We start from the raw sequence: 250022 nt of genomic DNA, 5'->3' as shown, positions 1-250022 counted from the left end.
CCTGCCCTGCTGCTCCTGCTGGGAGGAGGCCGTGGGGCACCCAGGGTTAAAATCAAGTGACCAGGATGGGATTTGTGGCTATGTTCCTGACTCTCTTACAGCCCTCTGGTTCAGCTGAATCAGCTGGGTGAGACCTGAGTGCACAAGCTTTTTCCTTCCCAATTTCTGCAAGGACAGTGACTGCCTAAGCAGAGGAGCAGCTTTTGACTCCCAGGTTTTTTCAGAGGAGGTGGGGTTGGCTGTAGTCTGCAGGTGGGTGACAATACCACCAGCCTCAGAAGAAATAGCCTCAAACAGCCTTGGCAAATTTAGTTCCATCCGCAGGATCAGTCTTTGCATTCTTTCACATTTCTTTGCAACTCCACGCTGAGGACTCTGTGTAGAAACACTGCTCTGTTTCAAGCCAAGGCATTCTGTAGGCTCAACTTCCTATTGTAATCAAGCCAGCATTTCTTGGAAGGAAAAACATCACCTTTAAAGGTACCATATGTCTGCTAGAGTAAACGTTTTGTGAATAATATCCGGCAAAACTAGGTTCGTATAAATATTTTGTCAGCAGTTCTGCATCTGACAACATTTGTACTGCGGAAGTTATCCTAAGCATCAGATTTTTTACTGGCAAGAATGCATTCTGTGGATGTAGCCACACTTTTGTTCAATAAATCTTCGTGAATCAACTGTGAATCATTAATATGTGCCTGTAACTGAGCACTGAGTGGCAGTGATAATGATTTTTCAGCCTATAATGGCTTGGTTGTTGTTTTGTTTTGTTTTGGCTGTCCATTGCGACTGTAATGTAGTTGAGCACCTTTATTAGTTAGACTTGCCTTTGCATCCTGACTCATTAGCTGGAATTTGAAGCAAGAAAACAAGGACAGAGGTATTGTCCTGTCTGTAATGTTGAGGTAAAAGCAAACAAACAAACAAACCCCCCTCCTTTATGCCAGAATTTATGAAATATTCCTAACCTGTGAATTAATCCAAGAGTTTATTTCAGTGTCTAAAACTATACTCCTAAAAAACAGTAAACAAAACTCATGCAGATTTAGTGCAAGGTCTTTCTGCACTTCATTCTTCTTATCATAAGATCACCTTTACTGCTTAACTATATCCTCCAACTTTTCTTAAAGGCTTCATCTTTTTCTATCAACCTTTATCCCTAACGTAGATCTTCTTTCAGGTGTGTTACTGATGTAGATGACCTGCACTGGGAAAAAAGAGCTTTCTACCTAACAAAAATAATTCTGTCATTTGCAGAATTTACAGAAGGTGTGATCACCTAAGTGATGTGACATTCATTAGACCATGTGTACAACATTATTTATTTTAGAAAAGCCAAGCTGAGCTTCTTAATGGCCTCTGTCTTGCTATCAGTGCAGGCTGTAAGATGATTTTTGGAGGCTCAGATGGGAGAAAAAGTTCTTGAGGAAAAGATTGTGGTTTAGTGCTGTAATTCAGAGTTACAGGAAGGAGATGGGAAGGGCAAGGCACAGCAGGATTCCGTGGAACTGGAAAAGTGGGAGTTAAAGAAAGACAGCTGCACTGTCCAGCCTGGAAAGCATGAGCTGACACACAGCAATCCACCTGCTGATAATGCTCTGGCTTCTTTACATGAATAACCAAGCTTTAATAAAGAAATTATAATCAGGATTTGGGAAAGGTTTTTCTGCTTTTGCCATTTATTGCAGTGAAATCTGCCTAATCTGTTGACAGAGCTCCAAAGCACACAGGTCAGTGCTGTGGTGTGTTAGCAGTGAAACATTTGCCAAAACTTACTGAAATTCTCTGTGTACTTCAAGCACTGGCAATCTGAGCAGAAAGTGGTGCCACCTATCATCAAAAAGGAGGAAATTAAACAGCAAGATTAGTGCAGATTGTTTTGTATTAAAAAGCCATTTGCAAGATGTTGGGGCTACTCAGGATGATTCTGGATGAGGTGCTGACCAAAGGGAGAGTTTTGAGATTATAATCTGCATCAAGGGTGCAAGTAAAGTAGATTAGCTGAGGTCCAACTCACCAGAAGTAAGTAGTTAAATATTTTTGTGAATCTGAACCTAAATAACTTTTGCTCCACTTTTTCTCTTTTTAGGTGGTGTAAGTAATTTTGAGTCACTCTTGAGAGCAGAGTGTAAGTCCATTAAAGTGACACAGGTATTTTGAAAATGTTTTTCCTTGTTCTTTGGAGAGGTACATTTGGAATGATAACTCTGTTGGAGTTTTTGCTTAAAATACTCAGAATACATCCTAGCATGTCCAAGCCATGTTTTAACTTCACAGTCTCAAGGTATCATAATACTGAGGCCCAGGATACTGCATTGTACCTTCTTTTTCTGAAAAGAAATGAAGTTCAAAGTTTCAGTAGGCTCCTGAGGGGCAGTAAGGGGTTTGTGTTGTGTTCAGCCTTATTGGAAAAAGAGTCACTACACTTTTCATCTCTTAGAGGCCTGCTTAATGTTTTGATTCTGGAGCCAAATCACTTTTCTTAAGTCTGAATCAGAGATCCTTTTTGCTGCCCATCAGGCCAGGGTGACACAAGGCTTTTCTCTTTCTGTGACTCTGTGTAACTATTAAACCTATTGAAGAACTTACAATTCTAGGGTTTTTGAAGTAAATTTTTAAGTTCTTTGCCTGAGCACAAGTCTAAACAGTGGACCTTCAGGTTGTTTTTATTTCTTTTCCTTTAAATTGCATCGATAAATGCGTGGGTGATAAATTTAGTCTGAGGCAAATGCACACAGCATCATCACGTCTCACAGAATTGTTCTGTCCTACACCAGCTGAAGATTCAGTTCAAGTTCAAAAATGCTGGTTTCTTAGAAGAATGAGGCTCCTAATCAGTTACTTTGTGTCAGGCCTGAGGACTTCATGAAAACCTGTTGGTTTAATGTGCCATATATACATATCATCTATATATTAATAAGAGTCATTCTGAAAACTACTCCTCTTCTTGTTAATGTGCTGATGAAATCTAAATCAAGATAAGGTTCTTACTTATTTGATGTGTAAATATCAGTGTGATATATATCACAGAGCTTTTATGTCACACAGAGGGCAAACAGTAGAAGAGCATCAATGCCATCATAGTAGTGGAAAAGGAGATGACAATTACAAACTATTTACATGTGTTTTTACAGTCTGCACCTCCAGCATCCATCCCTCCCTCCCTTCATTCCCCAAGGCCTCTTGCTGCCAGAACTAAGAAGTTCTGTTCTAGGATGTTTTGTTGTACCTTATCACATAAAACAAATGTTTTTCCGAAAGCTTTCTTACATGAAGGCAATGGAGTAAATCTAATCTCTAACGTTCAGCTCAGGCTTACATAAGGGCAAAGAGGACTCATTTTGGCTTGGATGGCATTTATGGCCTGCAAGGAGCTCATGGATAGGAAAATTCAGCATGTTGCTCTCTGTTGGGTGTACAATTTGAAACAATTTTATCAGAAATGCTAGATAGAAATCTTAATAAGCTGGAGTTAAACAACTGTGTGGTTTTATCTTGGAGGCAAAAAAAAAAAAAAAAGGGAACAGTACATTTAAAATTCGCCATATGCACAGTAACTTGCAGTTAGCAATTAAATTCTCACAACATCCTTCCACAGTGCCAGGCAGAGCATATTGGCTTAGGTTGGCCTGGTTGTCGAGCGTGAACTGAAATTATTTCTAACAGCAATCAAATACATTTTGAAACATGCTCATAAAAATGCTTGCTCAGAGGCTCAAAGCAATAATGATTCATGTATTAGCAAATAAACCTATCCTGTGCAAGCTAGCCCCTGAAATGTGATAAGGGGTCACTCCAAGGAAAGAAAAAAGTGTTTATTAAGATGTTGAGAGGTAATGTTTAGGGATGGGAGTTTGGGGTGACATCTATTCAACGTCTATGGAATAACTATGGATTGAGGTGTTGGACTGGCCTCTAGAAGCCAGTCTTTGTGAAGGGTGACTTTATCAAATCTATATCCTCAGAGGGATTTAGGAAATGTACTTGCCAGATGTGAAAGGCCTGTGTGTGAGACCTGGAAGAACTCAGATTAATAACACAGCTACCTTCCACTACCACTTCTGGACATATCCAAAAACACTCTGAAGAGACCATGAAATTTTAAAAAATAGTAATAATCTCCCCTGGAGTCTAATGGCGTGAGCAGTGGCCAGACAGCCCCTTTCTTCCTTGTTTTGAGCATGAAATGGGGGTCACATTCTTCCTCCCCTTGAACGCTCATCACCTGGCACTCAGGAGGGCCTCCGGGGCTGGAATTCTGACTTGGTGAGCCACAGAAATTTGGGGACCCAGGCAGCCCCTGGGCTGGGCTCTGCCATCATTTATTCCCGTGCTCTCAGGCAGGGTGCCATCAGTAAGAAAATGGGAACAAGAAGGGAGAAGCAGCGTGGAGAAAGAATCAGTAAGGACTCAAGTATTTCCTGGCAGTGGAAAAGCCTTAAGTAAATATCTGCACAAAACCTCCACTCCCTGCATCTGAGGTGATGGTCCACTTTATCCCACCGCTTTTAATTTGTTGCCCGAGGCCGCTCAACTAGCTGGCATTTAGTGAGTCAGGGATGTAGGGGACAGCAGTGAGCCCAGAGAGCCGTGACCTTTCCAGTGCCACACAGAAAACCTGCCAATCCCTCGAGGAGTGAACAAACCCGGGCACCGCGGGCACAGCCAGCACTGCCACCAGCTGCAAAGGTGACACCTCATTAACCCTGGGTACAGCTGCCATCCCTGGGCTGGGGGGACAGGAGGGCATGGCCAGAACCCCACTGGGGTGACCAGGCCTCGGTGACCTCAGTGCCCTCAGTGCCCTCAGTGACCAGGCCTCCCGCAAGAGGCTGCTGAGGCCTTCTCCTGATGGAAGGGCCATGTCCTGCCTGGGAGCAGCCCTCAGCTGGGACACAGCCACTGTCACCGTGTCCCTGTGAGTGAGGGGACCTTGGTGTGGTGCCACTGCCCTCCCTGACCGCTGTGACCAGCGGGGATGGAGGCCTGAAACAGATCCCACCAGGAGAGCAGGAGCTCCCAGCCCCTCAGACTTCAGGGGAATGGGATATAGGAGCTCCCAGCCAGTCAGATCTCAGGGGAATGGGATATAGGATCTCCCAGCCCCTCAGATCTCAGGGGAATGGGATAAAGGTCTTTTGCAGAGGGGCTGAAGGAACAGTCCCACATACACCTCTAAAAGGGGCAGCATTAATGAGCGTTGGCTGCAGCCAACACCCAGTGGTGTCCATGAGGAGGTTCAGGGATTAAATCTCTGCCTCGGTTCCCCTGCAGTCAAAGCCATGTTCCTACAGGTTCTTTGGATGCCAGGCAACCTTTCATGACAGAAATCTTCATAAACTAAAATAAAATTATTCCTAAAATTCTTCCCTCTCCCCAAACATTCTTGATGGTCTTAAACTTCAAGACAGCAGCCTGGTACTGGCAGAGGCTGGAATTTTCTCACGTGAGGTGTTGCTGGGAGATCCGAGGCAGAGATTTAATCAGGACCAGGGGCAGCTATCAGAGCAGACTGTCATGCCTAGGAAACCTCAAATTATGTGCTAATTATCCACCTACACTGCCAGGGAATAAATAAATTATGATTTCAGCTCACTGTGCTAAAGATAATTCCATTTGTAACAAGATTGCAGGCTGGGTTTTTTCCATGGTGTGTTGGAGGTGCAATAAGGAGCAAAAAGGGTTTGCTCAGGAGTGACTGGGTGGGCTTTGAGTCCTGCAGGCTCTGGAGCAGCAGAATCAAAGCTCAGGGTGCTCACTATGGAGGAGGTCACTGCTGGTCATTGCCTGCCTCCTGAAAGAGCTGTGTAATGATGTGTGGCCAGGTATCTGCTCTTTTCCACTCCTCTTTCTTGCTGTGTAGTGGTGCATTTAATCACAGGAAAGGAAAGCAGGTTCAGGGAAACAGGCTTTGTCCTCACCCTGACCTTGCAAACAAAAGAAAATGCTGACAAGAAAATCCTTTCTGAGTCAAGGTGTTAGAAGTATTGTTCAGTCCTGAAAATTTCAGGAGCTCTGATCAAACTAGATTATGCTCATGTATGTGAGTGAAAGAATAGCACTGGCTTTTCTTTTAAGCTTTTGAAATAAAAGTTTGCTTGTTTGCTTCTTTAAAAACTAGAAAAATTAACAGTTTTTCCATTCTAGGAGTTCTGTGCTTGCTCAAGTACACAGCTTCTGGCAATAAGGGAAAATATGAGAAGAACTGTGAAATTAATTAAATTGACACTTCAGGAAAATACCTTTATTGTTGCAATCCTCAAAACAGCAGTGTAAAGCAAACTTATGACATTTTGCCAAATTATACTTTCCGTGAGTTAAGAAAAGCTAGAGATTTTTCTAAACTCTGAAATCTGGGGGTTTGGTCTGATACACACTCTGAGGGAGAGAGCAACTGTTTGTTGAACTGCAGGCAGCTTGGATGTATCTCTCCTCTTCCGTAGCTGTCAAATAATGAAATGCTCCTGGATGGCATTTTTATTAATGAACTATCATTAAGATTTCATTTCACAGTATGCCATAACTTCTTTGTTTTTTCAAAGTACAGTGTGTGCTATGAAACCCACACAAATCAATTCCAGTTCTTTAAGGATCCCCGTCATTAAATAAATATGAAGGATGATGACCTCTTATTGTCCCTGTTTAGGTGTTTTCATCTCCTTTCCTAGATCTTCCTTCCCCCTGTTTTAAATTTAGAATAATTAGCTGAAGCTGGTGAATTTTGTTAGCACCAGGAATAACTCTACCTGGATTTCAGGAGGAAGGGAAGTAGGAAAAGAATGAGAACTAGGAGGTAAGGAGATTAATATAGATTAAAAAAACTGACTATTTCCAACTTGCAAGTCATGGTTTAGGTGGGTTTTTTTTGTTTGTTTGTTTGGGTTGTTTTTCTCTTTTTTAACCCAAGCTATTGAGCATTGATATATTTTTCTACATAAGCCTTTTTACTGGTGAAATTCAGAAGCCTGTACATGGTTTGCTTCAGGGTAAATGATATCTGCTGGACAAAACAGAAAGCAGTGCAAGAGTTCAGACTCTAAAGCAGGGCAGTAGAAGCAGATGAGTCTTAACAATGGCTTTGACTGCAGGGGTGAGTTTTTTCCATGCTTCACATATTCAGAGACCTGGATTTGTTCTATAAAGTGATGAGAGAAATGGCCCACGAGGGAAACCATTATCGATTGCTTCCACTGCCCTTCAGTGATAAATATTGCATGACTATCTGCTCATCCTTTGCATTAAGGAACAATCCAATATCCATTTGTGCTTTCTACACTGTGCTAGTATGACAAGCTCTTTCCTAGTCTTCATAAAAAGCAAAACCCAAAGAGGTTTCTTCTGAATGCTGGATGACAAATGGGAGAGTAATGCCTTCCACAGGAAACCTCGTGTTGCTGTTGTATACACTGTCACAATTCTTTTTTTTCCCAGATTGATCGTGGAGAATATTTCAAAGCCATTAATATGGGGGATAACCTTATACCTTGAATGTGTTCTTACCATTAGGATTCCCAGGTCAGCTTCTGAATGACACTTGAATGAGTTTATTTTTTTTGCTTGCAAAATCCTCACCTGCAGGCATGCTCTCCTAGAACTTTTCAGAAATATATCGACAGAACAAAAGCAAAACTCATGCTTCCAAACCCCCGTACTCAGCTTCAATCAGTGGTTTTTCCTTTAGAAAAAAGTAAAAGGTCTTGATGATCTCAATGAGCAAAATCAATACAGTAAGTCAAGGGGTTTTTTTCTTCCAGTTGTTTAATCTTAAACCAAATATTACTTTCTTCTGCTCTGTAATTTCACAAATTGTTACGAACAATCCAGATTTTATTTTTAAACAATAGGCCATAAAATTTCTCAATTATTTCCACACCTTGAAGCCTTAACAGCTGAAAAGATCTAGGGCCCTGCCCTGACAGGTTTTTGTTGAAAACCCCATCTCTTGATTCTACTGCGTACTTTGTTGTGTTTGAACTGTGCTTGTAAATTTTCACTCATAGGCTCCTTTGGGCAAGGGACCTGCTTGACCTCTGGGTGGCCCAGCTCTGATACCCAGCTGTGACCCCCATATATTTTCCCTTTATTCTTCCATCTCCTGAGTTGCTCTGCACGTTATTATGCCATTCTGGATGGGTTCTTAATACCATCCATATTGATTTCTAGGAGATAAATGTCAGGCATGGTCTGTATGTCACTGTGATCTAGCACTGGTCAGCCCAGGTGAACAGCAGCCTCTCACAGCAGAGGGGAGGAGGAGTGTGACAGCACCACACCATTTCTCTGACCTGCTCTTTCCCTAGGACAGACTACAGTTATCAAACCCCATTTGAATAACTTAAAGAGAGTTTAAATAGGTGTTGGTTGATGGAAAGCTGCTGAGGAGCTGTGGATAGGTGGTACTATAGTTTGCTGTGGTCTGTTGGCACTGCTCCAGCTGATTGGAGATTATTTATTCCTTGCAAATCAGCCCAAAATGTAGTTGATGCATCAATCTTTCTTTATGCAGCTCATCACAGCAGAATGTTAGCAATACAGAAATATTGAGAGTGTCTTTCCCCACTGGTGCAGCTTGGCTGCTTTGGAGGTGCTGATTTACTGCAGCAGTGACTGCAGTCCTTTTCTTGTGGAGCAGCAGTTGGTAGAAGCCAAAGCTGATCTGTGCTACAGAAACTGCATGCTGGGTTCTAGAAATTTCAGTCCACTCATCACTTTATGCTGTTAGATAGGCTCAAGTTACCAGGTCCTGTAGTAAACTACTCCTTAACCTTGTCCTACTATTTTTCCTGGTGTACGTCAGCAGCCAAGTGGGGAAAATGCATGTAATTTGTGAAGCAATATCAAGACATGGGAATAAAAATGTAGAAGCTAAAAGAAGCCCTAGTGAAATGCTGTGTTTTGCACCTGTGGAGGCTGGGGGGAAACTCCTGCCATTTATTCATTATAAATATGTTCTTTCATTTGGTCATTACAATTAAAATATCCAGGGATAACTGCAAGGGAGTATATTTCAGCTGTGTTAAAACCCAATATGTTGTTTGATAAGGGCAAGGTATCAGAATTATCAGATGAATTTTTAACAGCAAAATATCATTTTGGGACACATTACTTGAAAGAGAGGACTGCAATATTAAACTTGGGTTAGTTGTATCTTTTTATCTTGTCAAGAATAAGGAAGAAAATACTGTTTCCCTATTATGCCATACAGAAAATACATAATTTAGAAGGTTAAAAATATATTTGATTTCATTTAACATAAATATTTCTTTTCTACTGATGCCATTTTGCAGAACAGAGACTTCCTGAGTGAACGTCTGTTTTGGTTTTTGCAGCTCAGATTTATCCTTGGTTTTGTTTTGGAATTATTTTTTAAAAAACATAGCACAGATGCTATTGAAGATCTCATTGCTCACCTTGGTTATGCTGGGTATTTTTCCTTTCCTTTCAGGGTCTGAGGTTCCTCATGTAACTGTGTTTTAATTATTATCTTTAGTTTTATTAAATTATGAAGGTGCAAAAGAAAGACTTTAAGTATTTTGATTTGGTTTGGTGTTTCTTTTTTTGGGTGCTTCAAACATTTAATATAATTTTCATTGAAGTCCTTGTAGAATCCAGTAAATAATGGAATAAATCTGCCTCATAAAATGCCTGAGAGGTCCTAGTCTTGTGAAAAACACAGTTCATTGCAAATTTTTCTTGAGGAGAAAAAGAAGATTATTTAATGTAAATTAATACTGTCATAAAGACCCAAGCCAAAATTCAGCACAACCCCTTAATGTACAAGACATCTGTGAGGCAGAGGACCTGATTATTAAGTAAAAATTTGTTTATAGCTTCAAAGTCTTCAACACTTTCCTGACATTCTATTTGTGCATGAATACACATTAGTTTGACATGAGATTCTTCAGTTTGTGGGGTTTAATGACTTTGACTTCAGTTTAAAAACAATAGAAAAAATGCAGATATTATTATCACCTGAAAAGTTCTGTTTACTCAAAATTAAATGTTCTGGAGTAAAGAGGAGTTAGGTGGCATGAATGAAGACCTAATTTAAGGCAGCAAATATATACCAGCTGGATACTGGGGAACAGGTAGTGAGGAGGAAGAGAAAAGGGAAAATTGAGTTATGCTTCATTTATACTTATCAAGTTTGTTGAAGAACAGAGCTGAGATCATGGAAGAGGAACAGTAGGATTTTTCCACTCTAAAAAATTGTATTAATAATTAAATGATAAAATATTTAAGCAAAAAGGAAATGCTTATGCTCAGACAGTGCATCACTTTGTCAGTGGTTTCCAAGATTGTTATTCTAGGATTCATTTTTTTAACCTAAGCTTTACTCCTGAGAGAAGAGGAGACAAAGAATAGGAAGAGCCAGAAGTAGAGAAAAACTTGGAGAAGCAAGTGAGGATTCCATGCTCATGAGGGCAAAAGATTGGACCTTGCCTTCTCCTTTGGCAAAAACTGATTGTGCTCCAGGCTGCCTATTCAGTGTTTGGTTTGCTTTTGCACTTCACTCCTTAAAGAATTTGTAGTCCCTGGATGGTTTGTATAAATTGTTTAAAGTAAGTTTTAAGAAAAGACTAAGACCAGAACATTCATATGAATATTTCTCTGAGTAATCAAACTTTGTACAGGGGTGAGCTGTTCCCAGTTCTCCAAACCCACCCAGAATTCTTGCCATATGCCCAACAAACAGCGTTTGAGCTCTGTTCTTTCCCACTGCCACAGCAGCAACTCACAGGACTATAGGCACACACATTTCCACATGCAAAATAAATCCCTGGTTGTTGCATTTGCAGTTCTAAACAGCAAAAAGCATTTATAGTTAATAATCATATTTTATTGTGGGACCTGCAGTTACAAAGACAGGCTGTTTCTTCAATGCTGCCATTTCTGAGCCATCTAATGGGAATGTGTTGCCATGGCAACCAATGCCATAAGGTGGTTTTTTTTGTTTTTAAGTAATTAAACTTTCCAAGTCAATTTGCCCTTACTTGTTAGCAAATAGAATGTTGCTTATTGTTTTCTGCTGGAGCACTGAGGTAACTCGGAGGGCCAGCAAGGTTGGAGCTACCTGAGGAGATATCAACTATGCAAGCCCTTTGTTAATAGATTATTGTTTTGCTGATATTTGGCAGGTGTGGGAGGGCTCGGTGAAAACTTGTGAATCATTCCATTCCAGCTGGATTGGGTAGGGTGTTGCTAAATGGAGACAGGGGGTTAAATACAAAGCCTTTGCTTTGTGACCAGGTGAATGCACTCCTGACCAGGATGCTCAGATGCCATTGAGACAAATGTGTGTGAGCATGATATGAAGAACAATATCTTTGCCAGGCTGATAGTGAAATGAGACAGACATCCCTGATTCAAGCTCTGCTTGCTGCTGTCAGATTTATTTACCAGCCCTCATATGCTGTACAACATGGAGTTTATTTGCAAGGCACATAATGCCCTGAGAACATAATGGAGGGAGGGGAGCAAGCCTGCTCAATTCCTGCAAAACAGGGATCTGTAAAGTGCCCAGTTCCCTTTTCTGTAGCTTGATGTGCAAACATTGTTGGCTGCCAAGGGCATTCTCTGCTCAGAGCCAGCTTTGGGAATACCCAGAACATATGGGCCAGCCACAGAGCAGGATGGAAGAGTGAGGCCCATTTCATGCCTCCTTTGATTCTGCTTGAATTTCCTGAAGTCACTGTGTGCTTTTCCCAATGCCTGTCAAACCTCATCTTAAAAACTACAGCTGGCAGCTATCAGATCCTACAAAGTTTATTTTAGCTGCACTCTGCTTATGCCCTTTAGCTCAAAAGAGAATGAGTCTCCAGCAGAAAACGGAGGGAAGAGCCTCTAAAATGTTTTAATTTTTAACTGTGGAAAGGCTCTGCTTAAGCCTCAGAGACAGAAGCAACAACCCAACAAGCTGCAGAAATTTTAAAGCATTTGGGTTTTATTGGTCCTGCTGTTTGCTGTTCCATTGCATTTATATGAAATAAGGTATAAAGAGATCTTTGTAGAATATTTCTTATCTAAATTTCTGTAGGACAACAGAAGATACAAGCAAATAATGGGAGTTTCATGTTTGGTGGCTGAAACTGGAAACGAATTTTCTTTCAGCTTTGCCTGAAGGCTACATTTTAGCTTTTCATACCCATCTAATACTTGAGACAAGTAGCCTTGGTTTAGAAATAATTTTGTCATTGCTGTGATTTCTTAATATAATGCTGAATTATTAAAAACTACAAAGCCTGCTTATTTTCCCTTTAAGTGCAATTTTTCCCTGCTACCTAATGAACACCTCTAAACTGTCTAAGTATGTCTGAAGGCTTATTTGTATGTCCCCAACCCATGCCAGTTGTTTCCTTCTCCCCTCTTCATGTGTGCTGATACATGCAAGGCCCTTTGCAGTATTTATTGTCTTTGGACCAGCCTCTGCCCCGAGGGGCTCTCTGGGTGTCTCACTTGAAACCACTACAAATCTGTGACAGCATAATTAGGTCAATCTTGCTTACACAGGTGCCTTTTAATTTACTCTGGTGAATATAGAGCATTTTCATGATGGCATTCCCTGTAACAAATCAGAGCTCACAGATTGTCTTCAAAGCACTCATTTGCTGGCTCTCAGAGCAGGTGAATGATGGAGCAGGAGAGCAGCTTTGACACCACTTTTATTTTCTTCCTTCCCTCCAAAGCCTGGTTAGCTGATATGAAAGCAAGAGGGCATTTGTCATGTAGGCTTTTGTTTCCCAAAGTGCAGAGGCTCATGTGTACAGCTCAAAATCTTTAGGGATGGGGAAAAGCTGTGCAACAGGTTCCTCATGTCTGTGCATGGGAGGAGGAGTCTGGCACCATCAAAACTTCCTTGTATATCCCTCAGCTATTAAAATGTGGAAAGAAATAAGAAGAAAGCAATAATGATAGGACTCACAGATACAAGGTGCAAATAAGAAAGAGTGAAATATAGTGTAATTTGACAGCCATGAGGAAAATACTGAGAAATCTATCACATCTGTGCTCCTGGTGTTAAGAAGGCAGAGAGAGCTGTTAGGAAGGCACAGAGCGTGAACTCACAGTACTTTTATGCAAAGGCTACAGTAATGAATTCCAATCTTGCCTGGGAGCAATTCTTAAGATAAGTACAAAGGTGAGTTTGGAGTATTGATTTTTTTTTAAAAGACAATAAATTGGAGTGAGTTGTAAAAAATTAGTGCTGCCTGGAACAGTTCACATTAAATCAGTGCACAAGTAAAGAGGTGCAGGCTCAAAGGGGAGTATATCAGGATTGAATTTTGGGTCTTGGAATCATTGCACAGTAGGGTCGTTCCTTCTTCCATTCTGTTCCCTTTCCTCTGCCTCCTTTGTTGCAGTAACCCCTGTGGATAGATCTCCAATTAATAAAACTTACCTTTATGTAGGCATTATCATAATACAAAGGCTCAGGGGGAGCACAATCCCTTCATGCCTGAGCAAATTTAAAACTCATGATTCTCTTGGGATGCTTGCTGGGAAATAGAGAAAAGGAATAAAGGGCATTCTAACATTTCTGCTGAATGATTGCTACTCTTTGCAAAGTGCTATGAAGCTCGTTAGATTCTGAACATTTATGGGAACCTTATTGCTATTAGATCCTTTGAAATGACTATAATTAAAAAATTCTGGTCCTTTTTACGTGGAAGATCTGCACTGTGTGTTAAATCATTTTCTTGGAAGAGCCTGAGAGAAATTAGAAATGTGATTGGTACAATAAGAGCAAACGACCAGAAATATTTAAATTGCCAACGTCTTTTAATGGAAAATACTGTGAATGCCAGGTTTGAATGCACATATACATTGGCCCATGTTTTATCCTTGGGACACAACTGTATGCTAATGATTACTGTTATTAAAAATTCTGGGGTTTTATTGTTTGGTCTGTTGTGTGACTCGAGGAGTCAGGCCCATCATACTTTGTGCTGTACGGAGAATTTATAGAAAGGCAGTTGCCCCAAAAAACTGTTAAAATCTATCAGGGATGTAATGACAGAGTCAGTTAAAGAGATGGGGTGAGGGAGAAGTCAGCCCAGTAATGCAATTATGGCAGAGTTATAATTAGTGATCAAAACACTCCAGCTTCCCAGCCATTGCCAAGTGTTTTTCAGCATGCCAAAAAGAACAACTGTAATCCAAGACTTGAACAATAACGTTGTGGTGTTGGAGGATTTGTACGAGTGTTCACACCACACATGCACATTCAATGCAAATTGCTGCCCATTAAGCAGATTTAATAGTACTTTGCAGAATTGTAGCTTTCATTAACAATCACCTTGGAGTGCCAAAGGGACAAATGAGAGGATAAGTACATTAAATAAACAGGGTTTTACAATTTGGCCTATCTGGAGAATGTAGTAACTTCCAACTTCTATTTCTCCAAGAGTGAGCACAGCCAGGGAATGTTCAGGACCTAGGAGGAGCCTAAAGGGGCATGAGGAAGAGGAACCTGGAGCTATATATCACTAAATACCTAATTGACTAAGCCAGGCTCCCAACAGATAGCAAAAACTTTCACTTTGATCTAAAACCTTGCACAAGAGTAAGGCATTCGCTCTCCATCTGTAATCCAATGTTGAGGGAGAAGCCAGCTGCAGATTTATGGTCCAATTTTTATTTTGTTCTGTGTTTCATCCAGTTTTCTATGAATTTATTTATAAAAGTCCCAAGTGAGAGTGCGGGGATATTTCTTCTTGGTTTTATAACCTGAGTTCATGACAGATTTTTACCCCAATGATTTTGAAAAAAGAACTTATACAAGGTCTTGCTTCCCAATCCCAAACCATTCCTAGAAAGGCAAGGTCATTCCTTAGTGAATTCCTGTACATATTTACTTTTAGCAATACTAGATAAATTCCCATAGGGACAAGTCTGATTAAACTGCCAGTCTTGCTAAGTCATGTAGTTAGTAGCTGGTAGATAAATAAAATGAACTCAGACTTATTTGTTATTTGTTCTCAGTCTTTAATCACCCAATAGTAACTCCATAATTGAATTAAAGTACTTAACCATTCTAATGCAAATTGTCGGGCTTACAGTTCTTCAATGAGTAAATTATTGCAAATCAGGTACCCATGATATCAACATTATTCACTTACAGTTCATTTATCTTCATAATAATTGAGCTAATTTTTATTTATTCCAGAAGTGGATGTCTTTTTATTTGTGAAAATTGAAAATTCAAAACTTGGATGGCTTCATAAAACAAAACTCTCACTTTGTTTTCTCTTCTTTATTTAATATTATTTAATATTTTATCAGACAAGAAAGAGAATCTGGGAGGGATATGAATCACAGCAGCAGGCCAGCTTGCACTGCAGTTTTGATAAAGTGCAAGCAAATGAACTGTAGACAACAAGAACATTGCTAACTATCTGAGAAGGAATATATGAATCTTTATCAAACACACAAACTGTTAAGAATTCCTTTTTATGGTTAAAAATAATAGAAGGATTTGTCCATAAAGATGAACTGTCCTCACTAAAAAGGCATTTTCACTTCAAAAGCTACATACGATTTAGCAAAATATTTTAGCAAAATTGTGTGCTAATACATTTGTTTCATTTGTAAAATACTAGCCAGGAAGAATTTACGAGAAAACTGTACACAGATAATTCTGTAACCATGGCAGACAAGTCAACAACTGCAGATAGTAAACTCAGTGTCATGAATTGAAATGGTCAGCAAGGCAGAAAGCAATTTCAAACAGACAGGCAGCTTCTTCTCCAGTTAGAGCAGGGTAATTGGACAAGCTACTGGGGATTTTGATCTGAAAAGGTGAAAATGCAGCTTCTCCTAACTGATGTCTGATTAACCTCAATTAGCATTTGGTAAACAGGTGCCTTTAGCAATATAAAAAGGTGGTGGTTGAACAGTGGTTGTGATGCTCTGTGTTTTCAGGTCTGTTAAGAGCTTAGAGAAGCCTTCTGAAATTATAGACAAAGGGAATTCATTTTTGTTCTGTTCTTGTTGTGTGTAAGAGTGCTCTTGACTTTGTCTCGCAGAAGTAAAATAATGTAATATGAAGTGCTTCCAGGAATTACAAAAATTGAGAACTGCTGACTGGTTTTGAGGCAAATCTTGTCAGCAAGAGTTCTAATAGAGGGAAAGTTTTACTGATAAGTTTGTGAGGGCAGTAACCATTTTACTTTCTCTTACAATAGTTTTGCCTGGTCTTTTATCTTGTTTATTTTGCTTTGTATTTGTTTGCTTTAACAATTCATGTTTTTGGGATCTAACTCTGCACCAAATATTAACCTGATTTGTCATCTGTCTATAGATACTTGAGGGAGGGAAAAAAGCTTATTCATTCTCCAAGGATCACTCAGTCTTATGATAAAACAAATCTAATTTGATAGAAAGCTAAGGATTATTCTATGTGATGATAGCAAAGTACATATGCCCTTACTGTTTTGTTTGAATCAAAGTAATAGGTAACTTCTGATGTGGATTCAAAGCCTCAAGTCCAAGTTAAGATACCAGGATGGGAGATAGGTGGTATTTATGTGCTGCTGCAAGCTTTAAAACTTGTGCCTGGTGCTGGGGTACTCTTTGATGAGCGAGTGCTGCATGTGATCCTTGTCATGTGGAGGCTTTCAGAAAAAGCAGTCAGGAGCTTTGTAGCTCTCAGGATCTGTTGTCTGTGCAGTCTCTTTGCACTGCCTCAGAGGTTTCAGACGAGTTCGCCTGCAGGTCGGTGTAATTCAGAGTCAGATGGGAATTTCTGAAAGAATTAAACAGAAATTGCTTTCACAGTTTATGAAGTAATAACCAGTTGAATTTCATTGTTAGAAGGAGACAACAGCTTAACATTCTCCTTCCTCTATACTCTTACAGTGGAATGCTGTCACTTTCTGCTCAATGGGTTGGACAAAACAATTTGAGGCTCCAGAGCATGAACTTGTCACTCTGTCTGCTGGAGGTGGACCATGGTGGGTGATCACTTGGTGCTTTTTTTGGTCTCTTACTGGGATGACTTGGAATCTTCTTAGCTTGTTCCTGCTCTTTTTTGGGTGTCTGAGTTCATAACAGACCCTTCCCTAACAAAAATCATTCTCACATGATTGCTTAATTATCCTTTTCTGCACTAAGCCTACAATGACTAATCCAATAGAAACCTGGAATGGGAATGTGAAGACTGTTGCAGTTATTAGCTGTGTTTGTAATTCCCTTACTTTTTACCTCTCAGAATTAAAATATGTTAGTTTCTGGTATTATTTTTTTTGACAGTGACAAATAAATGCCAGGCGCAGTGGGAGCTCAGAGCACAAAGTGGTTTACATGAAAGAGTTCTACCCAAGGTTAGAAATTAAGGTTACCATGAAAGGCAGCTAATTGGATTGCAAGGTTTGCTTCCTGTTTAAGAAACATCAGATGTGCAAATTCCCCCATTGTTACACTTGCCACGTACTGACAATTAAAGCTTTTACCTGCAAACACCAGACAATTGTATGGATGTAAAAGGGGGAGAGGGGAAATAATTCTTTTTGCAGTATACTGGGGAGAAAATGATGGCTGGTACCTGATTAGGGTAACAAATGTACAGGAGCTGTAAAACTCAGCTTTTAGTTTGTCTGGCTGTTCTAACTGAATGGTTTAATTTGAAAACGTTGTTACAAATCTGGCTGGACTCTAACTCCCACTAACCTCTGGCTCCTTGAGTCTCTGCTAATGAGGTGCTATTTATCAAACTCTATCATGAGCTATACTTTCCATAAAATGGTTCTGCTGGCAATGTGATTACTTGATTCTAAGACTGTTACCTTTGTAATCTCTGATCATTAGAATTATCCTCTTTCACTTTGCAGTTAAAATATAATTTCTGTCTTGACAATGGATTTGTGTTGGCTCAACCTCGAATGCCCTAACCAACAATTTGTGGAGTCTATGCTCTTTTTAATCCTACATGAGACTAAAACATCTCAAGTATATTGCATTCTTATTATCTGTCTAAGCTGTGAATTTTCTGAAGATGCTTGTGCTGTGCCCTTACTGGAAAGTACCACAGCTTGTAGAGTGGAATGATGGGAAGTGGGTGTTAAGCATCTCCCAGAAACATGGGATATTGACAGTTAAATATCTTCTGTTATTTTAGCAGACCTGTAACAGTGAAGATTAGTGTGGTGTTTATTATTCCCATGCTGGTTTAATTTCAGGGACAGGATGGGCTTGAAACTCTCACACTGAGGAATGCATGCTTGTTGCAAGTTTTGGTATCCCTTTGCTAATTATCTTCACCCTTTACTTTCCTCAGTACTAATAGGTGGGATGCTAATGGTCATATCACTGTTTGTGACTGTAGCTTAGAGTAATTGAGAATAATGATAACATAATAATGATAATGGTCTCATACTGCAGCTCTGTCTCCAGGCAGTGGAAGCAGGATGAAATTCCTTGTCAGTTAATGAAAAGAAAAAACATTGCTTGAGACCTGCAAAGGGAAAGATAAAGTGTCTAGGAAAATGGTTGTTAAAACCTCCTGAAAAATCTGATGCAATCTGTTTTTAAGATCTGCCAAATATGTTTTGGGGAACAGTAAAGATGGTTGCATTTAACCAAGCATTAGCATGATCTGTGAAAACAGATGCTCTCCCTCAAGGACAATGATGAAGCATTAATTACAGGTAGAGATGATTTGAAACAAAGACTGGAAACCTGCTGCTACCAGAGCCTTGTTTTGGTAGAGCTGATTTATTGTAGCTAAGTGTGGAATGTAAGTCTTAATGAAGATGAACCTTGAAACCAGGCAGGCAAATGTATTCTTCTACAGTCCAACATGATACATTGAATTTACATCATGTTGGAAATTAGGCTTGGTATGAATTGCAGTTGTAACGAGCAGTTTGCCCTGTGATTTCAGTGAAAGCACCTGATGGTGATAACTGCCTTACAAATGCCAAGGACTCTTACTCTTCTTTAGAGCAAATGACTTCCTGGACCACATCAGTCACAGCGTGCTGGAGGTGCAGCAGACCTAAATGAAAATGAATAAATTCAAGTGGGTAATTAAATGTTGCTGCCTGTGATAACCATAAAGCAGAAGATTTGCCTTAACTAAGACAGAATAGGTCAATTTATGGTGGGGTTTATTGAGTCAAAAAAGGCAGCTGATAGAGGCAGGGAACATCACACCTGTAAATGTGTCCGTGGGCGTATATAAATGAGCACTGGAAGGTGCCACTTAAAGCAGAGTAACTACAACTTTCTGGCAACAAAGGCAAGATAGGGAAATGTAGAAAAAAAGAATTTGAAAGGTTTTCATTACTTTAATTACTATGCAGTCCCACAATATTTCAGTTGCTCTGATTTAATTGTGAAATAAAATCATATGGAGTGATTCTTTCATTGAATTTTTTTTTTTTAGTAGCTGTGAAGACAAAAGTATTTTCAAGAATTTCTTGGTTATAAAGCCATCTTTTCCTGGAAAACTGAGGTCCTGTAGGGACTTGTGTGTGAAGTTTACATCAGTAACCTGTTTATTGTACCATAAACACGAGTGGTTGGGTGTGCTACACGTGTAGCTAACAGCAACGTGGGAAAGGCTTAAACAGAGGCATTGATCCTGCATCCGGAACTATAGGCAAAGTTGATTGCAAGGGGACAGGGGTTGTGTATTGATCAGATTGTAGTGAAGATTTGTTGTGAAGAAACTGGCAAAGTAGCAATCTGTTCTTAAATAAAATAAGCAATTTAGGTGTGAAGGAAAGAGAATTAAATGTTGCTTAAAAGTTCTTGCATTTTCCTATGTTCTGGGATTCAAGACAGTTTAGTTTATCATAGTTCTCCCTCTGGCACTGGAAGATGTTTATGCAGCAGCTTTCTGGCTCATACTTGTAATATCTGTAAAGGTACTTAAAATTCTTCCAACACAAGTGCTCTGACTCCTCAAGGCCTGTGTGGTCCAGGTTACACTGTGAGAAGCACATGAATTGCATCACCTGGCAGGACTAAAACTGAGCAGTATGGCTGTGGAGACCCTTCTAGGTCTCTGGGAACAGCAATGACCTCAATACAGAGGAAGTTCATGTTTGTCTTTTAATGGCAGACAGCTGGCTGAATATCAGGCTGATCTGTTTTCTCAGAGAGAATTCCTTGGACTTGTAGCTAAACAAAATTTTCTCCTGAAAAGACAAAGCTGCTATTCTCCAAAGTAAATCAGCAGCTCTTTTGGAAGGCATGGGCTGATCCTCCCTTGCCAATAGTACAAATCTATTGATTGATTTCCAAGCAGTTGAAAATGGATTAATGTTGTTTCAACTCCCAGTGGGTATTTCACAGGAATTTGAGATGAGTTCAGTGTTATAGTAGCTGCCTGATCCCTGCTTCTAGTCCATGTGTGCTCTTTGTCAGAGCTTAGTCCTTGAGTGGTTTTAGAAGGAAGGGCACCAGTGGAACCATTGCTACCTCTTTTAATATTTCTGGGTTAGATTGTGCTGAACTAGCTCACTGCTTAAAAACTCAGGAGTAATTTTAAATATAATTTTTAATTTACAGCAATACAGTTTAGACATGCACAGAAACAGGCCTCTGGGCTGCATTTGTGCATGTGAATTTTATACTACTTCTTCCAGCTGCTCCTGTGCAATTGTGTGATGACTGCACCAAGTCACAGATCTAATTGAGACACGCTGGAATCCCTTTTTGCCAGGAACTGTTACACAATGGCAAGATCCCAAGGGGGGATTTTAGAATTCACTACAACAGGTTAAGACAAGAAGACTGAGGTAGGCAGGAAAAGAATAATTGAAGTTGACAGTTGTCAGATAGGATAGTTTGCATGCCTGCACATCTGCATTGATGTACTGTGGTGTATTCCCCAAATAAAAGCTGACATTGCAACAATGGATTGGTCATTCCTAGAGAAAACAGTAGTTCTTGCTCGATTAGCTGCCAAGCAAATGCTGCTCTTTTTCAAAAGTTTTTTGATGAGTATTTACACTTTGCAAAATAGGATTATGGAATCAGGCTTGGCTATCATCTTTAGCTTCTCCTATGGAGAAAGCTGGAGATAATCTACCTCTAAAATATCCTCAGCCCTGGGGGAACAGCATTCATTTCATCCTTTCGTTGATTTTCTTTGCTGGTTCCTGGATAAATAAAAACATTAAAGTTGTAAACATGTTACTGCTGATGAAACTGATTTTTAGTTTGTTTTGGGTTTTTTAGTCGGCATTTCTGTGAATATTGTAACAGTCTCAGCTGACTTTCAGCCAACTGCAAAGATTACTTTAGTTGTTCCAACAAGTTATTCCTGATTTTAGGGCTGCCAGTAATGTTTTGTGAGATGTGCAATTTGGATGGAAGCAAGACAGAAAGGCTTCAGATGAGAGCAGCCAAAAGTTGACACATAATGTTTTTATAAATAAACAAGAATAGTTCTTCCTGGAATGTCTTGTTTCAGGGAGCTGCACTCCCTGTGGAATGCAGGGCTGTCCAGCCGCTGCTCAAAGATGGATTTACTCCCATCTCTGCCATTTCCATCGCAAATGGAGGCAGATGGTGCAATGGCATTTCTGGACCATATGTTCTTGGTTTGCTCAGTTGGTTCCTCCTTTGTCTGTTTCTGTAAGTCTGCCCTGGTTTCTCCACCTGCTCATTTGTGAAAGATGAATGGGCTCTTTGCTGAGCCTTGTCTGCTGTATTTCACTTTATTTCCCCTGACCACACTTTTAAATGTCACTTTCTCAGAATTACCAAGCAGTGACTTTTTGAGCATTTGATTCAAAAAGACCTAACCAAAGCAGCATAAGGCATTGAGGGTGCAGATGTCCAAGCAGTTGCAGTGTAGGCCTTTCAGATTGCTGATTAGTACATCTTTTCCCTTATGCTGGTTTAATTTCAGTGACTTTGCTGTAAGTGTTCCCAGTTTGGCATTTCTTAATGCTTCAAGTCTAACTGCTGATAGATTGAAAAGGATTGATTATAATTATTTTGGGTGGCACTTTGCTTAGCTACTGTAAGTTGAGCCTGCCCAACTTAGGCATCATTACGAAAAAACATATGTTCCATAAATATTTTTCTTAAGGTTTTATTCCCCAGCTGGAAGACAGAATTACTATTTTAAGATAACTGACAGGCATAGTGCTAAATCAACATTACATTGTCAGGATAGAGAGAGAAATTTAGTCAAAAGAGGCTGTTACTACCAAAACACTCCCGTGCTGTAACAAGTAATGTGCATTCCTAATAGTATTGAGTGAGCTCTTAAGCAAGTAATTTCTTCTAAAATTCCAATTAGGGTACATAGCTGCAACTGAAGATGTCCTGTTTTATTCTGTAGCTGACAAGCAATAGAGATGTGAATTGTCAGTATAATGGAAGCAAGCTGCTAGGGTGGAGCAGCAGGTTTCTGGGGGCTTGTGAGATCCCCTAATGCCCTTTCCTTTCTTCTCTGTCAAGTGAAACCAGCAAACTGCAACCCTGCCACAGGGCAAGTCCTTCCTCATCATCCCGTTGATTTAAGCAGAAAAGTACCTGTGAGACTTGGCTGAGGAAGCTGTGTAAAAGCTGAATGTGTTTGCTGTGTCCAGTGGCTTCTCTCCAGCACTGGTAGCACCAGCTGCTCTGGTAGCTGCAGCCCTTGCTGCAGTGCAGCACCTGCAGAAAATTAACTCTGAGCTCTCTTTGTTAGGGCTTGGCTGCTGCTCTGTGACAGGTTAAACACCTTTACCAGCTTTCAGACACTCTAATCACAGCCAGCTTTGGACTTGGTCATTCTTCTCATTGCATATCCTTGTTATTGAGCATGTCCTGCTGCTGCTGGCATTTGATCAGGTGCTTGTGTCTGTCTTAAAAAAAAATGTCCCTCATGACTTTGTTCTGTGTCCTCACACAGCCATAAAAAGGGTGTGTTAGCAAACCTTCCCAAATGCAGTCAGAGCTGGCTGCTCCAAACATGCTCCTGCCTCTGCCAAGCTGCAGGGAACCAGAGAGATGAACCAATGAAGAGAAATTGAGTAGAGAAGTATCTGTCTGGCCACGAATCTCCTTTTCCCTTCACTTTACTTAGGTGTGTGACAGATGTTTACCCAGGAAGATTTATGAGGAGGCTTATTTAGAAAGATTTGATCTGGCATTTGAACCATGTTCATAATTGGGAACATTTTGGAGGATAAGTTGATGAATAGGCCCATTTGTTTAGCCAGGTAGACTGAAAAGTAGTTTCAAGGTGCAGAAGAGTCATCTAGAAGGAGCTACAAATATAAGAAATAGCTATTTGAGCTGGAGAATGGTGTTGACAAAAACACATTATTTCCTCTATAGTTCTGTGATCTTTAATATGATTTTATTTAAATGTATTCTACTGAATAAAAATGATATCTTTTCAAAGTTACAAGTCAAAACTTGATGTCTGTGCAATTTCCCACCCCAATGAAGTTTGGAAAGCACTGTTGTATAAATTTCAACTATTTTGGAATATTTCAGTTTTGTATTTTCATATTGTCAAAATTACTGCGCAATCACATTTTTTAAAAACTCCCATTGTAAGTGAAAATGAACTTCTTACTAATTAGAAAACTCTAGCTGGAGATTTTTATGGCAAAGCAAACCTTCTCTCTGAAAAAAAAAAGTCAGTTTTACATATTTTCCATTTGGAGGTGTGGAGATGGAAAATGTCAAGAAACAACCAGGCAGTTTTCCCTGCCATCCATTGAATGAAAAGCAATGGAGAAAATTAATGTGGTTTTATCAGCCCTGATGTGCAGTGTGCAAGGTTGGAGCAAATGTTTTTCAAATGAAAACTCTTCACTGAGATTTGTTTTCTCCAATCTTCATCCATCACCCCAAAAGATGAGGAACAAATAAAGGCTGAGATATGAATATCAAAATAATGTCAACAGGATGTACTTGCACAGCAGGCCAAGGGAGGCTTTAATACTTCCCATGTAGATGATGATATATGTTGATTAATCCATATCACTTCACTCACAGATGTGCAGAAATTCCATCAGATGCTTTATTGCCTACAGAGGGAGTTGCAGTTAGAGTTCACCTGTCGTCTGTGTGAAATTTATGTAAAGAGGGAAAACAACAACACTTCCCCGAAGAGCTGCAAAAGTTGAGGTTGGTTCCACATTCCCTTTCATTACAGAGAGAAGTCAGGGCCCTAACAATCCTTAGCATCCTTTAAGCACAGTGACATTATCTCCTTCTTTCTTAAGGAACTTCATTTTCCAAAATACAGGATACCAAATGGGCTGTGGGAATAAGAGTCACACTTGCTGGAAAAGAGATTTCCTGCAGACCAGAAGCTGTGCTAAGGGGCAAATGTGGCTGCTGAGGGGAGGAGAGTGAACACAAGGCAGGGAAATTTGCCAGTGGATGGAGCACAGAAGTGTGCAAAAAGCATGAGGCAGTTGTGCAGTTAGCTCCAGGTGTTCTGCATCAGCTGCTGCACTGATGGATAAAACTATACAAGTTGTGCACAACCACAAAAGCAGAGGAAAGTGCTCAGGTTAAGAACAGACTTTAAAGCCATCTGGGTTCATTTAGTGAAGAGCTAATTGGGTTAGTTTTGAAGTGGGTGGGGCTATTCCAGGATGGCATTCATTTTAAGACCTTCTCATCCTACAGAAAAGAATTCTCACTGCTATGACAAAAAATGCAAGGATTCAACTCCTGTTTTCTACTTCTCTTGTAGAAAACAGTCCACTTCTCTTTAATTTAGCTAGACAAAAAAAGGCCAAAACAACATAGGGCATTTAGCTCCTGGGGCAGCTATTGTTTTGCATTGTGCCTTCAGGTATCTGTACATACAGATCTTGCCAGTGGGAACTCAGACTCCTCTTAGACCTTTCAAGAAACCGTGGGGCTAAAAATTGCTGTTTTATTCCTTCCCAGTCAGTCGTCAATACTCATTAAATTAATATTGCTTGTATGTTTATTACTTTCTCCTCTTCCCTCACTTCTGTAAAAAAAGGGACTTTTATGAGAGTCAGGAAGGTGAATGTCTGAACTGGCAGTTTCCTTTAATAAGCTCTTTTAAGAAGATTTTCTTCTTGTAGTAATGAGAACTCAATAAAGATACTTTATGTAGGATGAGCAATTCTGGCTGATGGTTTCCACTAGGACAAAATGACCAGCTTGTTAGTTGATGATCCCACTCCAGGAGGAAATAACCATAGATTATCATACTAAAATGAGAGAGAAACGAGGTTTGGTTCCCTGACACCTGTGAATGGATAATCCAGAGACATTGTTATTTCAGAAGTAATGCAAACATGAGTCTTTCCTTTTTCTCAACTGAATTTTATAGCTGTGCTTTTATAGCTGAGCTGGGGGTTACTTTATGATTTTTGGGGGGTTTTGCTTGGTTAGTGTTGGTTTTGGTTTGGGAGGAGGTGGGGAGGTGTTTGTTTCTTTTTATAGTTTTGGGGGGCTGTTGGGGGTTTTTTGTGAAATTTTTATGTTTGATTGGTTTTTGTGTTTGGGGTTTTTTTCCCCCTTACCAGGAATCCACTTACGCCTTGCAAGTAGAGAAAACTAACTTTTCTTGCTCATAAATAATTTTCTTGTCATGGAGTGTCTAATGACCTCAAGTGGTCAAGGGCTTCATTTATATTCTGTAAGACTGTCTACCCTAAAGCTTAATTCAGAATTAAAATAATTATCATAAGTGAAAAACTATACAGCAAAGGCAAAACTTCAGGTGAGAAGGAAAAAAGGGCGGTATGAAAAAACTGTGTGTAAATAAATGGCTTGTCATAGATATAAATAACAAGAAATTATTCTTCTCTTGCCAGAAGGGCAAGGAATTACTGAAGCTGCAGATATTCACGTTCCTTGTTCCCACACAAGGATTTATGTGAATGTGGGTGTACATATATATGTGTGCAACTAAATTTATAAGCTGCCTTCCTATGGAGATTGGAGGATTAAATGAGACTTGCTCCAGCTGAAGCAGTGTTTGGTTGTGAATTGGTCATGCCTCCAGCCTGATTTGCTTGGGGTTTTGTGCTTGTTTTCCTTTTTCCTCCATCCCCATGGCTTCACTCCTGCTGTGGTGCCCTTTTCCTGCAGCCACCATGTGTATTCCTGGCAGGGAAAGTTATATGGAATCATATGGTTAGAAGTTTCTCTTTCCATCTCTCTGCCCTATAATGCAGCAGCACTTGTGCTGAGGATGTAGGAAAGTCATTCATGACACGTTCCTCTGTCCCTGTGGTGATGGAGGAAGAGAGCCAATATTTCGGTCTCTTTTTTTGGGATAAATCCTGAGCTGCACCACTAATTATTTTAATCTGTATTTCCTGAACTGATGTCTCCTCTTCCTTTAGGACTGTAGCACCTCATCCACACACAGTTATCTCCCCAAGTCCATCCTCTTCCCATCATTTTCTGCTGGAGCTGTGATCCCTGCAGGGAAACAGGTCCCAGAACCACACCAGGCTGGGTGGAGCCACGGCCCTAGAAACAGTCCAAGGCATGCACAGAAGTGCATTGCTGTCATCTAGTGATGAACAATGACAGCCTTGCAAATTAATTGTGTGGATCACAGGCCCAGCTCGTGCAGCTGTTACCAGGTTTACCGGCCAAGTCTGTTAGAAAAGAGCATTAGTGAGCTCTCTAACAGATGCCTGGGGCTGGACTGCAGCCAGTTCTGCAAGAAAGAAGCCCACCAAGCTTTCCTCTCCTGTGAGGCCTCCATTTGGAAAGAAGCCTACAAGAGTGCCTGGGGGAAAGGAAGGAAGAGACCTCATTACCTTGACTCACAGCTTTGGTTTAGCACAGGCCAGCCCTGCACTGCTCACTGGGGTTGTGGAGGCTGCAAAAGGCACTGGGGGCCCTTTGCTGTGTATGGGAAGGCAGCAACTGTGCTAAAATCCCTGCCTGTCACACAGGGAATGCAGGGTGGGGACTGTTCCTGTGCCTGTTTGAGCAGCAGCCAGCACATGCCAGGAGCAATGGCACAGTGTGGCACCAGGAATCTTGGGGAATTATTTGTGGATGTGGCAATGGCCAGGTTGTGCCTCCATCTAGTTACTACATTCTGCAAGTAACCTGCTGGACTCATCCTGACCTGTAATGTGACACTCCAGAAGAAAGCTCCGTTCCATGGTAGAGGAATGTGCTGCCTCTTCCTTGCCTTAAAGCTTTTGTCCTGATGTCTAGTCACAAAAAAAAAAAAAAAAAAGTTTAAGACCAGGATGGGGAGATTTAGTGGCCCTTTGAAGCTTTGGGGTCATCTGCCCTCATTGCAGGACTGTCTGATGCCCACTCCCTCTTCAACTTTGATGGATTGTTTCAGCCTTAATGAGCATCCAGTGGCCAATGAATTTCTCAGCCCAATTACTTGCTGTCAGATGAAGTGCCTGCATCTCGGTTGGTTTTTTCCTACTCTGCCATCTTGTAGCTCTGATTAGAGTTGGCTACCACCACTAGCTATAGGATTGGCATATGGCAGCCCAAGCCTCAAATACAGAGGAGGATTTCTTTTGTTCTATCCTGCATATCCAATTTTTGGACATGCAGTTATGATGCTATGCATGAGCTCTCAGGCAAAATCCAACCTGTCTCAGATCCTAATTGCATGAAGACACATGGCACCTCCAGATTTATGGCAGTAAAACCACTGTACTCTGGACATCAACAGTGTAATGCAAGTCACATCCAGGAGCACCAGAAGAGCTTTTTCTTGATTAGCATTCTGATGTCTGCTGGCATTCTGTTTGACAGGGAGATTATCCTTTCGTGATTGTAGACTTATCACAGCTCTTCTTTGTCTATTAGCACTATTTCCCAAGGTGATGGGAAGAGAATTTTACCATCTTCATCTTTTGTCCTGGAATTATTGATTATCACTTTCACAGGGACTCTGAGATTTGCTTTGTGAGGAAGGTCATTCTCCCAAAGGAAAGTGAAGAAACACCTGGTGTGATTCTAATGTTGGGCACTTCAGGTTGATCACTATCTGCCTCTTACTTTTTTGGTTTTACTGCTTGATATATCAGAGGAGAGGCTGGCATTTTTCCTGGTCCCTCCCATTCTCTGTGTTCATATATTATCTTTGTTTTCACTGAAACATGAGTGTGTTTCTCCTCAATTAGTAGACACAGAGATCACACTCTGCATTATTAGATCTCTCCACTTAGTCCAGGAACAAAAATCTTAGAAATGAACCCTTATAACCAATGTGGAATGTTACTAGGATCTGTACCACAGTATTTTCTGTGGTTTTACCTATGGCTCACATGATTGGTTGGGAGTCTAGATTGCAATAAATTGTGTCTTAAGAATAAATACTTTTTCTTTTTACTTTTTGCAAGTTATTTATATCAAGTTTAACAGTCTAGATAGTGGTTGTATGAAATAGCTTCCAGTGCATTCTGCTGTGCTGTCCATTGCTCATTCTAAAGACCTTGTACTTTCCAGGTTTCTTATTGTCATCTCTTTTTTTCCCTGACTGTCACAGCTGACAGTATCTCCTGACTGAGTAACTTCAACTGCACTCCAGCTTCTGGGGCTTGAGATCTACAGCCTGGGAGTGGAGGCTAAAGAGAGAATTGATTACAGTACAGCTGTATAAAGATAAATTTTAGAAAAGATACAAACATGAATCTGTCAGAGAGAAAGTAATAATCTTCTTCCATCTTCTTGTGTGTAATCTTATGTTCTTTATTGAAATGAACAAAATATGCTTTGCTTCAAGGTCTTCTGTTTGATAACTTATCCTCTGTGATCTCTTGCCTAAACTTTCTCCTCATTCCCTGTTTTCTTAGTTGTACATCAAGTTCTCCTGTTTATTTAACATGAAGACCTCAGTGTGTCCCCCTTGATCATTCTTAAACTTTCCTCTGCTGCATTTAAATGGAGACAGGTACCCATCTGCTGCAGATCTCTTCCTGAGATAAAATGATTTGGGGCAGCGTAAAAGGAAGGGATACAATGCCTTGTCCAATCTACTTCCCCTTTTTAGCTTTAATTATTGAGCTTGAGCAAGAAAAGGTTGACATTACTTAAAATAACTGTTGTAATGTTGTCCTTGTGGTGATTATGAAAAGTTTGTACATAATTTTTTGAAAGCATGCTGTGCATCAGGGCTCTCTATGCAAGCAAAAGTTTTCTGTGTTAGAGGAATACCATGGGGTTTTTTGGCAAGACACAAATGTTTTCTTGAGTTTTCTCATTTGAAAAATACTGTCCGGAAGTATTTAAAAATAGTGCACTGCTCATTTTCTGATAGGAAAACTAATTTTTATTTGTGGTCAATTTGATATTATATAGATTCATAATAGAAGTCCATAGAAAGAGGACAGTATGTTTATTTCAGGATTTCCCTCAGTGAGAGACAATACATAAATAACAGACAAAGCTGATGGTTTGTGTTTACAGACTCTCAGCTCTGTGGGAAGGAGAACAGAACTTCCATATGTTGTTGATTTAGACACAATATCTAGTAGTCACTAGCTGTTTATCTGGAGCTAGTGCTCTCCACTTGAACTTTGAGTTAGAGCTGTTTGTGAATGAATCATGAGAGATTTGAATGTCATGTGATTATTTCTACAGTTTATAAAAACTTCCCTAAATTGGAGTATTTTTCAGATGACCAAATGAAACAAAGTCTTTGCAATTGTTCATCCCCTCTATGGCTTTAAAAGAGGAGCAATGTAAATTGAACTGTTTTCATTTAAAAAGTAAATATTACTTTCTCACTTTAATGTATGTAAATGGACTTGAAAAATACTGTAAGAGTTCAAATTAAATGTGATCTTATAAAAAGATGAAAAGGAAACTTCAAAATTGACATTCAAGGCTGACATCTCTACCTGCCTTCAAGGAGAAGAGATGGGGACAAAAGCAAAAGCTACCATAAATCTTGAGAAAATTGGACAGCCCAAGTGAATAATAGGATCAGAGGACAGAAAATGTTATACTTTGAGGTCTAGAAGGGGACAAAACTTTTCAACTGGCACTTGAAAAGAAAGGTTAAAAAAAAAGGAAACATGCAGTAGAATGTAAGAGTCTTGCCCTGAAATGTGATACTAAATGAAGAAATGTGGAAAATGCAGGGAGAGTGGCACAGGATGAAACCAAGTGGGGGAGAGTCTCCAAAGCTTTTGGAAATAAAGCAATTTGAATTCTTGGTTCTTGGCAGAGTAGGGAGCAATGTGTGTTGATAGCTGTGCTGGGTAGGGGTGAGAAGGCAACACTGGAGCCTCTGAGGACATTTTCCCTGGAGCTGTCACTGCAGAGGAAGTTACCTCAGATTTACTCTTTGCCGTAAACTGCACTTCTCCCTCCTCAGCCCTTAGTGCTCAGGGAGCTGCACGTTTACAGAAGGAGTTTAACCTCTCCAAGGTGAAAGGCTGGAAGCAGCGTGGGAGGTGTGATCTAACAGGGAAGATTGATCCAGCAATGAGGATCTGCTGCCCCAGCACACGGGAGAAGGCGTGTAAAGAGCCTGAAACCTTTCATTATTGTTTTCAGAAGTTTCCTGTATCGATCTCTGCTGGTTAGCAGCAGGTACCTCTGCAGTGCATCAGCTCTGTGGGAAGCCCTGATCAATAGCTCAGTGCGATGGCCTGACAGTTATTTACTCATCAGCTCATTAGGGTGGGAAGAGTAGATTACACTTCTCATAATTTCACTATTGACTGGCACAGTGCACTATGGTTTTGTTGTTGTTGTTTTCCAAAGTGCCCTGTAATGAAGATGCCTGAAGGAGAGGAGTAAAACCACAGCCTTATAAAATGAGAGATGCTTGTAAAAGCAGGGAAGCCAAAAAAACTTCAGCCATGATAAAGAACAAATAGGAGAACGGAGGAGCGTGGGCAGCTCAGCCCTGGGTAAAATGAAGTTCTTTATTTGCATTATACTGTATAAGCCAGAATCCCTTGCTGTGCTGAGTGTTCATCCAGTGCTATTGACTGAGGGGGGAAGAAGTGAATTTAGTTTGAGGTCAGTGGTGGTGTGGCATTGACTAGCAGACTTGCACTGACACTTGCCTGGAAGGACTCCAGCAGGGAAAAGGTATTTTAGGAAGCCTTACTCAGCAAATGTGTTGCTTGCAGTCCCTGATGAGTTTTACAAATTGCTGGTGCCTATGAAAAAGGGAACCAAGACCTCTTTTACTGCCCAGAACTGTCCCACTACTATGATCTCCCAAGAGTGGATACCAAAACTTTTGAAATTTTTCCTGGCTTTTGGATGGATTTCATTCGACTTCAAGTGAACTTGAAAAGGCCAAAGAGCTGAAGAAGAAATCCAAATACATTTAGAATGGGGCATTTATACTTTTATTTTAAAAGATGAGTAAAATTAGCAGTTTGAACAAGTTGCTAAGTAACAGGTGACTTCTGCCTCTTTCTTCAAGCCTTTGAGACACTGTGGCCTGTCTGGACAGTTTTGATTTAGATTTAAGTGAACAGAATTCATTTGGCTACTAAAGAGCGAAAACTGAATAGAATTCTGTGCCTGTGTTGTACTAGTCATTGGACAAAATAAGTAAAACCGAAAATGTGACATTTCCGAGGTTTCCAACTAATGAATTTGCTTTAAACATTAAACTTTTGTTCTAATCCACATTCATGATCAGTAGAGTTGGAGCCCCTACCCAAAAATTCATGCTCACTTCCCTGACACCCTTGTGATGCAAAATATATAAATAAAAATAAGGGCTGCATCCAGTTAGAAACCATGGGATGGATGCACCCATTTATGTACTCCATGGGACAGAAGCCTCATTCTTCTGCAGAGCCACCTCAAGCAGACCTATAAACCAGAGCCTCTGTTTTCTTGATTGCTTGCCAAGTTGCTTCTTTCTCAATTGCCTGTAAGGAGTGTTTTTATAATTTTGTACCTTTATGACATGAGGCATTAATATTTGAGACCGACTCTCCTTGATTTGATATATCTTGCATTTTTTAATTTGCTTTCTATATAATTCTTCTTGGGATGAGCAAGTACATTATCTTTTGGGGAGTGACTAGAATTCTCAATCCAGACAGTGCTAAATCTTTTATGAAGCAAAGCACTCCAAGAAGCTAAAAAACTAATTTATGGGAGCCATTCAGAAAAGGAAAAGTGTCAAGAGAAGTGTTCAGCCCTTGCATTGATTTTTCTGTAGCTGCTTGCATTCTGAACTGGTGCTTATATTCATTGGCTGAAAAACTGTCTGCTTTGCAGCTCCTGCCAAGGGTGTATTTTGTATTTTTGATTGTAGTCTTATAAGGTCTTTTTCTCTTCTGTTTTTCATTGCCAAGAAAAAAACAATTTCCCCATTGTAAGAAGAAAATGGCACTAGGGGCTTTTTGTAAAGGCATTAACTACCAGTTTTACTCACCAGATTTTGTGAAATATTGAGGTTGGCTGATTATTGCTTGCCCAAAAAGCAATCTTCCAAAATTAGACACTAGGCTATGTAAATGGGCAGGTTTATTGTGAAAACATTTGGGACTGACCCAGCAAAAAAGGAGCTGTCAGTGGCAACTTTTCCCTTCATTTCAATAAGCCCTAATCAAGCTCCTGTAATAACACAGTACTTCCAAAACATGCTGCTTCAGGAGCAGTTGTAGGTCATTTGTGGAGAGCTGGATAACAAAGACCAACAAAAAGAGTTAATCTGTGACACATCTATACAGGCACATCAATAAAAGACTGTTGTTTCCTTTCAGAGCCTTTGCAGGCAGGAATTCTTGTCCTTTGATGCACTGTGGTCTTCTGACACTTTAAAAATAAAATATCCAAAGCCCTGTATCATCCCCAAAAAACATGATGGCTTGGTGGACAGTTTTATATTTTAGTAAAATGAGTTCTGTGTCAGTGCTGAGAGCAGTAACAGCTATCCCAGGGTTACAGCAATCCCACAAGCAGCTGTGGAAATACTGGGCTCAGCAAGGTCGGTGTCGATCCATTAGCAGTGCCTGATGAAACATCCTCTGCCAGGCTTGCCCTGCTCCCTGCAGTGGTTAAAGCACAGCTGACTCTGCCTCAGCAGAACCCTGCACAGCTTAACCCATTTCAATTAACCGTGAGCTAAAGGACTGACAGTTTTATTTTATACAGAGAGAGGCAAGGAGACCCTTTAAAATGCAGGCAATGTCAGGTTAAGCCCTTAAAGTCATGTTTTAGCACTGAAAAAGGAGCCAAGTTCACTGGCTAGGACTGAAATCAAGTGGAGGGAGGTTTGGTTTTGCTGCTGAGGTGTGTGGCTGGGGTTTCTGATTGCTGGGTTTTCTGGTTTTATCAGTCTCCAGGGACGATCAGAGCATTTGCATGGGGTGAGATGCATGGAGAGAGCTCCTACCACAGCATTCTGCTGATGGATGCCAAAGAGAGGCTGTGTCCATCACTTCTCCTTGTTCCCCTCTAACACTTGGACATGCAAAACATCACTCTTCTTCACAGAGCCCTTGAGGAGTGTCCTGATTGACACCACAGAATAAATGCCAGATTCTAGGACATGTTAGCAGAGAAGCTGAGGGGGCATGATCAGTGGTTAATAAATCATAAACCTGTTTTATGAGTCCTATCCTAGTTACTGTTTGATCCCAAGATCAGCTGGCTAGAACTCATTTAAGGCAAATCGAGCTTGAAAAATAAACACAAATGTGAAGCAGAGTTATGTCATTTATAGAATACGTGAAGAGAATGATTGAGAGCATGAGGTGCCAAAAGTAGCATCTGTGGGGCTCACTTTTTCCTTGATATTTGAGAAATAATCACTTCCTATTTTCATTTTCTATTTTCTTTTCTGCTCTCTCCTTCTCTCCTCCAACAATTAAATGGACATGCATGCCTGGAGCTCAACACTGCTCTGCTTAAGAATGGTGACATCCACTAGTGAGAAAAGAAGGTCATAAATAAAGGATTTTCAGCACAAGAGTCCTTTCTGTGCTGGCCACAATAATGATCTCTGTACCAGTTTCCCAGTGATCATCTTTGCTCATTTTTCTTATTTAGTTCAGCATGACCTTTAGTTTAAATGAATGTTGTGTGGTATTTTCTAGAGGAAGTGTCCTGTGAGCTCCAGTGCCACAGCAAATATGGTGCTTGCTCTGGGAAAGCTTCATGATTTAAGATCATCTTTGGGAGCATCAGATACTTTAATTTTTCATGGGTTCTTTGTCTCCTCTCTGGATATAAGTGTGAGACAATGACTGTAGATGCTCAGGGGTAAAATAATAGAAAATGCCTGGAAAATGCAGTTGCAAATAGAAAGCAGCAGTGAGCAGGAAACAGAGCATAACCCAAGAAGGGCAAACCTCGTGCCAGCAACCAGCTGCTCTTGCTGGGTGCATTCACCTGAGCACACAGGAGCTGCAAAATCTGCTTGGAGGTGGAGGGAACTAAATTTAGAAGCTGATCTAAATGTTGCTACACTGCATGTCTCTAGCAGGAATAGCTGGTGCAGTGCTAGCCCTGGGAGCCTTCAGACAGACATTGAGCTCCACTGGTGGCAATTCCTTGTCTCCTTCAGTGCTTGAATTTTTCCCAATTTGCTGATGAAGTCAGGAGTTGTTCATTTTCATGCCCTTTGTAAGTGGCTGATAAGCACATTCATTAGAGGTCTGCAGCTCTGTTGCACTTATCATGGTGTGCAGTCTCTAAAGAAATAATTTTTTATTAGCCTTTTAAAGGAGGAGAGGCAGACAAAGTAGACAGCACGTTGATCAAATGGGCATCATTTGTTCCAAAGCTTTTTCCCTGAAGCAAATGTTATCTCTTTATTACCATCTTTCAGCTTGGAAAAAAAGAGCTAAACTTTCCCAGTTGGCTCTTGATTTGTAACTTCTCTTCTGGACTCTCAGCAATTTAGATAGAAATTCTAGTGGCATACTGAGAATGGGATGGAGGCTTTGTGAATGTGTGGTATTTAACCATTTTCATATGAGCTCTCTACTCTCTCAGGGAAAAATGGTTTGTTTTAAATTAGGGTTATTCTGGGTCTTCTTCATAAGTTCAGTCTAAAATTAAGTTGTCTGTTGACTAAAATTGATTTGTCCTCACAGAACCTGGAATCAGTTTGTGTAAACAGATTTGAAAAAGCCAGCACAAATGTGGAGGTCGAGGTGCCCTTTTAAAGGTTTTGTTTTGAGAGCTGGTGAAACCAAATGAAGAGAAAGAAGTTGTTTGCTCAAGGGAGGACAAGGAAAGAGAAGAGTGTTGTAAGCAAAGCAAACTTTCAAATAGCTGCACAATCATTTAAATAGCAAACTTTTAAAAAGCTGCTGAACAATCATGTTTAAAAAAGACTCATCCCTTGGAGAGCAGGGTACTTAGGGTTAGGATGGGGCAATTCCTCTAATTCCAAACCTGTGATATTCCAATACCTGTGATGAGAGTGGGGCAGAGAGGTAGATCAAATGCTGGCATTCACAGCTTTCTTTAGCTCCTGTGTTTCTGAAATGGATGTGGGTCAGCACCCACCACTCACTATTACTGCTGACACTTTCCAAGGGCAAAAGCTCACTTCCTTCTTATTGCCCTCCTGGGGACAATTTGGGATTTAATCTTGCTGGTGCTGGCAATGCTGCTGGGTAACTGCAGGATGAGGCTGAGCAGGATTTATTAATGGACAATTACTAGGATGTAAAAAAGTAGGGCAATCTGTTCTGGTTTAGTAAAATTAAGTGCTAGGCTTGGGAATTGCAAGTCTTGAAGAGATTTTGGGGATTTTTTTTAAATTTTTACGCAGCTGGGAAGTAGTGGTGTAAGTAAAGCTCACAGTTAGCTCACTGGGGAAGGCAGGAGCTACCTGTGCTCCTGAGTTCCAGATTCCAAAGCTGTATCTCTGGGAAGAAAAGAATGGGACTGGAAGAGGGACATAAAGGGTTGGCCCAGACTGGGACAGTTTATAAATAGGAAAAGATGTCTCAAGGCCCTGTGCAATATAATATTTAAGAGGAAAGCTTATTAAACTTGCCTGCTAGGTCAGTGACAAGACACACTGGGGATTCATTTTACTGTCATTATTAAAATTGGTGAGAAAAGAGAACCAAATCTTCACTGACAGAGTATCCTAAACCACTTCAGCCTTACTGAGTAAACTTAATCTCTGAGTTGAGAAACATTCCCAGCCTTTTGTGCTTCCCACACATCCCAGAACTTGCCCATAAAGAAACACTTTGTATTCAAACAGAGTCCAAAAGTGGGGGAGGTTTTTCCCTCGCAGCATCAGAGAACCAAGAGGTTTTTTTCTTTTTTAACCTGGCAAGACCTTTGACCTAAAGTACTTGGGAGACCAAATTAGAGAATGGAAGCAATGTGCATTCAGAAGCATATCCTGGTGATGCTGAAAGTTGTGTTGAAGAAATTCAGTGCTCCCTGCTGCTTGCCATGGGTGTTCAAACAAAGGAACTCATCAATTTTAGAAGGTACTTGAGAAGTTACTGCCTTGACAGAGTTCACATAGCAAAGAAGCCAGAGGCATCTGCTTGCCTGTGTTACAAATAATATAAATATTTAAACTCGTGAGGCAACTGTGGTTTTATCTGTAAACCTCAAACAAGAAAACCATGCTCAGTGGTCTTCCAGATAAGTCTCTTCTTACACAGAAAGTGGTGCCAGTTGGATTAGCTATCCCTGCAATCTCCTGTAGAGCTTGGAGAGATGCAACCTGTGCAAATGCACAACCCTTTTATCTGTGCCATTGATGACACAACTTGCCTTATGTTTTCACATTGAAATGCCAAATCCTTCTTCAGTTCCATAGAAAACTGGGTTTGGTGCAATACAGATTATCAGGCTTCTGGGCAAAAAAGTCATTAACTGTGTTAGAAAATACTTTAATCTACACTAGAGCATTGTATAATTGTCTGCTGTGGAGTTTCTCTGGCTTTCTTTGAAGCATCTGTGGTTGTTGATTGAAACCCCACACAGGATTAGCTTGCTTGCTTGTGTAATGAGAGGTAGCAATTACTTTTTTTCTCCAGTCCAGAACAGTGGGTGCCTTTGTGATTAAATGGTTTATACACTTTAATTGCACATAATAAAATCCAAAATTCAGGCTGCTTTTCAAAACCTCGGGTCTCCATTCTACTTTATAGAGGACCTACCTGAAGAACTTGGATCATGTAACTGCCATAAAAGTGCATTCAGACCCAATATTCAAATTTTTCTCACTTAGCTCCTACTTCTGCCCATTGTTTTATACCTTGGCCAACTTCTTGTCCAATGTGAACCAGTCCTGTGTCTGTTTCTGTGCAATGTGAGGTTTGTTTGCTTTGTTTCTTTACATCTTTTCACCTCTACAGAAACTCTGAGTCAGCTATCATCACAAAAAATCTGGCTATTTGCTGGACTTCCCTGCCTTTCTTCTCTTGCCCCATGACTTTTATTTTACCTGATTCTTTGTGTTCTTGAACATTTGGCTTCACTAACTGTCACGGCAAATGACCACAAAGGGACAAATATCTTGCTGGCTTTTTGTCTGTGTTGTAGCAAAGGCAGGTTGGTCAGGGCATTGAGGGGCCTGGATGACACAGGCCCAGATTTTTAAAGATATTTATCTAGGAACTGTATTCCTATCACAGTGTACAACTTCATCATTGTTTGTAAGGTTCCTTGAGAGGCTTCTCATGTTTAATATGGAATGTGATTCGCACTCAAAAATAAACTGTGACATGTTAAAATGTGTATTACTCACATTTTATAACAGCACAAGCTGATTAAAAAACCAAACAAACTTGCTAAACAGATTTTCCATATCAAGCATTACTTTTTGCATCTGAACCAATTGAAAATCAATCACTGTAGCTGCCAGAGAATATGTGAAGTACAGCTATGTGATGGCAGAGGGAGAGTGAAAGAAAATATGGCTTTAAACCATGCAAAGACTTTGCTAGAGCAGCCTGGTGTGTTGTGGGAGGTGTATCCAAAAATCCTGGCTCAACCCAAAACTCCATCTGGGAGGTGAAGTTTTTGCAAGAAAAGTTATGGAAATAGCCCTCAGTATGGGAGGTCAGAACCAGCCCACCTTCCAAGTGCTTTGTTCTGGATTATCTCATGGACTGGAACAGCACTGATGCTTTTAAACATGCTCAATTCTCTGTTATAATTAATTATGTCTGATGACTTCCTTGCCCTTGGATAGGACAGCACATGGTTGGGTTAGGTAAGGATCTGGCTCATACCAAGGTCATCCTTCCTTCTTAATGCTCAGCTGTCTCCAGACCACTTTTACAGTTCTGAAATTGTTCCAATTACCAACTTCTGTCAGGCTTGTGCCTCATTAGGCTTCACGACCCACTGCCTGGGAGCAGTGCCCTGCATGGCATCCCTTGGAAAGCAAAACTTTACTCAAGTTTTATGTGGTTTTATACCACTGCCGTTTCATTTTCTAAATCAAAGCACAAACTCGAGGCGTTTTACAAATTGCAGAGTTGAGCATGTCAGACAAGTCCTTGTTTCACAGGAGATAACCAGTAATCAACCCACTGTACATAGTGTAGAGCAAGCAGAACTAGCAGGGGGCTTGCAGGTCAAACTTCCAGCTCCATATGTTACCTTTTATTGTACACAATTACAATCCTGGCAGTTATTTGAAATAGAGAGCTTCTCTAAATGCAGCATGCTATGTGCTTTCCCTTATTCTTTGATATTGAACTGAAATTTCATGAACCATTAGTTCTTAGAAGACTTTTAATATCTTGAAAGCAAAAATCGGAAAAGCTTTATGTGTTATATCTCTCAAACTAGGGGATGTTTGTGTACAGAAAGCAACTCTTGCATAAGTATTTTATAACATTGAACTGTTTCAACCTGATAGACTGAAAAGTTTATTAAAGTTAAATACCCCATGCACTACACAGCTTTTATCTATTGATGAACGTGATGCACACTAAGGATCTCTGCATGAGTTTATTTGCGACAGGAAAAGTTCGTGACATGTTTCTTCAGAGGGGAATGAGAGGGGTTTTCAGGCTTCATATGTGATATTTAGTTAGTTATTTAGTTAGCTCTGGAGCCAGAGTTTTAGGAGAAAGTACTCACCAAAGTAATAATAGATGAACACTTACAGGCTCACTGACAGTAAATGCATAAAAAGCCAGTGCTTGAAGGACAGACCTAATCTAAAGCAATCAGTATTAAGCATGCCTTGGCAAAAGGCCAGGTTTTCTAGCTCACTGAGTTCACTTATGTCATTGAAAACTTAAATTGTCCATAAATGATAGCACTAGAACTGTCTCTGCCACTGGGCACTTAGCAGGCACCTTTCAGAATTACCTCCTTTCTCTCTCATGCCAGGCCAGGACTGTGTGGAGAGCAATTCTGACTCTTCATTACCTTCCTTTCCTTCCACATGCAGATGGTGATTGCTGCATTCATGCCAAGTTCAGGAGGCAGCAGATTCCTGCAGAGCACCACCTCCCTTCTGTGCCCAAACAAAATATGAACTGAAGCAGCTCATCCTGCCCTGCTCTGCTTGGCAGCTTGCTCGAGGTGCACTGCCTCTCAGGGTGGCACTTTGAAGCAAAGGATGGGGACAGGATAGGAGCAGAAATCAGGGGTTTGGTGGGTTTGGGATATTTTTAATATCACAGTCATTATGTGCTTCATGTATTTTGATGTCTGGCTGTTGTTTTGATGCTAAGGTTTTATTGTGGATGATTTGAGTAGTCCAAATTCTCACAACTGGAAAATACCACCATGTAGTACATCAGAAGCAAGAAACCATTACACCAGTCATTACCTGGGTGTAATGTAGGGCTGCTTGAATATTATCTTTCTACTGTTCCCTGACTAAGTAGATGCCTTTTTAATCAGACTCGTGTGCACAATCAAAATGTTCTTGACACACTCTATCGCTGGTTTATGGATGTGATAGCTGGGACTCTGCAAAGTCTCTGAACACATGGAGGGATTTCAGCTCTATGGTATATCATCTTCTGCTTCCACCTGTTCAGGAAATGGCATTCCATTTTATTTTAATTAAAACCTAGCAGATGTTTCATTAGGGTTGATCCAAACTACAAGAATGGCAGCTTCTCAGCAAAACAAAACCAAAGTAAACTGCAACATCTTGTGCTCCTACCACCTGGTCCAGAAGGTAGTGCTTTTGTCCACAGCACAGATTAGACGTCTAGAAATTGGTAGATTGCAGAGATTTTATTCATGGCAGCTGGTTAATGCCTGATGACTAACTACCCATAACCATTCACAGAGCAGCAGAACGTTCACCTCTGTGCTGAAGAGCCCCAGCAAAGCTTGTAGACATACTGTTAGCTTTGCTAAACCGCTCTTCATCACAAAACCCAATTCTTCCCTACATTATTATTAAGCTCGATCTGAGAAATAAATAATTTAGGAGGCAGATCTGGGCTTGAGAGGCCTGAGGTTGGAAGCACAGCTTTGTGCAGAGGCACAGCACCGTGTATTGAAGCATGTCAGGCCATCTGCTCCACGCTGCTGCCTCTGCTGCTCAACCAGCAGCACCTGAGGCAGAGCAGCAGCAAAATGGTCCTGCTTTATCCCAAACCTGCCTGGCTCTGAAGCAAAAGGGCTCCCTGCAAACAGCCACTTTCTTTCAGTAGCAGCTCACCGAGCAAGAGGAAAGATAAATAAGGTCAGAACTCTATGTTTCATTTCTGTGTTCACACACTCTATTGCTTAAGTGAAGCAAAATTACAAAGCACAGATTTTACAGACAGAAAAAGCCTTTTCCACCTGCTGTAGCTACCAACAGCATCTTTAAAACAATGGCCGTGCATTGTTTTTCTAAAATCCCCTACCAAATGCATGAAAAAGCTGTTTAGTGCCTGCCTTTATTTGATATTTGTAGGTTGACTGCATTTTTTTAAAGCATCCAGCAAAACCGGGAGAAGTTTCAAGCATGATTTGAAAGACAAGCTGTTTTTCAGCTGCCCTGCAAATTCTTTAACCATGTGTGCACTGGTGAAACATGACATCTGCCCAGATTAAGGGTGTTTGGATATGAGACTGCCTGCTGTGATAGCTGAGGAAGAATCAGACCTGGAGGTTTCTTCTCTGAGGTGTGAAGCAAATCGGTGAATTATTTGGTATTCAAATGTAACAAAAAGAACTCCTCACAAAAGTTGTTCAGATTCCCCCTGGATGTCTATGTGCTGGAATAGAACTTTGAAATAGCAACTGAAATTGAATTATAAGTTTGATACCACCTCTGCCCCTGGGGTTTCTATAATTCATGAACTCATGAAAATTCAGTTCAGCTGCAGCATCTGGTTCTCATTAAAGTTCGTCTCTTAACCTGGTTTTTAGTATGGTTACTCAAAAGTCAAATGTCCTTCTTGAAGGTCAAGTACAAAGCAAATCCTTCACTGACTTCTGTCCCAGAAGACTGATTTTGTTATAGAAGGTCTGCTCAAGGGTATTTGCTGTATCTTTCTTTTTTTGTTTCCAAAATAAGCAATAGCAAGCCTAGAGCACCATGCCAGTGCATCTCTGAACAGACTTACACGACCACATACTGTGGTTAACCATCTAATAAAGAATTCTGAAGTTTTAATCCTTTTTAGAAGGAGTGAACACTCTTAATTGAGACTGGTGAAAATATGTCATTTTCATCAATTCTGGATAATTGTTTTGACACCAAATTTACTTTTCCCTCTTAAAAAATTCACTGTATCAAGGGCAAGTCCTCATAACTCATTACAAATCTGAAGTCTCTTTTATATTTCCATGAAGACCAAGTGGACCAAAAATCAAAAAATGCCAATAAGGAATATTATCCATTTCCCACTCATAAATAGTGCTCTCTCCACTCACAGGGCAGGGATAGTGGTTTCTGCCAATGCTGGATGTTGCTCTCACTGTTCTGTTTTATTCCTGCTCTGTGCTGCTTCTCTTTGATAACCCATGGCAATGATTCCCACCTGGGGGAAGTTGATTTCTATCTGATTTGACCAGAAACATTAGAAAACTTCAGAATTCAGGACAAGTGCACTGTTTCTGGGAGCTCAGAATGTGGCAATACCAACACACTGCAGTTTTCCCACGCAGTATTAAAGAAAAATGAAATGAGGTTGTGAGTTGGACGCTAAAATAGTGACTTGTGGGCACAGGAAATGTTATTCCCTCCTTGGCAGAGTTTCAGCTGGAAAAGATTATATATGTGGTTTCTTCTGCTGCAAAAAATGGGGTGAAGAATTTCAGACAGCTAGTCCTGTGCTGAACACAGTAGCTTGGTCTGGGCTATGGAGGATGAGCAGCTTTGATTTGAAGGCAATGGGAGAGAGAATCAGCCGATTTTCCCTCATAATGTGTTCCAAAGGTTAATCACCAATTCATAGCTGAACACTCTGAAAAATGACTGCGTGTTGATTCATCTGTTTCTGTCTGTACCAAAGCAGCAGCTATTTGAAGGTTTAGGTGACCTTGCAAAATATCTAAACCACAATTTTTATTTGATAATTGCATCAGTTTCACCTTTGCCATCTCCACAAACAGTAAGGGACAAAAAGGGAGAAAAAAGGAAAAAAAGGACCTTACTACAGTATATAGTGTGGATATCTGAGAAAGTGCTAAAAACTTGAAGTAAAGTTAGATTTTTTTTCCTGCAGCGTATTCTGACACTGGGAGAGATTCAGCCCCTGGAGATACTTTTAAGGAATCTCTTAGTCTGTGTCTCCTCAGTGCTAAGTGCAATGAACTCCATTAGAATTATCAAAATGAGAAATAAATATTTCTACAGTTTAAAGTACTGTTATGATGGTAATGGATGAATTGAAGGGGCATGGCCTGAGATGTTTTGGTATTCCTAGTGTTTAGGGTTGTTTGAGTCTTCCAACAGGTGTTTTTTCTTTTGTCTTCTTGGCTTTATTTATCATGGGTTTGAAAATCTTTGGGCATTTTAAGATGCCTTTTTCCTGAAGTTGGATGCAATGAAGAAAATTTAAATATGGCTTCATTTAACTATAAACTGAGGACTTTAGCTCCAGTTTTTTTAACTGAAGACTGACTTGAGCAAGATGTAGCACTGTAAAATAACATTTTACATGCAAGGCCAGTAGTTATAATACCTGGAAGCCAATATGAAACATAAGGGTTGAGAGTTCCAACAGCAGAAAATTAAGAAGCCCCCACATTTACATGGCTAGATGACAGTAAATTGAAATTCTGTTCATTAATGACTGCAGTACTTGTTAAAATGCTCAGCATACACCTAACAAAACAACACACACACTGGAAAGTTGTGAGCTGCAGCTACTTGTGTGCTGAGCAAGGTTATCAGAGCAAAGACTGAGCCAAGACAGTTTGCTGAGGGAAGAACAAGGATTAGATTTTCATCAGAGTAAACACCCAGATAGCTGAGCTGCAATTCTACAGTGGAGCTGTTCTTGGCTAACCACGTGCACACACCATTTGAGAAGTGTTCTAGATGATTTTTCACCAGCTGAAATGTAGCTTTTGGGGGGATGGGGAGGGAGTTGTCCTAGTGTAGTGGTCAAGTGAAAAGGTAAGCATTTTGAATGGCTGAATGATCCCACAATTCAGAACCTGCAGCCAAGAGAACCAAAAAGTGACTGAAACACAATGAACTTGAACATGTTTTGTAAAGCTGCTCTACCACATGAGACCAGTGTCCTTCACCTGTGAGAATGATATTTTATTTTTTTGACCTTAAGATCAGTCACTGGCAGATATGTTATTGGCATAGTTATACTATTCAATATATACATTCAAAATCCATTCTGCATGGGTTTATATCCCCCTTGTTCTGCTCTGTGTGAAGAGAAGCTGTGATCAGGATCCCTGTATTTTTCCTGACATAATATCCTGCAGAAGTGGCAAAAGCAGCAGCCTGTCCTTCAAACTCAGGTTAGTTGAGGTTCCTGGAAACTGCACTGTCCAGAGCAGCTTGGAGGTCATATACCAGTCAAAATAGAAGGTTCTTTTGTAAAGCTCCAAACAACCAGGACAGGCATCTCTCAAACAGGCTTTGCTCTTAGGAACTTAGTTGCTTTTGTGTGGAAAAAGTAGGTTCAGATACACAATATCACAGTGCAAAATGTGAAATAATATCATTTTGCTTAAAATGGGCTGGGGTGACAGGACCCTTGAGATTTGTGCACACAGAATGTGTGACCTTCAGAAAGTCACCGCAGGTCCTACAATCTCCTGCTGCCCCTGAGCTCCTCAGGTTTTACATCATGAGTTAGAAACCTCTCCCAGCCATCCTTGCTCGTTCAGGGCAGCAGAGGTTCTTCCACAGTGTCTGCAAGAGGCTCCTGGGCTCACACTGAACCAGCAATAACAATGTGGGTGCAAACCCTGCTTCCCAAAACCAGGGGATTGCAGGTCTCTTGCAGCCACTCTTTGTTTTTAATTATTTTTCTTCCAATTATGCTGCTGGAGAAAAAAGCCCGAGCAGAGCTACTGGATGCTTAGAATGCAGATGTTAATCAGATTACTTGATACTGTAATCAAATCCAGCTGTTTGGGTTGTGCCTGCCCTGTTGTGTCCCCTGCCAGCTGGGACCAGATGTGGTCAGTGCTGTCACCTCCCTATTGACTGCTTGAACAAAAACTTCTTTGGCCACAGTGCATTTGGGAGGCACAAGGGGATGTGGATTACAAAGCAGAATTAGTGTGCAAAACAGGAATCAAATTTGGGATTTAATTATTCCCATCTCTGCTCATTACCTCTCTTTTGCTGAGAAGCTGGAGAATGCATGAGAGCCATTTCCATAACTGAGCTGGCAGGCAGGAGGTTTGGTGTGTGCTGGAGCCAAGAGTGAGCTTCTGAAAGTCTTCTGAGACTAGGAGATCAAGTTTCTTCTGTCCAAAAAGCACAAAAGACTTCCATATTTTCAAAGCAAATACATTTGGTACAGCTCAGTCCACTGGGATCCAGAGAGCTGCATTGTGCTGAATAAAATAATGTAAATATTCCTGGAGGCAGAAGTGTTATGCCAAGGAGCCTTATGGAAGAGTTGGGACTTTCAGATATAGTAGTAAGCTATTATGTAAATTACTACTTTGTTTGACAACTGAATGGTATTAAAACTGTCTGGAAGTTTATTTCTTGAAGCAGAGAGTTCCTAAGAGCTACATTTGACATCATTTAAATTACAGTGGTGCTGTGTGGTATGTAAAATAACTGTCTTTGTTCAGCAAGGTGTGTGTGTGCTCCTCTGCTTGCCTCCTCTCTCCCCGCAATTATTTCAAACCCAGGCAAGACCTTTCCCCACGAAATTCAGTGTTGAGCAGACAGGGGAGTATTACAGGATTTTCAAAAGAACTTGGTGATAACAGGAACAGCCTCAGTGAAGAGTCAGGAGGGGACAGAGCTGTGCTCTGAGAGAGGAACCCTTTGGAGAAAAGGTGTTCATGGATCTGAACCTTGGCAGGAGGAAGGGCTGCAGGGCCAGGAGAGGGATCCTGGTCCTGGATGCCTGCTGGGAGGACACAAAGAGCTCCTGGGAATTTGGCACACGATTTTTTTTCCTGCAGCAGGTCTCCATGGTGTAACCCTGGAACAGCAAGGTGTGGATCAGACCTGAGGTATTCCATTTACCAGCTTCTCCCATGGGATTGGATACAACTCAAATCCAGCTCAGGTATTTTCCTGTCCAGCATCTGGTATTAAAAGTGAGCCTGCAGGAGTGCCTGCTCAGGAGGATGCTTGTGCTTCCTAACTCACATTAAGGAGTTGAGAACCACTCACATCCTGAGCTGGGCCTTAGGAAACCCTGCAGCTCCCATGTCTGCATGTTCCTCAGATGACAATAATCCTTCTCTTACACAGAATGGTGAGAAATTGGTGCAATTGCCATATGTAGGACCCTGAGGAGAGATCCTGAGCTATGCTGGATATAGAAAGGAGGAGATTAGTGCCTATAGCTTAGCTTTTGCTGTTCTCCTCCCTCTGTGCAAGCCCTGTCCCTGTAAACACCTCACCTGTGGTGAGCCTTGGGTCATCTGGTGGTCAGCTCCTTACCAGGAAGATTCCAACCTCTGTGGGCCCAGGGTTTGTGCCAGGTTGTGCCTTCTGAGCTTTGCTGCTGAGTGTTGTTAGATTTTGCTTTCAGAACACCAGTTCTGGTAGATAAAACACAGTTAAGGTTACCTCCAGCCAGGAGAGCCTGACAGGGGAAAGAGGAGTGACTGATGAGTGACCTGGAATGCTGCCCTTGGATGTTCAATATGGAAATGGGATTGCCAGAAGCACATTGTCCCTGCATAGAGAGCATGGAGATGAGGGAAGTGTAGAGGGAAGCTTGGGGTGCACACAGAAACTGCTGAAGAGAAACAAACATCATATTCTTAATTCAGTGTTGTGCACTCACCTTGTGGAAAAACAGGGGAGTTTATCACAATCTTCAAAGGCACAGACAAATGCAGCAATCTCCTGATTCTGAGTGCCCAGACCCTGGCAAGCTCCATGTGTTGGCAAGCAGGAGGCTCCAAGCCAGCATGGAAAGCAATCTTCTGTCCAAACTCAGGGGTGAAGAGCAGGATCCTTTCCTACTCCCACAGGTGCCTTTGCAGGCATCTTGTTGGCCCATATCTTGCTTTTTCCTCCTGTCTCTTCACAGAGAGCTGCAAACAAAGAATGTGGAACATCTGAGAAAGCCCTGAGTGTGAATAAAACTTGATGTGAGGAGCTGAGTTTTCTCAGGAGTCCACTTTTGGAGCTCCTGTGGGAACCACCAAGCTTTGGTCTGGGTTCCTTCCCGCCTGAGAAGCTGTGTGACTCGCTGGTTCAAAGGGGGAAGCTTAGCAGCCATTTCCTTGGAAATAGCTTTATTTAAACCTTGTATCTTCTGCTGAGTGCCCCAGAAGCATAAACCTGTGCAACCAGGGACTGAATGAAATATTCAGCCTTTCCATTCTCCTGCAGTTTTTCCTGCCTGCTTGGCATATGGAATCACTAGATATGCTTGCCAATAAAGAACTCCCCTGGAAGAAATCATTTAACAAGGGATGAAAATGTGATAAATGTTTTATAATCAAGGTCCCACAAGCAAAAGTGAGTGTGAGGCAGCTCTTATCCGAGTGGGAACTGGCTGGAAGTTTTAATATTCGCTTGGCACTGGATTTTTCTGGGTTTTGATGTGAACAGACCTCCTCTAGCAGGCTCATTTTTACAGGCATTCATCTCTGCTGCAGCTGCTCCTGCTGTAATTTATACAGATGCTATTACTCACAAGCAGTCTTGTCCCCAGTACTTTTGATGTTAAAATCTTTTTGTTGTTGTTGTATTCCAAATCAAAAGATCTACTTCTGCAAAGTATAGGTAATTCATGCAGTTCCACTTATCTGCATGCTGATGCTTAGGAGCCTCATCTAATTAAAAAGCTGTTATCAGAAGCCTCTTCGCCCCACAGAGAGCAGATAAAGTTGGTTTACCACCTTCATTTCTAAACTGCAGGCTAATGAATATAATTTTACTGATGAGGGATTTCTGTATGATTCCCCATACGAACAGCACGTTCAATCTCATGGAGGACTAGCTGAGCTTGCAGTGACAGTCAAGTTGTTTTTCATATGAGGGCAAGTCAATATCTTTAAAATCAAATTGTTACTCTCTATTAATTGCTGCAATGTATTTATCTGAAACATAATAACTGGCGTGGCAGTGCTTATTAACAGCCAGGCACTTGTAAGTATGGTGGAAAGATCATAAATGAGAATTGTGAGGAGCACTAATGAGAGACGGGAATATTCAGTGATGTGCAGAGAGGACTTTGAGTGTGTGGGTACCTGGCACTGACTCTGACATCTGTCAGCAGCTGTGGCACTGCAGCAGCTCCCAGGGCATCTCTGGAGGCCTTGGGCCAGCTATGAATTAAGGCTATCACAGCACAGATTTTAAATTTCCCATCTTGTCTCATCCAGGGATGCTCAGGGCAGGATGGATGAAGGCATTTTCCTACTTACAGAAGGCAGAAGATTTTAAGCAGCTGATGTGGGGGGAAGTGCCAGTCTGTGAGAGGAGCTGTAGTCACATTCACAGCATTCAGAGCACATTTATAGGTGGCATGTGCTGCCCACGGGAATGTGGTGAAATTTCTGCCCTGACCTCAGGGGAAGGACCAAGCTGCTTATTGTAATGATAACTAGTTGAAAACAGGACATGAACTGAAATAGCAGATTTTATTTTTTTGTTATACAGTACTCAAGGCTCTTAGAAAGATGTTGCCTTCCAAATTCCGGGAAGAGCAGAACCCTCAGCCAGACTCACCAACCTTGCTGTCATTCTAGGAGAGGCTTTGGTTTTGGAAGAAGTGGTAGGATTTGAGGAGGAAAAAATATCCATGGTTTCACAATCTTGCATTGCATCACAATTTTTCTGGTGCTTCACTATTGAAACAAAGATTCACCTAAATCTAGTCATTTAGCTCACCTCCTCTACTTTCTAATCAGAAAACCAGCATGGTCAGGAGCTCATAATCTGCTCCTAATTTACTTCCCCTGGCAAATGTCCACAGAAATTGCTACTGCCGCTGAAAAGCCAGCACACTTGTGTGGACATGGGTTTTTTCCCTTACTGCAGCTGCTAAATATCTGGGATGAAGGAAGAAAAAAATTTTCTATTTCTCAGCAGTTAAATGCTGCGCAGCATGGCTGTTCAGTCAGGTCACAGGAACCAGGGTAAATTTTCAAAAAACAGATGGTTACAAACTTCTGTAAAATCTGCATGTGTTCAAATGTCAAAGCGAGCACCTTTTTGAAAAGCCAAGTTAATTAATACCTGTGATTTTGTAGGAAATGAAATGCAGGAAGCATTCCTTTATACCTTGCTCCTGACTGGATAGCTGGAACCACAGTAATTACCTTGTATCAGGAATGTCATTTTTCATTTCTAGCAAGTCTTGTTTAGGCAGACAGGTTCTCAAATTACTGTTCATTGTCTGCTCTGCAGTGAAGCAAACCTTTCAACACTGTTCTCCACACGTGGAAGCAAGAATTCAGAAGGTGGCTGACATGCACTTTGCAAAGGCTCATGCTGGGAAAAGCTCTTGCAGCTCTTTCTTTCCACCAAAGGATTGTTTTCTGCTAGCAGTGGGCTGCTGTTTGTCTTTCTGACTGATCCCAAAGGAAAGGAGAACATGAAAAGCATCCCACAGTTTAACTGACTTCAGAGATATCTGTTGTCCTGGTTTGACCCACTGTGGTTGGATAAAGGGGGTAGAAGTCCCTAATATTCACCTTATGCTCTTGATAAAACCTCATGGGGGTCTGGATGAATTTTTTTCCCCGGAATCTGACTCATTAAGCTGTCACTCCTAATGAGGGCTATTTTTCAGGGACCCACAATTATCAGGAAATAAAACCAAAGAGAGTGGGAAGAGAACCAACAGGTCCAATTCTAAGGCCAGGATAATTCCTTGGCCACAAGGAATTGCCTTTTCCCAAAAAGTAACACTTATGTTTCCATTTTGGCTGCACTCAGCACTAATCAAATGTCCAGGTGTATCCAGCTTTAGGCAAATGGGATTTTCATGGGTCTTTTATGAGGTGTGGGAGAGTCTCCCTGAAAAAAAGATTACTACTTCTTCTCTTTTCAATACAAGTAAATCCAATGTACATATATTTCCTTGTACATAGTTTTTATTAATTCTCCTTCCTTGATCCCCATGTTCTTTGTATCCTGTAAATGGTTCCTAGAGCATGGATGTTATTCTTCACCATCCCTGATGTAAGCTCTGCTGTCTAGTTCATACATTTAAAACTCCTTAATCTGTGTGCAAAAAAATGTCCCCTTATGTCCATGTGGGCAAGGTTGGACTCTTTATTATTATTAAAGCCTAACATAATTCTCATTAAAATTCTAAAACCTGCTAATGCAGATGACTAGTGCATGACAGATTTTCATCAAATATGCTTTATTCATTTGCAGATGTTTAAAGGGATGATGTGCTAAGAGCACTGAACTGATTCAATCCAGTGCTAAGCCCTCTGACAACAATGTGAATGTATAATTCTGGTGGTGAGAACTCAGCAGAAGTGTTGCCTTTAATATCTGGTCCCTGGCATCAGTGGGCTTTGAGAAATAGGGAACTGGCATATTTATTCACCACCTAAATTTTTTAACAGCAAGCGTTCTTAAAGCACTTGCTGAAATATTTAAGCCAAGCAAATAACAAGTAGGTGATGTGTGACAGGGAGAATAAGTGCTCTGATTTATTGAAGAAAAGTGAGTTCCAGAATTTAGTGTGAAGAATCTTCTAGTTAAACTGACTGCAGATGATTCTCTAATTGAATTGCTCGCAGTAGATTATTGAATTTGAGAATCTGTAAAGGAGTTCCAGCCCAAGGTTGTAATCTGAGTGATCTAACCCTTGTGAATGTCATTCACTGGCAGATATTAGTCTAGAAAGGTTTACAGAGCTGTCAGCAAGTTCTCCCAGAATCAGCTGCTTGGCAAGAATGGATTAAGAAGGGACTTTAATGTGCTAACGCTGCAACCTGCCATCTCCTTCATTTTCTGCTGGGAGTGGGAGAAAGAAGTCAGGTTTCAGGCTGTGAACTGTCAGACTCACAGTTCTCTATCAAAAAGGAGTTCACAACCTGTGTTTCTGATTTAAAGCTCATCATTCACATCTTTCCCCCCCTTTCCCTTCTTCCTTTCCTTTTTTTTTACAAGAAGGAGCCCTCTGAAGGGCATCCAGAAAGGATGGGAAGGAGAGGGAGAAGTAGCAGATGTACAGCTCTTATAAACAGTCACTCTTTCTTGGCATTTATTGGCTGCAGCATTTTAACAGCTGGATATATGTTCCTTTATTTGCAGTTGATCTCTTTAAAAGGCACTTGTTCAGTGACTTTTATGACCCTTTAGACTTCAGATGCCTGTGCATATTTTGAACAAAAGGCAGAAATGAATAAACTGTGTCAGTCCTCCTCAGAAGTTTCTGAATTCCCTAACTCTGCATTTCAGAGCAATAGTTCCCAGGTTTTGTTGGTGGAGGATGCTGTGGCTCTTCCAAAGGCAGTGTGAGAGGAGCAGGTTATGCTGATTTCCATTCTGGTTTCTTATCCCATGCAGACTAAACTGAGAGAGACAACTTGGGCTTTTCCTGCCAGCACAGAGCTGCTAATGAAGCTGCTCTCACTTTTCCTTGCAACCCCAGTGCTCCCCTTGAGCACAGGGCATTGTAACTTATTTCATCTGTGGCAGGGGCTGGAAACCAGGGAGAGACACAAATCTGAAGCACTTTGCAAACTTGATTTGCCTTTTAGATTTCTCTTTGTATTTGGGACGAGCCAGCAGATGCTCATTTAAAATAAACAAGTGCACTGAGTTCTCCTGGGAAGGAAGGGTGAATCTGTTAGGAACCCTCAGGAGCTGTTGGCTGACTCTAAGCAACACTGAAGAAGTTAGATTTAGCCTCTTCTTCACTGTTTAGTATCACATTGCAGCTGATGAGAAGGAGGTTTTAGTGGATTTGGGAATAATCCAGCAAAATTCTGGTTGGTTCTTTACGCTGCAATGTCAAGCTGTGCTTGGAGCAGGTCATAAGGCTGGCAACAAGGTAATGATGCTCCAGGATCTGATCACAGAGCAGTTCAGAGGAAGTAGAAGGCTATGGAAATTTTCCTCCAATGATTTGGAAATAATGAGGCAGATGACTCAATATTTTTGTGATAGAAACTGTAACATCACATGCTTACATGAGCATTCATGCAAGGGTGAGGGGGTTTTTTGCTTCATGACCTTCCTTAGTCATGTTTATTCGGGAGAAGAGGACAAAGAGACAACATGGCATTTATAAGGCTTCAATTGGCAAATTATATAACTATTGTTCATTTTAGCTGTTAAAAAAATCTCCCCATCAGAGTTATGAACATTTCTCTTTCACAATGAGCCCCAGAAGTCGCTGTGTTCGTGACCAGTTTCCCCATAACACATCTCCAGCAAACAGGGAAATGGAGCAGCTCAAAACCCAAGTGCCTAACACCTGAGCAGTTTAATACTTATCAGCTGTCGACCCTGAATTTCACTGGGTTGTCTTTTCAAGTGCATGACTGCACTAACCTTGCTGTGTCAGGGAACTTTGTGTCCAATCCTGTAATTATGCATTAGATGTCCTGGCAGGAGAAAGGCAATGGAGTTTCTTTGCTGAACTCCGAGTGCAGCCTGTCATTATTTATTAAAGAGCAAGGAGCTGAAAATTCAACTATTCTTGACACTGCAGCCTTTCCCAGCCTTATTTGTGCAAATGGAAAAGTCATTTGCAGAGAAAGACATCTCCAGCCACTTCTGAGGGAGCTGAAATGATACATTTTTCTTATTTAGGAAGGGTTTATTCTCCTTTAGCAGGTGGAATGGTGTGGTCAATTCCCCAAACGCTCGCAGGACTCATTTCAGCACGCCTGCAAAAGGAGAGTCCCAGCAGAAATCTCAGGAGCAAGTTGTAATTAATTGAAGCAAGCAGATGGCTCCAGCTTGGTGTGCCTCAGTGAAGTGACAGCATCTGATGGAGGAACTGTGGCAGCACAGGAGAGAGGGAGTGGGATGAGAGCTCTCCTTGTGCATCTGCAGCTCAAAGTGTCTTTATTCAGGCGTTATCTCACCCCTCACTGAGTTATCTCTCTCAAACGCCCTTGGGTAAGAGATAGCTGTAAGGGAAGGAGAAAGAAGTGAACCAAGATTTACACTTATTCTCAAGAAATGCAGAATAAGACACAAAGCTTGAATGTCAAGCCATAATTGGCTCCTAATTGGCTCTACAAGTTGTTTTTTCTTATTTTGGATGAGGAATGTCTTTTCTGAGTAAAACTCTCTTCTGAATGGATTAAAGAAATGTCTTTTCTGAATAAAACTCTCTTTTAAATGGATTAAGCAAATTCAGTTGAAAATCTGAAAATGTTGTTAAAGGATGAGCACAGTCACATATGGAATCAGAGTCCAAAGTAAACTTCAGGCACAAATATATCCTCACAAGTGTAAATAAGCAGTTTTGTGCCGTTTCTGAAGGGTGTGTTTGGTATTTAAGTCAGGGTGGTTCTGAGCAGAGAAATTCAAGAGTGCCTTTTCTTTCTGAGACTCCTTATGGATACATAAAGTGTGACAGATGGAGGAACTTGCTGGATCTTGGATAAGTTACTGAGATATTGCAGAGCTGCTGTAAATATTGTAGGACCTCATGACAGTCAAAGAAGATGAAAAATGACACCTACCCAGAAGGGCTGCAAAGTGTTTGTAAACCTCCAACTTTTAAGAAGAAATGAATACCCATCTGCCTGCAGCTCAGGGTCCTTAGACCGCAATCCTCTGAGGGGAATCCTGGTGAAATGGATCTCCCCACACCTCATCAGTGTCTGGAGAAGGACCCTCCAGGGTTTCATGATGCACAGCATCACTTGCTGAGGGTTCAGACTCCTCCAAGCCACTTTCCAGGTGGCCTAAGTTCCTTGCCAGAAAAATTTGGTTCTCAGGGAATATCAGACTGTGGTCTGACTTTTATAAGTGCAGGTGACAGGGAGGGTTCACTTTTCCCTTTAGCTACATCCTCTCTTTCTTTCTTTTGTCTGTACATGCCAAATTTGTGACATAAGCTCAGTGCCTGTTTCTCACCAGTATTCTGAAACTGCAATTAGGATAGACTTTTCTTTGTAAGATCTCTGTGCACTGCAGTCAGCAGAGTTTTCTTTAGATCCTTACCCCTATTTAATCTCATGCGTTAAAAAAGTTTTATCCATTATCTTAACTATTAATTATTCTATTTTATTATTATCTTTAGATACTCTAGAGTTTGACACACCAGCTTTTTGGCTGCAATTTCTGATTGTGAGGGCAAGCTGTCATAAATAAGGACTCTGCAGAGCAGCTCTTTAATCTGAGTATTTCTGCGCAGCTCTCACTCAGACAAACTCCCAGATGTGGCAGGATCAGGCTCTTATTCTGATGTTGCTGATAATTCAAGCTAAAGTCTTCCATCAAAACTTCTTCCAAGTTCAGCATAAACATAACTGATGGAGCCGAAACCAGTTCCCTGCTAGTGCTAAATTAATACTCATCCCTTCTCTTCTGATTCCAAGGAGATGGCTGGATAAATCTTGCATGTCCCTTGGTGCAAATACTTTCCAACTTTCTTTCTCCCGTATCTTCCGGTTCTGTATATGCATATACTTTTTACAAAAAAAATCTTGCTTATGCGCCAAAAAAATTTCTATTGCTGCTTTTTCTTTGTTCCACGGTTTCTCTGTTTAAATTGCCTCACAGCAGTTCCTTTTCACTCACATGTGTTTATCAATTTTTAACAATTTCCAATTACCATATTCATTTCGAAAATTTGCAGGAGCAATGTTGCTGATAGAAGCGTTATATTTATTGACTGCCTTGCTTCCAGCCTGCCTGAAAAACAGTGAAAGCAAGTGTGCTGTTTGCAAAGATGCCTGACTGTGAGTCCCCAGTGATCCAAACCAAATTGGTACACGCTGACATCTTTAGGATCTGAAGGAATCCAAACTCATCCTCACTTTGTAGCCTGTGACCTAAAGGTCATCTCTAGGAAGGGTTAGAATTGATTGCCTGAAGGGGCATATTCTCAGTTTGCAGTGCTTAGCATCTCATCCAGGTTCTGTGCTGATTTCTAAAAGCCAAAATAGGCCATAAGAAGTTGTCTGAAATTGTGGAGAACTTGAGCTGCACATACTTTTCCTTTCAAACTCTCCTTTAAAATAATTAAAAAAAAAAAAAAGTAAAGCCAGTTGGAACAATAATTAGCAGAACAAACACTGTTCCCAGAGGAGACCTTGTGTGCCAAAGCAGTGACTGGAAAGAATGGTTACAGTTGGATTATATCCCAGCCCTCCTTCCTGCCCTGGAAAGCAGACTTAGGCTGGAAAATGCTGACAGACCCTGAATTATATCTGTACAGGTGAGAGCCACGCTGTGATAAAGCACACCTCTGTCAAGCACATAAAACCAGGATTTAATTCAGAATCTGATGCTTAGCTCTGCATCGTCACTCTTCCATTTCTGTGTTTATCACAACAAACAATGTTCTGTTTCCATCTGTTAATACTCCAGAGCCTGTTTGACGACTGAATGCAGCTGAAAGCTCTTCATTCTTGATTTGTATTTTGTTTTTTGGGGATGGGCCTCTTCTTTTTCCACATGGCAGTTAACACAACAAAGCTAGACGTTAAGGGCTGGCCTGTTCTTCATTGAAGTTTGCCCAAAACAGAGCCCAATTTGGAAGAGCAAGCTCTACTCCAGAGCTTATTAAATAGAGTTTGGGTGGATTGACAATTATTTGAGGCTGATGTCTATTTTAAAAGTACCCTCAGTGAATATTTAGGAAACCCCAATTTGCAGTAAACAAGGAAATTGAAAATATTATACAGATGCTAATGAATGGAACTTCAACCCTGCCAGAATTAGTCACATTCATCCCTGGTTTCCATTAAGAAAAAGCCTGCTATTTCTGCACACCTGCTGAGGAGCTGTGGCAGTCCTGAGTGAGAGCACAACCCGAGCAGAAATCCCATCTGTGCTGCAGGATCATGCAATGGATGAGAAAACCTAGTTATGCTCAAATTTCTCTTGCTCCAGCTTTTGACCTTTTGTGGTACCTGGTAGCTCATTTGTCTTCCAGCACTAACAGAAAAAGGAAGAAGGAAGCAAATTAAAACCAGAGTCCTCACAAAACCAGAGTGCTCACATGGATTCAGATGAGAGTGGCAAAGCTGATTTTTCTTGTACAGATGTCCCTTATCACTCTTTACTAACCCAAGCTAGGTCAAACTTTTCAAACTTGGAAAATGTTTTGTATTGTCTGTTGAACCTAATCAAGCCATGATTCAATTAACTGGGTTGAGAGAGATGCTAGTGAGTTATTTGTGCACCTGGCAGTGTGTGCTGAATATTAATAGTCTGGGTAATGTTCTCCAAGTTCTTGATCAGCAGCAGCTGGAGCAAATTTTTTACTTTGATGAGTAGGGAAAAAGAAGAAATCTATTTCAGTGCAGCGACAGTAGTAAATTTACATTACAAACACGGCAATTGCTAAGCATTACTGGAATTCAGCTGCCAGAATAAAGGCAGTGGCATTCATTTAGTTTCATTTCCAATTATAAGAGATCCTGATGGGTTCTTTTCTCCAAAATAAAAACTTTGCAAACCTAGCTTAATTACAAAACTACATGGGCCACTACCCTCCTTGTCTGGCTATGGCTGTCATCAGGTGTCATTTTTGAACTCGTTTGGGTTTTGGGGAGAGGAAAGGCAGGTTTTGGGCCCGTGATTAGTGTAAAACTTCTTTTATTTCATAGCTGAGCACGGCAGTGGGCAGCCTGGTGCTGTGAGGAAGAGCTATCCATGTAAATTCAGAATGTCCCTGGGAGCTGAATCCCTGGCGAGCAGCTCCTCTTACTGGAGTAAACACTGACATTTGTTAAATTGTCACAACATTTTTTAAATTTTAAAACTCACAAATTAAAACTCTTAAATTCCCAAGATTGGGACTTTGAATTTTCCAGGAGACCTTCTCTTACCTCCAATGTGACCAGGTCAGTCACCTGCTGTGTGGTTTGTACAGGCAGCAAGCAGAGAGGATTGCTGGAATAATTTACTGGTGATCAGAGAATTCCTTACAGCAGCAGCATTGCAGGAGGGCTGGTGAGGACACAGGTTAAAGGACAGCAGTGCTCCAGGACAGCAATCAGTCTGGTCACTGCTCTGCCTGCAGCCACATTTCAAGGCAGGTGACCCAGTAATAAACATTATTCAAGGAAATTCGATGGGAACAGATACGGTAAAAATGAGGCATGTTGAAACAAATCCTGCTGTCAGCACAGGAGTGATTTCACTGAAAGGACAGGGTGGAGTGAATCTTTCCTTTCAATTTCTGCTCCAAAAAGGTTACTGAGGCTCTTCTTTCCACACTGAAGCACTGAGTCTCCAAACCCCTCCTGAGACCCCAACCCTTGGACCTGCAGAGGTTTTGGGAAGCTGAGGAAACTAAGACATGGCAATAGGCACCATGTCTAAAATCTGCCTGGGGCCCAGATTGCCCCAGCTCACAGCAGGAATGAAATATTTCAGCTGTGACAGAAAGCCTCTCCTGTTTGTTGAGCAGAGCAATGCAGAGATCGGATCTGATTCATTAATAAACTTCTGTGTGCAGTAGCTCTGTTTTTTCTTCAGGCTTTGCTGCCATACAATGAAGTACATGATTAAACCCAGCAAATGTCAGCTCAGAATCAATCTGGTTTGAGTAGGTTCTTTTTTAATTCAAGTTACTTCAGTGGTGTTTTCAGTTGCTGCTCGCTGAACAGTTGGAGTGTATTGGTTACATTACAATCCTCAGGAAAAATTAATTCTGTTCAGACCTAGTGCAAGCAAATTTTATTGTGCATGCAGCTGCTCAAGATTAAGTAATTATATGGTGAGGCTTTGGAGGCAATGAATTTTAGATGAAGCATGTACACATTTTTATTATGCATACATTTTTCTTGATCAGTTTTCTCTTCATTTGGTCACTCGCTTACGTGGAAGCAATGAGCAAAATCTGCATATTTCACTCTTTAGAAAGAAAATTTCCATTTACATAGCCTTAATGCTTCCAGCCCACACATCCTTTAGTGAATTTTCAAAACCCACTGATCTATTACAGTCCACACAGCAACTTCAATAAACAGGTCATCTCAAAAAGACCAAGGTTAGACCCTCAGCTGGCTCAACAGCCTTTTCTCTTTCGAGATCTTTTTGAACTCACCCAGAACCATTCCACCTTCAGTTGAGCAGGGGTGGCATCATGACCCACGTCTCATCAGGGGATGTTTTACATGCTTTTTTGTTGGTTAGGAAAGGTTAAAAAATCAAAAGTTTCCTCTGTTTGTTTTGCTCTTTCCAGACAGCTGAAAGTTCATTCTGTTAAAGCTGTTTCTGAGAAACACCAAGAGAAGACAAAAGGGAGAAAAGCAATTCTGAAACAATGAGCAAAAGGGTATGTTTTCAACAAAAGCAGCAGGAGGATTGTTTTTAAGCCTTTCAAATGCTTCACAATCCACACTGCCTAAAGTGTATTTATGTAAGTGGTCCAACCTTAGCAAAGCCTGCAGCATCTCTGGGTTTTGGGTCAGATCTGTTCACCATGATTTTGGCTCCACGTCTCAAACAATGGCATTTGCTGCAACCTTGACCACTTCCCTGCTTAGAGCAGAGGCTTTGCCCTGGGGCAAAACATCCTGGAACTCTTCCAGAAAAGGCTGAGGATGTTATTCTCTAGCCTTTCTACCAGATTCATGCTCTTATGGGACCATCTGGCTGCATGGACTTGAACCAAATCAGGCATGGACATGCAATTGCATCTCTAGTGAATTAGGTAAAATATAAAATAAGGAGCATATGTGTATTTTCTGGTAGCTGAAGATGTGGTATAGGATCTCAGAAAATGTTAAAATGCTTCAGACAGCTGGTACATGATCCTGACAGTGAAAAGTGAACCTGCCAACTCTTTTTTTACAAAATTTGAATCAGCAGAGCAAATTCGTAGTGGGTCAGAGCTCTGTGTCTCACAGCTGCAGCAGGTTTGCTCTAAGATGGATAAATTATATCACTGAACCATGATGTGAGTGTGCAGATGTGAATACAGCTGAGGGAAATGTGTTTCTGTCAGAAAATCACACCCTGCAAGATACCTCACCCTGAAGCTGTGTGGCTACATTACTATTAAGCCTCTGTCTGAGCTTTTTTCCATGACTGCTTTCCTTCAAGCCCAGCTTCCACTGCCCAGTGCCATGGTGTGGTGCACAGAAACACTAATGCTCTCTTCTAAAGAGGTTCTACAGCAGAAAGAACTGTATAGCTATGCAGTTGCAGGTATTTATAGATAAATAAATACAGGCACAAAGCTGCCCCTTGTTCCTCTCCAGTCACATGGCAAAATGTCCAATATCTGATGCCTGGGTGGAGCATGAATTAGCTTTATAAATTCATCCAGAGATGAGCCTTTTTTGTAAATACCATCCAGAATTGCCATCCCTGCAGACCACTTATCTGTTGATGAATGAAGACACCATAAACAGGTGCTTTTTAATGGTGCTGGAAAAGAATTCTGTGTGCTCAGAAATACACACTGATCAGGCAGGGGTGAGAATGTTCCATCAGACCTTGCTAGGAAATGAAAACCTGCTTTGTAATTCAGGAGTTTTGACCCAAGGACTCTCCGGCCCCCTGATGCCACATAGCAACACCAGAAAGGAACACAGGTGAGCCCCAGACACGCTGCAGTAATTTCATTTTAATGTTGTTTTCTGTCAACAGCTCCTAAAAACAGCCTGATATTGTTCAAAGCAATGGATGGGAAAAGTGATGTGTCTTTGTGACCCTGTGCGCTTCAGTACTGCATACATAAAAAAGGGATAGATTTCTTCTAGGTTATATTTTATATCACTTGGGCTGTCTTATCTGTTCAGACTGATGTCTCTTGTTCTGTATTTTATCTAAATGAATGTTATAAACTGCCTCATGTGAAGGCAAGAGCAGCAGTGTGGTGCCAGAGGAGCTCAGGGGCTTTGCTTAAATCAGTGCTGTGTTGACTTCAGTGGAGCAGGGTGCTGACCCCCTAACAGGACTTTTGATAGCACATCTAAAGCCACTATTTGCACTGTGGTTGGCAGTAAATGAAACCAGCAAATTCTTTATCAAATGGGCCTTCAGAAGTGAGAGGAGATTTGCAGTGATGAAAAACAGGGTCTGAACTCTCTAAAACTCAGCTGTACTCATTTTCTCTTGGTCTGTCACAGCCATGGGTAATGACAATTACATTGTCTGTCCCTATTTCATATGCAGGAAAAACATATGAATAGTTGGAGATATTATTTTTTACTTGTAGACATCGTAAAATGAGGAGGGGGGAGAGGAAAGAATCTTGTTTTTATGAATAAGGGTTATAAAAACCAAAACTGGAAAGAATAGCAGAACTCAGGACAAAGCCATTTCATTTTAGCTTTTGGCAGTTTGTAAAAAAAGTTTAATGAAAAACTGTTCTGCATGAGAAAACAAAACATCTCAGTTAAATGTTTTGACAATGTTTCATGGCTTTTTTAATGGAGCTAAAGTGCAGAAAGTTGTACAAAATAACACCATGGTGTCCCAGTGCCAGTATTTCTTAATTTTGGTGCTCCAAAAGCATAAGGAAAGAAAAGAATTCTCTTTTTCCTCTGAGGTTTTCCAGTTTTTGGCCCAAGCTTCATGTTTGTCCCAGTTGTCTGGACCAGGTGCTGCTGTTCAGTCCTGACACACCCAGTTTGTACTCCCTGGTGCAGCCTGGGCTGTGAGGCTGCCCTGTGTGGGATGTACAGAAATGCTGCTTTTCAGAGCATTTCAGTGCTCCCTGGAGCTGCACATGCACAGCTGCAGCAGGGCAAGGCCAGGTTTGAAGGGATCCTGCAGAAGATGTTTCAAGAAATACGCATCAAAGGTTTTCTTTTATAAGATCCAGACCTAATTTCTTACTAGAAGAACTCTGCTTTTACCTACGAGATGTGCATGAAAGAAAACTTCAGAACAATAACTTTTATGGCATCTGCCAATATTTTCATTTGAGCTTAACGGGGGATTTAAATTATTATTGAGTTCTATTTTCTGAAGAGAGAAAATGCTCTCTTTGAGAAATTTGATTATATTGAGCCTCTAACTGCATAAACACAATACCAGCCCCAGTGGACTAATTCCATTAAGACTTGAACTATCCACCTTGAAGTTGCTCATGAATACAAAGTGCCAGGGTTGCTGGCATTGCTGGGTTTGCAAAACAACTTGTACATTTATGTGTCAGACAATAAAAGCCATATTTATTTAGATATTAAAATGAGCAGATTTAATAATATATTTTGAAACGTCATTGTTACTCATATGGTTTTTCTCTCTGCATGATTAATATTCTTTTATTACAGCTGTATATTACCTTCAAAATAATTCTTTCTCTGAACGTTGCAAGGTGCTGGATCTGTGATCTGTAGCATAGAGAGGTGGAGAATTTTAATTCTCACAGCAGAAATGTCCTTTTCAGTATTTTGCCTATCCAAACTCTGCTCTGTCTTGCCAGTTTTTTAAATTCTACCTATCTTTTAGATAACTCTTTTCTATCTAAATAACATATTACTGCTGAGGTTTGGGAGTCATTAGGGAAGATCTGCCCAATTAGCATGTTAATTAGGACCTACCCAATTCAGGGATAGGGAGGTGATTGTTTTATTAGCATTCTGTGAGATGAAAGGAAGATTAATGACTGTGCCTGCACCCCTTGAGGGGTATAGAAGTAACACTTCTTATTTGAGATATCTGTGTGTGTGAGGAGGTGTTTGAGATGGCTGGGCTTACTGAGGGAGTTGCCTGCTGATTAGTTAGGCCTGGAGCAGAGAAAAATATAATTGAGTTTGTTTCTTGATGAGTAGAAAATGACAGCACAAAGCAAACATAACGGGGCAGGAATGTCTGCTCTTGTAGGTCAAGTCCCATCAATAGATGGAGATCAGTTGGGCTGGCAGGGTGAGATCTGTGGCTGTTCCATGCAATATGGTTCGTGTAGATACTTATATAACTCATGGCTGTGGAGGGAAAATGTTTACAACAAATATCTTTTCCAGATGCTGTGTTTCCTCCCAGCCAAGTGCTGCTACACAGCCACAGAGTGTAGCCGATGAGTATCTCCAACAGGTTGTGCCCAGAGCATTAATATTCAAAGGGCCTAAAATAAAGTCCAGGACACTTGGGGGAGATGTTCTGGTTTGCCCAACAGTTGGTGCCACACAGATTTGCTCCTCTTCCCCATCTAATGCTGTGAAATTGATATATTCCAAGATTATCTGGCAAGCACAACTCCTGCCTGTCATTTTGTTGCAAAACTCCAGCACTAATTTATTCCAGGCCTCTCAAATATTCATGTACCCAGGGAAACACCAGATTGTTGGTTTGTTTGCATCCTCTGAGTTCTACATAGACAACACCTGTTTTGATGCACTTCCTTCTAATATAAAAACTTTGTTTGCTTTGCTAAATTCTTCAGTGAAGAGCATCAGCTTCTCAAAATGTAGGGGGCTTTCAATGTGGTTCCGTCCACAAATGCTCAGTAAATTGTATTCCTGGCTTTGGGATTTGAGCATATTTTCCTTGTAAAGCAAAGGATACCTGCTTCCCAAGATTATCCTCAACAGCATAGTTGTCTCGATGTTGGGATTTTTTAAAACCAAATAGAGCTGGGGTGAATTGCTTTATTCAGAATTTTTTTCTTTTGTGATGCTGTGTCATCCTTATCCACGTGAATGGTTCTGGGTCTGGGTTGTAAATTAATCTCTTGCTGGATTTTAAAATGGGGTATGAGCTGCTCACTCATCATCCAGAGAATGCAGAAACCATGAGATAAGGTCTCTGTGCTCATGTGAGTTACAGCCAGGCTGTTCAATAAAAACCTGCAGATAGCCATGCTTTGTGATAACAATGTGGTTTTTCAAGTCACCCTGAGATGGAGTTTGCTATTTGTCAAACAGTAGCATTTTGATAAAATAAAAGTAGAAGCTGCCTACGTTATCTTTCGATGCAACCAACAGTCCTGTGGGAGACACAGTTCTGCAGAAAACAATTGATTCTACTGATATAAGCAAATTAGGTTTTTGTGACACAGGGAGGAGTTTTCCTTTTAGTCTAAAATTCTCCCCATTGGGAACTCCCACCAGGTGTGCTATGCTTTCTGAAGTCATTAATGTAGATCAAAGAATAATTAGGCTTTGGCAAGCATAAGGGGGTTTGATTAATCAGACTGAACAGCATACTTTTATCTCATAATACCAACTGTTGAATCAGCACCGTGTGGCCAGGCTGTAGGAAAGCATTCACAAAATTGTTTTCCTCTTGCACAAAAGCTTGGCATTAGGATGAAGCAGAATCCATCCTTTTGTTTCTTACCTTTCTCAAAACCGAGGACTGGGAACAAAAGGTTTATAGCAAATAACAGATTCAGCACTGCACTGAACAGAGAGTGAACCAGAACACCCAATTCTTTGTGACTGACAGACAGCACCCCACCACACAGGTGTGGAAAATATGTGTAGTAGATTATTTTTTGAGGACAGTCCTGTGCAGTGAGAGACTGGTTCTTACCCTGTGTGTGTGGCAGAGACCACACCAGTGCTTTCTTGCTCACTTACAGGAATTTGCTTTGCTTTTTGAAAATTCCGTTTGCTCTTCATAGTCCATTTTTCCAAAGATTCCTGTGCTCTTTGAAGACATCTATGCCATAGCTTTGTAAAAAGCTACCTCTGCTTGCAGATGGCCTCTCAGTTCCTGGGAAATAAATGTTGATGAATGAAAAGGGGAGAAAGTCAATGGTGTTAACATGATCTTGTGTCTGTAGAACACCAGTAGAGCTGTCTGGCATAAATGTGATCAGGTTTTGGCCTACAGAGACCTCCTCTGGTTTAATTACCTGGCAAGCCCTAGAAATGTGCTATCAGCATTTTAAAATCCATTGATTAGATTAGTCAAGAGGCAGAGAATCTGACCAGAATTTTTTTTTAATTGCCTTTGCATGCTGCTGTTAAATAAGAGCCCACAGTCCTTCACTGGGGAGAAGACATCAACTCAGATGTCCTTTGTTGTGCAGCCCTGGAGAGAGAAGGGAAGAGCAGGTTCTTCAAATGTCAGATGACTTTACAGGCCACTTACCAGGCAAAGAGAAAAGGGGAAGATTCTTTTCTTTCTTCTTTTTCTTCCAAAATGATGCTGCCAGAGCACCAAGGGTGCAGGATAGAGAGTCTGGAGCAGCAGATCCATCCCAGCACTGCTGTTGGAGCTCCTTACAGAGACAAGAGGAAAGGAGATGTTACAGCAAGCAGGCAGCATTTTCCTAACAATATTACACTGTTTGTCTTCTTCACTTACATCAACGTTTCCGTGAGAAAACAACAAAGTGTTTCCTTCCACCAAGCAGTGAAACATATCTCAGATAAAATGGGGGCAGTAATGCTTTTATTACCAAAGTATCTGCAGAACAAAGTGCTTACTTTCTCCTGCTTATTTTTAAATCATTCCCACACTAACTGTTGCATCAGTTTTCTGCATCCCTGACTGTGTGAAAGAAACTTGGGGAGAAATTACCTCAATAATGTCTTTCTAATCTTCCTTGTTTACAGCACACTTTTTGTTCAAAGTCATTATGACAGTCATGGAAGATTCTGAGTATGATGCAGTTATTGAATTTTAAATGAAAACTAAATTGGCTGTGGTAGAGGGGAAAAATATCTCATAACACAGTAATTTTTCCTCAGGGTACTGTTGCTACATTTTATTAGAAATAAGCAATTTTCACCATGTCTCCAAAATGTATAGTGCAGATAAACGTGAGATATTAATCTAAGGGAAAAAGGCTTTTACAAGTATTTAATGCCATATGCTGGTTTAAAGTTTGCATGTTTTCTACATTTTTCTGGTGTGCTGCAGAAACTATTTACCCATTTTTACTGAGGTGAAACGTCTCTCAGTTTCCTGCATTGGTCAAAAGCCCCCCATGGTGTCAGTTAGATGGGATTTAATTGAAAGGTCTGGAGGTTCCAGCCATTCCTTTCCAACCAGAAGCACTGATGCTCTGCTTTTATGGGTTAGGTTTGCTTCATTCCTTCAGCAGGTCTCACGTTAGGCTGCAAACAAGAGCAATATTCCAGTCAGTGTTTAATGAATTCTCATTAAGCAGTATTATTTCTTGCTCAGCTTTGGCTCAGCTTTTCTCACTCAGTTTGTCAATCAGGGAGTGGATGTGAATTAATTGTTGAAGAGGAAGAGGTTTTATGTAGTTGCAAAGGTACAAATTATTGTGGAAAATGCATCCACACGTGGTTGGTGGAGTCCACAAGGTTTTACTCATCCTGGCTCTGAGCTGCAGCTGTCACCAGCCCAGGACTTTGTCCTTGTGCCCATCCCTTGTGTCTCCTCTGTGTTTCATGGCTGTAGCTCACTCTGAAAATCCAAACACAGAGGTTCAGTTTGATCAGAACTGTGGGTTTGACAGGATGGAGTTATGGACAAACCATGATTTGCTTGGCTTCAGGTTCCTTTGGGCTCTGGGAAGTAAAACCTGCACAGAATTTGAATCCAATATGGGTGATAGAGGCATTTTCAAGAGAGTGCAGACCAAGGATTCTGTAAGATCCTCACAATCTGGTGCCATTTTCAGAAAACCTGGTTTCTAGTTTGAATTTTCACACTTCTGCCAGGATACTAAAATAGCAATTCAGGGGAGGTTTACAAGCAAGCTCACAGCAAACCTCACTCTAAGTAAGCTAATTCAATTTATCAGCCCTTGTCGGGCGCTGGGATGAGAGAACATTTAGAACTGAATATAAGTCTCTCTGCAGATTAATCACAAGCTGTTATATTTTTATGATTTAGTGGTGTTGTTTATGACTAACATTTATGGAAGATAACTAGTGGATCTTCAATAAAAGCTTTCCACCTAAAACTAAGATTATAACAAATTTAGGCGTAATTTGGCATCCGTTGAATTCAAAAGCTGATAAATACAGGGAGTTTTTCAAAACTGTTTATTGCCTACTGACTTAATGGCAGGTTAGACTGCCAGATGCATCACTCTGTGATGAATGTATAGCTTGCTAAAAATACTGTTGTTGTTCATCAGTTGAAATATATTGCAGCCTATAAGCAAATGAAGGGGGTTCTCTCCAATTTCAAATTAAATCAGTTGTGGAAAGCATTTCCTAATTAACAAGATTTCCTTTTAGAACAAATAAAAATATCTCTTATAGTATATTTTTCACTCTTCTGTGTTTTTTCTCTTTGTAAATATGCCATTGTGTTGCAAGTGGTTGCTTTGCTCCCCATGTTGTCTGTTTGGGCTTCACAAACTGAAATGGGAGAGGTGTGTATTAGGGAAAACTTTGAAAAAATTATGTATACCTCACACTGTGAGCTGTGAGTTGTCTACAAAGGCAGGAGGGGAAGACAACCTTACAACCATAATGTCTAAAGAGTTTTACAGGAATCTGCATCAGCCTAGAAAAATATTTATAGCAAGTAGGTTGCAAAAGGTCAAAAATCTCTGTTCTAGGAGAAAACTTTATCTCCTCTCCCTCCCAAATGGAATGTCATGATCTTCGCATTTTGCTCTCATGAAAGTGTTTGAACTTTGGCACAACTGCTCTTTACATTAATTTAACAGAAAAGTGCTCTTCAGAACTTTGCTGCACATGTATGGGTGCATCTTTACTCAGGCAGTTTTGTGTAAGTCTAGCCTCCATTTAATGACGTTTTGAGTAATTGTTTCCTGGTTTCCAGCTTTGCATTGACTGCCACCCCTTTCAATCTTAGCTTTATATTTTGGGCAAACTCTGCTGTAAATAGCATTTCAATTTCTACGCAAGGAGTGTAAGTGTAGCTCTCATTTCCAGCATCATTCAAATGCCCACATAACTCTCATCCTTGTGAAAGTAAATTGAATCTGTCACGTCATCTTCTATGGCAGCCTGATCCTTGGTAACAAAAGATATTGCAGCTGACAGATGGAGCCACACACTACATAATTAAGTCTCCAGAGTATGTCAGCTGCAGCCTTTCAGACACAATTAGAGTCTGACCAGTTCACCCATTTGGGTACTTTCAATAAAAACAAAAAATATCCCTCAGGTGGATGTGGTTTCTGTGAAAAATGAACTCCAAAATGCACTAAACAGAAAAAAAATCAGGATTGTGCTCATCGCCAGAGCTTCCAGTGATAAAATTTGATACAGGTTTTTAAATCCTTACTTTACCTCCTTTTCTTTTGCATTTCTTATGGTGTTAATGTAGCTGAGCATAAACCCTTCTCGGTAGGGAGGCTCATGGAGGCAGTGAATAGAAAATACATTTTCTTTAGAAAACTGGCTTTGGGAACCCCCAGCTGTGCAGGAGATACGATCATGTAGGGTTTGTAACAGAAGATTGTAAAACTTAGCCAAAATCATGAAACAACAGAAAACTTTAAGAAAAGACAAAAGGTATTTAGTGGTGAGTGATGCATCCAGAATTAAAGATGAGCCTGATGCACAACCTTGTGATCTGGTCTCAGTATTTGCCGTGTTCAGGGATGTTTTTATGACTTTTCCTCACAAAGACAAAGAGAGAAGAGGTCTCTGGTAAATGACTGGATGGCTTACACTTATCACCTCTGCACACATGAGGTGCTTTGGTTTATCAGAACACTGATCAATACCTAGTCTCAGTGTTCTCCTGTCATCCCTGGATTTTTAACTTCCAAAGTTGATTCCATTATTTCTGACATCCTCTCCTTTGTTCAGTCTTTCTTCCCACCCTAAAACAAACACAGCAGTTGCCTGAGAGTCATGATAATGATGCACCAAGGGCAGCAAAAGCAGCTCACAGAGTTACAGCTGTTTCTTCACATTCCTCTTTGCTTTTTAGGTGTGTTTTGTTTCATTAAAGAGAAATTCCACGCTGCTTTTATTACTCTGACTACTAATGAAGGATGAGCTTATTAATTCAGAAGTTTTAATTAAATCACTTGCACAGGGACCTGCTTGGCATGAAAATATATTCAATGTATGGATGTAAGGAGTCTGTGCTGGTCCAACCTTCCTTGCTGACCATCCACACTGGACATTTGTGTTCCTAACCAGGGTTGGTGGGGAAGTCAGGAGGCAGGAGACACCAGGATGCACTTCCCAAATGCAGGGCTTCAACCACCAGGGAAGTATTTTAGCTTTCTGTAACTGCAGCAGCAGGCATCTCAGATGACTAAATGGAGAAAAACACCTTGCCAAGAAAAAGTCAGTCAACTTTTCCGACAAAACTAGCCTAAAATGGGATTGACTGCCTCATGGCTGACCCCTTTGGGTGACTACTTAGGCTGGACAGTCACTTTTAGCAGTTTAAATTAGGACTGGATTGGGATTTATCCACTCTTCTCAAGCCTGAGATCTCCAGAAGGAACATGCACCTCTGTGGTACAACTGCATTCAGAAGGAAGGAAGTTAGGTTCCAAGACTTGGTTTAGGTCTATGGTTTATATCAGATAGACATGATGTTAAGAAATAAATCTTTCCTTGAAAAAAAAAATTATCTGTCTAATTCTTGGAACTGTAATTGGTGGTGAATATGGCCTTTGACTTACCTCTTTCATTCTTCCTGCCCCATTCTGGCACAGATCTACAAAATTGATTTAAAGACTCCTATTTCTTATCCCATTTCCATGCTCCCCCCTAAAGTAACCAAGTTACAAAGCTTTCCTCAGATAAAATGCATTGCTGAGAATGCCATTACCCCAGGTGGGGTCAGGCAGGAAATATTTTTCCTTGCAGCCAACTAAAGAATAGGAAAAGACAGAAAAATTGTCATGATTTCATTTATCAGACTACACCCTGTGGCTTCCCCTTTGGCCTGTGCCTCTCAGATCTGCACTGTCGTTTGAGTTATCAAAGTCCTGGCCCTGGCAGGGCTGGGAAGGTCTGATTTGGATCTTGCAGGATGGTGTAAGGCAGGAGAAACAGACAGGACCTCATCACTGCAAATCCAACTAAAAGCTGTAATAGCCACGATCCATCAGGTAGAAAACCTGGAGAGAGCAAATGCTCTTATCTCAAACACTGCATTTACAGTAATTAACAGTTGTAAATGCAATTGCAGGATTTTATAGGCTGTCCTTTCCATGATTGTGGGGAATGGAAGTTAATGGAAATACTCTTGATAATAGTTGTTGGCTGAAGGGCTTCCATTAGCTGATCCCCTTACCTCCAAATGCACACTTAGGTAATAATGCAGTAGATGAATCTGCGAGAAATGAATTGGGGTTTTTTGGTTGATTTTGTTGTTGAGAGAGATAATAAAGATGTTTTTTGACAGGCTCAGTTGGGATATTACTGCTGCTCACACAGCCAAGTGTTTTGTTGGAGAGATAAGTGCTGTGAATAAACTTGTTCACTACCAGAAACCTGACAAATACTGAGCTAATTTCATGTCAACAATAAACGGGGGATAATGCATTTCCTCTCCTTCTAATAGACTTTTTCCTTACATATAATCATAAGCAATACTAAAAAATTACAATGGGAAAAAAAAACCAGCCACTGGAAGATGTCTGTCCTTTGTGCTATGCCATTGGTCTGACTCGAAGTATCAGGTGCAGAAAGGATGAAAATAATTTGTTTGGGGATTACCTACATGCAGAAAAAACTTGATAATCACTCGAGTGAGTAGCTACTGCACTTGCCTGCTTCCCTCTTGCCTGGTGATCACTGCTGAATCCAATGGAATTATTGTTTCCAGGGGTGGGGAGTGAAGGAGTTCATTGCTCATCGAGCTGCTTCTGTTTCCTCCTTGCAGAAGTGTCAGCAGCCACTTAGCAGGGCTTGGGCTTATTGGGCTGTTAGTCAGATCTACAGCCAGTGACCAATTAATGCTGTTTGGGTTTTTTCCTTGGGGAAACACAAACACAAACAGGGAAGTTTAATACACACATTAGTTTGGTCCTCAGAAAAGGCTTAGTGTGTCTTCAGCCCAACACAGGACTTAGTGGCACATCTATAATTATGTTTTATAAAGATTTTATAAGAATGGCCGGAATAATATTAATGATGTGTGAACATAGGTGGCAGGACTAGATTTATGTTTCAGGCAATTACATTCTACAAGCTGAAGCAGAGAACAGAGGTAATTAACAAGAATAATGAAAGCACTACCTTCCCATAAATCACTGTTAAAAAAGAGTAAATAATAAAAGACAAAGGGATTATGAGTCAAGTTGTGTCGTTATTCATCAATTTTAGAGCAGAAGGGTAGGTTTAATTAGTGAAATGGCATAGCACTTTTTTGATACTTTTCAAGTAGTCTTCATGCTCTTCCATCCCAGGGAACAAACATCTGATTGAATGCAAATGGCAGTGATTGCCTTCTCCACATTCCTGATCAAGGAAGGAAATTTCCTCTTGTGCTCCTTTGAATGGAGCAAAGGGAGTGATTAGCAGGCAGGCTGGACTGGGGGATATGCAGTCCTGATTGCAGGTGAGGGTCTCCCTAATCTGCCAAGTATGAAAGCTCTCACTTCTCCAGCAGTTTTGGGTTTCTCTGAGTTGTTTAGTTCCAGTTTTTAATCTGCAATGCTTTTTGGACAAGAAAGCAAGTCAGTCCCCACTGGGAGGACCCTTATCTATTAATTAATTTTGCCTTGTCTAATCCTGGGACAAGACATTTCTCATGCCAAGCCACAGGAAGCTGATGTAGAATTGCAGCACCACGAGCAGCAGGACCCCGTGAGGATAAACACAATTTGACTGCTCAGAAAGCAGAGAGAAACAGCTGCCACAGCCCCAGAGTGGGGTCACCAACTAGCAAAATAGCTAGCAAAGTTTCTAAACACCCTCTTGTCGTATTTTAGCTGATACAAGGACTGTTCCTTTGGAAGTTGTTTTATATTCTGTTCATTCCTCTGAGGGCTGAGCAAATATGGACTGAAAAAATGACTAACTGAAGAGAAGGCTTTTTCATCCTGATCGGCTTGGGCTCTGATTTTGACTGGCTTTACAGACTGAGGGATAAGATAGTTGCTGCTTGTAGATGCATTTGATCTCTCATTGCCAAGGGGACATGCTGCCACTCCGATAAGGAAAAGAAATGCTGAGTTATTTCTCCATTCACAGAACACAAATCTGTTTTTGCAAGCAGTTTGCCAGATTGTGATATCAATCAGTACAGCCTCTCCACTAATCCCCAGTCGAGGGCCATTTCAGTGCTCTTTGCTCCTGCCTAGTCAAGGCTGGGGTGAGGAGGAGTTTCTTTGCAGTGCTGGTGATTTGCTATAAGGCATCATGAGATGATTCACAGCTGGATAAAGAAATTTTACATTTATGCAATATGTTTTGTAGAGCATTAAGGCAATCTTTGACTGAAAAGTAATGAGAAATGGACTATTAACTATTATTCATTATTGCACATGCAAAGCTTGTGGGTCAAGTTTAATTAAATTCAAAAAAGGCATATGCAATAAAAATGAGAAATTAACAGCAGTGAAGGATTCTGATCTGAGTCTGGGAAGATTTTCTTCATCTGTATTAGCATAGTGGGAAATAAAAAGACTGAAACTTTGACAAAGACTGTGAAACTTCAACTTTGACATATATAGAGAGGAAAGCTCTACATTTCCTGCCCTGCCAAGTGGGTAAATTCAGTTTACTTGCATTTGTCCTTGATTACACACCGCTTTCTCCTCTGGCTACAGACCTCAGCATAAATGTCCAACCTCCTAAGTCACCTCCAGATAGTGACAAAATGCTTGGTGTCACACACAGAGCACACCCACTAAATACAGGAGCTTTCAACACGACTCTAAGGAGTACTCACAGGATATTTGCTGATCCAATATTGCAGCTGCTCCACCCTGCAGGGCAAGTGCTAAATGAACCTGGAGGGATGGAGAGCTGAGCTGAGGGAGAAGGTGCTCATTCAATACTGCAGATTCTGTTGTTTCATTATCTCTGGAGGTGCTTGAACAAGGGTAATGGAGTAGATCCAGTGTGCAAAGGCTCAATATTTTCTTGGGCACTGAGTCAGAGGAAAATCTCTGTGGTTCAGAAGCAGCATGGACAGACTGGAATCACGTGTCAGCCCTTTGGGTTGAAAGACCCAAGAAATTGGACTTTCCAAACCTCTTTAGATCTGAGTTAATTAGAAACTTAGCCTGAAAAAGATATTTTGTGATGGTTGAATTAAAAACCCCCAACAAACAAAGATCCCCACACTAGAAGAAAAGAGAAATCATTGTCATCATTACAGAAAGTTAAATCAAACTCTGCACATCCCACAGCTCTTCACAGCCCAAAACCCAGATGCAAGTTTTGATATTAAGCTTGCACTTAGTATGAATGTGTATATAGTGCACAATGTATAAAAGTGTTGTCCAGTATCAATGATAGATTTTTTTCTTGATTGAAACACAATGTTGAAAATTAATCTCAAGTATTTTAATTCACAGAATAAAAAAAAAATTAAAAATCACAGCACGAAAGACGATGAAAATGTGACAATTTCACAGAAAATCAGATTTCAGTTTAGACACCACTGCTCAGGTACCTGTAGCTTCATAAGATATCTTCATGTGAAAATACTCTTGCAAAACAGATGTTGTTGTATCCCTGTCTATAAAGACAAATCTGTGGATATGGGTGCATTGGCTACTTTGAATTTCAGACCTAATGGATAAAATTATAGTAAGAATTTTTCTGGAAATCCCTGGAATTTCAGTCTGTTGGGGCAGATTCTTGTTCTTCGTGTTCACCTCCCTTTTTTTGCTTGTGCCTAGGCTTGGTGAGTGAAGCAGAGCTGCCTTTAAGGATCCCACTGGAAATCAGGGGAGGGAAGAAGTGCTTCAAGGCTGGTTGTGGGCGTGTGGAGGGAGGGGGGAATTTTAAACAGGATTTAATGGAGCTGGGAGCTGGGTTATTTAAAACTGGTGCAAAGATCCTTTGTATTGACAATCCACTGTATGAGCCATAAACTCTTCACTCTGTGCATATAAAAGATGAAAGGACCAATTACTTATTGAGGCATTAAACACCCAGGGGACAAAGATGCCTGTCTAGCAATAGTAAACATATTGACTGAAACCTATTTGAATTTCAAATTGCCAAATGTCCCGATTTTTTAAAAGCTTCCTATGATAACCAAGGTCTGGAAAGTCAATTGAAACTTAATTCTCCTGGATATCTCATGGGGGGAAAGTACATGAATCTGGACAGATTCAATTATTTAATTTTAATGAAAAAATAGATAGCTGCTTTATAATTTCCTTATAGAGCTGTAGATGGGAATTCAGCTCTTTTTTCTCAGATGTTATCCTAGGATAAATGACAACAGTGGTCTGGCAAACACGGGTTGCCACGAGATTTATGTCCAAGGGTTTTCTGCTTCCTCTTGTCCCGAGATCTTCTTTCTTCCCTCCCTCCACCTGGGACCAGGACCCTCTGATGCTCCAGCCCAGTCCAGATGAGCATTTCCTGCCTGCCCATGGGCAGTGCAGATGGAGCTGATAAAGCATTGCCCAGGGGATCTGTTACAGGGTGCTGTACATCCCCACGCTGCTCAAGGACATGTTTCCTGTCTCCTATCACAAAGCCGATCAGCCACAGGTCAGTGCTGCTGTACCAGCACCCTGCAGGTGAAATATCCTGTGGCTGCCACAGATAAAGTCAATCCTGACAGCAAATGCAGAAAAATAGCCACTGACCATCTTGTGGAATCTCCTCCACCATGAGATGCTCCTGGGACTGGTCATGATCATCAGCTTGATGGACTTGCCATCAGCTCCTTGCCAGGAGGCAGCTGGGCAGAGCTCATCGAATTAAAAGTTACAGCTAACTCCCCCTGACTTGCACTGCTCTCACCACATTCATTAGTAGAACAGTTCATTGTATTTAATTGCCATTACTCTGAATACCAATGGAGTTAATGACTTGCTCTGTATGGGCAGCACTGCCTGAAACGTCGACTCCACATAAACCCATTAAAACAATTAGTGCAGTGTAATTGTGGGTATTTACTGTTGGATTCATTTTCCTTTTGTTTTTACTGTAATGTCATATACAGAGCAAAGGTCCACCGCAGCAGCAGGGTTGTTATCAAACCCTCAGAGGAGTTTCTCCTCCTCTTTATATGCTCTGCACACATAGAGGGAGCATCCATAATCGTAACAGCTGCTGTGCTGGGCAGGAGAGACACCACTGCACCCCTGTCCTTGACCTTGGCATAATAAGGCTTTTATCAGATAAAGCCAACCAAAACACACTCAGTGCTTCTGTCTGAGCAAAACTGGTGTTTGTTGTTGCTTTTGTTCCTGCAGAACCTCATTATAGGAGGATGAGTGGCTGCATATCAGCATCGTTCAGCTGCTCCTGAAAGAGATTCCATCTCCCTGCCTTTGTTTCGGGTGGTTTCTGTTGGGATTCCCATCATGCAGTCATTTTTATGTATTCCATTTTCTCTCTGTCTTGGTGTACAATCATAAATGAAGGCAAGCATTTATCACCACAGCAGCTTTAAATAACAAATGCTTGATGAATTTACTCTCAGCTGGCCGGAAGCAATACTGTGATTGCAGCATTTTATAATCATCAAGAGTTGTTTCTCTAAGCTGAATTAATTTGCATGAGCAATGTGTTATTAACAAAGTTGCTGGTAACTAGAGTGTACAAGCAAACTGTGGCAGAGGACTCTCTCTGCCTGTGCTTTCCTTGGGGAAACTTAACCTTGTGAGGTGTTTAGATAGATTGGTGAGGCAAGGTTTAAAGCGCAAAGGTTTAAAATGAGTGAGAGGATTCTGACTCCACATCAGACAATCCTGCAGAGTCAGGCCATGTCTCTGGCCATACAGGGCATTCCCATATTCCTATCACACTTGTGTCCAGTCAGGCTCTTACAGGACAGCAAATCCAGCACTAGGGTTTGTAATGCCAAGTCAAAAATACAGAGAGAAACATTTTTCCTGTGTGAACTCAACCCATCGCTCCAGAGTGCTCAGGAATTCTTTGTGAGTGAATTGTGTGGCAGCACATCAGGTGTCACCTGTCCTTCTTTATGCAGCCAGAATAAACCAGCTGATGCTCTAGGTCATGTGTGGGGATAAATAGAGTGGAATAAAGTCCAGTTTACACTTCTCTAAAGCTAGTATTTACATATAGGTGGGCTGGTAGCATATGGATCTGGAAGAATGCTCCTGGTATTTGCTCCACTATGTGATACATTTGCTCTAGCTCCCTCAGACAGCTTCTTTTGAAGATGGTGGAAGGTTTGCTCCATCCTGTCTGGGGGTGGATTTTTGTGTCTGCAGCAGAAGCTTCAGCTGTTCCTTTCCGTGAGGTTTCCTAAGTGCTTCTCACAATTATTTTAAGTGGAGGGCACTGTTTACACTTCCCAGCCTCAATGAGGTTTCTGCAGCTCATTGTGGTATTTATTGCTGTATTAATTGCTCATGTACAAAGCTCGTGGTGGTGTGCAAAATGCTAATGATGGATCCTAATGACTGTGCACCTCCCTCTCCCTCTCTGCTCGGTGCTTTATTGATGTATTCATTAAACTGTCTGAACAGCAAGCCTGGATGCTCATACCAAAATATTTCCTTTTCGTCGGAAAAAAAGACAGACCCTGAAAGAAACTGGTGGTTGAAAGATGCCAGACAGTTATCTCTGAGGGATGAATAAAAGCACTCTGAATAATCATGTCAGAACTGACAGAGTGAGAGGTTGTGCCTCACAAAGAGAGGGAGGTGGTTGTGGGATGTTAAAAGGCAATTCTTGCATTTTTGAGTAGCTTGTCTGAAAATGGGTTCTGATCTTGCAGGGATGCCAGGAGATGTTCAAATGGACATGGACCCCACTGTGTTTGAGGGAAAATGCGTATGGAAAAATCTAGTGATGCCATATCTTCTTTGTCAATGTCATAAAACACATACTGATAGAATAACATTTATAGCATTATAAAATAACACAATTTTTTCAATTGCTAATCTGAGTTTATGCTAGAGCTCCATAGAAATAATTGATTAGGTTTCAATTTATACTCAGAATGGTAGCTGACATGGTAGCAAATGTGTTCATTGATATCTAATTTGGTGTGGCTAATTTCCTCAATGCCAGCTAAATGCCTGGGTATTTCTTATCACATTAAAGTATTATCTGCATCTTGTTGCACATTTGTTCAGTGCTGCTGTAGCTATGACTTAATTACATGGCAACTGAGTTTATACCCTGGTATGGAAGGACTGCTCCTCAGACAGTTTCCTCAGATAAACAGTAGATAATTGCCGTGTTCCTACTTTAATTAATGTGAATTATAAGATTATTTGAGTGATCTTGGTCCAGAGTTGGAAAGACACAGATCACTTCTCCAGTCATGCTGAGCTCCCACAGCACCCACCAAAGTCAATGCAGTCTGTCAGTGCAGGATTTCACCCAGCTCTACAGAAATTAGCATTTTTGCATGGGAAAATACTGTCCCTCAGTACGAAGGAATGACACATAACAACATTTAAAATTTTGCTCCTGGTAGCAAGAATTCCCTACCCCCAAGCCTCAGAGGATGTTCAACACAATCCTGTGCTGTGTGACCAACTCAAAGCAAGTGGGAGTCAATATCTGTTGACTCCCCTCTGCTCTATAATCAATACCCTGTCCTCAAAGCAGTTGTTTCCCTCTCCCTGCTGCACAGCTCATGATCAGAGGAAAAAGGGAATTCTCTCACCTCCATCCCCTGGTGTTTTTCCCATTAATACAACCTGGTGAGTGGTGGTTTCCAAAAACACCCAGGAAGGACAGAGAGGCAGGAAGGGTGTATGGAGGGTCATTCCTTATGGGTGAACAAATCTGGTTTTCTGGTGTTAGGATTCAGTTCTTGGTGTGTGGCACAGCCTGAGAGCATGGAAAAGGGAGTGTGCATGGAGTTGGAAATGCTAGGAAAAAGCCATGAGTGATTCTTCAAGATACTTAAATAACGTTTGGTGACTCAAGTGGAGTGCTCTCGTTAGGCCCTCTGGAGGAGAATCTGACATTTTCTGCAATATTGAAAGACAATGCTGTTGGCTTCTGCATTGTCTCCTGAAAGGCACAGGGGCTGACAGAAATGTAATTAAATTACCTGCAGTATTCATCTGTTGTCATAGCAGCCCTCACAATGAATATAACAATAATTTCATCTATAGCTTAACTTGATGCAGTTTTACCTGCAGCAGCCAGAACACAGTTTTATATTCCACATCTGACAGAGTTCAGGGGTTTCCATTTCAGTTCCACCAACCATGGTCTAGAGTGGGGTAAAATCACAGACTGAACCTTTGCTGCATTCCTCCAACATCAGACAGCACCTGCTACCTGTGGGCGATCTCACGTGGTTCAGGCTGTCAGATTAGATAATTGTATTTTCTTCTAGCCTTAAAAATCTCAGAATCGCTTGTGTGCATCAGCTTATATGCACATAACAAAAGCACAGTGAAGTGTTCTTCCCATCTCCATTAAGCCCACCAAGAAGACCTGGCTGTGCTCTAAGCACATGCTCTGAATTTTTCTGGAGGTGTGCTTCAGTTTGGATATGTGGAGCACAGTGAGGACACAGCAGTTTTGGCACCGATGTAGGGCACAGCAGACAGGGTAGAATTCATCTTTTTTTGTTGTTTTTAACTTGCCAAGGAGTATGGTTTAAACTGAGATGTTATTGATGGACCCAGGAGGCTCCAGGCATCCCCTGACTCTGCTAAACGTGGGCTGAGCTCCTTGGCTCAGTTCAATATCCTGTAGGGTTGTTATCCTATCACTGTGCTCAAGGGTGAGGGGACAGCAAACTCTCTGCCCAAAAGCTAAAGGATTGAATTATCCTTAACACCTGGAAAATGTCTAACACCTACAGGAGGATCATCCATGAAGTCCAAGAAAAGGTAAGAGGCTGCTCCTGATTTCCATAATTTACCCTCCTTTGGATGTGAAGGAGTTTGTCATTGATTTATCACTGTGAGAAATTTCAGAAAACCTCACTTTACTTGCTGATATTCAATTTTATTTTATTTTTGCTGCTATTTATCTACCACTTTTTTCCAGGAATGACTGCTGTTTACCACCTTTCTCAATTAAACAGTCCCACAATTCAGCTATGTAGGAATAATATTTCAAGACAACAATTAAAAACAAGCCAAGTATAGAAGAATATGATAAATGAGACATACAGCATCTGCAACAAATACATGGCTCCACCCAATACACCTGGGAAACATCTCCTCCTCTTTGCTTCTATCCATTCCATTCCTGTTTGGGGAGGTTTAGGGAGCTGAGGTTCATCCTGCAGTGACTTGTTTTTATCTCACCTATTCAGGAATGTTCAAGTTGAAGAGTGTTCAAATGCCGTGTGAGAAAAGGGTAACTTGTGCATGGCCAAGATAAGCTGGTCTGTGAGCTGAGGCTTGGTGTGTGGAATATTCCTCCTTCAGGCAAGCTCTGCTCAGAGCAGGGGAATTTTCTCTCTCTGGAGCATAATGACCTTCCCAGTCTAAGCAGTGCTGAAAGGAGTTGTTGCAAATTGCTTGTGTGTTGTCATTTTCCTCTCCGCTGTATGAACAGACCCAATAACACAGCCACAGGCACAGTGCCTCTCCTCTGATGCTCTCAAATGCTTCACCCAGGTGCATAAATAGCATTTATTCCTCTTTTACAGATGAGGTGAGAGGGATGGCAGTGGCTGGAGAGCCAAATGTCACTCAGGGTTAGCAAGAGGGAGAAGTGCCTTTGCCATGCTGGGTCATGCCAAGCAGTTCTGTCTGAGATTTTGGTGAGTATCAAATAAATACCAAAGGCAGGTGTTGCTGGGTGGCCAAACCCAACCCCTGGTGCATGGCAACCAAGCTCTCAAAGGATCTGTTCCGAGTTGCAATATGAAAATTGGAAATACTGAAAAAAGATCAAGTGGCTCAGCCATCATGGCCCAGCTCACCTGCAGACAGCTGATTTGCCTGAGATTTATGTGTTCTTTTGAAAAAGCTCCAGTTTATCCTTTGGAGAATATTACAGCTTGGAATTAATTACATTTGACTTAGTAACCTACCCCTGAGAGGCACCAGCAGCAGGTTTGTTCCACAGCTCTCAGTGGCTTTGGTCTCCCTGGGTAGCTACAACCATGCTGCCTTTGAGCATCACTCTGCTGTGTCAGGGAGCGTGGGGAAAGGAGAGAACCAGCTTCCCACATCTCCTCAATCTCAGCACTCCTTTGGTTTATAATCTGTTAGGGAGCGTTGGAAATGCTCCATGTTCCAGGGTTTAACAGGAGATGCTGCAGCTGAAAATCAGGACATGGGAAAGGATTGAGTGCCACCAGTATGTCTGATCTGACACAAAAAGGAGGTCAGTTGTGAAGGAGTTTTAAAGATCCAGCAGTAAATATGCTGAAGGTCATGGGACATCACAAGTTAATGAACTCAACTGGATAATTCAATTCAGCACAAAGAACCCGTCTGTGTGCACTGAATAGAAGGTAAGAGTTTGACATGACGAGATGGAAAAGCTTTGTTATCCTCTTGTCTTGCCAGGATTTGCTTCAATTATGCCAAAGAATGTTACTTCATTCTTGCCCTAATAACACTGTAGAGGAAATTAAATTACTCATATATAACAAAAGTGAACTGATTTTGACATCTCTCCTAGGCAAACCTCCTGCTGTATTAGCTCCTAAGCACATTCTCCCTCACTTAAGGTCTCATGCATATTTATGATTATCACTCATAGTAAATATAAGCACTTTGTGAGAACGCAAATTAACTGCAGGATGTAATGGAGGTTGCCAAGGGTGTTTTTTATTGTTGACTGTGACATGAAGTCTACAATATGGGTACAATAATGGATGGATCGTGAGGCACAGAGAAATAATCCCATCACAGAGTGCTCTGACATCAGAAACCACAACAGCAAAACAGGTGTCACTCCAGCCTCAGGCTGCTTTTACTGTGCTTTTATTTAATTTCATTTTAAAAGGAGCTTTGGTTTAGCTTGAAATTTTTTCCTTATGTTTTTATAAAATTGATTGGTGAAAATAATTAACAGCTGTAGAGCTAAGAAGGAATTAACTTTATTTTTAAGGCTGACAGACCTTAGCCTTTGGTTTTAGCTGGATTAATAATGGTGAGTTGTTTCTGTTGCAATGTCTCTTTCTTAAAGTTTGATTGCTTTTTCATTACATTAGCGAGATTTTGGGAAGATTTTAAATAGTAAACTTAGCCTCCAGAAATCAACCTCACAACCTTGAAACTAAGGTTGAACCCTGCAAGGCTCAGACCATTGCATCAGTGATTGGCTCTTGAAGGCTTTCATTAGAACATCCTGAGCAATACAACATTTAAAACAATGGAGCCTTGCTTTAAAAACACATTAATTCTCCCAGCCCATTCCAAATGCAGCTCTTAGCCTTTGTTCTCTCAATAAAACAGGTTCTTATTTGACCTTTAATTGGGCTCCATCCCCAGCCCAGCAGCACCATCCTGTCTGGAGGCTGCCCATGCCAAGGACTGTGCCAGGAGAGGGTTCATTTTGGGGGTGGGTGAAGGTGTCTTCCATCTCCCCATATCTGATGTCCTGGACAGTGAGAGCCTATTTTGAGATGGAAATTCCTTCAGCATTTTCTGTAACTTCTATCTTAAGCCTTGGGTTCTCCCTGTGAAGTGGGTATGAAGTTTTAAGGGGTATTTCTGGGCTTTTTGTTTTAAATTCAGTACAAGAACAAAGACTTGGTGGGGAGCAGCAAAGGGCCAGTGGGAGCAGCTCTGCCTGCCTTTGCCTGAGCCTGGCTGTCCGAGGGAGCCAGACAAGTCCTCTTTAGGCTGTGATGGATGTCCCTGTGCACAGGGACACACTGCTGCTGTCAGGGGTGTCACCCTTGCAGGGGAGCAGATCACAGCAGGCAGCACAGATATTGCAGGCACGGGAGGCAGGGGATGAGGGGAGCTGAGATTCCATTGGAAACAGCAACATCTGCTCCATCCATGACTGAGTAGATGAGAGAAACGGGAGGAAAATGGCCCCAGATGTCCCTGGGTTCAGTGTAACCTCTCCTTGCTGCAGCTGAGCATCACAGGTTCCTGAGCTGAGCACATCACACAGCTCAGAGCTCCTGTGGTCAGTTTGGGTCACCCTGCTGCACCCAGAGCAGTGCTCATCCCAGGGATAAACCCTCCTGGTGCTGCCTCCAAATGAGAATTCCAAATGCCAAGCGTTGTATTAGGCAGTTGCAAAAATAAATGAAATATGGGAACTAATAGAGAATGGAATTTCTTCTTAATTTGCCCATCATGGCTTTTGTTTCTAAAGCAAAGTGAGGCTGGCATGGAGATGATGAGAAACACAGTGTTGAAATGACACTTAGAGCATCCCAGAGGAGCATTCAAAGCAACAAAAAACTGGTGATGTCCTTAAAGACTGCAGATGGTTTCTTCAAGGTGAATAATTTTATTGTTTATTGCCTGCTCTGTGTACTGCAAGGAATGACATTTAAGAAACTGCTCAAAGGTGTTTTTTTCAAAGCACAAAGCAAACATTTAGGAGCCAAATTATCCATACCAGTGACTGTGTCATCTCCAGAGCTTGGAGCTTGGCTTAGAGGCACATAATAGGTTTGGGACAGTGAACTTTTAGAAATCATGGGATACAGGTCAGGTTTGTGTTTCTGCAAAAAATATAGAAATCTTGGAACTGGAATGCTTTTACATGGCATGTGAAAATTCACCCTGTGAGAAAAAACAGTGCTCTTATAAAAGCAGGTGATATTAGGGAGCTTTTATCATACCACTTTTTCATTTTTTAGGGGAATGAAATACCATTCACAAGCTCTCCTTTTCCAAGATATTTCAAAGCTTCCAGATCTGACCAAAAAAATGTTATATAGTTCAGTCACACCTGGAAATTGTCCTTAAACCCTCTGTAAGCTTGTGTTCAGAATTTCATCAGTGGTGAAGATTTTAATAGATTTCTATTTGGCCAAAAATTCCACTTCATTTTCAGGGTTGGATTGTTTTGGGTTTTTTATTTTCATTTTTCCTCTCCATATTCATATTCTCCCTTCAATTCCTGTCCCAACAGATATCTATGACTTCTCCAGGGAGTCTTAACACCGAATAGAAATTCAAGTGTGACCTTTTCCACAGTTAAAAATTTATTGCTCGTTAGTGCAAACTGGGTTAAGACTGCACCTCTCTGGAGCTCAGTCCAAAGCCTTCTGCTGCCATGGCTCTGACCATTTGTTCTGATTCCCTCAGATTTGCAGCCTGTAAAGCAAGAACATGTTTTGTGAGGGGAAAAAAAAAAGAAGCCCACACTCTCTGAAGGTAGAAGAAAGAAAATATCTGTTTATAACCCTTTTGTTTGGCTTTGGGGTCTTTCTCTTGATTTTTTTTTCAGTTACTTGTGGAAGGGTGGCGAAAAGGTCACAGCAGAATTACAGGAGAAAGGTGTCCATAGATCAGCTGTGCGAGCTGCTTTCAAAGCAACTTTTCGGGACAAAAAGATAAAACATAATCAAAGCAACAACTTTCCTTTTCTTTTGCCTGAAAGGCCATGTAAAATCTCAGCCTTTGGAAGGATTGAGGGAGACACAGCCCTTTGGACCAGGCAGAGCATCACTCATCAGCCACCTGTGACAGCTCCAGCCTCCTCGGCTATGGGGAAGGAGAGATACACCCTGGGAGAGTGACTGTAGTTTGTTACACTTGGACATTATTATTTTTTTTTTAATTTAAACCTCTATTTTTGTTTTTCCAACACTAGGAGAGAACTTCCCTTGGAGCTGAAAGCCTGGGGCAAACAAATATCCATGTGCTCAGAGAAATCTGTGGGCTGATAAATGAAGCAGCAGCAGCAGGGAGGCAGGGAAGATGTGGCTTTGGGTGTTGCTTTCATTTTTACTCCCCATGCAGGAGGCCTGGAGTAGGGGACTGGCAGCTGGGAATGAGTCAAGCAGAAGTCAGCCCTGTACAGCTTGCTGGTGAAAATTAGTTGGGGAAACACTGTTAAATCCAATAAGCAGACACACGAAATCTAAACTAGAAGCATCTCAGCACAAGAGTTATGTGCAAATTAAAAGATAGTGAAGAGAGGGAACTTCAGACTGAATGTCAAGAGGCACCATCAGGAATGGTTGGATTCCCTGGGTGCAACCAGAGCCAGGACTGCTGGGCTCCTGCTGGGAAGGAAATATTGGATTTTCCTTCTGATCACTGTTGTCCTCCCGTGGCACTCAGCACAGTGTGGAGTGTATGACCAAACCTGCCGAGCCATGACTGATTATGTGGTTGATTTTTGGTATTTTTTAATGTAAATTTCAGGGCTTTAGCAGTGAGAAAGGAAGGAGCTGGGAGCAGTGTTCAGAAATATTAACGTGTCAAAGAGAGAGAAAACTCCTTTCACATAATAAGAAGCTCTTCCAACTTGTGGGATAATTAAGGATAAGAAGATTTTGGGTTGAGAGTCAGGCTGGTGTGATTTAAGAGGCTGCAGAAAAAGTAGCCACAGAAGATAGCAGAATCCCACTGGATTATTGTGGGATAGCTGATGGTGCTCTCCTCTCCCATCTGTCTCCTGGATTTGGGCTCCCATAGCACAGGGGAGGGAGAGCAGCAACTTCCCTTCATGGATCATTTCTCAGATTTAGGTTCTGGTCTAAGTCAGAGCTGCTTAGCCAGAGCTCCCTTCCCCAGAGCACGTGCAGTCTGGCAAAGCACACATTGCTTTTTGCCTTCTTTAAACCTTGAAAGCCATTTCCCTAATTGATTACAACTGTTGTAATGCAGTAGTTTTAACACTGTGGATAAAGATTACATATGATTAGATAAGCAGTTTAAAAGCTCAGAGAGCTGAATAGTAGCATTTATTAATTGTGCTCACTCATTTATCTTTGTGCCTTACTTAGGATACAGCTCCTGAAACCTCACTAAAATTGAATCACGAAGCAAAGCTCATTACCTGGAAAGAAAAAAAAAGTACATCCCACTTTTAATGAGTTTAGTTTCTGTGACCTTGCACAAAGGGTTCCTGCTGTCAGCCAGGTGTGGGGCAAAGCTTCAGAACTGACAGGTACAACTGGATAATTTGAACTGGTAATTTGAATCATTAAAACTCATAATTTCTTTTTTTTTTTCTTTTTACAGTTTCTAGTCTCAAAACTCAAAAATCCACCAGTCTAAGCAGAAGCATGGCAGTCTGCCTTTAAATCCAAGGCTAAATCTTCATGTCCTTCCTCTGTTTGAAGGAAAGGGTGAGGTTTTATGCTTTGGTTTTTTCCCCTGGCTGATAAGAGATCACACTGAACTGTAGAGAAGGGCTCAGGTTTTAGCCTTGTGTATACATATTTTTAAAGAAGTGGCAAATTAAAAGTAATGACTCTAGCATTTTGTGTTTGCTCTTTCTCCTGGCCATAATAAATCTTTACACAGAGCTGCTGGAAGTATTAAATCACTACAGAGCAACTTGTCCTTGTTCCTCACTGCAGAGACAATAGGATTTTAATAAACAATATCTTTGATTAGGTTCAGCAGGAAAGCCAAGGATAACTAGGTATTTGTATCTGTCAGGGATTCAGCAAGAATCCTTGTAATTCACCTTGACTGCAAAAGCTGTTGCAGTCACATGCAAGACTTGATAATAGGTTTTGGTTCTTGGGGAGAAGGGGTTTCTCAAAACCAGGGACACACCATGTTCAGCAGTACTATTGCCTTTGGGAAAAAAAACTCACTTAAATACAATGCTGGTGCCTGGGTAAAGAATATGATGGTAACAAATGCTTATTATGATAAATGGAGTCATGTTTCTCAAAGAAGAAGCAGCTAAAAAAAATAGCCAAGGAAAATGAGGCTGAACTGGCTTGATGAACAGTGATGATATATAGCCACCAATGCAGATTTGCAAAATGCACTTTGACTTAATTTTAAAGTCGCTTAATATTCTTGTGATATCTGTAATAGGTTCCATGACAGATTTTACACTGCTTTAAACATATTGTTATTTATGTTCCAGCCACAGTGAAAATGGATGGAATATGTGGCCAGTACTTAAAATGAAGGAAATGCCCAAAATTAAAGTGGGCAAAGGAAACTGAGGGCTTTTGTTTCAGAATAATGACCTCCCCAATGGGATAATTAATTTCCCTTAGAGCAGCTTGTTATTTTTCAAAGATATTATACTTATGCAGATTTAACTGTAGAAACATCATATTGTTGTAATTTCTCCAGTGTGATGCAGCTCTAATTACTCACTGCTCAGAGCATGAAAAGAAAATGAAAGATGAGCAGCAAGTTAATTTTTATTTTAAAAACAAAGAAGATATGTTTGAAAAGAGGAAAACCAGACCATTGTGTGTCAGCCTGGAAGGATGGATATATTTCATGGAAAGAGGAGCTGCAGTAAGTCTGGATTTTCCCAGAGGATGTTGCCAGAGGTGAGCCACAGCCTGGGAAGAGCTCGAGGTTATTTACAGCAGCGACAGCAGGATGAAAGCAGCACACCCTGCAGAAAACCCCATCGGGTGCAGGAGCTGCTGCTCGGTGCTTCTGTCACCTGTTTCGTTGGATTTGTCCTCGATCTGGCTGTTTAGACAAATCTCCTCCAAAACTAGGATGCTGTGGTGCCCCTGGGGGTGTTTGGCTGAGGGCTGCTGGATCAAACAGCTCCCAGGACACATCTTTCAGACAGAGCCCCAGTGCACAGGCTGCTCTTCCTCTGCCCTGCCTCTGCTTTGTGTCTGGGGCTTATGCTCTACCCTTTCACTAATCCAATCATTTTTCCCAGGCTTCAAAAGCCATTTTCTGCCTCGTTTTCCCTTGCCTCCCCATGGCCTTGTGAGGTGCAGCACTGAGCACTCTCAGTCCCTGCAGACATCAGGAGCTCCTGGTCCCCTCTGTGGGTTAAAACAAAGTGCTCAGTGCAAACAGACTCTGGAGAACTTCAACCCACCTGGGAACAAACGATCAGGAGCAGAGACCTGAAGAAATGCCTCCTCTGTGACCCAAGCAACACGAGCTGCAAACACATCCTGCTCCTGATTTCTGAATTCCAGCTGTGCATGGGATTGACACAAACTACAATCTCCACCTAATTTATTCTTTTGTAAACAAACTCCCTTTCTGTAAACGACCCTTTGTAACTGTCCAGTGAAGTGCAGACCTGCCAGGCAGCCACCTCAGTGCCACCCAGAGCTGGCAGTGCAGCTAGCACTCCAGATGCTCCCGTGTTTGTCGTGGTCACTTGGATGCTTGGAGCCAAAAATAGCCCCAGCACAGGTCAGCAGCTCACGGTGAAGCAAAGGCTGCACTGCCCTGACAGCTGAGCAGAATGAAGCCTCAGACAGAATTTAAATAAATAAATAAGCAAACGCTTTAAAAAGAAGACAGTGCATGGAGGTTGCCTGTGGGCAAGGGTGATGCTGCAGGGTGATGACATATGGACATGTTGGCAGGAATTAAAGGTGTGTCTTTGCCCTTCCTTCCCACCTCTCAAATCAGTTTGCCTACACTGTGGCCAAAGCCATGCCAGGATACCTCCACTGGGAGGGTAAAAAAACCATCCAAAATAAACCAACAATAGGTAAACCAACACCGACTCTTCCCTCCAAATCGTTTGGAGGAACCTGCTCAGACACAGGAAGATGCCAAGTTCACATTTGCAGCCCCTGTATCAAGTGCAGGGCATGAAATGGAGCACATCCACAGCACGGACAGAAATTAAACACAAATTGAATGCCATGATTCAATTCTCACCTAACCACAGCTGTAACAAAGGCAGCAAAAGGAATTCCTTGACTCAGTTGTCATGACAATGCTCTTGAAAAATATCTGCCACAGGACCAACCCTCACTGCCTCCCTGTGACTGGAGCACACGTTTGCTCCTCTCCCCCATTAGCACAGCACTCTTTTCCAGATAAATCCCAGGATGGAGCAATTACACTCATCTGCTGGATGTGGAGGCAGCAGATACCAGCGGTGCAGTTTATAATGCAGTTGCTATAATTAGTTTTTGAAATGAGCACTGCATGGGGAACTCCTCAAGCCATATCATTATACACAGAATGGGCTAATTGTGGTGTGGTTGCATCATATTTCTTTTTTATTCACATTTTTCATTGCTAATATGCTTGTTAAGTAGTGACAAGTACAAATGTTCATAGCAGAAAAATTAAATGCAAATGCTATTGCCATGCTAAAAAAAAATAAAACAACCAACGAAACCCCAACCTGCTGTACACTTTTTTCTGCTACCTCTGGTGCTGTGTTGGTCTTCAGAATTACACTCCTAGGATAAAACTGGGGCATTTTATCAGTGCATGGATGCAAGGTGTCATTGCACACAGCAGATATCTGGGCTACACGGGAAACTTTTGAACTAAGCAGATGAATTATTGTTTGCACTGGACTAGACTGAAGCAACTTTTGGACAAAGAAAGTGATATATGCAAGCAGCAGGACACCACGCTTTTTCTGTCTCAAAATCCAGAGAGCCTCTTAATTCCTGCTTAAGCCAGACCCACTCCCTGATGGTTTTCAGCAGTGTGCTTTGGAGATAAGACCAGATAGCAACTCAGATGATCCAAAAATGTTACTGTGCAGTAAGCTGAAAGTTCAAAATAAAAATCAAACTGAAACCTAAACAAACAAACAAAAAACCACAAAAAGTAAGCTTGCCCTTATCTCAGATGAGCTGGAACAACCTAGAGGAGAAATGATATCATGCAGCAGCAGTGTCAGGCACTGGGAGGATGTTCTCATGGTTTGGCAATGCTCCCAGGGTTTCTTTCCTTGCTACAAATGAGTTGGCAAAGCAGGAATCTGAGAGCAAAGCCTTTCCTTCAAATCTAACCCGGACAGGGTTAATGTGGCCAAGCTGTCCAAAGGTATGGGAAGAAACACCCACCAGGTTACAGCAGATGAGGGATTTTTCTCCAAGAAACCTCTGGTTTTACTGCTCTTTGCTGGTGATCTGAGGTGATCCAAGGCCACCTCTGCCAGCTCAGGGAATATGACATGGGAGTGGTGCAATGTGACCATGGTGGTGGTTGGGAGAGCAGATTCCTGCCAGGCTGCAATTTGCTGGCCATCAAATAGATGTGGATGGCTTGGCAGATCCGAAATTACAGTGCAAGTAGGAGTACAGGGGAAATTATTATTGTCAGGGTTTTATGGAGAAAATAACCATGTAGAATGTATTTTAAGGTGGTAGTTTAGACAGGAGCATGATAACATCATAAACCATAAGAGGAAAACTTGAGGCATTTAAAAACATCAGAGGAAAAACGAGAGTGAATTACTACTGCCTCTTCTTTCCTAGTTATTTGTTGTCTTAAATGATATGTGTGTGCCTGTGAGTGCATTTGTAAATATATTTCCTTTTTTTTTTCTCTTTAGATAAGTTTTACAAATGGAAGAGCTCACAGTGTTGCTGTATTAAGGAGTAAAAATAAAAATCTGTGAGTGTTTACAAGCACCAGCCGGGGAGAACAGGTGAGTAACTGCATCCCTCCAGAAGATGAAGGATGCTATCACACCCTCTGACTGCAGCCACCAGGACCAGCAAACTCCCTCTGGAAACCTCCCACCCTCCTCCCAGAGCCCTGCCAGAGCAGGCACACACCCCTGTAAGTAGGTTTGATTTATTATGGGAATTTTCAGTGCTCCTTCGTGCATCAGTGCTGCCTCCAGAGTGAGGGGCAGGTGCCAGGTTGGAGTTCAGGGTGTGCAGGAAGGTCAGGATACACCCAGGGGGTTCTGGTGCTTCTGTGGAGCAGCCCAAGTCCTCAGGGGTTTATGCAGGCAGAGGTTGAAGTTCACCTCAAATCACACTGCCCTGTGCAATCCCACACTGGGGGCTCTGCCTGTGGAGCAGCATTCCTAAAAGTGGGACAGGGCTGTGAGACATTCACCCACGAGCATCTCAGCATCTCCCCAGAGCCAGCGTGGGTGACACTCCATATGTCTCCCATTTATCATAAATAAATGCCATAAACAAATGTCCTTCGGAAAGGAACAGAATGTCAGCATTTCCTGAGCCTCGTTAACCAAACACTCACACTGTGCTGAGGACTTCCAGAGGGAAGCAGAAGGTCTGGCTGCGTGGGGAGAGGCAGTGGGATGGGAAACACCTCATCTTTCCAAGGTGGGAGGCTGGAAGGTGGCAGAACAGCTTATTTTGGGAGCTGTTTGTTAGCTGAGCTCTCAGCTCTGCCTACTGGCATATCACTGAAAGTTTGCGTCTGATAAAAGAAGACATGGATGAAAGGCTAAAACATATTTAAGCAACTTTCTAGGAAGGATTTTCTCTCTTTTTCAAAATTATAGTCAGGATCTGCTATGTTTTGAGACTCTAGTCCAACATTTTCACTGCAAATCACCAGCCAAGTGGGAAGCTGATGAATGAAGTGTCTGGTTGACACCCAGAGGCACAAAGTGATGTCACCCTTCAGGGAACTCCCACAACTTTCCAAGTTTTCTTTCTCAAAGTTCAACTTCATAACTTCTGGAAGTTTTGAATCACAAAATCCTGTTTCCCAGCGCAGGATATGAGGACAAAGCAGAGCAAGGCATCTCCCAAGGGTGTGAGGAGCTGTTCAGGCTGGAAATCCCCCAAGTCCAGCTCTCCATCCTCTCCTCTGCCTCCTGGAAAATCCACTGCTCACAGGCTCTGAGTAACTTTCATCATCCAGTCCTTTCAGACTCGCAGACAAACCCCACTGACACATTTTGGGCTGTCTGTGGCTCATGTCACACATAAATAAATACAGCACAGCTCTCTGCAGGCACACAGAGAGGAGGCATTTCTAGGTGGAAGGGAAAAATAGTTCCTCCCCAGTGAACAGTTTCACAGGTAGTGTAAACCAGCCTGGATGCTGATTTCAGTGGGAAAGTGCAAGTTTCTGTAATTTAAAGATCTGCCCCAGACTATTTAGAAAGTTGGTCTCTCTTAGAGCACCTCCCAGGGTATCTTCATGTCACAACACTCCCTCCCCAGGAAATCATCAGCCAGGAGCAGGAGTTATTTCAACAGCTACATCACTTCAGACAAAACCTCACCATCTGCTCTACCCTCTAATTACAAATGCAGAAAACATAATTCACAATCAAATCACATATAAAAGGCAAGAAAATGAGCAATTAAAATGCACATTCTGCCAGGCAAATCAACCTTCCCTTCCCAGCCACGCTGTACCCACTGCTGCTCTGGCCTGTCACAGGCAGGGTCAGGATTAGTCCTGGATCACTGCAGACCCTGGTCCTGCTGTTCTGCCTGATAGAAACCTGCCAGGCTTGATCTTCTCCTCACCAGGGACTCTCTCCAGCCCCAGCCTGCTGCTCCACTTACCAGGGACTTGCCAACCCTCAGGATCATTTATTCTGAGGGATCAATTTACCTTTTCAATGTACAGACATATCTTTGTTATTTCCCACTCCCTGCCTCTCTTCTGGAGTCCTCCTGGCTCACAAACCTGAGGGTTTGGGGTGAATAAGCAGGGATGGATGGTGCTGTGTTTGCCAGCAAACACCCCAGGCTGAATTCATCTCTGGTGCAGCGTGGCTGCACTTAGTGGAGTTATCATCCCCTCCGGAGTGTGCGTGCTGGAATGTACATTAACATTCAGGCATCATTTATACTCTATAAGTAATTCAAGCCTACAGGGGCAATTTCTTGCATGTTCAAAATTCAGAGCCTCCTTCTCTAACATCAGCTGGTTCAGAAGGGCTGAAATGATGCTCTGAGGAGGAGAGAAAGGGAGTTCTTGGAGAGGGATGTTCCACTGGGGAGAAGGATTTGACCACAGTGTCTTTCCCCCATGTACCTGACTGGGAGATTGGGTGACAGACAGCTCTGTGCATCAGTCTGTCCATCACTGATGTTTGGCCTCTTAGGAGCCCATCAGGGGCATCCCAGAGGATGAGAGTCAGTGCTCTGCAGCAGTGCAGAGCAGGGGGAAAAAAGGCCTCTCTATTAGTGTCACTCAAGCTGTTCAAAGCTCTGCATCTGACATATCTACAGAGCCCTTTCTGTGGCACATCCTCCCACTCCTGCCTGGGCGGAGAAAAACCCCTTTGTGAGCCAGATCTGCAGACTGATCCTTCCATCCCTGCTCAAAGCCTGCACAAGGCTCCTGCTCTTCTTTTGGCAGCACTCAGCTTCCCATGCTGGGCCTCAGGGAGCACACAGGTCCCTCCTGTGTGCCAGGAATGGGAAGGGGATGGAGTTTGGCACTACAGACATGCTGCCAGCATTTCCTGCCCCACTGTCCAGTGGGAGAGCCCACCATGTGCTGTGGCACTCTGCCATTGCAGGGCTTCATCTCACTGAGCAGAACTCCAGCAACAAGAGGATTGATGTGACCCAGGCTGTGGGGGATTCCTTGCTAAATAATTTCTACTCTTCCTTTTAAAATCCTGCTCCACTAACCTTCCTCCCCTTCTGCCTTCAGAGCTCCTCCATGAGGTGCTCACTGGCATGGAGAGCATGAGGCTCTGATATTCCTTCTGAAATGTTTCAGGGCTTCAGGGTAGCTTTACAATATCTTGCAGTGAAGTGGCAGATGGGATTCTGGACTGATCAATACACTAACAGAGCCAAGTGCCAGATCACTGATCTGAACTGAAAGGATGAACAGTAAATCCAAAGAATACAAATATACCATTGGTTCTGTGAAGCAACATGATCTGCAATTTGTTCAGCGAGCAGTTCAGCTCCCAGGTTTGCCAGCCTGTGCTGTGAGCTCAGCAGGATGACAGCAGGAGGCATTGAAAGATGCCACACTAGGTGCTGTGCCTGAGGAGCTGCAGCCTGGATTGCTGCTGCAGGGAATCAGAGCTGCAGCTCTGTGTAAGGCTGAGCTGAGCCCAGGGCACAGGCAGTCCCTGGTTCCCAACGCTCTGGTCATCTCCCCTGGCCTGAGTCTGCTCCTGATGGGCCATGACAAGCCCTCAGCCAAAAGCCAGGGGTCACCTCAGGGTGTCTGGCAGATGTGACACCACCAGTCAGTGGCCAGGAGGCTGCTGAGGCCATTAGAGTGCCATGAAGGGACAAGTGTCCAGCTGCATGGCTGCGAAACCCAGGACACCCAGCTCTGTGTGGGAGACAGTGCAAAGGGGATTCAGCAACCTCAGATTCAGCACCAGCAGTGCCCTGGGGCTCTCCACCTCCCTCTCCTTTGCAGCAACTCTGAAATCAGGATTGCAGGATCCCACACTGAATCAGGACAACCAAAGAGCTCTTAGCAAGGGACAGGAATGTGTTCTTCCCATTTTCTTTGCAGCCTCTGTGCTGAGTCAGTGCTCATCACCTATAACTTTTTTTTTTTTCACTATTTGGAGATTTTAAAAGCCAAACAGAAGACATGCAACAAGGTATAAATTCCAATGAGATTTTTTTAGGTGCCAAACTGCAGCTGAACTGTAGTTATGGTTATTATACCTAAACACACATAAAGCTATAATGTGGATCAACACATTTTATCACAGTCATTCACTGAACACTGAGTCCATGCAGCTTAGCTATTGCCTTTCTACAGCTCTGAAAGATTTACCATGGTTTCAGATTAATCTGGAACTTTATTATGTAGTTATTTTAATCTCACTTTATTTCATCACTGCTTGGAGTCCTATTATCAAAGTAAGATCCTGTTAAGATACAGCAATGATGAATGGTGTTAGAACCAGCTAAAACAGAAACAGAATCCAAATCTGTTTAGCTATATGCAGTAAAAAAATATCAAGAGAGCCTTTATGGTGCATTACAGAGGGATAAAGGGGCTCCTACACAACGAGCAGCTCTGGGGACAGAGCAGGCAGAGCCTCTCCAGCAGGTTTCCTGCAGGATTGCACTCAGTCCTTTGTCTTGCCATAGGGTTTTTGAAGATGGAGTTGTCGTGTAGGTTGAAGGGAGCTCTGAGAGCAAGCCTGGTGCTTGGGGCTGCAGTCTTTGCCCCGTTAGGGTGTTTCTCATACATTCTCTGGGGGTGTTTTGCAGCCCACCCTCCCTGGTGAGGAATTCAGGGGAGTGTTAAAGGCAGTCGAGTGCTCTGAAGCACAAATTTACATTTCACCTGCCAAGATGCTTGAAGCACGTCTATCTAAATGCTATCCTGAATCAGAATATTCTTCTAAACCGGGACTATACATTTTTAGGACATGGTTAAAAACATAAGGACGAAAAGCCATATGTGGCTAGTTTGGGAAGAAGCAGGGGAAGGCTGTTCCCAGAGCAGGGCAGTGTCAGCCAGCAGTGAGCACTGCTCACACACTGACACACAGGTCACCCGGACCCTGGCAGGGCTGGGGTGCCTCTGATCACAGGAACGGCTGGCACAGATCATTCACAAAAGTGTCCTCATGTCACAGCACCTGCTGGCACACAGCGAGGCAGCCCCAGGGGACAGAGGACACTGGCTCAGGTCACCCCGATGAACCGCCCCGCAATCCCCTCACTCCACAGCACAGCCGGCTGCTCTGGGATTTCTGTTTTTCCCTCTTTCCATCTCCCTGAGCCCTGCAAAGCCTCCATCCCCATGGCACTGCGGGGTCAGCCCCCTGAGCAGAGCCACCGCAGCTCCCCTGACCCGCACAGCGCACGGGATTTCTCTCCTGTGCATCACACATCCCGGCAGCGCTGCTCAGCCCGGGGCACTGCACGGCCAGGGAGCGGCAGCAGGACGTGCATTGGGAGCAGGGATGAGGGATCAGAGCCGCGGCAGCACAGCAGGCACCGCCGCCCGGTCTGCACCGGCCCCTAGTGGCCACCGGCCCCGCTTCACTAGCCCCGGGGCAGCCCGCTGTCCCCTTGCCATCCCGCAAGAACGACACCGCAGCTGTCACACGGATGGCCAGCAAGGCTGGCTCCGCTGGGGAGCTGCAGCTCTTGGCCGGCGAAGCTCTGCTCCCAACCCCTCAGCTGGTGTCTCCCGTCTCCAGCCGGGATGACTGAAATGCAAATCCTCACTCTCGCAGTCTGCAGGAAGCTGATGGGAAAGGGATGTGATGATTCATTCGCTTCGTATCTCGGAGCCCAACAGACTTTCCCCAAGAGCAGCCCGAGGATGCACGTTGCCACCCACCTAAATATTTGATAAAAGTTAAACACGAGTGATTGATGCTGCTCCTCACACACCTCTCCAGCCGCTCTCCGGATAATGTGTGGTGTTATTGAGGCATCAATTATCTTTAGCACAAGCACAGCTCCATTAGCAGGCCTGCAGCCTGCTCGTTTTGATAAGGTTCACTCTGTGCATTTATCAACAAAATGGGGATAACCAGCAGGACATGGAGTCTGCAGCTTTTAACTCTGCTAGGACAGAGATGAGGCTCACATCTCTGTGTGCACCACCAACCAGAGCATCCTGGCTGCTGGGCTTTATTCCTCTGGAAGAGGAAGGCACTTTCACTCTGTTTTTATCTCTTTTGGCTCTCTTCACATGCTCCAGATCTCTCTTTACAGAGGTGCAAGTAGGGCCCAGGGCAAAGAAACTGCAGAAAAGCAATTCTTTTTATTAACAGGTCTCAAACTTGCTTCATAAACTAAACAAAGATAGACTCTTGGCTTATTAATAGCAGTAAATCTCCAAGTCCAATAGGCTTCAGTTAATGAATATTGATTATGATAGTGCTGGAAAAGGCTGGTGTCAGTTGAACTGAGATCCTGTAGCCCTTTTTTGCCTGAGCAGAGCTGTAAATTAACCAAGAGCTTATTTTTCAAAATTAGGTAGTGGAAAACACAGGGGTTATGGCTGCACTGTAGCTCTCACTATCTCAGGGATGTGAAACCACCTTAATGCTAATAGCAGCAGTCATTTACAGATGTAAATTTGCACTTCCCTCTATCCCCCAATGAATATCTGAAAAGTAAGAATCCAAGCTGATTAACACAAACACCGTGGTCACCTCGACCTTTGGCTCCCCAGATAAATCACACCATGCTCTTGATGAGCAGTTCTATTTTGCAGCCAGGCTGGCATGACTTTGAATGGGAGCTCAGGAAAATAAACCAAGGGCAGTGCATTGAAACAGAGACCTTACCATTACCCTCTGGTGGGGAACCAAGGCAGTGATGGGTGGGGAGGCTGTGGGGTTATGTCAATGTTTTCATAAATCTTTTATGCTCATTGAAATAGCCCAACAACAACAACAATAAGGAAAAAAAAAAAAAACAGAACAGCCCTCTCCCCCCTCCCCACATCTGATAAAAATCAAATAATAACAGGAGTGACTTATGCACTCTCTGCCTGGTACTTCAATCTGGCCTTCCAGTTAATACACCCCATGATTAAGGCATCTATAATCTACAGTCTGTGGAGACCTGTAGAGCTGGAGCAGCAGCAGGTGTGCAGCCTGATAAGGGTTGTTCACTCTGTGCAGATGAAACTTTTAATATTTATAACTGCTGATTTTTTTTTCCTGATGCCTCCTATTGAGGGGAAAGGGGTGAAAGTTTAAAGATAAAGGTTTGATGAAAGACCAGGTGGAATGCTTTCCCAAGGACAGGCAGGGGCTTAAAGCTATCTCCACCTAAGAGCTGGTTTAAAAATGCTGCTCAGGTAAGCATCAGAGCTGGGGGATGAAGTCTCTGGAAGACCTTCAAGGCTTGTCTGAAGTGCACCCAGGCTTTCAGCTGTAAGCTCCTCTGAGCTGTCTGTGGTGTGATTGTCTGCACCAAGCACAGTGGGACTGTGCTGGGACTGCCAGGCATCACCACAAAATAATTAAGTCACTCCAGGTCAGCTGCACATACTTCAAGTAAAGTGCTAACAGCGTTTCCAGCTCAGCACTGAAATGTGCTGAGGAATCTGAAAACAGCCTGTGTCAGCCTGAGCCTCTGTCTCAGTGTCAGCAGGAGCTGCCACAGGTGGCACGGGGGCACTGGGGATGCTCTGGAAAACATAAATTGCATCCTGACCAATCCAATCCCCACCTGCCCCACGTGCAGGGGATGTGTTTGGTGCCAGGGGATCCCAGGAGGACAGAAATGCACACAGGTCACCCCTGGGGATGCCTTGCTGACATTCTGCTCCCCCTCTGTCCAGATAGAAGAACCCAACCAAAATCCCTCATTTTCAGCACCTTGAGACCTGGACTTGTCCCCTGTCCAAGTGGTTTAATATTTGTCCTTTCAAAAAGAACCCAACACTCCTGAGTGTGAATATTATGACAGATGTGAATGACATTGCTAATCAGCAATTACAGACAGATATAACCTGGGCCAACCTGAATAAAATAAAAATATGCAGAGAAAGCCATTCAATATAGTCATTCTTTTAAATATATTCATTTATACTGACATGCTTCTTTCAAAGTGAGCCATGTGGTCCTTGCTGCTACAGCAGAGCACTTCAAGATGTTTACCAAACACCCAGAGACAACAAACCATGACAGAGGGAAATACATCTTAGAGCTGAAAGACAAGGCTTTGGTGAACCTGAACCGAGGGCTCTTGAGTTGAAAGTTACATCTCAACCATTCTGCCTTCCTAACTCAGACAACAGAAGTCAAACGAAAAAGAAAAGCAGGCTGGCCAGGGAGGAGGCAGAATTGCCTTTTCACCAGAGAACAAAGAGAGAGACTTCCAAAGAAAAAGAGGGAAAATACCAATCCTTAGAAACACCCCATCTGAATTCAAAAGCATCAGAAAGAAAAAAAAAATATGTAGAGCTCTTCACTGTGTGAGAACATGTCCACTGTCTGGAAAGCATGAAGAAAACTGGATGAAGAAAATGTAACACTTCAGTGTCTCCAAGACAGCTGCAGTTTTCCTTGACTTAACCAGACTTGGCTGCCAGAAATTGGATTTCTTGGCCTCTGCTTTCTTGACTGTCATCTATTCTTCCACAAAATATGATTTCAAATTATGCAAGCCGAGTTTAAAGAGGTAACATTAAGTTGTTGAAAATGTGTTTAAAAACAGTCCTGAGTTTTTCTGTGTTGCTAATAAGGAGTATATCTCAAACTTAAAACCTTGGGGGGAACCTTACCAAATGGAATTTCTGCATGACTTCTGGAACTATATGAAAAATCCAAATTAACAAAAGCACCCAGTAGCAGTAGAGTTAAAAAGTCATTAGCCCCTGGATACACTCTGGCCAGAGCTCCTAAAACACATGCAGGCTGCAAGCAAAACCACACCAAGCTGCTTATCATTCTGAAGCAAAACTCAAGGATTAGCCTCCCACTGCACCTCAGCTGGCCTCCCTGGCTACAGCAGCACCAGGATTACGTTGATTTCCAAAGCTCATGAGCATTTGGAAGCCAGCAACCTTAGGGCATGAGATGGATGTACATGAAGGAACACCAGCAATGTTTCATAGATGGATTTTCTGAGCATCTTCTGAGTTTTTAGACAAACCAGTTTCAATGCCTTGAACATGGGAGTGCTGAGCACAAGGAAGATAAACATTCTTCTAAAGATGAGCTTAAAAATGCATATAAAAATAGAATACATAGGTGTTTTGTATTGAAGACATTTATTACAAACAGGCTGTCAGCTCTCATATAAAAGTAACACATCTGAAAAATAGGAGCAGTCAGAGACTGCAATTCCCCTGAGTCCCATGGAAAAGCAGTGGGATGTCTGTGGATGCAGCCACTTGGCACAGCCAGCACCAGCAGTTCTGGGGGAAGGGCTGGGATCCCAGCCATGAACAAGTCCAGAAAATTTTGCTCTGAGGAAAAATCCCTCCCAAATATCAGGGAGAGTGTGCAAGTGTGAGAAACACAGGAAAGTCCATCCAGAGGCAGTGGCAAGGGTTGCTGATGAAGGCTGCAGCTCTGCCAAGCTCTCCTCACAGGGAAGGATTGCTGAGCACATCCTAGGGAGCTTTGTGTCCCTAAGATCCAACTACTGCACAGATGTGTTTTGGTAAGAGATGGCATCAATCTAAACTGAAGTGCTCTGCAAAAATATCATTTTTCTTCCCAAACAAACCTCGAACTAGCTCGAACTCCAGGGGCACATCAACAGCTTTTTTCTTGACTTCTTTATCAAAAAGCTACAAAATAAAAAACAGACAATATTGTCAAAACTCAGTACAAGCTCTTCACCCTGATACAAATGCTCACTCTGTCTTAAAAGATCCAGAAAATAAACCCTTCCAAAAAAAAATCCAACCCTTTCACCACTGTTGCTCAGGCTCTGTTATTTAACAGACATTTTCCTCACTTTCCCTCATTCTGGGTAAATAAGTCAGTGTAACTCCCTCCTCAGCAGCCAGGAAGATGAACAAGACATGGCTGCTGCATCCAGAATCTCCTTCCCTCTGGTCCCAGACATTCACAAAGGCCCAGCAGCATTACCTCATAAGCTGAGAGCTCCAGGAGCCCTGATATGTCATCTTCCATTTCTGACAGGGTCTGGTTCAGGACAGAGGCTGCCTTGGCCACATCTGGGTGATAATGGTTCTGGAGAGACTGAAAAAGCAAAACAGGAGATGGTCTGGTAAGTGCAGGGTAACACACATCCATCTGCATTCCCACATTATATAATTAGAATGTGCAATTTCTCCACTGTATGGAATCCTTTGCTAGGATAGATAAGAATGCAGAATAAAAGAACTCCAGACATATCAAGCAGGCTCTTGTGAGAGGGGCTGCCCACTGCCAACACATGTCAAGGAAGCAGCAAAGGGGGAAAAGACCCACACCAGACTCAGGTGCTCATTTTGGGATGACATACCTGAATCTCCCAGAGAGAGCTCTCCAAAGCCCTGCTTTCAGATGGCTCCTCCTCCTCCATAATATATGGATCTTCTGACATATCTAAGGAAACAGGAGACACAGAGGTAATACCTCCTGTGTGATGCAAACCCAAAGGGAACACAGAGGCCCCAGTGCTGCAGCCAGAGTTGCTCCTCCCCAAGACATTCATGGTCCAGGAACAAGCTGACACATCCCAGCAGGACACAAGAGTCACTGCTGGCAGCACTACAGAACCATGCTACCTTTAAAGAGCATAGCAAGTAGAGTATTTGGGACAGCCTTGAACTTCCAGCAGCAGCCTGCTGACCTTCCTCAAACTCAAGGCACAGAGGGAACCTTCCACACCTCAGAACTGGGATCTCCCTTCGTCCTCCACACGAATCCTGCTATTTATGCTGTCTAAAGGCATAGCACAACTCCCCTCTTACCTGCTGGCCCTCCTGGCCTGTGCACCAGCACTCTGCAGGCAGGGTGCCTCCGGAAGAGGTTGCAGATGAAGGGGATGATCATGAGCAGAGCCTCGGGAGGAGCTGTGAGCGCCAGGCGGGAGAGCCGCTTGATGAACGCTGCCACCAGGTATGCTGGCAAGTGCCTGGGGACAGGGGACAGGAGGGAGCAGCCTGGTAAAGTCCTGGCAGGTGAGCCAAGCTCAGCCCCTGTACATGGCCATTCAGCCTTATTCAGCCCTTTTATAAACCTCTGAGTGCTTGGCCAGGCAACCTGAGTTAAATTCTCCTGCCATAATTTCATGGGTTTAATTAATATGACAATTTTCAGCCACTCAGCCTTCACTACACCTGCAAGGCTCAACAAAATCACCCCACAGGTCTTGTTCCTCTCTCCAAAGTACACCAGGAATACAAGGGTGTTGGATATCAAGTGTTGTGTTACTGTTGGCTTATTTTACAACATATGATGGCAACTATATGACCAGCTGCCTATCCCATTTCTTCCCTGTGTACAATGAACTGACAACATCAAGACAGGCTGTCAAACACTTCACATTTCAGTGCTTTATGTCTGCAAAAAGCCATCCATTTATCAACTGCTTTCTAATCTATAAAAAGCCTGCAAATTTTAGTTTTCCATATTTACAAAGACAAGACAGAAAATTCATCACTTTCAGCCGAAGTGGAACAGAGATCAAAACACATCCATAAGCACTTGCAGCTCAAACTCTGATAACTAACTGCAATTCTTCCTTTCTGAAAATCTATGGCTGTGAGGCAAATCTTCAAAAACAGTGCATGAAAAATTACACAAGACTACAATAACACTCTTGGATTCAGTTCTCTCAGTAAAAATGTATCTAATCCAGCAGGCACACTGAATACATTATACCCAGACGTGTGGGAGACTGTTCAAGAACAGAAAAGCAGGAGGGAAAGATGTGAGCATGCATTAATGAAGATGCTACTTACGAAGAAGACAAAAACAGATCAGTCAGGTGGAAAAAGCGGGCTCTGTACTTCACGTGATAGATGGAAGGGTCTAACAGACTGTACAGCTTCTTGTAAAAGTCAGGATACTCCCTGTTAAAGGGAAAAATATAACATCCATCAGTGGTGTACAGAGGGACTGTGTCCCAACATTTTTGGGCTTTCACTAAAGACCACTCCAGACCACTGCTGTGCTCTGTTCAGCTCTCTTAGGCTTCCCTCTACAGTCACCACTTGAAAAAAAGCTGCAAAGTGAATTTATGGTTCTTGCAGAGCCCAGCCATTCCCAGGGTGTGAAGCCATGTCCATTGACTGCAAATGGTACTGGATGCAGTGAAAGGGACACCAAAGACTATGGCTTCACTATGTAATCAGACCAATGTAAATCAATTTTCAAGTGCTGAGCAACCACAGTCTGGAGAAGAGGATATTTAGGCTCAGTTGTAAAAGAAATCAGACAGTCAAAAAAGCTCAGCATCCAAACAGCTGAGCCTCTTGGGCAGCGTTTGGCTTTCTCACGGGGGAATTTTAAAGCCTGAAGGTGTGGTGAATCCATTTCAGCTCCTCCTACATGAAGACATAAATGCAAAAACCCATGTTTCTTTAAACATTATACTCTTTTTACTTACAGATTATGCTGATGAATCAGAATAAATAACCCATTTAGGGCTAGAAGACTGATTGCTCCACCTGTAAGAAAGCAGGCAGATATCAACACAATAAAAATAATAAGGAAAAAAAATCATTTTCTAGTTTTTTTAAAAATAAAATCTTCCCAAAAGGAACACAAAAACTCAGTAGTTGAAATTAGAGCCAATGTGATGGCTGAAAGTTGAAACAATTTCATCTACACCCTTCCAGAGGCTCCCAAGTTTCTTACAAAGATTAAGCTGTACTTCAGTAGAACAAATGCTGAGCGACTAAGACAAAAAATATGATGCTCTAATTCCCCAACAAAGCCACACTGGGGAGGCAAAGATCTCCTCAGAAAGGACATTTCTGTAGCAATCTGTGGATCCTGTGTTTGGATGCAGCCCAGGTATCAGCAGCACTGGCTGAACTCTATAGCTAAAATAAATCACTCCAGTATGCTACTCTCCCCAAAACCTTAAGTATGATTTTCCTTACACACAAGGAGCAGTAACATTGACAAATACAGGTAAAATCACCTCACTTCCAGGGACAATGGAGTTCACCCTAGTTCCTTAGCTCCATCCCAGCCAAAAGTACACCTATTCCATCACCCAGGCTGTTGTGCTGCATCCAGCAGAGCTTCCAAATCCCTCTGCCCCATGCTGGAGGTACCACAAAGGATAGAAGTCTGTTCTCACTCACCTATGCCATAGGCCACTGTCAGGAAGTCCATCATGAGAGTGGGCTCGTTCATGTAAGGCAGCACAGAGTCGTGCAGAATGACAAGAACCTTTTTGTAAAGGCCAGTGGGCAGCTGGGAAGGACAAAAACACAGAGAAAAAAGTACTGCAGGGAGAACTTGGAGAGCAGCAGCAACCTGTGGCTCAAAACCACAGTGCACAAACAGAAGGGAATGTGCTAGGACAATACAGAACAGCTTGCAGAAGCAGCTCCCAAATGAGAGAGTTTCCAAGAGACACCTGATGACTAAGTTCACTCAAGAAGCAGATGCTCACAACTAACAGTGTCATCACTCAGGTGGGGAAAGTCACCAGGAAAAAGGCTGGGAAAGCTTTAGTTTGTGATCTGCTATGCTGCAGATCACCCTTATGGGCAGACATATCCAAGGTGGTGAAAAAAGGCTGAGAGCAAGGAGAAAAGACTGGCCATATATGAGGTCATGTTTCTTGGCAGAGTGACCCAACAGAAATGGTCCTTAAATCAAAGAGTGATTCAGATCAGGGGCAGAAGAAACACTCACCTTGTGCTTCAAAAAAGTGAGCCACATTTTTTCAAACACCTGTTTGTGTGCCTTAAAACAGAATCACAAAGAGTGAGTCAAACACACTGGCATAGATAAAGCTCTAAAGCAGATAAAATTTCAATTCTACTGCACCAGATGAACAGTTACCTGCAGCTTTGAAAGTTTCAGCTCCTCACGGTTGTCTAAGAAGAAAGGGAAATCAGATGTTGAACATTAAATGGATATTTAAAAAACAAAGATTACCTCTTTTAACACTAAAAATTTGGGCAAAAGTACTTATCTTGATACATGACAGACCCCTCTGTAGACTGAGTAATGTGGATTTTTAACACTGTTTAGGATCAAGTGATCAAAGAAGCAGACATTCTTCATCATCAAACAGTAAAGTCTTTACACACTAAAAATCTTAAACCTGACTCTCCTTTTCACACATAGTTCATCATGCAGAGTTTACTAACCTTGCTTGACCATAAATTTCACCATCTCAGACTCTTTGTTTGGCATGTTAATGGGCGAGATGAGGGAAAATACATTCTGCTGGTAAAAAGGCAGCGGCCTCTGAGGGAAAAAAAAAGCATATAAACAAACATGAAGCAAGTTCCACACCAGATAGCAAGATGCTGGGCTTCAATAGAGCCCTATTTCCAAGCACTGAATACATTTAGGAAAAGAGAAAGGAAAAATGCTGATGACTGAGCCACATACTGCTATATTCTCTATTGCTGCATTGAACTGAAGTATTACTTCAACACCAAACCTATCTCTGCACAAATTATGGTTTAATAAAACTGGTGGATCCAATGAAGGAAACAGATTCTTCCTCTGCACCACAGAAAACAGAATTAAAAGTTCTCCATGTGTCACCCAAGCTGTAGAGATTTGGGTAAAACAGAAGCTAGAGCCTAGACTAGAAAGAACAACAGTACGTGTCTTGAACTACTTTCCATTTCAGAGTAAAGCCAGTCTTGGCATCCTGACACACATAAGAAAAAAATCAAAGACTTCAGTGGGCACACTCATTTCCCTGGCTTCCAAATATTTCCTTATACCACTAATCCCTCCCTGCTTCACACACAAGATACACAACCCAGAGCAGCTCATCCAGAGCCACCTGACCAGCAAGGAATTGTTACCTCCTTTGTCTTTTGCATGACTTGCCCGATGCTGGCAGTGACAGCCTTCATGACGAAGTACCGCACGTCATCGTACTCCATGTACTCCTGGAAACGGGAGATCAGCAGCGAGGCGTCCTCCGTGGTGGGAAGCAAACCATCAACAACCACCTAAAAAACGGTTTGTTGAGGAAAGAAACCAGTCAGTGTCTTACAGCACTGGGAGGTGGAAGAGTGGGACAGAGGGAACTGAGAGTGAGATGGCTGAGGGCACATGAGGTGGTGTGCCAGCAGGTCATTGACAGGAGGAACTCTTCGGTTCTGCAGCTTACCTTAAGAAGGTCACAAGGAAAAGTTAAAGTCCCCTTCCACTCTATTTTGATCAGTGGATGTTGTGCCTCCAGTTCGACAAACTTCATGAGCGTGCAGAGTGCCAACTCCTTTAAAAAGAAGAAAGCAACATCACAAAGAAAAAACACCTTAACAAGAACACCGGGGGTCAGACCCAAAGGAGGCAACTTCCAAAAGGAGGAAGGATGAATTAAGATGTCATTCCCTGAGAAAGCTGCATGCCGCTGTTGGCAGCTGGTGAGCAGAGGTGAGCCGGAGCACCAGCGCTGTTTTACAGCCCTGCCTGCCCTGCCACACTGGAATATTGGGTGATAACCATGCGGGAGCCGTGGGTCAGCAGAGCCTCAGCACCTACCTTCACCTGGAAAGCCTCGTGTGCCATGAGCTCGCCCAGGCAGCCCACGCAGTCCCTGTAGCGGTGCCTCATCCATATCCTGTACTTGTCCTCGGCGCTGTAGCTCTCTGCGAGGGGAGAGACACAGCGCTGGGCTCGGGCAGGGCCGCGCCTGGCCCGGGCAGTGCGGCAGGGCCCAGCTCGGAGCTCACCGCCCAGAGAGGCGTCCTGGTCGGGCAGCGGCCCCACGAACAGCTCCCGCCGCTCCAGCAGCGCCCCGAACAGCCGGCTGCAGGTCCTGGCGGCGCTCACGATGTGCTCCGGCTCCTCCTGGGCCTGGCGAACAGCGTGTCAGAGCGGCGGCCCGGCCGCGCTGCCTCCCCTCAGCCCGCTCCCCCTGCCCGCCCGGCCCGCACCGCCAGCGGCTCCAGCAGCTCGAACACGCGGTTGGCGCTGGCTCGGCTGCCCAGCACGGCCTCCAGGCAGGCGGCGAGCTCGGCCTCCCGCGCCATGCTGCCGACGGAGGGGTGGAGGCGAGAGGAGGAGCCGCGGCAGCTCCGCCCGCAGGGGGGCCGGGCGGGGATGGGGCCGGGGCGGGGATCCAACCGGGGCAGGGCGGGGATCGGGTCGGGGCGGGGATCGAACCGGGGTCCCGCCGGATCGCTCCGTCCTCCCAGCCATCGCCCTCCCGGCTAGCAGCCCTCCTCCCCGGGGACAGAAGGCAGGGCAAGGCTGCGGTATAAAAATGTACACTTTATTACACCTTCAGGTAGGATACAGCACTATTCCTTATCATCCTACTGGGGTCGAGTACAAATGCCCATCACTTATGTACAGGTTGACTTCCTAACACACTCCTGGGAGAAAGACACATCGAAAGGAAAAAAATAATAATAATTAGAAGGAAAAGAATGGTGACTTTTTATCTTCATCAAGTGACCTAAACAAGAAACAATCGCCTCTTTAGACACCAAATCAGACCAGCACAACGATGCAGCCAGCAGATCTCACTGCTGGGCTGTTCCCCCCACCCCGACTTTCATGCACATCGTAAAAGCTAAACACGTAAAAGTAAAACTGGGGCTAACTAAGCAATATTTTGGGATGAGCAAGGCTATACTGTACACAGTGTCACTATCCATACCACTGTATTTGCTTTGCATTTTTAACTACTCCGCTGCCGGCAATGCCAGCTCCATGGCTGGCTGGGAGCTTTAGGGGATGGCACAGACAGTGTTAGCAGGGTTAGGGGAATACTTCCGTATGCAAAAACAGCACTAAAAAAAAAAAACCAACAAACAAAATGCCCTTGTATTTGTAGACCTGAGGGTCCAAGAAGAAAAGAATGCAGGACAAAAGAGGTATAAAATAAAAAAATCAGGAACGCTGCCTGAGCCAATGTTTACATTTGTGATCTGAACAGAAGGGGATGTACCTATCCCACCTAACACAGCAGAGCTGGCTGAGAATTCTTTCTTGTTTAAGCCATGTGGATTGCCAGGTACCAACAAGTGTGGACACACAGAGGTAAAAACAAAATATATGCTTTTCTTGCCCTTAAATAGGCTCCCTTCCTAAAAGGGTAAAAAGATCACAGAATGGAAAAATAATTTTAAAACCATCTCAGAAAAGGAATGTTGTAATTTTGTCTGGATTTTACACGTTGTGCAGTTTTATGGCCAAAGTAAAATAAATCCCTTCAAGCCACCAAGGGCTTTTGGATTCCTCACTCAGTGCTGTTTGCAAAGTTTGTTACTCATTGTATGCAAGAAAAGTAAAGAAACCCCCCACAGTTCTATGCAGCTTTTTGCTTTTTTTTTTCTCCATAACAATAAGGCAAACTGATTCGGAGGAAGAGGCCACGCTCTATTCACATCCAAAATACCCACCTGAAGATACATTCATCATTAGCTTTAGTAAAAGAATAGTACAAAAGTTAGATCTTACTCTTTACACAGTTGAAGAATTAAGTCTTAGATTTAATTTCACTATTCTCCCCTTCCCCCAGCCCCCCACCCTCCCAAGCTGAAAGCCGTGTAAAAAGTACTGAACATTTAAACATGTTGCAAGAGCAGAATGAAACTGAGAGATTAGATTTTATCAGCTGGAGATTTTTCATGACAGAAGTCCCATGAGAAACAGCTATGGATCATCTGTTTAGCTGTATCTACTGAACAACTCTTTTACAAAAAAGAAAAATGAGCTACACTTTAATACACATCTACTATCAACACAGTATTTACTCAGCTCATGCCTAAAATATCCATTATTTAAGTGAAATATGAGAATGAGCACACAGGTTGGGTGATTCAGTAAACTGTACACAAAAACTACTAACAAACATTTTAAAAGACTTACAAAAATGGAGAATGAAACCTTTTTTTTTCCTTTTTAATTACACATACTTACAGGTTTTCACATTTATTGGCTAAACTTTGCAGGGAGCACTTCAAGTCTGTGTTAGATCTTCCAGGAGTGTTTACCACAGGGAAGAACAACACAGAGCTTTTGTACAGATGGAAAACACTGTGCTGTATCAGCCACACCTGGCTCTTTGTGTGGCTTCACTGTGGGTACTGAGCACACACTGAGCTACAGCAAGGAGCTGCATATTCCCACAGGCAGGTGTGGTATTCCAATACAGATGGATTTTACTGACATTTGTGGCAGATCACCATTTCACTTTTGAGAAGCTGGGCAGAATTTAAACCTAAGTAATACTTGCTTTATCTGGTTTGAATGAGCACAGAGAACACAGGCAGAATGCATCTTTTACAGAGTTTGAGTGCTAAACAGTTGCTAGTACACTGAAGTTACATGTGAGTTTCCATGTTTAAATGTTCACCAGCAAGAAACCTTCTGCTACAAAAAGAAAAAAAAAATAGAGGTGTTTTGTCTTCATTTGGATGTTTGGAGTAGCTTCTCACTTGTCTCAGCAAACACAAAATGCTGTGTTTCCCTGTTATTGCATTAGTTCAACTCGGTTTAGTAGGTGCCTTTAATCTGACAGTCGGTGTCCTCATTTGTACTTTTGCTTGCTGACTCTGGGCTTCAGGTGCTGCTGGTGTCTGGGCTGGGTTCTGTACACCTGGAGCCTGAACCTGGGGAGATGCTGTGGTCACCACCTGCTGCTGTATCAGTTTCTGCTGCACGACCTGAGCAGTGGCAGTGGTTGCAGGGATCACCTGAACCTGCTGTTGGCCTGCTGTCGTCTGAGAAAGGGTCACAGTTTGGGGCTGAGCTTGTACCTAGACATCAGGATGGAAAGGCAATTACAAAAGAATAGTTTGGCATTAAACTGAGCATTCATTACATTCACCCTCTACAGAAGGAATCCTACTGATTTAGGTATTTGCTCTCTTAACTGACAGACCTCTCAGACAAAGATTCTGGGAACTCAGGCTCTGTGGTTGCACTGACAAACACCTTTCTGTCACATTTTCTAGAGCCTTACAAATCAGAACTAAGAGGCAAGATGCTTGTAACTCAGATCTCTGCAGTGTAAATCCAAGGACATGCCCTCAGATAAATACAAAAGTCAGATGAAAGGTATAGAAACCCTACTACATAAACAGGAAAACTGTACTGCAGAAGGGAAGGAACAGGGAAAAGAACAGAGGGACAGCCAGAGGACCAAAGAGATTAAAATGCTGACTCTGCACCCATATTGACAACAAATACAGCCACTGAGGCTTCCCTCCAGTGTCTGCCATTACCCTTTCAGACTACAGCTGCCAGCCTCCATTACCAATTTAGGTTAGAATAGCTTGAACTCCATCCAGAAATCTAATGTTCATAGCTCTAACCAGAGAAAAGGAGAAAAACAAAAATCAGCATCTCCTTGTTCAAAGGACAATGTAATCAAAACGGAACAGCTTCAGCTGCCTTTGTCAGATGCAGAACCAAACAAAGCTACAAGGGCTTCTCCAGGGGAAGTATTAATTCTTGTACAATCCAAAAGGATCCACTGGGAAGCACTAAAAATGCAGGTAAAAAGAATGCCACACACACATAAAGATCATAGTTTTAACAATACTTATCATGGCCTAAACCTACTGCCACTGAAGTCACTGGTGTACGTGAGAGGGAAACTATTTGTCTTTTTACCACAGACTCCAACAGTCCCAGAGTTATGTCACCACTGATGACTTTTGAAAATGATCTAGGAGCTCTTCCTGACTACAGAGGGCAACTCAACTTGTGTTGACTGATGAGGTTTCCACTCCCTGCTGTCTACTTTGCCCTTGAAGCATTCACATCTGAGGTGGTTATCAGACAGCTTATACCACTTTATCATCATTTTGAGATAAATACTCACAGATTTCATTCTGCACTAAAACACTGCACTGCAAACTGTGGCAGATTAAGAGCCAGTTGGCCCAGGTTTTTGTGCACCAAAGGCAAGAACTTCAGCAACATCCAAAGTTAAATCATTCCTGCCAATCAACTCCCTCAGTTATGCCTGTGGCTAATGATCTGGATGACATTGTTCTAAACAGTGTTAATTAAACTGCCTGGTCGTTAGGGGAGGGGAACAAAACCATCTGACCTTCTCCTGCCCTAGCCCCGTCTGTTACCAGCACACATTTGGAACAGCTACCACACTGCTCTGACTTTTACAGAGCACTTGGCACAGCCCTGTGAACTGAAACAAGACAACTTGTAACCTTCAATTTGTCCTCATTTTTGTGGAAAAAGCTCAGATGGTGCTCATTAGTTCAATTATTTGCTATATAGACTATAGATCACCAGACACCAACTTTTAAAAATCCTTTCAGCTCTAGAAAACATGTTTTAAAATCTGTTTTTCAGCTTATCTAGAGTGATGAACAAACATTGCTACATCTACCAAAGTTTTAGACTTGAGAATATACAGCAGCTGATTCAGTATTCATGACTTATTTTTATAGAAAAGCATTTGCTATATCCTTCAAAAATACTACCTATGCTGTACATAAGGGAAAAATACACATATTCCAAATAAATGAGCTTTTATTAAGATCATGTTTCTACTACTATATTTGACAACTGCAAAACCTACCTGTTGGGAAACTGAAACCATCTGCTGAATGTTGGCAACAGTAGCCTGCTGCTGGACCACTTGTGGGAGTTTTGCAACCTGTAGTCACATGAAATAAAGAAAGATTGGGTCAAAATACAAAGCTGCTAATAGCAGCAAAACACCACATCCAGCAAAACTTCAAAGAAAGGAAAACCTTTCCAAAGGCCTGCTCATGAAAAGCTGCAGCTTGGCATTTTCAGTGAAGCTGAATGTTTGTGACACATTTTAGATCAGTGAACTGAAGAACTGAGCTAGGGGAGGAAGAGAAGTCCTATTTTCGATTTTAACTACAACACAGTCATTTCCTCTTAACTACCTGTAAAACTGCAGGAAGCACACAAATTCTAATGGTTTACATTATCTGGAATATACCTTTGAAAGAGTAAGGCTTCCAATTCCTAACCCCCTTCTTTTTCCTTGGTTGGACTGATCCAGTTATGTAGAAAATATGTGAATTATCACCTACTCTTGGCTACCAGAGATAAGGCTGTGAGGCAGCACCACAAATGGGAAAAAGTCTGTCTGAAGTTTCCTTACTAAACACACTATGGAATCCCTTGCCTAATAAAAAGGAGTGACTCAATTATTTCAAAGAGGAAAGGTGAACTTACTGCTTACAGTTCCTCTGACCTGCTGTAATGCCACATATTCAGCATCCATGAATTTTATTAAAAGTCAATTTAAATGAATGTGTGACTAGAATTAAAATGAGTGGGTGCTGAATTCTACCTCACCTGTCATCTTTACAATTCTCCAGTCCCAGTACAGTTTAAAGGTGTAAACCTGTGTTACCTGTACCTGAATCTGGGCCTGCACTTGCTGGGTTCCACCTGGTTTCTGGGTTTGGGAAATTGGAGTTGTTAAGAACTGTGTTTTAATGGCAGGCTGTGTAGCATAAGTTACTTTTTGCTGCTGTGAAGTCTGCTGTTGGGCCTGGACTGTAACCTGTTGAGCATTTATCTGCACAAGAGAAAAAAGGCATCAATGATTACAAAAGATACATGTATTTTAAAGAACAGCTATGTAACTAACAAGTTTAATTACATTTAATTTTTGTAAAAAAAAATCTCACAGGATTAGCAATAACAAAACAAGCACTAGATGAAATATTTCATGCATTTATGGAAGTACTTGGAATTAAGGTATTTACTGAAAAGTTTCTCTCTTACAACATTCACACAACAATGCACTTACTAAAAACTACCAACCAACCAGCCACTTTACAGAAAAAATTAATCTTAAGATTCACCCCCAGAAATCGTGACTGACTCTCTAGGAGTGTCCTGGTAATCCAGAGCCAAAGTTTTACACCCACAGAAGCATTGCATAACTCAATGGGAGAGCAGACAACAGTACCTTTTGCTGCACAGTGGCTTGTCCCTGTGCAACCTGGGGTTGGATGGCTTTCTGCTGCTGTGCTGCTTGGTGGTGCTTGAGCTTTAGCAGCTGCTGGACATGCAGTGGCTGTGCAACTACTGTCTGACCTCCTGAAAATTACAGAAACAATTAGAACTGTTAAGAGTCTTCAGTTTATTGCTTCGTCCCAGTAATCACAGCTTGCAAACATATTCTGCTTTTATAGGCATATGTCTGCTCAGCTTTTTGAGCACTAACACCCACTGATTTTAATGGGAATAAGACACATGATTTTGACAGTGGAGAAAATTTCTTATCTAAGGGCATGAGTAAGCTAACTTTGTGTTGCAACAATAATCTTCCCAAAGGAAAAAAAATCTGTCTTTACTACAGGAAACTTCTACGAAATACAATTCTTCCAATTTCCAACTTGCATTCACATACCTGCTGCTTTCTGTGGCTGCCCAATGGCCACACTAATGCCTGCAACAGTCACAGGGAGTGTGGTGACTCCTGCAGATGACACAACAGCAGCTGGAACAGACACCACTGGAGGCTTTGCCAGAGCAACCTGTGCTGCTTGCGGAGTCTGGGCCTGGATCTGTCCTTGTGCTTGGAGCTGGGAAGCAGGAACACGAGTCTAAGCAGTAAGGAATGAAGATTATTGTACCAGCACAGAAATATTTGCTGCATAAAATAGGTGATTATAAAGTGATAGCTGTGAATGTTTCTAAATGTGATGGCTCCTGTACAGTGACATGATCCAGAGATGGTATCAGTGGGTAAGTGCAATGGAAAGCTGCTTATGTTACAGCTGTGCTTTCTGAACTGCCTAAGAAATGCAAAGGCCACCTGTGTGTGTGAATGATCAGTGCCCAGTTCATTTAAAGCAGCCAAGAGTGAGATGTTTGAGACAGTTTTTGCAAAGTCAAAGGCAACTCACCAAGCGAGCCACTTGCAGGTTGGTCACCGTGGTGCCGGTGAGGACTGCGCCAGGACGAGGGGCTGTCACAGCAGTGAGCTGCTGAGTTTGCTGCTGCTGCTGCACTTGCACTTGTGCTGTTTGCTGCTGTGCCCCTTGCTGTGTCTGCTGTGCTGCCTGCTGCTGGGGGAGCTGCAGTTTCTGCTTCTGCAACTTGATCAGCTGCTCCTGCAAAAATCATCACACTTCCATCATTTCCCGTGGTTTACATTACAGGAAAAGAAATGGAGGTGAATACTAAGCTGAAAAGGAAAAACATTCTATACCAGATTACAGTTAAAATCAAGTAGCTAAAATGTAACTCTTCTACACAATGGGCTACCAGTGAGTGACAGAAATTGCTTTCCCTCCCACCTCACTCTACTATTGAAAGTGCTGTCAGACTCACTGCATGCATGAAATTTTCGTAGGATGAAATGTAAGAGAGACAAACACCTCACGCTAGCCCAAGACAACAGGACACAACAGACACTGCTAACGAAGCTTAGAGTAACAATGACAGAAACATGCACATCGCTTCATGAGCATTTCCTCACCTGTGACAATTTCCCTACAGTTTTTATTTGAGCTGGAGACTGGGCTTGTGCCTGAGCCTGGATCTGTGGGACCTGCACCTGAGCAGCCTGCTGCTGCTGTTGCCTCAGAAGCTGGAAATGAGCAGGGGTGATGGTTTTGCCTGACAGCTGGACTGTTGGTGTAGCTGTGAATAAAGAAGAAACACAATGCTCAGAAGAAAACTTTTCAACTTTTAGTTTAATTCATTAATTTCATCTAAGAAGCCAAACTGTTAAATGCTTATTTTTCTGCTCCAGTACACTTTGTGGAGTTATGACATGTAAGAACACATTAGCATGAGCATGATGTAAAAGCAGAGTAGATCATAAAATACACAGTCCTTTCTTCACAATGGTTTTTAGTCAAGACAAGTCAATTCTAATATTTTACTGCTGAACTGTTAATAGCATTTTTAAATTGCAATACCTAGGGGCCAAGTTCTCTATTGCATCATTTTATCCAAAAACAGTGGAGAAAAAGGTAATCTGAGCATCAACAGTAAACCAAGTTAAAAACCAAAACCCTGCTTAACTGCTCCAGACTTCCAATACTGTGGGGCTGTGGTGGTCAAACAACTGACCGGAGTTCCGGGGTTCTTTTATGCACTACTGGAAAAAGTCCCTAAGCACAGGATTATTACCTGGTGTAACCTGGGTGACCAAAGACCTTGTCTGGGTCTGCACAGGGGTTAGGTTGGTGGTGACCACGGCTGAGGCTGTCACCGATGTCACGGCGCGGACGCCCTGGGTGGAGGCGATGGTCACCAGCTCGGTGGAGGCGGCCGGAGCTGCGGCTGCTCGGGGCTGGCTGTGAACAACCTGGGCAGTGGCAGTGCCTCCTGAAGTCTGCAAGGGAACACAGCTGTTACTGCTCCATCCCATGGAACCTTCTGGAAATGGACTACATCATTTTATAAACAAGCAGAAAAAATGCAAACGGGGAAAAGGCCCAAATGTTTCTAACACGTCTGTTTGGATGCATTTTCAAATCAGCATCTGGTTAAATTTTTTTCCAACAGGCTGATCAACAAACCCTTCACTCCATTACAGACATTTGATTTTAGTGCCTTTCAATATTTTACTTTATTTTCCATAGTCTTAAATCATCAACATAATAAAGATCATAATTAATAAAGCACAAAACAGTCTGAAAATGTTAATGACATAATACATTGCTTTTAGCAGCACTTGCTTTTAATTAAAAATAAACTGTTTTTAACAGTGTCAGGCATTTTTTTCTGATAAACTGTTCCAGTGTGTTTGATGTTTTGGCAAGGGAGAGGGGTTTGATGAAGAACCCTACGATGCAAATGAAATTTGCAAGAAGCAGGATTTCTGACCACATGGAAAGCTGAAGAAGAAAGCAAATCTGATGATAAAACATGCAACCCAGTGTGTCCAGGGACACAACCAGTGAGAGGATCTACTCACAGTCAATGTCCCAGGTATGACAGGTGAGGCCAGACGTTTATTGATGGGCTGGAAGGTAGCAGCAGGGACCCCAGCAACAGTATTCACAATCACATTTCCACTCACTGTAGCTGAAAGCAAGTCAGGATTAAATGTGAGATTCTAAAAGTGAAAATCCCAATGTCCCAACATCTCCAATGCCCAATTATAAAGTCTCCTCACCAGTCTGGATGCTCGTCCCTGTCACCGCTGTTTTGATGGTGCCAGCCTAATTAGAAAACAATTAAGGTAACAGTTCAGAAAAACAATAAAAGAGAATTGAGCATTGCTTACTCTGCCATGCTGCTTAACACAATGCTGTATTCCAGAAGAGACAAACTAAGAAAAATGCAACAGAACACACAGGTATTTCTGCAGTTGCTCATTGACCTTACAAATCACAACAACTAATGTATATATCAGGATTCTGCCTCACTAATGAGCAAGTGTAGACAGACAAATGTGTGATAAATACAGGTCACTGGACATCCCTGCCAGCACAAGAAGGGAGCAATATCTCACTCTGGCACACCACAGACCACCACTCACACAAGAACACCACTGAGCACTTCATACACAGCAATGCTTATGGGTCAAACCCACCCTGTGTATCTTTCTGCAAAAGCTGTTGTAATTCTTGCCCTTCAACAAGCAAAATAAATCCACCATTGCCTGCACACATTACTATGAAAACTGGATTGGCTCTAAAAACAAAGGGCTAAGAACAGTCATCAGATTCATTCAGACTGTAGATTTAAGGAAGACATAAAAATTTTGCACAAATTTGCAGTAAAACCACCATTGTATATCCTGTAGGAGGCAACATCCCACTTGCCTCGCAAAGGTTAATGAATCTTTGGTTTTCAAGCTCTTAAACTGAGTAGTTCTTACATCTACATTCTTTTTTATTCCCCAAATTCTCTGTACTCTCCAAGGTCTCAGTATAAATACTTCTCATTGACTGTGTAAATGTATTCACCCAGACTTCATTAAATAAAGTCTAAAGTGAAAGACTAAAAATCATCCTTGCATGCTGTTTTTCCACCTCAGAATGCCAAGACCTCTTGTTACAATGGTACAAACAGACTTAAATGAGGGACCAGAAGATACCTAGCATAACCAGGGAAAGAAAACAAGAAAAAATACCTTCTATCTCACTATACCGACCTAAAATTCTGACTTTTCAGAGAAAACACAACACAAATACAGCACACACAGAAGAACTGAAGTTACTACATCACAAGCACCGAGCTCTCCCTTTCTTACCAATACTGCTGTGTTGGCCACAGTAGTGACTGCAGTCTGCACCACTGCCTGTGGCTGCTGAACTACCTGTGCCTGTGGCTGTGGCTGTGGCTGGGCCTGTGCCTGCTGCACGGGGGGCTGCTGGGGGGGCTGCTGGCCCGCCTGGGGCTGCTGGGGCTGTGGGCCTGTCTGCTGCTGGGCCCTCTGCTGCTCCGCCAGCGCCTGCAAGGCAAGGGGCACCTTCAGTCTTCAAGCATGGAATAAGCACAATGTGGTTTTTTTAAAAACAAAATAAAGCAACAGACAAAATCTTTTTCATTCCAACCACAAAACCCCTTAAATTCTAGTCAGAGACAGCCCACAAAGCTGCCTTCAGTCTCCAAGTCCAAGTTACACAAGCTGACTCGTTTCAAGCTACAAGCTGTATTCATGGTTTAAAGGCTTAAAGCATAGCACAACTAGCAACTTACCATCCAAAAGCAAGGACAAGTAACTCTTTTTAAGTAATATATTAAAAGAGGCTACAGAATTACAGTCAAACATAGAACCAAGATTTTTACATGTTTTAGTATCTTTTGCAAAAAGATGCTCCTCATCTTTAAGGCGTCTGAGTGTGACAACAGGCTCAAGAAAAGGTCCCACTTTGGGCCTTGGTTATCTAAACTCCTGTACATGAACAATTTGCAGCTGCTCATAACATCTACTGCACTGCCAAACTTCTCCCAGGAGGCAGTTTTGCTCGAACCTCATCTGTTGCCTAGTTTTTTAATTACTGCAGTCATTTGTGCAGCAGAATGGGACAATACCTTTTTCTCTTTGGCAATGCGTTCTGCTCGGAGGGATGCAACTTGAATCGGGGGAAGGGGTTTATCATAGTTGATTCCACTAGAAACAACAATAAGACAAAACACAACATTTAAAAATAACTGAAAGCTTAAAAAAAGAAGAAAAAAGTGCATTTTTATGCAATTTGTAACTCTTTCAAGGTGGGGAGCGCTCACCTTTCTGCAAGTACTGATGCATGCTTTGGATTCTTCTGGAAAGGATTCATGCCAAGCCTGAAATTGAGCGAAACTGTGTTACTGGAGACACAAAAACCTTAAAACCAATATTTAATTTCACATGTTTTAGCAGTTTTGATGAAACTTTCATGATATTCCGACCAGTACTGGAGCCTGCATACAGACAGACATTTAAGACCCAGAGTAAATACTAAATGAATACAGAAAAACTGCAGGAAGACACATAGAAAAGAACATACTACTAAACAGCATAGACAGCAAATTGTTTACAACTCAGGCAACGGATATAAAGTAGATTAAAAAAACTCCAGCTGAGTGCTGTTCTGCTCTTAATGGCAAAGAGCAAATTCCTGCAGTGAGACCCAAACACATGAAATATGGCGGTGTCTCCAGCAGCACAGAACACAGAGAGAGATCAAGAACAGAGAAACAGAGTTCAGAATAACTCTGGGTTTTGAGAGCCATTCAGAACAAAGTTTCCAGGAGATCCATGGTGACAGGGAGATCAAATGATCCCAGGTAAACTTACAGAGGTTTGATAGGTGGACTTCTTTTCCCTGCAATCATTTTCATCATCTCAAAATGATTAGTATAAAGCTGTGTGTGGGTTGCACCCTCGTCTTGAGCATAGATCTGATTGGTACGAAGTGGGCGACTGTTTTTAGTCTAAAAAAAAGAAAACAAACCAACTTTCAATTGCAAACACACCCAACATGGCATTTTGTCTATGTTTAAACACAAGGCGCGCTCGTAGATTATTTAAAAACATACTCCAACATATCTATCACAGACTGGTTCCTGCCTCGTGTCACTGATAACTTACTGTCACACAAAACTCTATGGGAAATGTATAAAGAAAGAGCAAAATAAGGAGCAGTTCTCACAGTCACACTGGCATCAGCACTTGGGGACATACAAAATGGCAAACTCTAATTTGAAAAAAAATCTTTGCTTTAGTTTAGATTTTGCAAGTTTAATTCAGTACCCAAACCAAGAGCCCATTAGTTTATAGTTATGCGTAGCGCACACGTAAGATAATAAAACAAAACCATCACTGCACTGCTCTCCCAACAAAGCTAGGTTAACATCCACACACCATGCCACTCTAACATTTCGTTTCTCCTAAACAGAAACTGCCAGTCAGGGACAAACCTCCTTAGCAGTCAGAGAATGGGACTACAGTCAGAAGTTCTGGATTCTCCACCCAACTCTGTCACTAAATTGCTGTGTGGTTTGGAAGAAGGTGTTCACAGTCATGGAATTTGTTTTTGTTTCTGTAGCGTCCTATCATCCTCATTTACTAAAAGGTGTTTCAGGCATCAAATTCACTATACATTTGTAATCCACTTAGACTCTAGCATGAAGTACATTCTTACAGATCTTAAGTACCATCAGGATAAGATACATGGTGGTTGTTTGGTGGAAAAATGCCAACTACAGTTTAAGTGAAATCACAAACTTCTTGCATGATCTAAAATTTATCTATCAAATCCAAAAGCTGAAGTCTGGTGTCAATCCACTGTATCAACAAAGAAAGGAAAAATGAATTTGGAATTTTAATTGATGTTTCAGAACTCAAGTAACACTCAACATGGATCTCATATGAATTATCTGCCCACCTCCATTGCTGCTAAATACCACAGTGTCTAGATTTGATTTTGAAAGAATACCAATGCACACCTTATAAATACTTTTTGTCTTCTTTTTAGGATTAGCTTCGTACATTAGCTGTAAAATAAGAAGGAAAGTTAGATGATCTTTTGTGGAAGATTTTGTTCAGGTGCTTTTTCTTTTCAAAGAAATCACATAAAATAAGTGGAAATCCTGATGAGAATAATTTAAAAAGTCTTTAAAAAGTTATTTATTTACACTGTTGAAACGTTTAACAAAAAAACAAGTGTTTATGGAGATAAGGAAAAAAAACTCTACAACTTAAGGTAAAAAAAAGACGCATCATTCTACGTGAACTCACCTTTCCTTCCTCCCTGGGGATAATGACATTCTCGTATCTGTTGCGGCACTGCTTGGGGGAGCGATAGACTCTGCTGCAGGAGTTAACAACGTCACTAACCAGGTCCCAGTTGGGAGTGTGTGCTGGTGACACAACAGCAAGGTTTAGAGGGAGCTCCAGCAGCTGCTTCACTGCCTGCAACAGAGATAGCTACATCAGGTGACAAATCATGGTCATCTTCCAAACCTGCCCTCGCCTGCATGGCTCACACACCATTACTAGTGAGACAGCTTAGGGTTATGGCTCTGTGTTCACCTACAGTCACAGAGAATTAACAAGCACAAGGTGCTGTTGTGCAGATTGATGTGCAGGGAAACACTTAGAGATTGGTATGACAGGGACAGAGAGCTACCATTCAAGTGCTGCTCTCCTCTCAAAGGTGGGAAGAACCTTAGCTGCATTTCCCTATGTCCAGCCAGCACAACTAATCTGAATAATAGTATGTGGTTTCTAAAACAAAAGTAGGGCTTATTAATACATTTTGTAGTTTAGCCTTTAATTTCTCCTTAGAGGAGCACAAATGACAGGCAATCTGTTCCGAGTTGTCAGCAAAATGCCAAGTTAGCCATTAGGAATTAGAAATAACCTTGAAGAGATAAAGTGCAGGAATAAAAACATAATGACAGCAGAAGCTGCAGGTATCATCTGACCTGCAGAAGTGCCCAGTCTTCACTGATCAACCACTCTGGATTATCCTGTCCAGCCTCAGTGGCTGGTTTGACAAGAGTTGGCAAAGGCTTTGCAAACTGTGTCTGTTGTTTCAACAAGATGTTCTTCTTTTGCTCTTTGCCCTCTCGGCGCATTTTCAACATTCCTGGAGTTGCTCGATCAAAGAGTGAACGAGGTGGGATAACTGTCTCCCCATGACGTTGCTTCTTCTTTCTACCTGCTGCCAAGACAAAAAAATAAAGTATTATTGGTAGACAGACACTATAATTCTTTGATTCCTCTGCTCCTACTACTGGAGGAGCAAAATGCTCCTCCACATACAAAATATTCCCCATTGCCTCTAAAAAGCATAGCCAGGAACTAAACAGAGCCTGTTATAAATAAGGCCAGCCCTGTCCTAACTCACAAAGTAGAATGTCTGCTTTCTAAAACTGTCCTTTTAAGAACACCTTTATGTCTAAAGAGAAGACACACCATAAGAACTGCGCCTTCCAATGATTCTACCGCTTCAAGGCCATGGTGAGACAAAAATTTTCATCTCTTCAAACCTACAAACTTGATCTTTACTGGACCAGACATGTAGAAGGTATGAAAAACCCCCCAATTTTTTTAACTTTCAGCAGTAAATCTCAGAAAAGTTTTAGGGAAACGCTCACCAGACGGATCTGTTTTGTGTCGTTTACGCTCCTTCCTGACGTACACTGGAGGCAATTTTGACTCTGGAATAGGGGTGGTATCATACATCAGGCACATAACAGAATCTATGTAGATATCATTGTCATCCTGAGGTGGAGTAGGAGGAGTCCAGAGCTGCACAGGACAAAATTTGTAATTACTGCAATGTTAACTCTCCACTGATCTTTGTGTTTCATAAAGTAAAAAGCCTTTTTAGGCTGCCTGGTGCTCCTTTTACTTACTGGCATAATTTCAGTTTGTCCATCTGGACCTTCATAGACATATTCCTACACAGCAAAAAGAGAACACAATTCAAATGATCCAACTGAAGCCCAAAGGAAAAAGGTATTCTAAGAGTAACTGTTAAGAAATACACTATTAAGAAAAAAAAGACTAATCAGCAATTACTTTGTTGTATGCATCCTCCCGAGTGTAGGTTAGAAGTTCTTCTTCATCCTCCCAAAGCATTTTTTGCTCTCTTTCTTTTAACTCCTTCATGTGCTGAACTTCCCAGGCTTTCTTTGCACTTTTCAGCTCCATCTAGATAAAAGTCAGACTCCTTAGAAACTTATGTAGTAACAGACACTGGATTAGAAGTCAATAATTTGTAATTTTATGGATAAACTCCTTGAACTTGACGTCTTCCAGCACAGGAATCTTATAGCAATTTCTTAACAGATACTTTCATAATCATTTAGAACATATTTCTTGGTCTTTGTATAGGGATTTTAAATCATCAATATAAAGCAATCAAAGAATTTCAGTTAAACAATGAAGACAAGCAGAACACAGGCTCACTGAAATTAATGAAATTTTTTCTCCTGCTGTCAATGGAGTACAACAAATATTTGCTGAGCCAGGCTGAAAGCAATTCCCATTTTATAGAAAAGAAATTAAGAACTGACACCTGCTTAAACCAGAGAATCTCAAAATAATGAGCTCTCTGTAAGACATTATGCTGTTCATAAAGTATAGCAAGAAAAGATCACAGAAGTGCCTACAATATATTCCACATCATTGGAGAAACTTCCATTTCATATTGAAAATCTAATAAATGTCGTTATGTGACAGAACAACAAGCAAAAGAAAGATTTGTTGCTTTACCTCACTCAACTGTGGCTCATTGTCGTCAACTGAACCGTGGAAGAGCTCAAGATAATTCAAAGCATACTTCTCAATTGGAGTCAGCTGAGGGAAGTATCAAGGGGGAAAAGTGTTACTTTCAGGATTAAAAAAAAAAGAGACTTTGAAGTATCAAAGCTCTCCTTAAAACTGAACATCTTAAATCAGTGGGAGATCTCCCATTTAATGGGACAAACACCAAAGTTGCTTCAAGGTCAGTCTGAAAAGAAAGTGAAACATTTGAACTAAGCATTACTTTTTAGCCAGATATTAATGGAATGTCATGGTACCTGATCTACAACAGCAACTAACTCCTGCAGCTGTGAAGGCTCTTCATTGTATTTTGTCTCGCTGAGCTCTGAGATTAAAGGTACAATGCTCGACTCAGATCCTATTTCTTGTATGTGATCATTTGACTCCTCATCCTCTCGTTCAATGCTGTTGAGGGCCTTTCAGAAAGATATATTTTAAAAATAATTAAGACCTCAAAAGTATGGAAAGAAATTCCTTAAGTTTCAACACAAATTTCTGGAGCGAATCTCTGCTGCAGCAAGAGAAACAATCCCAGAAAATATAAAACTCAGCTTTGGGCTTTTGGAAGTTTTGTCACAAATGACAAATGAGTATAAAACTACCAGAAAAGAGACACAATTTACCCAAATAAACAGCTGACTAATCTTGTTGTAATACTAATGTTGCATAGCTAATTTTTAATTTACGTGTTAATCATTACCTCTATGAACGGTCTTGCAACTTTAGGTGAAATATTTTCTGCTGGAGATGGCTCTTGAGAAAGTACAACAAATTCTTCTGCTTTCACTCTAAATCCAGAATCCTCCATAGGAGAATGAACCTCAAACAATTCCTGAATTGTTTGCTTGGTAAATAGAAGGGAAAAAAGAGAAATACATTCAATTTTTGGGAGCATTCTATTTTTTTTCTATACTGGGAGTGCCAGCTAGGATGGCCTATTACTGTCTCAGGTATCCTCAGAGCAAGCAACTGAGAGACTATCTCTCTAAATACCCAAACATCTTATTTCAAATTTTTAAAGCTGTTGAGACCTTCATCCTTACAAGCTCTGCAGAATTTTACAGTGGGGTGAAGAAACCACAATATATTAAGCCATGGGTGATGTCTGTGCATCAATATGCAAGTAACAGAACAAAAGCAGATGGACAGTATTTGAGAGAATGTGGCCCCAACACTGAGAGTTCAAGCAATCATGAAATCCAATATGCTTCCTTATTAATTCTAGCCCACACAGACTTCTACTAAACAGCTATTAAACACTCCAGCACAGATGCTTGAATTTATTAAACACTAAAACACAGATGTTCCAATGCATTCTGAATATTAACTTACCTGTGTTAAAAAGGCCATTGAATAGTCATTTCCCTGAGCAGCTACTTCTCTGATCAAGTCCTTTGTGCCATTTTTCAAAAGTTTCTCTTCTACAGAATTACCACTGACAAGCCTAAAAAAAAGGAAAAAAATGTAGAAATCTGGTAAGTCATTTCCAAACCAGCTTTCAGAAACAAAAAGATAAATTGTCCTCAGAGAATAACACTAAACTCTTAAAATGTGGTAGTATGTGTTAGTTATGGTGCAGGCCCAGAACTACTTTGGAGCTTTCTTTTAATAATTAATGTAATTGAAAAAAAAAAAAAAAACCAAAAAAACCAACAAACCAAAAATCAACAACACAAAGGATAACTTATAAAATTCCATGTAGACAAAACCCATGCAGGGATGATTCATTCTTTACATTTGGTGTTAAACCCCTGCACTTTTTACTTTTTTATATGATACCATGTCATCTTTTTATTGAAGAGAGGTGGGTTTTCATCCCTGTTCCCACTTTACTCCAGATCATATAGGGCAGCACTATCTGAAATAACCTTACATTAAATAACCTTACAAGTTAAAGAGCAGGCATTGACTGTAACCATCACCTGTATATATGGATATCTTTGCATCTCCCAATTCTGTCACACCATTCCTGAGCTTTTGCATCCATGACTGGGTTTAGATCATTGTCATAGAACACAACAGTGTCTGCCTCGACAAGATTGACTCCCGTGGAACGGCTGTGAGAGGAAAGGATGGCACAGAAAATCCGCTTGTCTCTGTTGAAAATCTTCATCAGCTCCTGCAGAAACAGAATAAAAGCAAGGACTAAATAAACAATACACCAAAATAAAATACCAAACCAAATTCACTAAAGCCTAATAAAAAAACAGACAAAACCAAATCAAGTGTTTCAAACTGAGTAAAAAAGGAGGCAAATCTCCTTTCACTGCTGGAGTGTATAAAAGTCTGGGCAGCACATATTGCTGTGCCAGGGGGCAGCTGCTAGGGCACACTTACCTGCCGTTGCTCCTGGTTGGCATATTCATCAATCCTCACAAAGGTGAGGAAATGGAAATTCAGGAATAACTCCAGTATGTCCAACATCAGAATCATCTGTGACAAAATCAGCACACGGCGCCCTTCAGATTTCAACTTCTGAAGCAAGACAGCAAGAGCTTCTAATTTTCCTATAATTCAAACAGAAAAACCCAAAATGGTTTTATACAGAAATTCCATTCCTGTGATGTAGGAAATTACCGAAATATTGTCAGCAAATGTCCTTTACCTGAGTCATACTGCACCAGCCGGAGGTCAGGGAACTGCAGCAAGTGAGGAGTTGTCAGCTGTTGCAACTGATGCAAGTGTGGAGCTGCCTGCTGCCTGAGGCTGTGCTTAAGGAGTTTCAGTCTGTGACTGTATGAAGGGGGAGGATTTGCTACATACAAACACGGGGGAGCAGCAACTGCAGCTGGCAACACGAAGAGAGCCCTGTAAAACGCATCAAAACAGGGTTAAAACTGATTTAAAAAGCTACACACAAAATGAGCAATAATCATAGGCACAGCAATAAAAGTCAGTCTTGGCTAAACTAGCTTCTGCCTGCATCTCTGGGTCTTAACTCTTGTTAGTAGGGTCCAAGATGTACCTATTCAAAAAAATCCAAAGCATAAGAATGTAAGCCTAAGTATGGGCAGCTGAACTTGGTCTTGAAATTAGGAAAGAGGCACTGAAAATATTTATAAAGATTCAAAGGGAACTGAAGTCTATTTTTTCTTTCCTTATTTTTTCTTTCATGCTGCATGTCATTTACTGCTAAATAAACCAGTCTAAACCAAATAAGCTCATCAACAGAAGCAAGGTTTTAAACCTTTTTGAGAAGTGTTTTAGACATAACCAGATGTGTAAAGGCTTGTCAGGCAGAGTCACACATTACCTGTTAACAAGATCCTTAAGGGATTCCTGTTGCTGAACCAAACTCAGGATCATTTCCCGCAAGGGGTTATTTGGGCCTCCGGAGGCACTTGAAGAAAGGCAGCAGTTGACAAAGCCAGCCCACCTCCAGCTGTTGCCTTCACTGGAAGGCAGCTGGGAGGCCTTTCTGTCCCCAGCCAGAGAGCAAACACTCAGCACGTCCCGGCCATACATCGGGGCTCGCGAGCAGCGGCGCTCGTTGCCGGAGAAGATCCTGTCCAGGCGCTCCTTCAGGAGCCGGTTCTTCTCCTCGTATGTCTCCTTTGCCAAGAAAAGGTGAATAAAAACCACATTTGCTGCTCATCACAATAAATGAGGGGTTTTGAGTTTCTTTAGAATGAAACGATCAGGACCAGAGTATAGATCCTAAAGCAGAGCTATTGCTTAGACCAATTACTAAAGGTATACATTTCAGATAAAATCTGAAGGCTACAGCTGAATTCAATTCATGTTAAAGAATTAATTCTACTTTAATTTAGTATCTTCTTGCTTTTTAAAGAACATTTTCATAGCTTTTGATATATTCTTGATGTTTCCCTATGCTTTGTAAGTTGCTTGAGTATCTTTTCTAAAAACTTGTTGAGAAATCGATAAAAATTTGCTCAATTGCCTCTGTGTTCAAAACACAGAGAAAATTTTACGATGTCTATATGGATTACTACATAATTAAAATACACTACAGTTACAAGAACCTGTCTGCTATCACAGCACAAGAAAGCCGTCAGCTGCTTTTATACATCAGGATTTATCTATGGATTACAAATGAAAATGTATCAGATCTCTCAACCTGAAACACAGACAGAAATTAGGATATTTACCTACTCTGTAATCACCAAAGTTCCTAATTAATTCCAGCTTTGCAAATTATAGCTTCCAACTATTACACAGACTTACAATTGATTCTGAAAAGTTGTGTTTCCACAAGAAAATAAAAATTGATTACCTGTGACTGTCCATGCAAAGGTGCTGGTTTTAACACTGCTCCCATGTCACCAGATGGCAAGTTAGCAACTGCAGCTCTACCTGGAATACAAACTGAGGATAAACCTTGTGTTTATATATTTATTCTTCTGAAGATTGGTCTCATTTCTTATTTTCAATAAGCAGACATTTCATAGCTGTAGCACATCATTGCTGCAGACAAATTTTTAGTCTAATTGTCCATTGGGTATTGCAAATTTGTATTTTGTTATACATCAGATCCCTGACATATATTTACACTAACTGCTCTCACAAAAATCCAAGATAGATCAATTGAATTTTACTTTGCTTTGTACAAAGCAAAGTGTGGTGCTGCATTTGTACTTTATTCAAAATGTCATGTACAGTGCAATACACATTAACATTTAGAAAATGTTAATATGAACAGAACAGAAAATAGAAAATGTTCTAATTCAGAAAAAGATTGTTTTAATTTATCTTAAGCAAATCATCTAAGATTTGGCAGAAAACATATCAACTCACAGTATCTACGAATTGGTGAAACCATGTGACGCAATCTCAGTAGCATTCTTGTGAATTCAATTGCTAGCAGATGTTTATTCCGACAGTTAACTACACTATAAGAACATCACACCATTTTGAAGGAATGGTTTATATCCCAAGAAAATTACAGCAGATGGCCATTTTCAGGGAATGAGCTCCTAGTGTTGTATTTATCTTCATTTAATAATCTGCTGTTTTGTTGTAAATGCATTAATTTTTCTATTATTTTTTATCAGCATCTTGGTTGTGTTTTTAAACAAGTAACTGATCACATTTACAGCAAGGCACCAAATACCTAAGCAACATTTACAGAGAGGAATGGAAAACTGTAGCTTGACCAGCTGGAGAAATGAAAGAAATTAGATAAAAGCAAAATCAATGTGAAAAAACTGAGAGAATTGCTGGGCATTCTCTACCAGTATAAAAAATAGTCACCCCTGATTTTTCCTTATTAACGAAGTATTTCAAATTTATTTCTTCCCACAAAAAATCTGAGCAAAGGCAAAACTGGCCAGAAAAAAAAAAATTAATAAAGTTACATGCTTTCCCAAGTTTGTACTAAAAGTTTTCTAAAAACTCCAGTAAACATCAAGTACAAACCGGAAGGATTTGCCTCATAGTTTATCTGATTCTGAACTCAACTTACAGAATTATGATATGCAGCAAGTTGGAGTTACATACGAATGCCAATTTTTTTTTTTTATATTTAGAGTCATTTCTTCAGGCTTGAAAACCCACCTTGCTGAGTGACTGCAGTGGAAGCTGGGACACCTGCCTGGTGCTGGTTTCCCAAAGCATTCAGGGCGTTCTGGACAGTTCCTGCCTGGGAAACTGTCTGCATGACCACGGGGCCCTGAGGCCTCAGGTACTGCTGCCCAGGGGCTGACACGATCTGAAGGACACTTCCTGCAGTGGAGGATTTTAAAACATATTAGGGTGGAGAGAGTGGGAAAGAATTAATTTTCTCTAGCAAAATCTATTACTGTTACAAGCTGATCATTACTGTTTCGAACTATGTTAAAATTTTACCAGACAAGTTCATTACACCAATCTGCCACAAAGGGGAGAAACACAAAAGTCTTCACAGCTGAGGAGGACTTTCATGTCATATGAGTATCATTCTAATCTAGGTATTTATATAGAATTTGGATGAAATTAAATCAACCAAAAAATCCTCACTTAACATTCTGTTTTTCTGGCCACAGAGAATCAAGATATGCAGGTTGTCTTAAATTTGGCAATACACACCACCAGCTAGGGAGATTTCAGAACAAAATACATTGTAGGTAGAGCATTCAGCTCACGGCAATAGTTGGGTCAAAATTCAGAAGCACATCAATCTCGAAGTAATATTTACACAATTTCAGAACAAAGCAAGAATGTCCTCACTTTTGTCTGTTTCTGCTCAGCAGGGAGTTTATATCAAATAATGCCTCACCCTACTTTAGTTGCACTGCATGGGTGTGAAAACAAATCAAATAATAACATTTTTGAAAAACAATACAGAAGAAGAAAGTAACCATGTCTTTCATTTGATAGGCATTTATTTTTCAAACCAGAGCTACCTTGGCATCCCTGTCTCCTACAGAAAACAGGAAGAGCAGGACAATATAAGCACTGGGGATGGAAAAAAATCTCCACAACATACAGCAAAACAAGGAACATGGTGCCCACATCAAAATATGAGCATTCTAAATAATGGAAAACTGCCTGTGTTGAAATTAGTACCTTGTAACTGCAGGGGCTGCCCTGCAGTGAGCTGGCGAAGTTGACTGTGAGATAAAGTGAACTTGTTCCCTTGGAACTGCAGGGTCACTGGGGTCTCTGGCTGAGCAATCCTGCCTTGTGCTCCTGCTATAGAAGCCAGCTGGGCTATTTTTACTACCTCACCACCTGTTAAGGAGGGAAACAGGCATTAAAAAAAACAGAGTGGGAGGCGAGATGTTCAACAGTCACAATTCTACATTTTGGTTAGTAAACTGGTGCTGAAGCGCCTTCCATGCATAATTATACTTAGTGCATCAAAAGTGTCATATAAAAGTTAAGCAGGTATTGCTTTCTATATTTATTGGACAAACTGGAAAGAAGCTGATTGTTTAAAGGGTAAGAACATGAACATTTTAGAAATTACCACTTCCATTAGCAAAAAAGTTAAGAGCTACCTGAAAACTCATGTGACACTTTGTAACAGAACAAGTATAGACATTAAAGTGATTTTCACTGCCTTTTCAAGAGCACGAAGGAAGGTTTAAGGAAGAAATTAAAACATTCATATGTGTGGCACAGTAAATACACATTAGAAATTTGCTGATGAAACATGATTTATATTAAGCGATCTGCATTTAGACAAACCAAAAAGCTTTGAAGTGGCAAAGACCAAGCTTTTTGTGATTTAAATGCAGAAAGGTTAGAGGCATTTCAGCATTAAGTTTTACGATACTGAGAAAATATTGGTGTGAAAATCCAGCTTTTGTAAAGGCAGTGCATTACCCCAGAGATAAAATTAATACATCAGTGCTCAGTACTCTCTACACATGCTAATAGGCAGTGCACATACAACCTTAAAGCAAAGCCTCATTGCTTTTCTCTGCCTAACAGTGGCGACGCTCCTCTCCGCCAGAGAGGCCTTTAGCAGATGGATTAGTGTTTAACATGAAAGGAATAATTAGGAGAGAGCTAAAACATTTGGTCTGAAGGAAGTCTTGCCAGCAGAAGAAACATGCAGAAATAGGAGATTAAGTTGACACCACTAATGTATGTCCACAGCAATTCTATTGTTTCTTATCCAATTTTCGATTTTCCTTGGTCATAAGCAACGTACTGAGCAAGGCTAATCAGAAGAGTGAAAAAAAAACAACGATTCTGTACACATTTTTAGGGTGCCTAGTAACTTAACCTCATTGTAGTACAAAGGTGGGAGAAACCTTGAAAGGGGAGGCCACTTACTAGGCAACCGTGCCTGGGCCTGAGAGGTCAGTACGAGCCTCTGAGGCAGCACACTCTGTTGGATGGTGTGCGGGGGGGGCTGTGGCTGTGGCTGTGGCTGGGGCTGGCCCGGCTGCGGGGCCGGCGCAGAGGTCTGGCCCCGCGGTTTCACAGGGTTGGCTGCGCTAGTTGCTGTGGTGAAGGTCGCTGCGGGCTGGTGTCTTGGAGCACTGGTGGTAGCCTGAGTTGTCTGAAACTGTGCTGCTGCAGCTGCAATCAATAAGGGTTGTTTGTGCAAGCTGTTAGAGGTTTTAACTCGGCTCTTTTAAACAACCTGCATTAAAAAGAAACCTTCCGACAGGATAATCAAACGGCTACAAGAACGGCTTGTCCTTACAGACTGGGATTTCTAGCCACACCTCTTACTCCATCCTATTCTTACAACATTAGCTACTCGGAAAGCATTGTTTAAAGGCTAAATAAATACACAGAAGCACTGTACATTCCCATCTTTGACAGAATATTACACATCTTCAGGGTTTAAATACCAACTGTGGCATATTTACTCCATAAGCTAACAGGTTACACAAAGCTTAGTTTTGCATTATACTGGCAGATCATACTGGAGAAACTAGTGGGGAAATTTACTGGTAATTAGTCTGTTGGTATTTTTAAGCCATTAGTATTCTAGACCATTAAGCTAGAGGGAGAAGGAATTCTATGAAACAGACTAACTTGTATCTGTCTAAGCAGAGGTGCAGGTGACCAAGGTGGCACTGGCTCCCTTACCTTGGTTTGAAGACACTGTAGCTATGGGGGATCTGCCTCTCACTTGTCCCTGCTGAGTCACTGTTGCCGTGGTCACCGTGCGTTGGACTTGAGTGCTTGGGAAAACCACAGTCCTGCCCTCGGGCTTCTGACCGTACTGAACAGGCTGGAACAACCTGCCAAGAAGAGGGAAAGTCAAAGGCCATAGGAAGATCACAGTTTGGCCTTGGAAAAACAATCTCTGTCACCCGGGGAATATAGAAACTGATCAGATGCTAATCTCCTTCCTGCAGACGGCTGAAGCTGGCTGGACTCATCACTTCACAAACTTCCTGAATAAACACTGCAGAAAGTGATTTTGCTAAATCCAGGAAAGAAAACTTTCACTGCCATATTTCCATTTTAATGCAGGATGCTTCAGGATTGCAGCAAATACCTTGAAGTTGCCACGCCTATATCTGGAAAAAGATATATTTGAAGATACAGCAAAACAAGGGCTCCCATATAATCTCCAGAGAGACATCAACATGCTGCAGGTCATCAGGCAGCTCTCTTGCATTATAAAAACAGTTCCACGTTACTTTGAGAACACTACTTCACTAGGAGAGAAATACTTTAAAAAAAATCTACTGCTACAAAACATTGTTTCTTATGTAACAGTGAGAGCACAGCTGACACTGCAGGCCAAACTGAGTCTTGAATTATCTTCATAGTAATTTTGCAAAACAACACTCATAAGGCCATAAACAAGGTCTGAGAACAAAGCTCAGCTCCTGGTGAAGTAAGGACTATGGGAAATCCATCAACAAACTTCAAATGGAATTGCATGCCTCAAAAAACAAAATCCTTATTTTCAGAGGTAAACAAGAAGGCTAAAGAACAATAAAATGCAAATGGAAGCCTGAGGTTCAGTGTGAATCACACTAGCAGAGATGCAGAGAGAACTCAGTAAAGATTGCAACAGGACCACCTTTTCCTGCTGTAGTTCTAGCTTAGAAGCAGTGCAGGTGCACATACCTGCTTGGTTTGAGCTTCACTGGGTTGGGCCTCGCCGGTGGTGGAGGAGAGCTGTAGATTTCTTCAATCAACTTTCTAGTAACCTTTTGTTTTGGCAACATTTGTGCTTCATAATGAGTCATTTTGTTTTCCATTCCAATGAGATCAAAAAGAGACAGGTCTGATTCCTGAGGACATTGGAAAATTAAGTTTGCTTTACATGATGACCCAAAACAGCTAAGTCCTCTTTATGTTCAATGCTGAATTAAATTTCTATACACTTACTTTTTAACTTTAAATAAATCACGTAAGTTTAAGAAACAAACTATTAATTATTAGCCAAAATTGTCTAGAAACCTTGGAAATAAATCCTAAACTGACAGTCCCATTTTAAGCATTAGAAGAAAAAGAACTGAAATCATTAGCCTGTTATGGAAATCAAAGCAAGGCACATTTAACAATTCTTCATATATCATAATTTCCAAAGAATTAAATAGAGCTCTTTGAAGGTTAGCTATCAAGATGAAATGCGAAACTACAATTAGGGAGTAGAAAAATATGAAGGATGGAAATAAAAACTTCAGCAGCTCCATTACTCTTTTTTTTTATCATCTCAAGCAGTGGCATCACTTGTTTAACAATAACAGAAATAGTGGTACTTCAAATGGATTGACAGAAGGGTACTAGTCACTGAAACAGAATGTTTACTCTCATGTGAAAAAGAGTAAGTCTTGTTTCTTTCAGCTACTGAAAGCAAAAAGGAAATTACAGAATGTGGTAAATAAGCACAGCACTACCTAGAGTGACTTCAGTGTTGGAAAATTCCTAAAAACATGAGCATGATGAAAGCATAGCTAATTTCTCTTTGACCAAGTAGGTCAGGAAAAATTACTGTTTACAAACCACATGAAAAGTCCAAACCACTATGACAAAAAAAGAGATGCAGCAAGAACACACTTGGTAGGCGCAGATGTGGAATAGTGAATTCCTTCTATTTATAAACTTCAGGTAGACTTATCACATATAAGAAAACAGTAATAAGTACTGAAATTCTGCCAGGGCACTAAGAGAGAAAAAAAAAACCTTAACCTTTCTACTGACCTTCCAAATATCCCTTTCCAGGGCTCGCAGTACCAGAGAGGCTGTTCTGTATTCCAGTGTTTCTGATACATAGGAGGCGCTTGAGAGACGGGGGTTTATCAGATCAGGGTGGTTACAAATCCGCTGCAGCTGCATCAGGACATGCAGGACACTGATGAAGTGTCCACTTTTGAGGGCTTCCTGGGTTCTACCAAATAAATTATACAAAAATACATTGATTAATGTGAAGCTTTTATGGGTATGTCTCTAAATCAGCAATGAGAGAACTGCAATGCTTAGAACTAGTTTAGATTTCACCGAGATCTTCCACAGTATTTTAAGCGGCACTATACTAAAAGTAAATTTGGAAAAATGAAACTTAAAGACCCAGACCTGCCTTACAATCAAATACAACCTATCCAGTTCCCTGTCCTCTCCCTGCTTTGTTTCTGTTTCACCCCTGCACCTGTCAATTAACACCTGGGTGGATGCAAGAAAAAGACTTTAAAAAGACGAAAAATCAGTTTTTAGGGATATGTTGAAACAAAATAGCAGCAAACCTGACCAACACAACTTGATTCTTAAGTTCCAGAAGTAAATGCATGTTCTTCATAAGGCCATAGCATCACCTGCCTGTAATTCTACTTTATAATGCAATCATATTCTATTCACATAATATGAATATAATATTCATAATATTATATCATAATTATTATAATTATATTATAATATCATAATAATATAATAATAATATTCACATAATATAATGGAAAATTTCAGAGAAACACTAAAACGCTTCCCACCATGACAATTATTTATTTACTTGCTTAAGCAGTAAAAGTGACAGCATTTTATATTCACTGTTTTAAGTCCTTACCCTGGTTGTAATATGACATCCTCATACATGGCTTTTTGTCGACTAGACAGACGGCACTTGAGCACATGTTCATATTTCTTTGTGAGCTGCTTTTCAACATCTCGCTTTGATCTCCGCAAAATAAACGGCTGAATCATCTGGAATGTTTCAGAATTGAGAGGATAAAAATTCTCTCTTCAAAGATTTTACAACAGGAAGCTAAACCTATTCACACCTAACAGATTTGATGCGATGAACTGCATATGCTATATATAATCATACTGCTATGCACACAGTTGTATGGACATTAATTTGCTCTTTAATTTCTGCATGTCATGCTTCAAAATCTGAGCCCTCTATTATTTTTAAAGAAATCTCCACACACTTCTGGTAGCAGAACCCCCTGCTTTCAAAAGGATTTTCTGTCTGAACTGAACAAAGTGTTATGAAAGGACACAGATTCTGATCTGAACCATGTATTTTTATTCCCCCTCTCCTCAATGGCATTACTACTGTAGTAGGACAGGTAAGAAAAAATGACAACATACTCTGTGCAACCTGATGACCAGTTTATGGCAGTAATCCTGGTTTTCCTCATTAGGTGCTTTTACTGGAAAATCCAGGTAAGGTCTGGAAATTCCCGGAATCAAAAAATGCACCATGGTCCACAGCTCCATCAATGTATTATGCAAAGGAGTGTCTATCAGAAGCAAACGATGCTGGCTGTGGATGAAATTAAGATTTTTAATTGACTGATTACTATAACTTAATGTTTGTCAGATACACAGAAGAATTAAGTAGATATAATAAAATTAAACATAGGATAAATTATCTTTTCAGTCTTGACTACACCACCAAAGCTTCCTCACTGCAGTGTCAGAACATACGAGGGGTTCTGTTTGGGAGCAGAGAGTATCAGCAAAGAATTATAATGTTATGATAGTGGAAACAAAAAGATCTCAAGCATTTCTTTGATTTATAATTGTTTCAAATAAAGGCACTTGCCCAAATTCCAAATATGGAAATATGTGCACATTGCACAGGAATTTGGGCAAACCAACTCAAGAGGGATTTTTTTAATCAGTTTTCTGTTAAGAAGAGAACTGTGTGACATGAAAAGAGAAAAACCTACTGCCAGCAGGAAATCACTTCTCTGCTCCATACCTGCGGAGACTGAAAAGTGCCTCCCAGTGTTTCTCAGTCATATTCTTTATTTGTTGCATCTCATCTACTATTAAGTATTTCCACCGCATTTTCATAAATGCTGTGTGGCCTTTGAACAGCTGCTTGTAGGAAGTGATACACACATTGAAGCTGTTGGGTTCTGTCCATTCCTGCAGAAAAGGAAAGAAAGGATGAGAGAGAAAAGTTAAGGAAGAACTCTCAAATACCTTACAACCAGCTACTTCTTCATTAAAAAAAGACACTATGACCCAACACATTATAAAAGAAAGTATTGCTCTTTGAATTATAGTCAGTTCAGAAAGCAGGTGAAGTATTGCGTGTATTGCTTAATGCCCAGGGGTTCCAAAAATGCCTTTGCAAATATAGAATCATTAGGTGTGAATCTCTTTGTAAACTAACTTGTAGTATGCTAAAACTCCTCATATCACATCACCATGGAAGGAAAATATAGATAAAAGCAGGCTAAAGATCTTAGGCAGCAATGGAAGAGTTGCAAAATGCAGCACCTGTCTTTTTGCCCTAAGTTCTCTTTGGCTCCCAAAGTAGAGAAGTATTTTCAACCCCGGGCACCAGCGTTTTAATTCCAGCTCCCACTTCAATATATTACAGCTCCGGACAACAACAAGGTGAGGACCCCAGTTCCCTACAGAAGAGGAAACACAGCAGTTAACACTGGAAAGAGACAACTTACAATGTATGACCCTTATACTCTCCCTTGATTTTTAAATCACTTTAGTGCAATGCACTAAATTCATAATTTAAAATAAGATCCAATAACTGCAAACACTGGTATTTTAATGACTAATCTACTCCTGATCATTAGACAACTTGTAAGGCTTTTCTATATTTGTAAGAATTTAGAAGAATCCCTAGAGGCTAAGAGTTTGATCAGACACTATATTTGACTAGACGGAACCTGATGTCACACAATATCAAAAAGTTTTCCTGACATAATCTTACTCCTGTCATTAACTAAAGCTTCATATGTTTCAGTAGGAAAAAAAAAAGTGACCCTAGGCTACAATTCACAAAGATAATACTGGTCCATTACCTAAAACTGTTAGCCAAATGAACTTACCTTCATTACAAGCCAAATGGGCAAAAAAGGCAATAATTTGCACTGTTTTTCCAAGCCCAGCCTCATCTGCTAGGATGCCATTGAGATTCTTCCTGTACAGCTTTGCTAGCCAATCCAGCCCAATCTTCTGATATTCTCTGAGAGAACCATACAACAGTGCTGGAGTGTTGTATTTTACCTGTAATGGGAATGATTTGATATTTTTTCCTGAGTTAAATTCACAGAGGTAACTTGAAAAAAAAAGCAATTTCTTGTGAAGAGCTACAAAACAATGAAAAAAAAGCATTCTTTATGTGAACAGAAGAACACACAGTAGCAGAAAATAGGGATTCTTACTGCTGTTGTTATCCTGGAGCTGCCTTTAGGTAACAACATCTCTGCTGCAGCAGCAACTTCTGCTATGTCTCGCATATGCTTCTTGGGAGGACTGGATCTGTCCATGCCCTTGTACTGGTCAATGCTGAGAAGGGAGTCTATGAGGACAACTTCTTTCTGGGGACTTTCCCTATCAGACATGTGGTCTTCCATTTCTAGGAGAGAGAAAAATTACAGTGGCATCTAAAATAAACTTCAGTAGCAGTTACACAAAGGAACTGAGATAACCAGAATTCAGACACAGGTCTAAAAGGAGGCAGCTAACTTTGAAAAACAATTCTGTGATTTTCAAGCTAGTTCAGGTAAAATGCAAACAGGATTAGCTCAGGTTCATGTACACGTTCTGGACATTTACACAGCTAGACAAACATGACCATTAGCTTTTCACAACTTCTAGGGAGGTCCTCTCATACTACTGAAAACCTATCTTCAAGTATGTAGACCTGTCATCATGTTAGCACAGAACAGAGGTGTTACTATAGCTACCTATGAAGTGTGCTGTTTAATTCAGTGTAGAGAGGCTCTTCTATGGCTCAGTATTGTTCTTGAAAATCTCACACATCTTCACTTTGAGACAGGCAAACACTGCCCTCTTTTCACAGACTGAGAAATTTTCAATGTGATTCACTTAATATGTGTTTTCTCCTAGAACAAAATGTCTTTTCACAGAGTCCTGAAGAGCCAAGCAACTTATTTCACCTTGTAAACCAGCACAACTTCTAAACAAAGAGTAATTTACCTTCCTCACTGCTCTCCTCTTCACTGTCGGGCTTTGGCTGGGGCCAGTGAAAATTTTCTGCAAAGGCACCTTCATACATCTTTACCAAATCTTCCAGAGGCAATTCAGCTGAAGATCATTAAAGGATGTAAGTTTAAAAATACCAAAATTTGGAATAATAGATATCAATAATTTTAATCTCATTACATTCTTCACAATTGCATAAAGCCAGTTCTCTAATCAGAAGTTAACTTAAGAGGTAATTATTAGGCAAACGATGGCAGTATTTATTCAATAACCGTGATTACAGAGAATATCTGGCATTACACCAAGCAGTTTGCTCTCACACTTTGCTTTTTACTCTATTACAAACATCATACAAACCTCAGTAAACTCCCAGTTGGGGAGGTAGAGGCATCAAATCCAGCTGAGTGGTTGGAAGGCAATTAATGACTTTAAAAGTTTCAAAACTGAGTTGTACCTCAGCCCCTCTAACCAGAAGCTCCATGATCTCATCTGAGCTGGTAAAGTAGGAATGTAGGTGCTGGCAGTGGCCAATCAATCAGGAAACATTCTCATTAGGAACTTAGCTGACTGGCCAAGGGTTATAATCCCTCCAACTGGCCAGTTCACTGCAGCCACAAAGCTGCCAAACAGACCAAACAAACAGATTTGGAAACCACATGTTAATTGCCAGGCGGGCTCAGCCTAATGGGCAGCCTGCCTCTAAAAATCTGCTTTTAGCAGGGTAAGTGACACATCTCTGTGGGGTACTTTACACACATCAAGCTCAGCATAGCAATTACATTGCTAATGAGAGGGAGCTGCTAGCCAGAGCACTGTCCCTAAAAGCCCCTTGTCTTCAAATATTTATACCTCCCCTTCAAGGTCAGCACTTAAGGGCCCTTTTGGACCTGCCAAGTCAGTCACAAAATCCTTCTGACACACTCAAGACAGTTGATGATAAAATGTTCATGTTCAATCTGATACAACTCTGGTTTTAAGTGTTTATCATGCACTCCTAGAACCTGGGTTGAGAGTCTTGGTGTAAGGTTTTAATGCAGTGCTTCACTAGAGAACTGCTTTTTCTCAAATCACCTTGAGTGATAACTAGGACTGCTTTAAAAAGTACAGATGTCCATCATCACGCCAACAACTGCTGCAGCTTTCCAAACAGAAAAAAATAAATACAGGCTACATAGGACTCAACATCTGAATGCACTCAATTTCCCACCTCTAATCCTCTTTACAAACACAACTGCTGTGTGTTTCCAGCTGTTGTTTCAGAGCCCAGCAGAGAGAAGAATCAAGCCACGTGCCTACCTTCCTTGGCTAAATTAGACAATTCAGTTTGATGGTTTATGTTTCCTTCTTTAGCTTCTTGTTCTTCAATTGTTTCTTCTTCATCTTCAACTACAAGAAAAACAAATGCAAATCTTGGCATTCAAGTAATTCAGGAGGCTTGTAATTAAATACCCCTCAAGTGAACGAGCATAGAACATTCTAAGTGTGCAGGATTTAAAAAGAATGGAACATGTATGGAAAACGAGAAAATCTGAAATCTAATATAGAACTTAGAAGATAAGTGAAAAGGAAAGAAGCACTTCTGTCTCAGGATAGAAGGCAGTCAAAGTGTTGATTGACAATGTTCACCACAGACAGGTTGTTCAGTAGCTTTAAACAGGGGAGCTCCTTTGTCAGAAACACGACAGAGTGGTCACCACAAGAAAGGACCCAAAGCAAATGGGTATTTCAGTCTGAAATCCTCAAAAGAACTTCAAGACTGTTAGTAAGGCGTGATAAATGAAGGGATGAGGACAGAAATAACTAAAATCCACCAATAATGATGGTGGTATAATTTCAATGAAAATGTTATTTTCAAATTTTCATTGAAGCTCTTTTAGGGATAATTTACTATTTAATAGACTATCTAATCTCTCTAAGAAATAGATGAAGGTTGGTATTTGGTTTGTGAAAAGCACTGCACCATACTGTAACAGACTGAAAACCTGTGGGTTTAATACACAACTTATGCACTATGCTATGGATGGGAAATTTTGAGAGGAGACTTACCTTCCTCATCAGTCAAAGACGTGCTTGCCTTTCTTTTCCTTCCAGATGATGAACCCCCCTAGCATTAAATAATTATAATATTTAAAATCACAGAAAACAAAGATAACAGGGGACTTTGTTTTTTAAAGACAACAAACCATGCCTTGCAGGGACAACAGCATTTGCTGATAGACATTTAACACCTATTAGCTCTTTCCTGTCTGCAAAAACAGAAACTCTGCTTCTGAATTGAAGGGAGTGTGCAGTCAGCCACTTCAGTGCTCATGGATCTAACCATTCTGGTCCAGCTGTGGTATAAAACTTTTACCCAGGTTGGATCAAGGACTAAATCTTTTCACTAATCAATAAAAAAGGGATATGGCACAGGCCTACAGCTGTCTCAGCTGTCCAGTACACTCTGCAGAATTGTTTAACCTGTGCCAATTAACTCTCACAGCCAGTGCTGGGACACAGTTTGGCTGATAACACATGCTAAGGCTTGTTCCTAGCAGGAAACTCAGATGCAGCCATTCTGCTTAGTGGAGGGAGAGTATTTCAGCACATGGGCATCAGCTGTGGCACAACAGATGGCTCAGGGCCTCAGAACCATCCCTTGTCCATTTTTTTCCAATTGCACAGATATAGCCAAGGAGTCCTAGCACACATTTCACCCAAGGCAAAAGATATCCCAGTTTATTCAGTTTGATCCATTCTGTAATAAACACCCACATCTCTCACCAGATAAATCTCTGCTGAGCACCTGAAAACATGTTTCATGCCCCACAAAATCTACCCCTGGCTACTGTAGATGAAACTCCTGTCCAAGTCTGGCAATTAATTTTTGCAGGTTTTTTTGGTCTTTAATCTCAGAATGAATGATTCACAGCCACTAAAGCCATGTATCAACCACAGTCCACCTTCCTTCCTAACCAGGAAAAGAAAATTATACTTGTGCTTGTCACTGAATGTTCAGTTATCAGTAACTACAGTGAAATCTGCTTATCATCACCATGCATTTTTAAAAAATTTACCTTTACCAAAGCTTTTTCACTATGTTGTCACATTTAAATTAATTTGATGGGCTTTTTTTAAAAAAACAGGAAGACTCACCATTTCACTTTCTTTTTCCAAATAAAGGTCTTCTTTTGTATCCCTACCTGGAAAATTATTATACTTGATGTATGTATTCATCACTTAGGAATTTCACATTTCTTACATGAACTTTTAAATGTATTTAACACAAAACACAAGAATTATTAACAAAATCTAGCACAAAAACATAAAAAACCCATAACTCACCACTCAGATCTATTTAAAACCTACTATTACCCATTCACAATTCTATCACCAACACGATTAACCTGCACTGAGTGAAATTATATAAGGCAGTAACATCAGAATTCAGACTGTATTTCTTATGAAATTGAACACAATTACCTTTCCTTGAAAATCTCTTTAAATTCAAAGCTTTTTTCCTCTTCTCTTGAAATTCAATTTGCAGTTTAATTTCAACAACCTGAAATGTAAAGCAAGCCTAATAAAGCACTTATATTTTACAAATAAACTACTGAAAATGAAAAAAACCAGCACAGATTGCATAAGTCTTAGTAAGGGGGAACTTTACCTGTTCAATGTTAGACCAGAAATACTCTATTTCTCTAGCAATGGAAGCTGCAATCCTCCTTAGTTTGTTCTGTTCTTCCCTTTTAGCTCGCTCTTCATTAAGTTTCTTTTCTTCATGATATCGAGCCACAGTTCTTACCATCTAAAATACCATGAAATACTGGATTAGATTACCTCAAAATACATATCATTGCATTTCTTAAGATTATAGTGGTTAGCAGCAGCCAGATGTTGACCATAGCTTTACACACATAGCACTTACCTCCAATATTTCTAATTCTTACCATGCCAGTAAAGCAACAGACATGAAACTCAAAGAAAAAAAAAAAAAAAAAAGAAAATACAACAACTATAACTAAGCAATCAAGTAGGAAACTCTTAATTCATTCTCTGGATACAAAAATTACAAAAAATTCTACTGAAATTAGCAGCAAACACACAAAAGAAAACTTTTTTTTTTCAGACAGCACATATGAAGTCACAGAAATCACACCACAAAATGTCAGAGACCAAAGCTAAAATGAGTTCAAGAAGAGTGTACATACATGAGTGAAAGATCAGTCAATGGCTCTTAAGACTGACTTGACTGCAACCTTTAGCTCAGGAGGTCCCTAAAACATTGACTTCCAGAAGTTTGAAGCATAGTGCCAGGGGAAGGATCATTTCACATTTGCCCTTCCTGTTTCTCCTATTCTTAAAAACCTACCATTGGCCACAAATGGAAATCTAGATTTAAATTATATTCAAAATGCAGATGTTTATTGCACAAAACAATACACTTAGTTTAATACTTTGCTTCTGAGTTTCCATCATTTCAGATTACACAGTAGAAAACAACATGGCAGTTTAAACCAATGACCTTCAGTTGCTCTCTTCATTACCCTAAATTGGTCATAAATGTATCAAAAAACACTGCTGGTATCCATAGAAAACCCTTGCTCATTGTAAATAAACAGATTTTATAAATTTCATATCACACCATATCAATTTTCATTCCACTACTATATTCCCACTGTTCTGCTATCTTCCCCTAGGGAAACAGTTTCTCCACCATATTTCGCTGTTTTTACTCTTATTTTTCTCTGAGATTAAGAAAAAATAACTAGACAGACAACCACACCCAAGGGAAGTTATTTATAAAATTCTATATTTACTCATCATTGAGAGGAAATAACTCATTCATGAGACAGGCATGATAACTCGTTTTTTTAAATATAACCCTGTCAACATACTGAGTGTGTCCCTAAATAAGTTATTTGATTTCCAGAGGAATAAAATCCACAAACTGTTATTTGCATCCACAATCTGTACAATTATCCAGTCTCTCTCAGACGCCATAGCCAAAACTGACAACATGGCTTCTCATTTGAGTTAAAAGTTAGTGCCTCATCTTGCCATCACTTCTATCTGTAGCAAAAGATACTTCAATAGTTTGCTACCAAACCAAGTGATATCAACATTGATTGTTCTGAGCTAAAAAATGTTTTTCAAGTACCTTCTTAGCAGTTGCCATCTTCCACTTTCTCTCTTGGGCAAAATCAGTTGCCATCCACTGCATTTCTTCCAGCAAATAATCCCAGTGGGATTTTGGTCTTGGAGCCTCTTGGAGTTTAGGCAGTCGCCTGGGAGACCATAAACCTTCCTTTCTTAGTTCTGCTATTCGCTGATGGATTTGATTTTCCTTCAAAAGAAATACAGAGAATTCCAATGAAGCTGGAGAATGCAACTGAAGTTGCAGAATCACAGAAAACCAGTAATTGTTTTCACTTCATCAAATTAATTAACAGGAAAAGAAAAGGTGTAAAAGCATGACACAAAAAATATCTTACCAGCTTGACTTGCTCAGCCAACTTATCTTGAGAGTTTTCCTGTGGCAGCACTGCTGCATTCTGAGCTGGACTTTGTGTTTTAGGTGCTGCTGCTGCTACTGCTAAGCCAGGAGGCTTGGATGCAATAGGAGACAGGGACTTGGTGGTTGCTGGAGAGGTCCTGTTTGTTTGCACTGGGTATGGAGAAGGCGGTGCAGTGCCTGGGATCGCTGCTGGAGCGATGGATGAGGTAGGTGGCAGTGGATTCGCTGCAAGACGCTGAGAACTCTGAGCAGGATCTGCAGATGGTCGTGTCAGAGTCACGGTCTGCCCAAGAAACACACTGGTTACTGATGAGTTTAGGATTCAATGCTTAGTCTACACTACAGCAGAAGATAATGGAGGCTTTAATTTAACAACAAATGTACATCTGCATTTTTACAAGGAGTGGATTTAAGTATCCAGTGGAATTAAAACATGAAGATAGATTTCTTAGATTTAACCAGGCATGGAAACAAACCCATTTCCACCCCACTAAGGCTGCCATACCTGTTGCTGTATGGTAGCTTGTGGCTGTGACACTTGGCTGGGCGTCTGTCCTTGCACGTGGATTGCTGGTGGCACCTGCTGCTGCAGCGGCGCTGGAAGCGGAGCGGCCGTCAGGGGCACACTCTGAGGCTGGATCTTCACCTGGATCTGCGGCTGCGTCGGAGACTCCACGAGCTGCTGCTGCTGCTGCTGCTGCGGGAGCTGCAGGGTGGCTGGCAGTGACGCCATGGGGACATTGGTGGGCTGCAGCCGTGCTGGCAGCTGTGGTGGTGGTGTGTGCAGGCTTGCTGCATTCTGCACCGGAGGGCCCTTGGAGGGGTCGTACTGCTGCTGGCTCTGCTTCTGCCCCGTCAGCTGCACCGTCTGGGGGGTGGGAGGCATTCCACCTGCAGGGAGAAGAGGAGACACAGTGCAGATGAGATTAAAATGTCCAGTGATCTCTGTTGGGTTAAGGAGGAAATCGACTGCAAATAGAGTGGTTTTGTTACTTACTTTGCCACAAGACACCATCACTTGAAAATACCACATCACAATCACAAAATAAATCACCATTACAATAAACAACAAAGTACTTCATGCACAGGACTGTAACTAAAATTTGGAGCACAGCAACTATAAAAGAGCATGTCATTATAGGTCTTCTAAATTCTGTATACTCAAAAAAAGAAAAAAAAAAAGGACTGGTGAGCTAATGAAATTTAACCTACAAAAAAAGCATCAAGTCTAAATACTACTTGGTTCTTAACACATTCACTCTAACACATATTCTAAAGCTTGGCATGACTAATGAATAAAAATTTGTCATGGTGTTCCAATTAGGTGGTTTCTTTTTCATAAATCATTGGCTCAGTTCCAGAATTCTCAGATTGGCCATTTTGCATCAGCACCTGTGACGTATTTCCATGCCCACATGCACCTTTGGAGCCCGTCACTCAGCTCCTTAAACAAACCAGGCATTGCATACCAAGTATTAATTTACATGGAGAAGTGTGTGGTGGGACTAGGATCTTGGCAGGCCGGAAGCTCAAGTTTCTAGTCCCATCACCAACATCTCCTTGTTAAATTAATGTGCAGCTGGCATGTGGTGACACAGTACCTTGTGCCGTTGGCATTAGCTGTTGAAGAGGAACTCCTGAAGCCACACCCGGGTGCTGAAAAACCATCCCATGACGGCCCACTTCAATTCGTGGTCTCTTAGACGAATCTGTGATATTCAAATTCCATTTATGGCATGGTATAATGGAATGGGTTCAATTTTACAAAGCAATCTACTACACATGATTCCAACATCAGCTCCGAAAGCTACGACTACTGTACATGTGTAGCATTCATGAATAACATGCTCCAGGGGCAGAGTCCCTCTGACTTCAAGTTGGCCATCTCCAATCTTCTCAGCCAGAACAATCAACCTAACAATGTCTCCATGCCTGCCAAATCCAGGCCTATCTACTGGGAGTGGAGTGCACTCTTCCCACAGCACCAGTCACAGTAGATAACCCTAAGGATCTGACAATTCCCAAGGTGAGGCAAAAATGTATTTCAAGAGTTACAGAACAGTGGGCTCCAATCACTGCTTGGAAAAAAAAAGAGAACTGAAGTGGAATTGTGCCTGGGGAACATACCTGCTGGTGCAAGGGCCTGCTGCTGTCTCTTAAAAGCTTCAATCTCTATGGTGCTCACAGTCCCCGTCCCCGGAGTCCCTGTATGCGTTTGCTACAGGGAAAAGAAAACAAATCACAGAAGTTCAATCTGCAGATGGTCTAACACCAGGAGAGAATTTACAAACGGGTCTAAGGAGGCCAGCACAGAACAAGTCCTTCAGAACATCTGTATAACAAAGGAAACAAGACTCATTCCATATCTGCTATGAAGTTTTAGTTGTCCACAGTGCAGAGATACTCTTCTTGAGTTTAAATTTTACAGTGATTAAGTTGGTTATATATAATGCATACCCACATTTTGTTAAATTACACCAAACTCAAGAAAATGGGATAAATCAAAAAATAAACTTGCCCAATGTTTTTCATTACTTTTTTTTTTTTCAATAAATGGAAATTTTCATTAGTGTATTACATCTGTGTTAAACATCAGTAACACACAAATTCATCCTCATCCTGGAAACAGTTTAAGCTTATTTGAGGCTCCACCACTCTCAGGATAGAGCTTTGTGAGAGGTACTGTTGAAATATTTCAGGGAAAAGCTAAGAAGATGGAATAAAAGAACCTCAGCCAAGTTACACAAGTTCCAGTTCTCCAGATGCTGGACTTGTACCTGTTTGCACAGCTGGCAAAATCAGTCTCATGAATAAACTCAGTGAGGAGCAACAATATTGCCGTAAGGCTAAGGTGACATCAGAGCTCACCAGAAATTACTATTCATTTTGTCTGAGGATAAACAGCACACAAACTATGAATTAAAAAGCCTTGAAGAGCACTACTGATATTGAGATGCAAAAGGAATCACTGGAGTCTGATTCAGCAAGTTGGAATTTAACTTCAGTAAGCTTATACAGAGCATTTAAATGTTATTTTTAAATCACTACATTTAATATTGGGAATGATGGCAAGAATATATCTTTGAGAATCTTTTCAGCATCAAACACAGCTGATAGGCTCATGTACAGGATTACTGAAGTAAACAAATCTGTGTATATGACAATTTTCATGCTCTTTGGGCCCTCAGCACACTGGCAAGTACTTATTAATGTCCACCAGTGTCTGTGCAAGTCCAAGTCCTTTCAGTGAGTTTACAAACAATTTTCAAATTCTCCTCAATATTCGGCCATGCTGTACCCAATATTCTATGAAACTTAATATGAGAAACATAAGGGCTATCCCAAAAAATATCTTAAGAGATTCCATCACAAAATACAAACACAGACTTTATGTATGGCAGTCTCTACATCCTAGGAAATGGATGAATTTAGCACTCTAGTTCTCAAAGTGTAATTTTCTGATGGTGAGAGCCTTAAACATGTTGAGGTACAGCAGGGGTTTGCAAATGTTGTGAAAATTTTTTATCACAACATAGAAAGACAGTAATTTCCAATAACAATCTTTTACTTTATTCACAGGTATTTTCTTCTCTGATTTTAACCAAAATTTTACCAGTGTAAATTAAACCCATGGAGGTAAACACCAGCCTATACTGAAATAAATCACAGCAGTGACATCCTGCATCTTCAGTGCTTCACTGCATGGTATTAATAATCACAGTCAACATCACCTATGAAGATTGGGTTTCAAATGCTCCTTTTTGAGCTGAATATATCTCATGCCCCTCAGACTCAATCAATAGCTATGAATTAATAACACTTAATGTCTTTGCTGCTGTGAGGGCATCTGTGGTCATTCCAGCGATACAGCTACTGCCTTAAGATGTAAATTTTGGTTTTAAGAAACTCTGACTCATATTCACAGTTCACTGCCATTTCTAACTCAATAGGGATTAAGTTTTCAAATATTTTTCTCACAAGGCAGACATGCAGCATATTTCAGGTCCAACAGCCAGTGTCTGGCAGAGCATCACAGACCTGGGCATTTATGGAATTTTCAAAATAAGCCACAAGAGCTGATTTTGTGTATGCTGCTGAATTGACTAACAAATTCAGTTTATGTCCCATTTGCATCAGATGCTTCTGGGACATCAGTTTAAGAAAGTACATTCTTCAAACTCCACATTAAATGCCATTTATTTCACCTGCTCTCTCCCTCTGGATGACTGCACAGTCACAGTTTCAGGCTGTATCTCTACTTTAGGATTTTTGACTGACATTTTCTTAAGAATATGCCTCCCAGCTGTCTGCATTATCACCACATAATTTAAGCCAGACACTTCAGAGAGCAGACATGTCTTTATAAATTGCAGTCACATACCATTAATATTAGACTAAAACTGTCCCAACTTTAATTAAAATAATGTAGCTCTCCTGAGGTCATGATTATGCAGCACGCACACAATAATCACTCTGAGTGCTGCACTTATGCACTGGGATTTGAATGGTGATGCTGATTGGGACACATTATTTCTCCACAAACAGTTGCAAAGAGAAAGACTGATGGAAAGAAATGCCACTTCCCACTAGCAGTTTGTGCAAAAGGGTCAGTGTCACACAGGGAGTTTTGTACATTTTTAGCATGAACCAGTTTCTCTGAAACTGGTCTGAAATGGTACAATGCCTTCAAAAGTATCATCACTGCTGCAGCTACAGCTTGATGGGAACCCTAATCACTACAATAAATAACCTGATATAATATTAGGTATTGAAACAGCTTAAATGAAGCCTGACTACCTAAGGAGACTTCCCAGACATGTCAGTATTGGCCATAAGGAAGAGCTCTCAGTGCAATCCCCTTCACTACACAACTCCTTTGCACAATATCCCAGGGAACATCCCATTTGTTACACACACGAACACAACTTGGCTTGCATTTCATTTCACTTTCCATTTCCAAAGCTGAGATAAAGCCAGTACAGACTGTACAGCTGCTGTGGTACAGCAGAGTAATTCACCCTGTAACACCTTCTAAGCCTATCATTGAGCTAAAAGGTAAATATTTTAGTTGCAGATGGAATTAGGATATTTTACTTCTCAGGGATGTATGCAGTGATGTCTGGGTAACACAGAGTTGAAGGCAGCTGCATAAAACCATACTGAGCTGAAAAGTTGCATCATTACTGATCCACAACAACTTTAACTGATTATCACATTTATTTCTTCACTTTCTTCAGCATTCCTCATGAAAAAAGAAATAAATTGTTAAAAATTACTTTTGTAATAAAAATAAGCACTTCTGTTTCTTCTTCCAACATTTACGGCAGAGCTAATGGAAAGCAGTTAATTATTTAAAACAAATTGTGACAGAGGATTAGTACTGTTGTTTAACACATTTCAGGGAAGGCAAATCCAAAACCTTCTGTAGCCATACTCAAAACCTTTAATACACAAGGGAAAAAAAAAAAAAGAAAGAAAAGAATTTCAGAAGAAATCCACAATTACAATGCCACAGACAAAGAATCCATATTATCACTATGCAGAATGCACAAATGAACCAAATGCATTAGGGATACAAAAGACAAACAAACCAAAGTGAAAACATTCAAGCTGAAAGTTAATGCAATAAGCCAGCAACCTGGAGACAAAGCTGTAACTTCCTCAAGGCTTCAGTTATACTGATGCATTTGAAGACTGCAAAGGCTTTTTTGTTTTGTTTAGATGATAAGGGATGGGCTCTTGGGAAAATTCTAATTCATCTAAGAAATATCAAATCTGAATGAAGAAAAAAAATCTGGGATGAAACTACATTTTAGAACCATTGAAAAGTACCTGAAATGGTTGCTGCTGGGATGAAAAAGCAGCAGAAACATTTGGAGGAAGCTGGGTTGCTATAGCGACAGGAGTACCAGTCTGCCCATCCTTTCCTGTCACAACCTTTACCTGAGAGAAATATTTTGGGAAAAAAAAAAAAGAAGGGAGAATCATTTTCTTTTTAAAAGTTTTTTTTTAACTGTTCAACACACTCCTTTGGTACTGATGGCACCTCACTGAAGAGGGGATAATAACTATACCACCATCAGTGCAGCTTGTTTTGAGCACAGCCCATTTTTAGAGTTCTGTCTTACTTTTAATAGCAGAACAGAGCACAGCCTTGACTGTTTATTGAGATTTCTCATCACTGGAAACGTTTCCTTAAATCCAGCTAACATAAAAGTGTGTTTTAAATTTAATGATTGCTGCTGCTAACGGACAACAAATTAGCATGACAGACAGTTTGAACGTAAGAGAGCTTCAACATTCATTTAAGCAATGAGCACAGCCACCATTCACTCTCCCCTTGAATTCCCAAAGAGATCAACCTTCCAGGCAAGGGATGAAGCGCGTTGCTTTAGCAGAAAGTGATAAAGAGAGGGAGGGGGAAATAAAACAGAAGACGACCAAAAAAAAAAAAAATACAAAGAAAGAACATAATCAAAAGATGTCTTAATCTTTCAGAAGGATTCATCACTTGAAAACACATTAAGACTTTTGCTGTTGCACTTGGCAAAATTCTCCAGCAGTTATAGGGACAAGCAGCTTCCACAAACAAAAGAGGATCCACCACGAGAAGGCAGTGAAGTACAGCAAATTCTCAACCCAAAACACCGAGGGGTAGAGCCTCAACTCATTTAATGTGCAGCAGCACCACTGACTTCAATGAACCTGTCGAATCTACACCCACTAAAGATCCCTCAAAGTGTGCAGATGGTAGTTAAAAATACCTGGTTACTTCAGCTGACAAACACGCAAACCAACAAGAACACCTAAACAATTTGACAAAACACAAACCAGGTGAAAAAAAGATACTGAATATCCATTGTCAAAAAATTACAGTAATAGGCTAGCTTTTATGTTACTACATAAAGAAATTATTCCTTTAAAAATGTCAATAACTGTCATAAGCAGAAATATATTTTTCCTAATCAAGAAGTTTAGGCAACAGAGCAATGAACAAATTAAACTTCAGCCGTTATACTGCTAAAATTTCCCACAAATTCCAACTGAAGGTATGATTGCTAATGATTCATACCTAAGAGTCATCAAATTTCACTGAAGGCACTCATTTCCAAAAGGTATTCAAAGCAAACGAGGTTTTTTACATAATATTGGTTCTTCCACAAACTAGCAACTCTACACCCGTAGACATTTTCACAAATTTAAAAATATTTTTATGAGTGCCAAGTGGTGCAGGGGCATCAGTTCTATCTACCCTGCTGCAACCACTTGCCATTCTGGCTTGTGGGCAGGCTCTGCACCAGAGTAGTGCTCCAGCACCTACAGATGAGTACAACCATGCAGGAAAAGCTGCACAGCACCTGTTTGTGGCAAGCTTCTTTCAAGTCCTTTGCCATTAATAAACAGTGAATTCAGACTAGTTAGTAATTTAAACCTTTGCATAAGTAACAAAGTGAACTTGTCAATGTCCAGTCTGTAAGTGCTGGTTGTTAATCCTTTAGACAGCAACTCATACACAGAGCTCCAGGGCAGCCTGAATAACCTAATACATGACCTAATACATGACTGTGGACCCTTACATGTTCTCTCTCACTAATCAGATTAATTCACGTTTTTTCTTACCCACAGCAACACTGAACTTCAGTAACATCTATGGTTAGAAGTCACATGAGTCAAATACAGGTTAACCTCTTGTAATGCTTTTGCTTTTTTTTTTGGTTTGTCTAAGTCTAGTTAAGTGAAATTCAAACTACAATTCCTAGTTATAACCATTCTAAGAGCTTAAAACCGTTTCCACACTAATACCATCTTAATTTGTGTGCAACTAACTGGGACAGTGAAAGCTCCTTTCACCTCTATTCTTCTATTTTAAATCCATAAATCTAACAGCACACTCAAACCAGCCATCAAATCACACTACCCAGCAGAACTGCATTCTCTCAGGCCAACTGCTATATGAAAAACTGCCATACTTCAACAAGCAAAAATTATTTTTCATGTCCTGCCACATTCTTTAATACTTCACAATCCCAGTGCTACAACTTCATCTATGATTTTATTCCAAAAAAAGTTTCTTACCTCATCGTTGATGACCTCAGATTGTTCTTCCTCTTCTTCCTCCTCCAGATCCAAGTCATTTTGCCTCAGGTATGCTTGCAGAGGAACACAATGTTTCTTCTTAAAAGCTAAAAAGTCCATCATATTCCCTTGAAGATGTTGCAGGAAAAACAGTTCAATCAAACATTCCTTAAAAGTTTCCTTAAGAATTTCCATCTGCTTGTGGTGATGATCCAAACATAGTTTTCGCATTTGAGCAGTTTCTTGGTTGGCAGGAGGAATCTCCTCCAACTTTTTGGGTTGTTTTTTCACTGCTGTGTTAGCTGTAGGAGTGAGAGGAAGACTCGACAGCCCCTGTGGCACAGTGGCCCGTGAAGGACTCGTGGGAGGAGGAGGTGATGTCATTCCAAACGCACTCGGTCCTCCAACTCCTGCTATCAATCCACCAGAAGTCCTGTCAAATCCAATGGGCCTACTCAGCTGCTGCCCTTGAAGCACTTGCTGCTGCTGTTGCATAAGTTGCCCCTGGATAATATTGCTGATCTGGGGTGGCAAGCTGGTCGTTGTGATGTGGCCCGGGCTGGTCAAAGATTGCATATTTGCCCCGCTGGCCACAGGGCTCTGAGGCCCGAGGTGGTGGATGGTGCCCCCAGACTGCGAGTGAGGCTGCGAAAGCCTGCGCTCCCTCACCGTGGCAGGCGTCCCAGACGATGGAAGCTGCACTTGTGCAGCAGCTCCTTGAGCAATTTGCGCGATTCCCGGTCCTTCCTGATACACAAAGTGTCCGCCGTTGGAAGGACTCAGGCTGATCTGTCTCACGAGCACGCTTGCATCCACAAATCCTCTGGTGGGGCTCTGGCTGCACATGCCCAGGCCGGGGCCGGGAGTGCCTGCCCGGACGTTGGGCAGCGCCTGCACCGGCACCGGGTTGGGCTGGGTGGGGCTCTGCGACTGCACTTGCTGGGGCAGCGGAGAAGTGACCTGGATGTACGAGGGGGATCCATGCTCGAAGCGCCGCTGCTGGGGGCTGAACTGAAAGCTCGGAGACGTCGGGTTCGGAAGCGGCAGTGGGGTGAGCGTTATCTGCTGGTTGCCCGAGGCCACCGGGCCCACGTTCTGCAGGGTGATGTTCACATTCTGCCCAGCCACCGGGCTCCGGCTCATGATGAACTGCTGGATTTGGTAACTGGGGGACTGCGGGGCAGAGGGGCTTGCAGAAGGGGCAAAGGAAGCTGCGGGGGACTGGGGTAGGTTTGCCTGTTGTTCTTCTCCCTCACTGCCTGTGAAGGACCTGGATCTCTGGAGCTGGCGCTGGGCATTCTGAGGACCATTACCATGATGCATCCTCACTGATCTAGGGTTTTACAGTATACGCTAAAGAAATACACAAAAACAAACATTTAGTCAAGTTAAAAACTCTTCTGCAACTAAAATTATTTAGTTACAACAAGAAAGATTACTTTATTGTAAGAACTCCGTTGTCCTGGTTTTGCAGTTACTTGAAATGTTTCAAATGATCCAAAACCCTCAGCACAACAAAAGCTCACTTAAATCCCTCAGAAATTTTTCTAGCTAATAATGCTATTAAACAGTTTTACAAATGCTATGTTCCCCTTAGCTAGGTAAAATGACTTCAAATAATAAAAAAAAAAACAAACAGGACTTTTTCCCTTGCTGTGGAATTTCAAGAAGCGACAGTCTGAAGTCTCAAGTATTAAATACATCTACTCTGTCTTGCCATTCATTATTACCAATGTTTCGGTGCTTCTAACTCTTAATACAAACTTCTTATGAACATAATTGCTTAAAACATACAGTTCATTGTTTCAACAGTAACTAAAAATATGAAAATGGACAGACCACTCAACTTAATTGTTCTAGCTAATGAAGGCCAAATCATCTAAATGTATGTAAAACTACTGTAGTTGACGTTTAACTTTGCCTTCTCTTTCCTTCAGAACACATAAGACGAAAATTAACCAAATCTGCATTTCATTTAAAATTATGTTTATTGAGTCAAGCTACCCAGAAATCCAACAACGTTCTGGTTTTGTATTTCAATCACAGACAAACAAAAATTCCAATGACATGCACTGACAGATAGATCCACGGCTGGGAATCACACAAAAATAGCAGCAAGAGAAAACGAAACCTGATTTATTTTTTTTTCCTTTCAAAATCTCTCTCCTATTTTGAAAGCAACACTTTCATTTTTAGCACTTCAAGCCAAACATACACAAACATGCTGCCACTCCTTCGTGTTCCTAACTCCACGTTGGCTGCAAATGGCAACAGGCAGCATCACTGCTGGGAAGCTCGAGATGCAATGGGATGCAGCGGGTGCTGCCGGCTCTCCCGCTCCTCCGCTGCCCAAGCAGGGAGCACATCACAACCCTCCGCTCCCCTGTGCTGTGCTATCTGCAGCAATCTGCACAAGCCCTGGGGATGGAGGTATTCCCTTCCTTGCGGTGGGAAAGAGGCGGCTGTCCGGGAAGGTGGAGCGAAGCAGCGCTGTCACACACGTGCCAGCAGTGACAGGGGGCCGAGAGCGGTCCGTGCCGTGCCGGGGTAGGGGGCAGCGCAGCGGGCACAGCGGCTGCTCCGGGCGGATCGCGCCGCTCCCGCTCCGGTGTTCATCCCGCCGGCTGTCGCCTCTCCCGCTCGGGGGCTCAGCCCAGCGGGGCTCGCCTCTCCCGCTGCCCGGAGCTCCAGCCTGAGCGAGCTCCCTCAGCACAGCGGGAAGGGAAAGAAACTGCACTCCTTACAGGCCCCTCTTCCGAAAGATTTAACAATACTGCAATTCTTCGAGGTATTGTGATTCTTTCACAGCGCCGATACCGAACAATTAAGATTAAACGATACCACGAGCAACAAGGTCTCATTATTTTAATTATCCGCACCTCACTAACACTTATAGCTCCAGTGAAAACACTTAATTAATTACAGGCCGATAAGGGAGGTCCCGGAGCAGAGATCGCCTTTTGTGTGCGAGCGGCGCAGTGTGCCGCCCGGCCCGGAGCCGAACCGCAGCCCCGCCGCCGCCGCTCCGCCGGGTCTCCCCCCGCCCGGGGCTCCCCCCGCCCGGCCGCGCTCCCCCGGCCCGGCTCGGCCCTGCCCTGCCCGCCCCGCGTCCCCCGCCCCGCGCCGGGCGGGCCCGTCCCCCCGCGGCCGCCGCCGTTGCGGCGACGGGTCCGTCGGGGGCGGCGCGGGGCGCAGCGGGGCAGGCAGCCGGGCCCGGGCGGGCCCCGCGGGCCGCACTTACCGCGGGCGCCGCGGGTTCCATTCGCTGCGGGCAGGAAGCGCGGGCGGGGGCGCCGCTACCAGCGCCGGCAGGAGACAAACCGCGTCCCGCCGCGCCTGCGCCAACGCCCACGGGCCGCGCCGCGCCTGCGCCGGCCCCGCGCCTGCGCGCGCCGAGGGGCTGTCCGCGGCGCCTGTCGCGATAGGAACGGGCTCGGCGACAGGGCAGAAACATCGTATTTATTGTAGCAGAGGCAGGGGAGGGTGAGGACCGACCGGAGGGTGGTTTCTGTCCGCGCAGGGACTAGGGCTAACTCTTTAAGACACAGTGTAAAAATGCACAGTTGCCGCTCGCGAGGCTTGTCCGCCTCAGGACGGGAGAGGCTGAGAGCGCCCGGAGCGGGGCAGCGCCGGGAAACAAAGGTGATGGAGGCGCTGGAGCATCTCCCCTCAGCAGCTGAGGGAGCTGGGGCTGTTCAGCCTGCAGAAGAGGTGCCTGTCAGTGTCTGCAGGGAGGCTCAGAGCACGGAGCGGGCTCTGCTCGGTGTAACAGGACAAGAGACAACGAGTACACACTGATGCTCAGCAGGTTCCACCCGGACAGGAGGAAGAACTTCTGGTACATCAGATGGAGCAATACTGAAGCACTTCAGGCTTTTCGTTACATCAACACTAGCACAGATTTGATTCTTGGACAGTAAACACACTAACTTAAGGCTAAGGGTTATCACAGAGCCTTCGACAAGAGTGTATTGGTTTGAAAACAAACCAGTGGGAGATCACAAGTCAAGATTAAAATAAATAGGAAAAATTAAAAATAAGTGAAATAATACAAGGAAAAGCACTGACAGAAATACAACCTGACACCCGGTTAGGGTGGTGGTAGCAGTCCAACTGAAATAATTCAGTTGAAGCAGTGATCCTGTGAAGGTCTGGTCTCCAGCTGAAGAGCCAGTGGTAGCTCTTGTCCTCTGGGAACCCAGTAGACAGGGCTAGCTCAGGCAGTTCCAAGGCCAGGTTATATGCAGGTGGGAATGCTTGGCTCCTCCCTCCTGGGCAGAGCATCTCACAATAGGATAAGTCCATGGTGGGTCCTTTTTGGCCCACTGTGTTATCCGGGGTGGGTCATTAGCAGGTGAGAACAGCTAACGGCCCACAGCTGGTGGTAATAGAATACTTAGATACATCTGTAGTCTAACCTAGGACAAAGAGAAAGGGTCCTGTGAAATATATTTGTGCTTAAGAGAAAAAAAATCACCAATCAGGCCACCAAAGTGATTTACTGTTAAATCTGGGAAAAAATATTGACAGTAGAATTAAACTTACAGAAACTTATTTGAGGAACTTCTTTCTCTAGTAGTCATTGTCATCAACTCAAAGTGATTTATACAGGTTTAAGTATGCTCAGAATTCTGGTCTTTAGCATAGGCTTGTCTAACACGAAGAGGATGACCACCTATGTTCTGGGATAAATACAAAGTGAAGGCTGAGGTACCAAAATTACATAATCAAACGTGCCCTGTCTCAAAATTCATCATTATCAACAAGTTTTGACTGAAGACAATCAATATGCTGCCACTTTAAATATTTTTAACAGCTCCCCTTCTTTATTTTTAAATAATGGTAATGCAAAATGATACATCCAAGGTCACTGTTATTGTTATAACAGTGGGGAAATTCATATTCCTAAGTGTATGGAAATATAATAAATATAACCTATATTAGTCTGTTGTCAGGAGAAGCTATTTACTAACATTTGCTTGTATACCAAGCTATTAAAAATTCTAAAATACAAGTATGTTTCTGCTTGGTAAACACTTGTGTAGTATTCTAATAGCAATGAGGGATTAAAAAAAAAAAATTAAAAAACCAACAAAGACGACCCCAGAAGCTCCCAAGTCCTCACAATGCAAAGCATGTTTCAACTTAAACTCACTTTTCCCTCTGGACCAGCAAAGGCTTTAATGTAACAATGTTGGTGTTGGTTTGGAGACTGATAAACATAGTTACAAGAGTTAACCAAACAACTGACATGATCCAAGACCTGTATGAAAAAATTGCAAATAATCTGGCAAAGCACAGGACTGCAAAACAGTTTTACAACATGAGATACAATTTATCCCAATGCACTTCACAACCCTCAGGGGAACATTTGGTGACTTAAATGTTTCAGAACATGAACAGATCTATCAACAGGCTCAAATTACCTCCCATGAGTGTTTCAGTATTTAAATTTGCACAGAAGTGTTTCATGTAAATGGATTGAAAACAAGGTACTTTATGGAAGCCACTTGGTTGTTGTACAGGAAAGTAAATTCAAAATATTTCTAAAGGTTTACATAAAACAAGAGAAATCCCCATACCTGGTCCACTAAGCTGGCCAGCTGTTTTGAGTAGGAACCATGGTGTTTCCTGAGTCACACAACTCTCAGTCTGCATCATTTCTTAGCTCAGACAGTGTCTCTTCCGTAAATGTTCTAAAATCCTCTTTTCCATATTCAGAGCAAAGAACCTTATGGAAACATATTTTAAAGTATTCAATAAGATAAGGCATTATGTAAAAAAATTTTTAGTCATCTTAAAATCAAGTTTAGAAAAGTCAGATTACAGATGTATTTGAGACCTTTTGCTGCGGAGATGTTGCTTTTGATCGATTAAAACAATGCCAATAAAAAGGTTACATTATCATTGTAACCCTTTTACAAGCAAAGTTTTATTAATAGATGCTGTCACCTTCTGATTTTCTATATGAGCTGACAGTTCAGGATTTCTACTGAATTTAACTGTGAACACATATCACTGGTTCCCAAACAAGCCTAGAAATAAATATACCACTACTTGCTCAAAATTCTGACTCAGATCTATTAGAACACTTATTTTTTATCATCAAATAACTGCTCATATTCTTAATGTTACAATACCTGAGATAAAAAGTTTGTTGAACAATTGCCTCCCTGAGCAGCCAGTTCTTGAATCAAATGTTAAACACTCTTTTTCAGATCTATGATATACACTTTGAAGGGGTCTTAGGAGACCAAGTTACTTAAACTAGAAGGATGACCTCAACCAAAAATCCTAGTTTCACCCCAAACCATCTTCTCTCTATTTCTGATTTTAAAACACCAATTTCTTAGCATGAAATTCACCTGTACATGTAGACATCTCTGCCTCTTGCAAATTTGTCACACCATCCCTTAATGTGTGTCCATCAGCAGATCTAAATCAGTGTCACAGAAGAGAACAGTATTCATATCTGTGTGACTGACACCTGTGGAAGGAGTGTGGGAAGAAAGGATAGCACAGAAGAATCACTTGTCTTGGTTGAAGTTTTTTAGGAATTCCTCAAATGGGGAAACAAGCAACTTAATTACAAATTCACAATAATAAAGGATAAGTCTCTAAAGAAACTTTTTTAACAGAGTGAGAAGATTGGAAAAATTGCTTTCTTATTACTTTCCCAACCTACATTAAGCATTCAAACATTTTATCTGACTGCCCACATTAGAGATCTACACAATTCCTAATTAATCTGTCTACCATTAAAACTATTAATTTATGGTGCAGCCAGATAAAAATCTAAAGGTCTATTACAGTAATCACATCATGTCCTATGACTAAGCACACCTGAATGATTATTCCTGTACATGCTCCATAATTTTTCTTTCTATTGACGAAATCAAATCCCTTCTGTTGTGCTGCCTTGTGTTGCTTTAAGGCAAAGTATTCTTTTAGGTTTTATAGTGCATCTGACAGAAAGCAAAATGATGAAATTTAGAATAAAAAATAAGAAAAACTTAACTCCATTGTTAATGTTTGCTCTAATTGTAGGCCCCAGAGGATACAGAGAATCTTACTGGGGAGGGAGAGGAGCATACTTTCAATTTATCCTCAGGCAATGCCAGGGCACTCTACAAAAAATAAAAGCCCCTGGAGTAAGGCTGAGGAACTGCCAACACAAAAACACCAACTACACTTAAAGTACTAACAATGTAAATAGCTACAGATAATGAAAGCAAAAGCAATTAATCAAATTGCTATTGTGAAATAAAACATCTGCCTTTGAAGCACAAATTGCTCATAAACATAGGATAACTAGTGGCATACTCCTTGGAAACACCCTAGATGCCTCATCAAATAACAATATGACCGACATATTTCATATATAATTACATATTTGTGCTACAGCTACATACATAATTTGTTTCAATAAATAAGGAAATTATGCAAATGAATTTTGCAAATGTATTAGACTTCCCTATAACATTTTCCCCTCCCACTATGAGCATCTCTTCTCTGTTAGCTTGAGTAAGAGATCCTCTTACCAGATAATGCCAGCTGTGAGCACCACTCTCACTAAATCTCACTCATGTGAGGCAATGGAAGTTCAGGAAAAGCTCCTGGATCATGTGTCAAAATCCTTCAGAACCTACTGTCCTTCTGCTTTCAGCTTCCAAAGCAGAGTAGCCAGAGCTCCCAGCTTGCCTGGTTACAAAATGAGAACCTGAAGGTTCTGCAGATCACACTCAACCATTAGAGAAAGCCCCTTGCACACAGGTGTAACCAGTGGTGGGGTTTTAATACCTGAATCATGCTGCACCAGTCAGGGATCTGGAAACTGGAGAAAATGAGGCCCTGCTATCTGCTGCATTGAATGGAAGTAGGGAAGCATCTGTTCCTTGAGATTGATCTTCAAGAGCTTCATTCCATGGGTGTATGTGTAAGGGGGATTTGCTACATACAGACACAGAGAAGCAACAGCTTTAGCTGGAAATATGCACAGGTCTCTATGAAACAAATTAAAACTTTATTATACTAATTTTCAGCTGCTTGGGCTATTAACTACTCAGAACCATTAATACTTGAAGCACAAAGCACCTTGCCAAAGGTAATAGAAAGTAAATCAGTACATGAGGTTTTATGTGACATCAAGTAAATGCAAAAACACTGAAGAGGAAATTACCACTACCCATAGAGTTGCCAAGATAAACTTACTACACCTCCTACTTTTGTCAGTATTACCACAACAAATACAAAACAGAGCAAAATAAAGTAGAATTGTTATATAACTAATAACAGTTGCCATGGAACTATTGAGAGTTTCAGATCTTAGAATGATCTAAAATTATACATCTGGAATGCAAATAGGTTCGGCATAAAGGAATGTAGCCTGCAAAAAGAATAAAACAAAACAGTGTATTTATAATTTAGCATTTTACAGTTGTTCCCATAAATACCCTGTTTTGGAGGGTAGCACACACCCATCAAATCTGTGCAAAGACTGCACATGGATTTTTCTCAATTACCTCGTAATAACATCCTTCGGGCAATCTGTTGCTGCTTCAGTGTCAGAATGAGTTCCTGCAATGGATCCTTTGGAACCTCTGAAGTGCTGGAATATGGAAAGCAATTTGCAAAGCCAGCCCAGTGCCACTTGTTAATCCTGGCAGAACAATGCTGAGAGATTTTTCTTTCACTGATCCAAGAACAAGTTTCCAACATGGTCTCTGCCATACAGGCGGGCTCTGGAACAATGATGCGCATTCCAAAAGTATATTTTTTCCAGGCATTCCTTTAGTTGTCTTTTTTCTTCTAGGATACCCTTTAAATTCAAAATTCTTTTCTGAATCTGCTGTGACCAGATAAAGCTTATGCAAAAAACAAAAGTTGAAAATAAGGATAATTTATTTAATGAGAGAGTTCTATGAATGGCTATGAAAAGAGAAGAGAGCAGGAGAAAAGCTGACACTTGTGATACAAGGACAAATGTTAGCTTTGGTATCGCAATGAAAAATAAATCTGCTTTCCTGCTCTATGCTTACTGGCAAAAATATTATTTTTAGTGTGTAATCTGAGCTGATAGAGGTACCCAGCTGAAGAACATACGGCAGGAGGGATTCTGCTTCTCTCAATATGCAGAAGAAGCACACTGTACTATAACATTCAAGTACACCAAATGCTTTGATGCTTCAGTCATCTCTGAAGGATTAAATGGAAGGGGCATAACAGAACTCCCATATCCTTTAATCATCTTTGGAGTCTGGAGACAGCAAAAGAACTCCCCAAAAGATGCTAATACGGGTCAAACTTCATAGTGGAGCAAAGCCTTAACTAAGGGTATGGTTTTAAAAACACTGCAGTTGTAAGAGCTGACTTCACAGTAACTGTTTTGTGTATGCTATTTCCAGGAAACCAAAGATGTCTGAACACCAAAAAAATGAGTTCTTTTTCTGTTTTACACATATACTCCAGCTATCACTTCCACTTTAATTTCATTAACTGCCAATGCTCCCTTCTGCCAGAACAGCCTAATAACACAAGTGCAGGACATCCTCCTTGTCACCTGTCACAGCCACATGTCACACAAGCTGTCTTGGGCTTCACTAACCATACTCTGCTCATATCAGGTTAATTTATTGTAAAATTTAAATCTGCATTGCTCTACAGCAGAATTACATTTGCTCCATGAGTCAAAACTGGACTCTCCCAACTTCTCTTCTGAGGGAAGACTCAAAAGCAAAATACAAATGAGCTCAAAATTTAACATCTTTTCTGCCCCCTGCTCCCTCCCCAAAAAAATTCTTTCAGTGTTTTGCAAGTACATCTTAGACTTAAAATTAACTAGAAGGAGAAGACTTAATTATTTTCCTTGGAAACTCTACACCAGAACTTACTTTCACTGTTTGATCAAATGACTTCAACACAAGTGACTTCAGCTCTTGAGTGTGGCAGGAAAGATCAAAATTGAGCCTTCATTAATGAAAAGAACTATTAAGCAATAAGAAGCACTCTGCTTTCCCTCAGAAGATTGGCATATAGTCGTAGCAGCGATCAGTTTAAAAACAAAAGATAACAAGAGAAACAAATAATTCTGAATGAACCCTCTGAGCCCTCACAAATATTATTCATTTTCACCTGTTACTTTAAAAAAAAAATCAATAAAAAATAAATCAATCACCTGTACACTACATACCTATTTGATTTGAGCTTCCCTGGCTCAAGTCTGGGTGATGAAGGGGAGCAGTAGATGTCTTCAATAACCTTTATAGCTACCTTCAGTCTTGGCAGTATTTGTGCTTCATAGCAAGTAATTTGGTTTTCCATTCCAATCACACCAAAGAGAGAGCAGTCTGCATGCTTAAGTTATAAAAAAAGGAAAAAAAATACAAAGAAATATTTTACTACTATTCAGCTGCAGTTTAAAAAAATAGTGGTTATAATACCACATTATCTGAGAATGATCAAAAAGCTCACAGCTGATGGCAGAATTAAAGTGGAGCATGGAAGAGCCACGTGTCATGTGACTTTGCAGAGAGCAGCTGCTATTACTTTAAAAGGTTCCAACAACCCACACCATGGAAATAGAGCATTATGCTCATGTTACCAGGAGTCAGGCACAGGGCAGTGCCCTCAAATGACAAGCTCTGCACTTAATTAAATGCTTGCAATCTAAACATTTGCCTTTGTGGAACTGGCGTTCCAGAACCCAACTATTCCCACCTTGACACACAAACCCTAAAATAAAATAATGAAATTGTTGTAAGCTTTATCTAAAAAGCATATTTCTAAAGAAAGAAAATGCAATCCTTTTAGGACTACTGTTTAAAGTTTACAAATACAGTGGAGAGGCAACCCCAAACTCACACACCCTCAGTGACCACATCCTGACCATGAAAATGCTGCCTATTCTTCCCCCCTTTTCTCACTGAAAAGATCAAATTCACAGTACTCTCTTGGCAGTTATCATCTTCCATCTTCTTTCTTGAACAAAATCAGTTGCCATTCACTGCATTTCTTCCGAAAGATAATCATGGTGTGATTTGTGCCCTAGTGCCTCACGGAGTTTGGGCAGATGTTTCAGAGACCATAAACCTTCTTTTCTCAGTGCTGTTATTTGCTGCAGAATTTCATTTTTCTTCAAGTAAACATAATTAAACTAAGGTTTCCTACTCCTCAACACAAAACCAATACAGACACTGAAAAATGTTACATGGATAACCAATGGAAATTATTGTTCAGTTCTTGGAAACATTCCACAGTTGCACTTTATTAAAAGATGATGAATAATGCGTTTTGTGCAGCTTTAAGTAAAGTCTCTGAAGGACTTTGTGAGGCAGCAGTAATGTGAAAAATCAGTAGAGAAGCTTGAGGTGCAGTGGTACTCAGTCTTGGGAACTTTTGTTTTTCCTCCTAAAATACAGTACCTCTAGATCTCATTGGAAGAGCAGGGCTGATTGAGTGAGAAATTTCACAGAATTTAAATACTCTGCCAGAATGGCAGATGGACAAAATTCTCTAAAAAGTTCATATAAAAATAAATTTAGTTTCTGGCATTTTTATTAACACATGTAAGCATCCTGCAACTGCTGGCAAGTCAGCACAAGCAGCACAAATTTTCATTGTGATTCCTCCCACCTTATTCTAAATAAGTTAAAATAATGGATTCTGTTTAATTAAATCTCCTTCTAGGATTTCATTACAAGAACAAATGCTACTTCCCTAGAGAACATGTCTGATTCCTTCTCAGCCCTTTCCTTTCTTCAAGAAAAATCATGTATATCTGCAGCACTAATTAAAACCAAATGAGAGACACAGGTATCCACAGAGCATTCTAAATCGAAATAAACACAAAGTTTTATTGTAAAGAAAGATTCATACCCAGCTGAGATATACCAGAGCTATCTGAAGCAAATTGTCAGGTTTGGCAAAGTCATCTGCAAAAACTACTGGAATTATTTGCTCCTTTCTCCCCAAGCTGGAGTGATAAATTCTGCCATCCACACAACGTCTCCCCACAAAACAGAGAGGTCAACACTCCCCGTGCAAGATAATACACAAATCTGATACCTGTTGTCGTGAGGGAACTGGCACTGAGACCACAAGCACATGCTTCTTATCCCAGCCTGCTGGTTGTACCTGCTGGGGCAGAGTTGCCTTCCTGCTGTGTGGAGCAGGTAAGGAATTTTGCAGACTTGACAAATTTGGTCCATTTTGCTGTTGCTTTTTCCTCCTGGCTAATCTGCTGAGCCACTTGAGTGACAGGAGGCATTCCACCTGCAGAGAGATTTTTAAAAACTGCTATTTCAGTACAGAAAACATTGAAATAACAAACAGAACCAAAGAAAGTGGTAATACAGCCTGTCACATAGCTGGTCGTACTTACCCAATCTTCAACCTGACAAGATCTTGGCTAACAACATCCTACATAGAGTCGACAACAACATAACTAATCTCTATCAGGGTATCAAATGACCAAAAGGGAAAAATTTCATGCAACAACATTAATTAAAGAAAGCGACAAATTAGGCTCAGAGGGTAAAAATTTAAACCCAATGCACGGAAAATGAGATCTGCAGCAATTACTTGGACCTCTAAGATTTTCTCCAGAGGGTTTTTAAAATGTGTAACAATTGGTATTAGATATAATGTTACAATTACAGAAAATCTCATAAAAGCAATTATCTTTAATTACAAAGCTTAAAACTTACACTTAATCATAAGTCATTAATATATGCACTAGATATACCAGCATTATTTTAAAGGTCATGATTTTTTTTTCTAATTGCTGTCAGAACTAATTATGAGTCTGGGAAGTACTATTTTGGAACCAAAATAAAGTTAACCTAATAAAGTATCTCATTATCAATAAAATGTTGCATTGGACTACCACTTTCAAAGCTCTAGCCACTCTTATCTCTGATTTTACTTTTACATTCTCTTTATTTTGCTACAAAATGGGTTTTATGGCTGCAGAATTGCTTCCTGCACAACTATAAAGAGAGTTGATCTCAATGGTCACTGACCTTTTAACCCAAATTAACCACCTGAATCCTTTATCATCCCAATAGATTTATCCAGTTTTATCTCTAGCAGTCAGACCCGGAGGGCTCCTGCAGCACATCTTGAGTCTGCAGTGGGTACATTTGCACTTTGAAGATGATGCAGGATGGTCAAGTTTTAGGCTTTCTCCAGCTCACGGGCTGCAGTCACGGAGAGAGGCGGTGCTGTCACACACGCGGGAGGTGACGGAAGCTGTGACAACAAGGTGCTGCTGCCTGCTGTCATTCCCGCCAGTTCCACACCTCCCGTTTCCTAAAGCAGAGGGGAGGGATGGTCCGTGCTGTGAAGCACATCAGAGCCCGGTGCGCAGTGTGAATGCTGCCTCGGAACAGAGCAGGAGCTCGGCAGCGCGGTTCCCCGGGCCCCGCACCGCCCCTCGCACCGCTGCGTGCCCCACTCCCCCGCACCGCTCCTCACAGCGCTGCGTGCCCCGCTCCCCCGCACCGCACCAACCTTCTGCCTCCCATGGCCGTCCTCGCACTCTGCTGAGCTGCCCGGCAGAGCCTGACCCGCTCCGCACACCCTGTACCACCCCGTACTGCCTCCGCACAGCCTGACGCACTGTACTTGCCCCCTGTGCCCTCCCGCACCGCCTCCGCACAGTCCGACCCGCTCCGCACACCCTTTAACACCCCCGTACTGCCTCCGCACACCCTGTGCAGTACCGCTCACCCCGTACTGTCCCCGCACAGCCTGACCCGCCCCGCACAGCCTGACCCGCCCCGCACAGCCTGACCCGCCCCGTACTGTCCCCGCACAGCCGGACCCGCTCCTCACACCCCCTCAGCCCCTCACGCCCTGACCCGCCGGGCTCTCCCGCAGCGCCGCCTCACGGCCGCCCCTCGCCCCGCCCCTCCGCCGGCCCCGCCCCGCCGGGCGATACCATTCCCCGCTCACCGGGGGGGAGGGGGGCACCCCCGCCAGCCGGTACCACCCGCACAGAGGGGGAAGCCGCGACCCTGAACTATTCATTATCATTAATGTTTTTTTCTCTCTCCAAATAAATTTTCTCCTTGATTTCAACTGTGGTAAATATCACAGCTTCAGGGCCTTTATTATAAGCAGATAAAGTTGGGTTGGTTTTTTTTTTCAGATCGAAAGGCATAGAAAGATGGAGCTTTGGATAGAGGATAATGCAGAGTAGGTCAATAGCATTGGGCAGCAAGGGGTATAAATGAAAATCCAGGCTGTGCTCCTCTCCAGAACACTTCTACACACTTGCTCTCATAAAACTGAGCACGGTCTTAATGATAAAATAAAAAGCTCTACAGAAAACCCACATAAAATGAATGTGGGAATCCTATTTTTAAGGACAGCTGTGCCCCAAAAAAACCCCCCACAAAACCAAAAGAATAATTTTAGGAGTCATAAAATTAAAGGCTTTGGCCAGCAACCATTAAATGTGGGAACAAAGAGTTCCAACAACATTGGTAGTTTTAGCACCACACTCAGGGTCATGCATGTTATTCCATAGGAAAACCATGGATGACATGGAAAATAAAAGCTTAATGGCGTTTAGAGATTGAGTAAAGGTACACGATTAAAAAAAAAATCAAAAGCTCATGGAGTCATAACTTCATAATAAAAAAGAGTATATTAAAATTATTTGCCCCATCTTTATGTAGAGATTATATATATTTAAAATACTTCTTTCCAAGTAAACATAATAAAAACATTATTCAAATAGCAATTAAGATATCCTGCATTTCAAGATTCTTTTCGAAAGCTGTTTTCTCACTGCACTGTTTTCAAGTATATCAGTCAGGTGAATTGGTCAGTGGTATAAAAAGCTTCTGTTTTTTCTACTGCACTGTCTTCCCCACCCAGTTTCTCCTGGGCATCCAGTTCTCATTCTGCAAACTCCTGCTTCACTGTTCTTGGATCAAGAAAGGCCACTTTTTTGTAGACAAAGGAAACTGCAAGCAGCAAAGGTTCCACATCCAGCCACATCCTGGCTCAGTCAGAATCGTCGCCACAACCATCACTACCTTCAAGGTCGCTGCTCTTCTGCAAAGCAAAACGAGAAATGGTTTGTGAGTATTGCATTTACATCCACAGACTGACCTAAATCAAAGATACTGACTTTAAACCTCTGAAAAAGTAAAAGAAAATAAATGCAGGTGAGACAAGTTAAGTGGTTTTTTATGCAATTCCCTCAAAAGCTAAGTTTGTTACATCGTCTAAAGCCAGATTTGAGAATTTTATTTGTCTGCTGCAGAGAATTTATGTCCAACCTGTACTGCAGATAAGCCAGGGCTCACTAATAGCTGTTTAAAGGTGAAGTCAGTTGCACAAAGTAGTACTAGGAAAATACTACAGATGTTAGCAACTTACAAGGAAACTGATGTCAGAGTTCTTCTCTGGGAGCCACTCCTTCAGTAGGTTAATATAGTGCAATTAACTTGCAGGATTTATGTAGTTTTTTGATGCAAGTATTTTAATTTACATGACTGTTATCAAAGGATTTTTATACAGAGAAGCTGACATGGTATATATCTATAGACTATACGTCTGTAGTTACTCCTTTTTTCCCCTCACCACCACTTGCTGAAAACAAACACCAAATCCTAAGAATTTAACACTGGCAGTTTAATATCCTACAACAAAACAAATTCTGCCACACTCAGACAGTCGACTTCATACCAGCAAGCACAGCTCACTGAAATGCAAACAGCCTGCAAAATCTCAGCAGAGTCTGTCATATCATGCCTTGTTTATCCCTCCCAGACAGCTTGTGCTAACTGTGGTGCCAAACCTGTACTTGGTTGGGTCTATCTGCAGGGAGCAGAACATGTCCCCTGCCAGGAGTATGTCAGGGATTGAGAACCTGGCAGCACCAAATCCTGCCAACATCACCAGGTAAAGGACTCCGAGCCACATGGTCTCTTTGGGTCTCATTTAACCAAACTAACGTGGCTTTTGCTGTGACCTCCTGTCACAAACACCCCTCTCACAGCTCCAGAATTCAGACAAGTAAAAAAAATAACCCTGGGAAATTGATGGTATCTCGCTTGTGCTATTCAACAAGGCTGAAAGCTTTATGTGTTAAAACTCTCTTGAACTCCAGCAAAAAATGGCAGAGACATAATTAAACCTAACATTCTTCAGGACAGGTTCATTGGCTACACAAAATAAAGCTTATTTTAAAGGCTGTGTTAAATGAAAAAATGGTCATTATTTTCTTCGGAGTTGCACTACAAAGAAGTTTTAGCCCTGCCCATCAGTCATCCTTCAAGGAGTTGCCAGCCTTTAACTGAAATTTCGTTTTTGATAAGAATGTATTCTACACCTTTGTAGTATTGCACCTTACAGCTCACAGGAGTTCCTGTTGGCACAAATCCAATTCCACAATATCCCACCTACTCAGTAGTCGTTCTGATGGCCTATTTTGAGCTCATGGCAGATTAATTTAAAAGAGCTGGTCTTAAATTTCCTTGATTCCAAACCTTATCTAGTAACAGGGAATTACACAAAATGAGAATTAGCCCAAAATCAGCGAATACAAAAAGCCAGAAGGTATTTAAAACAAAATTGTCATACTGAAACCTAGACTACCAAACACTTTCACAACAGCAAAGGCTGGTAATTTGTCCACAGTTTCTGTTGCTAGTTTATGATTATGCAAATTGCTTGTGCTTAAAGCTTCTCTTCCTCCCTCATCAACTGCTCCCTGTTGAAATCCCAGGGAAAACAATTATTTGTACAATTCATTTCACTATCATCAAGTGCACAAAGACAGAAATGATTATACACATTTCATACTCCAGATGACTGTCATCTTCCACGGCATATTCATGGAAAACAAAAATGTTACAAAGGGAAGAGACATTTCAATCTGACAGCTTCCATTTGCAAAGTAATGGCTTCAGTCATTACCTTTGAATTTTTGTTGTTAGTTTGCATCTCAACAGCAGATGAGTTGAAGTCGTGAATGGGGAGGGTGTTTAGCCAGTTTGCCATGGATTTCTCCTCCCTTTCTGTGTTGATAATGGTAGGATAGATGTATTGCTCTTTGAAAACAGCAATCTTCTCCTCCTCCTCTGTCCACTCCAGCGGCTCATGCAGCCCATCATTCCCAAAACGCCTGTTGTATTTTTCAAAGTGTACTTTCTCTAACACCAGCCCAAGTCCTGGGGCTTTGGGGACGTCGACCTTCTCCTCTCCCCAGCTGCGCTCCATGATAGACTCAGCAGCATAACCTTTCACAATTGCTATCACCAGCCCAATCATCTTCCTGATCTGGTGCATCATGAAACTCTGACCTTTCACTTTGATCACTGCAAATTCCATGTTTTCCCTGACGAAGGGCTCTCCACAGTACATCTCCATGATGTACCGCTTGGCACTGGGGTCCTTGGGGCCCTTCTGCGACGTGAAGTTGTGGAAGTTGTGTGTCCCTTTGTAGCAAGCTAGCAGTTTATTGACCCTTTCAAGGGTCTCTCTGTCCACCCGATAAAGTTCTTCCTGCACATCATGGTCCTTATGGGCAAAGGCAAACGTTGGCAGCATGTAGGAGTAGGTTCTGGCATCACATTTGTTCTTGGAGTTGAATCCCCCAGTGACTCTTTTCAGGCCTGGATTTAAAAGTGACATTAGATTTTTGAATCAGTAGGTTATGAACTGACTGTGATCTCACTCCTACCAACAAGAATGTATTTTAAACAAAATACAAACAAAAAATAGATTTGTTTATGAGAACCTCAATTTCAAGCTAACAGAAGTGTGTTGAAACTAATCTACTTACAAGTAAAATTATAATGGTAAGGGAGAGACCTTCTGCCGGAGAAAGCATCTCTTAAAAACATCTTCCCTGCCCATTTCAGTGTTCTTACCCAGAATTCTGATGTGAGAAGGGAGATGATTATTGATCTTTTCTAAGATGTCATCTATTAGCCTGACCTTCAGCGACACAATCTGTCCAGCTGCAGACACACCCTGTAAAAATCATAACACACAAGCCCACATAATTACATACTTTGGAAGCTCTGGCATAACCCTTGCAGAATTGAAATAGCCGAGGAACAAGTTTATTTGCTTGTGCTTTAATTTAATTTAATTTAACTTTAATTTAACAAAAGGAGAAGTTTCAAGCAACATTCACTGTGTGATCTCACTCTAGACAATGCTTTACCAGTCCTTCCCAGTTAGCAGAGGTTTGTAAATCCCAGGGTCTAGGAGAGCACAACCCCTACCCAAAGTACCTTATCAGTTCGAGCACACCGCTGGAAAGACATCTTCTTCATATCTTCCCCGTGGTTTTCTGGGATGCATCCTGACTGAACAAGGGCAGAGACTAAGTCATCTTCAATTGTCTTGAACTGTGAAGATCCCACGTTTCTCTAAGAGGCAATATGTAGAAAAAATAAGAAATAGAACAAACAGTAATAATTGGATAACTGAAGATGACAATTTTGTTAATCAAACGTTGCTGGGAAATTCTTTAAAAGTCTTCCCTTCACAGCCTTAAGAGCACAGCCATTCTCTACTAAAACTAACTTTTTTTTACCAGAGAGTATTAATAAAGCATTCTTCCTATTTAGCTGTTACTGTTATGGCAAACAAAGATGCTCATTTCTAATTTCACTGTGCAACACCTCGAGCTTTTTGACGATTCCTTCAACTGCATGAAACAGCAGCAATGAAATACTGTCCCAGCACCTTGAAGCTGACAGCTGCTGCTCCAAACCCAGCCTCTGCAAATTCTGCTTCAAAAAATTAGATTGGGTTCTTTTGCTCAGTTTACCTGATGCGCCTGTAAGGAGGAGGTTAACTGCTGGTGAACAAATCTCCTTTGTTGCATAAGCATGAAAAGCTCCCTTCCCTGTAAGTCATCCCTTGGAGCTTCTGAAGTATTTAAGTGTACGGAGCTTGCAGTACGTGGAGAGGAGCAGCAGATGGAGCAGGATCACTCTCTCACTGCCAGCCCTGTGCCACAGACCACCCTGCACGGGCAGGTTTGGTGCTATGACACAGCACTGTCCCCAGAATCATCTGTGAGATGCACCACTGACTTTTTTAAATGAAGTTACTGCTAAGCCATTTGAATCCATTCATACACTGTTCCTGCCCCAGCTTTTCACATTGCAACTGCAAATTGTTTCCCTACACAGTCAGTGTGACTACAGTAATAAACATAACAGACTCCAAGCCAAAAAATAAGCTGGATACAGTGCTTTGCCAAACTACTTACTTGCATCCCATGGTAGCCCTTCCCCGAATATGCCATCAACAGCACAATCTTCCTTTTGGGAGACTTCTTATTCTGATCCTCTGCATCTTCCTCATCCGCATCGCCCTTCAACCTTTTGTTTTGATGCCCATTTTCTTCCAGCCTTTCAACCACCTCGCTGCTGCTGTTGAGTCTCTTTGTCTGGCTGGCAACCGCTGCTCTCAAATCCTCAGCCATTCTAAGAACCTGCAGGGGACACAACCGCAAAGGGGACGAGCATGAATGGCATGACACTCGGGCAGAAAGCGACAGATCCACCCCCCGGGCCCGCAGAAGGGGACAGCACACGAACAAGCCGGAGCAGGAAGGGCGAGCACCCCTGTCCCTAGGTCAGTGTCACCTAGGGCCGTGTCACCACGCCCTGGAGAAGGGAGGCAGGGCCTGTGCAGCCTGGCCACCCGGCGGGCCGGCAGGGCGAGCGGCGCTGGGCGCACCCGGCCTGTCCCGTCCCCGGCGCGGGGGCAAGGCAGGGCCCGGCGGTACCCACGCTGCGCTGCCGCCGCCACGGCCCGGCGCACGCCGCGCTCCCCGGGGCAGAGAGGCCGCAGCTCACGACCCTGAGCCCCCACCGCAGCATCGTCCCGGATCCGCCGGGCGGGAGAGGCCGCGCTCGCTGCCCGCTGCCCGCTGCCCGCTGCCCGCTGCCCGCTGCCCGCTGCCCTCAGCCCCGCGCCCGCCGCCACCGCCACTTACACGGGCGCTGCGGAGCGGCGGCAGCACGCTGGACGCACAGGCGCGGTACGGCGGCCGCGCGGGGACACGGCGGGAAAGGCGAAGGGCGCTGTGAGGGCAGCGGGGCGGGCTGAGGGAACCGCGGTCCGTACGGCAAACCCAGCCCTTCCCGGATCGCCCTCCGAGTGTGCAGAGGGATGGCGTGTGGAGCCATGTGTGCTCCGGGATTCCCAGCCTGCAGAGCCGTGCGTGCTCCCGCGATGGCAGTGCCCAGGGTGGGGACATTGCCCTGCTCAGCCCCACCTCACGCAAAAATCTGTCACGTTGTTAAATCGAGGAAAGCAGGGGACTGACAGCACTACAGCTCCAGTGAGGTGAGGACAAGGCAGAGGGCATAGTTCCCATGGCCCATAGGTCTGCCCTGGAAGCTCACGGCTCCCTTCCCAGAGGGATGTCACAGTGATCCCCATCTCTCCCTTTCCCACACACTTCTGTCTGTGCCAGTGTCAAGCACGGACACCTCTGGCTCCACTTCCCCTCAGGTTTGCCCCAGCTGGCTCGCTCAGGCAATCCTTTTGCTCATGTTTTGTGCAGCGAGTTTTGTCTGCACTGATGCACCTCATGGGCAGTCTGGGCCCAACAGGAGCCCTTATCAGGCCACACCGAGTACCTCCCAAAAAGCCAAACGCACCTGGAATGGTTTTTTGCCCCAGTGCTACCCAGTGAGGATGTGGGTTTCCTGGCACACTGTGAGATTAGTGTGGGAGAGCTCCATTTACCCATTGAGATGGAACACGGAAGGTTTGACACTTCCAAGCGGACCAGATTATCACAGGCTTCTTATTTCAGCTAATAAGGGGAAGAAATGCAGCACGCCCTTTTTTGAACTGACACTTCTGAGTTATTTCAGGAGAAAAGGGAGGATCTATCACAGAGTTCCAGCTGCACTTTGTTTAGAGAAGTGATAAAAGATGGCCCATCACAGTGCAGCGCTGCTGCCAAGGGAAACAGGAATACAAATTTCTTTATCACTGCAACCAGGGTGTCTGAATCTTTTTTTGCCTCATTTCCTTAGGAAGTGGAGCTTATGCAATTGCACTGTCTGTCCACCACATCCCTTCCTCCTCCTTCCCTGCCCTGATTTCTGAGCTTGGCTCATTTCAGTAAATTTGAGGGAGGGAAGAACGCCCCAGTCAATATGGAAAACAGTGATGGGATAGGAGACAGACTTGCATGGATATCCCATGAGGGAAAAAGCTATGGCATTCCAGCTCCTCACCCATTCCAAGGGCAGCCAAGAAACTTCAAAACAGGCAGCACAAGCTCTGCTCTTAACCTGCCACAGCATGTACTGCCTCTTCCTTTTTCAAACTTACCTATTTTATCTTTAAACACCTACATATAACTTACCTGTTTGATCTTGCTACCAAAAGCAAGGAGAAATTGAAGTGACTTGCCAGAGTTGGCGCTGCTGGTGCACTCTGGGGGAGTCAGACCCTGAAGGATGGGAAGGCAGAATGGCTGAAGGACAGGGGTTTGCCATGTTTTTGGAGGCACTTAATTTAATTTTCATAGCGATGTCAGTGTCTCTCCTCACACCAAACTGCCGCCTGCAGAGGGGGCTCTGGGAACGCGAAGTGCCACCTCCCTGCCGTGTGCTGGGAACACCCAAAGCTCTGGCTGCACAGCTGTCCCTTGCCAGGGCACCTCTGGCACCTCTCCCACTCCTCCCTGCCCAGGGACACTGCGGGATGTCCCTTCCGGCTGGCAGAGCAGGGCCCATGGCCCCAGTGCAGCTGGCTATCCCCTCCCTGAACAGGTTGCTCCTGCTCTGCTGTGGCAATGTCACCCCAACAACCTTCTCATCTTCCTCCCCAAGGCCAGCTATGGAAAAGGGACATATTTATTTCAAGAGGACTTGCTTTAAATACACAGAGATATAAAATTTCTTTTACATCAATAAAAAAGGCTCCAATGAGACATCGTGTTGTTTTGAAGGATACTTTCTTCCAATAGTTTTCTGTTAAAGGGAAGGAAAAAGCTGCTAAACTGATCTTTAATGAATTTAAGGCCTTTGCTGTACAGCACTAGAAGTTCAGGAGATACCAAACATTGTGGTTAAAAGCCATTAACCTCCATGCTGGGAACTGATGACATGCTGTCCTGCAAGGGACAAGCAGCACCTTAGCTCCTCCCCAGCAGTTGTATTGGGTATTAGCTGGATACACAAAGAAAAATTGTGCACATTTGGGAATTCAGTTACTCTCTGTCTATGACAAGGGAAGAAACCTGTGTTTGACATTTGCTTCTGCTCCTTCTTAGAAATACATTATTTAACATGTTTTCTGAAAGCACTCAAATCCCTTGCCAGGTTCCATCTCCCAGGAGGGGGGTGGTTCTGACTCTATTGTCCCTAAAAAGGCTGTTTTTAGAAAGAAATGTCCCAGGGAAGTTTATATGCCTGCACTACGTGGCATTCCTCACCCAGGGAATGGCATCCATCCTCAGTGCTACATTTATGGTAATAAATCTAAATAAATCCAGCTGCTGGCATTTCTCTGGGGAGCATTAGCTCCTGCCTTGCAGAGCTGTGCCAGGGTATTGTCTCCCTGCACACAGCCCTTCCCCTCCTTCAGCAAAACCCCTCAGGAGATTGTGAGGTGACCAGGCACAGTGGGCCACAGCAGAGAAGCCAACATCAAGCTAAACTCCAGAGAGCTCAAATGTGCTGGGAAGGAGTTAATTCCTTGTGAAACAAAGCTTTAGAAGAGCTGGAAGCAGAATAATTGATCTTTGTATCGCCTTGGTTCAACACACACCCACCCGTTTCTGCTTCCTTGATGTCACTGTCACCCCTGATCTTTCAGAGTTGAATGAGTGTGTTTTTGCTGACGTACTTACCAACAACTAAATATAAAATGCAGGAACAAAGCCAAATGCCCTGGAAGAATTGCTCGGGTTTGTTTTCTCCTAGAATCAACAGCAGCGTAACGTCACAGTCAACATCCAGAAAGTTGTGCAATTTCCACTGGTGCTTTTGAACCGTCCAGGCCCCATGGTTCAGTGCTTTTAGAAGAGACTGTGTGTTTCTGTTGTTTAAGTTTTCCCAGCTAGCAGTTTCCCCCTCTGCTCTGCTGCCTGTGAAAGAGTCCTATGGATTCAGCAGAGAGTCCTCTATCCACACAGGCGTGTGACACACAGGGATCCATCTTTCATTTGGCTACAGTGTTTTCATTTGAACCTTTTCAATTCTTCATGAACAGCTTCAAAAGACACCCCCTCCCTTACCCTCAGCATCAGAAACTTTTAAATGGATATATTCTGCACTACTGTATCATGCTGCAGGGAACAAACATATGCAAGGTTTTTCCACTAAAGGAAAAAAATGTTGGAAAAAACCCAAAACAACCCCCAAATCCACAAAAAACAAAGACCCAAATTTGCTGAGCTGTCAAACTTTAAGCAACACCAGCACGTGTAATTATTTAGCTTTCCAAGGGTTGCTGTGGGGCCTTGCCCAGGTGGTACCACCACCTTTCCACCACACAGAAATGCAGTTTCTCAGAGTTGTCCCCAGCACTGATGGTGTTGCAGCTCTGCAGGGAGGAGGGATTGACTGTCCCTGCATGTGAGTCAGCATCAACAAGAGCCCAGCATCTCCAGGCAGGACTGTTCTCACAGAGCAATTCCCTGGTGTGGGAAAGGCAAGGGCAGGAAATAGGTTATGCAAGACAAAAACAATTCCAGTTCACGGTAAATTATTATTTTGAAATAAGGTTTTTTCTTACAAAAACAATACTGTCCAGTAACTGGGGTGATGCTGCATCATACAGGGGCTGGTGGGCAGGACTTTCCCCAGTGATGCACATGGGCAACAATAACACACAAAAGTTCAGCAAGTGGAGTTTTGGGAAGTATTTGGTGGAATTATGGTATTTGGCTTTTGAAAGTTTACAGCTGTGTTGCTGAAATTTCTGCAAGAGTGAAAGGACTGGACTAATTAATTCAGCACCTTTCCCACATCCCAGATGCAGGGTTTAGCTTTTCCTCCTTGAATATTCCAAAAGTCAAGCAGGTAGAAGCACACACATTATAAAGACTTTGCTCAGATGCCACGTGAACTGGAATTATAAAGCACTGAAAACAGGCCGCTAACAATTTCAAATCAATTTTATTTTCTTAAATTGGTGTCGTACAATTTAAAGCCAAAAAAAAAAAGTCACACAAAACACAAATAAAAAATGTTGACAAAGTATCAAGCATTACCTTATAAAGAACATCATCATACGCTCTCACAAACCTGAAGGTACGTGTAATTAGACTGAGGTTTCTTGAAATCTATTAAAGACGCCAGACACAAACGCTGCAACAGCAACAAAGCCATGACAATAGCAGGTGGACTACACTAGCAACTTCAGCAATGGTTGGGGGTTGGTTTTTGGGGTGTTTTCTTTCTTTTTTTTTTCCTTTTTTTTTTCATACCTTATTGTCTACAAAGCAATAAATATTTTTCACCAAAAAAGTTGGTTTCACGCTACATGCAGTTAGATAAAAAAGAAAGTCACCAAAGTGATGGCAAAATAAATCACCTGTCAGATTTTTCTCTTTTTTTTCTTTTTTTTTTTCTCCCCTGTTTTTGGGGTTATTTTGTGTGGGTTTTTTGTTGGTTTTTTTTTTTCTTTTTTAATTCAAGCACAGTGGCTAAGTTTCAAGTATTGAGAGAAAAAACATATATATACACGTTTGTGTTTGTGTGTGTATTCTCTACCCATGCACACACATACACACACACAGCCTTGCATGTATATACACAAACACATACATATATATCAGTTGTAGGTCTGTAAACCACAATTCTTTTTGGAGCAATATATACTTGTATACATTGAATGTGGACGATTTTGATACATTCAAGTAATTAAGTACAGCTGGAAGGTTAGTGCTGAGCTTGCCACACACACAGCTCACTAGGGCGCGGCAGAGACGTGGATCCCAGGCTGGGCTCCTCCTCGGAGGCTCCGGGGTGCAGGGTTGGTATTGCAGAGTCAGTCCTGGCTTGGTGCTTCCATGCTGCCTCCCAGCCCTCCTGCCTGCAGCATAGCCCTTTGCACATCTGGCCAAAACCTTTCAGAAGCAGTCTGGGTCTCCTCGGTGTTTCTGTCCACAGCAGGCTGGGGGGTTTTGGTTGTTTTTCTTTTTTTTCTCCCCTCCTTCTTTTTTTCCCAGGCACAAGCACAAACGGCCACAGAAGCAGCAGACTGTGAGTGTACAGTGTAACAGCTGCCAAATATTGAAGCATTTGTGAAAGCTACACTTAAGCTTCCCTGGTTGGGGCAATTGGGAATATTTTTAAATTGTTTTATTGGCATTTCTGCTCTGTGAACAGAAACACCCGTGTTGCCAAACACGGCTCCAGCTCCAAAGTCAATGAAGTTGCTCCTGAAACCCTTGTAAAGTATCACACCGAACGTGCCAATCTCGAGAGGAAAAAAAAGCAATGAGGACTTAACCACCACGTGCAAAATATTTTTAGATCCCCAAAAACTAAGCCTGAGGTTTCGAGTTGCTTTCAAAGATGCTTTTCTGCCCAGTGCTACCACAATACTGCCACGACTCTGGAACGTCACACTCATGCTCTCACAGACAGATGGAAGGCAGGCAGCTCCCCTTGCACACACATGCTCACAGCACCCGAAGCCTCAACCAGAACTCCAGCCACTCGCAGTCGCATTTGGCTACAGAGTCTCCTTGAAAGAAATGCTCAACATAAAACCGAACGCGACGAGATTTCTTTATAAAAAAAACCCCCAACAAACAAAAACAAAGCAGCAAATAAAACTTCTTAAAAAATGCATTTCCAAGTGTGTGGGATCCTAACGCCTGTTCTTCAGCTCTTAAAAAGCACGGAGCTTTGTACTGACTGTCCTCAAAAGAACATTTAAATAAAAAACAAATCTTGGTACTGCCAGACTGCAAGTCAGCTTTGCCTGGTGTGGAGGAGGAACAGCACAGACTCTGCAGTGCTCTTTGCCTCACACTCACAAGATACAGTACAGTTAAATACGTACAGTTACACACAAACCATATCAATATCAATATATATTCACTCTTAGGAATACATATTAATATACGCACACACGTAGTGCAATAAAACAACCAGGAAGCAAGGAAAGGAATAAAAAGAACAGCATTCCTAACAGTCGTGATGTTCCTGGGTTGTTGTGTGATGCAAAGTCAACTTCTCAAAGTTCCCATAGTGTGTAAAGTGCAACTTTGATTCACAAAGCTAGTGTTTTCAGTTTGAGGGGCTCCAGGACAGGGGTTATTGAGCCAACAGCTGAAAGCAGGACAGTGCTAGTGCTTCCTCCAGGTAGGTACGTGCTGACAGGCTGAGCTCAACAGCCAGGAGTCTTTCACATTGATCCCACTGCGCCCAGGGACCAAGGGAGGAACGGATTCAGTTTGGCTTCTTACAAACACAGGATGTGATGCTCTCTGTTGTCCTCCTGTTCACTGCAGAGTCCCTTTCCCTGTGTCGTTCGCCCATCCAGGCAGGCAGACAGGGAGCCCACACAGCAGCCGTGGGATTTCCAAGCTTCCCAGCAGCTGCACGGCCTTTGCCTCACTCAGCAAGTCTGTCGAGGTGGGAGCTACTTCAGAAACGCCAACTCCCTCCTCTCCAAGCACTCCAAGGCATAAACACAATGAGGAAGGACAAAGGAGAGAGTGGAGGGGAGCCTCCAGCTGCCAGGGAGCTTGAAGATGCCTGGCTCTCAGCTGGGAAGGGGAAAGGACATAAACTGGCCTTTATGTCTGAATGACACACTCCGACATCAACTGAAGCCAGCAGTTTCAGCACATCCATTGCCTGCAATGGACACAGCACTGGAATACCCTGTTCTTATGCAAGAGGGGTAGGCAGCAGTCTTATCCTTCAAAGTGCTGGGAAGAAGCAAACTTCTAGCCTTCAACCCCTCTGACAACGAGGGAGACCTTTCCACATCAGCTATGCCTTCACCCAGGCCTTCGGGCAGGGAAGTATTTGTGCTTGCTGCAGTCATACGTCCCCACAAAGCAATCCAAGTCTGTGGAACAGCTTCCCAAAACGTCCACATACAGAACAGTGAGAAGTTCATCCTCCAGTTGTCCTACTGCCAGAATTGTCTCCCACCACAGCACAGGCTGTTGGGAATAAAGCAATCAGCTGGGGCAAGGTGTGTGAAGGACAACGCCACTGAAATCAGGCACAGAACCCCGACAGCAGAGCTGACAGCCTGCGCTCGATGCACAGCTTACCTGGGGAAAAAACCAGCACAAGCAATCAGCTTCTCACTTTCCTGGCAATATAAAGACCACCACTAGAGATTGAACACAAGAGGAAAAACAGATAGTAGAATTTCAACAAATCTAAGCAGCACCTTGAGAATCGTTGCCAGGTACCAATCAGGCCAGAGAAGACCTGACCACAGACACCTTGCTGGGAAGGGACAGGTCAAAGGGTTGAACAGTCAGAGATCTGACAGCAAAAGCTGGGAGGCAGCAGTTCTGACAGAGATATCAAGATGTTATAAAGGATTACCATCTGCCAGAAAGAATTTGTTCACTTCCAGTTATTGGAGCAGCTTTTGCCAGCAGGCAAAATGACTCAAGGTCTCCAGTGCCATTTGCCATGGCTTACACTGAGAGACAGAGCCCACCCAGCATCATCAGTGCCAGGTCCTCATTGCCTGAGCCCAAAAATCATTCAAAAGATAAATGTTTGGTGGAATTCATGCCTCTCACAGGAACACTTGCTGTATTTCTAGGTTCATCATTTTACTTTTCAGAAATATGTAATCACAGACCTGAGATCTAAAATGAAATGCACGCCCATTACTGCCTACCAGAGAACAGCTCAATCAGGAAGCTGGAATTTGGAATACCAGGATAACAACTAGGAAAAGAAATCTACTACATGCATTAACTGTATCTCTGGATCAAAAGATGTGATCTAGGTTTGGTAAGAAACAGTACAATAGAAACCACTTAGTATTCCCTATTCACTTAGCCCTCCAGTACCACACACCACCTGACTATTTCCCTTTGTTCTCCCTTCAGTGAGCCTCCTGTCAGCTGTGAAAGTTGGTGATAATTAACTGACTGATTGCCTGGGAGCCAGAAATCTCTTCTCTCATTACCTATCCAAGGGCTCTGCCTCCACGGATGGCTAGAGCCGTCCAGTGCTCTGGATGGCAGCCCAAGGCAGGCAGTGGGTGGCCAGCAGAGGGGACAGGCACATGGTCTGCCAGCTGTGGCCTCCCCCTCTGACCACAGGGACACTGCTGGGAGTGCTGCAGGTGGGCTGGGATGGCTGTGGTGGAGCAGAGCCCAGGCCAAGCCAAACTGCTCCCACAGACAATGGTTATCACCCATCCCCTCTTCCCACATTCTGCAGGGAGAGGCAACAGAGGTGATTAAACCCCAGCCATAAGGGGCTTTTTCTGTTGGAAAAACAGGAGGCTGCAAGGAGCTGTAACAAGCCAAGAGGTCTCTGCTATGTCCACCAAGATGTAGCCAAAGGAAAAAAATGGTGCTGGGAACGGTAATTTCTAACCCATGCAGCTAAAAAGCCCGTATGTTCTAGTTGGGGAAAAAACAGAAAGTCACCGAATACTCACATTTACTGATGTTTTCTATGTCCCCCTGCTCAGTGATGATGTTCAGGAGCCCCTCCATTAGCAGCAGAGCTTTGTGGTACCTCTGTGCACAATCTTCTCTGTGGTGGAACATCTCATCCAGGGCTGCAGACTGCACCTGAGGGCAACAACACAGCGCTGAGAGGTTACTCCCAGAACAAACCCAGCTTTCCCAGCACAGTCTCTCAGCTGCTTGGACACCTCCCTTGCCCAGCCTGAGAGGGGAGCATCACGAGGGAAGCCACCTGCTAAGGCCACCAGCAGGAACCATTAATGCCCAACACTGCTCTGTGCTAACCCCAGTCCCAGGCACTGTGAGGTTTTTACCATTTGCACAGCGTAGCTGAAGATGAGCTTCTCTGCAGTGATGCTGTTGATCCGATCCATCAGCTTCTGTTTGTCCAAGAAGAACCTCTGCAGTCTCACGTTGAGGCAGTGGCAGGAGGATACACTGGATTTATAAAGCTCATTCAGCTTCTTCACAACTACGGTAAAAGAAAGAAATGCTTCAGGCACTACTTCCAGTTCTCCCTGTGCCTCCCCATCTCCACGTGCAGAACTCCAAACGACTAACCCAGAGACAACAGGGTTCTGTTAAAGCCAAGGGACTGACAGGAAAGTCCTGCACTGAGAAGGTCTTTTCCCTTTCCTCTGTCACCTTCACCAGTTATAAGCCTGCACATGGCAACTCCTACACACTTCTGGTTCACCTGAGGCCAGGTCTATTTTTGTTTCCCACAACTGTCACAAGGCAGGGAGCAGTTTGCTCCCTACAGGATGTCTCACACACCAGCAGCAGCAGACGTGCAGATACAGAGCTTCTGCTACTTGATGGGTGATGACGTGCTGTGAAGGAGAGCATGGCTCACATGTGGGAGCTCTTGGAGTGGATCAGCAGCACTGACTAAGCAAGGGAATCTCTCTTGGGACGCTGCTGTCCCACTAAGAAAAGATATGGGTGCCTGTGAAAGGCCACCTCCTTTTCTGAACCACAGCAGCTCGTACGGGAAGCTTATGGAATAGAGAATCAGGAGTCAAACATGACTCTGAGCAATTAAATAACAACCCAGAATTGCAAGGGATGCCACAGGCTGAGTCTCCCTAGCTACATGGCATGATCTACACAGAGTACTGAACACAAACTCCCACCAGCTGATGAGTACTAACTCCTACATGCACACTTGAAAATCCCCACACTACACGAAACAAGACAAGCCAGCCTTGCCCAGTTCCCACACATTGGAGGACAAATGACACCACAAATCTACAAGCTGCAATCTGCTCTGAAAAGGAGTGATTTATTTGGGTTATGACAACTTTCCTGTTCCCCTGAACTTGTGAAGATGTGTAGCTAAATCTGGTATATTTTGCTCCACACTGCCTGCTACAACATATGTGTGTTCATCATATTTAACTTCCATTTTTTTACACCCCATCCCAAGGCAGCACAAATACTTGCAAAGACAAAGCTCTTGGGGTAGGCGGCTGGTGGGTCAAGTATTTCAAGTGTTTCAGAAAGCTCCCTCAGTAATATTACAATGGGAGTTTTAAAATTATTTTTTCTAATCACTGAATCACAGCCAGCTCTTACCACAGACAGTCAGATGCAAATGTAAGGCTGTAACACCAGCAAAGGAGTGACTCTGGCATTACCAGTACTTCACTTCCTGTGTTTTTGTTTCACTTGAAAAATCATCACTGCCAGGACAGGTCTCTATTTGCTGAGTAAGCACTTCCTAGAACATGCCCTGTGTAATTAAGCTGGGCTTACATCAAGTACAAATAAGCACTTGAGATAGAGATATACAAGGAATCAGATAAGATACATCCCCCCCTTGCTAATTAGTGCTGAAGAGTCTCCCAGGAGCATGACAGTAGCTCTGAGACAAAGTCAATGAGAAGAGACGAACGTTCTCAGTGTGAATAAAGATCCTGCTGCACAAGAGGACAACTACAAATGAGCCCCCACCACACCAGTGGGGTTCACACTCACTCCACCCCCTCCATACCCTCTGTGACACTTTTAATAGCTCCATTCCAGGTGAGTCCTTTACCCCACAAGTGCAGCAGCCTTACCTTGCTTGACAGTGGAGGAGAGGCACAGCTTGCCAGCTTTGATCTGCTCTATGGCCATCTGCAGCCCCGAGGACAGAAGCTCTGCCACTTTCAGGTACAGCACGAGCTGCTCTGCATAGCTGCAAAGAAAGCACATTCAGTGCAGACAGATCAGTGTGACTGTGCAGCAGCTCCGTGTCCCCAAGGACTGCAGGTACACAAGGGAGGGAGTGACAGAAGCCCTGGGAGCTGGGCCCTCTCTGCCCATCCTTACCTCCACTCCCGGCTCAGGAGGCTGATCTGGTCGGCCACCACGCTCTCCTGGAGCTGGTACTCTGATGTCACCGAGCTGCTCATGTCACTGGAGCTGCCCTTCAGAGCAGCGATCTCCATCACGTAGTGCACGAAGGCCAGCGTGAAGCGCAGGCTGCGCAGGATGTCCGTGTGCTCTTGCTGTTGAAGGGATGCCAAGGGGAGTTACAGGGAAAGCTGTTCACATGAGCTCTGCCAGCAACCCATCCCAGCTTACAGAAACAACATCTCACTCTCAGACCCTCTCACACCTCTGCTTTGGGGCTTTGGGCCAAACTCAGCCCGGAGCCTGCACCAGTTCCTCTTCTACAGTAACAGCAGCAAGCAACAGCACCAGGCCAGAAACTTCTAGGCAACTCCCTGGAGAAGCTGGTGAGGCTTACTCTAAATTGACAAGCTCCCTTCCCAAGGAGCATCCCAGCTCTGTGGGATTCTTTCAGAAGTCAGCCAGGAAGAGGGAGAGACCATCTGCACCACGGGCCCAGCAATGCCAATGTGGATTTCATGAGAGTGACAACCTCCTACACCACAGAAAACTGCCAAGAAAGTGTCTCCCACCCTACATCCCAGCCCTCACTTTGTCATGAAGGGGGCCTTCATCCCCTCCCCTCCAGTGCAGTGAGCCCTGGATGAGGTTTTCTGAGGAGACAGCAAGGACAACTCTTCATCTGCAACTCCTGTCCAGCTAACGAGGGAAGTGCTCACACCAACTGCTGTGGTCATTTCAGAGTAGTTTCTTCTCTGCTACAACAGATCAAAGGGGATTATCCAATTTCTGGGAAGCTGCATTGCTCAAGTCACTGCAACCAGTTCTGGGAAGTTAGTATTTGTGGAAAAACTGAATGCTTGTGGGTCAGCAAAGTGAATTGCTGCCTGAATCAGATGCCAACTCCATTGTTTGTACTCTCTGTTGAGAAGTGGGTAACCTGCTTGATCTTCAAAGCTTCACTGGCTCAGCTCTCTCAAAGGGGGGTAGTAAGGATGTTTCCTACATGAATTGACCCCCATGCTCAGGATCTGAGAGCTTCTTTATTTCCTTTACTGGCTCAGGCACTTGGCTGCTCAGGCAGCTTTGACTATCTGGAATATGAATCTCTCCTCCCACCACCTTGCTACCTGGACAGTCCAGTATGGTGAGGAAGTGTTATCTCCATCTTCCTCAATTTTCTTTAAAAGCGGAGGAGGAACTTGGAGATTAAGTAATTACCAAGTCATACAAGAAGTTTGTGGCAGAGCAGGAAACTGCTGAGATCTTGCACATCTCAGCCTCCTATCTCTCACCAACAGGCAGTCCTTCCTCTCTACAGTCAGTTGCTTCTGTTAACTGTGCTGACAGTCACTGCCCCATTTGCCTTCACAAGTCTTCATTAGCCATCTCTGTATTGTGTTTTTGGAGCACTGCAAAAGAAACTAAACCCCAGCCTCCAATATGCCTTGTCTGCACCTAAACAAACTTTTACAAAAGATGGAAGAACCACCCATCTGAATGCAACAGCGCTGCTCAAGACAAACAAGGGCACTTAAACAGTAAGACTTTAGTGCCCTGAAAGATGAGCAGAAAGCAGCAAACCTGCCAGGTTTGCATTCTGGCCAATTCCACAGAACACAAAAGGGTCTTGAAATCTGCTGTAAAGGTTTTGTGACATGGAAACGGATTACTGTGCTCAGCAGAAACGATGACTGAAGCCAAATGACTCATTACAGACAGAGAGGCTGAGTGCTATTCCAAGATCAAACTGATACTTCCTTAGGACACTTCTCTCCAGACCAGCATCCAAAGTGGTGGCAGCTGGCAGAGCCCCAAACTTCTGTCACCTCACACAGGTAGGATGCTCAGTTAAACTGACTGCTGCTGTCATCACATCATTGCTGGAAGCTTTTGCCCTGTGGCTTTACAGGTAATGAAGCCAATAAATGCATTTCAACGAAAAACTGACACAAAAAACAAGCTCAACAAAATCTGAAGTAGAAGAGCAAACCCACATCCTTAAAACAATGTGTGCATATCTCTGTTGGTATCTTGGGGTTTTCAGCAGCACCAGCAAGTGTCAGAAACAAAAAGCCTTCTCCAGTCCCAGACAGCCCAAGGAGGTATCACAAGCAGAAACGAAAGCATGACTGAATCCACCTCCCACCTCCACTGCAAATGGGCAGCCTGACCTACATTTCAAATATATCTCAGCTATAACAGAATTTGCTCTGCTTCAGCCTGCAGAGAAGGGGAGCCTGGCAGCCTTTCAGCTCCACAATCTGGTTCAGCTGTTCTGGTACAGAACACGGCGTCCCCCTGCCCCCAGCAGGAACAGAAGTGTCAGGTTTACTTTGTTTTCAGATCCTTTCAGCAGAGACCATATCACTGCCCATTCCCCAAGTGCACCAGGCAGGCACCTGACACACTGAGCTACTCACGTTCTCAGCTCAGCTGCTACTAATGCTGAGCCTTTTAAAAAAGGAGAGGCCCAAAGCAGGCAGGTTTGCTTCAGCAGTTCTGCTTAATACAGAATGCATTGGATAACTGACCTTCCAAACTGCAATTTCAGCTTCGGAATTGGGGAATTTTAATCCCAATCATGGGCTGCCTCATGGACTAAAGGCTTGGTGCTAAATATGCCCTGGGCTTTCTGAGCACTGCACTGGCCTTGCTCTCTTGGAAACAGTTTGCTCCACCTTTGGAAGCAATCCTCTGGACTACAAGCATGGAGTTGTCTGGGTTTGCTTTACTTTTATTCCCCTGTCCTTTGCCCCTGGGATGCACCCACCTCCATGAGTGTCTCTTCGGGCAGCTCTGGTGCCTCAAAGGTGACAGCACCCTCCAGGTTGGCAGTGATGGGATCAGCAAAGGTGTAACGGAGACTCGAGGGGCCTTCCAGAGCCTCCCCAGCAGCTCCCACTGCCAAGTGCCTCCCACTGAAGGAGCCTCCAGAACTGAGAGAGCTGGAAGACCCCACTGCGAAGAAAAAGAGACAAAGGAATTACTGGAGGTATTAATAGCAGGCCAGGTAGATATTCCTCATGCAGGAGAGAGGACAATTCTGTAGGATTCAGGATCATGGATCAGACAGGAACCAGCAAGAGGTACTTCAGAGGAAGATGCAAGGACTCTGGATGCAGAATAACCACTCCCCACCATAAGCTCCTTAGCAACTCAGGCAGACCAGTTTAGAAGCTCAGGCAGATTTAAAGCACCTTCCAGAAAAATGATCATTTATGGAGATGATTCAGAAAAAATTATTTTTCCTTTTTTTGGCTAAACCCTTTCTGAATCCTGCCACAGTATCTTGGCCTGATCTTTATCACACTGTCACAGCCAACTTCCCCACCATGGAGCAGCACAGTTGGAACCCTGGCTCCCTGCTTTTTTGCTATCACTGTCACTAAATGAGCACTCTGATAAGTGATGGTTCTAGAACATCCTGCATGCAAGCCAGGAGAGCTTTCCATTAAATGCCCTGCTTTTGCTTTCCCCTCTTTATAAACAAGAGGCTGGGCAGAGAATCAGTGACCAGCTGAATCAAGACCCTAGCCCCAGGGTTCTGGAGACCCTGTAGGTATGGAGTCCATCAGACAATTCCTTCACCATCAGCTTTTCCCCTTCTTGACCACTAAATCCACTCTAGGAGCACAAAGGAGTTTTTGTCTCAGAACATTCACAATACATTCACCACTTCCAGAGGGCTTCCTACCACTGGCACACTGCCACAGAAACATTCTATCTGAGGGGGGATGCCAATACCAGCTCCAACACTCTGCTGATTCTACTCAGGTGGTATTCTTCATTGTCACTGGTCCTTTGAAGGAATATGTTTCTCTCCTATCCACAAATTTAATTTACTGCCCTGCCCTGCCTTCAAAAGGTTCAGCAATATAATAACACACAACTGATCTGCAGAGAGGCACAGCCTTCTTTCCTCCCAAAGCTCTTTCCATGTCAGCAGCAATGCTTCAAAGCTAAGTGGATCACCAAAGACAGGCAGAGTATTCCCAGTTCTCTTAGAGAGAGGAGAGGATCTACAACATCCCATTCTGGATGCCCTGTAATTCCAAGAGGCTGTTTGGAGAAATTGTTATGATGACTCACAGAAAGGCTCTGCCTTTAGAACTGTCCTTACTCATGGCTTGTCCAGCACTTGGAGTGAAAAGTTTCAGCTTGCAAATTTCCCCTTTCCACCATGAACTTCATGCCTTAACTGTAACATAAGGAGTTTCTGCACAGGCCTAATAAACAAAGCTTGTCCTGCAGCATTGCTTTGGTTGCCTTGACCTAATGCTGTGTGTGTTAAAGGTTCACTTTCAACAGCCTCCTATTCCAGGCCTCCCATCTGACATCCTGACTGTTGGGCAGACCCTTAACCACCTGAGTATCAACCTGCTAAAATGTGGTGCTTGGATCTGCTTCCAGATTGCTATTATCCCTGCAAAAGCAGCACAGGAAGTCTGAATCCTCTATCCATCACATTGCAGTAGTAGCTGGAGGCTGTAGCCAGGACAGTGACCCCACTGCCCTACCAGCCCCTCACACACTTTTTGAGAATCTCAAAGCTCACCCTCCAAATAGCAGAGACAAAGACAGGATTGTGGTCCCAACCTGCCAGGCAATCAGAGACGTGAGTGGTTTTAGATAGGATGGAAATGCAAGTTATGCACAGGAACCAAGCCCATATGTCCCTCCATCCCAGTCAAGCAGCTTATTCATGGCCACATCCAAACTTTCCTTGAAGTAATTGAGAGCAACAGCGTCAAGCACATTCAGATGAGGAACAGCGAAGACAAGAACTCAAACAAGCCAAATATGCAAATCAAAATGTGTCCAAATATTTTCTTAAACTGAACACAGACTCCAGCTCCCAGACACTCTATCCCAAAAAGGCCAATTACCACAGCCTCAACTGCTGGCTGACAAGGCCAGAGCACTGGTGTCTTACAAGGAGTATCTGCCAAGCAGGAGTGCATTTCCCCACCTCCTACCTAAGCAGCTCAGAGCAAGAGTAACACCACTAATAGTTTAGCACACGGAGCCATCCTGGCCCTTTCCCAACAGTTCTTGTGCACTGAAATTGCTGGGCACCAATAGTCACACTCATCTTTTACAGCTCATCCAAAACCCACGGGGAGAACAATCAGAACACAACTCAATCTTTACATGTGTTCACCTCTCAGCAACAGTGGGTCTGTGAGCAGCTGTAGCATTATTCCTGAAGCAGAGAGCAATGAAGTAAAAGTTTGTCTGCCTCTTACAGTACTGGAAAACCACTCTCTGGCACTAATGCCAGTGCAAACAGTTAGCAGCAATAACTGGGGTTGGCAGGAGCCAGCACAAGAACCTCAAAGGTGCTGAGACCAGCTGAGCTCTACAGATTGCTCTGAGCAGCCCTCTGCCATCACCAGGGTGCAGCAGCAAGGAATGAAACACATCTCTCTGCCCCCAGGCATTCCCACTGGAACAGGCAGGTAGGTATTGGCCCTTTACCTGAAAACATCCTGGTCCTCGTGGTCTGTGGGGGGGTAGTTCCACTGGGAGGGGATCCAACAGTAAAAACCACTGGGGATGGGCTGGCAGAGCCCCCAGCCCGGGCACCAGAGTGCAGGGTCCCTCCGTAAGCACCTGAGGGAGCTGGGGAGACAGTTGAAAGGTGCAGACCGGCGTTACAGGAAGGTTACTCAGCGCACGGGGTGCCTCGCCCAGCGGGTGTGTTCCTGCAGACTCTCCCGGGACACAGTGCTCAACAGCACAGGCCAGTGAGGCATCCCCAGCAACAAAGGCCACAGGACAGAGCCTGGGCAGCGCCAGCCACTGCTGCAGCTGCTGTTCCTCCTCGCTGCCTGACCTGCACGCCCAGAGCACCCACCCGTGCGGAGCCATTCACCCTCGAGCCGCCTGGCACGAAGTCACCACTTCCACAGGTTGTCACATTCACAAAAGAGGAAGCCCTGCCTACAAAAATCACACCACTGTCCAGCAGTTACGCAGCACACACTGCCCTCGGAGCAGGGGAAAGCAAACACCACTGCACTCCTCACACACAGCACTCGCTTCCTGCGCCAAGAGCCACCGGCAAAGCAGCCTCCCGTTTGCAGGAGGGGTGTAGGCAAACTGCTCACCCATCCCAGGACACCCTGCCACATCTGCCTGGCCTCCCCACCTACCTGCAATTTCCATGGGCTTCTCATTGTTGAGGCTGTCACTGCTGCCAGCTTCCGAGATCTGTGCCCCAAAGGCTGCCTTCAGAAGCAGGTCAGTGAGCCTGCCTGTGCTCAGAGATCTAAAGAGAGTACAGACAACATGATGGTGAAAATCAACAGGTTCCAGGTGTCAGCTAGCTTCACTTCTTTGTGCCATTCCTGGTCCACAGCCACTTAACACTACACAGTAAACAGTCTGGAGCTGTAAAAATCACTCTTTCAACAGAGCATCTGAAGCACCTCCTGGTATTTGTAGAAAGTGCAAACTATTGTGACTGTTTATTGTGCATTTCATCACGAGGGGATGCAGGACTTTATTTTGATGAAACTGCACAATAAACATGGTGTGAAGCTGCAGACAATCTTTCATTTTAAAACACCCAGGTCATGGCCTGCCCCTATAGAGGAAGACTTCTAAAATCTGCACCCTATCTGTTTGCAATCCAAGGGTGCTAGCAGACAACTACACAATGTTTACAGATGCCTCAGTACAACTTCAGCATTAGCTGGGGTTTGCCCCATCCATCCTGTACTGAGGAGTGATGTCCCACTGTATGAAGCAGACTCCAGCTCACCTGCCCTTGATCTCTTCCACAGGCCTCAAGCCCAACCCAGTTTGCTGGCAGTGGAAATGACCCATCTCCTTCAGATCTGGCAAGGTCTTGTTCCGTGTTGGAGTCATCATGACCCCCTGATGGGCCAAGAGGGTGAGGAGATTCTGTGAACTTGGGGTTTTGGGAAACTCAAATGGGGACACAGCCTAGGAAGAACAGAAAGAACAGAGATCTGTCTTTAAAATGAAGGAGGAAGGTTCCTCTTCGTCCCCATTTGTTTATCAAAATCAAACCGTTTAACAGCTTGCCTGAGATAAAGGTAGAAATCCCACCCCAAACAGAAAGACTAGAATGAAAGAACAACAAACTGAGAATTTTGTAAGCAGAGAAAATGCTGTCCCAGTGCCAGCTGCCCCTGAGGCACAGGGCTGTCACTGGCTGCTGGCTCTGCTGGGGATTCCTGCTGGACACACGCTTGCGTCACAGCTGGGTCACTGTGTCCCCACCAGCACCACACTCCAGCCATCAGGACAGCTCCTTCCCCTGCCTGCTCCCAGCCCCGGGCTCTGCTCAGCTGCTGAGCACTGCTGCCAAGGGAGAGCTGCCCACGGTAAGTAGGACATCACCCCATTTCACACAGATCACTGCACATTCCTCACAGGATAGGAGCGAGTGCTGGTAAATCCAGGTCAGAGCTATCTGGTCATGCAGCAGCTCATCCCCAAATCACCTAGAAGGTCAAGCTGTGAGAGGCCCAAAAGCAGACTCCTGGGCATACCTTTGTAGGGGATCCCATTATGGTTGGCAAAGGGCTTCTCTGCATGAACTCAGAGAGCTTTGGTGAGGATCGGAGCTGCCGGCAGTGCTGCAAGCCATGGATCTGCAGAGGCTGGCTGACTGGGGTATGACCAAAGTGAGCAACAAGAGGATCAGAGTGCTGCTTGGTTATCTTCTGCCTGCAGGAATGCAAATCTGACAGGTTGGGAGCACTGTGGAGCCGGGAGCCCATCCCTCGAGGAGACTGTTCGGGTGCCGAGGAACCTGCAGGGCACAGAGTGACAAACCACATCACTGTCTGGTCCTAACACAGAGAAACAGCCTGATTCCAGGATCCACAGCTCAAACAGCTACAGATTAAAACCTTCAGTGCATGGCTAAGGATGGCACTGAACAGAGCCACAGCACTACCAGGCCTGGCTGGGTTTTGGGTCTGTGGGAGGATGAGATATGAACAACAGGGAAATAAAAGTGCAGCTTCTTTCCTTCATTGCAGCTTTCAGAGACACAAACCCTGACTGTCAGAGCTCAGCAGCAAGGAAACTACACATCAAACAGACCCCTTGGCAGAGGGGGTGCTGGAGCTTTTGAGAAGCTTTTCCTTTATTCAATCCATTGGCTTCAGAGCCCCAAATTCAAGTTTTTGCAACATGGGATCTGTCAGCAGTGGAAGATGCTGGCTGATGGGATGTGAATGGATCAACCCCAGCTCCTACCAGCACACAGAGATCCTGGCTGGCCAAGCATCCAGAGAAGCTGCTGAAGCAACCAACCCAACCTAGAATGCCCTGAGACTACAGTTCTGACATTATCCATAGGAATAACAAAGGAAGGTAAGGACCAACGCACCGGCAATGGGAACACGGCTTCTCACTTCTGCTCCAAGAGAAGATGGGATAACAGTCTGGCTGGGCTGCTCTGGGATTGTTCCAACTGGGAGGGAATGCAGTAAAAAAAAAAGTTTATTCAGTATTAAGTTTCCATAGGCAAGAACAGCACTATGCACCACCTGTTTATAGAAAGATGCCAGTTATCTCTTCCATTATCTCAGCCCTAGCTGTATGGTGAAAAGATCCTCAACTCCTGTAAAAGGAGGTAAAAAAAAACTCTGCCTGGTGTTAGTGTAGCAAGTTTTAGTCCGACTTCGCAGTGATATTAGTTCAGAGTACCTAATACTCTGTACGAATATTCTGTATTTCCCCATCAGCAGAGACTAATAAATACAGGATTGGAGACACCAGGGATATAGAATAGTTCATTAGATCAGTCTGTTCTTCCACAGAAAACAGAAAATTGCATCCACTGCACACTGGGTTTTCTCCCATCCATTTTCACCTGAATTGCTCGTTAGCATCTAGATCAGGCTACTGGATATTCAGTCAAAACTCTTCAGCCTGGAAGTTCAAGCCTTTCCAAAGATGGTCAGAATTTTGCTTTGACAATAATTGGCTTACATTTGTTCTGACCCCAACCTGACCAGTAAAAAGATACTTTGCACTTACAGAAGCCCTCTTCTGTAAGCAGCAAAATGTTTGATGCAGGCACCAAGGCAAAGCTTGCCTCTCCTGGGGCTAAGAGGCATTTTTCTCTCCTTTTTACTGAGGCCAAAACACTTGTCAAATAATCTGTGGAGAAGAACCACAGGGAAACACAACAATCTGAAGTGTCTACTACCTAGCAGCTACAGCTGGTCAAAAAAATCCCTCTTTCCAGGAAAGAGGCAAATGGTTGTATCAGGACAGTGATGTGGCAGTTGACATCTTACCTTGTGGTGATGGCATAAACGGCTTGGCACCCCCAAAGGAGAGCTTTTTAGTGCTAGGCACAGATCCATGCTCTCCAGGATAAGGAGGGGAAGCACCAGTTTTGGGAAAACCAAGAGGACTTGTACTGCTGGACCTCCTGACTGTACCAGACCTTCCAGGAAACAAGAGCAGCACACAGGTTACTCCAGAGATCAGCACAGAAGAGGAAGCAGAACAGCATCACCCAACACACACACAGCTACTCCCACAAAAGCAGAGCTTCATGACTGTTTATCCTAGACTAAAATTTCACTGTTCAAGGACTACACCAATACAGATTAAGATGATAATCCTTGTTCTCAAGAGTTTCAGTTCAGGTAAATGAACAATCAAGGTTAGCTTAGGTGTAAGTAGGACAGTCATTTTCCAGAGACACTTTAGATGCTTTCAGGCACCTACATCAATCCTGAATAAGACAGTTTCCTATCTTGCCATGGCCATGATGTTTACTTTAGGCAGTGTCTCTAGAATGCCCTGAGGGGCCTTTATTCAAGTGTGCCTCCTGTGCTGAGCCACTTGCCCTTCAGTCAGAAAGCCCTGTGCTCAATTCTGAGGTAAAGTGTGCCAAGGCACTGCTCTGCAACAGAGCTTGGACTCAAATCAGGAGCTGCAGAGCAAAACACAACAGTGTGTGGCTGTCAGATCTGAATCACTTCACAGCTACCCAGAGAAATGTGGGGTTTTTGGGCTGGACAGTCAGAATTCCCTGTCTAAACGCCTTCAACTCCTTGTGAAGCTTCAACTTAGGGAGTTAAAATTAATTTATAAAGCCCACACATGCAGGAACTTTGAGTATTACTCAGTGCTAAAATGAAACAGAAGAGGAAACTAGTGGGAAAGTGAGTACATCCACACCATCAGCCTGGAGAGAGATGGGATACTGCATATTAATTCATTATTTCTCAATATGTTAATGTTTTCATGATCATTAAGAACACACAACCTAAATTGCAATGCCATTCTGCCTCTGCAGGCTCCTTCACCAAGATTCCCATTATACTCCTTTATATGAGAACACAGTCTTTTCATCAAGCCCTTCATTCTATTCTCAATTTGGGAACATTTTTTCTCTTGTTAGAAGAACATCAGTCTCAACCAGTAGGTGGTTTTCTGGACAGGAATCAATGACTATGCTGAAAAAAAAACCCCTCCATGCTAGAGACACTGAAAGATGCTGTCACTAAGGTATGCTGCCTCCTCTGCCAGGGATGCTGCATTTAACTGTCCTCAAGTATCTGAACAGAAGGAACAAAGGATATGGGTTTCAGCAGTGCCAGGAATGGCAGAATTATCCTGATGAACTGTCAGTAAATCTACTCAACAACACTTCTAGGTGTATATTTCACTATATGCCACATTTCAGAAAAGAAATATTTTTTTAAAAATACCTACTTCGGTAGTTGAGATAGTTGAGCAGTTGATCTGCCACCCTCCCTGCCCCTATCCAATGTGTTACCACATTCTGCAGCCAAGTAAATCCATGCTATAATCACATGCTTGGAAAAAAGGAAACACTTGAAAATTTTAACCTAAAAATCACTTCTCTTCAGGTTGCTCCAGATTCAGAGGCTAATGCTCATCAAGTGCCTGGCCCTGAAGCAAAATGAATTTCCAAAGAGAAAGGTGAGAAGATATTCAGTGGCAGAAAGTATTGGCTTTAATTCTCCACACCATGAGCCATGCAGAAGGCTGAATTTTATCAATCAGGAACTTACAGAAAAAGCCACCAGGTGACTGCTGCTGCTGGAAGATGTGGAACGTCAAATGCCACCCTAGGAGACCCAGGGTAAGCCAGCAGACAAGCAGGACAGGTGATGTGGCCAGAGGTACATCCACCTAATTAGCACCTCACCGAGCCACACATCTGTCCACAACCACATCACACAGACACACAGCAGCCAGGCAGGTGACAAGGGGACATTTCTCAGACACGAGAGTGTTACGTCAAGGTTTGCAACCCAATGACTCTGTAAACATGACTCAGCACTTGGCAGCAATGGCCTGCTTGATACACCTAATGGAAAAGTGGAATCACACACTAAATGCCTGATGGAGTTTTCTCCTGCCATTCCTGAAGGGTGTCTACTGAACCTGCTGATTAGAGGAAGTGATGGCCAGAGATAAGTATGGCTTCCTGGGGCAGGAAAAACATGACGTCAGAGATGCTGAGAAGATGCTAAAAGCAGCCTTTGAATCACCCTGATTGGGTCCATTCCTCGAGTTCCTGAGCAGGGACATGCCAATCTCAGCATTACACAGTGGTGACTAAAAGGGGCAAATCATGGCAGTTTGCTCCCTGGCTGTAGCTGTGGGCTGTGAGCCTCAGCTCTGCAGCCCATCACCTCCAGAGCTCTCTCTTTGTACCTCACAGGGGTAACCAGGACTCTTCTGAGGTCCAAAACCAACAGTGTCCACAAGTTTTGTTGTAAAAAACACAAAGCATGTAGGAAACAGGACACAGTTTACCACAAAACCTGCTACACACTCGAGGAAGTGAACACAGAACAGTACTAAAGTTAGCAGTGGCACAGACCAATCCTTCTGCTAATCCCTATCCCTGATCAATATCAGCATATTGTGTCTCTACTTCTGGGTCCACTTCAAATAAGCCTTATCCTGAATTAGGCTGGCTGAAGCCCAAACTTAGGCTGAGGTAGGTATTACCCTACTTTCGAAATCTAAACTTTAACTAATCCAGATACCAACGCGACTCATCCAAAAAAAGACATGACACCTCTTAGACACTTCTGTCTGAGTGTCCCTGCTGTACAAGCTCTTTAAGATCCTGTACTGGTCTCCTTCCAATCAGTCCATGACCCAGGCTGCTGCTGCCAACCAGAAATCTTGTGTGGGAAGAGACAGAAGCCCTGCATGTCTTGGATGTAGCAGGCACTACCTCTGAACTCAGAAGGTCAGCTGTCTGCTTCAGACTTGGCGTCTGGGTCTTCCTGACAGCCTTCAGAAAACATGCTCTGCCTCACGGGCATAAATGGCTCATGATTTACTCAGTCATGGCTGCATAACCACATTAATATGCAACTCGTGCACAACACATCCTCTATGGCATGACTGGCTACAGGAACCAATTAAGGTAAAGTCAGGTAGGTTTTGTAGCCCCATCCATTTTCGTTGTTTATCTCAAATTTTGCTTTTATAAAGGCATCTGCCAGATGGATGGTTCTCTCCGCTTGGACACTTGGACACCCAATCCTTAGCTGGCATGGGAAAAGCTGTCAGACTCAAAGTGGCTCAGCCTTCACTGTGAGCTGACAGATTTCTCACGTAAAAGCACACAGGCAAAATTTTACAGTGAAATAAATCTCAACACCACCACAAAATCACCCCAAAACACACCACACTGGCTCCCTACAGAGAGGGGGAGAGCCCAACACACAGGGAAACTTATAGAGGTACAGAGAGCAAAGTGTAAAGCAGTTTGTTTAGAGACCCCCTCCTCCCAGCCCCAGCACTTACCGGGGAGAGGAGTATGGATTGGGAGACTGCAGGTTCTGCTCGATCCGCCGGTAGTTGTGGATCTGTGTGGGGACTGGGATGGGCACGGAGTGTCCGTACTTGCTGCTGGAAAACTGCCCTGGCCGCCTGTGGAAAGGACACACACAGAGACAACCTCCTGTGAGGGCTGGGCCTTCAACCAGCTAATTGGAGATGTTATCTTCACGAAGCAACTGCACGCAGAGAGCGTCCCCTGGGCTGCTCTGGGGCTGTGGGTTTGCACTGGGAGGTGGTTCAAAGTCATATCAAAGGGAAGTGGCTCCTGAAAAAGCACATCTCCCAAAAACAGGCACCTTTCCTCCAGCACCATTCCCACCCACAGCCTGATGTTCAAACGTACACCCAAGCGCACCACTCCCTCCAGGAAAACCGGAGCCCTGCTATTTCAGGCCATGACTGGCCTAGTTTCCAAGAGCTCAGATCCACAGCCAAGCAGACAGCACTGAGCAGGGGCTAAACATCCGTGGCTCACACAGGACACACCAGCACAGAGCTTGCTGACAAGAGCTACTTGTGACTGACTCATGCAGAGGCACTGCTGCAGCCACGGCATCTCCGTGGAAGTCTCACACCACGAAGGGAATGCAGTGCTGTAGATCAGAGCATTGGCAAGTTGACTACAGGGTGGAGAAGGGAACTCGAGAGAAAATAAATTCGAGGAACAGGAGCTGGTATCTGTACACCCATCAAGGACAAGATAGAATATCATGCACACAAAATGGGACAAGCCTGTTCTGCAAACTTCAGGGTTCTTCCCAGTTCCATGCAAGGTTAATTGGTTCATGTTTGGTATCTGTTCCCCCAGGTTACTCTTGGCCTGTCCACCAGGCTACACACAAACCACGCTGCACAAAACCCATGCAAACACCACATTTAACTAAGTAGCCACCTGAAGTCTTTTCCCAAAGGCCCCAGAATTCTAGGATTAATTGCCATGGCAATGCTATTTACAACTGCCAACACCAATTGCGGGGATGTTGAACAATTACAGAAAGATCTTATTGGTAATGAAGGCTTCTGCAGTCTCCCTCATTGTCAAACGAGGACAAACACCTGGGTATGCCCCTGACAAGCTGGAAGCATCACTCCTTTGGGTCTAACACTTGGAATGGAAATATTTTATATGAGACAAAAGGATATATCTATTTCAGCAAGAACATACATGCAGGCACAGGGGAAGAAAGAAGAGTTTGTCACTTATCTGACAGTTCAAAGCATCCCATTACCAGAATTTCTGTTTTGAGGAAGGTCATAGCATTCTGTGGTTTATGGTGACAGCACTGAATATAGGTGACCTGCAGGAAAGTGTCTGCAAATCTCCACATAGTGCACATCAAGACCCTCCTCCATCACAGAAGAGCCAAATAACTGGAAGAGATCTCTCATCAAGGCTAAATGATCAAATTATTTCAATCTTTTCACTCCTCTCTCAACTTTTTTAAGTTCCATACATTCTTCCTTGTGTGCTCTTGTTCCCTCCACCAAGAAAACAGACTCTTAAATTCCTGTCTGTCTTCAAAAGGTAGCATGGATGCCTTGATTTTTCACTGACACACAATAAAATAAAGGCATTCAAGGCTTCCAATGGCTCAGCAGAAAGGTGAGGCTTTGGTGTCTCTGCCTTCCATGAGTGTAAGACATGAAATTGTGACAGACATAAATCAAACAGCTTTAACAAAGAAGTCTGAGGGCTCATGTGAAACCTTGTACTCACTTTGAACCCACACTTCAAACGCTATCTTTTCTATCTGGTCAAAATTCTTTAGCAGAAAAGAAATTCTTGGGAGAAAGAACCCTCCCTCTCCCCAAGAGTTACGTCAAGTCCTTACTTCCTCTACATGGTACAGGTTGCAAAGGAAATGATCCAAATGAGGTGACATACACTAAACCTGCTAAGTGGCCTCAAGCCTTAAAGAATGCAATTGACCATAAACCTGCAAAGTCCAAGAGATAAAGCTGGGACAGGGAGTTTAATTACTTGGCAGTAATTAAAAGCTCTTTGAAAATGGTATTAAACCCATTGCTGTGGGGTATATCCAAGAAACTACTTTTCATTAGACTTACTAAGCATCTTCAAGGAAGTGTTAAAAAAACCCTAAAAGAAAAAAAAAGGATCAACTATCAGCATAGTTTAATTCTACCCAGCCCTTAATCTCTTAATTAAGAGCAAGGAGAGTTGTCCCAGAGTGTACTGTGACATCCTGTGGAAAACCCACTGCTGGCCACTCTGAAACTGCCCTTGCTTTCTGTCCCAGTTGGACTGCAGCCAGCATTGCTTGCTAGCCTGGAGCCACACACGGAAGGGAGAACTGCTGCTTCCAAGTGAGCAGGCAGAGGGAAAACCAGGAATCCTCCACTGGAGCCAAGTGCTGAACCAACAGATCCTGTGCCATCTACACGGAAGGGCACTGAAACCCAGTGAGGGCACACCTGGGTGGCACCAGTTCTGAGCACTTTCAGGGGACAGGTCACAGAGCAGGCTTTATCCTCTGGGCTCAGAGTGATGCTCCAATTTTCCATTACTTATGTCTTAATCCCAATCCTGGACAGGGCAGGAAGAAACTTTTCAGTGTTTCTTCACAGCAGGTGGAAAAGTGGGAAGCAGCACTAGAGAGGGTTTGGCATCTGCTCCACAGAAACTGCTGGGAATGAGTAGGAAAGACAGTGAGAGTGGAAATATGTTCAGATCAAAGCCACAAGCACTGACTGGCCACCTTGGGATCCAGCAGAAGATGATGAGGCCAGCTTGGTGAACAGTGAGAAGTGGGAAGCATTTGTAGTCAACTTCCATGAATTTGCCCTCACTGCTCCCCAGAAGCAAGGCAAAATCCTTTAATAGAGACTGATCTCCAGAATGCAAAGGAATCAGTTAAGGAATAAGCTGTTAAAAAGCTTAGCAGGCGATGGCATAAGAAGCCTCATGCAATTAAACTCCACACTGTGGTACACACTTGCCAATTAATCTGATCACGTCAGCCAGGCTCTGAGCTATATTATTCTCTGTTAAATTTGTATGCTTTGAGGCTATGTTTTGTCATTTTCTGGGCTCTGTTTATGTGACAAATGTGTTCAACACGCAGCCTGGGACTGTATTTCCTTCTAAAAAAAGATTTTAGGGTCATCTATCTCCCAGTGTGAAATCCCCTTCAAGTGTCCTCCCCTGACAGGTGCCATATTGACAGAACAGAAGATGAAAGCTGTCCTGCTTCCCTCGCAGGCAAGAACAAGATGGGAAGCAACATCACCAGCTCCCTGCAAGCTAAGCATGTACCCTAAAACTTTCAAGGCCCAGAGTCAAGGCCCAACACCTTCCACAGACCATTAACACCTCCAGAACACAAAAGTGTCTGGCCCCACTGGGCAGCTGGTGCTGTTATGTGTGGGCAGCTGTCGCCTACAACATTTCTAAAGGCCAAAAGTGAGTTTAGAGCAACTGGTTTAGTTGGAAATAAACCCATGACCACGCCTGTTTGCACATATTCCTCCTACTCCTGCATCCCTCGTCAGTAAACAAGGTCCAGTATCAGCATTACTTTACAGAGACACAGCACAAGGAGATTTTCAACAAACCACAAACAACTAAGCAGACCCTCATCTGCCCTTCAGCAGCCAGGGGAGATGAGCAACACTCCCCACATTTGTCCAGAAACTCAAGTCCATCAGCCTTGGATAAAGAGTTGTGCTCTAATTCACTGCATGAATTTAGAAACAAAGGTCTTTAGCTGCAATACTCTCCACCTCTGAGGGCTGAGCAGCACATATGTGCCAGAGGAGTACATCCACCTTCTGCCTGAGAACAATCCCTGCCCCCTCAGGAAACAGAGTTAATTCCTGCATTCTCTCCAAGCCCCTCCTGAGAGCCAGAAGAGGGAGAGACAAGCTCAGTAGTTGGGACTGATCAGTGCCCAAGGCTGGGGAGTTTCTCCTGGGTGTTTCTTGTTACCCTTTAATTAAGAGGAGAGATGTGGATCTTGCCCAGCACAACAACAGCACTAAATTCCCCCCTGGAAATCAACGGGTGTTCAAATGTTCAGTGTTGCACAGTCACCACCGAACAGTTGTTTCTTACCCAGATGGGCTTGGAGAACTGCTGTATGGGGGTGATGGAGATGGTGTCCTTCCCTGGCTTTCCAAGCCTGCTGAAGTCACCAGGGAACTCCTGAGGAAAACAGAAAGAACCCAGCTGTCAGAGCCTGGGAACCAATCCTGTTTCCCTGCTACAAAGCACAGCAAAGAGCTGTGTCTGCCCAGCACCTCAGCTGTGGGAGCTCTGGGGACTTTCATGCTGTCCCCATCACATGCTGGTGATGTGAGGATCAAACTGGAAATGGTCAGAACCGGGCATATGACAGTAAGTCCTGAAAAAAAGGCTTTACAAAGTAACATCTTCCCTCCTATCCACCGGAACCCCACAGTCCCAAACACCCAGCAGGCTCCCAGTTTCAGTTGCCTTGGTGGTCTTACCCACTGTACATCAGGCTGTCTTGGATTGGTTTCCCTCCAGCAGCCTCAGCAGTTAAATCACCTGAGGGACAAGGAAGTGCAGAAACAGATTAACTCAAGGTAATTTTCTTAAAAATCTTTATACATTCATAGCAACTGAGATTTCCTGCTCCTCCAAGCCCTGCTGAGTTGTTCATGAAGTGAGTGTTTTGCAAAATACATATGGGCTGAAACTGAACCTCATGGTGGATGCTGCTGATCCTTACACCCTGAAGTTTTGGGAAATTTAGGCTGAAAGCAAGTCATGTTGGAAGAATGCCAAAACCTGACAGAATCATTTGGGACAAAAGGTCCATGTCCACTTGGTGCAAACCACTGGCTGCTGTGTAAAAGTGGTACATGCTGCTTGTAGGGCTTGGGAACATTCCTGGCTTTCATGGCAAAAATTCAGGGCAGCCAAATGAGCTGGCAGCTGGAAACACAACAAACATCTCAACACTGGCAACATGACCAGCACCAGGCAAGTGTATGCTGATCCCACCACTGACTCCAGGGAAAACACAAGCAACACTGGGTTCCTCCTTATCACAAGTACTGCAGAGATCTTTCAGAGAATCCAGTTTTACCCCTCCAAATTCCTGTTTTAAGTGGTGCAACTGTGAAAGGAGGAATCACAGCATTTATCACCAAGTTCCAACTCAGCAAAGCATCACACACATGGGCAAGGTTGAACAAAGTCCTGCTGGTTAAGTAAGGACTTGTGCATGGACATGCTTAGGCATGTTGCTGAACTAAGGCCCTGTATGTACATCTGTATTTTCAAGCAATTCTTATCAAAGCATAAACACATAAAGGTGCTAAAATGAAATTTAGAGTGTTTGAAGAAAAAAACTATATATTTTAGTTTTTCTCAGGGATTTTTTTAAAGTATAAGATCCAGGTTGCTGGCTGAAATCCTGTCTTGGCGTGTGATGCTGAGTGAAACTGAAGACAGGATAACATGGTAAAAGCTTCTAAAAGAAAAAGACTTTTCTCTGTGAGCCTGTTTATCTGCTTTTCCAGTTGGATTTCCAGGTTCAACCTCTTACTGAGGTCCTCAGGTAATCTTTACTCTCAAATCCTGTCTTAAACATAATTACAAAACATCCTAAGAAACTAGCCAGTGAGCCTGATGTCTCTGCCAGCTTGAGAACATTCCTTCTATTCAGTCAGAACAGACAAGTTTAATCACTCCTTCAACTTTACACTATCTATTCTTAACATCCACTTCCCCCTCTGCTCACAACACCTGTATTTTCAGAAACCACCTTACTTGAGAACTGTGCTGGGACCATGACGAAGTCATCTGTGTCACAGGAGGAATTCTTGCTGCTGCTTCCTGCAGAGTCCTTGGATCCATGCAGAAAGCCAGGAGAGTCCTGGGTAGGAGATGCCAGCGCCTTCTCCTGCAGCTGCTGCTGCATCTCTCCAAGGGACTGCTAATTCAAGGAGAAAACAAACACTGGCTTCAGCACAGCTCCTTCATCATTCTGCTCCATCCTTTAAACTGAGCAGTACAAGACTACAAACAACATTTTGCTGATAAACCAAGGCTGATGGTTTGCCAGAAGCAGCTGTTAAATTTACTGAAGAGGAACAGCCTTTTATGTCCCCGACAGAACAGCACATCTTTTGTTACACAAAACATACTTGTGTCTGATGCTTCAAAGATAAGAAAAATTCACTTGAGGTGTACTGCATCCCTCTGCTGAGGCTTTCTGGATCAACCAGGTATTTTCTACCAACTCACTTTAGTAGGGCTGGGAACCTGAGAGGAGCCTTCTGAGATATTTTTGCTTGTTCTTTAGGGTTAAGTTTTTTGTTTTGTTCATCAACATTAACCATATGGTCTCTGTTTGTGCTTTTGCAGCACTTGGTAACATGGAAATAAGTGTTCCTGAACTTTCAAGATCACCCTGTTTCACTGTGCTGCTGCTAAGGACCTAAAAAAGGCCCAAAAGAGACTAAACTTTCAGCAGATAAACAGCTCACAGCTGTCAGAGGCAGGAAAGTCCCTAAAAAATCCCATTTTCCTGCTTCCTTTGGCTAAATGATGAATAGCCCCACAATCCCCTCATGTTGAAGACAGATGGAGGAGGCTGGATGGTTTAAGAAAGCTTTAAGGCAGCTGAACTGCCCACGGAGTAGATCACAATCTTTATCCTAATGCATTTCCAGGCTGAGAAAGACTTGAAGCAGCTTTCACTTGGGCCTCATTAAAACTTTGCTCACCCTCCAGAGACTCTCCTGCTGCACCAGTGGGGACTCCCTTTTTCTGTACATGCAGCAAATCCAGGCAGAAGGAATTTTTCAGCTGTCAAAGATGTCTCTTTTCCACCCAATCTGCAAACTCTGCCCTGCAGACGTGGCATTTTTCCCAGACTGAGCCAGCACAGCTCCATCAGCAAAAGCTCCACAGGCAAAGCAGGAGAGGTGCAGTAAACCCCTAACATGGGACCCCCTGTTAGGGGGGTCTGGCAGTGATTCTGTTCCATCCTTGAGCTTCCCAGACCAGGAAAGCTCAGGAGAGTGAGGCTGTTATTCACACCATCTGCTCATTCTGGGAGTCTTATGGTCAGGAGGGCCTCAGCCAACCATCCTCTACTTCAGGCTGCAGGCAGGAAGCTCTCAGGGGCAGTTATGAAACATTCAAAGGAGAGCAGATCTGTCCTCTCCATCCAGCTCACACCATGAGCACGTACATCAACTTCTGCTGCTGCCCCACAGCCTTTCCCACATCAAACTGAGACACCTTGGCCCAGGGAAACTCAGAGAACAGAGCAAAAAAGCAGTCATGCCGGGAAGGAAAAAAATCCCATCCTTCTCCCTTCTCTTACCCATCACACCACCAGCATTCCTGAGTTCAAAGTCAAAGGCAGCTTTTACCAAGAGCCTTCAAAAACAAGCTTTCAGTTCAGCAAGCTGGAGGAATGTCACTTCACTGGTCACTTAATATTCTGCCCTCCAGAAAAGTTTTCACGATTTCAGGCAACCAGAGAGAAAAACCATCAGTTCAGATCATCTTTCACAAGACCACTGGACTGTGGCAGGTCTGGTCTGAGCAAACAGCTTTGCAGAATGTCCCTCTGTGGTGCCTGGACATGCTGGTCAGAAAGAGGTGGATTTACTCTCAGGCTGCAGAGACTTTGCTTGAAAACAGAGAACCTGCAGCCAAGGAAGCAGAGCTGTACCCTGAATTAGCAACTGGTTTGGGTTCCAAGGAGCTTTCCATCTCTGCCAAGACAAGCTAGAGTTGTTCATACCAACTTCTTTCATAAAGGCTTTTCATCCAACAGGCAATGGCACGCTGAAATATGTCTTGGGGAGAGCAAGCCAACCTTCAGGATCCAAACTCTAAATGGGCAAGAGCCCAGCCAGAACTACAGAGTTCAGTGATTTGCACCAGAAGAGAGCAAAAGCAGAGACCTCACTTCAAAGACACAAGCAGGGAAACCACTAACACAAACAGAGCATCCTCTAAGCTGTACTTACAGGAGGTGATGCCAGGTGGGAAGTGGAAGAGCTGCTGGAGGAACTACCAGAGCCAGAACTGGGATAAGAAGGCATTGGCACGGAAGCAGCTAAAACCAGCAAAAGACAAAACCAAAATAAGTGGTTAAACCCAGATCAAGCAATAATAAAAGGTCTTCTTTGTCTTTTCCCATCAGGTTTATCTCATGTACAGTCATGTATCTCATGCATCATATATGGTCAATTAAAGGAGAACAAAAGAAAATCAGCATTTTGTCAGTTATGTGATTCACATGCTCTGTGCACACTCTCACAGGTCTCAGAACTGGCCAAGGTCAGATGCCCCCTCAACAGCTGACCAACCCAGGCAGCAAGATGATTTCTGCCCTAAAAGCCTCTAAAACATCTTTGCAAATGCAGGGAAAGACAAACAGAAAAGTGAAGTGAGCTGCTCATGTCTGGGGCAGAAGTCAGGAGTTAGACCATAGCCTGACAGATTCTTCTCCGTGAGACCTTGTGGCTTGGCACACATACATCAAACATTGTGAGCTCTGTGCCAAGTTAAACACATGCCTACTCGAGGCCTGGGTGTTTGCTGTCCAAACAGCCACTCGGGCATCCCAGGCCACATACTCTGAGAAAAAACCCAAAACCCAACAAAAAACCCTCAAGGAGGTTTCCTCAAGGAAATAGTGCATTGATTCCTATAGCTCAACTCGGTCATGTCTGCAAGTTAAACATGTTTTGGTCATTTGAAATCTTTGTACAGAACTTGTTTCCACAGCACAGGCCATTTCTGCACCCCTTCCTTTTATGTTTCATTGTTCAATATAGGAACTGCCAGTTTTATTCACTTCATTGTTGCACTGGCCTTTGTAACCCAGAGAGGCCTAAAGCTTACACTGAAAAGTCTGGTTAGCACTGACCTTCAGGCAGAAAAGATGATTAAGGCATCACAGGAGAAAAGAGTATTTAACTCCAGTGACTTATGCAAGTGAAGTTCAGTAAATAACAGAAGAGTTCAGCTCAGCCAAGAAGGGAGACAGTCAAAGGTAAAAATGGCTCTTCAAAGGACTTTGAAGTAGTTAGTGGTTCAAATTTCCCAGTCCACCTGCACAAGACTGAACAGCACAGAAGAGCCCAAAATCCCCACTTCAAGGCAGCCTGAAGTCAGATTTTGCACTGGAACCACTTTGGTATTCGAATGATGTAAGACAGAGATTGGAGGCAATGTTTAAGCAAGGAGAGGAACACTTTGCTGCTCTTCCATTATTCTGGCAGAGAATTAGCATTTTGTATCAAATTTCTACTTTTACAGTACCTGTGCTAATGACTCCATACTTAATACAGGGGAGATTAATAACACCTAGAAGAAGAATGCTTCTGTCTGCAGTAAAACTACCTCTGTCATTAATCCCATTAGATACTACAAAGTACTTACTCTATTCAACAGGCTAGAAAAGTAAAAGTACATCTCTCTGCAATTAACTGTTGAAACAGTGTTCTAATGATAAAAGAATGGGAAAATATGCCTTTTGATAAAAGGCTTTAGGAAGTCTTTCCATGCAGCCTATCAAAGAAGGTTAAAGGATGACTGGACCAGTGTGATTGCTCTTTTTATCACAAAGAGAGCAATCACTGAGACACTGAATTCCTCACCCTGAGAAAGATGTAATGAGCTCCAACAATAGGAGAGAAAAGAAGCTAAAGCAGTGTAGACTTAAAATCTGTATTTTAATGTAAGTAATTGACCACTTTAACCAGGGTCACAGTGATCTGCTCCAGCCTTTGGCAACATTAACAAGTAGGAATCTCAGTGGAATGCCTGTGGGGGGCTGGACACACTTTTTGGCTTCTGCATCTATTCTACACTAGCTTTAGTGCCCTTGATGGGCTGTGCTGCTCTAATTCACTGCCCTGGCTGAGCTACAGGAGCAGGGATGGAGATATCCCAAGGAAGGGTATTCTGGGAGGTCAGTCAGGGGCTTGGCATGGAGAGCCACTCTGCCCACAGCCAGCACAGCTGCTTCCCACTGCCCCTGCTCAGGGAACACACACAGAGGCCTGGGAACTTCCCCATAAAATGGAGAGCTCTGCCTGCCTCAATTGCACTGCTTTTGATCTCCACAGTCCTCCCACAGAGCCTGCAGAGCAATCCCTAGGACCTTCCCTATAGATTTAATACTAGAAAAGAGGGGAAAAAAGGTCTCCCCCTATTGCTCCTGCCAGCTGCTACAGAACAATTCCCCCAGGTACAGACAGACATTCCTGTTATGGAAAGGTGCTTTTAAGAAAAGGTAAGTGAACTCTCTACTGTATCCACACATTGCATCACCATTCATTTTTCCTGGAATTAGTATTTTTGTTAGAGTCATTCCAGTTCTCTCACAAGGTCCCCTCCAGTCTATTTTGGTTCTGTGATTATTGATTTAAACCTGGCTGGAACTGAGACTTTTCTATTTATGACTATTTGCCTCAGACAGCTTTTCATTAATCAGGAGGGAAGACAAGCTGGCAGACTTTGCCATTATCATCTAAAACTCAAACTCAGCTGCATGAAGCACTCCTTTAGATACAGCCTCTATTAATCACTGCTCTTATTTAAATCCCTTTGAACTCCTCAAATTCAGACTGTAACACTGTGAGCCCCAACTCAGAAGGTCCTGACACTCCAAACAGACTTTGATGCATGCAGAACCATGAAGTTTGGCTCTGAAAAACCCTCTCTGACCTCCACATCCCTGTTGGGGCATTTTTCAGTGTCAGCCATGTAGGGCAGCTTGAAAGCAAGACGCCTGCTTCCATCTCCTCCACACACCCAGGCACTCCCAGCTCAAAATTAAAAAGGGTGCAAGCACTTGGCTCATCATGTTTTCAGTTGAGTCTGAATGTGGGGAATGTTAACATGAACTGTGGGCCCCCACCCAAATCCAGAAATTGCTGGATTGTAATTGTAATGTAAATAAGTCTGTTTTCATAATTGTCCTCTCCAACTTGTTCCAGCAGCAAAACAGTCATCCAGCACGTTGTGTAACCAATGCCAACTGGTTTCAAAATGGGAGAGCTGGGAGCCATAAAGGCAAGCCTGTGCTCCAGCTGTGTGGATCCTGATACTGGATCCTACACTTGCAAAAATAACTTCTGACACATCATCCTACCAGGGGCTCGGTTGTCCTAAAAATATCCAACCCTCAAGTTTTATAGAAAAGCTTTATTTGCAGTCTGAGTTCTACATACACTGGAGAGATGCACTTTTCTGATTATCTGGATTCAATTAAAACCACTCATCAAAAAGTTCTTTAATTGCAATCTCTGACAAGGCAGTAAAGTTTGAGTGCAAACTCTGAAAAGACTTGCCCAAATAAGCTGCTTCTAAGAGTTTAAAAGTCTGCAGCATTAAAACCTTTTACATGCAGAAGTCCTGGGGATTTTTTGCTACTTTTCACCTGAGTATTTTATGCATAATAAGATTTATGAAGATGGCAAAAGTCAAGCTAAGCCTGGCAGGTATTTCAGACACTGAACCACCCCTGCACTTCTGAACCATAACTGCTCACCTTTCATGCTCTCTTAATTCAGAGTCAAGGAGGCAGCAGCTTCCCATTCATTAAAGGCAAGAGCAGAAAAACCTCCAAAATATTCTGCACGGGTACCAATTACAGTGTGTTTACTGAGAGAAGACTTGCACAAGCATCTAATTATGCCTTCTCATGTGTTATTACTGAACACACCATATGCTGATCAGACCTGGCTACAGACAAACGACAGTCTGACTAGACACAGCATTTTGAAGACTTTTATTAATAAATTTTTACACATCTAAAGTACATGCTTAGTCACAGGTACAAAACCCACAATGTAAAATTAATTATAAATAAACAAACAAACAAAAAAATAAAGCTCACACCTTAGTTAAAAAAAGCCCAAGGGCCACAAACCCACTGTCCAGGCTGAAGCCTGGGGAAAGCAGAGCTTAAATCCTTGCTCCACTAAAGGAAAGAGATCAAAGGAGGGATATGAGAACAACCACCCCCTGAAAGAGCAGTGAAGAAGAGGTGCTTGTCAGAAATGTCTTATTGAAAGATTTTTGAAAGAAATGTTGATTTTGCTGAAGCATCTCAAAAAACATGCAAATGTATTTCAACAAGGGGGATCCCCCTGCCTTAGCAGCTTCAAAATTATCCACCTGGTGAATGATCTACATTCGAGGATTCACCAATTCTCCCAAATTACAAAATTATGTTATATTCAAAAAACTCATATGAATGACTTAGGCAGTGATTGCCAATTATCAGCTCTCAAGGAGAGCAACAAGACAACTGGGGCACATTGTTCCTCCCCCAATTCTCCACTGAGGGCTCAAATTCAGTCTGAGCACGACATCATGCTTCAGATGCAGCTCTTCTTCTCTGTGGTATTTCCTACAGTCGTGATGCTGAGCCACAGGTTGAGATGAAGAAGCACAGCAAGGTTCTGGATTCACCCTAGCTCTGCACAGAGAGTCAGGGGAGCCATCCCCTGAGAACTGCAGCCTTGCCAAGACACACTTCTGCAAGGGTCAAGCCTAGGCAGCATTCCATGCATCCCAGGTGAATTTTTCTTATGGAGATCACCATAACCTGACCTTTCTGACACACTGTCTCTTCTCTCTCTCATTCAGAAATCAAAAGGACCACAGGCAGCCTTTCTCCTCCAGGCTCTTCACCACACTTCCCAGAGGCTCTAATCCATCACTGGCATCTGGCAGCAGCAGAGACCTCACAGCAGACTGCAAGAATTCTCTCTTCCACCAGCAGACTTCTGTGCATCTCCAGCAATGGGGAGGTACTTCTCCCATGTCTTCAAAACCAGAAGCAGTCTCTCCTGCCTGAAGAGGACTCCAGGCTGTGGACATACGTCCGGAGGTGAGGACCAGCAGGGCGACAGGGAGGTCTTGGGTTTGTGTAGGCCTTACCTGCCTGTAAAGGCACCTTTTTCCTTGGTCCTTGACCCCACACTGTTAACCTTGGTGCAGCTGGGGGCAAAGGCTGAGTGTCCTGCTCATGATGGCACCTCTGGTTCCTGCACAGCAGCTGTGCACAAGCTGGAAACTGGGGCCAGGCCAGGAGAACCCTCTCCCGTTTCTCCAGGGTCTTCTGCTCCCCTGGCCAGTGAAGCAGCGGGACAGCTGGAGGTAAGAGACGAGCTGGTGGGCACACAAGAACATCCTGAGGGGGAGATCTTCTGCCCACAGGGGGATCAGACTCCAAAGGGCTTTTCCCACACAGCCGCAAGCCAGCAGGTGCCAGGAGCTGGGCTGGCTTAGGAGCAGCCCTGGGTGGCCACAGTCCTTTCCTGCCCCATGTTCCAGGGCTGGCCCCACATCCTGCTGCTGCAGGGGGGTTTAGGGCCCTGGCTGCTTTGAAAACACCCCGAAACCAGAAGCGTCTTTTCTTGCCCGCAGGACGATCACCTGAGTGCACAGGTAAAATCTCATCAGGGACAACTCAGAAGTCCTGAGAGTGTCAGGAGAGATGTGGATATCAGACAAGGAGTGTCCACCCATGGCATAAGTCCAAAGGGCAACTGGGTTTGTGCTGGACATGTTTCCTCCAAGACCTTGCATTGGGCATCCCACATTAATCACCAATGATGATTCTTGGTGCTATCATTTACTCATGAGATTGAAGGTCGAGGAGAATCCCTCCAGAGAAGACAACCATACACAGTTCCACTAACCCAAGTCTCCTGGCCAGAGGACTATGATGTCACATGCACTAGAAGCCATTCTGAACTGTTTTCCACTGAAAACAAACCTCTGAACCATAGTACACGTGGCTGCAACTTTTCAAAAGTTTTGCATCAAAAGAAGGAAGAGAGAAGTTTCAACAAATCTCTGTGTGTTTTGGCCAGCTCTCGCAGAGTACCAAATGTAACCCTTCTAAAACAAGATATTTTGAGAACTTGGAGGTAAATGATGAAACAAGATATGGTAACCAAAGCCCTTTTGCACAGCCAACCTGGCAAGCAGGGCAAAGAGTGGCAGTTTGCACCATTCACTGTCCTGAATGGTCCTACAGATGAGGATGAAAAGCAAGACCATGATGCATAATCCTGAGTACCTGTAAGAACCCCACCAGCCAAGCACTTCACACAAAGCAGCTGAATGCATTTCAAACCTACATTTGCTTCCACTTTATGTTTCTATATATCCCCCTAATCATCCCTTTGAAGATAACTCAGTAAAGTTAAATACATTTTGGTGGGAAAATCTGGACATGACACAGTACCAAACACTGAATTCCTGCCTAATAACCAAGGAAATATAAAGCAGTGGTTTTGCTTCCTTTTGAACTAGCAGCAAAGAAAGTCAGGCCATGGTTCAAAAAGAGTTGTAATCAAAAATGCAGTACTTACATTTTTTCATAGAGGCACTTGCATCCAAGAATGGGTGATGGAAAAATTCATCTGAAAAAAATCAAGAACAATGATTCAGTGAAAGAAAATTACTGTAAGATGTTTACAAGGCAGCTAAAGCACAGGAAGTTACAGTGTTATACAGTGATTTTTCCATGCAGCCATGGAAGCTGACTGACTGTGGCTGCATATAGAAGAATACAGGCGGGAGACTGAATGCAGGACCTGCTCATAAAAAAAGGATGGGAAATTAATTGGATCTCTGGGTGATCAGGATGGTGAATCACCCTAGCTGTAGGGATCATGGGGAGCTGTATTTGTCACCCTGCACTGCCACTCACTCCACAGGAGAGGAATGATGGACAATAAGCCTTGCACTGAGTGATCTTCCATGGCACACAGACCCAAACCCATCATGCACTGAGGGCAGAAATGCATTTTTAATGAGCCACCCCAGAACCACAGCCCAGAACTCACTCCCTTTCACATCAAACACAACTGCTGCTTCCTCCCCTCATTATGGGAATTCATTCTGCAGATCCAGGCCAAGAAAAGCTTCTGTCCCAGCTTGCTGAACACTCTCTACATGTTTGCCTGTCCTCACAAGTAGCCACTTCTCCCAACTCCTTCATCCCTGAGTCACTGCAGCTCTTTGCCAGAGCCCTCTCCTATCACAATCAGCAACTCAGCCCTTTGGGAGCGTCAGCCATGGATCAACACTGATTACTGAGCTTCAACTTCTTTCCCAGAATGGATTTCCTGTTGCAACACCCAAGGTTTACAAACCTCTTCTTTTGTAAACAGCTCTTCTTTGGCCACTGAGCTTTCCAGAAAGTAGTAACTGGGTTTTTTTTCTTTTTGTCTGGTTTTTAATCTTAAACAATTCCTGTGCCCCCAGCCCTCCTTGCCACAGCCATGCCAGGGTCCTGCAGCCAAAGTGCAGTGGTCTGGAGCTTAGCCCAACACAAGGAATAGAAATCTTTGGCAGGGAAAGCTGGCATCTCACAGATCAGATCTGCTGTGGATGGAGAACATCCCCATCCTGTGGGAGCTGCTCAGCTGCTGGGGTTTCCTGCTTCTTTTTCAGCCTGCTGCACTAGAGGAGGGTACCATCCCTCAGCCAAGCTGACTCAACCGAGGGGGTGGAAATGATGATTTCTTTTACTTTTCCCCCTCCCCACTCTAAACTGCTTATTAGCTGTGCTTGCAAAGCAAAATTCAAACAACCCAGCTTGTAATCATCAGCAGGAAACTTGCAACTTGAAACCCTCCTGGTTTTCTTCTAGATAATCTTGAGATTGCAAAGAGCATCAGTTCCTGGCAGAACAGCAGCTGGGCCACACAGCAAGTAAATGAAGCTTCAAGCTCATGTGTTGCTGTTGTGTGACTCCCCTAAGCTGTGGGGGAGCTCTGTGGAGGACACTGTGACAGCAGCAGGAAACCCTCTGGGGCTCCTCTCCTCTGGGGACATGCCAATTTATTGAAAAATTCATGATTAAGGGCAGGAATAATCTCAATACAGCAAGATGTAACTGTTGTCCAGAGTGGTATCAAAGTCTACTATCTCAAATTTCTAAGTGTTAGACATGGGTTCATGCAGTCCACTCCCAAGAGGTAAAAAACAGCTTATGTGGGCTGAAAAGGTTTGCCAGACAATTTCTGACAGCAGGGAATCAAGAACCTCAAAGATACCTTCTTTTGAAATGCACAGCAGCATGATAGAAGAGGTGGAGATCCACAGCCCAGATGAAAGATCTGCAGGGAATAACCCTGCCAGGTGATTCCATCCAAGTCAGTCTGTGAGTCATCCAAGTTGTCTTCCACAACTCACTTTGCAAAAGGCTCATTCTCTCATTTCTATACTCCAGTAACCAGTCCTGTGCATTCATGACTGGATAACTATGATCAGCCTCAGGTAATCCACAGTTGCTTACCCAGCTGACCATCCCCAGAAAGGCCTTCCTGGTATCTCTAATCCAAAAGAACAACAGGGTGCAAAACAATTCCTCCTCATCAGCTAGCATATGCTGCCCAACAGAAAACAACCTACCTGAGCAGATAAGCAAACAAAAACCCAACAGAAAACCAACCCTCAAACCCCAGAAATATCAAACTCTTTTAACCCAAGTTTGACTAAAAAGCAACATACTAAACACACATAAGGTATGTTTGCCTTTAGATGACCCAGTCCTTTCAGGGGCTCTAAGAAAGGCTCCACCTCTGTCTGCTTTCCTCTAGGGCATAGCTTTCCTAGGAGGTTCTTCAGACCTTTGAGGTCAGCTAAAACACATCTGTAAGATGCTGCCAAGTCAGAACCACCAAGCTCTCAATGATTGATCTCAGTTTAGAAGGAATTTAGACAAAAAAGGAAATCCTCATGTCAGCCAAGTCAAGAGACTGAAACAAAGACTTGGAGACTGCCAGCTTGAACCCTGAGAAGGAACAAGGCTTCCTTCCACAAAACTGGAGAGGGAGGGAAGGGTCTGCAAGCAGCTACACCTCCTGGCTCAGATCATCACAGCAAACCCTGAGAAATAGAGGGTAGTGACTAGATTGTTCAGTAAATGTGTGCAGCTTTCAGCTCTGGGAAGGAACTGTGACACAAAAAACACACATGCACAAGACACATTTTACCTAGCAGCATACTGAACACAACAACAGCTCAGAGAGATTATAAAAGCAGAAGCCAGGACAGGGAATGCAAGTAATAAACACATGCTGAAGGTGTGCCAAGTCTCCTTGGTTTACAAAATTGTACTGAAATCAGCACTGACCTTTTCAGCACATAAACTAAACCCCTCAAGATTATGCAGCCCTCCAGGCACAGGTGAAATCCAGGTGTCTGGATGCTTTACCAGCACCAGCCCAAAGCAGAGAGGCTTGTGCAGTGCCAAAAGACACAGACAGGCAGCAGAACCCAAACTAGCAGGAGGTCTTACCGAAGTCCATGCGGTCCTTATGATTACGCTGCAGAAGGCCCAGCAGGAGCTGCCTCAGGTGGCTTGATGTCTCCCTGGGGATGCTAGGATTGAAAACAAAAGCAAAATAAGAGAGACTTGCATGCTACTTTAACTGCTTTTACATATTCAGGAAGGCAACTGGCAAATGCAAACTCGCTCCATGCCTGCTGGGCCAGGAACACCAGGAGCTCACTGGAGGGAGGCTGAGCAGAAATGTCTCTGTTTTGCATCTCTGGCTTTCACTCCCCACTGCCATTGTTCAGGCTACAGCTAATTTTGCTTTAGTGGCCTCTCCTATGAGCACCTACAGATCCTTTCCTTCACAGTGTCATCCCTCTGGTCCTCAGCTAAGCCCATTCCACTTGCAGTGCTTCACACATAATAACTAAAATCACTCCTACTTGCTCTAATGGGAATAAGCTCACTGGAACAAAGCAGTTTCCACGGGGAAGCTTCCAATTAAGATGGTGGTGAAATGTATCACCAATTACTACCATTTTATTAAGGCATTTATTTTTCAGTGCAGCTTATGTAAGACTAGCAAGTAACCTTTGTCTATTTGCTGCCTTGATATACAGCATATTTTAATCAAAGGCCACTAAGATGTGAGCAACTGCCACCTGAGCAAGCTAAAATTCATGCAGTTATTACCCCAGTTTTCAGCATAGTTAGGATGAAAACATTCTTTTCAATGGCCTTTGCAATACAAAAGAGATGGTAAAGCACTGTGCTCTCCCTCACCCCACAAGCAGATGGGGGAGAGGCCAGGGCAGCTCCTCATAACCTCAGCAGATTGAAAAATGCAGGGAATAAATGAATGGATTAAGGCAGGGAAAGCAGAATTCAGCTCTTGCGTAAGTGGATTCAGCTCTGCTGACTTCCCTGCATCCCCAGAAGTGCTGCTGGGGGCTTTGGGCTGGGCAGAGCTCTCCCAGTGACACATGGGTGGCTGCAGCTCCTCTCAGTATTAACTCTCTTTATCATGGCTGCTCCCAGCATGGCCCCCATGCTCTGCCAGGCTTTCCCCTCTCCCCACGCTGGGTCAGCTGAGGTAATGACATGTGTGCCCAGCACAGTAATTTTAGCTCTCAGTGGCTCTGCACGTGGCTCTGGCATCACTCACTACCCCGAGGCCAAGCCTGACCACTGCTGGGAGAAAAAACCCTTCCTACTCCATCTCCACCAACACACCCTGCCACAGACTGGGGGAAAACAAGCTAGCGCAAAAATAGTGGGATGCAAAGGGTGCTAGCTAGGACTACCAGACTCCTGTTCAGTGAAACAGGAGATGGGAAGCAAGGTATGTGTTTACACATTTCAGTACCACCCAGTTATTTTTCTCTGAAGCCCTAAGCCTTGCTGGAGCAGGAATTTGAACCCAGTGATTCCTAGAACAGGGAATGACAGCAAGCATCCCTCATCCTTGTTTGTACTAGAGGAGTTGCTTTGCCATCCCTGATGCTAGAATGGTTCTGTGCCCCTTCTCAGGTTGACACAGCAGTGGTGACACACCTCCCCAGGCCACATTAACCCTCCTCCTGTGACCTGAGACAATCCAGGGCCCTGGGAGGGATGCAGTTAGACTGAGACTCAGGTTGAGCCTCCCATCAAAAGAAGTGTCCCTTGGACACACAATGGAATAACCCAAAGATACCACAGCGAGCAGCCTCCTGAAAAATGCATTAGTGCTGGAGTCCTGCAGCCCTGCAGTGTTTTCATCATCATTTATTTATCTGTGACACATAAAGCTCTCATCCAAAATGAGTCCATTTCCCAGCTATGACTTTAGCCTTGGTATGATTTTAAAGGCAAGAAACAGAAGACAGAGTCATGGACTTCAGATGGCACAACACAGACAAAGAGGGTACAGATTAACAACCTGCTTGTCTCCTCTTATCTCCCATGTCTGAAGCATCAAGCTGTGCTACTCTACAGTTTTATTTTCTAAGGCCATCTTTTTAAACATAAGCAACAAATCTGCCTCCTTGCCCCCATGACCTGGGATGTACTTTGCCTTGCAAACCAGCACAACGAATATTGACTATTTAGATCAGCACTATTTAAATGATGTGGCCTTTGGGCTTCTCCTGCCATGGGCTCCTCAGAATGCTCAGAACAGCATCTCCTCACCTGTCAGCAGCAGAAGTGCAGGCAGAACTGCCTCCCCACCCCATTCCCAAGCCAAAACACTTTCCCTGGCCATGGCAGGGAAGTGTCTGCCAGCCTGCCTAGCCCCAAGGAAAATGAAACCAAACCCTGGCACTGCTGGAGTCTGAGAAGGAGGTCTCTGGAGTAGTTTTGTGTTTCATCCTGTGCTGGCAGGGCTCTCAAGCAGTTTATTCATGTTTACTCAGAAATAGCACAGATTGCAGCCCATGTTAAAGAGACAAACTGACTTTGGAATGAGGGAATTGCCATTTACACTAAAGCCAGTTCAGATCTGACTTCCACAGTGACAAAAGCAATCGGCTTGGATCTGAATTTTGGAGGAATTTGGTGGTTTAAAAATGCAGATAAGTGAAAATGGCAACTGCAGACTGTGTGAAGGACTCAAAGCAGGACTAATCCCTACAAGAACAGACTTGCTCTCCTCTTACAGCTGAGTTTCATTTCTCCCCTTGCCTGCACCATGAGCCAAACAACAGCAGGGCAGTGGGATCTTATCAAGGAAACTTATTAGTTTTAAGGATTAATTTCTCATTTAGTAAGAGGAACTACCTCAAAGGTGAGCAGCCACGTTTGGGGCTGTGTAGGAAAAACAGAAGCTCTACTTTCTGCTCACACAGACTGGCTCCAACTATGCAGCGGCATTTTTGCTTTAAATTGTTTCTTTTTGGGTGCTTTACTCCATCACACCCTCTGGTTTAATCCAGGTGCCCCAGAGCTAATCCTGGTAGAAATTTGTGCCTTCTCCCCAAATCAAAAAAGGAAGTATTTAAAAGGAAATTAACTGCATATCACAAGCCATTGATAGGAGCTCCAGCTTCTTGACAGTTCCTTCCAGTTACCTCTTGGAGCTGTCTGAACTGATAAGGTAAAAGAAAAATCCATATAGGGCAACCCAATGAACTTCCTGTGTATGTGGCTGCATTAGCAGCTCTGCCAACTGGAAGCTAACTTTCTGTTTGAAAGAGGTCATCCAAATTTTGGATATATAATCTAGAACGTCAGTCCTGTATCTGCACCAGGCTGAGGTTTACAGAGCAGGCATGAGCTTCTGCTTTAAGAGCTCAGAGATCAAAAGGAAAGACCACAGCAACAAAACCAAAATACCCTGACAAATCAGAGCACTGAGCAAAGAGGTAACACACACTCCACTGGGATGAGAGCAGTTCTCTTCCCCCTGGAAACTGCAGCAGTGTCCATTTCCAGCAAGGTTATAGTATTTCCCCCAACAGCAGGATGGACATAAGCAGTTGCTGCCCTGACACGTGAGAAATGGGAATGTGATCTGCAGTCAGGTATGGCAGGTTACAGGAGAGGCTGCAGTTTGGCTGCTCACACCATCCCAGAACTGCCATGAGCTCTTCCTGAGGCTCTCAGCCTCAGGGGAGCCACGTGTGGAACAGGAGCCCTTGCTGGCTCTCAGAATCACTAACAGTCCTCAATTTTTGCAGTGCAGGAGAACACCAGAGAGAGAGAACTCCCCAACCCTGGCTATCCTGCTGCTGTCAGACTTTCTCTGGGCCACGTCACTGCTGGGTTAAGGAACGGGGAAAGGCAGGTAGCCAAATATTTTAGTCACCTCCCCAAGTGACAAGCCAGGAGCATGCAAGGACAGGTGTAAACACAGAGTAAACAAGTGCCTACAAACATCGACACTGGAAAAATGCTTACTTGGGCATCAGCATCTTGTTTTTCTCATAGAAGAGGCGAAGATCCTGTGGGCTGCTGGCCTGTGGGGGAGAAAGAAACCAATACATGAAGCAGGTGACAATAAAAAAAAGGGATTAGCATTTCTGTTTCACAGTAGCTCTGAAGAGCAGAGGCACTTTTCAATGGCTGGAACAGCACAGAAAATGAGAAGCTGCAGCTTGCTTTAGATTGAAAAGCCAGCCCTGTGCCACAGTGAAAACACAGTATTTCAGCCTGCTGCCATTTTGTCCCTGACCAGGTTCTGTCCTGCCCTGCCCTTCCAAGGGCTGAGCTTCACTGCAGTGGGCTCTGATGCTCAGGTTTGAGCTGCCCTAATAGCCTCACCCAGGAGACTAAATAATTGTGAGCAGTCCCAAATGATGAATGGCAGCTCCTGCTGTGAACATGGATTAATGCTGCAGGGCATTTAGAAAAGGGGTAGGGAGCCTGTTGATGGGCAAGGGATCTGTGAAGAGACTAGGAACATGGAGAAACAGCAACTGAATTAGGATTTTCTGCTTTAATTCCAGGAAGCCAGAAGGTCTCCAGCCACAGCTCCTATTTTATTTGTGCAGTAATATACACAACTGCAGGGGATGTTGATGACAAGATGCCAAATTCTGAGAGATGGGATTAAAAAAAAAAAAAAAAAAGTGGGGGCTAGGCACAAGAGGTTTACAGCTGAGGTTAAAAATAAAATCACCAGTAGGGAAGCGTAGACACGAAAAAATCCCCTAGCATAATTTCTCCATTTGTTTGTATGCAATGAATAATACAGGCCAGTAAATTAACCCTGGTGTCTCAAGCGTTTCTGCTTAGGCAAAGTCTCTTTATTAAAGGCAGAGCAGGCAGGCTGGCACGACACAGACATGAAGGCACATAAACAGGGCAGGAAGATCAGAGGGATTCATCTGCAATCAATTATTAGTGCAGCAGAGTGTGTAGGAAAGTGTGAACGAGGAGGCAACAGGCAGCTTCTCCTGATGTTCAGGGCAGGCTCAAAAACCCCTCGAGCCTTCCACCTACTTCTATTTCTAAATTAGAAGCATTTAAGGTCAATTAAGTTGCTTAAAATGGCAAATCAGACAGGCCAATCTGCAGATGGCCATCAAAATACCGCTAACACAGCACGGCTGGAAAAGCAGCCACAGAAGATGCTGTTTCAACATCACCTACTCCCTCTGGCTGAAGATGAAAATTAAGGATAACTCAGAGCTCAGTGAAAAAACCTCAAGAGAAACCAAAGGGAGAGCCTCAAAAGCTGACAGTATCAACAACACACTTGTGTAGTACTCATCAGGGCAGTGTTTTTTACACAGCTTTACCAACATAAGCTACACAGCTCTCTTGTTGACTTGTACCAATAAATGCTACTGGATTCCTGAAGGAAGGCAAAAAATACTTCCTGGCTGTCTGTTCTGCAATAACACAACCTCTGCCATTCACAGATACAGCAGGGACCCAAAGAGAAGGCACAAAAATAATTTCTCCACAAACCATCAAAATGGATGCAGAGCACCTTTTCACACAGGTGCCAAACTGCATCATAATTTCCAATTGCTGCCACTCAATTCGATTCAGGAAAACTCCATTTTACACCTTTCCCCTTGCAGATCTTGGAATGTAATTAGATTAATATTTGGCAGACTCTAGGGAGGCAAGCATGCACACTGCACCAAATGGCCTGGCCACATCGCCCAGAGCATGACAAATATTCCTGACAGATACAAGGTACAGGGAGGGGCAGAACTCCAGCACCGGGAGGGAAGGGCTCATTCACATCACTGAGATACAAGCCTTGGCTCTTTGCTCTGGTCATTTCCTGTTGCATCAGCTCAATTGTTTCACAAATACAATGCAGCTCTGATCGACTTCAAACACTGTTTTGTCAGAAATTTTCCTGGCAATAAAGACAGAGTATATTCAAGCAGCACATACATGAAGCCCAGTTCATTACAGAGGGTTTCTAAGCACTGGCTTGGACAGAAATAAAATCCTCAATGAAGTTCCCTCTTTGTATGAATTCTAGAGATGTCCCTGTAGGGATGCTGTTCCTCCTCATTCTGCTGCCTCAGTACAATCCCCACTTGTTCTGCATGGACCACCCCAGGCTGTCAGCTCCTCCCACCCAGACCACACTGCCTCACCTGGGCTGTCCTCAAGAGCCTGTGACTCAAGGCTGGTGTCCAAATGCCAGGGGAAGAGTCATTCTAGTGAGTGTCCAGCACAGACAGACATAGATCACCACTAATTTGGTAAAACCAGCTTCATGTAACTTCATTATTAATTGACTGAGTCACACAGCTTGCTGCCAGTAACTTGTCCACTGCTCTCCTGCTGTTACCACACAATTCATAAAACACTAAGGACCCTCAGCAACTTTGCTCACCTCTCCTTTCAGTAAATAGTGCTTCTCTAAGAATCATGGGGGAAAAAAAGACCCAGAAATGTTTGTAACACAGTAAAAACATCATCTGAACTCCCTCTTTTAGGAAGCTAAGAGCTTAACTTGAAATCTACCTCCCAGGCAGATACACCCTGCCCAAGAAAAGCACCAGAGGAAAAACACATTTTAAGCACATAACAACCAGACCATTCAAGGTACCCAGAGCCAAATGCCACCTCTGGGATAGCACCCATCTACCAGAACCAGGGATGCAGAATGGAGAGCTCAGCTTTCCCTACAACCAGGAGGCACCCCAGCAGGTCAGCTCACACCCTCAGTGCCCCTCTCATGTCACTGTGGAGCAGCTGCATTTTGGTTTTGTCTACCCTTTCTATATATAGAGGCAATTGGACAAATCCAATCCTGCCACTCTGTTACTCTGTCCTGAGCAGCAGTGGAAATATGTTGAGCCAACACAGGCATTCAGCAGAACCCTGCCAAATCCCCTTCGGTGCTGGCTGCCTGGAAGAGCACTGCATGTGGAAAGCAGGCAGGGTGGTGTTTCCAAAAGCACTCAGCAGTGGATTTGTCGTGCTTGGGCAAGGCTGGATGCACAAGCCCAGCACTCAGACAGAGGAGGGCCAGAGACATTCACACCTTCCCTGAACAGCCCTGTCTAGTCAACACTCCATAGCAGGTGTATGGTATCTGTCCTGCTCTTTGAATCTTTTCCTTGGGGATTTGGAGGTGCAGAAAGGGGATTCAGATATGTTAGAAAGAAAAAAATAAGTAATGATGTTTCTAGCTCAGTAGCTCTAGGGAAAAGCTTGAAAACCTGCTGAAAATATTTAAAGATATTTTAAAACTCCCACAACTAAGTGGCTGGCATTCAGAGAGCCTGAAAGCCCAAGGACCAGAAACAAGCAAACAAAAAACCTGAACCCTTTTCTTTAGCTGTCCATGGATGTTTTTGTCTCTACTGCCAACAGAGCACGGTCAGACCCACAAACATGGGTCCAAAAGCCAATGGCTCTTTGACTACAGCAACAAGTCAGTCACTGCACCCAGTCTCAGCAAAATAACCCAGCAGTGCCAGGAATTCCTGTCCCCATGGACACAGGGCACACCAGAAGAACAGATCTGGGAACAGAAGAGCAGCCTGCCTAGCAAATAAACCAGGAGCTCAAATTCTTGGCATAAAATCTGCCCTTCCCTAGCCTTCCTCGAGGCCCATTTCACAACATAGCAGTTGCTGTAAGTGATACATTATCCTAGTATTTATGCAGACAGAATTAACTCAGAATTAAAGCAGTGAACTTGGTACACCAGACTTTGAAATTAGTTTTTCACCTAACAGCTAGCTGGGATGAGAACATAAACAGGCAGGTTAACTCTTTCAGAGCTGCCAGACCAGGCAGAAAAACTTGCATTAATTCTCTTGTCACTTCCCTGCTCCTTGGCTCACTCTCCCACAGACACAGGACATCATGTCCCTAGAAAGACGGAAGATTCATGGAAAGGTTCAGACAGCAGACAACCAGGTTTCATGGTCTTTAGCAGGATCTGATGTCCCATTGCCAGAGCCAGCTCTGTCACAACCTGCACGTGCTCTGTGGGGTGTCTGCTTACCAAGAGCTGCCCAGATTTAAATGGGGTCACACAACAGAAGCCACCAGAAATATCAGTGTGATTCCTCCCCCGCAAAAAAAAAAAAGAAAAGGAGATTGAGGTCATTTAACTAATCATATTTAAAACACCATCTGACAGGGACTAGATTGGTTTTGGATTGTTTTAGACCTTGTGTAAATCTTTCCTCTCTGCCTCCAGCTTTGCTTCTGGTTGTCACTTGTTTACACAGCCAGCATCACCTCACGGTGGGCATGAGGTCCCAATCATTTCAGCTCAGATAAGGACAAGAGCAAACTACTACATTCCCAAGGAACTTCCCATTTCTGGTCAGCATGACCAGGAACTGCATTGTTCAAGTCCTGTCCTCAGCGACAGAAATGCAGAGATGTGAGTATAGACCACTTATTAGGCAAGGCAAATTAACAATTCCACATTAACACAGCGCCCAGCAAATCTGTTTATAGGGATTATGAATCCCATTAATCTCATCCCTATGGCAGTCTCACTGTTTTGTTTATGGGCATGTTTAATACAAAAAGCTCCTTAAGAAAGCTTCACCAGCCATCCTACCAACTGTTCACATCTGAGAATCAGCAGCTTCTTTCTTGTCTGTGTGCAGTGAGGCAGGGAAGGGACAGGAATGGCTCTGGGAAATTGCCTTGTGTGACCCACCTATGGTTAATTTTAACTCTGAGACAGCCAGAAATCACATTCACGTACATGCACACATCTCTGTCTTGATTTACAAGCACGTTCAGGATTGACAGCTGCCTCAGCCTTTCCACACATTCGATCTCTTTTCCATTTCCCTGAAGCCCTATTTTATTTTTAGGCAGCTCATTCCTCCTCACTGCAGATAACACTGGAGAGTCCTTTTTGTTTGCATCCTCCTGGAGGTGCCTCCTTGGCTCAGGCAGTGACAGCCACAGCACCCAAACACAGCATGTTCATGCCACCAAGCTCCAGATTCCCATGGGAATCCCAGCTAGGCAGAGATGAGGGGCTGTCCTCACCAGCCTGAGGATTTACCCTGAAGAGGTTCACTCAGAAATCCAGTTCCTGGCTTCCCTGTACAACTGGGTCTGCTGGTGGCACTATGTGGAATCAGCCAGTTTTCCTCCCACCCACTGGTAGACATCCCTCCCAAAAGCACTCATTCCTGTTCATGGCATCCAAATCACCTCTGTCCACCACTCCTCTTTTCTCCTAAAAGCCCTGTAAACAACATCATCTTGCCTGCTCACTGACCATCAGCAAATTCTTACAACACAGTCATGCCAGCAAAGACAGAAAGCAAATTAACCTTTAACCAGCTTCCCCTAGATGGGCTTCTTTCACCTGGATCTTGAAGCTGGAAGGCAATTTGTGACACACATGGCCAAAACAAATAGATGGGCACAAAGAACCATCTGGGCTGAGCTCCTCTCTCTCCCTGATCAAACACATCCACAGCTGCTGCTGCACTCACAAGCAGGGCTTGGCATTTTGCTTCAAAATACGACCTCCAAAAGAGGAAAGGGTGTGGGCAAAATGGAAATAGAGAAACCCCTGTTCCCAGCCCGACAGAGGTTGTTATCTAGTGAGGGAAGCACAAAGCAAGGGTCAGGAGCTGCTGGCAGGGACTGAAGTGTCCCTTCACTGCCCACTCCAAGGCATTGCCACGCCTCAATCACAAAGAAAGAACCCTTATGATAAAGTCACCACATCAAATGGTAACTAAATAATTTGAATGAGTATTAAGGTGCCTTTAGAGACTACAAGGCACTAAGATACAAGGGAGAATTCGTGCCAGGCTCTCCTATGCATGCAGTCAAAGCTTGCTTTTTCTTCCCCCACATTTTCTTCTTAACACACAAATATTTATTTTCTTTCATCCTAACAGTCGTTTTCTCCTCTCAAACAAAGAAGCCAACGCTGATGACAAGTGGCTGCAGCCAGTAAACAGAATCCATTCAGAAGTTTCAGTGCATTTTGTAGGGGTTTATAAAAAAAGAAACCTGCAAAGGAAATGAAGTCTTGCTCTAAATACAGAGGAAGCTGGTGGACAGAATATAAAGCACTGGAAGATTCTTATAGCAGCAGGGAAAATATTACCCTGAAGGAAAAAAGTGTTCTTGGCTCTAGACAAAACCAAAACATACCATTAGTTTACTCCTGTATTTGCCCACTCTTTCCTGCAACAGATTCAGAAACTCACTTCATCCTCCCTGGTGATGTAACTCCATAAACATTCCAGGTCTTGTGTGAAATCCTAAAGAGCTGTGGAACTAAAGCTCATAAAGCCTTTCACTTCATAAAATTTGCCTTATTACATGAGCATAGATTTCCCTCTGACTGACTTTTTGAGCTATTTGGTTTTGTTTCCTTTTTTATTAATTTTTGGGGTTTGTTGGGGATTTTTCCATTTTGTTTTGTTAGGGAATCAGGATGAAGAGGATGTCAGGACATGACAGGACCAGAAAGCAAGGAAAAAAATATGACTAATACAATACTTTAAAATAGTAACTTCAATGGAGAGTCTGCTGATCTCATTCAGAGATGGAAGAAGAAAAGTAACACACAGTATGGCATTCTAATGATTTGGAATAAGAAAAATACACTGAGTCTAGATGAATTCCAGCTATGGATAATGAAAAATATGTGAAGTAACCCTGAACCAACAGGCACGAGGATGTGGTGAATTCTCCATAATTCAAAAATTTAAAAGCAGAGGATACTGTTCACAAAGGATATGCTGTAGCTCAGCCAGAGGTTATGGCATTTAGCACAGGGTGGAGTTTTACAGGGCTGTGTTGTATTTGGAGGGGTTTGGATCAGATGAGCATAAACATTTCAGGCTGGAAGAGATTGCTGTGAGATGACAGATAAGATCCTTCTGATAAGATCCTACTTAACTGCTCTGAAAACCAAGTTGATTTAGCTGCAATACACTACTTACCACCAAATCATCCTGAACATTAACTTGCAATTACAATCTATCTTATAGTCCTTCCACATCCAACAGAATTATAATTATAAATTATATACTGAGCACAGCTGTAAATAGAAACTGATTTTCTAATTGTAAGCCTAAAAAAACCCCACTGCTTTAACTGATTCATGGCAATTTTCTCAATAAATGACCTTTCCTAAGGACTTATAACTGGGAAATACATTTCAATGAGATACAGCCAGAGTAGAATAATATTCCAGCAACAAACGCATCCAGCATTACAACATATAAAGCACAACACTGTCAAGGTGTTGGACAGCCAGACCTTCTAGAGGCTGGATCTATGGGAGCTGGTATTAGAGATGACAGAAGCCTTAGAATACGGATAAAAAAAGAAATTAAAAAAAGCAGGAGAGAGTCAGAAGCATCAAATCCAAGCAACTCACCTGGAAAGGAGCCTTTCCTGTTAGACACTGATAAATGATGGTTCCTATACTCCAGAGGTCGGCTTTGGCATCGTAGTGTTGTGACATAATGACTTCTGGTGCCTTTTGGGGGAGAGGAGAGAAATTTCTTGCATAAAAAGTCATTTTTTGAGGGTTTTTTTTTTAACAACTCCAAGAAAGAGAAGTCACTATTAGGCTTTAAGATCTCTTGAGCTAGATTCCCCAATAACCATGAAAGATTTACTCCCAATATGACTGTAACACTATATTGAAAGGACCACTTCCTTATTTAAATGAGGGAAGCAGAAACTTTAATTCAGAAGACAAAAACATATCCCAATATTGTGTATTTTGGGCAAACCCAGTACTTCCCCTTCTCCCAGCATTCATTTTCTGCTGAATCCACCTGTGCTCTGAAGAAACCTCACTGAAATCACAAAGAGATCTCCTCAACCAAAGCAAGGAACAAGATCAAGAGCAGCAAAGGCTCTCACTGCACAGGTAAACCCACAGGGTAACCCTGCCTCCATCCTGAACTGCACCATTTGGGCACTTCCCTCATTTAGCCCAAGATGGCAGCACATTAATTAAGCTCCAGGCCTGGTGCCAGGTCACCGTTTGGGTTCAAAGGCAGTGCTCCAGTCCAACAGCTTGAGCCCTGCTGTGCCTCACACTCTGGTTTCTAATCCCACACTGTGCCCTCAGCTGCTCCCTCCAGGCTTTTTCCAGAAGCTGGAGGCAGTGAAAGCCCCCAGAGCCTCAGGAGCAGCAGCAGAGGAGGGACAGGAGGGCAGGCTGGCTAATCCCATGTGTTTATAACTACAGATTTCACCGCAGTGCTGCCAGCATGGAACAGGATCAATATTTTAGCTCTGTTAGAAGGCCACACGTAATGGGAAAAAAAAAAAAAAAAAGGCAACAAATAAATTGTGGACAGGAGCTTGGTGTGTCCCCAAGGGAAACAGGCATGAGACCAAACAAAGCCAAGGAAGCAGGAAAAGAACTGCACAAGAAGATTTCAAGTCTTGCCATGGCATGGATCACACTGGGTTCAGGCAGAAAGCTCCTTCTGGTCAGACTAAAATACCTTTCTTTTTTTAAAAGAGAAAAATGAAAAAAGCATAGTAAGCTCTGAGCTAAAGCAGGGAATAAAGTCCTGCCTTGCCAGCAGATGCTCCCAGGGCTCCTGCACAAGTCTGTAGGGACGGACTTCAAAAAACACTCCCTAAATCCCAACTGAACCGTCCCTTCCCATCTTCCTTCAAATCAATCAATAAACAGAGAACAATATGAAACACTGAGGTTTCTTGTAACATCCAGTGTTGTTTAAAATAAAAATAAGAAACAAATAGAAAAAATATCATCACTAGTTTCCTCCAGCCCTTTCAAAAAATAAGCTGGGTGTTTTCAATTACTTTCACAAGAGACTCTGGAAGAAAAAGTATCACTAAAAATAGTCACTTGAGGAAACTCTCACAGGAGAGGAGAGTTACATCATCCTCACATATAGCATAGCTCAAATAAACATCAGCCTTCAAAAAAAGGGAGAGAGAGGAAGTCTGTTTTGCTTGAGTTAGTACTGAGGAACTACTAAATCCACTATGCCTGTGCAGTACAGCACAATCCAGCCTAACTCTGCCCAAAGACTACAGGAAAAAAACTTGAGAGTGGATTAGACTGTGTTTGAAATGAGGTGCCTTCTGCCCCAGGGCACCTGTAAAAACTTCAACCTAAATTGACTCACATCATCTTTTTACTTGGAGCTCAGACACCCACATCCCCAGGAACTATTACATGTCTGGCTTTGACATTTTTGTTTCTGTCTAGATTTGTCGTTTTTCATTTCCCCGACTTGATGTGACACTGAGACCTTGGCTGCTGCCATGAGCATAAATAAGAGATCACCTCATCCCAACCTGATCCTGGAGTGGGAAGTACAAAGAGGGCAAAATGAATCAGTTTGGTTTCTCATACATATCTGTTTCACAGTCTAAGCAGTTATCCTGGAAGCATGGTTTAATCCACATCTCTCCTGAAAGTTACATGACAACACAGGCACCTGACATTACCAGCACTCAGAACTTTAGGAATCTCCCTGTGTAACAGCTGGTTTCTGACAAGTAAATAAAATTTCACCTCTGGGGGGAAGACTAGAGAAAAACAAAGCCTTGCTTTTGGCGGGGGGCAAAGCAAGAACAACACAGAAAATCCTGTAGGAAAAGCACACTTACCATGTACATGGGTGAACCACACAATGTTGCTGCCATCATATTGTTCTGCAGGTACCGGGCAAACCCAAAGTCAGCTACAAAGAGAAACAGAGGGAGGTCAGGAGCAGACACAAGTTCTAGAGAGCCTGCATCTTCTCCAGTTAGTTCTTCCCACTTTACTTTCCCTTTCCATCAATGTTTGCAGCCTCTATCCCATCTTAGCAAGAGTTTGACAGCTCTTCTTCAGCAGCATCATCCTTGTGCTAGTTATTAATGCACAGCACAGGCACTAGGAAAGGACAGATATTCAGAACAGTATTCAGAAGAAGCAATTCCCACCCATTTTTCAGGGATCAACAGTCACTTCTTGAACCCATTTGCCTGCACTCTGAAATGTCAGCTGGGAAAGATCTCTTGACTTCATTGAGAGTGTGCCAGTTCATAACCAGCCAGTTCATCTGCTGGTACCTCAACCTTTCAATTTGGGGAACTGAAAGTTTCCCTCCATTGAAAAGGCTGTAATGTGAAACACATCCAGGAGGAACCAATACTCACCACTAGCCACAGTTCTACACCAGCCCTACCAAAATGTGCCTTGTTCTGTTCCTTCAGAAGAGTATCAACAGTGCTAACCCCAGAACTAGGACAGAAAACTGAGCCACAGTTCACTTAGCAGGTAGAAGAGCCAGGAACAAGGAATATCAAGACAAATTACCTCTGCAGGTTACTCAGCATCTGATCATATGACACTGAGTTGTTCTCTCAAGGTTACCAGATATTTCAAGCTAGGAGATTGACACAGCTGTTTGCACTGTCATCTGTCACCAATGAAGTGGTACAGCCACATTCTCCCTGGACCATGTACTCCTCAGGCAGCAGGAGGAGGGTCACAGGGTACATCACACCCAAGAATTGTGCCCACAGCCCTCCTGCCACTGTTTGCAGCTCCCACTCCCTTCCTCACAGCAAATAACTCTCCACTTAACAAAAAACCCAAACCAAAACAAAAGGCATAGCAAAACACTGCAGTCCAACAAGCAGCAACATTTCAAACTTTTCCACTGGACCTTGTTTCTCAGCTGAAGGAAAGCACTAACACTTTCTCCACAGCACAGGGTTAAGGTGAAGAACAGTTTCACCTAATTGGTGTCAGCTTCAGCTCTGAGTTCTAACGTAACCAAAAGCCCACGTGTGAGGGTGATATCATCTTATTTTTGAGGGACCACAGGGAGTATGTGTGCTCTGTAACTGGATTTCTGGAGCACTTGTCCTAACTACCTGTCCATCTGTGCCACTTGCCTGATGTCTAGAAGGTGAATTTCTTAAAGATGCAGCTGAGAAGCCTGTCTCTGGTTCAGACTGGGAAAACTTCCACTTTTGGGTCTGCCTGACAACCCACTGCACTCTCTGAGGCCACCCAGGACAGCAACTAGCGTCAGGTCTTCAGACAACATTTAACCTCAATACTCTTAAAAGCTGAAGACAAAAGTCACAACTTCTGTTTATTTCTTGATAAGCCTGGAGATTACAAGCCAATTAGGGCAGGCTGGTGTTTGTTTTTACTGAGGGAGGGAGCAAAGCAAGGCCTGCCCAATTCCTTTGTGTTAAATCTGTGTCCTGGCAGAGCAGAAAGCTTTTGCTCCTACTGCTTGGAGGCAGCTGAAAGCTGCATTTAGCAGAAGAACTAAGGATGAAAAACATTAGGGTATTATTTTAAAAATAAGTGGAGCAATGCTTTTCTCCTCCTAGACAATTCCCCAAAGAAAGACTGAGGTTTCCACTTATCCACCACCAAACTCCTGAGTGCTCAGGGTGACATTTGCAGCAGGGTCTTACCGATCTTGATGCGAATGTTGTTGGGATTTGATTTCCTGCCTCCAGCATAGGAAAGGAGGATATTCTGTGGCTTCAAGTCCCGATGGATGATGCCCTTGCTGTGCAGCATCTTCATGGCACCTGCTATCTGCTGGAGAAAGAGCCTGATGGTGTCTTCACTAAGTGTCCGCATAGCTGGGAAGGAGGAAAAAAAAAAGAACCACGGATGAAAAACTTACAGTGCCAGTTCTCTGAGAAGCCCAGAGGGCAGAGTCTCACAGCAATTAGCTGTAATTTGTCATTTTATTCCCACATACGATGTCTTTTCCCCACACACCATTTCTGAATGATTCCTACAGGCAACAAGGGAGAGCATTTGCATTCCCAGTTTATTCTGTGGTCAGGGCTGTTTTCAGCCCTGAGTCCCTCATGGTGAGCTCAGGCCAGCACTGGGTGCTGAATCTGGGTTATTAACTGTGTCCAGAAGTGACATCTGGTGAGGTTTAGGGCTTTCCTCAGCAAGAGCTGCCTGACAGATCCAGGCAAGCACTGGGCAGGGCTGTGGCTGCCTGTGAGCTATGGTCAACAGCAGCTGGATACCCAAGGTTAGAGCTTTATCACAAAGACTAGGTCTAAAGGTGGAGCTAAGAGGAAAGGCAGTTAGGATTAGCATTTACACCTGCAGGACTCAATAAGGCTCAGGCTGGACCTGGGAAGGGTTGATAGGTTAAATTCACAGCAGGTTAGGGCATGTGGCCAGCAGGGATCTGTACCTTTGGGGTATGAATCCAAGTCTAGGCCTAATCCTTGTGCATCATCACCCAACCAAACCAGAATTCTAAACCCAAACCCAATGTTTGGGTGAACCATGGTCCCATACTTAACAACAGACCCTACCAAATGACCCTGCAAACCATCACCTGACACCCTCCACTCTACATCCATAGACACATCCAGAATGTCTCAAAATGTTTTCACAAGCCAAGTTTTTTAAAAAGACTGTATTAGTGATCAAAATCTGCAAATATAGAAGCTCTGAAGTGGCCTCTCCTGAGACACAGACTTCCCAGGGACTGTGGTGTGAAAATAAATATTGAAGGGATTAAAATAATTTTCAACTGGCTCTTCTAATCAGAGCAACGCGACATCAGCTCTCGTTATTTTAAGAACCATACGTATGAAACTCTTGCCAAAGCTGGGAACAGCCTGCTGAACAAACCCCAGGATCAACAGTGCTACCAGCCTGCCTCCTTGTCAGTCACTGAGCAAGGCTTCAAGCAAGCACCATTCCACTTGAATAAAATAATTTCTTTTGTAAAAGGTCCCTGTAAATTACTTGGGACTTCATTAGAGTTTTTCCAGCTGTTCTCTAGTAAGACATTCAAACAGGCTGGCAGGAGCTTCAAAACACCACTCTACCCAGTCAGCTAGAAGGGAGGAATCCTTATGAAAACACAGCTGAGGCTGCACACAGCTTTAACACAACACAGGAAATTAAAAATCTAACTTTTAAAATACGTGGATGGGAGGCAGCAAGGGACACAGATAAGTTAAGCAGCACTTAGGATAGAAAATAAACTCCCACCACTCCCAAACCTGACTGCTCTAGGAGGCACAAACACAGCTAAAGTGTCACCATGGCTATCAGGTGGTCCCGGACTCCTAACACGTGAGAGCAGTGCACATGTATATAGAGTTTCTCTCCCCTCACTGAGCCTTTTTCCTCATGAACTGGCACTCAACTGGAGTTCACTAGACTCCTCTCCAAGGGGAGATTCTGTAAAGGGATTTTAAGGATATTAAGAGGCAGCTCAGATGCAAGTCTTCAAAATGCACTTGAATCTTCTGAAGAAAGCACTGCGTCATCTTTAACAAAGCTTTCCCCAACCTCCTGCTGAAATATCTCAGTGTACTCAGTCCCATACCATTTTCTGTCCATTAAAAGTCCAGCATGTCTTAGCTGTGCTCAATATTCTCTCCAACAAAAGGGCTCTGCAGTATTTCTGCAATTTGCACTCAAGGAAATCTATTCAGGAATGTTTAAAACACCATCTTTAAACAAAATAGCAGGAATTCAAAAGGTTTTTTTCCCCCAATTCAGCTCAGGCCCAGAAAAGGACAAGCTGATCACCCTCCCCCAAACATGAAGCAAGACTTGAAACTCGGTAATTCTTATTATTAAGGTAGCAGGCAATTACCAGCTCCTGGCTAAATCCACTTTGCCTCTAGCAGAGGAACTGCAGAGAGCCTTGACCTGATCTGCAGTCCCAGGAGCCACTGCTTTAAGGGGTTATCCTCTCCTTTAGATAGCTTGGTGGCTATAATTCTAACACAGCACTAGCCACCAGCCCTCAGCAAACCAGCTGAGCCTCCCTCATGTGAATTCTAACTCTTTATAATACTGAAAACATTGCTACCAAGATCAGAAAAATCCATTCATCGGTTGAAAATATGGCTTCTGAACCACCTGTTTCTGCAGAATTTAAGCATGTACAGACTTCTGTGAAGTGGAAAAAGTCCTCAGCCCTGCAGAAGAACTGTTTTCCTGGCACAGAGAATCTCAACTGGTGTCTTGAGCCTGCAGACATATTCCCCCAGTGCAACTGCAGTAGCAGAGTGGATCTGCTGGCAGCATTAAATGTCACAAATCCAGGTAGGAAGGCTGGACTGGGAAATTGAGGCTCTGCCCTCAGGAGCAGAGAAGGGACAGTCAATTCCTTGGGGAATGTAGGGGCAATACCATTTTACCTTCCTCCATTACCAAACAGGCTGTAACACTGGAAAACAAAACTCCTTATCTCTCATGCTCAGCCCATCAGTCTACTGTGTGACAGGGGCAAACTGCAACTGAAGGACAGAAACATAAATACAACTGACATTTTCAATGACTTTGGGATATTGGTCTGCAAAAGATCTCCCAGACCAGCTACCAACAGCAGAGGGAAGAAGATACAGAAAACTCGTTCAATTTAGGTGCCATCAGAAAAAGAAAAAAAAAACAAAACCCCCAAACAAACAGAAAAAAACAACTCTCTTCCCTTGCTACATCCCAAACAGGGAACTTGTAAGTCTGTGCCTGTAAAAAGGGGATAGTCTCATCTTCACCAGAAAACTGCTAGCAAAATACTCATCCTGCATTAAAGTCTGGGCATCCCTGTGCATGTCTGTGGTGAGCAACGCATTCTTGCAAAGGATGCTGTTTCACAAGTCCTACTTTGCCATTACTGAGAAGCAATAATATCCCTGTGTTTATTTTCATGGGCTCCACTTCAGTGATGAGGCACTCTGCTTACTGCCTTGGCCTGCTCAGGTCAGTAGATCAGAGCAAATATTTACTCTGGGTCACTGTGGGACCCACATGCCTTGAGCTCTCAAGGCACAGAAAAAGGATGAAGCCACCCAAGAAGTGCCCTGGTCATTCTGTTCTGAGAAGTTCAACCTGCAAGAGGTAAACTGCAGTAAACTTGTCAGCTGATCAGAGAGTAGATGTACTAGAGTACATCCACTGACGTGATATTACAACACCATTTTGGAAAAGTTATTTAGGAAAAAGAACATCTCCTCTTACCCAGAGGTGTCACAAGTATCTCTAACATGAGCCCAATCCAAGTCACACTGAAGTCTGAGACCAAGCTGACTTGTTTGGGGCTTGGCTTGTACCTACCCCACTTGTACCCATGCAGAGCATGGTCAGGGGCACTGCTGTGACTCTTCTGTGCAAGGCAGAAGACTTATTCCAGATATATCTGTGATGGGACTAGACCTTTCTAAATTACCGGGCTGTAAAGGGAGAAGAGCTACACAGCAGGGCTTCACACCTCTGGTTTGCAAAAGGGTCCCTTGCACCACTTGGGATGGACTAGGAAGATCAAAGCTCCCTGCATATATTGTGGTCAAACCAAGAAATTCTCTGTTATAATATGAAAGCAACAGCTTTAAGAAAGGTCACAAATATGGTTTTATGAAGTGTCCATAACAGCCTGTGCCAATGGCAACTCACTGAATTTAAGAAGGAATTTCAGACCAGCCTGCTCTGACCTCCTGAGTACCTGATGACACAGAATTCCAGTTATTCCTGTACAGATGCTGCTCACTTCTGTATCACTTCCCACAACTCTACTATGCTCAGCAGAGATCTGCCACTCTCAGCTCAACACATGATGGCCTCCAGCAAAAGCAACACCCAGAGATCTCCCAGAAGGGAAATCTGCACTGTACCACTAAAGGACAACACCAACAGTAGCTGTGCTGAGCACAACACACACAGCCTAGGGTTGTGTCACAGGGATGAGGATACCCCACATCATAACCCAGTGGAAACACACAGTGCACTGCAACGTGCACCTGTGCACGTCCTCCAGTCATGGAGACAAGGGGAATTAGAGTGCCTTTGGATTCAACATGGAATTACCATATTGCCTAATGCCTGTAATTAGAGGGCAGAATGGATCTGGAAGCTTACAAGCAACTCATTCAATGAGAACCAGGGGATTTGCATGTGCTGCTTGCTTAAGTGTTACAGGAACTACCAGCACAAATGTCTGAGGAGCCAGTGGGAAAGTAGATGCTGCAATTAAACACCAACACACAATTATCAAAATAACTGAAGCAGCAAAATAACTGCTCAATAGATGAGCCTCCTGAGAACCAGTCAAATACTGAAGAAATCTCAACTTTCCAAAATGAGTTTTCAGTGGAAAATCACTCCTGTCAAAAGCACCCTGGGTGGCTGCAGAAGCTGGAAGAGGAGATACCCCAAAGGAGCTTGTGGTGGAATGGAGAAAGCTGACACTCTTCTCTGGGATCCAGACCTCTGGCAGTGATGGGAGTAACTAAACCTTCTTGCTGTAGTTCCTTACTGACTCTTCCCTCTGGATTGGTGCCTGCTGGGTTCTCTTCACTGGCAACCAGCACACAAGTGGTAAGAGTGAAAATAAAACTAAGCACCAACTTCCCAGTCACAATAATCTCTACAGTTGCCAAATCAAAATAGTTTATTGGTAAAAACAGAGCTAAAGGTTAACTTGCTCAAATGAACTTGGGCAAAGAAGGATCAAGTCTTACACCACCTAACACTCCAACAACCAAACTGGGGTAAAACTGAATTTTATTTGGAAAATATAATTCATCATCACTTTCTCAAACTGGCCACCAACTTCCTGAGTAATTTCAGCTGATAAACAAGGAAGTGAGCTGTATTAACAGTCTAATTGTATGCTTCACTTTTTTCTTGAGGGTTTTATTTTTGGGGGGTGCAGAAGGGACAAGACAATGTACACAATGAAATAGCAGAGACAAAGATTTTCTATAAATCCTTGTTTCTGTAATTTGTTTCTATAATTTGTTTACACACACAGCTTTGTCAATGAGAGTGCACAGCCTTGTGCTTCAAGATGGAGGTTCACTTCATGTGCATCAAAGCTAAAAAATGTAGCTTTCAAAGCCCGTGTCCTGGTAAAACTGAAGTTTCACTATTTTTAAAAAGCATTTCATGTATAAAATTTGCATTTGCATTCAAAAAGAAAAAGAAGGGACCAAATACAAAACCATCCTTCACTGGTGTTCATAAGAGCATTCTGCCACCACCAAAGATGCTCCCTTTAGAGCACAACAATACCCAACAGATGCAAAACACCACCACTTATCTAAGACAAAGCACACTAAACTTGGATTTTAAAAAACAAATGCCTGTCACTTCTATCTCACCCACACTTTAAGCAAACAAAGCACATGAAAGGCAGAATATTCCTTCTTTTTCCTTCAAGTACTAAACCCTTTCTGAAAATTAAAGTCCACAAATATAATTCATTACCCTGTAGGAACAGTGTGACATGGCAGCATCAAGCCCCAAATTATCATTCTAGGGACACCAACACTAGCTGTAGGGCAAATGTAAACTTAGCTTTTAATCCTTCAATTTTTGCCATTTCCAGGCATCACATACCTCAATAAGGAGCCTGAAGTATTATCCAGCTGACTAGCTTTTAATTTGAACAATGTGAACAAACTTTGTTTAACCATGACCCAGAGCCACACATGAAATGAGATTAAAGTTGTCTCTTCACATTTAGTAATCTTCTAGTTAACATGCAAAACAACAAGAAAGCTACTTTAAGGGAAAATACTCAGTCAGGAGAAAAAAAAAAAAAAAAAAAAAGGCTGAGTCTGAGTGCAGGTCAGTATATTGTTAAACATGTTATCCTCCTGGCTGTTCCAGGTACTCAGGTGCAAGGTGATTTTCACCAAGACCAGGGTCCTGTACCTGTGCTGCCCTGAAGGTCACCCTGGGGGATTGTCTGAGTCCCAGCAATACAGCAATACCTTAGGAGTAAACTTAAGGAAAGTGAAATACAGTCTTGGAACCCTGTTTTAATCCCACCCTACAGAACTGCAAGGCTTCAGTATAAATAGCTTCTTGGCAGTCACCAAGAAAAGACAAACCATGTCCCTAGCAGTGTTGAAATATATTTAATCTGTAAGGCCATTGTAACTAAAATATGTAACTACTGACAACAATCACTACTGACCTACATAGAAAGGACTACAAGACCAGCTTCTATTGTCATGGATTCTCAGTTTTCAAATTATTATGAAGGGTGAACCTTAAAAAGAATATTCTCCATACTGTTCTACTTACTGTGAAGGTAGTCTGCCAGGTCACCACCATTACAGTACTGCAAACAGAACAGAAAGCTCAGTTAATACAGGGCAAATCAAATATAAAAAAAACCAGTAAACTTCTGTAGGATGGCAGGCTTATCACAGTATTTAAACATAAATAATCACACATGTCAAAATACATATTCAGAAGTTGGCAGGGGAAGCCCCATTCCTGTGGGTTCCTCTCCTGTCCTATTTCCCCCAAATGTTATGTTGCATGCTGATACACCAGCATTAACCAGCTTTTGTGTACTTCCATGTTCAGGCACATCAGAGAGAAAGGTAAAACCAGAACAAAGCAGAAGGGTCACACCACCAGAAAGCTGGCTGGGGAAAGCCTGGGAGTGGACACAGCTGAAAACTGAAACTCCTCACATCAGTGTTCCACATCATTAAGAAAAGTCAACAAGACCTCTGAGTGAAAACTGCAGAGGAAGAGAACCATGTAGAGGCTTTGCAGGTGAGCTGTGTCCAGCACATTCTCCCTGGGGTGTCTCTGTAACAGACACTCCCCTGTGGCATCCATCTGACCCCTGAGGTTCAGTGTCTGACTGCTTAATCCTGTGCCTGCACGACCTTCTGAAAGCAGGAATATGAAAAATCCCCTGGTTGCTCTCTGCACCCACACTCTCCAAGGCCTGAGCTAAAGATTAGATTAGCAAAGCCTCACAGGTGAGACTGCCAGCAGAAAAGCACCACTTGTGTAACAAGCTTGTCTGCTTAAAATGAGTTAAAAAATTTAAAAAGAGAAAGAGGGAGGGAAAGGAGGTAAAAAAAAAGAAAGAAAAAGACACACTCACCTCCATAACCAAGTAGACAGAGTTTGCCAGTTCCTGGGGAAATAGAAAATGGAAAAAATAAGGGATTTATGCATTGAAATATTTCAGACACTTAATCTGTTCTCTGCCATGAGTCACATTGAAGAAAGGGTGAAAACATTATAGGTTAATTCCTGGAAGACTGCTTACTTTGAAAATGCCAGGTATTTAAGCATGTTATTAGTTTGTGAGTGTGCATCTGTTTAACCAAGCTGATCTCCTGTATTGTGGCTTGGGTCTCCATGTCCTTTCAGGCTCCAGGGATTAACACTGGCATGCAACACAGATGCTGGCACACTGCTATCTTAGAGCCTTAATCATTTCCACATTTAACTTGGCCCTTTATAGCAGCTGTGCCCACATGAGCAGCACTAGGCTGAACAGAAAGATAAGAGCAGCACAACTTCAGGACCTGCAATTCAACCCCTCGGCTGAAAAGTGCCCAACAGACTCACCTTCCATGGGAGGGCAAAAATGAAAGACCTCAGACAAAAAACATCAGTCCTGAAAGCAGTGGCAGAGCAAGAGATTCCATTTCCACAGCTCCAGGGCAGCATGACTTTACTCACAAGCTGTTTAGATACCCACATGCCTGATTCCTCTTCTGACCCAAGCCATTACAAAATCCCCACCATCCACCCTACCAGCTGTTTAGCTCCCAAGCAGTCTCCACTGTCTGCTCTCAGCCCTTCCATCCTGGTCTGCCCACAGGAGTCTGCCTCCTGTCAAGCCTGTACTGAATTCTCTGCCTTTGTCAATGCCTGGAGTCCTTAGCACCTCACTTTCTCTGCCATCCTCTTTTAACCTCACAACGTGAAATCTGGGTTTCCAGATGTTTGCTGAAGGAGGAAGAGAGGAGGAAGCTGAATTACCTGGAACTTGAGAGACTCAGCCACAGCTGCAGGGGTACTGACCACCTTCCCTGGAGGGGCTCAAGTGGTCAGCCACCTGGGCCACCCTCGATTTTACAGCTGTTCTCACTGCCAAGCCCAGCTGAGCTTTTTGGAGTCCCCTTGTTTGTTCAAAAAGCAATTTTCTGTGATACTTCAAGGTGTTTGTTGCACCTCCTTGCATGACAAACACTGCTTTAAACAGGCTTTGTTTTTCAAGCTCTGCATTTGAAAGCAGCACACATTAAGTCATCCAATTTCATACACACTTTGGATGAAGTGGGAAACCAGTCTGTGGTTAAAAGCACCAGCCCAGGGAAGCAGTGCAAGAAGAAAACCCCAAGCATCATCACAAGCTTTGCACATGACAAAGCACTGAGGGAGAATCCTCAGGAGTATTCAAAGCCCACCAGCTCCTGCTGTCCTAAGCAGGAACAGTGGAAAGCCAGGGGTGATGAAAGACACCCAGGACTTTCATTTCTACAGAACTCCAGCCCCAGATGTACCAGAAGATAAGAGATACACCAGAAGTGCAATATAGCTCCTCAGGGAACACACTGCAGGGCAACTGCTGGGCACACAGGAAGTGTCTGAAGTGGTTTTTGCTGCCCAGACCAAGTTCATCACTGCCACAGAAACACTTTTCACAGACACTTCTTGGCTAAATGTGCTGTGATCATTGCAGCTCAGTAACTCTGCACTTTAATATGTACAGTGCCAGGAGGGTTTGGGGAAGCTCAGTATATAATTACCTATAAGGAAAATGAAGAGGAAACAGAGCTTACACAAACCAAGTCCAGAAGAGATTCGTAATAATTTATTAGCCAACAGCTAATTTACACTGTGCAGTTTGGTTGTTTTTGCACTCTCCATTATTTAAAGACTCTGCAAACAAACATCACCATGCAAGTCATTGATTTTTGGCAGCCAGTGTGTGCAGTGACCAGGGTTAAACAAGGACCTGCACAGCCAAAGGAGATACTCTGCTTGACTTTCCCAACAACAACACGACCTTGGTGGTTGGTGGTTTTATCTCCTCACTCTGTGTTGGTGTGGTAAGAGGCCAATGCCTGAAAGGGTTTTAGGAGAGAAACTGATGGCTCCCCAAACCACCAACTGGCAACAGCACCCTCTGAACATTCAACCTCACCGGGCAGAACTGACCTCCCTGCTGCACCCACAGCAGCAGAGGAACATCTAGCAAAGGTATTTTCAAATCACAGATGCCTCTAGCAGGGAGAACAAACTTCCATGTTTGCAGCTTCAGCATTTCAAGACGCACTTGCCAGAAAGAGGTTTGTTGAATTTTGCCAACAGAACGAAACATTTATTTCAAGAAGGGTCCCAGAAACAAGCTCTTGTTTGGAAAAAAGCCAGTAGAGCTTACTGTGGTTAAAATAGATTCAGGTGTCTAAAGAGACTTCTGGTTTCTCAAATAGGCTGATGGACTTCTCTCAAGCCGATTCAGCAGCGGAAACTACTTCCTGTCCATTTTTATGTTTCCACTATATTTATGATTTGTTCATTAGCAAAACAAGGAAACAATACTCAAGCTAAATTTTGCAAGCTACCAGTTTCTCTGAAAACCAAAGCAAAACGCTCAACCCACTGGTTTCCACATCAGTAACAAGAAAAGTATTGGTTTGCTGTATTTCTGCAGAGGCTTATGTTCAAGAAGTGCTACAGATAATTTCCTCTGGACTTCTTATTCACACGTGCCAATTCGTGCAGCCAAGCCTAATCCTGTCACTAAACAAGCTCAATGAGGAGAACAGCACAGACACAACCCCCTAACTTTTCCTGTCATCACAAAGGGCACCAATACCCTGACCATGCCCCACAATAGCAGCAAAATGCCTCTGCCAAAGGCATTAAGCTGATAATTAATCAGTCTGGATCATTGCCTGACTTGTTCTTGCAGCAGAGGCCCCAGCGATGAAGTTACAATTTAATTGAGTGTAAAAATAGGCAACAGCCTCTGCTGTCTACAAATAACACACATCTGCTGATGGAGGACAAAGAAATGAAGAAACCTCATTTAACAGGACACCATAAATCACCCCAAGACTGTGCTCTGTTAAAATTCCTCACTGTGACACTAGGAGACATGGTGTTATGGACATTAAGACCCAACAGTCCTGTCTCCCTTTAAATTTTCTCTCCACCCATACTGGAAGGTGGCATGATCCTCTTCTTGGAAAGAGTGTGTTTAGGTGTGTCCAAAGGGAAATGTCTGGGTGTACCCACAGTTAGTCATCCTCCTACCACAGCTTAAAAAGTCTGGGAGAGGAATTTTCCTTAGAAAAATCCTCCTCTGCACTCTACCCCTGCACTCAGCCTGCCACCAAGTTTAGAAAGGTGCTCAGGAAGGGAGAAAAGTGGAAATCTGATTACACAACACCCCAAGACTCTCTCAGCACTGCAATGTTCTCACCAGTCTGTGTGAGACCAGCACTGTGGTAGACTCTGGGGTAAAACCAGCAAAAATGACTTCCACCTCACACAAGGCCTCTTTTCTAGAGCACCTGGGGAATGCAGGAGGAACACTAAAGCTGAATGTGGCTCCAGGGTTACACCCATATGCTGAGCACCGTGGGGCTGACAAGGCTCCTGTTGCCTACAGGAGAGGAGCCACATGCACTCAAGTCTCAAGCTAGTTTTGTTACTCCCCTAGAAGTTGCTGGCATCCCTGTGATGGCAAAGGTTCCTGGTTTGTGCCTCTCAGGAGATATCTCCCACAAGCTGCTCAACACCACCTCTCCAACAGCACCCAGAGATGCTGCCAAGCAAAGATAATTTGCTGTACATGGATCTCTCTGAGCAGGGCCAGGACTTAACCAACTGCACCAACACAACAGAAGCATAACATAAAGCTGAGGGTCTGACAGCCAAAGATAGCTCAACACCAACTGAAAGCTAAGCTTTTCCACTTCTTTTTTTCTTTGCTACTTCCCCCCCTCGCTGCAGCAGAACCACTGCACACCAGATCCCTCTGTTTTGCCAGCAGGATCTCATGGAGCCAGTGCCTTTCTGACCTATGGCCTCCAGTCATTGCTTTCTGACAGTGGCACAGGAGTCATGAACAGCTCATAACAAACGCCACTTGGCTTTACAGAAGCAAGACCCAGAGAAGCCCACAAACTTCTGCATTGGCCCTTGACTGCATTCTGCTTACTACTGACCTGCCAGCTTGCTCTAAACTAACAAGGTTTATGGCTGGCCTTGCAGCAGGCAGAATTTTGTAGAACTGGAAGATCTGTGCAGCCAAGGGTCAGCATTGCCCCACTCCAGGCACTACCGTACTTGCCGTAGTCAAACGGATGAGTTGTTTCAGCACAGGTTGTACTTCAGGGCAGATTAAAAACAGCAGGAAAACCATTCTCTGGTACTACAGAGGCTTCAGGAAGGGAGGGAGAGCATTTCCCACCCCCCTGGCAACAGTTCTAAAGTCTGCCTGCGTGACATTAGGAAACTAACAGGACGTCATGTCTGTGGAGCTGCTCTTCGCCAAGGAGCTCATACCAGCACGGCCAGACAGGAGCACTGCTGGTCAGGCAGCTCAGCCTTTCAGTGACCCAAGAAACTTCACCATCCCTTCCACCGGACATGAGCTTGCAGCAGGTTCCTTCAGCCCAGCCCCAGCTGTCCCCTGGGGCAGTGACAGCAGTGGTGTTGGTCACAGCCCCACTGCTGCCCTTGACCAAAGCCCTGAGATCCAATGCTCCTGTGGGATGGCTGATGGCTACAGCACTTGCAGAGAGCCCAGCCAGAAAAGCCTGACTCTCCTTCAGAGGCAGACAGTGCTCTGCAGAGCAGCACACTACAGCAAGGCACAGCTGGAGCCACCACTGAGCCTAACCACAGAAACCAAAGCATGGGATTCACGTCCTAACGGGGTACAGAAACCAAGTGCTGGGTTTCGCAGGTCACACAGCTTCCAGGCAAGACCAAAAACATGCACATCAGAGCAAATGAGGGCTTGTGCTGCTGGAACACTGAGAAGCAATCCCTTCTTACAGCAGTTGTGTTGCTCTGGGGGTAACACTGGACCTCCTACAGCAAGGGTAAGAAAACATAGAAGAAAAAAGTGTAGCAGAATCCTGAGAAGTCTGGACCTTCTGACATGGGGTGGAAGGAAGTAGTTACCCCTTTGCCAACAAGCAGAATAATATCCAGAAGCTTTTTCAAACAAAAGCAAGCTCCTGGACAAACAGCAATGCATTATGTTAATGCTATCAAGAGAGGAAACTTTGACAAAAATAATCAAGATCTGATTTGCTTTCTGTATTTATTCCTCATCTCCTTCCTGTATCACAGCCATACTACATAATGAACATTTAAGGTTGAATTCCCCATTATCTTAAGCTCAGTCACATGTACAGGAATTAAATCCTTGCATACCTTAAAGCTGGATTTTATGAGCCTGCCCAAAATGCAGGAGTAGTGGGGGGAGAGCTGTGGATTGAGGTGGACATTTCAGTTTTAATCACACTCATTGAGATACATTAATTTTATTGAGATATGTGTAAATACAAGCCAAGTGACTCAGTCCCAAAGTTTGATTTTAGTTTGATTAATGTAATCCCACTGATAAAGTTGGGAGTTGCTTGGTTTTTAATGGTATATACCAAACAATCTAATACTCTGCAGGAGCTGGTTTGGGGTTTTTTGGTTTTTTTTTAAGCAACTCTGAAAATTAGAGGTCCAACCTCCCTGGGGTTTTCTATGGCAGCTGCATGAGTGACTGGCCTTTGTAAGTCTTCTCTTCTCCATCCATTTACTTCATACTTCATTTACCAGAATTAAGAAAACAAACACACTTGTTTCCACGCCTTTGTGGTAACAAGGAACATAAAGAAAAAAAGCAAATAAAAACAGTCTTAATTTAAGAAGGGAAAAAATCCAGTTACTGGAAGCCAGAGAAACATAAACTAGAATCTGCAGCATTTAAAAGGCAGAGAAATGAGCACCTTTTAGCATATTTCATATGCTGGCTACAATTGCCAACCAAATGGAAAGAGCATCAAATGCAAATGAAGAGAATCTCCTGATGGCCAGGGTGTGTGCAGGGGGAGGTGACACAGCAGCCAGGGGGACACACAGAGCCCACCCCACAGCCCCTGGGCTGCCTCCCAGCCCTGCCTGGCACCACTCCCTGCAGTCCCTGGGGTCCCCATCACACCAGCAGCTCCCACACCCTGAGCCCCCAATGCACACAGAGCCGGCTGGGAGGCTTCCCCTTCCTGGAGATGTGTAAGATGCTTTGCTAAATAGGATCTCTAATGACTTAAAATTATGCATCTTTCATTCCCCCCACCGGAACCACACTGTCTGGTTGATCCCTACTATGCCAGCTCAGCTGACCTAATTCCTCTGTTATTCTGATGCTAGGAGACAAGCCAGGTGCTCCTGCAGCCAGACGGAACATTATTGCCCTAAGCAACCAGTGATGCACAATTTGATTCATTTCTATCAGCCCCCCTTGAAACAACCTTGCTTAGTAAACAATTGCAGCTCTGACATCCTCGCTTTGCATTCTGACAGCATCTCTATGGTTATGGTGGTATTAAAAGCCTGCACATTATAAAGCAGGAGACAATGCACAATTAAAATGTCTCTTTGCTATACACTAAGCACAGCAGAGGTTCCAAAGCTATCTGTGGGCAGGGCTTGTTCCTGGATTCTGCTGTGAACATTTGTTATTACATTTCTCAGACAGGAAACATTAACATCTGGAGACAAAGATGCTTTCTCTTAAGGCAAGTATGTTTAGGTCTACACCTGAGAAACACTGCCTTGGAAGAGCACATCATTAATGTTCATTTTTCACCAAGTTTGCTATTTGTTACTCCTACACGAATGTAAGTACCAGCAGAAAAAACTCCCGAAACACCACCCAGCCAACTAAACACATACAGAAAAACAAAACCAAACCAAAAAACCTCTCCTTGCCTCTGTAAAGACCACCACCTCTGCTGACCAGCCCTGTGCTTAGCTTCTCATTCCCACTGTATCTCACCTCTGGGACGGAGGGAGTTTGCCCCATGGAACTCCCAGATGTGCTTGGGAGCACATCTGCTCCCAAGGAGCAGCTTCTCTAGGTGTTTTGCCAAAGCAAACCAGAGCCATCCAGCTTGGATTCCATTCCTACCACCACCACCCCTCTGTTTGCTACTGTGCCTGTTGTGCAAAGCTTTTCAGTTGGTATCAACAGGTGGGAAGGCAGGTGGTGCAGGAAAGCGAGAGGAGAAGGGAAGACACAAGAAAGTGGACTGCACTCTCAATTCTCTACTTAAGCTTGAGCTTTTGAGACACACAGGTTTATTGCAGTTTCACAGTTTAGGGGCAAGTTCAGTCCAGCCACAAAATTAAATATTTTAATTGGGCTTTGGTTTGAGCCTGTAAATATCTGAAATAAATTCAAACCGTGTTTTTCCACCTGAATTTAATCCCACTCAGCCACTGATTAGGAGACACCTCTTCCCATCCATCATCCAAATCTTCACCTCCTTGCTTTGCTCACTCCAGCCAAATGCATTCAGTCATCACAAGGATTTACACAGTGGAAATTTTCATGGTGGAAACACTGGTGGAGCTTCAAGAGCAGCAGCACAAACATCAGCTAGCAGAGCTTTGCTATCAAACTGCAAACGCAACAGCCTTCCAGTTTCCGATTACTCCTGGGAAACATTCCTTAATCTGTCATTATAGTCTGAGTAATGCTACCTTCCACAGGAGCTTTGGAGGCCATTAACCACTACGTTGCCAGCTCTTCCATGACACCTTAATCATGTGAGAGGAACACAGGTATGTGCATAGGATGAGTAAAACAGTGATCATAATTTCAGAAATGTGGCAAGACAACTCCCTCTAAAAAAAGCCCGTGACTGAGGTCTATATTTAGTGGTCAACATTTGCTGGATGTTTCTGTGACCTGCACGGTGAGATACTTGGCTGGGGAAGCCAGCATTAAATTGGAGTTCAACACTACAGAACTCTCAACTCTCCACAAACCTGGCCATTCTGGTCCACTGAACTCTCAAGCATTACTCTACAAAACTACTGGCAGAGGGTGGCTGGGTTTTTGTCTTTTCCCCTTCTAGCTCTAAATTAAGCCAGATCCAATCTTCAGTAAGAGTGATTCCCTTCAACAGATGCGAGGATGCTGACGGAGCAGGACAGCAGACACCCCATTCTTGTCTGCAGCACAAACAGAAAGAGGATTGCCTGGCGGTTCAGAGAGCTGCACTTTACACCCACTCACCAGGCAACATGCCAGCTTCACTTGGGGATGGAATTAAAACAGGACTTAAGCAGGCAGCCTGACCTCAGGAGAGCTATCTCCCAGACACAGAGTGCCTCTTTAGTCATTCCAAGTGCCCCAGTGGAGCTCTGGCTCCCGAGACAGGGCATGTAAACAGCAGTGCCTGAGGAGCAGAAGATCCTGCGTGAGGTGGCACGAGAGGTGGCGAGGCATGAGGTGACACTGCAGCAGCACTGATTCATCACCACGCTCACCAGTGCAGGGCTGCAGCAGAGGTGAGTGGGGCTGGAGGGCACACAGAAGGACACTGCTGTCCATGGAGCTCCAGGGGTCCCAGGGGACAGCAGGAGGCACAAACACAAGATGCAGGGTGGCATCTCAAAGGCTCCGTGTCAGGAAAGGGTGATAGGGCAGCCAGCACAGCACAGCATCACAGACCAGCAGCCACAGTCCTATTGATCACAAGGACTTTCTACACAGCAGCAACATAAGGCTGTCATTACCTGGCTCTCAAGACCAGCCCAGGGTGACTGATCACTAAGCTGAGAAGTGTTTGTTCTGCCACCCATGCCTTAATCCATGTGCACGAGAAAAACTGCACTGCAAGGACTCTGTGTTCTTTGTCTCCAGGTGATACAGTCATCGCTGCAGAAATATTTTTGGTGAGTCTGTACCAGATGACTGAGTTAAGCATTTGTCTCAACTCATCCCAAACTGGTGATGAGTTGAGACAAATAAGCCAAATTGTCACCAAACTGTAGAAAGCAGACCCTCAGGTAAAATAGGCTGAGCCAGAAACGTCACAGCCCAGTGCCCTGCGTGATGTTAACAGCTATGCAGATGTAACCAGTCCATCCTACCCATGCAGAAACTGGGCAAAAAAAACCCCAACACAACCACCTTATCTCCACTCAAGCACAGTCACAGCCAGGCTGCTTTAAGAAGCAAGTTCAGCAAGTTCAGCTCCTAAACTAAGAAAAATGTGTCAGTAAAATAATCCTGCTTCCTATTTCGTGCAGGAAAATGCTTTCTAATATCCAAAGCATGACTTATGTCCAGATTTAGCAGATTTTCTGCCCTAGCACCAACACAGCCACATTTGAGATCTTCAGCTCACACCCATTCAGCTGGCACAGAACATCCAGAATCTCCCACTGCCCAAAGATTTTAGCTATGTATGTAGGAACTTCTTCCTAGTGCTGGAAAAAGTTTTCTAGTGCACAGCTCCCAGGATTTGACAAGTTCAAGGATTCCCTTCCTACCACTGAATCCCCTCAGCTAACCAAGTGGTCTCTGATCACAGATTCAATGTTCTGAGACAAAGGAAACCAAAGCAAGCCCCCCACACCAGACCACATGAGCTGTTTCCCTGTCAATGAGTGTGAAGAGTTGAGCTGATCCTTAGAAGTCTTAGAGACCAGTTTTCAAAAAAACCTCATTTCCATACCAAGTCTTCATTTGGCAGGAACCATCATTTGTTGTTACTAATTTCCACCTTAAGGAACAAGGGCCTATTTGGCTGTCTTCAGAGTAAAATACTTCTGGTATCCAGATGTCCCTCTGGACCACTGTACTCCCCTTGACTGCTGCAGACTGGGGTCCCCAGCTCCAGCCCCTCTGCAAGCCAGCTGAGGTGTCAGGTAGTGCTCAGCAGCAACTAACACAACCCACACATGGTGGGATACAGCTTTTACCACCTGCCAAACATCTCCTGTGCCTAGGAAAAACCCCCACCACAGCTCCATACAGACACTAAACAGATAGCACTTTAAGAAATGTGGTACAGTAAGATTTATCCTTTTTTTGAGCAGAGGTTCTTGCATTAGGCTCCTAAACTATTAACAACACCTCTCATTAATATGTGAGCATGTAATAATGGGAATATGCATATTTCATTTTGTGAGCCATTCTCATGTACTGAGGCTGTTCTCAGTACTCCAGCAAGTGGATCTATAAAAGTCCAGTCACTGCACTTTTATGCATTAAACATTCACCAGTATCATTTATTCCTAGCAAGCTTCTTATTTTGTCATTATTTATGAACCAACATCACAAAGATCTGTGAAATGAGAAGGAACACAGCAATTTTCCTGCATTTGAAGCATAAATTAAGGTGCCAGGGTGAGAGCTGCTTGTCAGTACTAAACGTCAGCACTACAAATGTGTTTGTCTGGAGCAAATCTAGAATTATATCAAAAAATCTCATGTTGTGAGAGGCCTGGATAACATGAGTTTTTAACCAGGAAAATGCAAATTAAAGCATCATTGGGTGTAATCACTCGCTTACAGCCACTGTGGTTTTGGTAACCATTTCCGTGTGTGTAAGCAGCACACGAGTAAAAGTTAGAGTCACTGCTGACAGGCAGAGCAGAGGAAGGGAGGACACAAAATGCAATGACAGACAAAGCTACAGGGCAACAATAAGTTTCACAGGAAGTATTTTTTCCCTTTTGCTCTATGTTGTAATACAAGAATAAACCTCTTTAGAAAGCTTACAAGTAAGGATTCAATTAACTGCAAATATATTTTTGAGAGTAAATACAGATGCAGCTATGAATCAAACAATCAAACAACTGAGCTGGTGTCAGGGGAGCAAGGGGAGTAATTAGTAAGGAAAGGCAGGCAGAAGCCAGTCTTCCACAGACCTGCACTTTTACCTTTGCTGATAATTTGCTCTCACACAACTCCTAAGTAGACACAGAGCAAGGCCAAACATTGAGACATATTACACACACAACATATGTGGATTAACTGCATCAGACTGTCTGGCAATAGATCACCTCACACCAGAGGAGAGTCCACACCCAATGCCCCCTAAATAATCTCATTTTGTCTAAGAAATCAAATTACCCAGGTCATACAAGGACTCTATGACCAAGCTGGTAACTAAACATAAATCTGGACATGCCTTAAGCTGTTGACCATTCTCAAGTTCCTGTTTTGTGCCATCTTACCCAGCTTCTTGCTAAAATCTCACAAGACTACACTGCTAAACACGGAATTTAATAAAGCTCACCACAAAAGGAGGAAAACACATTGCTATAATTGTAATAGCAATGAAACTGCTCCTTTTGCAGAAAATGTCTTTGAGCTGCTTCCTACTCAGCAGCAACTTGAAGCAGGAAGAAGAATCTAACACAAGTTTTTGAAGATCTCAATAAGCAAACCCAGCAGCATAAATACTTCATACTGCAAACTATAGATGAAGTGCAGGAGCAGCTGCTCACTCTATCTAGTGAAGTTATTAAATCAATTTAGAAGTTACAGAGAATGAAAAATAAAAACGAAACCATGAGATGCAATACCCCAAGTGGCCTGTGCCCGTAGGAAGCTCTCCCAGCTACTCTGCAGCATTCATCAGCCCAATGGCAGCCACTGCTTTGCCAGATCAGCTCTGCAGGCTGGCTCAGGAGCAGTGCACAGCTATTCAAAGGATATTTCCAAGAAGCAATCCTGCTCCCTGCCAGAGCAGCCTGACATCCCCAACATCCCCTCTCGCCAAAACAACGCCAGGTATTAAACACTCTCCAAGGCACCTCTCCAGAGCCCCCTGGTCCAGCAGGGAGGGACACAGGGGTGACCCAGCACCGGGGGCTGCAGGACACAGGGTGACACAGGGGGACTACAGCCCCCAGCAGGCACTGCAGGCAGGCACTGCTGTACCAGCAGCTGGGAATCACTGACGTGGAAGCCACCGGAGCCAATCCACGGGAGAAGGAGGAATGTCAACAAACACGGCGGCCTGCGGGACATGTGATATCAGCAGCAGGGCAGGACACTGCCGATAAGCCACGCCAGGGCCAGCCGGGGGTCCGGCCAGCCGGCGGTCACACAGCGGTCACTTGCCCTGTGCAGCCCCTTGCCCACCAACACAGCCCTTCCATCCTAGGCTTGGCATCATGCAGCGTTATCTTTTAAAAACCATCACGAACTGCAAAGGAAACTGGCCCCGTTACCCAGAAGGATTTAACTAAATATTCAAGAATTCAAAAAAAAAAAAAAAAAAGTCATTGGATAATTTCCGCTCTGCAGCAGATCGGTTTTAGCCCTTCTAGATTAGATCTTCAGGGCTGACTTTGAAGGAAAAAGCAACTGTGGGAAACCACAGTAATCTAAAAATGTCTGCTGCAATTTTTAACACTTAGTGACGGCCACAAGGACAACAGAAAAAATGCAAATTAAAATCCTTCGGAGCTGGAGACAATCATATGCTATAAACTCATGCTCACACTATTTTTACATGGCCTAGGAAATTTTCTCAGGGAGGGTATCCAGACCAGAGAAAGAAAATAAAAGGTGGGCATGCCAAAAATAACTACTGTTAATTTTATTCCTAACATTTTGAGAACTTAAGAGCTTCCACCACATATTCACCACGTAGTGCATTTCACTGCATACATCCTGGAGCAGAAGCTCCCACCTCCCAGCTGCACACTAGTTAAATGCACACCAGCCAACAACTAATACATGATCTGCTGTGTTTGTTTGTCTTTCCCTAACTTATCAGAAGACTTTCCCCCCCCCAGAATACACATCTGAATACAAACATTTGTTAGAAACCGAAATTTCACAAACTCCATTCAAACCTTTCCCAAATTTAGAATGCTCTGACATAATTGAATGTATTTACCTGGAAGTCATACAAGGCAACAATGTTTTCATGTTTCAATTCCTAGAAAAAGAAAGAAAAAAAAACCGACCATAAGCTAGGAGCAACAAAGGGCATATAGAACAAAGACTGAAGAGAGCAAGTCAGTCTGCCTTTACCTTAAGGATTTTTATTTCCTTGCCCAGCAGAGTCTGTGATTTTGCAAGGTTCTTCTTGTTAATACATTTCACAGCTACTTCCAGCTCAGGCTTCTGAAACAGTGCGTATGCAACAGAAAACAAATGTAAATTTCACCATTCATTCACATTCGGCTAAGCAGCCTCTTAAACCAGATTACAAATACTGCTGAGAGAAGTGTCTTGCAGCACCGGTAAAGGCCTCTCACTTCATATCCTAATGCCTTCCCCCTACTTGTTCAGACTTGCCCTCTCCCGAATTATGCCTGTCAGCCCAAGGAGAAAAGCCCAAGGTTTGGGTTTTTGTTACTCCTTCATACAATGATTATCCTCTTATTTAATCACTAGAAATAAACGCACTGTGGGAACCGTGGCTTATCCCAAGCACTAATGATGGAAAATCCACTGCCGGATTGGTTTCCTTTTATTTACCAGTAAGAGATTTCTCCTCCTCCTGGAAAAATTAAGTGGAGAAGACTTCACAGGCACAAAAAAACGCAAAAAAACCCCAAACAATCTCAACCAAACTAAAGTTCCCTTCACAGACAGTGTGTAGGGATTTTTTCGCCCTTGTTTTGGGGGTGAGGACGGGTTTTGGGTGGATCTATGGGGCCCCAAGGTGAATCCACCTGCCTGGCTCCTGCCGGGACACACAGCCGCTCCCAGAGAAACTCCAAGGAGAACAATAACAAATAACAACAAACACTCCGAGCCCGGGGTGATGCCCAGGCTGCCAACAGCCCCGGGGATGCGGTGACCGGGACGCGCTGCCCCCAGCTCGGCCCAGACCAGGAAATAAATAAATAAATACACAAAAAGCAGAAGGAGAAGGGGGGGAATAACAAGAAGGGATTCTCACCTCTTTGTGCCTGCCTTTGAAGACGACGGCGAAGGCTCCGTGCCCGATCAGGTCCTTCCTGCTGAACTCAAACTTTCCCACCGTCTCCATGGCGCTGCGCCGGGGGGTCCCGGGGGCCGGCGGGCAGGCTGCGGCCGGGACGGCTTCAGAGCTGCAAAGGGACGAGGAGGAGGAGGAGGATGGCGGTGATGAAGGAGCTGCCTTTAAAGAAAATTAAACCTCTCCCAATCCAAACGCGACGGGGGCACCCCTCCGCCACCGCCCCCCCCGGAGCGGTCGGCAGCCGGAGCAGCCCCGCTCCCGCCGGCCGCGGCAGCTCCGCGCCGGGCTGCGCTGCCCACCTCGCCCGCGTCCATGGGCTGCCTCTTCCTGCCGAGCGGCCGGGAGCCGGGCATTGTCAGCGGCCGGGGCGACGCTGGCTCCTCAGCAGCGGGCCTCCCCCATCTCCTCCTCGGGCCGGGCCGGCGCGGCTCCTCGGGCCCCGCTTCAGGCGGGGCTCCCCATGCCGAGCCCCGGCCCCCCCGCCGGCAGGCGCGGCTTCGCCGAGAGTCCACCTTAAGCGCGATCCACCTTAACGTTAGCCCGGTCCGCCTCGCGGCAGCGCTCCACCTTAAGCGCGATCCACCTTAAGGGCCGCCCGCGCCCCGGGCTGTGTGCTCCGGCGGGGCCGGGGTCGGGGTCGGGGTCGGGGTCGGGGTCGGACTGCGGAGCTGCCGCTCGCTCGGCCGGGCCCGGACAAAGCTGTGCGGAGCGGAGCGGGCGCGCCGGGCGGCGCAGGCGCGGTGCGCGGCGGGGGAGGCGGCGGGCGGGCGGGCGGGCAGAGCGGCGGCACAGGCACCTGAGGCGGAGCGGCCCGGCACGGCACATTTAAAGGCGCCGCCTGCCGCCCGCCTGAGTCAGCGCCGCGTCCCGCTGCCCCCGCTGAGGCCGGGCCGGCAGGGCTCCTGATAGCGCCCGCCCGAGCTTTGGGAGGTCACAGGATCATGGGATAGTCTGAGTTAGAAGGGACACACAACGAGCATCCAATGCAGCTCCTGGCCCTGTGCAGCACGGCCCCAAGAATCCCACCTCGTGCCCGAGAGCATTGTCCTAATGGTTCTTGAACTCTCTCACGCTCGGTGCTGTGACCCGTTCAATGGGCAGCCTGCTCCAGTGCCCAGCCACCTTCTAGCAAAGAACTTTTTCCCGGTATCCAAGTTAAACCTGCCCTGACACTGCTCCAGACCATTCTCTCAGGTCCTGTCCTTGGCCACGACAGAATGCCTGCCCCTTCGTGCTCCTTTACAACCCACAAGCTGAAGACCACACTGAGGTTTCCTGTCCATCTCCTCCAAGCTGAACAGACCAAGTGATGTTTCCAACAACTAAACAAATGGGTCTGTTGGGGTGAAGTTCACCCCAGGAGCTGTAAAGTGTCCAGGTGAACCTGGTCCCAGCAGCCCCAGCATCCCTTCCTCTCCCCCAGCATAGCCCACCTCCTCCTCCACGGGCTCTGTCTCTTCTCCACACCTTCCTGTGCTGGGAGAGCACGGCTCCTCCGTGGGGAGCCAGCCAGGCCTCCAGAAGTGCCTGAAGGTGCCTCCATGGAGCTCTCCCCTGACAGAATCTTCACAATGTCCTGCTCCAGAGCTTGGCATGGAATCACTGTTGCGATAAGAAACCTTTCCTGCCCTGAGCCTGGTGTGCGGTTTGGCCATCCCCAGTCTCCTGCCGTGCAGTGACCCACAAGCTCTGCCCTGTGGGTGTGGGCTCACAGGCTATTCCCTCAGTGGCAGGAACCTCTCACAAGTTTACCCCATCCTCTGCTCCAGGCTGCCCAAACCCACCAGCCCCGGTGGCATCCACACCCCTTGCGCACTCCCTTCTGTTTGTACACTTACCACAGCGTCATATTCCAGCTGCAGAGAGAACAACCTGCCTCGTGGGCAGCACCGCTGCTCTCACGCTCAGCCTGAACTCTGTTTTTTTACTCAACAGCGCAGTATCGACCTGTGTATGGCCGTGTGTCAGCACTGCAATTCCAAACACGCACTGCCCGAGTGATGCCAGCGGCTCTGCAGGCATCCAGCACACAGGGTGCTCAGTGTTGTGACGCTGAGTGGCTGCAGTTATCACCATTCTTGGCAGGAGTTAGGCACAAGCAGCACTTCACAGCGTCAGGACATGTTATCTGCACAAAGGCAGTGGCTGACTGATATGATATCTGGCCCGTAGTCTGTTGTCCTTGGTTCCTACATAACTGGTGTTCAGGTACCTTCCTCCACTTAAAATTTTAGTGGGGAAATGACAGTGTGTGCTAAATGCCAATATCCTGGCTGGTAGTAATTGGCATCTCAAATTCCAGCAGTTTTTGTGCTTGTTGGGAGCTGTGAAAGTGACAAGGATATTCTTCAGTGGGAATCTGACAAATGCTTCTGTTGAAGTAGCCCTTAAACCACAACAAGACTTGTGCACTTTTGTAATTTCAGCAGAAATTAATTCTAAAACTGCTTTTTAAAAAGTACAGTATACTTAGCCATTTGTTTTCTTTCTCACTTCTGGGTCATCCACAACATCTACAATTTCAAGCCTTTGTCAATGATCATAAGGGGTTAATTTAAAAACTTACACAGAAACCAATAAAAGTATCAAACATCATCAAACTTCCAAAAAAAAAAAAAAGGTACTTGGCAAATGACACACATGGGAATTAATTTTACCAGTTGTTAAAAGCCACTGTCTCTAATGCAGAAGGTAATAGTTGCAAAAGCTTAAGGCAGGAAGTGAAGAAAATGTTTTGAAACTACTTAGATGATTTCTAGGCAGGCAAAATCTTGTATCTGCCTTGGTTGGAAAGCAGCCAGAGCACTCTGGTTAGCAAGTGCACTCTTGCAAGAACTGTGGTAAAATCTCCAGTGCCCACAGGTGTTTCTGCCTTTCCTTCCCCAGCACAGCAAAGACACACAGTCCTGGTGCTGGGTGAAGGAGGAAGTTGATATGACTTCAGTTAGAGGCCAAAATATCCCAGTGATGAATGTCCTTTGTTCTGTACTGAGTGTGCTTATTTGTTCCTTCACGTGCAGTTGGTTGTGAAAAAAAAAAAATTAAGGTAAGGTAGATTTGATTAAATGGGGGTACTGAGGTAGCTCTCTGCATGCAGCTGTTTACACAGCCAGGTGGCAAAGTCAGCCTCCTCTCTGCTGTCATTTTGGTTTTGTTTAGGCAAATTTGGTTTGTTTTTAAGCAGGCTCACTGGGTAACTTTCTAGAGAGTAAAAGGAGCTTCAAGGAAGAAAGGTCTGTACAAGGATCAGGACCAAGTAGTACTGGATGCCATGGGCACATGAGGCATCACACTTTGAACTATCAGTTCAACATCTGTAGCAGTTAAACATCATTCAAATGTGTGTCTTAAAAGAAATAGGTTAGTGAAAATATTTCAAACTTCTACAAAAACTTAGAAACTTCCCCCAGGACCACTAATAAAATATAACACCCCTTGACAACAAATATGGGTTTGAGATGTTTGGAGTGCACTCTGCAGACACATTTGTTCATTTTGGAACAAAGAGGGCTGAAAAGCTTTTTAATTAAATGTAGGATTCTTCACTTTTTTTTTTTCATTTTTTCTGTGGTTTGCTGATTAAAAGCTTGTGCTCTATCAATTCTTCCCTGATGTCCAGAATTCAGTGAGAGTACGTTTAGGCCAACATCCAACACATGCAAATTCTGTTCTCCTCCCACAGTCTCCCATTTGCTAATCATGAAAGCACCACCACCAGCATGCATTCAACTACTTCCTCTTTGAGGCATTAATCTTTGAGGGGACAGAGTAGAGAGTTCAATTTACTAATGCAAAACATCAGTGGGGGAAGATCTACTGCTGAGATTTACAATGGGTGGAGAATAATATAAGCATACAATACACCCACTGTGGGAAGCCTTGGAATAGTGTCTTGAAATTCTTTTAATTCAATGCAACTTTATTCTTTTTTAAAATTTAAATGTAGAGGAAAGCAATGGTTAAGTGATATCCTGATGACTCAAGTTATACTCTTTTCCAATACCATGTTTTAATCAGGAGTCATAAATATGGCTGTTTCTACCTCCTGTAATCCAAGAGTGCCATCCTTACCTCTTGGCTGCAGAGGCACAATGTAATTATCTCTGAGCTGGGGAATTGGTTAAAGCTACAGAAGTATGAGGGAATTATGTAAGCAAACTCAGGGTACAGATATATAATAAAGATAGAATCAAGATTTCCATTAGGAAATTTCCATGTTTTCTTGATGCCTTTCTAGGCAGCATCTGCTGTGGGCCAGACTGCCATCTTTCCCAAGATGCTGTCTTTGTTTTTCTAGTTCAGCAGCTCCATCCTGGTGTTCCTCACACTGCCCAGTGAGAGATCAGAAGCCTCCCAGCTGCCATGAAGCTGCACCACTGTGTCTGACAGGCGTGGGGGAATCCTCGCCCAGATACAATCACAAAGAACAAGTTCTCTTCCTTGCTGTGTATCTGTTTAGAAATCAAAGTTCTGCTTCATGCAGAGGGAATCTCCTAGGCCTTCCTGTATAATCTT

The 250022-nt window shown here is 43.2% G+C and overlaps 4 protein-coding genes, 1 non-coding gene and 1 pseudogene across 15 annotated transcripts; all 6 read right to left on the bottom strand.

Moving 5' to 3' along the window:
• Nucleotides 1–96856: 96856 nt before the first annotated feature.
• Nucleotides 96857–103799, bottom strand: NOC4L (nucleolar complex associated 4 homolog). The gene is made up of 15 exons (XM_085075743.1): nt 103656–103799; nt 103452–103575; nt 103261–103367; nt 102887–102994; nt 102576–102725; nt 101901–102000; nt 101590–101624; nt 101440–101490; nt 100881–100992; nt 100175–100235; nt 99528–99638; nt 98535–98698; nt 98084–98166; nt 97705–97818; nt 96857–97400 (listed from the first exon to the last, which is right to left on the bottom strand). Exons 1-15 carry the CDS (start codon nt 103749–103751, stop codon nt 97284–97286), a joined length of 1533 nt encoding a protein of 510 aa, XP_084931869.1. The 5' UTR covers nt 103752–103799; the 3' UTR covers nt 96857–97283.
• Nucleotides 103800–103977: 178 nt separating this feature from the next.
• On the bottom strand, nt 103978–155457 carry LOC146430257 (E1A-binding protein p400-like). Of its 3 annotated transcripts, XM_085075740.1 has the most exons (58): nt 155321–155457; nt 154145–154266; nt 153362–153510; nt 151021–152461; nt 147780–149132; nt 145536–145646; nt 141831–141921; nt 141305–141412; nt 140209–140594; nt 139681–139986; nt 139347–139532; nt 137853–137993; nt 137666–137744; nt 137339–137385; nt 136250–136307; nt 135500–135589; nt 134198–134305; nt 133420–133613; nt 133084–133261; nt 132512–132648; nt 131985–132154; nt 131369–131543; nt 130842–130978; nt 129986–130172; nt 128906–129072; nt 127910–128064; nt 127142–127390; nt 125924–126088; nt 124934–125101; nt 123654–123745; nt 122673–122971; nt 122025–122227; nt 121757–121926; nt 121342–121538; nt 120752–120863; nt 120120–120263; nt 119677–119835; nt 119369–119452; nt 118673–118804; nt 118507–118551; nt 118246–118399; nt 117571–117809; nt 116882–117055; nt 116590–116637; nt 115439–115575; nt 114889–114945; nt 114694–114772; nt 113909–114109; nt 112826–112871; nt 112625–112734; nt 111835–112039; nt 111176–111339; nt 110601–110807; nt 110102–110297; nt 109658–109788; nt 109094–109261; nt 108281–108358; nt 103978–106487 (listed from the first exon to the last, which is right to left on the bottom strand). In XM_085075740.1, exons 5-58 carry the CDS (start codon nt 149100–149102, stop codon nt 106215–106217), a joined length of 9420 nt encoding a protein of 3139 aa, XP_084931866.1. In that variant the 5' UTR covers nt 149103–149132; nt 151021–152461; nt 153362–153510; nt 154145–154266; nt 155321–155457; the 3' UTR covers nt 103978–106214. The 3 variants fall into 3 exon arrangements, with proteins under 3 accessions (XP_084931866.1, XP_084931867.1, XP_084931868.1); XM_085075741.1 differs by lacking the exon at nt 145536–145646 and having other exon boundaries at nt 151021–153042; XM_085075742.1 differs by lacking the exons at nt 141305–141412; nt 145536–145646 and having other exon boundaries at nt 151021–153042.
• Nucleotides 150060–161279, bottom strand: LOC146430256 (uncharacterized; annotated as a pseudogene). The gene is made up of 9 exons (XR_014855391.1): nt 159843–161279; nt 158725–158910; nt 157969–158132; nt 156302–156643; nt 155580–155780; nt 155321–155480; nt 151021–151211; nt 150285–150484; nt 150060–150124 (listed from the first exon to the last, which is right to left on the bottom strand). The product of XR_014855391.1 is annotated as an uncharacterized LOC146430256 (transcript).
• LOC146430258 (small nucleolar RNA SNORA49) lies at nt 154807–154945 on the bottom strand. The gene has a single exon (XR_014855395.1). It is a non-coding gene; the product is annotated as a small nucleolar RNA SNORA49 (small nucleolar RNA).
• Nucleotides 161280–162410: 1131 nt separating the features above from the next.
• Nucleotides 162411–168029, bottom strand: PUS1 (pseudouridine synthase 1). 2 transcript variants are annotated; one of them, XM_085075737.1, is made up of 6 exons: nt 167758–168029; nt 167026–167250; nt 166037–166174; nt 165668–165770; nt 164712–165409; nt 162411–162842 (listed from the first exon to the last, which is right to left on the bottom strand). In XM_085075737.1, exons 1-6 carry the CDS (start codon nt 168019–168021, stop codon nt 162792–162794), a joined length of 1479 nt encoding a protein of 492 aa, XP_084931863.1. In that variant the 5' UTR covers nt 168022–168029; the 3' UTR covers nt 162411–162791. The 2 variants fall into 2 exon arrangements, with proteins under 2 accessions (XP_084931863.1, XP_084931864.1); XM_085075738.1 differs by lacking the exon at nt 167758–168029 and adding an exon at nt 167552–167750.
• Nucleotides 168030–171888: 3859 nt separating this feature from the next.
• ULK1 (unc-51 like autophagy activating kinase 1) lies at nt 171889–247491 on the bottom strand. Of its 7 annotated transcripts, none has more exons than XM_085075733.1 (29): nt 247346–247491; nt 245466–245616; nt 244589–244681; nt 244452–244493; nt 231650–231682; nt 230827–230863; nt 224211–224384; nt 222396–222469; nt 220165–220266; nt 212754–212812; nt 208896–208978; nt 205957–206007; nt 199582–199670; nt 197363–197528; nt 196072–196132; nt 195677–195766; nt 191569–191694; nt 188055–188206; nt 187139–187222; nt 186291–186553; nt 185534–185718; nt 184923–185038; nt 184246–184389; nt 181538–181725; nt 178741–178919; nt 178488–178606; nt 176739–176896; nt 176394–176529; nt 171889–175032 (listed from the first exon to the last, which is right to left on the bottom strand). In XM_085075733.1, exons 1-29 carry the CDS (start codon nt 247354–247356, stop codon nt 174977–174979), a joined length of 3222 nt encoding a protein of 1073 aa, XP_084931859.1. In that variant the 5' UTR covers nt 247357–247491; the 3' UTR covers nt 171889–174976. The 7 variants fall into 7 exon arrangements, with proteins under 7 accessions (XP_084931859.1, XP_084931857.1, XP_084931856.1 ...); XM_085075731.1 differs by lacking the exon at nt 247346–247491 and adding an exon at nt 246941–247165 and having other exon boundaries at nt 197363–197525; XM_085075730.1 differs by lacking the exon at nt 247346–247491 and adding an exon at nt 246941–247162.
• Between the last annotated feature and the right edge of the window lie 2531 nt (nt 247492–250022).

This window comes from Lichenostomus cassidix, chromosome 15 (genome assembly GCF_008360975.1).
Source record: "Lichenostomus cassidix isolate B80296 chromosome 15, HeHo_3.0, whole genome shotgun sequence".
In the NCBI taxonomy this organism is placed as follows: Eukaryota; Metazoa; Chordata; class Aves; order Passeriformes; family Meliphagidae; genus Lichenostomus; species Lichenostomus cassidix.
Note: the sequence above shows the minus strand (reverse complement) of the source record. Positions and strands in the feature narration are given on the sequence as shown.

Coding starts and splice junctions, on each gene's coding strand:
- NOC4L (XM_085075743.1), bottom strand. CDS start 103,751: ATGGCGCGGGAGGCCGAGCTCGCCGCCTGCCTGGAGGCCGTGCTGGGC. Junction 103,368..103,451: donor CCAGGACGCCTCTCTGGGCG/GTGAGCTCCGAG, acceptor CTCCCCTCGCAG/AGAGCTACAGCGCCGAGGAC. Junction 102,995..103,260: donor ACGAGGCTTTCCAGGTGAAG/GTAGGTGCTGAG, acceptor TTCTTTTTAAAG/GAGTTGGCACTCTGCACGCT.
- LOC146430257 (XM_085075740.1), bottom strand. CDS start 149,102: ATGCATCATGGTAATGGTCCTCAGAATGCCCAGCGCCAGCTCCAGAGA. Junction 130,173..130,841: donor GATGTCATATTACAACCAGG/GTAAGGACTTAA, acceptor TTTATTTGGTAG/AACCCAGGAAGCCCTCAAAA. Junction 114,946..115,438: donor AGTCCACCTATCAAACCTCT/GTAAGTTTACCT, acceptor GCTCAATTTCAG/GCTTGGCATGAATCCTTTCC.
- PUS1 (XM_085075737.1), bottom strand. CDS start 168,021: ATGTCCCCACCCTGGGCACTGCCATCGCGGGAGCACGCACGGCTCTGC. Junction 165,771..166,036: donor GGTGTGCTCGAACTGATAAG/GTACTTTGGGTA, acceptor TGATTTTTACAG/GGTGTGTCTGCAGCTGGACA. Junction 165,410..165,667: donor TTCTCACATCAGAATTCTGG/GTAAGAACACTG, acceptor TTTTAAATCCAG/GCCTGAAAAGAGTCACTGGG.
- ULK1 (XM_085075730.1), bottom strand. CDS start 247,050: ATGGAGGCACCTTCAGGCACTTCTGGAGGCCTGGCTGGCTCCCCACGG. Junction 224,385..230,826: donor CCTGGCAGACTACCTTCACA/GTAAGTAGAACA, acceptor CCTCCTTCCCAG/CTATGCGGACACTTAGTGAA. Junction 186,554..187,138: donor AAGCCGTGTTCCCATTGCCG/GTGCGTTGGTCC, acceptor TGTGCCCTGCAG/GTTCCTCGGCACCCGAACAG.